Here is a 288,358-nt window from a genome sequence, read left to right as displayed (position 1 = left end):
CATCATGCTTACCGCACAAATGCGAATTAGGGTAAACTACTGCAAAACCGTGCGTGAACGCTCTCCACTTGTTTCAAAACGGGGCTGTCCTGGCCTACGGAAGAGTTTAAAAGGATGGTGCGATTTAATCAATAACGTTCAAGTCACTAATCGAGCCAACACCTATTGATGTCAAGGAAAGCATAACAAGTCGATCATTATCCCTACATTTGTTTGCTAATTCATGTGCAAAAATTAATCGCGGCGAGGTACGCAGAACATTCAAATATTTGTTTCTTTAATTTTAGCCTGCCCTGACCGGGGCAGCCAGCGGAAGTTCGAACCGAGGCAGAAGCAGTAGCAGAACCGACAAAAGGGTGAGCTGGCCAAATCTGACCTCCCAACAGGTGAGTGCTCGGGTGAAGGAACTCGCAGAACAATTCCAAAAGCAAATAACAGCGCGTGACGAGGAAAACGCAAGACTAAAGAAAGAGATGGCGGAGCTCCGTCAACCTGCAATGGCCTCGAGAGAGAGCAAAGACCACAGCCACAGCACACACCTGTGTAAACCCCTCTGAGAACACCCCCGCCCGCGTGCGAGGCTATGCAAACAGACAAGCGCACCTCAGCTAAAAGGGCAATTTGGGCATTCTCCCCCAGCGGAGAATGCCCAAAACAAACGCGCTGACGAAGTCTCTAAAGGCGATGTACCGCGGCCAGCTAAAGCCACACCATTAAGGGCTGACTTCAATGCACTCACTAAAAGAGTGGATTACATAGACCTCAAGGTAGACGACCTAGTAGTTAGAGTAGGAAACTGAGAGGCAACAGTAGATGCCTTAGTAGTGGAATTCAGAGCGTTCTAAACTCATGTAATGGCTATGTTCATACAAGTGATGGAGAAGCTGACTGCATTTAAGAACAGCATAACATCATAACAGCAAAGAGTACATCAACAATACTGCCCCCTCGCAACAAATAGAGGCATGGCAGTGGACATTCAGAGGCTTCCGGCGCAAACCGCGGAATCTGCAATTTTACATTCAAGCACAACAACGTCCACCGGATATTATTGCAATGCAGGAAGCTTGTGGCGCGGTCAAATTACCGGCTATAAGGCATATCTACCGCCAGGATACGATGCTGGTAATGTAACGGGCATGTCCACCGCCGTATTATTGCAAAGAAATATTACACCATTACAACACAACATAGAAAATTCAAAGGAAGACTGTGTTCTGATTGTACCTAAGAAGCGAAGAAATACAAATTTGTTTCTGCTTAATGTATACAGCCCACCCAATGATAAAGGCACCGGTATAGCGAAGTTACTTATCAAGACTTGGAAACTAGCGACTAAAGCCCAGCGAATAATAATGGGGGACATTAATGTACCACACAAGTTATGGGGATATACTAGAACTAGCCGCAAAGGTAACAGGGTGTGGCAGAAGGTATAAAATCTTGGCCTAACTGTCCTGAACAACCCCCAATATAGCACGAGATTAGGTAACAGCATATGTACAGACACCTCACAAGGCCTAACCCTGGCTATATGAAATGAAAAGTGTGCTAACACAGGACACACGCTAGTCAGCGATCAATACAATGTATCTATACCACCTTTGAGACAACAAAGCGTAATTCAGTGTTTAACAAAGCAAAAATTACGAACTGGGACAAGTTCAGAGAATTAAGAGAACAAAGACAAAGAAGAGAAGAAAATACAAAACCAGTAATTGAAAATCCTGCGGACTGCCTGGAATCACTAAAAATGGATATTAAGACTACCACAGCCAAATTGGCCATGAAACAAAAGGGTCAAGTCACTGATGTTCGAAAAGACTTATCAGTGATGATGATGTATTATAAACATTATTTTAATTTTGCAAATAAACGTTGTTTTGCTGAAATTTTACATGATTTCAAGCTTATTATGAAAGCAATAAAAACTGGTTTGATATTCATGACACCACTTGTGCTCGAAGTGGTAAAAAAGGCCAATAAATGATGAAGCTGAAGCTCGATGCAATGACTTACAAATGAGTTCACCTGCTATATCGAAAGTATGCAAGAAACTTTAAAGCGTTAAAGAAGGACACTCTCACTGAAGACACATTTCAAGCCCTATATAGCGACCCATTGAGGCTCTCTTCGGGAAAGTAAGGTTAATGTGCGGAAGGGAACGACATATGCTAGATGCGAGGGCCGTAATTTAGTGGCACATGACTACATTGTCAAGACAGACGTTTCATCTCAGAGCAAAATCAAGGCACCTTGCGTCGATGCCAAAAAAAAAAAAAATCATTTCTGCTGTGCCGCAATCAGTAACGGAGGAACTGAAGGAAGTGATGGCATTTCCTGCCATCCCATTTCCCACTGTCACATATTCCGGTTTAGCTTACGTCGGTGGATATATTGTTAAGTTAATCAACTTCGGGTAGGACGCTTGCGCTGTTCTTCTTGAAACTAGCGAAAGAAGCAGCCCCATGTAAGTACACTCTTCAACGAGGGCAATATTGCAGTGGACTGCATTATTTGAAACCAGAGCTTGTTGCCCTATTGGCCTCGAGATCGAGCAGAGCCGCCACCTTGCGGCTCAGCGGCGAAACCTACTCAGTGTGGGTGCGTTTTCGCGTCGCGTGCCAGCCCGCAGTGATTTACGCGCGCGCATGCGGCGTGTTTTTGTTTGTTTCGCAGTTCCTGTGAGCTTTTGCTTACCTATATGCCTCTTGCAAAATAAATATGAACAGTCTATAACCCCACGCTTCATTAAAATAAAATATACTTGTCCGTATCGAGCGTGTCATGCTTGGATAAGGACATCATCCATAGCGGTCTTCGGCGCTTGAGATCCTTTGACATGCAATGTCTCAAACGAAGTGGTACTGTCGTTACCGCCGTGTCAAAGCAAAACAGGTCGTTGCCGTCAATAAAACTTAATGCAAAAGCTCAGAAATCGCATATTCCCGTTTCTGTTTGAAATACCGCAGCTACTAAAACATATGCCCCCGCAGGCTGCTTCATATAACAGAATGCAGTTTGAACAGACCACTCTATGCCTACTATGCCGTCTGTATGCACGATAGAATTGTGTGAGTACTGTTTTGTTTTTGTTTTTTTCTTGATTTTAAACCTCTGTCGCGGTGTCTCAACGGGGGATTCAATCACAACCGTTACGAAAGGCGCTCCCCTGCTGTGGGATTCGACTGCACAATAAACAATCCCACGTGGTAAATGTGGTGTTAATAATGAAAACAAAAAAAAAACACCAAAACCAGCCTCTGCAATCATCCGTCATAGCCGATGCCGCTTTCATGCGTTAAACCCGGGCCAATATGCATTTCTTTTCTTCCTTTTCTTTTCGTTGTTGATGGCTTCTGTGGATCCGTAAAAGTTTTAGTGAGCACAGTTTGCTTTATTGAAATGCTCGAACGTTTGGGAAACATATTCCCTGCACCTAATTGTTACCCTAAATATTACATAATACACCTAGATCAAAGTACTTTACTGGTAGCCTATTATAATCATTATAATCCCTTTTCGTCCAAGTGCTGTCTTCCGGCAAAACTCGTCATTTCTGACAAGGGGAGTAAAACAGGTTCATGCGGGCTTAAATATCAGTGTTTAGTTCGGGAATGAATACCTTTTTAAAGTCGCATGATAAGATGACCTCCATTTCTTTCGGAATAGTTTTATATCCGGCATCTGTTTTGGAAGCAACCCTAACATTTTACTTCGCATAAGATTTAGTCACAGCTAAATAATTAGTGATAAAGAAATTTTCAGCCTGTAAAATTGCTCCCCAGAACATGACAGTGCCCATGCGCAGTTTATAACGATGCGTTCGCAGCGAGTAATTCGTAGCTTGCACTTTAACGTTACTGAAAATTAATCGCTGATCATTGTAAATTCTGTCAAGTGTGTAACAGTTCTCTCACAGGGTGAAATTTATACGCATTGCAAAACAAAATAATTACAGTATTAATTTACTGTTATATATTAACATATCACACACATCAGAAATTCCTTTTACTTTCCTCGGTTTCAGGAAATCATTTACAGTTAGTGGCGCATGCAGTAATGCGCTATTACATTCTATGACAGTGGCCGCAAAAGCATCTCGGCAAATTCAATCCACTCAGCGCTGTACACGTGAAATATCAGCTTTCCTGTGCGGCGAGGTTTCCTGCATACTGTCGGCGTGATCTCAATTTTGGGGAATACTTGTGCGTGGTTGTCTGGGGGAGGGGGGGGGGGGGGGGGGCAGAGTTGATGTGCACTCAGCCTAAAGCAACTCGTCATGCAGTGCGCTGCCAATGCTACATTTAACCTGCTTAATCCTCGAGTCGAAGTACGATATAATGAACCAGGCTTTCTCGATTCAATCTAAATTTCTGCAGGTCAGAGCACGAACACTGTATCTGCGTGGGCTTGACACTAAACTCGCCGGTATCACTCGCATGACACACGCGCAAACTGTTTAAAAGTCGATAAGAAAAACAAAGCTGTCATTAGACAGGCTTAAGTATTAGGCGCGTGAGCGCGGTACAGCGCAGGAAACGTGCAAAGCAAATTAGAAGACTGGTGGCTGCGTGCTTTGTTTTTATAAAATCCGCTCTTTTTCTGCTGCAGCGGCGAAATCCTTGGATCTTTTTCTGCAGTATTGTAGAAATACTGCAGAAGACACGTTTTCATCGCCAACAAACCCGCCGTAAACTCGGAAGCAGACCTACGCAGCGTGCGTTTCTGCGAGCGCCGCTGGCTGCCGACCCACACTACCGGAGCCACGGTGGCGCCACCTCTAGGTCGAACTCGCGGCGAATTGGACAAGCTTTTTTTTTTTTTTTTTTAAAAAGGTGCCGTACACCTAATACACACAAATGTTCTCGAATCTGTTTAACTGTTTATGCCCATTTCCTTGATTAAAAGTAGTCGCGAGACGACATATACATCTTCTGTCTTTCAACATTTGTTTTGAACGAAGCTAGAATAGCCCACTCCACTAGACAAGTGAAATTTTAACTATATGAGTAAATTTTTGCTCTTATCTCTGAATCTCAGACGCGGCATGAATTTTCGCCTGTGCCTCTTTTGATCTAAACGAAAACGGCAGCGGTTGACAGAATCTCCACCCAACAGTTCACCATGCACTACCGTCAAGTCGCGCTACACCTGCTTACTACATTCACAGGCACATTGCATAGCCTGGTAAATTTGTACAAAACCTAGAAAAAAAATGTTGAAGTGTACCCGAAGCTTCATTCCACCGTGCACGGCCGCACTGACGAAGACGCGCTCATGAGTTAGCGGATTGTTGACTGTATATTATTCCTCGTAAGCGATAAATGTTCGATGCTGATTATGGCCTTTGCATAAACCATAAGGGGCGAAATGCCATGGCCTACCAGTTGCAACTGACGCGGACGGAACTAAGAGCGAGCGCGCATTTCCCTTGCTCGTGAACGGCTGCAGCTGAGGAGCAGCAGTGGGGCGGTGGCGACCCCATCGAGGCTCGGCGGATGGTGGAAACAGACCTCATTGGAGAGGCCGTGGGAGAAGAGCAACGCGCTCTCCCTCGAGACCGGCCGTGCCTTGGTAAACCAGGCGAAGGATATGTTGAGTGCTTAATTTGTGCTCCTAAATAAAGTGTTTTTCTCTCTCTCTCTATCTCTCTCAGCAGCGCACGCTTCAGCGCTTCAGCCGAGGTGTGCAAGCAGGCTCCGCTCGCGCCCTCCGCGGCGCCGGCATTGGAAGCTGCCGCGGCCGACGCCGCGGCCGACGCCGCACAGGCTGAAAAGGAGCCTGACGATGCAACCTTGCAGAGTGCCGCTGTGGCGGTCCCGGCTGCCGAGCCGCCACAAAGCGCTGCTACCGACGCGGTATTAGTGGTGACAAGGACGAAGCGGCGCAGTAAGCGCACGCAAAATCACAACGGAACGAAGGTTGACACCGACTCCAAGGGTGCCTCCTCCCAGGAAAGGACCGGGTGGCCTGCTGCCAAGCGGGTGGTCGTGGCGGTGGCACGGAACCCCTCCGACGGGGACGAGGAACCTGGTGCGGCATCTGCGTTTTGATGGAGGCGAAACCAATAAGCGTCCGTGTGCTATGCGATGTCAGTGTACGTTAAAGATCGCAAGGTGGTCGAAATTACTCCGCAGCCCTTCATTACCCAGTTCCTCTTTCTCTCTTTCCACTTTCAGTTCCACTTTTCTCCTTTCCGGTTCAGATGTCTCCAGGAAAAAAATATTAGAGGATCCCTTAGATGTATCTTAAGAGGAGAATGGTGAAAGCCTGCCTTACTTATCCTATAGTTGTCCTCCCATCGTTAGCCTCTTGCCGGCATTCGTTGCAGTGCTACATATAATAATAATTATTTACAGGAAAGGAAAGGCATTGTATCTATCACACATTCTCCGGCAAGCGCGTCTGGACATATTCTATGGTGAGCAGAAAAAAGTAAAGACAAATAAAGTTCTTCTGCCCCTAGCTTCCACTTAGTATAAAGGGCTTAACGTGTTTAGACAGTACACCATCGCTCCTGTCGCGTGGCGTTCCTTGGCGCGCGTTCAAGTGTGGCATTGCAGATGGCAGGGACGCATCCCGCCTCGGCTAATCAAAACGCCGCAAAAGCGGGACACACTTTGTCCTCGACAGCATGAGCAATTAAAGGCTTTCGCCTTAAAAGTGTGAGAAATGGGGAGCCTTTCTTTTCCGGAAAAGGAAGGTAATTATTTTTTAAGGCAAGAACCTTTATTGCCTCATACTTTGGTTACCAAATGTGTCCGCATTTCGGATGCATGCCTTATATGGGCATATGCTAACCACCATTGAATCGATACTTAATAGCAAGCGGATGATATCAGCATGATTTAAGGCATTGTCATGATAATTTCATTATAAATTCCTTCTAATAATAAAATATTTAGGCAGATGCCCATAGGAATCCATTCATTTGGAAGTCATCGTAACTATCACTAACTATCACTCACTCGTTAAGGGGTGTTTACTTACACTAACCAGACATGAACTAGTACTCAGAAAGAGAAAATCTAGGTTAACCATCTCTAACCACTAGTAATGGTTGGACGCTGACATCCATAGCCATCACATGGTGACGACATCGGCCGTGACAGCATGCCTGGATATGACGTCGTCATGGCGTCACATTTGGCCCTGTCTAATAACAGGCAGTGATAATGACATCACATCTGGCCATGAAGTCATGACTGGTGATGACGTCACCAGGAGATTCATGCATATACGAAGCTGACCCCGCCAGGCATTCCCTCCCAGCGTCCGTGGAGCACTTTTCATTTGGCACTTCCTCGAACGCCGCGCCGCAGAACATATATAAAAATAGAACCAGTACAGCGGGCATCAGCGGCGTTTAAAATTGGTTGGCAGCAAAAGAAAGGCGCAGTATCTGCCGCAATTTTGCGCGAGCACCTTAACCGAGCTGTAAGGAAAGGAGAAAGGTAGAAGTGAAAAAAGAGAGAAAGAGGTGCCGGTACTGGAAGGCTTCGGACGACCACAAAGGTTCCTTCAGGGGGGCCAGACTGCTACCCCATTTTTATCTGTTGTATACCATCATTGAACCCTCCTGTTGCAACGTGCGTCATTCTCTCCCTCTTTTATTTCTTTCTTCTCTATTTTCTCTTTCTGTCCGCACGAGACAGTGGAGGTGGCTCAACATCAGAGCCAGTAGCAGGCCTGTGCATTTTCTTTTCCTGCTTCCTATACTCGCAATAACAACAAGATTGGTTTGTTTGGTTTGTGGGCTTTAACGTCCCAAAGCGACTCAGGCTATGAGAGACGCCGTAGTTGAGGACTCCGGAAATTTCGACCACCTGAGGTTTTTTACGTGCACTGACATCGCACAGCACACGGACGCCACTGCGCTTCGCCGCAATAGAAACGCAGCCGCCGAGGCCGGAATTCGATCCCGCTTCCTTGGGCACTGTAGTCGAGCGCCGTAACCACTGCGCCACCCCGGTGGCCAACAACAACAAGCTTCCTTTATATGGTTTTGGTTCCAAACTGCTCCGCATCATGCCAGTTCAGCTAAAAGGTAGCCACTACTGCCACCAGCGAAACCTGATAGACAATAAATAGTCTCCATACCAGCGACGGATGCAGGGAGCAGTCGCGTGTATGTGCGTATTCAGGCTAGCTTTTGTCAAACTAGGTCGAATTAACGCTCTATGGGTGCTACTGGTTTCAGCAATTCTTTTCCACCGACTTCCATGAGAATGACTAGTACGATAATTTGTTGCCTGTTGCGAACGTTTGCACCTGACTGACAGCATCTTGCCGGCTCAGCAGAGCATTAGTACGTGCTTGTTTTTTGCGGTTGGTTACTGGCGGCTTGGATGCTCCGAGATCTTTTAGGGCGAAAACATTTCTAGGCTCATGGTACGAATCCCCTGCGTGAGAGTTGCGCACGAGATTTGCGCGTCAGATCTGTGTCAGAGATCTGTCATATTCCGCAAGATTCCGCGAAATGCGTTCTTGTCTAGCATTGCTGTTTTCTGCAATTCCCCACTTGAACGCACGCCAAAGAAAACCCCCCAACAGAAGCGATAGTGTACTCTCCAAAATCACAAATGCAGGAAAAAGTATGACAGATAGTGCGCCTTTCCTTTCCTGGAAACCAATCATAATTACATGTAGCAGTGCAACCAACGCGGATAAGAGCCAAACAATGAGAGGCAATTGGTAGAAGCCGAAGGGTAAAGGCTTTCGTAATTATCCTCTTATGAGACACATAATAGAGCATCTAATTTTCCTGAAGAATTTGGCTGTCCTGCTCTGCGTTCATGCTGGTTAGCTACAAGTGTTGAAGGCGTGTGTGCAGTAGTCATGCTCGTGTAGCAGACGGAGCGTGCCTACTGGTGTGTGCTCCGCTGTTGTGGCTACTACATGCTCTGACCAAAAGTCAATGCATTTAAACTTCATCAAGATCAGCTGAGAAACGCATCGCCATGCGCCGTATATTGTGAGGTTTTTTCTCTCCATAGCATTGCTGCGTGAGATAGTTCTTTTGTATATTTTTTGCTTGATGAAGACAGAAAAACAACGCGATGGTTACCTGCTGGTGGTATTCTATCGGCTGCTTGTAGCATCTTGGAGAAACCGTTTCTTGAACATATTAGCATTATGGTAAAGCCAATGACCTATTTCACGAGGTCTGAGCGGGCCTTAAAGATGTGCCCCACTACGCCTTTCCTTTCCTGCAAACCAAGAACTATAATGGAAGCATTAGTTCCGCATGTAAAAATGATAGATAATGATGATGGCAATTCATAACAAAATACTTATGAAATAATAAACTTTTATTTTTTTGATAATAATGGAATAAAAATGAAATAAAAAATAAATGTTGTAACTGAAGTAAAACACTTGGGGGGGGGGGGGGGGGTTAGGAATGGCTTCAATCTATTGATAGAGCGAAAGCTGTGAATCTTGATGCGACAACCTTTTAACATCCGCTTTTAAATCCGTGGTTTCTTCATAATTATTATTTAAGTTAAGTTCCGCGGAAAGGAAACAGCCTTACACTTTTGAGTGGATGTCACAGAATTGTGGACACCTACACCTAACAAGGTCAAGGTCATGTTATGATAATTTTTTTTTAATTTTGTACATTTGTTTATATAAAAGTAAAAGCACATAATGTTCCAGACATGAGAGAAGCAAGATAGGCTTGGAAGCGTAGGATAAGAGGTACCACAGTGGAAGGCTACGGAGCAATTCGGCCAACTCTGGGCCTTTAACGTGAGTGGACATCGTACAACCTAGTGCTACCTGTCCGTTTAAGTGAGGTTTTGGAGCAGTTAAGGTCAAGTATACATTTGGGTGACACCATGAAATGCATATTGTGAAGTGCTCTCGGTCTTATTTCTGTTACTTCACGAAGAAGTTATATATTAGAGGCTACGTGCAAATGTCTGCTTGTGGGTGAACTATTAATTGGACGGAATATTGTAAGGAAAAGCTACACTGCGGCAGGTTTTCAAGTAGTCGGCGTGGCACCATGGCAACATGGAAGAGGGTGAACAAGTAGCAGAAGAAGAAGAGGAGGAAAAAGAAGAAAAAAGTAAAAGAAGAAGAAAAAGAAGAAAGAGTTGAATAAGAAGAAAAAGAAGAAAACGTGAAATAAGAATAATAGAACAAAAAGAAGAAGAAAACAGATAGCTCTGTAGCTGGTAGAGGAGAACGACAAAAGCGAGTTGCTATAGGACACAAGGTTCGTTCGAACGTTGTGACAGGGGTGTGCCTCGGAATTCGACATAGAAGCGAAGTGATACCACAAGAAGTCTTCTACACCAGAATGGTCAACGACGAGAGGCAAGAGATGCTCATACGTGAAGTGATTTCCTATGGCATAAATAAAGCTGAAACCTTAGAGTAAACTACTATGTGCAAAGGCCATGTTTTTACTTTCTAGCTGAACCTAAGCGTAGCCACGTAGCTTGCTTTAGCGTAACTCCAGGTTTAACCGCAAGCTAATCCACCGCTAATTTATTTCCGTTATTGGCAGACATGGCAAGATGCGCGATAAGAATCATGGGCCGGTGTGATACTTGGTGAGGGGCAGTCACATTTTGTGGGAACACAGAATGGCATTACAGAGGTGTCTCCTGCTGCTCATTATCATCATCTCGCTTTTCATGAAGAATTCCTGGCTTCAAATCAGCTCGAAGGCAGATTGACTTTTTTTTTTCTGAATGTAACTTTGGAGTTGAGGGAAGCCACAAGATCCTCGGTTTGGTTTCCCTGTGCTGAGTAGCTCTTTTGAACACTAGTGCACGCCGCGTTTCCCCTCCTCCTTCCAAGTTTAGCTTTTCCTGTCTGCACCCATTGTGCTTGGGCTATACGCAGCCTGCACAATGTCTCTCTTGGGATCTATGCAATGTTGGGTTGCTCGAATGCCACACGTGGTAAAGAGCACTTGCGGACTGTCATGCGAAGTGATGAAGCGAGACGGCATAGATTATAATATATATGCTAAACAATTTCACCACCTCTATTTTGCCGACAGTTATTATGTTTAGTTAGTGTTTGTTTCTATGAAGACTGATGAGCGCAAACACTAGACGAACCACGGATTATGGAAAGGACAGCGCTACTCTAACAACGGCTGTAGTCCTCTTGGTGACAACACACACACACACACACACACACACACACACACACACACACACACACACACACACACACACACACACACACACACACACACACACACACACACACACACACACACACACACACACACACACACACACACACACACACACACACACACACACACACACACACACACACACACACACACACACACACACACACACACACACACACACACACACACACACACACACACACACACACACACACACACACACACACACACACACACACACACACACACACACACACACACACACACACACACACACACACACACACACACACACACACACACACACACACACACACACACACACACACACACACACACACACACACACACACACACACACACACACACACACACACGCACGCACGCACGCACGCACGCACACGCACGCACACGCACGCACACGCACACGCACGCGCACGCGCACGCGCACGCGCACGCGCACACACACACACACACACACACACACACACACACACACACACACACACACACACACACACACACACACACACACACACACACACACACACACACACACACACATATATATATATAGAGCGATGTGTTCTCTTCATTTAAAGAAACATTTATTGGACTGGACGTTTCGACTAGAAGCTGGCCTTCATCAGGAGCGCGAATGCAAGCGATGCGGTTCTATAGGCGAAGAGTGGAAAAAGAAACAGGTGGCGCAGAGGTGTACAATGGCATTGTAGTGGTGGGTGGGGTAAAAAGCATGTGCAGGCGGGGAGTGAAAAAAAGTGCAGGTCGGGAGTGCGAGAAAAAAAGAAAGTGCAGGTGGGGAGGGCGAGAAAAAAAATGAGGGCACATGGAAGGAAGCACAGTAATAGGTTTGACCAGACTACAGGTGAGGAAAGCAGGAATTGTGTGACCTTCATTGTGCGTATGGTGTGGGAGGCTGACATTCCTTTGGTGTACTTGCAGTAAGCTTGACTTGGCAGTTTTTGTGAGTTTGTGGCAAGAAGTTAGGTGGTAACTGAACTTTGAAGTGGAGAAAGAATGCCAGGGCTCTCATTTATACCGGCCTGCAGGGCATTAAATTTAAATATAAAGTACGATTCTCGTTGTTCCCGTTCGCGGTTGCTATGGAAGCCGCTCTGGAGCAGGAAAACTTTAATTTTGTCGAATTTGTGACTTTTCTGTTGCAGGTGTTTGGACAGGGGAAGGTGGGGGAGAGATTTGATGTGCGCGCGATGGTTGTTGAATCGAATTCGGAAGGGGTTCTCGGTCTGCCCTATGCATTTCATTTGACACTCGCCACACTCGAGCATATATACCACGTTCCTGGAGTCACAATTCAAATTTCCGCGGATGGAGTGTTTTAAATCAGAGTGTGTGCTCTTTGCCGTGGTCGTTTGCACGTGTTTGCAAACTTGGCATCTATTCTTTCCGCACGGCATACAACCCACAAGATCTGCTTAATCGACAGTAGAGTGTATTACATGATTTTGTAACTTTTTTCGTCGTCTGTATGTAACTCGCGGAACCACAGAAAACATTTTGGAGAGGCGATCACTTTGTTCGATGATGTTAAAGTGTTTTTTTAGTATTTTGATGATGTTCAGAAGCTTGTTTGCGAAAGTTAAGATCAGATTTGAGTGGTGTTCATTTTGTGCTGCCGGCCGGCCGGCCTTCCCAAATGTTTCATTGCGATCAATTCATCCCGCTTTTCGGATGGCATCATCAATAATCGTTGGCGGATAGTGCTGGTGTTTCAGAATCTCCCGCATATGGTTGGAATTTTCCTCAAAATCTTCTGAGGGTTAGCAGATTCGTTTGAATCTTATTGCCTGAGAGTATGGAATTGATGTTTTGCAGTGGCGCGGGTGGCAGCTTTTAAAATGAAGGTATTGTTGTCTGTCCGTGGGTTTTCTGTAAACATGGGTGATTAGTGCCTCATCTTAAAATTGAATTAATACGTCCAGGAAGTTAATTTAAGTGGAGGAATAGGTAGGTGTGAATGAGATGTTGGGATGTATGTTGTTAAATGAGGTAACGAATTGGATGAGTTCATGCTGTTTTCTGCCCATATGATAAATATATCGTCTAGGAAGCGTTTATAAAAAGCTTGATTTTTTGGGTACGAGCGTAGGAAGTCAGATTCAATGTGATCCATGAATATGTTGGCATAGTTTGGCGCCATTTTTGTTCCCTTTGCTGTACCACTGGTTTGTAGATAATACGAGTTGTTGAATTCGAAGGAATATAGTTTTAGAACCAGATTAGCGAGTGGCGCGATGGCGGTTGGACTACGGGAGTTTGGGGCTTTGTGTTTTTCATATTGCTGCGTGCCTCTCTAAAAAGAGGACAAGGAGGACGAAACTGAGTGTAGCGCGTGGAACTGTTCCAATCAGTGATCGCTGCCTTGTACTCGTTACATTTTCTGGTGGATCAGCCGGGTACGATTTTCCTTTTTGCTGAGTTCCCCCCCTCAAGGGCAACCGAGAGCCACTACGGATTTGACACCGGTTCATCGCAGTTGCAGCCGCCGCCTTCGAGGTCAGTCGCCAGATTTCGGGCCTCTTTCTGCACGCCTGTCGCCAGCATGCATAGATCTAACACGAATATTGCGGCTAACGGAGAGTCTTCACCCCAGTTCGTTGTCCTTCAATCTCGAACGCCACCGTCCTTCCATGGCGAGTTTTATGAGGACGCTGAAGACTGGCTGGACCAATTCGAACGGGTCGCCAATTACAACGGCTGGGATGAGCAAAGGAAGCTTTATAATGTGTACTTTGTTCTCGAAGATTCAGCGCGGACGTGGTTCGTGAACCACGAAACGACACTGTCATCATCTCTTTCGTCGCCAGCTGTTGGCTACCTACACCGCCAACGACCGAAGAGAGCGTGCGGATTCGGCGCTGCGATCTCACGTCCAAGCCCCTAACGAAAGTATTGGAATGTACTACGAAAACATGATCCGCCTTTTTAGGCGTGCTGATCCAAATATGTCTGAGAAGAAAGTGCGCAATCTAATGAGCGGGGTGAAACAAGAACTATTTGCTGGGCTTGTGCGCAATCCACCTGGCACAGCATCAGATTTTCTAACGGAGGCCACCATGATAGAACAAACACTTCGACACAGGGCTCAGCACTATAACCGTAACGTGTCCGCCATGTCACCGGTCATCTACGGTTCCGGCTTCAACGGTTCTGGTGATGCTTTAAGGGAGCTTATTCGATCTGTGGTCAGAGAAGAGCTGAGACACATTCAGCTACAGGGTCTAACGTCGTCATCGAGGCTTTCATCACTCGCAGAGGTCGTTCGCGAAGAAGTTAGGCAAGCCGTCCAGGAACCGTCTGTGCCTGGTGCGCACCCACCGCCACCGAGTGTCCCAACGTACGCGTCCGTGCTTCAGCATAACCTCTGTGATCCTCCAAGAGTGAACCCCACTGTGCCTCATCCCAACCAGCATCATAGTGGGTACGATTCTCCCAGAGCCAGAGTGGACACCCCTACTTATGATCCAAGCCCGCGCCGTTCTCCTCTTCTAGCTGAGGCACGGTTTCGGAGGACTGACGCCTGGCGTGCCCCTGACAATCGGCCCCTTTGTTACCACTGTGGTGAGGCCGGTCACATGTTGAGGTTCTGTCCGTACCGCCGCGTCGGACTTTGTGGCTTCCATCCGCGTGCTCGATGTCCTCGGAGTGGTGAACGACCACCCGAAATCGAGGAGTACCTGGCGACACATGCGAATCCTCCAGACGTCCCATAATACGGGTCCCGCGTCGTTACCTCTTCCCGGTATCGTTCTCCAAGTCCACGTCCATCTATATACCGCACTGGCCGCTCGCCGAGCCCCCGCTCCCTGAGCAGTCGGGAAAACTAGGAACAGCGACCTGCGGAGGTGAGGCCGCTGACGAGCGAAGTGTCGAACATCCTCCATCAAATTTAGTACAAGATAACGGCTATCAGATGACGTCATGTAAAGATGAACCTGAGTGCGCAGCTTCGGACATACCGGTTTCTATCGACGATTTTCTCATTACCGCGTTGGTTGATACGTGGGCGGACTGTTCAGTTATGAGCAGTGGGTTAGCCAGGAAATTGAAGAAAGTTTTAACCGAGTGGACTGGGCCTCAGATCCGCACTGCAGGGGGACACCTTATTACCCCGGCTGGAAGATGCGTTGCGAGAGTTGCAGTTGACGGATTTGTTTATGTTGCGACTTTGTTGTACTTACCCCCATTTCGCGAAACGTCATACTCGGCTTGGACTTCTTAGAGGCTAACGGTGCGATAATTAATTTACGAGAATCACGTGTGACGTTTTCGCCGAGCCAAGCCATTGCGAGATCTAGCGTCGACGGTTCATCAACGCCCGCCTTACGTATTACAGCTGCTGACGTTACGGCCCGCCAAGGAGCAGCATTATGGTCTTGGTAGAAAGTGAATCACCATGCGACCGCGACGTACAGGCAGAGAGGAACGTGGGCCTGCTTCTTGAGAAAGGGATCTGCGCTGCAAGAGGGCCGGTTCGCTTGCGGGAGGGTTGTGCGAAGCTCTGGATTACAAATTTCGGGACAGAGTTTCAGCATATTGCGAAAGGGACGGCCATCGCATATGTTGCCGACTTTATTGAGCCAGCGAACATCTGTACTCTGGCGCCGCCGTCGCCAGCCGGATGCGATGTACTCGGCATTTTATAAACTGTGGACATTAATCCCAATCTGTCGGTGGTTGAGCGGCGGCGACTCTTAGATCTCCTTCAGGATTTTGCTGGATGCTTAGCAACGTCTTCGAAAGTTGGGCGCACCCCAGTAGCCAAACACCGCATTATGGTTGACGCGGAGACCAACCCGATTTCACAACACTCATACCGCGTATCGCCAACGGAACGAAAGGCTATTCGGAACCAGGTGCAAGAAATGCTTACCGACGACGTGGTACAGCCGTCTACCAGCCCTTGGGCTTCGCCTGTAGTGTTGGTGAAGAAAAAAGACAACACCTTGCGTTTTTGCATCGATTATCGTAAGTTAAATCAAGTAACGAAACGGGACGTATACCCGCTCCCACGTATCGACGACGCATTGGACCGGTTACGCAATGCCAAATGGTTCTCGTCGCTTGACCTCAAGAATAGCTGCTGGCAGATAGAAGTGGATGAAAGGGACAGAGAGAAAACAGCGGTCGTCACCCCTGACGGCCTTTATAATTTAAAGTGCTTCCTTTCGGTCTCTGTTCTGCGCCAGCAACTTTCCAACGAATGATGGACACCGTTCTCTCTGGACTGAAGTGGCAAGCGTGCCTAGTGTATCTTGACGATGTCATTTTCGCGGTTAGTTTTGAGGAGCACCTCGACCGGCTGCGAATGGTGCTAAAAGCGCTGCGTTCAGCCCAACTGACGATAAAACCACAGAAATGCCATTTCGGATTCCAGGAGCTCCGCTTTCTTGGCCATGTTATTAGTGCTGAGGCCGTGAAACCGGATCCCGACAAGACTGCTGCTGTGGAAAACTTCCCGCGCCCAACCGACAAAAAGTCCGTTAGAAGGTTTTTGGCGCTTTTTCAGGCGTTTCGTCGAGAATTTGTCAGCGATTGCCGAGCCCCTTACGCTTCTTAGCCGAGACAATGTTCCTTTTGCGTCGCAAGATGATCAAGAGGATGCCTTCAACGAGTTGCGCCGACGACTGCGGACCGCCCCGATACTTGCCCAATTTGATGAAAAAGCTGCTACGGATATTCATACCGATGCCCGTAATTTTGGACTTAGTGCCGTTCTGACTCAGTGGCAAAATGGCACTGAGAAAGTCATCGCTTACGCGAGTCGCTCTCTTTCAAAAGCAGAGGCATACTATTCAACCACGGAAAAGGAATGTCTCGCGGTAGTTTGGGCGATAACTAAGTTCCGACCTTATCTTTACGGCCGCCCTTTTAGGGCTGTGAGCGACCACCATTCGTTATGCTGGCTAGCCAACCCCAAAGACCCCTTTGGACGGCTTGCAAGGTGGAGCCTCCGTCTCCAAGAATACGACATTACGGTTGTATACAAGAGCGGCCGTAAGCACAGCGACGCCGATGGCTTGTCTCGTGCACCAGTTGATGCTGCCCCTACCGACCGAGAAGACGATGACTTTCCGTTTCTTGCTGTCGTCACGACCACCGACATGGCCCAGCGTCAACGGGCTGACCCCGGTTTACGCCCGCTTATTGAGCATCTCGAAGGCCTTGATGTAGCTGTCCCACGTGCTTTCGCACGGGGTTTATCCTCCTACAGCATTCGCAATCGCGTCCTATATAAGAGAAACTTTCAGCACAAGGAAACCGTTCTTCTCGTTGTGCCATCCGATCTCCGGCCAGAAATCTTGCACGCATGCCACGATGAGCCTTCGGCTGGTCATTTAGGAGTCACGCGAACATTACCACGCATTCGGCAAAAGTACTATTGGCCCAAGTTGCTGCCTTCAGTCCAGCACTACGTGAGAACATGCCGAGATTGCCAGCGGCGAAAGACACCTCCGCTGAAGCCTGCAGGGCTTCTTCAGCCGATCCTCCACCAACAGCGCCTTTCCAGCAAGTGGACATGAATCTTCTGGGCCCTTTTCCAACGTCTGCATCAGGGAACAGATGGATAGTAGTGGCGACGGACTACTTAACGCGATATGCCGAGACACAGCAACTTTCCCGTGTAACTGCTGCTGACCTAGCCCAGCTTTTCTCAAGGCCATCGCACTGCGCCATGGTGCCACATCGGTTATTATTACTGATCGCGGTACAGCCTTTACGGCCGAACTAATGCAGGCTCACCCGCACAACTCATCGTAGGACTACTGCTTATCATCCGCAAACAAACGGACTGACTGAACGCCTCAATACAACGCTTGCAGACATGATTTCCATGTACGTCGACTTTGAGCATCGCACGTGGGATGAAGTCCTTCCGTATGCAACGTTTGCATAGAATACGGCTGAACAGGAGACGACGCGTCTTGCGCCATTCCAGCTAGTCTACGGTCGTCCCGTCACCACAATGTTGGATGCTATGCTACCCATAGGTCATGGCGACGATGTCACCAACGCCTATGCAGACGTCGACGTATTTCTTCTGTGGGCCGAAGAAGCGCGCCAGCTCGCACGATGCCGTATTCAACATCATCAACATCGCGATGCCAATCGGTACAACCTCCGACCCCGAGATGTTCACTACCAACCTGGCGATCTTGTATGGGTGTGGACACCAGTGCGCCGTCGAGGACTCTCCGAGAAACTACTTCGCCGTTACTTTGGGCCATACGAGGTCATTCGGTGTCTTAGTAACGTGACTTACGAAGTTATTGCTCGGGGCCAACGACCTTCAACACTGCGGCACTCAAGTGCTGAAACTGTTCATGTAGTGCGGATGATACCGTATTATAAGAGGCAGTGATCTTTTGCGCGTGTGCAGCTTTGTGTTCCCTGCTTCTCCAGTGTGCATAACTTGAGGACACTCCCAGCGTCGAGTCGCCGCTTTCGAAGAGGGAGGGTAATGCCGCGCGCCTCTCTGAAAAGAGGACAAAGAGGAACAGAGGACAAAGAGGACGAAACTAAGTGTAGTGCGTGCAACTGTTCCGATCAGTGATCGCTGCCTTGCACTCGTTACAATATGATGTGATCAGAGCATATGGATCCCGTCCAAGTGCGGAATGTTCGTGTAAAGGGACATCACGTCAAGGGTCACTAAAAGGGCACCTATGGGGACAGTAAATTTTGATAACTCTTTCAGATGTATGTAAGATGTATGTTTGGGAGGGATATGTTTGATGAGGGAATCGATGTAGTTAGATATTGGTTCTGTGAGCGTGCCAATGCCGGATACAATTGGTCGACCGGGATGATTTTCTTCGTGCACTTTCGGTAGCATGTAGTAACGCCCTGGGGACGGATCTATTGCCTCTAGTGCCTTACTTACTCGCGGTAGTATTTCCCCTTTCTCGGTAAGTTGCTTTAGAGGTCGTATTATAATTTTCTGGTTTTCGGCAGTGGGATCTGATGGAGGTAATTTATAGAAATTTGAGTTGTTGAGTTGGCGATATCCCTCGTTAATGTAATCGTCTTTGTTTAAAATTACTATACCACCTCCTTTATCGGCAGGTTTGATGACGATTTCCTTTCGCTGGCTTCCGTTCGCCTACTGCTCTCTCCTCAGATGATGCCAAGCACTCCAAGCATTCACACACTTCAACTCAAGCACACACTTCAACTCATTCTTATCGAACCTCTTAACGAGGTCCTCGCACAAGTGCACATTCAAAATATCTTTCGGCACATGCGAGAAAAGCACAGTTGTCGCTGCTGTCCCTTATTGATCTCCCCTGAGCAACAATGTCTGGACGTGGTGTGCAGGGCTAGCTCCAGTGCGCCGGTTCTCGGATCGCTTTTTGCGGTAGATATTTCCCATGCTCAGCTCGGATTAACATCGCTCGTGCTGTCTAGATTATAGCCGTGGAGCTGGGGACGAACTCCCGGCTTCGGTGAGTCATTGTGTTTTTCTCCCGGCTTCGGTGAGTCATTGTGTTTTTAGGATTTTAGAGGTAGGCGGATAGCACTGCCTTCTCCTGCGCGGCGTGCACGCACGTGCGCGTGGTGACTGGTGGCGCTGCAGCTATGGCATCGCCTTCATATGTAAAGCAAAACTCCGCCCCATTCGCGGAGCCCATCAAAAGACCCAGATAACGCCAAAGAGGAAATGTTGTCCCCTAGGAGGGGAAGTAGGATTAGACGTCTGCTGGCAGCTATAATAACAAAACAAGACGACGTAGATTGGGGACGAACTCCCGGCTTCGGTGAGTCATTGTGTTTTTAGGATTTTAGAGGTAGGCGGATAGCACTGCCTTCTCCTGCGCGGCGTGCACGCACGTGCGCGTGGTGACTGGTGGCGCTGCAGCTATGGCATCGCCTTCATATGTAAAGCAAAACTCCGCCCCATTCGCGGAGCCCATCAAAAGACCCAGATAACGCCAAAGAGGAAATGTTGTCCCCTAGGAGGGGAAGTAGGATTAGACGTCTGCTGGCAGCTATAATAACAAAACAAGACGACGTAGATTGTAAGAACGATTCGGAACCGAAGTGGTTTTTTCTCTCGCGTTTGAGATAGGCAAAACTTTTTGTAAAATTTTCACCCCGCTCCTTGGCTTGCATGCGGGTGTTAATGTAACTTCCTTTTTTCGCGATAACATGGCCTGGACTGCTAAGTCCGCTACGTAGAGGTTGCTGCCCCCCCTCACAAGTTACTTGGAATAATAACGATTTGGCTAACAAGAACGGAAAGGCGCAGTATCTGCCGCACTTTTTTCTATGGACACCTGACGCGCCCTAACCGCTCCACATAGCCAAGAAAGGCTGCTTTGCTACGACAGTTTCACGTCACGATAATAGGCATCCTATGCGACAATCGGCGCAATTGCTGCCGAACGTATGCTGCGTTCGCAATGTGTCTGGCTACACAACGCGTACCATAGAGCTTGTTCACATAACCTTATTGCAGCTCTAGTGGCAACTATGGCACTCATGACGGAACACCACAGAGATAAAAGGAAAAAGAGAAGGAGCGAAAGTGTCTACAGCGTTTGCTGACATGGTGTAGGTGACATCCGAGCTCTGGTCGACCGGCTGCTGCCCCGCCGTCCTGGCGCAGTGGTTAAGCCGCCCAGCTACTCCCGGGTTCGAACGCGACCTCCAGAGGCTGCGTTTTGACGGAGGCGAAACCAATAAGCGTCCGTGTGCTATGCGATATCAGTGCACATTAAAGATCCCAAGGTGGTCGAAATTACTCCGCAGTCCTTCATTACCCAGTTCCTCTTTCTCTTTTTCCACTTTCAGTTCCACTTTCCTCCTTTCCGGTTCAGGTGTCCCCAGGAAAAAAAATATTAGAGGATCCCTTAGATGTATCTTAAGAGGAGAATGGTGAAAGCCTAACCTTCCGTTCCTATCATTTGCCTCCCATCGTTAGCCTCTTGCCGGCATTCGTTGCAGTGCTACATATTGCCGCGAAACCTACAAAACAGTATTTGTTGTTTTTTAACAGCCGCCGGCATACAGGCTTATCACTCTGATTCTGGACCGCGTATCAGTTCCGTAATCTCTGTTTGTTACTGCTCGATGTCGCGAGTCACACCTTTATCAGTTTTGTTGTAGCGCAAGACGCACCGAGATCTGTCTCGAAGGTTCCGGCCACTCGGGTGTCTTTCCACAATGTTCCAGCCCGTGCTGGTAGCTGTTTGCGACGTTATCTAGATTGTTCTGTGCAGCCTTTAAATTGAGCGTCGCCGAGTGTGACGGGCATTCTTTGTTCGACGATCGACGAGCACGTTTGTTTTCTATCGCCGCCGCCGAGTTGCCTAGTTCTTTTGCGGGCGTAAGACGAAGATCCTCCGCCGCCGACGACCACTAACGACGACGCAACCGTTTCATCGCCGCTCCACACGACGACGTCGAAGACAACACGACCAGAGTGCAAGCAGACACCGCCGCCCAGTGAAGTAACAACGGTATGCCCCGGCCATGACCTGAAGGAACGACGGAGCCGAGATCGGACACTAAGACCCACGTGCAATGCGAGGACGCGAATAAGTGACCTTGAAGTTGATATCGATGGTCGCAGAGTCACTGCCCTTGTAGACACCGGAGCTGACTATTCAGTCATCAGTGGACCGTTAGCCTCCCATCTCAGAAAAGTTACCACCGCTTGGGATGGCCCGCTGATTCGCACCGCAGGTGGCAACCTGATTACTCCATCGGGACGATGCACTGCAAGAATAACCGTAAATGGGCGTACTTACCCCACCAGCTTTGTGGTCTTGCAGCAGTGCTCCCGCGACGTGATTTTAGGCATGGACTTCCTAAATGAAAATAGGGCTATCATCGACCTCCGATCCAAGCTCATCAAGCTCTCTGCAGACAAAGCCATACCTGCTACGACGACTTCGACGCAACACGTCGCTCTAAACGTCCTCGACGGAGAATTGACCGTGCCGCCCCGATCAAGCGTCGCCGTCAGCGTAGGTAGCACAGACATTGAAACCGCTGAAGGCATCGTCGAAGGAAATATCCAATTGCTCTTGCAACGAGGTATCGGCATCGCAAGAGGCATCGCGAAATTCCGGAGAGGACAAGCTCAGGTGCTGGTAACAAACTTCACTGAAGAATACCGGCATCTAAACAAGGGCACGACCATCGCTTTTCTCGACGAATTAGCGGACCTCAAAGACGTATTCGCCCTCCACGACCAACCACTGGAAGACGCACCGGACCAATTCCGTCAGCCCACATTTGACATCAACCCAGTATTGACCCACAGCAGGAAAAACCAGATTCGCAGTCTTCTTCGAAACTACAGGGAGTGCTTCTCGTCATCATCGAAGGTACGACAAACACCACTGGCCAAGCACCGCATTATAACGGACGAACACGACCGAGCTCTGCGCCAAAGCCCTTATCGTGTATCGCCGCGAGAACGGCAGGCCATTCGCGATCAAGTTGAGGAAATGCTGCGTGATGACGTAATCCAGCCATCGAACAGCCCCTGGGCGGCACCAGTCGTTTTGGTCAAGAAGAAAGACAGCACACTTCGCTTCTGCGTTGATTACCGCCGCTTGAATAGCATAACGAAGAAGGATGTCTACCCGCTTCCCCGCATCGACGACACTCTCGACCGACTCTGCAATGCAAGGTACTTCTCATCGATGGACCTGAAGAGCGGATATTGGCAAATTGAGGTCGACGAAAGAGATCGCGAGAAGACCGCATTCATCACACCGGACGGCCTTTATGAGTTCAAGGTGATGCCATTTGGCCTCTGCTCCGCACCAGCCACGTTTCAACGAGTAATGGACACAGTCCTGGCAGGGTTGAAGTGGCAAATTTGTTTGGTATATTTGGACGACGTTGTTGTCTTCTCGTCAAACTTTGAAGACCACCTAAAACGACTACAGACAGTGTTGGAAGCCATCAAGTCATCGGGACTAACGCTAAAAGCAGAGAAGTGTCACTTCGCCTACGAAGAACTCCGGTTCCTAGGTCACATCGTTAGCAAGGACGGTATTCGCCCAGACCCGGAGAAAACAGCTGCAATCGCACAATTCCCACCGCCTGCCGACAAGAAAGCTGTGCGCCGATTCCTTGGGCTGTGCGCTTATTATCGACGATTTGTCAGAAACTTTTCGCGGATCGCCGAACCGTTGACGCAGCTTACAAAGGCTGACGTACCTTTTAAATGGGAAGCGCCGCAAGGAGAAGCCTTCGACGAACTCAAGCGCCGCCTGCAATGCCCTCCCGTACTTGGCCACTTTGATGAAAACGCCGAGACCGAAATTCACACCGACGCGAGCAGTGTGGGCCTAGGAGCCGTTCTCGTCCAGAAGAGTGCCGGACAGGAGAAAGTAATCGCCTACGCGAGCAGGTCACTCACAAAAGCCGAAGTCAATTACTCGACGACCGAGAAGGAGTGCCTTGCAATCATCTGGGCCACTTCTAAGTTTCGTCCATACCTATACGGCCGACCATTCAAGGTGGTAAGCGACCATCACGCGCTCTTCTGGCTGGCTAATTTGAAAGATCCTTCCGGCCGCCTTGCCAGATGGAGCCTACGACTTCAAGAATTTGACATGACTGTAGTCTATAAGTCGGGCCGAAAGCATTCCGACGCAGACTGCTTATCCCGCGCTCCCGTCGATGCTCCCCCGAAGGACGATGACGACGACGCCTTTTTGGGACCGGTAAGCGCCAGCAGTTTCGCAGAACAACAGCGATCAGACCCTGAGCTGAAAGCGCTAGCCGATTACTTGGAAGGAAAGGCCGCTTCCCCACCTGGTGTGTTCAGGCGACATTTATCATCCTTCACGTTAAGCAATGGCCTCCTCGTGAAGAAGAACTTCGCACCTAACAAGACCGCGCAGCTTCTCGTAGTGCCTAAAACCCTTCGGCAAGAAATTCTGCAGGCGTTGCACGATGAACCCACAGCAGGCCACCTCGGATTTGCGCGCACGTTGCGTCGAATCCAGGAGAAGTATTACTGGCCGCGACTGCCTGCCGAAGTTGCCCACTACGTGAAGACGTGTCGTGAGTGCCAACGACTCAAGACGCCGCCGAACAGACCAGCAGGACTACTAAACCCGATTCCGCCCCCAATCCTACCCTTTCAACAAATTGGGATGAATCTCCTCGGCCCCTTTCCATCTTCGACTATGGGTAACAAGTGGATCATCGTGGCCACTACCTTACCCGTTACGCCGAAGCAAGAGCACTACCAAATGGTACCGCGGCAGAAGTCGCCAAATTTTTTGTCGAACAAATTCTCTTGCGACACGGCGCCCCAGAAGTGCTCATCACGGACAGGGGAACGGCGTTTACGGCAGAGTTGACGCAAGCCATCCTGGAATACAGTCACACAAGCCATCGACGAACAACTGCGTACCATCCCCAGACCAATGGCCTTACGGAGCGCCTGAACAAAACGATCGCGGACATGATCGCTATGTACGTCGACGCTGAACACAAGACCTGGGACGCCATCTTGCCGTACGTGATCTTCGCGTATAACACGGCAGTCCAGGAGACGACCAGAGCGACCCCGTTTAAGCTTGTGTACGGCAGGGAGCCCACGACGACGCTCGACGCAATGCTGCCGCACGTAACCAGCGAAGACAACCTTGACGTCGCCGCCTACCTGCAGCGTGCAGAGGAAGCCCGACGACTCGCACGTATTAAAGACCAACAGCGCACCGACAGCCGACGATACAATTTACGACGACGCCACGCAGAGTACAATCCAGGAGACCAAGTGTGGGTTTGGACACCAATTCGCCGTCGCGGATTAAGTGAAAAGTTGTTGCGTCGATACTTTGGGCCATACAAAATCCTTCGCCGCGTCGGACCCCTGGACTATGAAGTCATTCCTGACGGAACATCGGCATCACTGCGGCGACGCGCACGCCCAGAAATTGTACATGTTGTACGACTGAAGCCATATTACGCGCGTTAAAGAATCTGTGGTGTTTAAACTTTGCAGTGTTTATGTTTAAGTTTCTTTGTTTTGGAACATCGAGGCGATGTTTTTTTTTAAGGGGGGAGCAATGCCGCGAAACCTACAAAACAGTATTTGTTGTTTTTTAACAGCCGCCGGCTTACAGGCTTATCACTCTGATTCTGGACCGCGTATCAGTTCCGTAATCTCTGTTTGTTACTGCTCGATGTCGCGAGTCACACCTTTATCAGTTTTGTTGTAGCGCAAGACGCACCGAGATCTGTCTCGAAGGTTCCGGCCACTCGGGTGTCTTTCCACAATGTTCCAGCCAGTGCTGGTAGCTGTTTGCGACGTTATCTAGATTGTTCTGTGCAGCCTTTAAATTGAGCGTCGCCGAGTGTGACGGGCATTCTTTGTTCGACGAGCACGTTTGTTTTCTATCGCCGCCGCCGAGTTGCCTAGTTCTTTTGCGGGCGCAAGTCAGCCCAAATAAAGAGTTTCTTTAGTGCAATCATCGACCTTTCATTTGTGTCGTCGACCTCGTCACCACTGCGGGACAATATAATAATTATTTACAGAAAAGGAAAGGCATAGTATCTATCACACATTCTCCGGCAAGCGTGTCTGGACATATTCTATGGTGAGGCAGACAAAAGTAAAAAGAAATAAAGTGCCTCTGCCCCTAGCTGCCCTTAGTATAAAGGGCTTAGCGTGTTTGAACAGTACACCATCGAGCCTGTCGCGTGGTGTTCCGTGGCGCGCATTCAAGTGTGGCATTGCAGATGGCAGGGACGCATCCCGCCTCGGCCAATCAAAACGCCGCAAAAGCGGGACACACTTTGTCCACGACAGCATGAGCAATTAAAGGCTTTCGCCTTAAACGTGTGACAAATAGGGTGCCTTTGGTTTCAGGTAAAGCACGGTAATTATTTTTTAAGGCGAGAACCATTATTGCCTCATACTTTCGTTATCAAATGTGTCCGCATTTCGGGCGAATGCCTTATATGGGCATATGCTAACCACCATTGAATCGATACTTAATAGAAACCGGATGTATCGCAACATGATTTAGGGTATTGTCATTATAATTTCCTTCTAATAATGAAATATTTAAGCACATGCCCATATGAATCCATGCATTCTGAAGTCATCGTAACTATCACTAACTATCACGTACTAGTTAAGGGGTGTTTACTAACACTAACCAGTCATGAACTAGTACTCAGAAAGAGCAAATCATGGTTAACTATCTTTATCCACTAGTAATGGTTAGACACTGAGGTCCATAGCCATTACATGGTGACGTCATCGGCCGTGACTGCATGCCCTTATGTGACGTCGTCATGGCGTCACATTTGGTCACGTCTAATAACCGGCACTGATAATGACATCACATCCGGTCATGAAGTCATGACTGGTGATGACGTCACCAGGAGATTCTTGCATATACGACGCTGACCCCGCCAGGCATTCCATCGCGGCGTCCGTGCGACGCTTTTCATTTGGCGCTTGCTCGAACGCCGCACCGCAGAGCATATATATAAATAGAAACAGTACAGCAGGCATCAGCGGCATTCAAAATTGGTTGACAACAAAGAAAAGGCGCAGTGTCTATCACAATTCCAGTCAATCACAAACGGCCTCGCATTCAATACCTAAGCAGCGGAGTGAGGACGGCCTCCGCCTTGAAGCACTTTAGTGAGCCAAAGTACCCCTGAATTTTATTGCGCAGCTGGCCGGCGTTGCAAAGCATCTCAGGTGTGGGATGCGCCGAGGCGTCGGAAACATTTCTGGTGTGCTTTTAGTTCCCAACTGCACAGAATCATGGCAGCTCCGCAACACAGGTTTGCCACAACCGCCAACAGGTAAACCTGCAACGCAATAGGGTCTATATCAGCGACAAACGGAGTGAGCAGGTTGGCGCTCGCGAATACTTAGTCTAGCTTTTTTTAAACTAGGTAAAACGGATGCGTTTTGTGCGCAACCGCTTTCAACGCTTCTTTTCCACTGACTTCATAAAAATAACGCGTCCGACCATTTTTTGCCTGTTGGAAACTTTCTACCTGACTGACAGCATGTTGCCGGCACAGCTGAACAGTGTATGATGTGTTTGTTTTTTATGGTTGGTTGCGGGCGGCTTCGATGCTCTGAGAGTTTTTCCTCGAGAATTCGGCTCTGAAGCTTTGACGTTCATGCTGGTTGGCTGCAAGTGCCGAAGATGTGTGTGCAGTAGATATACCCGTGTAGTAGACGGAAGACGAGCTCTGTGCTCGGCTGTTGTGGCGAGAAGCGTGAACGTTTGGGAAAGGTGGTCAGACAAACTTGACATGAAAGGCACGGAAGGAAGAGGCGGGGACAGAGAGCACACAAAAGCGAGCGCTAACTTTAAACTCTATTAAGAGGCTGTCGAAACACCAAATTTATGCAAAGCAACACGCTCCTTAAACACGAACACAATTCGCGGCAACGCGTGGAGAGTTATTGAGATAAGAAACATCTCGCTTTTGGGTTTATTCGACACGTTGTTGAACGGGGGTTTTTAAATTCATTGTTGACTTTTGAAAGCTCCATTGGGCGCGATGCAGTGATTTCGCCGTGGCACCAAATTCCACCGTGGTTGCACCAACCTTTCCAATTTCACTCACACCTTCCTCCCTTCAATTGCGGCACAGGAGCTGACAGTTATGAAACTGAGTTGTGGGACCAATTTTTCCCCTCCTTTAGTCTTATCGTAAGGAACAGTCAACTGTTAGCTCTTGCAGCGCACACTATATAATTAGACTCATAGTTTTCCAGTGTAAAAGAAATGACGTAAGTGTGAATAATGCTCGGACCACTGAGCCAACGCATGAGGGGAATATTGGTGATGCTCCACAACTTTGCAGATAAAGTTTTCCCACGGTTCACTAAAATTTATCTCACTAATGATTGTTGGAGTCTGTCGAACATAAGTGTACAAAAAGCACTCCCCCCTCCCCCCCATCCCCCGATCCACTTCCTGTATTCCTATGCATATGAGAGTTTTTTTTTTTTTGTTTTTTAATACCACTTCGCCCTTTCCATGGAGGTTATAAACAATTACCTCATTGGCTCCTTCAAAGGCATACTCACAGCCGTAGCAGTGCGTTGTTGCACCCCATCCGGTCTTCGTGCCCTTCGAATGGAACCAGCGGTGCTCAGCGAGCGCTGAGTGAGAGGCTGTACAGGCCTATGCACCTACATGTAGTTATGATGACCAGGCAGTTGAAAGCTTCTACGAAGATGTAGAATCGGCAATGCGAAAAGTAAAGACGCAGTATACTGTACTAATGGGCGACTTCAATGCCAAGGTAGGAAAAAAGCAGGCAGGAGACCAGGCAGTTGGTGACTATGGCTTTGGTTCGAGGAATAGCAGAGGGGAGTTACTAGTTTGCAGAGCGCAATAACTTAAGATTCATAAATACCTTCTTCAGCAAACGGAAGAACCGGAAATTGACATGGAACAGTCCCAATGGGGAGACTAAAAATGAAATTGACGTCATAATGTGTTCAACACCCGCCATTATGCAAGATGTAGAGGTAATCGGGAAAGTGCGATGCAGTGACCACAAGATGGTGAGGTCCCAAATTAGCATAAATATGAAGAAAGAACGCAACAGATTAGTAAGAAAGAAACCCATCAATGAATTAGCGGTGAGGGAGAGGGCAGAAGAGTTCAGGATCTCGCTACAGAATAGATCTTCAGCTCTAAATGAGGATGGCGACATTACCCTGGAAGCAATGAACAATAATTTCAGAGATATCATTACTGAGTGCGCGGTAGAAGTAGGCGGTAGGATAGGTAGAGAGAATGCTGGTAAGCTGTCTAAGGAGACGAAAGATTTAATTAAGAAAAGCCAGGGTATGAAAGCTTCCAATCCAACAGACCAGATTGAATTGGCCGAGATATCAAAGCTAATCAATAAGCGCATGGTGACCGATATAAGGAAGTATAACATGGAGAAAATAAAAACTGTCACTGAAAGTTGGCATCTTTCGAAGTACGGGAAACTCAGAGTAAAATGTTATATGAGGAGCGCCTGAGGAAATTGGACAGTAACAGATGGGCAGCTAAAGTATTTAAATTCACATACCTAAAAAGCGTTGACTCAAAATGTAGGAAAAAACAAGGAAACTAACCAGTAAGTATAGTGGTCACAAGGACGAAGAAATAAAGAGCATCAAGCAACAAGTGAAAAAAAAACTGAATTTAAAAATTGGATAAATTCGATGGAAAAGAAACAGAGTGTGGAATTATGCCGAAAGTGGAAAAGGCAGATCAGGAAGGAAGCTTTCTTTGATAACTTAAGAGGCAGTACCCTACGCTTTGAAGCTAGTTCAGGGTGGCTTAGAACACAACGCTACAAAACTAAATTTAATAATGAAGATGACGCATGCGCTGTATGTGGTACCTCCAGTGAAACAATTGACCACATTATACTCGAATGTAATGGTATCCATCCAGAAGTCGATGCAGGCGCAGTCACTCTTCCTGAAGCTCTGGGGTTTAGAGATACCGGTGGTCGGGTGAATAAACCGGCGGTGGAAACTAGCAAAAAACGACTTGAAGTTTAGTGGCTTAAAAGCAGAAAAGTGACATAGTAATATTAATGTAGAAACAAAAATTCAATAAATAGAATGAAGGTATAGTTAACCAATCTAAAACAATAATTAAGATATCGGGAGAAAAATGAGCATGATAGCAACTGCTACCATCCCGTTTCAAAGGGGACGCTCCTATATTCCTTCATTCATCCATCATACCGTTGCGAGAGCGGAATCACGCCCAGCTGCGGCAGGGAGATTATTTGAGCTTGGTTGAGAACACGTTCAAAAAAGGTCAGACGTGAAAAGAAGAATGTATTGACGTTTCGGCCGCGGAACCAGTCTTCGTCGGAAGAAACTAGGACTCAGGTAGTGTCCTATATTTATACGCTAGGTCTCTCAGTATCAGTACTGATGACGGTGACCATCTAACAATAAACCAAACGAATATAGGTAACACTTACGCAGTCGTACATGCGTCATGATCCAGATTGCAACTGGTTTAAAATAACAAGGAAATGATAACACGTGGTGGCACATTATCGAGAATGCCACGCAGCCCACGCGAGCACGGAAGTGCAGCACCATTCATCGAATTGGTAATCATACGAAGACACGTAGCTAAACAGCAGACAAAGAGGTTGTCGCAATACGTACACTTTAAAAAAATAGCGACAGAGAGAGATTGTTCTATATAACAATTGCATACATAGATAAAGATTTGTACCTAAAGCCGCCTTATCATCGCTCTAAAAAACTTAACCATGACATGTGTATAAGACCGTTTTCTGCTAAATGTGACTTGTTCAAATTCTAATTTTTTCCCCGTTCCATAGAAACATGGAACAACCTGCCCCACCAGTTTATGAATAATGTGTCGCTTGATTCCTTATCTGCCGGCGTGGAATCTTTTTTTAAAGAAATTTTATTGTCGTAGTGTTGTGTTTCACTGCCCTCTTTGTTGTTAACGAGTCTTAACGTAGCTTGTCAATATCCTCAACATTGATGTGCTATTCACGGTGTACTCTGTATGCTTTCCCTGCTGCCTTGGAACACTAGGCCTGCTGTTTATACTTTTTTTTCCACTCCTGTCAGAGCCTGAGAAAAGCTCACAGTATTGTAAAATAAATAAATAAATAAAAAAGAATGGAGGAGTAAAATACCAGTCATTTCGCGGTTGATCTTTCAAAGTGGCAGAATTTAGATATTGTGTTACTTAGATAGTCAACATAGCTTTCCTACGCTTTGGTTTATATGACGACATAGCCTTAAACTTGTGAATTAAAAATGATTCTCTGACGTCGCGGTCGTAGTGTGATCGAAACCTAGATTCCAATATAGTGACTTTTATATGATAAAATGAATGAGCCTGAATGCTTACACGCTTGGACAGTGGTAGGTTGGCTAGGATTGTGCTGTCTGCTTTGCGATTGATAAACGCTATCTAAAGATCGTCGCAGTGTGCCCTAAATAAAGGAGCTGGTAGGCGAAACATTGAAGCAGGTAAATTACATTGGCAGTGTCACAGGTGAAGATGCTTTTAATTTTGATACGGTAGTTGAAAGCCGTGCTAACAACTATTGACTGTTGTCATTTGGGAACATATTTAACAGCGAGATTTATTGCATAGTGTACAGCCACTAAAATCGGGACGGGTGGTTTTCGAAGAAGTCAAAATATCAAGCAGATTTTTAGCATGTCTGAATACCGCTCGGAACGGTTCTCGGAAGGTGCCTTTTAGGCGGTCACTTTGAATCAGGATGTTGTGATATCTCGTTAGAACAACTGTTACATTAGGGAAAGAGGCTGAATAGGTTAAAACCAAGTTAGTTTACTGTTTCGAGACAGAATTGTTTGTTCAATAAAGTCCTATATTTATACGCTAGGTGTCTCAACATCAGCACTGATGACGGTGACCATTGAATAATAAACCAAACTAATATAGGTAACACTCATGCAATCACACATGGGCAATGATGCATATTACAATTCGTTTAAAATAACAAGAAAATAATAGCTCTTGGTGGCACGACATTACCGAGCATCCTACGGAGCCCACGCGTCCGCAGAAGTGCATCACCATTCATCGAATTAGTAATCATACCAAGGCACGTGGCTAAACAGCAGACAGTGAAGTAGTCACAATTCGTGCACATAAAAAAAAAATGAAGCAAACAAAAAGAGAGAAAAACGATTATCTGACATCACGGTCGCAGTGCGGTCGAAAAGCAGATTCCAAGATAGTGATTTTTAATTGATTTAATGATCATTATTACTCAGTTGTCCCACTGTGTGCGTTTCTTTCTTTTTTTTTAATGCGTAGGTATTGTGACCCCCTCATTGTCGCAGTTTAGCCACGTGCCTTGGTATGCTAATTCGACGGATGGTGATGCACTTTTGCGCACGCGTGGGCGCTGTAGGATTCTCGATAATGTAGGGCCACCACGTGTTATCATTTCCTTGCTATTTTCAACCAGTTGTAATCTGCATCAGGACGCATGTGTGCCTGCATGAGTATTACCTACATTAGTTCGGTTTATTATTAGATAGTGAGCGTTATCAGGGAAGATACTGAGAGACCTCGCGTATAAATATAGGACACTGCCAGTAGCCTAGTTTCTTCCGACGAAGACCGGTCCCTTCAGTCAACGAGGCGTCCACGCTACCGACTGCTACATCTATCGACACCACGGAGCGACGGTACCCTCTGCGCAGCAAGGCCAAAGGATAATCTGGATCAACGCAGCTGGAAGACTGACAACCAGGTGATTCGAACTCGACATTATTGAGACACCTCTTTAAATTTAGGAAAATAGTTGAAAAACGCATTCGTTCGGAGCTGCATGCCACCTCTCTAAAAGCGTGCGCAGATGCTTACCCTGTGCCAAGAGGCCTTAAAATTGTTATGCAGCCAGCACACTCTGAAATGTCAGTCCGTAACAAATACAGATGGCAAACGGTTCTAAATAACACAGCACTTGACCTAACGGGTATTGTCACTGACCATTAAAGGTCAACAGGAAAGTATTCGCGAAATTAAGAAAAGCAACTTGTTTCGTCTTGTATATTTCAAAGATGTGAGTTAGTCCTACTGGACGAATACGAAAAGAAAGACTGCAGAGATCACAAAGGCAAAACTAAAAAAAATTGAACGCGATAATGTATTTCCACCCATAGGCATGTTGCTTTACTGTTCCGCTGCCACATCTAAAACTGATTCCATAAATGAAGCGCCACCGCCGCCCTCAGCCAGTTTTGTCTTTCTATCCAGTGCTAGCTTCTCCAGGGCTGAATGAAATCTCCAGTCGCGTGGGCTGAACTTTAGCCTCGCATCCGGTAGATATAAGGAGTTTACTCTTGCAAAAACCTGCGAAGCTTCTCACGTAGACTGAGACTTCGAGAGCATTTTCATGACCATCCCGTTGCGATTGACTGGGAAAATGCATTGACCTCGTCTGAACACTGCACTCCTGCAGTACAACGTAAAAAATATCTAGACATGTATATAAAAGCTTTGCAGCAGGACATATTAGGAGCATATAAAGATAAAGTGCTTTCAGGCACAATTTATGGTCTCATGAATACGGCAGCAATAAAAAAAAAATTATAGGGCATTGCAGAGTCTGCATTGGAGTCATGCGAAAGCACGGATACTGTTGTTGGTTGCTTCTGGTTTCTACTAGTTACTAAATTGACTTTTTGGTTACACATTTTTGTCTTTGGTACTTTCAAATTGCACGCCAATGCCTTCCTATGCCCTTTTTCGGTTCAACGTCTGGTTGCGTGACGTCACATCTTCTGCTTTATATTAATTCACTTCTTGTGTATTCATTTTGGTCTTTGGCGGTTTCAAATCTCGCGCAAATCCTTTCCCATGCTCTTTTGTCGCCTTTACTTCCGGTTGGCGTGCCGTCTCATCCTAGAAGTAATCTCTACTGACTGCTTTAATTAACTATTTCAGTATTTCATACATTAAAATGTGGCGTCAAGCCATTGGCAAATGAGATCATTTCTGCATTTACTTTTGCGTTTGTTGCCTGTAATTAATTACCTAATAACTTATTGACCTAATTATTTTTTCGGACAGAACACTACGTCCCTCTATCGATTACCCTCTACCGATTGACACCACTCATTACTCTTATAACTTCTCAATTACGCACAACTACTGCGGACACGATTTTGCTGACGCTGCCTGCGGACAGAAATCTGAACATAGCGAAGTAATGATTTCGATTTAAAACTAGTGACATCCACGGAAATTGTGTAAAGCCGGCAGACAAGGTGGGTGCCATTGTTATTATGAATACGTCAGATTACTTTAGTTAAGGTCTGGGACAGCAAGATGACGACACATTTTATAACCGCCTAGATGCTGATCCAACATCGCAATACACATCTGAGGTCATTGACACACTAGATGGACTGTTGAAGGCTGGCAAAATTACATAATGAATAGTGAACTCCCTGATTCATCTCAATCCAATTGCCGGCAGATTTTACGTATTCCCAAACGTTCAGAAGAACAATCGAGAGGGACCTATACATTCTGGTGTTGGAACGATCACCGAAAACCTCTCGCGCTATGTCAACTCCCTCATTAACGAAATTCTTCCCAAGTTCCCTTCACAGGATATCATTCATTTTCTAGCTGATATCAGTGGCTGTAATATCCCACCTGGCTCGCTTCTTGTTACCTTGGATGTCAATTCGCAGAATACAAAATACCGCATTGCGATGGTACTCGGTCCGTAAATGCCGCTTATGATGAATACTGCCCTCATAGACCTGTTGATATTTCGATATTGGGGGCTCTGTGGAGGCTCATACTTAAGCTTAAAAATTTCGTATTTAATGATTTCCACTACGTTCAGGTTAGACTTCATTGGGTACCACAATAGGTAATAATAATGCCAATTTCTTCTTGGGGTGCCTTGAAACAGAGTTCCTTGGTATTCGTCCGTTAAAACAGTTATTTTCAGGCGGTTTGTTGATGATATTTTTATAATCTGGCAGCGTGACCAGCAACAACTCCTTGCATTAATTGCAGATTTCAATCATTTTCATCCATCAATCTCTTTGACACACTCGTACTCTGCTTCAACTATTAGTTTTCTTGGTGTAACAGTGTCGTTTTACGCTGAAACACAAACTACTTGACTTTATAGGAAACCTACTGACTGTCAACAGCATGCATCTTCCCGTTACCAGTAGCCATGTAAAACATCGCAATACTAGTATTTCATACAGTAAGGCCGTTCATTTTAAAAGGATATGTTACAAACCATCAGGCTTCTACACGAATTGCCAAGACCTTCGACATCTCCTAATTAAACAAAAATATCCCGCAAAGTTAATTGACGGTGCCGTTAAACGCACAGAAGCATTTGACCGCGAGTCATTTCTTTATTCAACAAACGATCTTGTATCTAAACAGTAAGCTAACTTGATTTTTAACCTACTCAGCCTCTCTCTTTAACGTAACAGGTGTTCTATGGAGACAGCACGACATCCTGATGCAAAGTTACCGCCTAAAAGCATCTTTAGGGAACCGCCCAGAGTTGTATTCAGACGTGCTTAAAATTTGGGTGATATTTTGACTTCTTCGAGAAGCACCCTTAGTGGTTCGAGAACATCTCAGTTTATAGCACGACTTCCAACTACCAAATTAAAGGCAAAATCACCTGTGACACTGCCAATGTAATTTACTTGCTTGAATGGTCCACCTGCCAACTCCACTATATAGGACAGACTGCGACATTTTGTTTGCGTTTTAACAATCACAAGGCGCACAGTACAAACCTACCTAACCTACCATTGTCCAAGCATGTAAGTATTCAGGGTCATCATTCAATCAATTAAAGGTCACTATATTGGAATCTGGGTTTAGATCACATTGCGGCCTTGAAGTAAGAAAATATTTATTCAGAAAGTTGAGGCTGTGTCGTCAGGCATTAACGAAAGCGTAGGAAAGCTATTTCTGATTACTGCAACTTAAGATCAGCCGCGAAATGGCTGGTATATTATTACTCAGTTCTCTCTCTGTCTCTTTCTTTTTTTTTTTTTTTTTTTTTTGTAATGCGCACGTATTGTGACCAGCTCATTGTCCGCAGTTTAGCCACGTGCCTTGGTATGATTACTAATTCGGTGAATGGTGATGCACTTCTGCGGACACGTGGGCTCCGTAGAATTGTCGATAATGTCGTGCCACCACGTGTTTGATTTTCTTGTTTTTTAAACCAGTCACAATCAACAATCATGACGCATGTATGACTACACGAGTGTTACCAATATGTATATATGGGTAATATATATATATTTGTATATATGTATGTATCTGTGCATAACCATGGGCAAGTAGTAATCGTTAGAGGCTGGGTTAGATATACGGTGAAGACTTTAAGTGATTTTAAAAAGTGGTAGACTCAAAACAGAAACAATATTTGCTGGAACACACTTTGTGTTCTAGCAGACAGAACTTGTGCCAAACGCCTCTAATTACAAGTGTGAGTAACAAAAGTTCACTAATTAACTTTTTAATTATCATAGTTTGGCGGTTAGTTCCAATAGGTAGTTTTAAGACGTGAACGAGACTATGCCAAATCAGTTATTCAAACGAAGAAAAACTCGTTTATCTAGAGCCGTGCAGCTGGATGAAATCCGAAACGTTTTTCCGCACGCAGCCTAAACTGAGCGCGCAAGGAGCGCTTTAAGAATGGCGGAAGCGCAACGTCAGCTGGTGACGCCATGTAAGGATTGCAGCGCGAAATTTGAAACGTATGTGCTAATCTTCCTAGCTACGCAGCCTCGGCGCTTTGCTTTGGCCACGGCCGGCGATATCGTCTGCTTCGTCGTGTGATGTAAGGAAAATGATAGTCGTCAGCTATAACAACGTCGCTGTGGAAACACTGATAAGCTCTGTCCTGGAACTCTGCCTGTCGGGTTACCTTTGGAAAGAACGTTTAAATTTTTTTTAATTGATAGCTAGCATTGTGAATGAAATAACGCCACACTTGTATGGCAGCGTTTAGATAGCTGTTAAACGCTAAATTTAGCCGGCATATTGACATGCATTGCATTATTTTGTCGAGCGTCAATTTCTTTTATGCAATATTTATTGGCTTGTCAGATGAAAAAAAAAAAAAGGAAAAAAATATTCGTAAGTTGAAAAGATTGCTGAAAACATTGGCATTTCACCCGGACTGCTTCGCACAAGTGCGCTGGACACGGTTTCTGAGTGCTGGATCACACACGTCTCCTGTTTTACGGACTGGTGGTCCTCGACGGCCGATGTTAATCCTGCACTTTCTAGTTGCCTGCATAAAAACGAGGAATAAACCGAACTGGTTAACTTTAATGACTCAGTTCGTTGCAGCTCCACTTGCATGCCCGACGAATACAATAATCCTTGGGATGGCAAGAAATGGGTTGCACATGATGTGTTTGAACTTATTGCCGTCCATTATGATACACAGAAGAACGCAGTCTCTAAAGAAATTCAATGCAGAAATGAGCATCTCTCAGGGAATCTCCTCAGCTAATGTATTGACGTGCGACATCAGGTCTTCGAGGTTGGTTTACCGATATCTTGAAAACTTCGTACTTAGCATATCCCCAGACGGTAACTAGCAATGAAAAATCGGCCTACCTTGGAGAACACAAACCTCTCTCTCACCCTCTCCCCCATCAACTGGCAGGGAAATGTGCTTGCAAGTAATGGCGAAAGTCTCTACGGGGCTTCGTCATGCTCAATTCATTATTTGTTTTCTTTTTCCAACTACCACTGGTAACTCAGAGTGAAATTTAGAGACACGCCTTTTAGACCGCAGTCTGCGTGTGTTCTTTTTACAACTAAGGCTTCCTTCAATGAAGTAGGGACTGACAATACGCCGGTTACTGATACCACACCAAGCATTTGCCGTCCACCTTACATGCTTCTTGGGTTGACGTAGCCAATGGGGGTTATTGTCGCACCAATAATGGCCATTGTGCGAAATGACATTCATGTCCCTGCAATAATGGACCTCGTCTGTCTGAAGAATTATACTCAGAAATTCCGGATATTTATCACATTTATTTAGGCAAAACATTAAAAACCGAGCACTTTCTTAGTCATTTAATGACAGTTCTTGGTTAAGCCGCACATTATACGGTGACAGCTGTGTCTTTAAAGTGGCCCCGAAACTTAAGCCGCGCTGTATCCCCACCCATTGGAAATTTAACGTAAGCTAGAACACCGATGCCAAAATGATCGGTTCCACTACATGACGAATTCCTTTTTGTAAGCATGTACTGATCCAGTATATTCTTAAATCAATTAAATAATATGAACTTGGTACGATTCAGCACACAGCGAGCACGATGCTGGGCAGCATAAAGTCAAGTCGGTTCCGCGTTCTTTTCCGACCTAAAATAGGGGCTTACAATATCTACCTTCTAGGCATTGAAGTTTCAGAGTGGTGCTGGCGTGGCCATTCCCACAATTTACACGGTGCGACGTGACGCTTCAATCTCCGGCGGCACTTCCACACATTGAATATGATTCGAAACACTGGCACTACAATGGGCTTGTCACATGCGCACCTAAAACAAGGACACCTCAAATCAAAAGTCAGCATTTTTAGAAAGAGGCTAACACATGGCTACAACAACCGCAAGAACAGCCGCATAGCATGCAGCCACTGCCGCGCAAGCTCCCCTTGCCACGCGGACAAACCTTTGTTTTCCGAAAACCATTAACCACATACGTAGGGATTATAGGAGACTGGAAGCTCAACCAAATTGAGTAAATGAATGCATGATGAAGGCTGGAATCGAGTTCGCCGGGAAGCCATACCAGAAGACGAGAATACGAAATAAAACTGCGGCTCAGCCTATCTGGGCTCTAAGAACCGATGTTGTCGTGGCATTATTGTTTGCTTCTTCGGGCTGAGAAGCAAACACTAATGCTGGATGCGGTCTGAGCTCAAGCGCCCAGGCTCCCTAGCCAGGGAAATCGGCACAGGCGTTTCGAATTGCGTTCTGCATTCATTAGAACACGTCAACAGCGAACGTTGCGCTTGCGCCATACTTTTGGCGCTCCTGGTGCGTTCATTTTTGGTTGCGTGCGAAGCAAAAAACACAAAAAGCGTCGGATTTCATCATGCTGCGGAGCCCTAGAAAATGTTTTTTTTTTTCGTCTCAAAAACGGACGTGACATTGTCTGGACCATGGCATCAAACTGCCCATTGGAACTAACAGCCCAATTAAGATAATCAAAAATGTTTATTCCTGAAAGTGTTAATTGCACTCATAAATAATATATCTGCGTATCATCATCATCATAAGCCTGACTATACCCACTGCAGGGCGAAGGCCTCTCCCATATTTCTCCACTTAGCCCGGTTCTGTGCTAGCTGCATCCAGTTAACCCCTGCGAACTTCTTAACCTCATCTACCCACCTAACTTTCTGCCGCCCCCTGCTATGCTTTCCTTCCCTTGGAATCCAGTTTGTTGCCCTAAGCAGCCATCGGTTATCTTCTCCGCACTACATGTCCTGCCCATGCCCATTTCTTGTTAATTTCCACTAGAGTGTCGGTAATTTGAGTTATTTCTTTGACCAACTCTGCACGCTTCCTATCTCTTTATGTTATCCCTACCATTTTTCGTTCCATAGCCCTTATGGTTGTCCTCAACTTAAGTCGAACTCTCTTGGTTAGCCGCCACGTTTCAGCCCCATAGGTGATTACAGGTAAGATGCAACTGCTATATACTTTCCTCTTTAGCGATACCGGTAAGCTGCTAGTCATAATCTGTGAGTGCTTGCCAAATGCGCTCCATCCCAATCTTATTCTTCTTGTTATTTCCTTTTCGTGGTCCGGATATGCGGTTACTACCTGCCCTAAGTAGACATATTCGCCTACTACTTCCAGTACTTCGCTACCTAATGTAAACTGCTGTTCCTTCCCGAGGCTGTTGAACATTACCTTAGTCTTCTGCATATTGATTTTCAAGCCTACCTTTCTACTTTTCGTCTCTAGGTAATCAATCATTATTTGCAGTTCATACCCCGAGTTGCTTAGCAAGGCAATGTCAGCAGCAAATCTCAGATTAGTGAGGTATTCTCCATCTACACTTATCGCTAACTGCTCCCATTCCAAGTCTCTGAATACCTCCTCTAAGCAAGCTGTGAATAGTACTGGGGAGGTATTGTCTCCTTGCCTAACACCTTTCATTATGGGAATTTTGTTATTTTCTTTATGCAGAACTATGGTTGCTGTGCAGCCACTATATATATATCTTCGAGCACTTTCACGTACGGCTCATTTATCCCTTGATTTCACAATGCCTGCATCACCGCCGAGGTTTCAACTGAGTCAAATTCATTTTCGTAATTAATGAATGCTATGTATAAGGGCTGGAAGTTCCGAGCATTTTTCTATCACCTGATTGATGGTATGGATATGATCGATAGTAGAGTACAGTTTCCGAAAACCTGCTTGATCCTTTGCTTGATAGCAGTCTATGGTTGTCCTGATTTTATTAGCGGTTACCTTAGTAAATACCTTATACGTAACAGACAGTAAGCTGATTGGTCTGTAAGTTTTAATGTCCTTAGAGTCCCTTTTCTTATGAATGAGGATAATGTTTGCATTCTTACATGGTTCCGGTACTGTCGATGACACCAGGCACTGCGTATACAGGGTGGCCAGTTTTTTTAACACAATATGCCCTCCTTCCTTCAGCAAATCGGTAGCTATCTGATCCTCTCCAGCTGATTTCCCCCTTTTCATAGCTTCTAATGCTTTCTTGACCTCGTCCTTCGTCACTGGTGGAACGTCTGATTGTTTTTGCCTGCCGCCAATCTCAATACGGTCCTGAATACTTTGGCTACTGTAGAGATCTGTATAGAACTCCTCGGCTACTTTGACTATCTTGTCCATATTCCTGATGACGTTGCCCGCCTTGTCCCTTATCGCATACATCTGGTTTTTGCCTATGCCCAAAATCTTCTTTACCGCTTTAAGGCTTCCCCCGTTCTTTACGGCATGCTCAATTTTCTCCATGTTATACTTGCTTATATCGGCAACCTTGCGCTTATTGATTAGCTTTGATGTCTCGGCCAATTCAATCTGGTCTGTTGGATTGGAAGCTTTCATACTCTGGCTTTTTTAATCAAATCTTTCGTCTCCTTAGACAGCTTACCAGTATCCTCTCTACCTATCCTACCGCCTACTTCTACCGCATTTGTAATATCTCTGAAATTATTCTTCATTGCTTCTAGGGAAATGTCGCCGTCCTCATTTAGAGCTGAAGATCTACTCTGTAGCGTGATCCTGAACTGTTCCGTTCTTCCCCTCACCGCTAATAATTGATGGGTTTCTTTGTTACTAATCTATTGCGTTCCTTCTTCATTTTTAGGCTAATTCGGGACCTCACCATCTTCTGGTCATTGCATCGCACTTTCCCGATTACCTCTACATCTTGCATAATGGCGGGCAGAGGTGGGCATCCTCATGAGGTTTCTACTTCATGAGGTCAACCTCAACCTCAAAATGACCTTAACCTCACGCAGTGAGGTGATGTTGAGGTGCGGTCGGCCACATCTAAATATTTTTGAGTGAGGTCAGCAAATGAGACCTCAACCTCATGCGTGAGTTTGAGGTTGAGTGAGGTCGTAAGTTAGTGAGGTCGGCTTGTGAGGTCGAAAATATTGTTTCCCACACAGATAAAATAGCCGGAAAAACACCTTTCATAACACCTGTCGTGTACACTGCTTCGGCTATACCAACGCGCACTTAACGAACGGTTTGCGTCTGTGCGTTTGTGTTCGACACGAAAAAAAAAAGGGGGGGGGGGGCGTAAAGTGCAGCGCGGCAAACAAGTGGGGTCGGACGACGGCTGCAAACTCGAAAGAAAGTGAAACAAGATCCCGCCACCATTCCGAGCGAGTTTGAGAAGTAAAGAAAGTCTGCGCAAACTCGAAGGGTTTCCACACCTATGTGGCCAGAGAGAGGAGGTTTCACAGAGGCATGTGGAAATAACAAGGATGCAGAAGAAACGTGAGATGAATGGCTTGACGAAAAGTCACCCACGAATTCGTAAATAAAATCTGGTTTTGCTATTGTATATTGTACGACTTAACGCGAAGGACAGCAATACGACTGGTTGTATGTGTGCAATCCACTCTTTCATTATTATTATTATTATTGTTATTATTATTATTTCATTATTATTTTATTATTTCTGTCACTAGACATTAAACTAACTCACATAAAAAGAATGTTTTGTGCCCTTCTTGAAAAATCATTGAAGAACCGTTATAGTTCACAATTGAATCTGCTATTTTGTCTGTTCTATGCACTGAAGTTGATGATCTGTATAAACTTCTTTATTTTCATTGGTGTATATTCTAAACGTTGTTTTGTAGGTTGTACTTTTATACTTATTACTTGTTACACTGCTTCCCATTTTTGCTTTACATTTCTACCTCACTTGCTTTGTTCTGGGAGATCCCACTGACAGTCTTGCACTACGGGGCCTCCTTCTGTACAACTCTTACTGTATTATTTTTTTGTATGTATGTATGATATAAACTTGAAGCTCGAAACAGGTGACTGACGACTGCCTGCAGCCATTCCTTTCTCATACCCTATATGAGCTAGCACCTTTTTCATTTACATGTTTGTTTATCGAGGGCCTCCCCTCCGTTTTACAGCTTGCAGCCAAAGTGGCGGGCGCGCCTTCTGTTCGTAAGCTGGCTTGTGCTCCTTCGGCTCCGCAGCCGGTGTCCGATCTCAACTAGCGGACGAAGCGCGGACCCGGGAACCCCTCGGCATTTCTTGGAATGTAAGCCACAGCACATACGTGCGCCTCAGTCTCTGTTTTGGGGTTCCTTCTGTGAGTTTGGGAGCTTTAGGTATTTTTAAGTGCGTTTCTGTCAACGGGGTTGAGAGTTACAAGGACAGTGGCATTGTGGGCGAGAGAGCGAGATGCGTGCGCGGTGCTCGAGCGTGTGAATGCGCGAGTAAAGATCTTAGTCTTCTCTTCTCTTTAGTTTTCCAGTACACTTGTGCACACCCCTATTTTTCCTCCTTTCCTATTTTCGTTTTGTGTGGTCACTTACCAGTGCCTCCTCTCGCATTTGTGCACCCGTTTACTCATAACCAGCCGCTTTTCTGCGGTACGGCCGATTGTCACCCCCTTCCCCCTCCCCTTAAGAAAAAAAAACAGGAAAAAAAACACGATTCTTTCTCTCGCGACATCCCTTTTTTTTTTACTTATTTGGCTTTTTGTTGTGCGCTACCTCCGACGGGCGTATTCCTGTTGGTCTAAAGGAATTTAAAGACAGGCCCTTCTCGCTTCTCGGAACGCCGCGGCGGCTGCGCGGACTTCTGTCTCTTGTCGACCATGCAGCCATGTCATCGTTTCGCGGGAGGGAAACGCTAGTCAGTGTTCAAACTCTGCTCTTCCTCGTAGACTCGTCGCCACCCAGCTCACCACCCGCTGGCTTTCCTCTCTTCAGTGATGTTATGCAGTCGAGGAAAAACGAAACAACTCCCGTAACATGGGTTAAATGTTCGCGCTTCATCCTTCCAGTGGGCGTGCTTCTCTCGCCGCGACTAGAAGCTGGTGTGTCAGCCCATAGCAAAGGAGGCTACCCCACGTTCTCATCGACACCGATCGTTCCTAGAACGTCTGCTTGGAAGTCACCCCCAAACGGCGTCGGTTAGCCGCCCGAAATTGGCAAAAAAAAGGAAGCATCTAAACATCCTATGTTCTTCGCCATTTACCGTGGCCGTCTTTTTCAAGCGAAGAGACGCAGCCATGGCCGTGGACGGCGACTTGCTGTAATTTATGACGGAAGTTTCCGCCCTTTCCAGCTGAGGTTTGCCCTTCTTCTTCGAGGTCTGTCGCAATGTTGCATTCAGCATCGAGGGTGCATGACATGGTTGCGTTTATGGCAGATATAACGAAAAAATCTAAATATGCCGATAATGATGTGCACGCGCGCAGTTGTCGAATTGACAAAGACATCGAAAGCCATTTCCATTACAATAGCCACGCAAAAGAAACTAAAAGCACTGTAAACTTGGAATGCATTCACTGCGACATGAAGCTGTGTGGACAAGGAAACCAGCAGTTGAGCTTCTCTCAGCATCTCAACGTAATGTGCGAATTATCCCTCTTTAATTTGCATCAATGAAAAAAGGACTGTTTTGGGGCTGCATATTTACCGTTAGTATATGTAGAAGAGGGGGTAATCTTTCCAATAATTTGTCACGGCGTTTGTTCCATGCAGCACAACCCACTCGTCAGAATTATCGAATGTAGCGCAGTCAAAACTCAAGCACGCTTTACCTTTTCCTAAAAGCCGCGTTCAGATTGCATGCGCAACGTCTCTGCATATGGCAACATTTTGCGCCGTCCGCGTCCTGTGATCAGTCCAACGTGAGAAATCAATTTGATTAAAGAATGCTATGGTACTACATCTTCCATATACACGTAAGAGGTCGATCTATTTTTATTTTTTCTAACAGAGACGTAACACTGAAGAAACATTAGATTGCTTGTGATTTTGTCATCCGATTCGATTTCAAATCGCAGAAAAATGTCTTCACTAAGAAATTATTACTTGCTTGTCATAGAGGAAACACTGTTTGACGGTCACATATATGTGCGGCATTTCACTGTAGACCTTTCGGTGTTCGCATCCAGCAGCGCCAAGGACACAGAAGAATTACAGCGGGAATTAGGTCAAAAGTCACCATATCAAAACAAATTATACAAATAAAATTTAAAGAGTTGGAACTGACCAGTTATGCTGCCGTTATTAAGTCTGCCTGCTATAAATCAGTGGCCCAGCCGGCAAATGTTCATTTCAATTTTTTTTACTTTACGAGCAGCCCCATCATATTCAATGTTATTTAAAATTGCTGTCATCATTCTGGCGTGTCACTGCACAGAACATGCGCCCTGACGTTTTATAGTTAGTGTTCTCAAGTGAAAAATCTTTTCTATTTTTTTTTTTTTTGAGGTCGAGCAACCGACCTCAAACTCACATTTTGAGTTTGAGGTGAGGTTGAGTGGTGGCATCAGAAAAATTGAGGTTAGGTCACTTGGTCAAACCTCAACCTCAAAGCGTGAGGTTGAGGTTGAGTGAGGTCAGGAAATTTTATTGAGGTTGAGGTGAGGCTGCACTTTTTGACGTCAAATGCCGACCTCTGATGGCGGGTGTTGAACACATTATGAAGTCAATTTCATTTTTAGTCTCCCCGTTGGGACTTTTCCATGTCTATTTTCGGTTCTTCCGTTTGCTGAAGAAGGTATTCATGATTCTCAAGTTATTGCGCTCTGCAAACTTGTAACTCCCCCCTGCAATTCCTCGAAACAATGCCATAGTCACCTACTGCCTGGTCTCCTGCCTGCTTTTTCAATACCTTGGTATTGAAGTCGCCCTTAGTACGGTATACTGCGTCTTTACTTTTCACATTGCCGATTCTACATCTTCGTAGAAGCTTTCAACTGCCTGGTCATCATAACTACATGTAGGTGCATAGGCCTGTACAGCCTCTCACTCAGCGCTCGCTGAGCACCGCCGGTTCCATTCGAAGGGCACGAAGACCCGATGGGGTGCAACAACGCACTGCTACGGCTGTGAGTATGCCTTTGAAGGAGCCAATGAGGTAATTGTTTATATTCTCCATGGAAAGGGCGAAGTGGTATTAAAAAAAAAACAAAAAAAACTCTCATATGCATAGGAATACAGGAAGTGGATCGGGGGAGGGGAGGTGCTTCTTGCACACTTATGTTCGACAGACTCCAACAATCATTAGTGAGATAAATTTTCCTGAACCGTGGAAAACTTTATCTGAAAGTTGTGGAGCATCACCAAAATTCCACTCATGCGTTGGCTCAGTGTTCCGAGCATTATTCATACATTCGTCATTTGGTTTACGCTGGAAAACTGAGTCAAATTATATAGTGTGCGCTGCAAGAGCTAACAGTTGACTGTTCCTTACGATAAGACTAAACGAGAGGAAAAATTGGTCCCATTACTCAGTTTCATAACTGTCAGCTCCTGCCCTGCGCGCTGACTGTACATCTCCTAACGGAGGCCTCCCTAAGAGAGAACAAAGCACATGTAACGGCGAAGCCAAGGCATATATTTCTCTGCCTGCGATTGAGATTCGTGATGAAAGCGTTGCTCCAACGTACAAAGGTGCCGAAGGCCAAGAGGCTACAAGATTACCAAAAGAGATAAAATGGCTAACTACGCCATTTTATATCTTGCGAAATGCCGACTGGGCAATACGTCCCATATCGCTTCTATTTAAGCGGAGTGGCGAATGAGCGTCTGGTTAGCGTTTAAGGTCTCTACGGCATTATCGATTACGGGCAGAGCTCTATAGTTACTGCGCTGTTTCCACGCACCGTTACTTGCATTGCGCCAACTGAAAGGGCTGCTGGTGTACATTTCACACACCCCTCCAGAACCTACAGAAACTGGAAGCCTAGCAGCCCCAGTCGCCTGCCACGCACAAACGTACCAATCGTATGCTGCAGAAACCCACCCCATCAAAGAGGTTTTCTCTGCGCCCGCTCCCTCCCGCCGGAATTCTTTCCTTATTTTCTTTTCACTATATACGGGTGCGGGCCAGCGGCATGCTTTCTTCGTCTCCTTTCCCCCTCTCGCCTACGTTTTGCCCTTCTCTAAAGTCCCTTGGGGCTTTACTCTTCTCAACTTTTATTTTTCCGCTCTTCTTTCGTTCGAGTCATTACATTTTTCTCGAGATTGCATGTCTGCGCGCTCTCCCGCCCGCACCCGATGAAGTCATTCCAGCCTGGTTCTTGTCGCAAGCCAATACGCGTCCCTTCCCCCGTCGAAACCCCTGGGGCCATTCAGCGGGCCCGGGGCCAAGCCTGTCAGCACGAGCGGAGCCTTGCGGAGCGAACGGAGCAGGAATAAACGCGCCGCCATCGGCGCACCTACGCCCCATAGTGGAATCGAGCGCGTAAGATTGTGCGAGCACCTCCCGGCAGGGCTTCCTCCCTGCTGCTTCCACTCCCTCTTCCCCTTTCGTCCTCAGGAAGGAAACTTTCTGTTCCCGATCTACGGTTATCCCCAAAAAGGGCGGCATCTGTGTCCTCGCTATAACGCTATGCCTCTCCATCCTTCCTTCCCGGCATTTTCATTTTTTTTAAATTCTGGCCGTTCCAGGATTCCGCGCAACTCCACGTCCACGTACGGCAGGGAGCCCACGACGAGGCTCGACGCAAGGCAGCCGCACTTAACCAATGAAGGCAACTTTGACGTCGCCGCCTACCTGCAGCGGGCAGAGGAAGCCCGATGACTCGCATGGCTGCGTATTAAAGACCAGCAGCCCACCGACACCCGGTGATACAACTTATGACAACACGACGCTGAGTAGAATCCAGGAGACCATGTGTGGTTTTGGACTCCAATTCGCCTCCGTGGACTATGTGAAAATCTACTACGTCCATACTTTGTGCCGTACACAATCCTTCGCCGCGTCGGACAAATCGACTAATTTCCGACGGTACTACAGCATCACCAATGGCAACGCGCGCGCCCAGAAATCGTACATGTTGTTCGTCTGAAGTGTTATTACGCGCGTTAAAAAATCCGCGATGTTTAAACTTTGTAATGTTTATATAAAGGTTGCTGTGTTTATATTGAGTCATCGAGACGATGCCTTTCTTTAGAGGGGAGTAATGCTGCGAAATGTACCAAACTGTATTTGTTGTTTTTTTGCAGCCGCCAGCATGCGGCCATATAACTCTGTTTCTCGATCGCGTATTAGTTCTGTATTCTTTGTTAATGATCGATGTCGTGAGACGCACATTTATCAGTTTCGTTGTCGCGCAAGATGCGTCGAGATCTGTCTCGAAGATTGCGATTATTTGCATATGTTTCACAATGTTCCAGGTTGGGCTAATAGCAGTTTTCAACGTTATCTAGATTGTTCTGAGCAGCCTTTAAATTGAGTATTGACGAGTGTGACGGACATTCTTGGTTCGAAGATCGACGAGCAGATTGTTGCTATCGCCGCCACCGAGTTGCTTAGTTCTCATTCGGGCGCGTCAACCGAATAAAGAGTGTGTCAGTGTCTTCTTTTGATGTGCGCAGCCGTGGCACTACTACGTGACACTATTCTATTTTGTCTAATCCAATCCATTCTAGTCTATTCTGTTCATTCTGTCTATACCATTTTAATCTTTCTATTCCATTCTATGCTTTCTATTCTATTCTGTTTATGCTAATATATTGCATTCTATTCTGGCTATTCCATGCTACTTTATTCTTTGAGTTCTATTTCGCCTATTCTATTCTTTCTCTTCTACCATTCTATTCTTTTTATTCTAATCTACTGTTCTGTCCACTCTATTCCAGTCTACTGTTCCCTGTATTCTATTCTGTAATATCCATTCCATTCTAGTCCATTCTGTCTATTTTCTCCATTGTATTCTGTTTATTTTATTGTATTCTTTCTCTTCTATTTCGTTGTCTATTCTATTCAAATCTGTCAATTGCATTCCATCTAATTAATAATATCTCGTCTACTCTACTGTCTCAATTTTATCGTATTCATTCTATTCATTCTAATCTTTTCTATTCTGCCTATTCCATTTGTCTTTAGCACCTATTCTATTTCGTCTATACCTATATATTTTGTCTATTCTATTCTAATTCATTCTAATCTTCCTATTCCATTATAATCTAGTATACTCATTCTATTCTAGTGCATTCTGTCGTTCCCATTCTGTCTATTTTGACGAATGTATTTAATGATTTCTTTACTCTATTCTGTCAATTTTATCGTATTCTTTCTATTTAATTCTGTGCTTTCTATTCATTTCTGTTCTATTCTAATCAGTTTTATTTTATTCTGACAATTCCATTATACTTTATTCTTTCAATTGTATATTGTCCATTCAATTCTTTGTTCTATTCCATTGTAATCTTTTTTTTCTAGTATACTATTCTGTTTATTCATTTCCATCTATTGTAGTCTACTGTTGTGTTCATTCTATTCTACTCTTTAAATTCCATTCCGTCTATTCTTTTCTATTCTATTATACTCTGTCAATTCCTTTCTATCTATTCTGTTCTATCTATTCTAGTCAATTTTTTCTTTTCTGCATTTTTCATTCTATGTTTTCTATTCTATAAAAGTCTGTTTTTTAGACCATCATATCTTGTCTTTTTATTCTAATCCATTCTAATCTTTCTAATCCAGTCTATTCTTTCTATTCTTGTCCATTCTGTCTAATGTTGCTGTTGTATTCCAATTTTATTTTATTCTGTGTTTTCTATTCCTTTTATTTAATTTCTTCTAGTGCATTCTATTATATTCTACTCAGGAAATTCTACTGTTTATTCTATATATCTATTCCAATTTATTCTATTCTGCTTATTAAATTTCATTTCTATTCTATTCCAATCTGTCTATTCCACTCTACTATATTCTAGTTTGTCATGTCTATTCGACCAATTCTATTGTGGCTACTGCATTCCATTCGTCTATTCTGTCCATTCTATTCTATTATTTCTCTTTGGTGTATAGTATTCTATTTTGTCAATTTCAATATATTTTGTCCACTCTATTCTATTCCATTTCAAACAATTCTATAACTTGTATTGCATTCTATGCATTCTATTCTATTTTTTTGTCTATTCCAATCTATGGTATTCTATTCTGGCTATTGCGTTCCATTTTATTTTTTCAATTCTATTTTGTTCTATTCTATTTCATTTTAGTCTTTTTATTCTAGTCTTCTGTTCTATTCTAGTGTGCAGTTCTTTCTGTTCCGTTTTGCAATTCTGTTCTTGTCCGTTCTGTCTATTCTATTCTGTGTTTTTGTCTATTGTATTTTGTCTATCCTATTCTTTCTATTCCATTGTTTTGTTTATTACATTCTATTCTACACGGTCACTTTTATTCTGATCATTGTATTCTATGTATTCTAAGGTTTTCTGTTTTGACTATTCAATTCTGCCCATTCTTTCTATTCTGTTTTCAGTGTTCTATTTTGTCTGTACCGTTATATTTTATCTATTCTATTCTCATCCGTTCTATTCTTTTTATTCCATTTTATGCTTTCTATTCTATTCCATTCTTTTCTAATCTATTCTATCAATTTCATTCCGTCTATTTTATTCTACCTATTTTATACTACCCTGTCAATTCTATTCCAATAATTCCATTCGATCAATTCTAAAGAAGAGAGTGGATTAGAATAGAATAAAATATTCTAAAATAAAATAGAATATACAAAAAATATGGTATAGGCAAAATAGGACACTATACACAGAATAGAAATAGCGGACTAGAATGGAATCAATAGAATAGATGAACTGAATGGATTAGAATACACAGAACAGATGGAATGTAGTTGACAGAGTAGAATGGTATAAACAAATTAGAATGGTATAGAAAGAATACAATAAAATGGACAGAATACAATAGACAAAATAGAACGGAATGGAAATTTCAGACTAGAATAGGGGGAATGGAAGACTGGAATGGATAGAATAAACAGAACAGTAGACCACAATAATAATAGAATGAAATAGAATACAAAGAATAGAAGAGAATGAAATAGAATTGAAAGAATAAAATAGAATACAATAGATTGGAATAGACAGAATAGTATAAAATAGAAAGCTTAGAAAGGAAAAGAATTTATAGACTGGGTCAGAATGGAATGAACAAATTATAATGGTATTGACAAAATAGAGTACCTTAGACAGACGAGAAAGAATAGAGAAAAGACAGAATGAACTGAATAGAATAGATTTGAATTCATAGAATGGATTTGACGGAATAGAATAGAAGAAAATAGAATAGACAAAATGGAATAAAAAGAATAGAATCGATAGAAAAATAAACCATTAGACAGACTGCGCTAGGATATAAAGTATAGACTGGATTAGAATAAAAAAGGTAAAATATATTGGCATAGACAAAGTAGAATACTATAGACAAAATGGAAAGATCAGAATGGAATAGACAAAATTGACTAGAATAGAATAGATAGAAAAGAATGGACATAAAAGAATTGAAAGGGTAGAATAGAACATATAGAATAGAAAGATGGAATGGAATAGACCGAATAGTAAATAATGAAAAGAACAAGAATGGAATAAAAAGCAGAAATAAATATACAGAACAGTAGACTAACATGAAAAGAATAGAAGAGAAAGAATTATGTAGACAAATTATACAGAATACCATAGACAGAATAGAATAGATAGAATGGACTAGAATAGAAAGAAGAGACTGGATTGAATGGAATGAAAAGAATAACAATATATTAGAATAGAATAGACGAAACGTTATGGTATAGACGAAATAGAATACTGAAACAACAATGAATGGACTAGAATAGAATAGACAGATTAGATTAGAATGGATAGAATAAATAGAATAGAGTGTTTGGAATAGAATTGACAGGATAGTATAAAATAGGTAGAATAAAATACATGGAATGAAATTGATAGAATAGAATAGAAAGCATAAAATGGAATAGAAAGAATAGAATGGATTAGAATAGAATAGATAAAATATAACTAGAATAATAAAAAAATAGAAAGAATGGACAGAATGGAATAGACAAAACAGAAAAGCTCAGAATAGATAGAATACAATGATTAGAATAAAAGGGAGCTAGTAGAATAGAATGTAATAAACGAAACAATGGAATAGAAGGAATAAGATAGACCTGAATACAATAGACAAAAACACAGAATAGAATAGACAGAACTGCAGACTAGAATAAATAGAATAAACAGAAACAGAAGACTAGAATGAAAAGACTAAAATGAAATAGAAAAGAACTAAATATAATGTAATAAATAAAATAGAATGCAAGCCAGAATAGAATACCATAGATTGGAATAGACAAAAAAACAATAGAATAGAAAGCATAGAATGTAATAGAAGTTATAGAATTGTTTGAAATGTGTGGTTTCTACTTGAACAGAGGCCACCAACCACCGCTGGTTCGAGCGTCGCGCGAGCCGAAGCCCCCGATCAGCTGTCACCACGGGCACACTGAAACACCGCAGCGCGCACTCAACCTCCAGCGGGAGGAGAGCACTGCGCTGCAAGGACACAAGCCTCCAAGTTCACAAAGGAGACGTTTATTGAAACGCGATCCTCCAGCGGCGCGCGCCCGGAACTTTTCTCTCTCTCTCTCTCTCTCTCTCTCTCTCTCACACACACACACACACACACACACACACACACACACACACACACACACACACACACACACACACACACACACACACACACACACACACACACACACACACACACACACACACACACACACACACACACACACACACACACACACACACACACACACACACACACACACACACACACACACACACACACACACACACACACACACACACACACACACACACACACACACACACACACACACACACACACACACACACACACACACACACACACACACACACACACACACACACACACACACACACACACACACACACACACACACACACACACACACACACACACACACACACACACACACACACACACACACACACACACACACACACACACACACACACACACACACACACACACACACACACACACACACACACACACACACACACACACACACACACACACACACACACACACACACACACACACACACACACACACACACACACACACACACACACACACACACACACACACACACACACACACACACACACACACACACACACACACACACACACACACACACACACACACACACACACACACACACACACACACACACACACACACACACACACACACACACAGTCACCGTGTCAAGGGAGCGCGCGAGGAGCAAGGCTCCCCTGCGCGGCGAAGTGACACGGAGTGCGCGCCGCAAGCACGCAAGGGCGTGCTGTGATCTCTCTCTCGCCGTGACCAAAGGGTTCCTTTGAGAGAGAGAGTGGGCAACCACCGCAAGGTACGCCTGTCGCGGATCGTAGGATTACGATCGACAGGCTCGAGCTGCGCTCTCAGGTACGACCCGGAGCGGACGAACTCGTGTGCACACTGGTCTGCGCGGACAAAGGCCGGCAGACATGAACAGTAGCGTACGCACCTTACGATGTCTCGGAGGGGTCTCCCTCAGAGCTCCGCTCGGACGGCCGCGCAAGCGCGGCCGTCGAAGCGGTGCCGTGTTCCCGCCAAAAGGCGCCAATGAGAACAGCCACTGGGACGCCAGGGCGGAGCTGTGGCCCGAATGACAGTGACAAGTCGTCCGAGCCCCTCTCCGCCGCCTCAGGCGGGAGAAAGGGAACGAGGAGAACAACTGGGAAGCGGGCGGCGGCCGCGCAAAGGGCAGCCGCAGCAAGCCCGAATCCCACAAATGGAATAAAATAGAATGGACAAAATATATTGGAATTGACAAAATAGAATACTATAAACCAAAGAGAAATAATAGAATAGAATGGAGAGAATAGACTCGAATGGACTGCAGTAGCCACAATAGAATTGATGGAATAGACATGACAGACTAGAATATAATAGAATGGAATAGACAGGTTGGAATAGAATAGAAATGGAATTTAATAAGCAGAATAGAATAAATTGGAGTAGATATATGGAATAGACTGAATAGAATTTACTGAGTAGAAAATAACAGAATGAACTAGACGAAATGAAATAAAAAAAATATAAAAGACAGAATATAATAAAATTGGAATACAACAGAAACATTAGACAGAATGGACTAGAATAGAAAGAATAGGCTGGATTAGAAAGATTAGAATGGTTTAGAATAAAAAGACAAGATATGATGGTATAAAATGTGGAATTTTATAGAATAGAAAACAGAATGAAAAAGATATAAAGGACAAAATTGACTACAATTGATAGAACAGAATAGATAGAAAGGAATTGACAGAGTATAATAGAATAGAATAGAAAAGAATAAACGGAATGGAATTGAGAGAGTAGAATAGAATAGAGTGAACACGACAGTAGACTACAATAGATGAAAACAGAACAGTATACTAGAATAAAAAGATTACAATGGAATAAAACAGAAAGAATAGAATAGACAATATAGCATTGAAAGAATAAAGTATAATGGAATTGCCAGAATAAAATAAAATTGATTAGAATAGAAATGAATAGAAAGCATAGAAATAAATAGAAAGAATACGATAAAATTGACAGAATAAAGAAATGACAGCACACATTCGACAATATAGACAGAATAGACTGGAAGAGAATGAATATACTAGATTATAATGGAGTAGGAAGATTAGAATGAATTATAATAGAATAGACAAAATATATAGGTATAGACGAAATAGAATAGGTGCTAAAGACAAATAGAATTGACTAAAACGGAATAGACAGCATAGAAAAGGTTAGAATGGATAGAATAGAATGAATGCAATAAAATTGAGACAGTAGATTAGTATAGACTAGATATTATTGATTAAATAGAATGCAATTGACAGAGTTGAATAGAATAGACAAAACGAAATAGAAGAGAAAGAATATAATATAATAAACAGAATACAATGGAGAAAATAGACAGAATAAAATATACAGAACGGACTAGAATGGAATGGATATTACAAAATAGAATACAGGGAAGAGTAGACTGGAATAGAGTAGACAGAACAGTAGATTAGAATGAAAACAATAGAATGGTAGAAGAGAAAGAATAGAATAGGCGAAATAGAACTCAAAGAATAAAGTAGTATGGAATAGCCAGAATAGAATGCAATATATTAGAATAAACAGAATAGAATAGAAAGCATAGAATGGAATAGAAAGATTAGAATGGTGAAGACCGAATGAACAGAATAGACTACAATGGATTGGATTAGACAAAATAGAATAGTGTCACGTAGTAGTGCCAAGGCCGCGCACATCAAAAGAAGACACAGACACACTCTTTATTGGGTTGACTTGCGCCGAATGAGAACTAAGCAACTCGGTGGCGGCGATAGCAACAAACTGCTCGTCGATCTTCCAACCAAGAATGTCCGTCGCACTCGTCAATACTCAGTTTAAAGGCTGCTCAGAACAATCTAGATAACGTTGAAAACTGCTATTAGCACAACCTGGAACATTGTAGAAACATACGCAAATAATCGCAATCTTCGAGACAGATCTCGACGCATCTTGCGCGACAACGAAACTGATAAATGTGCGTCTCGCGACATCGATCATTAACAAAGAATACAGAACTGATACGCGATCGAGAAACAGAGTGACAAGGCCGCATGCTGGCGGCTGCAAAGAAAACAAATACAGTTTGGTAGATTTCGCGGCATTACTTTCCTCTAAAGAAGGAATCGTCTCGATGCTCCAAAATAAACAAAGCAACTTATATATAAACATTACAAAGTTTAAACATCGCGAATTCTTTAACGCGCGTAATAACACTTCAGACGAACATGTAGGATTTCTGGGCGCGCGCGTTGCCATAGGGAACCCAAGCTCAAGTTTCGCCGCATTCCTGGCGTGGTGGCGAAATGTGAAACGATGGGGCTTCGCCGGAGCAGACGCTCCGCTAGCTTCCTGTGCACGCGCGGCGATCGCGTTGCGCCTGGCGGTTATTTGGCGATCAAAAACGCTTCCGCTGATGCGAAACTGATGTACTAAGTAGCAGTGTGTTATGGGAAGCCACAATAGTAGGCGAAACACCAAAAGACGAGGCTCTCGTGTGAAACTTTGCAGATTCCTTTGGAAGCGTGTCCGCAAGACCTGTTTTCCAACCGCATGACAGCGTTCTGAGAAGTCTCGCGTTCTTTGTGGAAACGAAAAGAGCCAATTTCCCCTTTCTTCGTAAACTCAGAAATGTTGACAGTTGACAAAGACGGCTTGGGGAGGCATCAAAAAAGCACAGTGGTTTAACACCATGCATAAAAAGTGAAGAGGATGGAAGATTATCCTGCTCTTTGCTCCCCGCGTGTCTAGTTTCGCCGATTTTCTGTGCTCTCTCCCTTCTTCGTGAGGGCTCTGAAAGCAACCAAATCAACAGATGCGACGTCCGCGATCGAGACTGATATGTGAATGTCCCCTAAGTGTGCGCAGCTGCCTTTTCATTTTTAGAGTAACCGAGAAAATATCTAGGAACATTGCATGAACTCAAAGGTCTTATCATCACTCTCGAACTTTATTAGAACAGCTAACCTTTTTTCTTTCATTTAATACCACCTTTAAATTTTTTACATACTCCATTATACCCTGAGGCAAAAAACTACGTTTTTAAAAAAATGTCTCGGAACGAGCCTTTTTTTTTTTTTCGGGGATGGGGGTGGCGTTGGAAAACATGCCTTGCTGAGACGCTTTTACAGATTTTCGCAAATTGGCCAATAAGGGAACCAATTATTATGATTATTAATAATAACAAAGATATGCCGGAAGTGCAGTACAAAAGTGATCCTAGCTACGGCTCGACTGACACTACTCGCACGGAGCACTCCATTCGCATCACAGGGCTCGTGAGTGCAGACCAAATATGATCATAAATGAAGCACAACTATTTAATAAGAACCGAAATAAAACACTATGTAGTACAAGCTTTAATTTCACCTGCCTTCCGAGACTGCGAGTCGGTTACGTCGCGTGCAGCGCACGGAGCATGTATATGCTTATGAGATTGCTAGCGTTGTTGTCTTTGAAGAAACACCTCCTTCGGACTATATACTTATTCTTCTACTGCAAGATTTCCTTTGGTAACGTCTTAATAATAAAAAACAAATCCGTATATAGATTGCATGCTACAGACCAAAACGATGGTCAGCGAGCGGGCCACTTTATTTCACAGTACTGATGATACTTTAGCGGTTTTTAAACATATTATATACGACAATATAATTACATAGCGGACTTATCTCAAGATGCACTTCCTACGTTTTTGCTAAAGTGGGACGCATTCACAATCAATATGTACTCATCCCCATCTGTTGTCTCCTCTGCAGTGCAGACGTGAATAAAAAGTTTCCCGCCTCTAATTAAGTATCCTGCATGAAAATACGCGTCAGGTTGCCCAATCAAGATGGAATGCAGGTGGCATGTCGCGATGTGCGGCGCGTCAAGGCGCGTGCTCGTGCGAGAGAAAGCGCACGGCGCACGCCGTCAAGGCAGCGAGCTGAGCCGGTGGCGTCCAGTGTGTTCTTTTCTGTACGCGCGACAAAGCAGCGCGAGACGTCTGCACGCGCGCGGAAGCGAGCGAGCGAAAGGAGAAAACTTGCACGGGATGTCTAGGTGGTGCCGCCGCGTGTATCCCCAGTTTCTATTTTTCTGTCAGAGATGGCGCTCCCTGTCAGGAGCAGCAGGGGGGATAAGAGAGTGTTGGTTGGAGCCTTCCCAGGGAGAACAATGAGGGCTGTACTGAAAGAGAGTAAAAATAGGCTGTTGAAGGATTCCGCAGAGCGCAGTATGGTAATAGTAGCCGCGGGTCTAAACGATGTCCTAAATGGTGACGCTGCAGGAGTGGTGGAAAGTTTAGCTAAGGGAGTTGACGAGATCAGGGAGATAGCACAGCAGACGCAGATAGTTGTATGCACAACATCAGAGGTGCTAGGATTGAATGGAAAGATGGAAAAGGACGTGGTGACAGTTAATCAGGACATAAGAAAGTTAAGCCTGGAGAAGCGTTTCGAAGTGGTTGAGGTAAACAGGGAGGTACATAAAACAGGTTTTGGTAGGGCTTTTCAGCGAGACGGCATTCATTTTAACAGAAGGGTCGGAGCAGAGATCGGCTGGCGCTTGGCAGGCAGGGCTGTAGCTTTTTTAGGGGGTCCGCAAGGACTCCGTGCACAGAGGTAGTTAGAAGTGAAGCAGAAGAAAGTGTAATAATTGAGGCTGAGCCCCCCAAAATGGCAAAGAGTAGGTCGAGAAAGAAAAGTAGAAAAAAGAAATTTAACACTAGGATCAGCTACATAAACATGCAAGGAGGTAGAAAAAGAGCGAAATGGCTAGAGATAGAACAGCAGTTGAAGGATGACAAAATAGGTGTGTACGCTCTTTGCGAGACTCATCTCAGGGATCTAGAAGATCCGCCGTTTATAGAAGGCTACGTCTGGGAAGGGTGCAACAGAACGAGAACGGAAAGAAAGGGTGGAGGGGTAGGTATGTTGATATACCAGGGAACAAATTGGCAAAGAATTAAATCATCTTGTAAAGAACATATCTGGGTTTCAGGAACCATTGCCGGCATAAGGCCATGGCTAGGGGTAGTTTATTTAGGAACAGGACATCAATGCAGGCAAGAAAACAGGGATCTTGTTGAATGTCTCAGTGACGATATAAGCCAGTTTGGAAAAGGGGCCAATATTATTCTGCTGGGGGACATGAACGGCCACATCGACGATCTGGATGGATACACGGATTGTAACGGGAAGCTAATGCTAGATTTCTGCGAGCGACACGATCTAGTTATAGTAAATAGAGAAACAAAATGTGAAGGCCAAATCACGTGGGAATTCCGCAACAGGCAGACGACCATTGACTATTGTCTAATGTCGCAGGAAATTTATAGCAAGGTCACAAAAATGGAAATAGACGAAGAAGGGGAGTGTAGACTGGGAAGTGATCATAAACGTATTAGTCTGCAGATGGGGCCCTTGATGAAAAGAGAAATGGAACTTAGACAAAACGTAAACGCAAAACTAAACGACGATCAAATAGCGCAGATAGCAGCAGACATAGAGGAAGCAATAGAGAAAAGCCCCATGGAAGACTGGGGTTATGAACAGGTAGAACTACTCATAAGGAGTAAAATTCAGGAGGTTAAAGTAGCAAACCGCTGGAATGGAAAGAGGAAGCCACGGAGCTGGTGGAATAAGGAAATCAGGGAAGCTATTGAACAACGACGGGCTGCTTCAAGGGAACACCGAATGGCAAAGAAAGCACAGGCTTCTCAGGAGGAAATCGACCAAAAATTGGAATCATATCGACAAAAGAAACTTCAAGTGCAGGCCCTCGTCCAAAGTAAAATAAGACAGTCCACCGATCGCTGGATGGCTGATATACACGATGCCTCTAGAGGCGGAGCGAGAAAATTCTGGAACCATATAAGCTGGCTAGGGAAGAAGAATCAAAGAAAGCAAGATCGGATTCAAGATAACGAGGGAAATTGTTTAAAGGGAGACAACGCAGTGAACTACATTACATCAGTTATAGCCGAGTCATTTAAGAACGACGATAGGGTAATCTCCGCAAATCAGGAAGCAACACAAGGTAGCAGAATACAAAGCACCTTAGAACTGACCAATCTAAACTGGAAAAAGGCAGAAAAAAATATTCCTAAAAACACATCTACAGGAATAGATGGAATTCCGATCAAGCTGATTAATAAACTCTGTCCAAAAAGTAAGGAAACGCTGTTAAAAGCTTTGGAAACAGTCATAGCGAATAAGCAAATTCCGGACAGCTGGCGGCAGAGTAAAATGAATTTGATTTATAAAGGGAAAGGAGAAAGGATGCACATAAAATCGTATAGGCCGATTACCATAACATCTGTGATGTACAGGTTAGCCATGCAGGCGGTGAAATTAAAGGTGCAAGCATGGGTTGAAAGTAACAAGATACTCGGAGAACTTCAGAACGGCTTTAGAAATGGTAGGCGCTTAGATGATTGCCTGTTCGTGCTTACCCAATGCATCGAAATATCTAGAGTGGAAAATAAACCTTTATATTTGGCCTTCCTGGACATAAACGGGGCGTACGACAACGTAAGCAGGGAACTCCTGTTGAACATATTAAAAGAAGGTAGCGGTTATGAGATAATAGAGTTCCTACAGGAAATATACCGGGATAACAAAGTAGAAATTACGTGGGAAGGGATAAGAAGTACGGAGGATGTCAAAGTATGCAAAGGATTAAGACAAGGCTGTCCTCTGTCACCGGTGCTGTTCATGCTTTATATGATAAACCTGGAACGGAGGATACAAGACAGTAACCTAGGTTCTAACCTTTCATACAGATTAGGTGGAAAGGCGGTAGAGCAGCGCCTCCCTGGTTTGATGTATGCAGACGATATTGTGCTCCTAGCTGAGAGTCTGGAAGAATTGCAAACTCTAGTTAAGTATTGCGGAGACGAAGGGGATGCTCTAGGCTTCAGTTTCAGCTCAGTTAAGTCGGGTCTGATGATTTTCAACGGCTCAACTGATCAGGGTCTTAAAATTCAAGGCCTTGAAATACCTAGAGTAGCAGAATATAAATATTTGGGGGTATGGGTAAACGAAGGATTGGCATACATTGGAAAGCATGAGCAATCACTTAAGGCCAAAGGGCGAAGGAATGCCAGGATAATGAAGCATAAGGCATTGTGGGGATACAATAGGTATGAGGTATTGAGGGGTATTTGGAAAGGAATTATGGTGCCCGGACTTACTTTCGGAAATGCGGTTTTGTGCCTAAAATCAAAGGTACAGTCGACATTAGAAACAAATCAGAGATCCGTTGGACGATTAGCACTAGGTGCCCACGGCAAAACTACAATTAAGGCGGTACAGGGAGATATGGGCTGGGCATCTTTCGAAGTACGGGAAGCTCAGAGTAAAATATCATATGAGGAACGCCTGAGGAAATTGGACAGTAACAGATGGGCAGCTAAAGTATTTAAATACCTGTACCTAAAAAGCGCTGACTCACAATGGAGGAAAAGAACTAGGAAACTAACTAGTAAGTATGCTAGTAACAAGGACGGAGAAGTAAAGAGCATTAAGCAACAGGTGAAAAACACAGAAGGTAAAAATTGGATAAATTCGATGAAAAAAAAAAAAAACAGAGTGTGGAATTATACCGAAAGTGGAAAATGCAGATCAGGAAGGAAGATTTCTTTGATAACTCAAGCGGCAGTGCCCTACTTTTTGAAGCTAGGTCAGGGTGCCAAACAAATGACCATATTATACTCGAATGCAATGGTATCCATCCGGAAGTTGATGCAGGCGCAATCACTGTTCCTGAAGCTCTGGGGTTTAGAGATAACAGTGGCCGGGTGAATAAACCGGCGGTGGAAACTAGCAAAAAACGGCTGGAAGATTGGTGGCTTAAAAGCAGAGAAGTGACATAATGTTAGTAATGTAAGCGCAAAATTTAATAAATAGAATGATGGTTTAGTTAACCATTCTAAATCAATAATTAAGATATATGGAAAAAAATGAGCATGATAGCTACTGCTACCTACCCCTTTCAAAGGGGACGCTCCTATATTCCATCCATCCATATATCCAGCAGCGCCGCTCGACGGTGCTTTGGAAGCCTATTGAGATGCTGTCGTACCGTCGGGAATTACTTCATAGTCGATTTGTCCGACGCGGCGAAGGATTGTGTATGGCACAAAGTATGGACGCTGTAGATTTTCACTTAGTCCTCGGCGGCGAATTGGAGTCCAAACCCACACATGGTCTCCTGGATTCTACTCAGCGTGGCGTTGCCATAAGTTGTATCACCGGGTGTCGGTGGGCTGTTGGTCTTTAAAACGCAGCCATGCGAGTCATCGGGCTTCCTCTGCCCGCTGCAGGTAGGCGGCGACGTCAAAGTTGTCCTCGTTGGTTAAGTGCGGCAGCATTGCGTCGAACGTCGTCGTGGGCTCCCTGCTGTAAGTGGACGTGGACGTGGAGTTGCCTGGAATCCTGGAACGGCCAGAATTTAAAAAAAATGAAAATGCCGGAGGAAGGAAGGATGGAGAGGGATAGCGTTATAGCGAGGAGAGAGATGCCGCCTTTTTTGGGGATAACCGTAGAACAGGAACAGAAAGTTTCCTTCCTGAGGACGAAAGGGGAAGAGGGAGTGGAAGCAGCAGGGAAGAAGCCCTGCCGGCAGGTGCTCGGTCACTCTTACGCGCTCGATTCCACAATGGAGCGCAAGGTGCGCCGACGGCGGCGCGTTTCTTCCTGCTCCGTTCGTGCCGCAAGGCCCCGCTCGTGCTGACAGGCTCGGCCCTGGGCACGCTGAATGGCCCCAAGGGTTTAGATGGGGGAAGGGACGCGTATTTCCATGCGATAAGAACCAGGCTGGAATGATTTCATTGGGTGCGGGCGGGAGAGCGCGCAGACATGCACTCTCGAGAAAAATGTAATGACTCGAACGAAAGAAGAGCGGCAAAATAAAAGAGTTGCACACCTAGCAGCAGCTGCGAAGAGTAAAGCCCCGAGGTTCTTTAGAGAAGAGCAAAACGTAGGCGAGAGGGGGAAAGGAGACGAAGAAAGCATGCCGCAGGCCCGCACCCGTATATAGAGAAAAGAAAATATGGAAAGAATTCCGGCGGGAGGGAGCTGGCGCAGAGAAAACCTCTTTGATGGAGCATACGATTGGTACGTTTGTGCGTGGCAGGCGACTGGGGCTGTTAGGGTTCCAGTTTCTGTAGGTTCCGGAGGAGTGTGTGAAATGTACACCAGCAGCCCTTTCAGTTGGCGCAATGCATGTAACGGTGCGTGGAAACCGCGCAGTAACTATAGAGCTTAGCCCGTAATCGATAATGCAGTGGAGACCTTAAACGCTAACCAGACGCTCATTCGCCACTCCGCTTAAATAGAAGCTATATGGGACGTATTGCACAGTCAGCATTTCGCCCTCGGTACTGGCAAACGTTTCAGATATTAAAACTTTTAAGCGTCAGATATCAATGGGTTACATTTGGCGCTTTTCATGTACTGGCCCAGTAGACGACGAAAGTCAACAGTACAAAAAATTCCTTTATCTGAATAGTTTTCGCAGTGACGTAAACTTTTATTTGCCACTTAATTTTGCCGTGGCTTCGGCTGGTTGGCGAGATGTCTTGGGAATGTGTTTTGACGACACGCCTTTGTTTCGCACGGGCACACTTCTTGTTCCTCAATGTTATGTCTCGTCTGCAACAGGGCAAACATCCTCGCCGATGCTCGCCAAACACCACTTCTTCCTGCTCATTTAGGCCTTTTTCTCGGCGCCACTTATACATACTTCATTAAGGAAAAGGTAGTAAACTATTTTAATGAATATTTAACGGTAGAGAAACATTAAAAGAAGGGGCAGAGTTTTTACAATTCCAAGAAGCTCGCGTAAGAACAGGTCATACACTCTCACAGCTATTAGCATATTTTGCGCATGCTTTCACACAGCTATTTTTTAACTATTGTATTCGTTACTTTCTCACATTGTCGGTATGTGAGCGTGGTATTTGATATCGTACCAGTCTGCAGCTATCAGACGCAGAGATGCAGAATAATAGATCGAAAAAGAAAAACAAAATTGGCCGCTTTATCTTTTTTTTTTTGGTCATCCATTCACGGGCACAGCAAAGTATATCTGCGAAGAGTAGGGAAAAAACGCTTTTCAATATGCTCCTCATCTCGATTTTTTTATATAGCTTTTGCAAAAAAAAAAAACTGAATGGCGTGCATTTCAACGGCAAATGGTTTTGTTTTCCCTTTTCACGGGTCACCAATTACGTATACACATGCTGACATCACCTGCGTTCAATATGGTCGACGCCACTATGCATGCCTTCTTGCAGAAAAAGGAGAAGAAAAAGTCGCTCCAAGAGGCAGACGTCCTCAGAAATTCTTACTAAATCTGTTACAGTGGCGGCGCGGCGCCCTTTTCAGAGGAAACCATGCTTAAGCGGTGGCGAGGAAGCTTGGGAAAGAGTTTAGTCCGGGATACAACATCAATGGCACCACTGCAAGCACTAAGAATTTCAATGATATGCATCTGGCGTCGCGCAATCAGCGAGAGGCGAGCCAGAGATACCTCGAAGAGTTACCATGAGGCGTAATTAGCCATTTTATCTTTTTTGGTAATCTTGTAGCCTCTTGGCCTTCGGCGCCTTTGTACGTTGGGACGACGCTTTCATCACTAATCTCAATCGCAGGCAGAGAAATTTATGCCTTGGCTTCGCCGTTACATGTGCTTTGTTCTCTCTTAGGGAGACCTCCGTTAGGAGATGTACGGTCAGCGCACAGGAGCTGACAGCTATGAAACTGAGTAATGGGACCAATTTTTCCCCTCCTTTAGTCTTATCGTAAGGAACAGTCAACTGTTAGCTCTTGCAGCGCACGTTATATAATTAGACTCATAGTTTTCCAGCGTAAATCAAATGACGTAAGTGTGAATAATGCTCGGACCACTGAGCCAACGCATGAGTGGAATTTCGGTGATGCTCCACAACTTTGCAGATAAAGTTTTCCCACGGTTCAGTAAAATTTATCTCACTAATGATTGTTGGAGTCTGTCGAACATAAGTGTGCAAAATGCACCTCCCCCCCCCCCCCCCTTCCCCGATCCACTTCCTGTATTCCTATGCATATGAGAGTTTTTTTTTTTTTTTTTTTTAATACCACTTCGCCCTTTCTATGGAGGTTATAAACAATTACCTCATTGGCTCCTTCAAAGGCATACTCATAGCCGTAGCAGTGCGTTGTTGCACCCCATCGGGTCTTCGTGCCCTTCGAATGGAACCGGCGGTGCTCAGCGAGCGCTGAGCGAGAGGCTGTACAGGCCTATGCACCTACATGTAGTTATGATGACCAGGCAGTTGAAAGCTTCTACGAAGATGTAGAATCGGCAATGCGAAAAGTAAAGACGCAGTATACTGTACTAATGGACGATCTCAATGCCAAGGTAGGGAAAAAGCAGGCAGGAGACCAGGCAGTCGATGACTATGGCTTTGGTTCGAGGAATAGCAGGCGGGAGTTACTAGTTTGCAGAGCGCAATAACTTAAGAATCATAAACACCTTCTTCAGCAAACGGAAGAACTGGAAATAGACATGGAAAAGTCCCAATGGGGAGATTAAAAATGAAATTGACTTCATAATGTGTTCAACACCCGCCATTATGCAAGATGTAGAGGTAATCGGGAAAGTGCAATGCAGTGACCCCGAGATGGTGAGGTCCCCAATTAGCCTAAATATGAAGAAGGATTGCAACAGATTAGTAAGAAAGAAACCCATCAATGAATTAGCGGTGAGGGAGAGGGCAGAAGAGTTCAGGATCTCGCTACAGAATAGATCTTCAGCTCTAAATGAGGATGGCGACATTACCCTGGAAGCAATGAACAATAATTTCAGAGATATCATTACTGAATGTGCAGTAGAAGTAGGCGTTAGGATAGGTAGAGAGGATACTGGTAAGCTGTCTAAGGAGACGAAAGATTTGATTAAGAAAAGCCAGAGTATGAAAACTTCCTATCCAACAGACCAGATTAGATTGGCCGAGATATCAAAGCTAATCATTAAGCGCATGGTGACAGATATAAGGAAGTATAACATGGAGAAAATAAGAACTGTCACTGAAAGTTGGCATCTTTCGAAGTACGGGAAACTCAGAGTAAAATGTTATATGAGGAGCGCCTGAGGAAATTCGACAGTAACAGATGGGCAGCTAAAGTATTTAATAATACATATACCTAAAAAGCGTTGACTCACAGTGTAGGCAAAAAACAAGGAAACTAACCAGTAAGTATACTGGTCACAAGGACGAAGAAATGAAGAGCATCAAGCAACAAGTGAAAAACACAAAATTCAAAAATAGGATAAATTCGATGGAAAAGAAACAGAGTGTGGAATTATGCCGAAAGTGGAAAAGGCAGACAAGGATGGAAGCTTTCTTACATAACTCATGAGGCAGTGCCCTACTTTTTGAAGCTAGTTCATGGTGGCTTAGAACACGCAGCCACAAAACTAAATTTAACAATGAAGATGACGCATGCGCTGTATGTGGTAACTCCATTGAAACAATTGACCATATTATACTCGAATGTAATGGTATCCATCCAGAAGTCGATGCAGGCGCAGTCACGCTTCCTGAAGCTCTGGGGTTTAGAGATACGGGTGATCGGATGAATAAACCGGGGGTGGAAACTAGCAAAAAACGACTGGAAGATTACTGGCTTAAAAGCAGAAAGGTGACATAATAATATTAATGTAGAAACAAAAATTCAATAAATAGAATGATGGTATAGTTAACCAATCTAAAACAATAATTAAGATATCGGGAGAAAAATGAGCATGATAGCAACTGCTACCATCCCGTTTCAAAGGGGACGCTCCTATATTCCATCCATTCATCCATCATACCGTTGCGAGAGCGGAATCACGCGCAGCTGCGGCAGGGAGATTATTTGAGCTTGGTTGAGAACACGTTCAAAAAAGGTCAGACGTGAAAAGAAGAATGTATTGACGTTTCGGCCGCGGAACCGGTCTTCGTCGGAAGAAACTAGGACTCAGGTAGTGTCCTATATTTATACGCTATGTCTCTCAGTATCAGTACTGATGACGGTGACCATCTAACAATAAACCAAACGAATATAGGTAACACTTACGCAGTCATACATGCGTAATGATCCAGATTGCAACTGGTTTAAAATAACAAGAAAATGATAACACGTGGTGGCACATTATCGAGAATGCTACGCAGCCCACGCGAGCGCGAAAGTGCATCACCATTCATCGAATTTGTAATCATACGAAGACACGTAACTAAACAGCAGACAATGAGGTTGTCGCAATACGTACACTTTAGAAAAAAATACCGACAGACAGAGAATGGAGTAGTAAGATACCAGTCATTACGCGGCTGATCTTTCAAAGTGGCAGAATTTAGAAATAGTGTTACTTAGATAGTCAACATAGCTTTCCTATGCTTTCGTTTACATGACGACACAGCCTTAAACTTGTGAATTAAAAATGATTCTCTGACTTCGCGGTCGTAGTGTGATCGAAACCCATATTCCAATATATGATATATTAGATTTATATGATAAAATGAATGAGCCTGAATGCTTACACGCTTGGACAGTGGTAGGTTGGCTACGATTGTGCCGTGCGCTTTGCGATTGATAAACGTGATCTAAAGATCGTCGCAGTGTGCCCTAAATAAAGGAGCTGGTAGGCGAAACATTGAAGCAGGTAAATTACATTGGCAGTGTCACAGGTGAACATGCCTTTAATTTTGATACGGCAGTTGAAAGCCGTGCTAACAACTATTGACTGTTGTCATTTGGGAACATATTTTACAGCGAGATTTATTGCATGGTGTACACCCACTAAAATCGGGACGGGCTGTTTTCGAAGAAGTCAAAATATCACGCAGAGTTGTAGCATGTCTGAATACCGCTCGGAACGGTTCTCGGAAGGTGCCTTTTAGGCGGTCACTTTGAATCAGGATGTTGTGATATCTCCTTAGAACACCTGTTACATTATTGAAAGAGGCTGAATAGGTTAAAACCAAGCTAGCTTTCTGTTTCGAGACAGGATTGTTTGTTCAATAATGTAATGACTCGCGGTCAAGTGCCTCTTTGAGTTTAACGGCACCGTCAATTAACTTTGCGGAATATTTTTGTTTAGTTAGAACGTGTCGAAGTTCTTAACAATTCCCGCAGAAGCCAGATGGCTTGGAACATATCCTGTTAAAACAAGCGGCCTAACTGTATGGAATATATTATTGCAATGCTTAACATGGCTGCCGTTAAAGTTAAAATACTGTTGGCAGTCAGTAGGTTTCCTATAAGTAGAGTAGTTAGTGTTTCACCGTAAAACGACACTGTCACATAGAGAAAACTAATAGTTGAAGCCGAGTACGAGTGCGTGAAAGAGATTGATGGATGAAAATTATTGAAATCTGCATTAAATGCAAAGAGTTATTGCTCGCCGTGCTGCCAGATTATAAAATAATTGTTACGGGGCGGCAAGCCAATGAACAAAAGAGACAGAACATGACCGATGGCGATGGTAGATGACGTTTAATGAATGGTGGCGGGCCTAGCGCGAGCGCGCCTGGCCCCGCCATTGCCCGCTTCTTCTTTGCCCGTAACAATATTATCAATACAGCTCCTGCAAAGAACAATTTTAAAGGACAGATATCAAGGAACTCAGTTTCAAGGCACCCCATGAAGATATTGGCATAATTAGGACCTATTCTGGTACCCATTGAAGTACCACTAACCTGAACGTAGGGGGAGTCATAAAATCAGAAATTTTTAAGCTCGAGTATGAGCCTCCACAGAGTACCTGATGCCGAACTTTCAACACGTCTATGAGGGCAGTGTTTATCATAAGCGTTCATTATGGATTGAATACCATCGCTATGCGGTATATTTGTATACAGTGAAGTGACATCTAAGGTAAAGAGAAGCGAGCCAGGTGGGTTAATAAAGCCACTGATATCAGCTAGAAAATGAGTGGCATCCTATGAAGAGAACTTGGCAGGAATTTTGTTAATGAGGGAGTCGACATATCGCGAGAGGTTTTCGGTGATCGTTCCAACACCAGAATTTATAGGTGGCCCTGGGTTGTTCTTATGAATTTTTAGTAATAAGTAAAATCTGCCGGCAATTGAATTGAGAGGAATCTGAGTTCACTATTCAATATGTAATTTTTGCAGCCTTCAACAGTCCATCTAGTGTGTCAGTGACTTCTGATTTGTATTGCGTTGTTGGATCAGCACCTTTGCGTTTATAAAATGTGTCGACATCTAGTTGTCCCAGGCCTTAAGTAAAGTAGTCTGACGTATTGATAATAACAATGGCACCCCCCTTGTCTGTCGGCTTTATCACAATTTCCGTGGATGCCGCTGGTTTTAGTGCGAAATCATTAGATAGTTTTAGAATAGGGGGCCCCAAGCTTTGGGGCCCCCAAGGAGCTTGGGGCGTCGAAATGCGCATGCGCAGAACGTAAGGCGCGCTTGGGGTCTTGGGTTAACGCTTGGGGCGGCCCCTATTTTTCCAAAATATCGTTCGCCCAAAGCCGCCGTTGGGTCGCTTGGGTTACGGCAACATGGCGGCGCTCGGCCAAGCGGCGGCCGCTCGCCTCGGCACACGTTCGTCGTCACCGCTCCATGGTGTCACGCGTTCATGGAAAACGAAAGGCCAACGAAGCTTATGCTATGTCTCATGATGCCCGCACAACCAAATTTTAGCGATAAAACGCACTATATTTTCAGATTGCTTCCGGATTTACCGAGCCGTTAGGCTTAGCGAGTTCGCCTTCTTTGGTTGCCATGGGGATCAGACGGCGGAAAGCGCGGAAGGTTCAAATGAGGTTTCCCGGTCTCAGTCTGGATTGACAATTGGCCGATTTCGTCTTGTCTGACGAAAACGGTTTATATAACCGGTAGTCTTAAGATAGTTTTTGCACAATAATAGTACTTTTTGATGAATAATATAACGTTGTTTGCTTTTATATATTAAAATTCTTTTCCTTGGCTACCGTCGTGGCGCTGCAATCGACGAACGCAAGCCCGGCTCCGCTGCGTCGGGAAAACCCCTATTCTAAAACTCGCCGCTCGGCTAGCACGTTGCGCTGCCGCGCGCTATTTCCTTGGGGGCCCCAAGCCTTGGGTCCCCCTATTCTAAAACTCCCTATTACTTCGCTATATTCAGATTTCTGTCCGCATACCGCGTCAGCAAAATCGTGTCCACAGCAGTGGTGAATAATTGAGATGTGATAGAGGTTAATGAGTGGTGTCAATCGGTAGAGGGTGACGTAATGTTGTGTCCGAAAAAATAATTAGGCCAATAAGGTTATTAGGTAAATAACTGGAGGCAACAAATGTAAAATTAAGGGCTGAAAAGGTCTCATTAGCCAGTGGCTTGACGCCACAATTACTTGTATCAAATAATAAAATAGGTAATTAAATCAATCAATTAGGGTTACGTCTATAGGATGTGACGTCACGCAACCTGAAGTCGAGCCGAAAAACAGCACAGGAAGATATTGGCGTGCTATTTGAAAGTACCAAAGAATGAAATGGGTAGACAAGAAGTGAATTAAGCAACTACATGCAACCAGGAGCAACCAACAACAGCATCCGTCTTTTCGCATTACTCCAATGCTGATTCTGCAGAACTCACTTTTTTTTTTAATTGCTGCCGATTCATCAGGCAATAAATTGTGCCTGAAAGGCACTTTATTCTTATATGTACTCCAAATATGTCCCGCTGCACCGCTGTTATATACATTCCTCGGTATTTATTACGTATTACTGGAGGAGTCCAGTGTTTCGACGAAGGCAATAGCTCACGCAACAAGAGACTCCCTTCAGCGCTGGAGAGGCTAGCACTGGATAGAATGACAATACTCGCGGAGGGCGGCGGTCGTGGTTCATCTATGGTATCAGTTTTAGATGTGACCGCGGAACAGTCATGCAACATGCCTATGGGTGGAAATACATTACTACGGACCATTTTTTTCTAGCTTTGCCTTTGCGATCTATGCAGTCTTTTTCTTTTCGTATTGGTCCAATAGGGCTAACTCACTTGTTTGAAGTATACAAGAGGAAACGAGTTGCTTTTCTTGATTTCGCGAAGATTTTGCTGTTGACCTGTTAGGTCAGTGACAATAACCATAGGTCAAGCGCTGCCTTATTTAGAACCGTTTGCGATCTATCTTTGTTACAGGCTGACATTTGAGAGGTTGCTGGTTGCATAACAATTATAAGGCCTGTTGGCGCATGGAAGCATCTGCGCACGCTTTTAGAGAGGTGGCATGCAGCTCCGAATGGGTGCGTTTTTCAACTGATTTCCTAACTTTAAAGAGGTTTCTAGATAATGTCGAGTTCGCATCACCGGGCAATCAGCCTTTCTGCTACGTACCGACGCTCCGTGGAGTCGGTGGGTGCAGCAGTCGGTGGCATGGAGGCCTCGTAGATTAAAGGGACCAGTCTTCGTCGGAAGAAACTAGACTACAAGCAGTGGCCTATATTTATACTCTAGGTGTCTCAGTATCAGCACTGATGACGGTGACCATTGAATAATAAACCAATCTATTATAGGTAACACTCATGCAATAACACATGGGCAATGATGCATATTACAATTCGTTTAAAATAAGAAGAAAATAGCTAGTGGTGGCACGACATTACCGAGCATCCTACGGAGCCCACGTGTCCGCAGACGTGCATCGCCATTCATCGAATTAGTAATCATACCAAGGCACGTGGCTAAACAGCAGACAAAGAAGTAGTCACAATTCGTGCACATAAAAAAAAATGAAGCAGACCGAAAGAGAGAAAAACGATTATCTGACATCACGGTCGCAGTGCGGTCGAAAAGCAGATTCCAAGATAGTGATTTTTGATTGATTTAATGATCATTATTACTCCGTTGTCTCACTGTGTGTGTTTCTTTCTTTTTTTTAATGCGTAGGTATTGTGACCCCCTCATTGTCGCAGTTTAGCCACGTGCCTTGGTGTGCTTATTCGACGGATGGTGATGCACTTTTGCGCACGCGTGGGCGCCGTAGGATTCTCGATAATATAGGGCCACCACGTGTTATCATTTCCTTGCTATTTTCAACCAGTTGTAATCTGCATCAGGACGCATGCGTGCCTGCATGAGTATTACGTACATTAGTTCGGTTTATTATTAGATAGTCAGCGTTATCAGGGAAGATACTGAGAGACCTCGCGTATAAATATAGGACACTGCCTGTAGTCCAGTTTCTTCCGACGAAGACCGGTCCCTTCAGTCAACGAGGCGGCCACGCTACCGACAGCTACACCCACCGACACCACAGAGCGACGGTACCCTCTGCGCAGCAAGGCTAAAGGATAATCTGGATCAACGCAGCTGGAAGGCTGACTACCAGGTGATTCGAACTCGACATTATTGACACACCTCTTTAAATTTAGGAAAATAGTTGAAAAACGCATTCGTTCGGAGCTGCATGCATGCCACCTCTCTAAAAGCGTGCGCAGATGCTTCCCCATTGCCAAGAGGCCTTAAAATTGTTATGCAGCCAGCAAACTCTGAAATGTCAGTCCGTAACAAATACCGATGGCAAAAGGTTCTAAACAACACAGCACTTGACCTAACGGGTATTGTCACTGACCATTAAAGGTCAACAGGAAATGATTCGCGTAATTAAGAAAAGCAACTTGTTTCGTCTTGTATATTTCAAAGATGTGAGTTAGTCCTACTGGACGAATACGAAAAGAAAGACTGCAGAGATCACAAAGGCAAAACTAAAAAAAAATTGAACGCGATAATGCATTTCCACCCTTAGGCATGTTGCTTTACTGTTCCGCTGCCACATCTAAAACTGATACCACAAATGAAGCGCGACCGCCGCACTCCGCCAGTTTTGTCTTTCTATCCAGTGCTAGCTTCTCCAGGGCTGAATGAAATCTCCAGTCGCGTGGGCTGAACTTTTGCCTCGCATCCAGTAGATATAAGGAGTTTACTCTTGCAAAAACCTGCAAAGCCTCTCACGCAGCCTGTGACTTCGAGAGTATTTTCATGAGCGTCCCGTTGCGAATGACAGGGAAAATGCATTGACCTCGTCTGAACACTGCACTCCTGCAGTACAACGTAAAAAATATCTAGACAAGTATATAAAAGCGTTTCAGCAGGACACATTAGGAGCATATAAGAATAAAGTGCCTTTCAGGCACAATTTATGGTCTCATGATTACTGCAGCGATAAAAAAAAAATTTAAAGGGCGCTGCAGAGTCTGCATTGGAGTCATGCGAAAGCACGGATACTGTTGTTGGTTGCTTCTGGTTGCTTCTAGTTACTAAATTGACTTTTTGGTTACACATTTTTGTCTTTGGTACTTTCAAATTGCACGCCAATGCCTTCCTATGTCCTTTTTCGGTTCAACCTCCGGTTGCGTGTCGTCACATCTTCTACTTCATATTAATTCACTTCTTGTGTATTCATTTTGGTCTTTGGCGGTTTCAAATCTCGCGCAAATCGCTTCCTGTGCCTTTTTAGGCGCTAGATTCAGTTGCGTGACGTCACATCGTTGACGTCACATTGGTTCATTTCTTGTTCACCCATTTTAGTCATTGGTATTTTGAAGTTTCGCGCAAATCCTTTCCTATGCCCTTTTGTCGCCTTTACTTCCGGTTGGCGTGCCGTCACATCCTGGAAGTAACCTCTATTGACTGCTTTAATTAACTGTTTCAGTATTTCATACATTAAAATGTGGCGTCAAGCCATTGGCAATCGAGATCATTTTTCATTTACTTTTGCATTTGTTGCCTGTAATTAAGTACCTAATAACTTATTGACCTAATTATTTTTTCGGACAGAACATTATGTCCCTCTATCGATTACCCTCTACCGATTGACACCACTCATTATTCTCTACCGGTTCGGAAATACTCAAAAGTGCAGCGGAGAACTTTTACATTTTTTGACTGTAATTAATAACCTAATAAACTTATCGGCTTAACTATTTTTTGGACACAACATTATGACACGCTCTATCGATTGATACCACTCATTAACTTCTATCGCTTCTCAATTACGCACAACTACTGCGGACACTATTTTGCTGACGCTGCCTGCGGACAGAAATCTGGACATAGCGAAGTAATGATTTCGATTTAAATCTAGCGACTTCCACGGACATTGTGTAAAGCCGGCAGACAAGGTGGGTGCCATTGTTATTATGAATACGTATGATTACTTTAGTTAAGGTCTGGTACAACTAGATGACGACACATTTTAGAATCGCCTAGATGCTGATCCAACATCGCAATACACATCAGTGGTCATTGACACACTAGATGGACTGTTGAAGGCTGGCAAAATTACATATTGAATAGTGAACTCACTGATTCCTCTCAATCGAATTGCCAGCAGATTTTACGTATTCCCGAACGTTCAGAAGAACAATCGAGAGGGACCTATACATTCTGGTGTTGGAACGATCACCGAAAACCTCTCGCGCTATGTCAACTTCCTCATATAAGAACAAAATTCCTGGCAAGTTCTCTTCACAGGATATCATTCATTTTCTAGCTGATATCAGTGGCTGTAATATCCCACCTGGCTCGCTTCCTGTTACCTTGGATGTAAATTCGCAGAATACAAAATACCGCATAGCGATGGTATTCGGTACGTAAATGCCGCTTATGATGAATACTGCCCTCATAGACCTGTTGATACTTCGACATTAGGTGCTCTCTGGAGGCTCATACTTAAGCTTAAAAATTTCGTATTTAATGATTTCCACTACGTTCAGGTTAGACTTCATTGGGTACCACAATAGGTAATAATGCCAATTTCTTCTTGTGGTGCCTTGAAACAGAGCTCCTTGGTATTCGTCCGTTAAAACAGTTATTTTCAGGCGGTTTGTTGATATTTTTATAATCTAGCAGCGTGACGAGCAACAACTCGTTGCATTAATTGCAGATTTCAATCATTTTCATCCATCAATCTCTTTGACACACTCGTACTCTGCTTCAACTCTTAGTTTTCTTGGTGTAACAGTGTCGTTTTACGCTGAAACACAAACTACTTGACTTTATAGAAAACCTACTGACTGTGAACAGCATGCATCTTCATGTTAACAGCAGCCATGTGAAACATTCCAATACTAGTATTCCATACGGTAACGCCGTTCGTTTTAAAAGGATATGTTACAAACCATCAGGCTTCTACAGGCATTGCTAAGACCTTCGACATCTCCTAATTAAACAAAAATATCCCGCAAAGTTAATTGACGGTGCCGTTAAACGCACAGAAGCATTTGACCGCGAGTCATTACTTTATTCAACAAACGATCTTGTCTCGAAACAGTAAGCTAACTTGGTTTTTAACCTACTCAGCCTCTCTTTTACGTAACAGGTGTTCTGAGGAGACAGCACGACATCCTGATGCAAAGTTACCGCCTAAAAGCATCTTTAGGGAACCGCCCAGAGTTGTATTCAGAAGTGCTTAAAATTTAGGGGATATTTTGACTTCTTCGAGAACCACCCTGAGTAGTTCGAGAACATCTCAGTAGTTTATAGCACGGCTTCCAATTACCAAATTAATGGCAAAGTCACCTGTGACACTGCCAATGTAATTTACTTGCTTGAATGGTCTAAATGCCAACTCCACTATATAGGATAGACTGCGACATTTTGTTTGCGTTTTAACAATCACAAGGCGCACAGTACAAGCCTATCGAACCTACCATTGTCCAAGCATGTAAGCATTCACGGTCATCATTCAATCAATTAAAGGTCACTACATTGAAATCTGGGTTTAGATCACACTGCGGCCTTGAGGTAAAAAAATATTTAATTCAGAAAGTTAAGGCTGTGTCGTCAGGTATTAACGAAAGCGTAGGAAAGCTCTTGCTGATTACTGCAACTTAAGAAGATCAGCCGCGAAATGGCTGGTATCTTATTACACAGTTCTCTCTCTCTCTTTCTTTTTTCTTTTTTTTTTGTAATGCGCACATATTGTGACCACCTAATTGTCCGGAGTTTATCCACGTGCCTTGGTATGATTACTAATTCGATGAATGGTGATGCACTTTTGAGCACGCGTGGGCTCCGTAGGATTGTCGATAATGTCGTGCCACCACGTGTTTGATTTTCTTGTTGTTTAAACCAGTTGCAATATGCAATCATGACGCAATCATGACGCATGACGAGTGTTACCAATATGTATATATGTGTAATATGTATGTGTTTGTATATATGTGTGTATTTGTGCATACCATGGGTAAATAGTAATCGTTAGAGGCTGTGTTATAGATTCGGCGAAGACTTAAGTGATTTTAAAAAGTGGTAGTCTCAAAACAGAAACAATATTTGCTGGAGCACACTTTGTGTTCTAGCAGACAGAACTTGCGGCAAAACGCCTCTAATTACGAGTGTGAGTAACAAAAGTACACTAATTAACTTTTTATTTATCAGAGTTTGGCGGTTAGTTGCAATGGGTAGTTTTAAGACGTGAACGAGACGATGCCAATTCAGTTATTCAAACGAAGAAAAACTATTTTTTTCTAGAGCCATGCAGCTGGATGAAATCCGAAACGTTTATCCGCACGCAGCCTAAACTGAGCGCGCAAGGAGCGCTGTAAGAATGGCGGAAGCGCAACGTCAGCTGGTGACGCCAGGTAACGATTGCAGCGCGAAATTTGAAACGTATGTGCTCATCTTTCTAGCTACGGAGCCTAGGCGCTTTTTTTTTTTTTTTTTGGCCACGGCCGGCGATATCGTCTGCTTCGTCGTATGATGTAAGGAAAATGATATTCGTCAGCTATACCAACGTCGCTGTGGAAACACTGATAAGCTCTGTCCTGGAACTCTGTCTGTCGTGTTACCTTTGGAAAGAACTTTTAAAGTTTTTTTTAATTGATCGCTAGCATTGTCAATGAAATAACGCCACACTTGTATGGCAGCGTTTAGATGGCTGTTAAACGCTAAATTGTGCTGGTATATTGACATGCATTGCATTATTTTGTCGAGCGTCTATTTCTTTTACGCAATATTTATTGGCTTGTCAGATGAAAAAAAAAAGGAAAAAAATATTCGTAAGTGGATAAGATTGCTGAAAACATTGGCATTTCGCCCGGACTGCTTTGCACAAGTGCGCTGGACACGGTTTCTGTGTGCTGGATCACACACGTCTCCTGTTTCACGGACTGGTGGTCCTCGACGGCCGATGTTAAGCCTGCACTTTCTAGTTGCCTGCATAAAAACGAGGAATAAACCGAACTGGTTAGCTTTAATGACTCAGTTCGTTGCAGCTCCACTTGCATGCCCCAGGAAAGCAATAATCCTTGGGATGGCAGGAAATGAGTTGCACATGATGTGTTTGAACTTATTGCCGTCCATTATGATACACAGAAGAACGCTGTCTTTAAAGAACTTCAATGCAGAAATGGTTTGGTTTGGTTTGGTTTGGTTTGTGGGGTTTAACGTCCCAAAGCGACTCAGGCTATGAGAGACGCCGTAGTGGAGGACTCCGGAAATTTCGACCACCTGGGGTTCTTTAACGTGCACTGACATCGCACAGCACACGGGCGCCTTGCTTTTCGCCTCCATGGAAAAGCGGCCGCCGAGGCCGGGATTCGATCCCGCGCCCTTGGGAACAGTGGTCGAGCGCCCTAACCACAGCGCTACCCCGGCGGGGGATGCAGAAATGAGCATCTCTCCGGGAATCTCCTCAGCTATTGTATTGACGTGCGACATCAGGTCTTCGAGGTTGGTTTACCGATATCTTGAAAACTTCGTACTTAGCATTTCTCCAGACGGTAACTAGCAGTGAAAAAATTTGGAGGACGCTTAAGCTTCGCTTTCAAGAGTGGAACGCGATAGCGTTATTGTACCTCGTTCGCACCGCCCACTCATTCGCTGGGTATGCTCTTGAGTCACACAAAGACATAGTTTTCATACTCCACACTTCTAAGTGCACAGCCTCCCTGGCTCTCAGCGCGGCGTTTGAATGTCGTTGCTGCCTTTTGGCTGCGGCTTCCCTTGCCGTTCGGTATGCATCTTCGGCTCGTTTAAGACGCATTGCCTCGGCCTCCCTTGCCCTGAATTCCGGGCTCACGGTCCGCCGTTGCCGTTTCGCCTGAACCTCTCGTTCCCGCAGTTCCTAGAAACATGCGCAAATAATCGCAATCTTCGAGACAGATCTCGACGCATCTTGCGCGACAACGACACTGATAAATGTGCGTCTCACGACATCGATCATTAACAAAGAATACAGAACTGATACGCGATCGAGAAACAGTGATAAGGCCGCATGCTGGCGGCTGCAGAAAAACAAATACTGTTTGGTAGATTTCGCGGCATTACTCCCCTCTAAAAAAAGGCATCGTCTCGATGCCCCAAAATAAACAAAGCAACTTATATATAAATATTACAAAGTTTAAAAATCGCGGAATTTTTAACGCGCGTAATAACACTTCAGACGAACAACATGTACCATTTCTGGACGCGCGCGTTGCCATTGGTGATGCTGTAGTACCGTCGGGAATTACTTGTGTATGGCACAAAGTATGGACGCAGTAGATTTTCACTTAGTCCACGGCGGCGAATTGCAGTCCAAACCCACACATGGTCTCCTGGATTCTACTCAGCGTGGCGTTGCCATAAGTTGTATCACCGGGTGTCGGTGGGCTGTTGGTCTTTAATACGCAGTCATGCGAGTCATCGGGCTTCCTCTGCCCGCTGCAGATCAAAGTTGTTCTCGTTGGTTAAGTCAGGCAGCATTGCGTCGATCGTCGTCGTGGCTCCCTGCCGTACGTGGACGTGGAGTTGCGTGGAATCCTGCAACAGCCAGAATTTAAAAAAATGAAAATGCCGGGAAGCACGGATGGAGAGGCATAGCGTTATAGCGAGGACACAGATGCAGCCTTTTTTGGGAATAACCGTAGATCAGGAACAGAAAGTTTCCTTCCTGAGGACGAAAGGGGAAGAGGGAGTGGAAGCAGCAGGGAGGAAGCCCTGCCGGCAGGTGCTCGCACACTCTTACGCGCTCGATTCCACAATGGAGCGCAAGGTGCGCCGACGGCGGCGCGTTTCTTCCTGCTCCGTTCGTGCCGGAAGCCCCGCTCGTGCTGACAGGCTCGACCCTGGGCACGCTGAATGGCCCCACGGGTTTCGATGGGGGAAGGGACTCGTATTGCCATGCGACAAAACCAGGCTAGAATGACTTCATCGGGTGCGGGCGGGAGAGCGCGCAGACATGCACTCCCGAGAAAAATGTAATCACTCGAACGAAAGAAAAGCGGAAAAATAAAAGTTGCACAACGAGCAGCAGCTGAGAAGAGTAAAGCCCAAAGGGACTTTAGAGAAGAGCAAAGCGTAGGCGAGAGGGGGAAAGGAGACGAAGAAAGCATGCCGCAGGCCCGCACCCGTATATAGAGAAAAGATAATATGGAAAGAATTCCGGCGGGAGGGAGAGGGCGTAGAGACAAACTCTTCGATGGAATGGTTTTCTGCTGCATGCGACTCGTACGTTTGTGCGTGGCAGGCGACTGGGGCTGCTAGGCTTCCAGTTTCTGTAGGTTATCGAGGGGTGTGTGAAATCTACACCAGCAGCCGTTTCAGCTCAGCCCGTAATTGATAATGCAATAGAGACCATAAATGCTAACCAGAGGTTCACTCGCCACTCCGCTTAAATAGAAGCGATGTGGGACGTATTGAACAGTCGGCATTTCGCCCTCGGTACTGGCAAACGGTTCAGATATTAAACCTTTTAAGCGTCAGATATCAATGGGTTACATTTGGCGCTTTTCATGTACTGGCCCAGTATACGACGAAAGTCAAGAGTACAAAAAATTCCTTTATCTGACTAGTTTTCGCAGTGACGTAAACTTTTATTTGCCACTTATTTTTGCCGTGGCTTCGGCTGGTTGGCGAGATGTCTTGCGAATGCGGTTTGACGGCACGCCTTTGTTTCGCACGCGCAAACGTCTTGTTCCTCTATGTTATGTCTCGTCTGCAACAGAGCAAACATCCTCGCCGATGCTCGCCAAACACCACTTCTTCCTGCTCATTTAGGCCTTTTTCTCGGCGCCACTTATACATACTTCATTTAGGAAAAGGTAGTAAACTATTTTAATGAATATTTAACGGTAGAGAAACATTAAAAGAAGGGGCAGAGTTTTTACAATTCCAATAAGCTCGCGTTAGACCAGGTCATACATTCTCACCGCTATTGGCATATTTTGCGCATGCTTTCACACAGCTATTTTTTAACTATAGTATTCGTTACTTTCTCTTATTGTCGATATGTGAGCGTGGTATTTGATATCGTGCCAGTCTGCAGCTATCAGACGCAGAGATGCAGAATAATAGATAGAAAAAGAAAAAAAAGTCGGCCGCTTTATCTTTTTTTTTTTTTTTTCAGTCATCCATTCACGGGCACAGCAAAGTATATCTGCGAAGAGTAGGGAAAAACAGTTTTCAATATGCTCCTCGTCTCGATTTTTTTTGTAGCTTTTGCAAATAAAAACTAAATGGCGCGCATTTCAACGGCAAATGGTTTTGTTTTCCCTTTTCACGGGCCACCAGTTACGTATACACATGCTGACATCACCTGCGTTCAATATGGTTGACGCCACCAAGCATGCCTTCTTGTAGAAAAAGGAGAAGAAAAAGTCGCTCCAAGAGGCAGACGTCCTCAGAAATTCTAACTAAATCTGTCATAGTGGCGGCGCGGCGCCCTTTTTAGAGGAAACCATGTTTAAGCGGTGGCGAGGAAGCTTGGGAAAGAGTTTAGTCCAGGATACAACATCAAGGGCACCACTGCAAGCACTAAGAATTTCTATGATATGCATCTGGCGTCGCGCAATCAGCGAGAGGTGAGCCAGAGATACCTCGAAGAGTTACCATGAGGCGTAATTAGCCATTTTATCTTTTTTGGTAATCTTGTAGCCTCTTGGCCTTCGGCGCCTTTGTAGGTTAGGACGACGCTTTCATCTCTAATCTCAGTCGCAGGCAGAGAAATTTATGCCTTGGCTTCGCCGTTACATGTGCTTTGTTCTATCTTAGGGAGGCCTCCATTAGGAGATGTACGATCAGCGCGCAGGAGCTGACAGTTATGAAACTCAGTAATGGGACCAATTTTTCCCCTCCTTTAGTCTTATCGCAAGGAACAGTCAACTGTTAGCTTCTGCAGCGCATACTATATCATTAGACTCAGTTTTCCAGCGTAAACCAAATGACGAAAGTGTGAATAATGCTCGGACCACTGAGCCAAGGCGGGAGTGGAATTTTGGTGATGCTCCACAACTTTGCAGATAAAGTTTTCCCACGGTTCAGTAAAATTTATCCCATTAATGATTGTTGGAGTCTGTCGAATATAAGTGTACAAAAAGCACCCCCCCCCCCCCTCATCCGATCCACTTCCTGTATTCCTATGCATATGACAGTTTTTTTTTTTTTTAATACCACGTCGCCCTTTCCATTGAGGTTATAAACAATTACCTCATTGGCTCCTTCAAAGGTATACTCACAGCCGTAGCAGTGCGTTTTTTGACTCCGTCTGGTCTTCGTGCCCTTCGAATGGAACCGGCGGTGCTCAGCAAGCGCTCAGTGAGAGGCTGTACAGGCCTATGCACCTGCATGTAGTTATGATGACCAGGCAGTTGAAAGCTTCGACGAAGATGTAGAATCGGCGATGCGAAACGTAAAGACGCAGTATGCTGTACTAATGGGCGACTTCAATGCCAAGGTAGGGAAAAAGCAGGCAGGAGCCCAGGCAGTAGGTGACTATGGCTTTGGTTCTAGGAATAGCAGGGGAGAGTTACTAGTATGCAGAGCGCAATAACTTATGAATCATGAATACCTTCTTCAGCAAACGGAAGAACCGGAAATAGGCATGGAAAAGTCACAACGGGGAGATTAAAAATGAAGTTGACTTCATAATGTGTTCAATCCCCGCCGTTATGCAAGATGTAGAGGTAATCGGGAAAGTGCGATGCAGTGACCACAAGATGGTGAGGTCCCGAATTAGCCTAAATATGAAGAAGGAACGCAACAGATTAGTAAGAAAGAAACCCATGAATGAATTAGCAATGAGAGGGAGGACAGAAGAGTTCAGGATTTCGCTACAGAATATATATTCAGCTCTAAATGAGGACGGCGACATTACCCTAGAAGCAATGAACAATAATTTCAGAGATATCAATACTGAATGTGCGGTAGAAGTAGGCGGTAGGATAGGTAGAGGATACTTTTAAGCTGTCTAAGGAGACGAAAGATTTGATTAAGAAAAGCCAGAGTATGAAAGCTTCCAATCCAACAGACCAGATTGAATTGGCCGAGATATAAAAGCTAATCAATAAGCGCAAGGTGGCCGATATAAGGAAGTATAACATGGACAAAATTGAGCATGCCGTAAAGAACGGGGGAAGCCTTAAAGCGGTAAAGAAATTGGGCATAGGCAAAAACTAGATGTATGCGATAGGGGACAAGGCGGGTAACGTCATCTGGAATATGGACAATATAGTCAAAGCACCCGAGGAGTTCTATACAGATCTCTAAAGTAGCCAAAGTATTCAGGACCGCAATGAGATTGGTGGTAGGCAAAAACAGTCAGACGTTCCACCAGTGACGAAGGACGAGGTCAAGAAAGCATTAGAAGCTATGAAAAGGGGGAAATCAGCTGGAGAGCATCAGATAACCACCAATTTGCTGAAGGAAGGAGGGGATATCGTGTTAGAAAAACTGGCAACACTGTATACGCAGTGCCTGGTGTCATCGACAGTACCGGAACAATATGTAAGAATGCAAAAATTATCCTCATTCATAAAAAAGTGGACTCTAAGGACCTTAAAAATTACAGACCAATCAGCTTACTGTCTCTTACGTATAAGGTATTTACTAAGGTAATCGCTAATAGAATCAGGACAACCTTAGACTGCAATCGAGCAAAGTATCAAGCATGTTTTCGGAAACGGTACTCTACTATCGATCATATCCATACCATCAATCAGGTAATAGAAAAATGCTCGGAATATAACCAGCCCTTATACATAGCATTCATTGATTACGAAAAAGCATTTGACTCAGTTGAAACCTCGGCGGTGATGCAGGCATTGCGAAATCAGGGGGTAGACGAGCCGTACGTGAAAGTGCTGGAAGATATATATAGTGGCTGCACAGCAACCATAGTTCTGCATAAAGAAAGTAACAGAATTCCCATAAAGAAAGGTGTTTGGCAAGGAGGCAATACCTCCCCAGTACTATTCACAGCTTGCTTAGAGGAAGTATTCAGAGACTTGGAATGGGGGCAGTTAGGGATAAGTGTAGATGGAGAATACCTCGTTAATCTGAGTTTGCTGCTGACATTGCCTTGCTAAGCAACTCGGGGGAAGAACTGCAAATAATGATTGATTACCTAGAGACGAAAAGTAGAAAGGTAGGCTTGAAAATCAATATGCAGAAGACTAAGGTAATGTTCAACAGCTTCGGGAAGGAACAGCAGTTTACATTAGGTAGCAAAGTACAGAAAGTAGTAGGCGAATATGTCTACTTAGGGCAGGTAGTAAACGCAGATCCGGATCACGAAAAGGAAATAACAAGAAGAATAAGATTGGGATGGAGCGCATCTGGCAAGCACTCACAGATTATGTCTAGCAGCTTACCGGTATCGCTAAAGAGGAAAGTATATAGCAGTTGCATCTTACCTGTAAACACCTATGGGGCTGAAACGTGGAGGCTAACCAAGAGAGTTCAACTTAAGTTGAGGACAACGCTAAGGGCTATGGAACGAAAAATGGTAGTTATAACATTAGGAGATAGTAAGCGTGCAGAGCTGGTCAGAGAAATTACTCACGTTAGCGACATTCTAGTGGAAATTAAGAAGAAATGGGCATGGGCAGGACATGTAGTGCGAATAGAAGATAACCGATGGCTGCTTAGGGTAACAAACTGGATTTCAAGGAAAGGAAAGCGTAGCAGGGGGCGGCAGAAAGTTAGGTGGGTGGATGAGGTTAAGACGTTCGCAGGGGTTAACTGGATGTAGCTAGCACAGAACCGGGCTAATTGGAGAAATATGGGAGAGGCCTTCGCCCTGCAGTGGGTATAGTCAGGCTTATGATGATGATGATGTACGCAGATATATTATTTATGAGTGCAATTAACAAATTTCCAGGAATAAACGTTTTTGATTATCTTAATTAGGCGGTGAGTTCCAATGGCAGTTTGATGCCATAGTCCAGACAATGTCACATCCGTTGTTGAGACGAATAAAAAACACTTTCTAGGGCTCCGCATCATGATGAAATCCGACGCTTTTTTGTTTTTTGTTTCGCACGTATCCAAAAATGAACGCGCGAGGAGCGCCAAAAGTATGGCCCAAGCGCAACGTTCGCAGTTGACGTGTTCTAATGAATGCAGAACCCAATTCGAAACGCCTGTGCTGATTTCCCATCTAGGGAACCTGGGCGTTTGAGCTCAGACAGCATCCGGCATTAGTGTGTGCTTCTTCGCCCGAAGAAGCAAATAATAATGCCACGACGACATCGGTTCTTAGAGCCCAGATAGGCTGATCCGCTGTTTTATTTTGTATTCTCCTCTTCTGTTATGGCTTCCCGGCGAACTCGATTCCAGCCTTCATCATGCATTCATTCACTCAATTAGGTTGATCTGCTAGTCTCCTATAATCCCTGCGTATGTGGTTAATGGTGTTCGGAAAACAAAGGTTTGTCCGCGTGGCAAGGGGGGCTTGCGCGGCAGTGGTTGCATGCTATGAGGTTGTTGTTCTTGCGGTTATTGTAACCATGTGTTTGCCTCTTTTTCTAAAAAATGCTGACTTTTGGATTTGAGGTGCCCTTGTTTTAGGTTCGCGTGTGACAAGCCCATTGTAGTGCCAGTGTTTCGAATTATATTCAATGTGCGGAAGTGCCGCCGAAGATTAAACGGTCACGTCGTACCATGTAAATTGTGGGAATGGCCACGCCAGCACCACTCTGAAACTTCAACGCCTAGAAGGTAGATATTGTAAGCCCCTATTTCAGGGCGGAAAAGAACGCGGAACCGACTTTAAGACTATATGCTGCCCAGCATCGTGCCCGCTGTGTGCCGAATCGTATCAAGTTCATATCAATATTTATTTATTCAAGAATATACTGGATCAGTACATGCTTACAAAACGAAAATCGTCAACTAGTGGAACCGATCATTTTGGCATCGGTGTTCTAGCTTACGTTTTGTCACGCTGGAAGCTCAGTGTGAGGTAAATTTCCAATGGGTGGGGATACAGCGCGGCTTAAGTTTCGGGGCCACTTTAAAGACAAAGCTGTCACCGTATAATGTGCGGCTTTACCAAGAACTGTCATCAAATGACTAAGAAAGTGCTCGGTTTTTTAAAGTTTTGCTAAATAAATGTGATAAATAACCGGAGTTTCTGAGTATAATTCTTCGGACAGACGAGGTCCACCATTGCAAGGACATGAATCTCATTTCGCACAATGGCCATTATTGGTGCGACAGTAACCGCCATTGGCTACGTCAGCACAAGAAGCATGTTAGGTGGACGGCAAATGCTTGGTGTGGCATCAGTAACAGGCGTATTGTCAGTCCCTACTTCATTGAAGGAAGCCTTAGTTGCAAAAAGAACAAACGCAGACTGCGGTCTAAAAGGAGTATCAGTAAATTTCACTCTGAGTTACTAGTCTTAGTTGGACAAAGAAAGCATATAATGAATTGAGCATGACGAAGCCCCGTAGAGACTTTCGCCATTCCTGGCAAGCACATTTCCCTGCCAGTGGATGGGGGAGAGGGGGTGAGGGAGAGGTTACTGTCCTCCAAGGTAGCCCGATTTTTCACTGCTAGTTACCGTTTGGGGATATGCTAAGTACGAAGTTTTCAAGATATCGGTAAACCAACCTCGAAAACCTGATGTCGCACGTCAATGCATTAGCTGAGGAGATTCCCGGAGAGATGCTCATTTCTGCATTGAAGTTCTTTAGAGACTGCGTTCTTCTGTGTATCATAATGGACGGCAATAAGTTCAAACACATCATGTGCAACTCATTTCCTACCATCCCAAGGATTATTGCTTTCGTGGGCATGCAAGTGGAGCTGCAACGAGCTGAGTCATTAAAGTTAACCAGTTCGGTTTAATCCTCGTTTTTATGCAGGCAACTAGAAAGTGCAGGCTTAACATCGGCCGTCGAGGACCACCAATCCGTAAAACAGGAGACGTGTGTGATTCAGCACACAGAAACAGTGTCCAGCGCACTTGTGCAAAGCAGTCCGGGCGAAATGCCAATGTTTTCAGCAATCTTTTCAACTTACGAATATTTTTTTCCTTTTTTTTTTTCATCTGACAAGCCAATAAATATTGCGTAGAAGAAATAGACGCTCGACAAAATAATGCAATGTATGTCAATATACTGGCACAATTTAGCGATTAAGAGCCATCTAAACGCTACAAGTGTAGCGATACAAGTGTAGCGTTATTTCATTCACAATGCTAGCGATCAATTACAAAAATTTAAGCGTTCTTTCCAAAGGTAACCCGACAGGCAGAGTTCCAGGACAGAGCTTATCAGTGTTTCCACAGCGACGTTGGTATAGCTGACGAATATCATTTTCCTTACATCACACGACGAAGCAGACGATATCGCCGGCCGTGGCCAAAGCAAAGCGCCGAGGCTCCGTAGCTAGGAATATTAGCACATACGTTTCAGATTTCATCCAGCTGCATGGCTCAAGAAAAACGAGTTTTTCTTCGTTTGAAAAACTGAATTGGCATCGTCTCGTTCACGTCTTAAAGCTACCCACTGGAACTAACCGCCAAACTCTGATAATTAAAAAGTTAATTAGTGAACTTTTGTTACTCCCACCCGTAATTACAGGGGTTTTGCCGCAAGTTCTGTCTGGTAGAACACAAACTGTGTTCCAGCAAATATTGTTTCTGTTTTGAGTCTACCGCATTTTAAAATCACTTAAAGTCTTCGCCGTATATTTAACCCAGCCTCTAACGATTACTATTTACCCATGGTATGCAGAAATACATAAACATATACAAATATATACATATTACACATATTGTGAGCCTTCCACGGATCTTCTTTCATTTGTACATACCATGATCTTCTTCCTCTTGTACATACCATCATCATCGACCCGCAGCGCCGGCTCCGGCGCTCGCTTGGGTTTTGTCCATCGGAATAAACGCCGGACACGGCATCCGTTGCCTTGCCGTCTCGACCTTGCCGTCTCGACCTGGCCTTTTTCCACAAATGGTGGAGGTGAGACTTGATCCCCTTGCCGTTTTGTGCCCTGCCTCTCGCTGTAGCTACGTTCCGGTCGCTGTTTACCGCCTACCACCATCGTTATGTCTACGAAGAGTACCCACGAATCGGCAGGACCCTCTACCTCGGCTGCACCAGGCCCTCCGACTGTGCCCACACGACAACGCGGCCCGCCGCTGTTCGCTAGTCGTGGCGATGAAGACGTCGATAACTGGCTGGACACCTATGAACGCTACAGTAACTACAACCGGTGGGACGATGCTCTAAAATTTCTGAATGTTTCTTTCTACCTCATTGAGGTCGCCAGAACCTGGTTTATTAACCGCGAACCCCACACCACTAACTGGACCACATTCAAGCAGCAGTTTTGCCAATATTTCCGGACCGAGCAGTTCGGACTGAGGTCGCGAAGAACAAGCTCGCCTCGCCTCCAAGGTCCCGATGAGTCGTACGCGTCATACATAGAGGCCATACTTGCACTTTGCCGGCGTATTAGTCTCTCCATGCCGGAACCTGAACGCGTACACCACATCTTGAAAGGAAATAATTATGTGGCTTATAACAACCAGACTGCCCAGAATCCTTCTACTGTTGACGCCATTATTGCGACCTGCCAACGCATCGACCAGCTGCAGTCCTCCCGATTGCAGTCCGGCATTGCTACTGGCCCGACCTCTGCTGACCTGGATCTGCGGCCACTGATTCGAGCCATCATCCGGGAGGAGCTCCATGCCCTCAAGCCTGTCTGTCGACATGGGTGCGATCATTCTTCCGTACCTTCTAATGACGCCGGTCTCCGCAACATCATTAAAGATGAGCTGGCAACCATCACACGACCTATGGCGTCCGACCCTCCTGCACCCCGCCCAGCATCGACTTACGCGCACGTCACAGCATCACCCTCTCCTTTTGTTCCGCCGCCCCAACTGGCATCGCCCTACAACCACATGAACGCCGTGACGACGGCTCAGCCTACGCCACACCATTACGCACCTTGGCGCCCCTCTCGCCCAGTGTGCTACTACTGTGGAATACGAGGACATATACCCTGCTTCTGTCGTCGACGCATTCAGAACGAGCGGCGTGGTTACGACGTCTTCGAAACTGACGTACCCTCATATTATCAGCGACGACCTATTCCCAGGACACCTAGTCGATCCTCTCCACCGCCGGTATCCTCGTCTGAACCAAGTGGTGCCAATGCATCCCGACGCCGGTCCCTTTCCCCATACCGCCGCTCTGTTTCTCCACTTCGACCAGCAACAACTGTTCTTGTCCGTCATTGGGAAAACTAAGCGATGCAGTTTCCGGAGGTGAAACTGCACTATGCGAACTTACCAAAAGTCCTCCTCATCGCCCGTACAATATGATTTCCGTTTTAACTGAAGGATTACCGGTCGAAGCTTTGATTGACACAGGGGCTGCAATTTCTGTTATTCGTGCTGATTTGTGCCACCGTTTGCGGAAAGTAACGACACCATATGATGGACCTCAACTTCGTGGAGCAAATGACGTCCCTCTACATCCTTCAGCAAAGTGTACAGTTCGAATTCCTATAGACGGCGTCCGCCACCATGTGCAGTTTGCTGTGCTTTCACCGTGTGCACATCAGATGATTTTTGAATGGGATTTTTTGTCGACCACTTCAGCGTTAATTTCTTGTGGCGACCGTGTCATTCATATGACAGACAGTAATTTTTCATCTGACATTTCTGAAGGACGTCATTCCCTCATTGCCGCAGTTGATACTGCATTGCTCCACAGTGCGAAAAGCTTGTTACCGTTGTTTCGGAACACATCACTGACGGGGATGTACTCATCGAACCATCTCATCGTCATCTTGCACGTGGAATTGCCTTCCCATCAAGTCTTGTACAATTCCGCAGTGGCTAAGCGATAGTAGCTGCCACGAACACATCCCGTGAATCCCTCGTGCTGAATAAAGGAACTTCCCTACCATGCATAGTGGATGCTCATCCTATGTCCACGATGGTGATCACCGCCCCGCTACCTCAGCAACGTGATTCATCGCACGTCTCTCTTCTCATGCTGTCGAAGACAATCAATCCGGACCTCATGCCGCACCGACGCAAAAAATTGCTGGAATTGCTTCAAGCCCATTAAGCCATTTTTGATGCCACTTCCCCACCACTGGGACGGACTAGTGTTGCACACCACCGCATCATTACTGAAGGTAACTCGATCGTACGCCGACGACCTTATCGGGTTTCTCTCTCGGAACGAACAGTAATCGAAGAAAATGTGGATGACATGCTCTGTCGCGATATTATTCGTCCATCAACAAGCCCATGGTCCTCCCCAGTAGTATTAGTTAAAAAAAAGGACGGATCGGTACGATTTTGTGTTGAATATCGCGCACTTAACAAAATTACCCGTAAAGATGTCTATCCGATACCGCGAATAGATGACGCCCTTGACTCTCTCCAAGGCGCCGAATATTTCTCGACCTTGGACCTCCGCTCAGGTTATTGGCAAATACCTATGCATGAGGGCGACAAAAAGAAAAAACCGCTGTCGCAACTCCCGATGGACTTTACGAGTTTAATGTTATGGCCTTAGGCCTGTGTAACGCACCAGCGATATTTGAAAGAATGATTGACAGGGTACTTCGTGGCCTAAAATGGAGAGTAATATGCGTTGTGGGGCTAGTTGGTTCATACTCAGATAGGTTTTATGCGCACAAAAAGACGACACAAAAAGACAAGGGAGACAGGACGGAGCGCTCCGTCCTGTCTCCCTTGTCTTTTTGTGTCGTCTTTTTGTGCGCATAAAACCTATCTGAATAAAATGAAGAACATGTTTATGTTACTTGGACGACATTATTATATTTTCGGCAACTTTTAACGACCATCTCACGCGCCTGAATGAAGTCCTGACGTGTCTTTCTTCAGCGGGCCTTCAGCTCAACACCGAGAAGTGCCACTTTGCACAGAAGGAAAATAAAATATTGGGACATCTGGTTAGCCATGATGGCATTCGTCCAGACCCTGATAAAATCAGCGCGATCTTGAACTTTCCTCGCCCGCAACGGACTGCAGATTTGCGCAGTTTCCTCGGCCTGGCGTCATATTTCCGGCGTTTCATAAGGCATTTCGCAACTATTGCGGCGCCACTTCATGAACTACTTAAAGTGCGCAGCTCTTTCGTGTGGACTGAACAGTGCAACACTGCATTTACCGACCTAAAGCACGCCCTCATATCAGATCCGGTTCTTGGCCACTTCAGCGACAACGCTCCTACCATCCTGCACACTGATGCCAGTGGTGACGGTCTTGGCGCTGCCCTTCTGCAGCGCGATGCAACTTCGCGTGAGAAAGTCATTGCCTTCGCCAGTCGGACCTTGACTCCAGCTGAGAAAAACTACTCCACTACCGAGCAGGAATGTCTTGCCGTCGTTAGGGCTGTTCAAAAGCTTCGCCCCTACCTTTATGGTCGGCACTTCAAGGTTGTGACCGATCACCATGCTCTTTGCTGGTTGTCTTCACTGAAAAATTTGACAGGCCGACTCGGTGGCTGGATTCTACGCCTGCAAGAATACAATTTCGACGTCGTTTATAAATCGGGTCGCCAACACCAAGACGCCGACGCTCTTTCACGCTACCCACTTACGGAATCAGCCTGCCGTTTTTCTTCACAACGCATTTCTACCTTTGACCACAGCCGACCATCTCTTCCCCCGACGCATATCACAACAGTTTCTTTTGAGGATTCTGAACACAAACACGCACTCCGCTCGCAGCAATTAGCTGATGCCTACTGCCGGCCCATCATCAACCGCCTTATCGGCGCTTCGAAACCGCCCAATGCTAGGCTTCGCCGACAGCTTCGCAATTTCAAGCTCGAAGATGGCATACTACGCCGCTACGCCTGATGGAACTCGTTGGCTCCCAGTCGTGCCGCATGCGCTTCGCCCACGTATACTGGCGGCTTTCCACGATGACGCTACTGCCGGTCACCTTGGTTTTAACAAAACATATGACCGCGTGAAAAGACGATTCTTTTGGCCTGGCCTATCTTCTACCGCAGCTAAATACGTCACTTCCTGCCATCTGTGGCAACGTCGCAAGCGGCCGACTTCTTCGCCTGCTGGCCTCCTACAGCCTCTTCCATGTCCCGCCACGCCATTCGACATAGTCGGAATCAACTTATATGGTCCCCAACCTTTCTCCGATGGGGGTAACCATTGGATTATAACAGCTGTTGACCACCCTACACTTTATGCTGAGACGGCCCCTGTACCGACTGGTTCCGCCGAAGAAGTAGCTAATTTCTTTTTGCGGTCAATTGTATTGCGTCATGGCGCTCCTCGGATGCTTCTAAGTGACCGCGGGACGGCCTTTTTATCGACAGTCGTATCCGAAGTTCTTCGTGCGTCATCCGCCCTGCATAAGACAACCTCAAGCTACCATCCCCAGACTAACGGACTGACTGAGCGATTTCATCGCACCCTATCGGATATGCTATCCATGTACATCATACCGGATCATCGAAATTGGGATACTGTTCTACCATTCGTCACATTCGCCTATAATACTGGAGTACAGCGGACTACCGGTTACTCCCCATTTTTCCTCGTTTTCGGCCGTCCTCCCACTACAATCCTCGACACTTCCTTCTTCTCTACACCCGATTACTCCTCATCATTACCAGCCCAGTTCTTATCCCGTGTGGCCCGATCCCGTCATCTTGCCCGCCTCAACACAAAAGCGTGCCAGCAAGACCGCAAGAGTCGCTACGATTCGAAGCATCGCGTGGTCTCTTTTCGTCCTGGTGAGGAAGTACTGCTCTATACACCACTGCGCACCCCTGGCCTTAGTGATAAATTTCAGCGCCGCTATGTTGGTGCCTACAAGGCCACCACCCAAACGTTGCCAGTAAACTACCAAGTCACACCTGTTGATCCCCCAGCCGACCGACGCCACCGTTGAACTGAAATTGTTCATGTATCTCGCTTGAAGCCGTTTGTGCGCCGCGGTACATCGGTTGATTAGGAGCGGCCAGGCTGACCGCTTCCGACCCTCGGAGATTGTGTGAGCCCTCCACGGATCTTCTTTCATTTGTACACACCATGATCGTCTTCTTCCTCTTGTACATACCATCGTCATCGTCCCGCGGCGCCGGCTCCGGCGCGCGCTTGGGTTTTGTCCATCGGAATAAACGCCGGACACGGACGGCATCCCATGCCTTGCAGTCTCGACCTTGCCGTCTCGACCTGGCCTTCTTCCACAAAATATACATATTGATAATACTCGTGTAGTCATACATGCGTCATGATTGCAGATTGCAACTGGTTTAAAACAAGAAAATCAAACACGTGGTGGCACGACATTATCGACAATTCTACGAAGCCCACGCGTGCTCAAAAGTGCATCACCATTCATCGAATTAGTGATCATACCAAGGCACGTGGCTAAACTGCGGACAATGAGGTGGTCAAAATACGTGCGCATTACAAAATAAAAAAAAAGAAAGACAGAGAGAGAGAACGGAGTAATAAGATACCAGCCATTTCGCGGCTGATCTTCCTAAGTTGCAGTAATCAGAAACAGCTTTCCTACGCTTTCGTTAATACCTGACGACACAGCCTTAACTTTCTGAATTAAAAATTCTCTGACTTCAAGGTCGCAATGTGATCTAAACCCAGATTCCAATATAGTGATCTTTAATTGATTGAATGATTGACCCTGAATGCTTACATGCTTGGACAATGGTAGGTTGGGTAGGTTTGTACTGTGCGCCTTATGATTGTTAAAACGCAAACAAAATGTCGCAGTCTGTCCTATATAGTGGAGCTGGTAGGTGGACCATTCAAGCAAGTAAATTACATTGGCAGTGTCACAGGTGATTTTGCCTTTAATTTGGTAGTTGCAAGCCGTGCTATAAACTACTGAGATGTTCTAAAACTACTGAGGGTGGTTCTCGAAGAAGTCAAAATATCACCCAAATTTTAAGCACGTCTGAATACAACTCTGGGCGGTTCCCTAAAGATGCTTTTAGGCGGTAACTTTGCATCAGGATGTCGTGCTGTCTACATAGAACACCTGTTACGTTAAAGAGAGAGGCTGAGTAGGTTAAAAACCAAGTTAGCTTACTGTTTAGAGACACGATCGTTTGTTGAATAAAGTAATGACTCGCGGTCAAATGCTTCCGTGCGTTTAACGGCATCGTCAATTAACTTTGCGGGATATTTTTGTTTAATTAGGAGATGTCGGAGGTCTTCGCCTTTCCCGTAGAAGGGGGATGGTTTGTAACATATCATTTAAAACGAACGGCCTTACTGTATGGAATACTAGTATTCAATGTTTTACACGGCTGCTGTTAACGTGAAGATGCATGCTGTTGAAAGTAAGTAGCTTTTCTGTAAAGTCAAGTAGTTTGTGTTTCAGCGTAAAACGACACTGTTACACCAAGAAACCTATTAGTTGAAGCCGAGTAAGAGTCATCAACAAACCGCCTGAAAAGAACGGTTTTAACGGATGAATATCAATAAACTCTGTTTCAAGGCAGCCCAAGAAGAAATTGGCATTATTATTACCTATTGTGGTACCCAATGAAGTCTAACCTGAACGTAGTGGAAATCATTAAATACGAAATTTTTAAGCTTAAGTATGAGCCTCCACACAGCACCTAATGTCAAAGTATCAACAGGTCTATGAGGGCAGTATTCATCATAAGCGGCATTTACGGACCGAATACCATCGCTATGCGGTATTTTGTGTTCTGTGAATTGACATCCAAGGTAACATGAAGCGAGCCGGGTGGGATATTACAGCCACTGATATCAGCTAGAAAATGAGTGGTATCCTTTGAAGGGAACTAGGTAAGAATTGTGGGAATGAGGGAGTTGACATAGCGCGAGAGGTTTTCGGTGATCGTTCCAACAGCAGAATGTATAATAGGTCCCTCTGGGTTGTTCTTCTGAACGTTTGGGAATAAGTAAAATCTGCCGGCAATTGGATTGAGAGAAATCATTGAGTTCACTATTAAATATGTAATTTTGCCAGCCTTCAACAGTACATCTAGTGTGTCAATGACCTCTGATGTGTATTGCGACGTTGGATCAGCATCTAGGCGGTTATAAAATGTGTCGTCATCTAGTTGTCCCAGACCTTAACTAAAGTAATCTGACGTATTCATAACAATGGCACCCACCTTGTCTGCCGGCTTTACACAATTTCCGTGGATCGCGCTAGTTTTAAATCGAAATCATTACTTCGCTATGTTCAGATTTCTGTCCGCAGGCAGCGTCAGCAAAATCGTGTCCGCAGTAGTTGTGAGTAACTGAGAAGTGATAGAAATTAATGAGTGTTGTTTTGTTGTGTTGTGTTGGGTTTTTTGGCGCATAAGCAACTAAGGCTATCATGCGCCACGAGCAAGGTGAAAGTTTTACTTTGCAAGAAATGGGAAAATGAGTGTGGTAAAAACTAATTTGTTTAAAAAATCTCCTTTTAAAAACTTGGGTTGTTTTAGATCCAATGGCGCTTAAGCTGCCAACACCATGATGTGCCTAGCACAAGGTAGAGAAATTAATGAGTGGTGTCAATCGATAGAGTGTGCCATAATGTTGTGTCCAAAAATAGTGAATCCGAAAAGTTTATTAGGGTATTACTTACAGGCAAAAAAATGTAAAAGTTGTCCGCTGCAGTTTTGAGTATTTCAGAACAGGTAGAGAATAATGAGTGGTGTAAAATTGGTAGAGGGTAATCGATAGAGGGACGTAGTGTTCTGTCCGAAAAAAGAATTAGGTCAATAAGTTATTGGGTAATTACAGGCAACAAATGCAAAAGTAAATGCAGAAATGATCTCATTTGCGAATTGCTTGACGCCACATTTTAATGTATGAAATACTGAAATAGTTAATTAAAGCAGTCAGTTGAGGTTACTTCTAGGATGTGACTGCCCGCCAACCGGAAGTAATGCGACAAAAGGGCATAGGAAAGCATTTGCGCGAAGCTTGAAAGTACCGAAGACTGAAATGGGTGAACAAAAAATGAATTATTGTGACGTCAACGATGTGACGTCACGCAACCGAAAGTAGCGCCTAAAAAGGCACAGGAAGCGATTTGCGCGAGATTTGAAACCGCCAAAGACGAAAATGAATACACAAGAAGTGAATTAATAAGAAGTAGAAGATGTGACGTCACGCAATCGGAGGTTGAACCGAAAAAGGGCATAGGAAGGCATTGGCGTGTAATTTGAAAGTGCCAAAGACGAAAATGTGTAACCAAAAAGTCAATTTAGTAACTAGAAGCAACCAGAACCAACCACCAACAGTATCCGTGCTTTCGCATGACTTCAATGCAGACTCTGCAGTGCCCTTTATATTTTATTGCTGCCGTATTCATGAGACCATAAATCGTGCAGGAAAGGCACTTTATATTTATATGGTCCTAATATGACCTGCTGCACCGCGGTTATATACGTGTCTAAATATTTATTACGTTGTACTGCAGGAGTGCAGAGTTCAGGTGACGTCAATGAATTATCCTCGTCTTTCGCAAAGGGACAGTCAAGAAAATACTTTCGAAGTATTAGGCTGCGTGAGAAGCTTCGCAGGTTTTTGCAAGAGTAAACTCCTTATATCTACCGGATGCGGGGCGAAAGTTCAGCCCACGCGACTGGAGATTTCAATGAGCCCTGGAGAAGCTAGCACTGGATAGAAAGACAAAACTGGCTGAGGGCGGCGGTCGCGCTTCATTTATGGTATCAGTTTTAGATGTGGCAGCGGAACAGTAAAGCAACATGCCTATGGGTGGAAATACATTATCAGGTTCAATTTTTTTTAGTTTTGCCTTTGTGATCTCTGCAGTCCTTCTTTTCGTATTCGCACAGTAGGACTAACTCACATCTTTGAAATATACAAGACGAAACAAGTTGCTTTTCATAATTTCCCGAATACTTTCATGTTGACCTTTAATGGTCAGTGACAATACCCGTTAGCTCAAGTGCTGTCTTATTTAGAACCGTTTCCCATCTAAATTTTTTACGGACTGAAATTACACAGCTTGCTGGCTGCATAACAATTTTAAGGCCTCTTGGCACAGGGGAAGCATCTGCGGGCGCTTTTAGAGAGGTGGCATGCAGCTCCGAACGAATGCGTTTTTCAACTATTTTCCTAATTTTAAAGAGGTGTCTAAATAATGTCGAGTTCCAATCACCTGGTAGTCAGTCTTCCAGCTGCGTTGATCCAGATTATCCTTTAGCCTTGCTGCGCAGAGGGTACCGTCGCTCTGTGGTGTCGGTGGGTGTAGCAGTCGGTAGCGTGGACGCCTCGTTGACTGAAGGGACCGGTCTTCGTCGGAAGAAACTAGACTACAGGCAGTGGCCTATATTTATACGCGAGGTCTCTCAGTATCTTCACTGATAACGCTGACCGTCTAATAAAAACCGAACTAATGTAGGTAATACTCATGCAGGCACACATGCATCCTGATGCAGATTACAACTAGTTGAAAATAACAAGGAAATGATAACACGTGGTGGCCCCACATTATCGAGAATCCCACGGCGCCCACGCGTACGCAAAAGTGCATCACCATCCGTCGAATTAGTAAGCATACCAATGCACGTGGCTAAACTGCGACAATGAGGCGGTCACAATGCCTACGCATTAAAAAAAAATAGAAACACACACAGAGAGACAACGTAGTAATAATGATCATTAAATCAATTAAAAATCACTATCTTGGAATCTGCTTTTCGACCGCACTGCGACCGTGATGTCAGATAATCGTTTTTCTCTCTTTCTGTCTGCTTCATTTTTTTTTTATGTGCACTAATTGTGACTACTTCATTGTCTGCAGTTTAGCCACGTGCCTTTGTATGATTACTAATTCGATGAATGGTGATGCGCTTCTGCGGACGCGTGGGCTCCGTAGGATGCTCGGTAATGTCGTGCCACCACTAGCTATTATTTTCTTGTTATTTTAAACGAGTTGTGATATGCATCATTGCCCATGTGTGACTGCATGAGTGTTACCTATATTAGTATGGTTTATTATTCAATGGTCACCGTCATCAGTGCTGATACTGAGACACCTAGCGTGTAAATATAGGACACTGCTTGTAGTCTAGATTCTTCTGACGAAGACCGGTCCTTTCAGTCTACGAGGCGTCCATGCCACCGACTTCTGCACCCACCGACTCCACGGAGCGTCGGTACGTAGCAGAAATGCTGATTGCCCGGTATTGCGAACTCGACATTATCTAGAAACCTCCTTAAAGTTAGGAAATCAGTTGAAAAACACACCCATTCCGAGCTGCATGCCACCTCTCTAAAAGCGTGCGCAGATGCTTCCACTGCGCCAACAGGCCTTAGAATTGTTATGCAGCCAGCAACATCTGAAATGTCAGCCTGTAACAAAGATAGATGGCAAACGGTTCTAAATAAGGCAGCACTTGACCTATGGTTATTGCCACTGACCTAGCAGGTCAACAGCAATATCTTCGCGAAATCAAGAAAAGCAACTCGTTTCCTCTTGTATACTTCAAACAAGTGACTTATCCCTATTGGACCAATACGAAAAGAAAAATACTGCATAATCGCAAAGGCAAAACAAGAATAAAATGGTCCATAGTAATGTATTTCCACCCATAAGCATGTTGCATGAGTGTTCCGCGGTCATATCTAAAATTGACACCATAGATGAACCGCGACCGCCACCCTCCGCGAGTGTTGTCATTCTATTCAGTGCTACCCTCTCCAGCTCTGAAGGGCGTCTCCTGTCGCGTGAGCTATTGCCTGCGTCGAAACACTGGACTCCTCCAGTGCAACGTAATAAATATCTAGGCATGTATATAAAAGCGATGCAGCGGGACATATTTGGAGCACATAGAAGAATAAAGTGCCTTTCAGGCATAATTTATTGCATGATGAATCGGCAGCAATTAAAAAAAAAAAGAGTTCTGCAGAATCTGCATTGGAGTAATGCGAAAAGACGAATGCTGTTGTTGGTTGCTTCTGGTTACTTCTAGTTGCTTAATTCGCTTCTTGTTTACCCATTCCATTCTTTGCTACTTTCAAATAGCACGCCAATATCTTCCTGTGCTGTTTTTCGGCTCGACTTCAGGTTGCGTGGCGTCACATCCTATAGACGTAACCTTAACTGATTTAATTACCTATTTTATTATTTCATATTATCAAATGTGGCTTCAAGCCAGTGGCTAATTTTTACATTTGTTGCCTCCAGTGATTTACCTAATAACCTTATTGGCCTAATTATTGTTTCTTGCACAACATTACGTCACCCTCTATCGATTGACACCACTGATTAACCTCTATAATATCTCAGTTTCTCACCACTGCTGCAGACACGATTTTGCTGACGCAGTCTGCGGACAGAAATCTGAATATAGCGAAGTAATGATTTCGCTCTAAAACTCGCGACATCCACGGAAATTGTGATAAAGCCGGCAGGAAAAGGGGGGTGCCATTGTTATTATGAATACGTCAGATTACTTTAGTTAAGGCCTGGGAAAACTAGATGACGACACATTTTATAAACGCAAAAGTGCTGATCCAACAACGCAATACAAATCAGAAGTCACGGACACACCAGATGGACTGTTGAAGGCTGCAAAAATTACATATTGAATAATGAACTCAGATTCCATTCAATCCAATTGCCGGCAGATTTTACTTATTACTAAAAATTCATAAGAACAACCCAGGGCCACCTATACATTCTGGTGTTGGAACGATCACCGAAAACCTCTCGCGTTATGTCGACTCCCTCATTAACAAAATTCCTGCCAAGTTCTCTTCATAGGATACCACTCATTTTCTAGCTGATATCAGTGGCTTTATTAACCCACCTTGCTCGCTTCTTTTTACCTTAGATGTCCCTTCACTGTATACAAATATACCGCATAGCGATGGTATTCAATCGATAATGAACGCTTATGATAAACACTGCCCTCATAGACCTGTTGAAAGTCCGGCATCAGGTACTCTGTGGAGGCTCATAATCGAGCTTAAAAATTTCTAATTTAATGACTCTCCTTACGTTCAGGTTAGTGGTACTTCAATGGGTACCAGAATAGGTCCTAATTATGCCAATATGTTCATGGGGTGCCTTGAAACAGAGTTCCTTGATATTCGTCCGTTAAAACTGTTCTTTTCAGGCGCTGTTTTGATGATATTGTTACGGGCGAAGAAGAAGCGGGCAATGGCGTGGCCATGCGCGCTCGCGCTAGGCCCGCCATCATTCATTAAACGTCATCTACCATCGCCATCGGTCATGTTCTGTCTCTTTTCTTCATTGGCTTGCCGCCCCGTAACAATTATTTTATAATCTGCCAGCACGGCGAGCAATAACGCTTTGCATTTAATGCAGATTTTAATGATTTTCATCCATCAATCTCTTTCACGCACTCGTACTCGGCTTCAACTATTAGTTTTCTCTATGTGACAGTGTCGTTTTACGGAGAAACACTAACTACTTGACTTATAGGAAACCTACTGACTATCAAGAGTATTTTAACTTTAACGGCAGCCATGTAAAGCATTGCAATAATAGTATTCCATACAGTTAGGCCGTTCGTTTTAAAAGGATATGTTCCAAGCCATCTGGCTTCTGCGGGAATTGTGAAGAACTTCGACACGTTCTAACTAAACAAAAATATTCCGCAAAGTTAATTGACGGTGCCGTTAAACTCAAAGAGGCACTTGACTGCGAGTCATTACTTTATTCAACAGACAATCCTGTCTCGAAACAGTAAGCTAACTTGGTTTTAACCTATTCAGCCTCTTTCCCTAATGTGACAGGTGTTCTAAGGAGATATCACAACATCCTGAATCAAAGTGACCGCCTAAAAGGCACCTTCCGAGAACCGTTTCGAGTGGTATTCAGACATGCTAAAACTCTGCATGATATTTTGACTTCGAAAACAACCCGTCCCGATTTTAGTGGGTGTACACCATGCAATAAATCTCGCTGTAAAATATGTTCCCAAATGACAACAGTCAATAGTTGTTAGCACGGTTTAACTACCGTATCAAAATTAAAAGCATCTTCACCTGTGACACTGCCGATGTAATTTACCTGCTTCAATGTTTCGCCTACCAGCTCCTTTATTTAGGGCACACTGCGACGATCTTTAGATCGCGTTTATCAATCGCAAAGCAGACAGCACAATCCTATCCAACCTACCACTGTCCTAGCGTGTAAGCATTCAGGCTCATTCATTTTATCATATTAAAGTCACTATATTGGAATCTGGGTTTCGATCACACTACGACCGCGAAGTCAGAGAATCATTTTTAATTCACAAGTTTAAGGCTGTGTCGTCATATAAACGAAAGCTATCTAAGTAACACTATTTTTAAATTCTGCCACTTTGAAAGAACAGCCGCGAAATGACTGGTATCTTACTACTCCATTTTCTCTCTGTTCGTATTTTTTTTTTTTTAATGTGAACGTATTACGACAACTTCATTGTCTGCTGTTTAGCTACGTGACTTCGTATGATTACCAATTCGATGAATGGTGATGCACTTTCGCGCTCGCGTGGGCTGCGTAGGATTCTCGATAACGTGCCACTACGTGTTGTCATTTTCTTGTTATTTTAAACCAGTTGCAATCTGGATCATGACGCATGTATGTGTGTTAACTATATTAGTTTGGTTTATTGTTAGAGGGTCACCGTCATCAGTACTGATACTGAGAGACCTAGCGTATAAATATAGGACACAACCTGTATCCTAGTTTCTTCCGACGAAGACCGGTTCCGCGACCGAAACGTCAATACATTCTTCTTTTCACGTCTGACCTTTTTTGAACGTGTTCTCAACCAAGCTCAAATAATCTCCCTGCCGCAGTTGCGCGAGATTCCGCTCTCGCAGCGGTATGATGGATGAATGCATGGAATATATTAGTGTCCCCTTTGAAACGGGATGGTAGCAGTTGCTATCATGCTCATTTTTCTCCCTATATCTTAATTATTGTTTTAGATTGGTTAATTATACCATCATTCTATTTATTGATTTTTTTTTCTACATTAATAATGCTATGTCACTTTTCTGCTTTTAAGCCACTAATCTTCCAGTCGTTTTTTGCTTGTTTCCACCGCCGCTTTATTCACCCAACCACCGGTATCTCTAAACCCCAGAGCTTCAGTAAGAGTGACTGCGCCTGCATCGACTTCTGGATGGATACCATTACATTCGAGTATAATATGGTCAATTGTTTCAAATACAGCGCATGTGTCATCTTCATTGTTAAATTTAGTTTTGTAGCTGCTTGTTCTAAGCCACCCGGAACTAGCTTCAAAAAGTAGGGCACTGCCTCTTGAGTTATCAAAGAAAACTTCCATCCTGATCTGCCTTTTCCACTTTCGGCATAATTCCACACTCTGTATCTTTCCCATCGAATTTACCATCATTCTATTTATTGATTTTTTTTTCTACATTAATAATGCTATGTCACTTTTCTGCTTTTAAGCCACTAATCTTCCAGTCGTTTTTTGCTTGTTTCCACCGCCGCTTTATTCACCCAACCACCGGTATCTCTAAACCCCAGAGCTTCAGTAAGAGTGACTGCGCCTGCATCGACTTCTGGATGGATACCATTACATTCGAGTATAATATGGTCAATTGTTTCAAATACAGCGCATGTGTCATCTTCATTGTTAAATTTAGTTTTGTAGCTGCTTGTTCTAAGCCACCCGGAACTAGCTTCAAAAAGTAGGGCACTGCCTCTTGAGTTATCAAAGAAAACTTCCATCCTGATCTGCCTTTTCCACTTTCGGCATAATTCCACACTCTGTATCTTTCCCATCGAATTTATCCAATTTTTAAATTCTGTGTTTTTCACTTGTTGCTTGATGCTCTTTATTTCTTCGTCCTTGTGACCAGTATACTTACTGGTTAGTTTCCTAGTTTTTTTCCCACATTGTGAGTCAACGCGTTTTAGGTATATGTATTTAAATACTTTTGCTGCCCATCTGTTACTGTCCAATTTCCTCAGGCGCTCCTCGTAAAACATTTTACTCTGAGTTTCCCGTACTTCGAAAGATGCCAACTTAACTAGAGTTTGCAATTCATCCTGACCCTCAGCTAGCAGCATAATATCCTCTGCATATATCAAATCTGTGAGGCGCGGCACTACCGCATTTTCGTCAAATCTGTACAATAGGGTCAAACCGAGGTTACTTTCTTGTATCTTCCGTTCCAGGTTTATCATATAAAGCATGAACAGCAGCGGTGACAGAGGACAACCTTGTCTTAATTCTTTCATACCTTAACAGCTTCCGGACTTCTTATCCCTTCCCATGTATTTTCTGCTTTGTTATCCCGAATATTTCCTGTAGGAACTCTGTTATCTCATAACTGATACCTTCTTGTTTTATTATGTTCCACAGGAGTTCCCTGTTTACGTAGTCGTACGCCCCGTTTATGTCCAGGAAGGCCAAATACAAAAGGTCTATTTCACACTCTAGATATTTCGATGCATTGGTCAAGCACGAACAGGCTATCATAAGCGCCTGCCATTTCTGAAGCGGTTCTGAAGTTTTCTGGGTATCTTGTTACTATCTACCCATGCTTGCACCTTTAATTTCACCGCCTGCATGGCCAGCGTGCTTATGACAGATGTTATGGTAACCGGCCAGTAGGATTTTATGTGCATCCTTTCTTCTTTCCCTTTATAAATAATATTCATTTTACTCTGCCGCCATCTGTCCGAAATTTGCTTATTCGTTATAACTGTTTCCAAAGCTTTTAACAACGTTTCCTGTCTTCTTAGACCAAGTTAATTAATCAGCTTGATCGAAATTCCATCTATTCCTGTAGATGTGTTTTTAGGAATATTTTTTTCTGCCCTTTTCCAGTCTATAGATTGGTCAAATCTAAGCTGCTTTGTATTCTGCAGTATTGTGTTGCTTCCTGATTTGCAGAGATTACCCTATCGTCGCTCTTAAATAACTCGGCTATAACTGATGTAATGTAGTTCACTGCGTTGTCTCCCTTTAGGCAATTTTCCTCGTTATCTTGTATCCGGTCCAGCTTTCTTTGATTCTTTTTACCTAGCCAGCTTATGTGGTTCCGGAATTTTCTCGGTCTGCCACTGAAGGCAGCATATATGTCAGCCATTCAGCGATCGGTGGACTGCTTTATTTTACTTTGGAAGAGGGCCTGTAGATCAAGTTTCTTTTGTCGATATGATTCCCATTTTTGGAAGATTTTTGAGCTCTATAGTTACTGCGCTGTTTCCACGCACCGTTACTTGCATTGCGCCAACTGAAACGGCTGCTGGTGTACATTTCACACACCCCTCCAGAACCTACAGAAACTGGAAGCCTAGCAGCCCCAGTCGCCTGCCACGCACAAACGTACCAATCGTATGAAGCACAAACCCACTCCATCAAAGAGTTTTTCTCTGCGATCGCTCCCTCCCGCCGGAATTCTTTCCATATTTTCTTTTCTCTATATACGGGTGCGGGCCTGCGGCATGCTTTCTTCGTCTCCTTTCCCCCTCTCGCCTACGTTTTGCTCTTCTCAGCTGCTGCTCGGTGTGCAACTTTTATTTTTGAGGTCTTCTTTCGTTCGAGTCATTACATTTTTCTCGAGACTGCATGTCTGCGCGCTCTCCCGCCCGCACCCAATGAAGCCATTCCAGCCTGGTTCTTGTCGCATGGCAATACGCGTCCTTTCCCCCATCGAAACCCTTGGGGCCATTCAGCGGGCCAGGGGCCGAGCCTGTCAGCACGAGCGGGGCCTTGCGGCACGAACGGAGCAGGAAGAAACGCGCCGCCGTCGGCGCACTTGCGCCCCATTGTGGAATCGAGCGCGAAGCGAACACCTGCCGGCAGGGCTTCTTCCCTGCTGCTTCCACTCCCTTTTCCCCTTTCGTCCTCAGGAAGGAAACTTTCTGTTCCAGTTCTATGGTTAACCCCCAAAAAAAGGCGGCATCTCTCTCCTCGCTATAACGCTATCCCTCTCCATCCTTCCTCCGGCATTTTCATTTTTTTAAATTCTGGCCGTTCCAGGATTCCAGGCAACTCCACGTCCACGTCCAAGTACAGGAGGGAGCCCACGACGACGCTCGACGCAATGCTGCCGCACTTAACCAACGAGGACAACTTTGACGTCGCCGCCTACCTGCAGCGGGCAGAGGAAGCCCGATGACTCGCATGGCTGCGTATTAAAGACCAACAGCCCACCGACACCCGGTGATAAAACTTATGACAACGCCACGCTGAGTAGAGTGCAGGAGACCATGTGTGGTTTTCGACTCCAATTCGCCGCCGTGGACTAAGTGAAAATCTACTGCGTCCATACTTTGTGCCGTACACAATCCTTCGCCGCGTCGGACAAATCGACTAAGTAATTCCCGACGGTACGACAGCATCACCAATGGCAACGCGCACGCCCAGAAACCGTACATGTTGTTCGTCTGTAGTGTTATTACGCGCGTTAAAAAATCCGCTTTGTTTAAACTTTGTAATGTTTATATAAAGGTTGCTGTGTTTATATTGAGTCATCGAGACGATGCCTTTCTTTAGAGGGGAGTAAGGCTGCGAAATCTACCAAACTGTATTTGTTCTTTTTTTGCAGCCGCCAGCATGCGGCCTTATCACTCTGTTTCTCGATCGCGTATCAGTTCTGTATTCTTTGTTAATGATCGATGTCGCGAGACGCACATTTATCAGTTTCGTTGTCGCGCAAGATGCGTCGAGATCTGTCTCGAAGATTGCGATTATTTGCGTATGTTTCTTCAATATTCCAGGTTGGGCTAATAGCAGTTTTCAACGTTATCTAGATTGTTCTGAGCAGCCTTTAAAATGAGAACTGACGAGTGTGACGGACATTCTTGGTTCGAAGATCGACGAGCAGATTGTTGCTATCGCCGCTACCGAGTTGCTTAGTTCTCATTCGGGCGCAAGTCAACCGAATAAAGAGTGTGTCTTCTTTTGATGTGCGCGGCCATGGCACTACTACGTGACACTATTCTATTTTGTCTAATCCAATCCATTCTAGTCTATTCTGTTCATTCTGTCTATACCATTTTAATCTTTCTATTCCATTCTATGCTTTCTATTCTATTCTGTTTATGCTAATATATTGCATTCTATTCTGGCTATTCCATGCTACTTTATTCTTTGAGTTCTATTTCGCCTATTCTATTCTTTCTCTTCTACCATTCTATTCTTTTCAATTTAATCTACTGTTCTGTCCACTCTATTCCAGTCTACTGTTACCTGTTTTCTATTCTGTAATATCCATTCCATTCTAGTCCGTTCTGTCTATTCTATTCTGTCTATTTTCTCCATTGTATTCTGTTTATTCTATTGTATTCTTTCTCTTGTATTTCGTTTCGTCTATTCCATTCAACTCTGTCAATTGCATTCCATCTAATCAATAATATCTAGTCTATTCTACTGTCTCAATTTTACTTTATTCATTCTATTCTATCAATTCTAATCTTTTCTTTTCTGCCTATTCCATTTTAGTTAATTGTATTTGTCTTTAGCACCTATTCTATTTCACCTATACCTATATATTTTGTCTATTCTATTCTAATTCATTCTAATCTTCCTATTCCATTATAATCTAGTATACTCATTCTATTCTAGTCCATTTTGTCGTTCCCATTCTGTCTATTTTGTCGAATGTATTCACTTCTTTACTCTATTCTGTCAATTTTATCTTATTCTTTCTATTTAATTTTATGCTGTCTATTCATTTGTATTCTATTCTAATCAATTTTATTTTATTCTGACAATTCCATTATACTTTATTGTTTCAATTCTATACTGTCCATTCCATTCTTCCTGTTCTATTCCATTGTAATCTTTTTATTCTAGTATACTGTTTTGTTTATTCATTTCCATCTAATGTTGTCTACTGTTGTGTTCATTCTATTCTACTCTCTCAATTCCATTCAGTCTATTCTTTTCGATTCTATTATACTCTGTCAATTCCTTTCTATCTATTCTGTTCTATCTACTCTAGTCAACTTTGTCTTTTCTGTATTTTTCATTCTATGTTTTGTATTCTATAAAATTCCATTCCTTATACCATCATATCTTGTCTTTTTATTCTAAACCATTCTAATCCAGTCTATTTTTTCTATTCTAGTCCATTGTGTCTAATGTTTCTGTTGTATTCCAATTGTATTATATTCTGTCTTTTCTATTCTTTTCATTTCATTTCTTCTAGTTCATTCTACTATATTCTACTCAGGAAATTCTATTGAGTCTATTCTATATATCTATTCCAATTTATTCTATTCTGCTTATTAAATTCCAGTTCTGTCTATTCCACTCTACTATATTCTAGTCTTTCATGTCTATTCCACCAATTCTATTGTGGCTACTGCAGTCCATTATTTCTCTTTGGTGTATAGTATTCTATTTTGTCAATTTCAATATATTGTCAATTCTTTTCTATTCCATTTCAAACAATTCTATAACTTCTATTGCATTCTTTGCTTTCCATTCTATTCTTTTTTTGTCTATTCCAATCTATGGTATTCTATTCAGGCTATTGGATTCTATTTTATTTTTTCAATTATATTTTGTTCTATTCTATTTCATTTTAGTCTTTTTATTCTAGTCTTCTGTTCTATTTATTCTAGTCTGCTGTTCTGTCTATTCTATTCTCTTTTTTCAATTATGTTCTAGTCCGTTCTGTCTATTCTATTCTGTGTTCTTTGTCTGTTGTATTTTGTCTATCCTATTCTTTCTATTCCATTGTTTCGTTTATTACATTCTATTCTATTCTACTCGGTCACTCTTATCATTGTATTCTATCGCTTCTAAACTTTTCTGTTTTGTCTATTCCATTCTGTCCATTGTTTCTATTCTGTTTAATTCTATTTCATATAATTATGTTTCATCTACCGTTATATTCTATCTATTCTCATCCGTTCTATTCTTTCTAAGCCATTTTATGCTTTCTATTCTATTCTATCATTTTCATTCCGTATATTTTATTCTTCCTATCTTACACTACCCTGTAAATTCTATTCTATCCATTCTAATCTAATCTGTCTATTCTATTTTAGTCCATTATTTCTGTTTTAGCATTCTATTTTGTATATACCATGACGTTTTGTCTATTCTATTCTAATCTATTGTATTATTTTCATTCCATTCAATTCAGTCTCTTCTTTCTATTCTAGTCCATTCTATCTATGCTGTCTATTTTGTCTATGGTATTCTCTATATTTTGTCTACACAATTCTTTGTCATCTATTCGTTTCATTCTAGTCCACTGTTCTGTCCATTCTTTTCTGCTTTCAATTCCATTCTTGTTCTTTTCATTACGTAGTTTTCGTTCTATTCCATTCCATCTTTCTATTCTATATGTTCTATTCTAGCCTTTCAATTCTTCTGTCCATTCTTTTCTATCTATTCTATTCTAGTCCATTTTGTCTATTCCATTCTAATCTTTCCATTTTGACTATAGTATTCTTTGTCTATACCAATCAATTTTACCTTTTTTATTCCAATCCAGTCTATTCTTTATATCTTACCGCAGTCTGTCCAATGGTTTATTTTTCTATCGATCCTATTCATTTTATTCCATTTTTGTCTGTTCTATTTTCTTCTATTCTATTCCGTCAAATCCATTCTATAAATTCAAATCTATTCTATTCCGTTCATTGTGTCTTTTCTCTTCTATTCTTTCTCTTCTGTCTAAGGTACTCTATTTTGTCAATACCAGTATAATTTGTTCATTCTATTGTATTCTAAACCATTCTATAATTTCTTTTCGTTTCTATGCTTTCTATTTTATAACATTCTGTCATTCCAATTCCAATTTATTGTATTCTATTTTATTCTTTCAATTCTACTTCATTCTCTTCTATTCTTTCTATTTCGTTCTATAATTATTGTAGTCGACTGTTCTGTTTATTCTATCCATTCCAGTCTTCCATTCTGTCTATTGTATTTGTAATTTCCATTCCCTTCTAATTTCTCTATTGTATTGTGTCCATTCTATTGTATTCTTTCTATTCCATTCTATTTTGTTTATACCATTCCACTCTGTCAACTACATCCCGTCACTTCTGTGTATTCTATTCTATTCAGTTCATTCTTTCTATTGTATTCTATTCTGTCTACTTTGTCTATTCTATTCTGTCCATTCCATTGTATTCTTTCTGTTCCTTTCTATTTTATTCTACTCTGTCAACTCTTTTGCGATCATTCTATTTTTATTGTATTTTGCCCAATTTTTCTATTCGGGCTATTATATTCCATGCTATTTCATTCTATTCTAATCTACTCTGTAAATTCTATACCGACCTTTCAATTCTATCTATTCTAATCTGTTCTATCAACTCCATTCTAGTCCACCATTTCTATTCTTTTTATAGTGTTCTATGTTGTCTATACCATTATATTTTGTATATTCTATTCTATTTTATTCCATTTTATTCTATTCTAATCTAATCTCTTCTTTAGAATAGATAGAATGGAATGATTGGAATAGAATTGACAGGGTAGTATAAAATAGGTAGAATAAAATAGACAGAATAGAATAGAAAAGAATGGAATAGAATAGAAAGCATAAAATGGAATAGAAAGAATAGAACGGATGAGAACAGAATAGATAAAATATAACGGTACAGACAAAATAGAATACTGAAAACAATAGAAAGAATGGACAGAATGGAATAGACAAAACAGAAAATCTTAGAACAGACAGAATACAATGATCAGAACAAAAGTGACCGAGTAGAATAGAATGTAATAAACGAAACAATGGAATAGAAAGAATAGGATAGACAAAGTACAACAGACAAAAAACACAGAATAGAATAGACAGAACGGACTAGAACAGAATTGAAAAACAGAATAGAATAGACAGAACAGCAGACTAAAATAAATAGAATAGAACAGAACAGAAGACTAGAATAAATAGATTAGAATAAATAGAGCAGAAGACAAGAATAAAAAGACTAAAACGAAATAGAATAGAACTTGATATAATTGAAAAAATAAAATAAAATGCAATAGCCAGAATAGAATAGAAAGCATAGAATGTAATAGAAGTTATAGAATTGTTTGAAATGGAATAGAATAGAATGGACAAAATATTGTAATTGACGAAATAGAATACTATAGACGAAAGAGAAAAAATAGAATAGAATGGACTGCAGTAGCCACAATAGAATTGGCGGAATAGACGCGACAGACTAGAATTTAATAGCATGAACTAGACGAAATGAAATAAAAACTATAGAAAAGACAGAATATAATAAAATTGGAATACAACACAAACATTACACAGAATGGAGTAGAATAGAAAGAATAGACTGGATTAGAAAGATTAGAATGGTTTAGAATACAGACAAGATATGATGGTATAAAAAGTGGAATTTTATAGAATAGAAAACAATGAAAAAGACAGAAAAGACAAAATGGACTACAATAGATAGAACAGAATAGATAGAAAGGAATTGACAGAGTATAATAGAATTGAATAGAAAAGAATAGACGGAATGAAATTGAAAGAGTAGAATAGAATAGAATGAACACAACAGTAGACTACAATAGGTGGAACTGAATAAACAGAACAATATACTAGAACAAAAAGATTACAATGGAATAGAACAGAAAGAATAGAATAGACAATATAGCATTGAAAGAATAAAGTATAATGGAATTGCCAGAATAAAATAAAATTATTATAATAGAATTGAAAGCATAGAATTAAATAGAAAGAATACGATAAAATTGACAGAACAGAGTAAAGAAATAACAGAATACATTCGACAAAATATACAGAATGGGAACGATAGAATGGACTAGAATAGAATGAATATACTAGATTATAATGGAATAGGAAGATTAGAATGAATTCGAATAGAATGGACAAAATATATAGGTATAGTTGAAATAGAATAGGTATTAAAGACAAACAGAAAGAATTGACTAAAATGGAATAGACAGAACAGAAAAGATTAGACAAAACGAAATAGAAGAGATAGAATACAATAGAGAAAATAGACAGAAGGGACTAGAATGGAATGGATATTACAGAATAGATTACAGGGAACAGTACACTGGAATAGAGTAGACAGAACAATAGATTAGAATAAAAAGAATAGAATGGTAGAAGAGAAAGAATAGAATAGGCGAAATAGAACTCAAAGAATAAAGTGAATAGCCAGAAAAGAATGCAATATATTAGAATAAACAGAATAGAATAGAACGCATAGATTGGAATAGAAAGATTAGAATGGTATAGACAGAATGAAGAGAATAGACTAGAATTGATTGGATTTGACAAAATAGAATAGTGTCACGTAGTGGTGCCAAGGCCGGGCACATCAAAAGAAGACACAGACACACTTTATTGGGTTGACTTGCGCCCGAATGAGAACTAAGCAACTCGGTGGCGGCGATAGCAACAAACTGCTTGTCGATCTTCGAACCAAGAATGCCCGTCGCACTCGTCAATGCTCAATTTAAAGGCTGCTCAGAACAATCTAGATAACGTTGAAAACTGCAATTAGCCCAACCGGGTACATTGAAGAAACATACGCAAATAATCGCAATCTTCGAGACAGATCTCGACGGATCTTGTGCGACAACGAAACTGATAAATGTGCGTCTCACGACATCGATCATTAACAAAGAATACAGAACTGATACGCGAGCGAGAAACAGAGTGATAAGGCCGCATGCTGGCGGCTGCAAAAAACAACAAATACAGTTTGGTAGATTTCGCGGCATTACTCCCCTCTGAAGAAAGGTATCGTCTCGATGCCTCAAAATAAACAAAGCAACTTATATATAAACATTACAAATTTAAAAAATCGCCGATTTTTTAACGCGCGTAATAACACTTCAGACGAACAACATGTACGATTTCTGGGCGCGCGCGTTGCCATTGGTGATGCTGTCGTACCGTCGGGAATTACTTGTGTATGGCACAAAGTATGGACGCAGTAGATTTTCACTTAGTCCACGGCGGCGAATTGGAGTCCAAAACCACACATAGTCTCCTGGATTCTACTCAGCGTGGCGTTGTCATAAGTTGTATCACCGGGTGTCGGTGGGATGTTGGTCTTTAATACGCAGCCATGCGAGACATCGGGCTTCCTCTGCCCGCTGCAGGTCAAAGTTGTTCTCGTTGGTTAAGTCAGGCAGCATTGCGTCGATCGTCGTCGTGGCTCCCTGCCGTACGTGGACGTGGAGTTGCGTGGAATCCTGGAACGGCCAGAATTTAAAAAAATGAAAATGCCGGGAAGGACGGATGGAGAGGCATAGCGTTATAGTGAGAACAAAGATGCCGCCGTTTTTGGGAATAACCGTAGAACGGGAACAGAAAGTTTACTTCCTGAGGACGAAAGGGGAAGAGGGAGTGGAAGCAGCAGGGAAGAAGCCCTGCCAGCCGGTGCTTGCACAGTCTTACGCGCTCGATTCCACTATGGGGCGCAGGTGCGCCGACGGCGGCGCGTTTCTTCCTGCTCTGTTCGTGCCGCAAGGCCCCGCTCGTGCTGACAGGCTTTGGCCGCGGGCCCGCTTAATGGCCCCACGGGTTTCGATGTTTCGATGGGGGAAGGGACTCGTATTGTCATGAGACAAGAACCAGGCTAGAATGACTTCATCGGGTGCGGGCGGCAGAGAGCGCAGACATGCACTCTCGAGAAAAATGTAATCACTCGAACGAAAGAAAAGCGGAAAAATAAAAGAGTTGCACAACGAGCAGCAGCTGAGAAGAGTAAAGCCCAAAGGGACTTTAGAGAAGAGCAAAACGTAGGCGAGAGGGGGAAAGGAGACGAAGAAAGCATGCCGCAGGCCCGTACCCGTATATAGTGAAAAGTAAATAAGGAAAGGATTCCGGCGGGAGGGAGCGGGCGCAGAGAAAACCTCTTTGATGGAGTGGGTTTCTGCTGCATACGATTGGTACGTCTGTGCGTGGCAGGCGACTGGGGCTGCTAGGCTTCCAGTTTCTGTAGGTTCTGGAGGGGTGTGGGAAATGTAAACCAGCAGCCCTTTCAGTTCGCGCAATGCAAGTAACGGTGCGTGGAAACAGCGCAGTAACTATAGAGTTCAGCCCGTAATCGATAATGCAGTAGAAACCTTATACGCTAACCAGACGCTCATTCGCCACTCCGCTTAAATAGAAGCGATATGGGACGTATTGCACAGTCGGCATTTAACCCTCGCTACTCGCAAACGTTTCAGATATTAAACCTTTTAAGCGTCAGATATCAATGGGTTACATTTGGCGCTTTTCATGTACTGGCCCAGTAGACGACGAAAGTCAAGAGTACAAAAAATTCCTTTATCTGACTACTTTTTCGCAGTTACGTAAACTTTCATTTGCCACTTATTTTAGCCATGGCTTCGGCTGGTTGGTGAAATGTCTTGCGAATGCGGTTTGACGTCGTCACGCATTTGTTTCGCACGCGCAGAATTCTTGTTCCTCAATGTTATGTCTCGTCTGCAACAGGGCAAGCATCCTCGCCGATGCTCGCCAAACACCACTTCTTCCTGCTCATTTAGGCCTCTTTCTTGGCGCCACTTATACATACTTCATTAAGGAAAAGGTAGTAAACTATTTTAATAAATATTTAACGGTAGAGAAACATTAAAAGATGGGCCACAGTTTTTACAATTCCAATAAGCTCACGTTAGACCAGGTGATACATTCAAACAGCTATTACCATATTTTGCGCATGCTTTCACCGCTATTTTTTAACTATTGTATTCGTTAATTTCTCTCATTGTCGTTATGTGAGCGTAGTATTTGATATCGTACCAGTCTGCAGCTATCAGACGCAGAGATGCAGAATAATAGATGGAAAAAGAAAAAAAGTCGGCCGCTTGACCTTTTTTTTTTCCGGTCATCCATTCACGGGCACAGCAAAGTATATCTGCGAAGAGTAGGGAAAAAACGCTTTTCAATATGCTCCTCATCTCGATTTTTTTATATAGCTTTTGCAAATAAAAACGGAATGGCGCGCATTTGAACGGCGAATTGTTTTGTTTTCCCTTTTCACGGGCCACCAATTACGTATACACATGCTGACATCTCCTGCGTTCAATATGGTCGACGCCACCTAGCATGCATTCTTGTAGAAAAAGGAGAAGAAAAAGTCGCTCCAAGAGGCAGACGTTCTCAGAAATTCTAACTAAACCTGTTATAGTGGTCGCGCGGCGCCCTTTTCAGAGGAAACCATGTTTAAGCGGTGGCGAGGAAGCTTGGGAAAGAGTTTAGTCCGGGATACAACATCAATGGCACCACTGCAAGCACTACGAATTTCTATGATATGCATCTGGCGTCGCGCAATCAGCGAGAGGTGAGCCAGAGATACCTCGGAGAGTTACCATGAGGCGTAGTTAGCCATTTTATCTCTTTTGGTAATCTTGTAGCCTCTTGGCCTTCGGCGCCTTTGTACGTCGGGGTGACGCTTTCATCACGAATCTCAATCGCAGGCAGAGAAAGTTATGCTTTGGCTTCGCTGTTACATGAGCTTTGTTCTCTCTTAGAAAGACCTCCGTTAGGAGATGTACGGTCAGCGCACAGGAGCTGGCAGTTATGAAACTGAGTAATGGGACCAATTTTTCCCCTCCTTTAGTCTTATCGTAAGGAACAGTCAACTGTTAGCTCTTGCAGCGCACACTATATAATTAGACTCAGTTTTCCAGCGTAAACCAAATGACGAAAGTGTGAATAATGCTCGGACCACTAAGCCAACGCGTGAGTGCAATTTTTGTGATGCTCCACAACTTTGCAGATAATGTCTTCCCATGGTTTAGTAAAATTTATCTCACTAATGTTTGTTGTAGTCTGTCGAACATAAGTGTACAAAAAGCATCCCCCCCCTCACCCGATCCACTTCCTGTATTCCTATGCATATGACAGTTTTTTTTTTTTAATACCACGTCGCCCTTTCCATGGAGGTTATAAACAATTACCTCATTGGCTCCTTCAAAGGTATACTCACAGCCGTAGCAGTGCGTTTTTTGACCCCATCGGGTCTCAGTGCCCTTCGAATGGAACCGGCGGTGCTCAGCGAGCGCAGAGTGAGAGGCGTTACAGGCCTATGCACCTACATGTAGTTATGATGACCAGGCAGTTGAAAGCTTCTACGAAGATGTAGAATCGGCAATGCGAAACATAAAGGCGCAGTATACTGTACTAATGGGCGACTTCAATGCCAAAGAAGGGAAAAAGCAGGCCGGAGACCAGGCAGTAGGTGACTATGGCTTTGGTTCGAGGAATAGCAGGGGGGAGTTACTAGTTTGCAGAGCGCAATAACATAAGAATCATGAATACCTTCTTCAGCAAACGGAAGTACCGGAAATAGACATGGAAAAGTCCCAACGGGGAGACTAAAAATGAAATTGACTTCATAATGTGTTCAGCACCCGCCATTATGCAAGATGTAGAGGTAATCGGGAAAGTGCGATGCAGTGACCACAAGATGGTGAGTCCCGAATTAGCATAAATATGAAGAAGTAACGCAACCGATTAGTAAAAAGAAATCCATCAATGAATTAGCGGTGAGAGGGAGGGCAGAAGAGTTCAGGATTTCGCGACAGAATAGATCTTAAGCTCTAAATGAGGATGGCGACTTTACCCTAGAAGCAATGAACAATAATTTCAGAGATATTATTACTGAATGTGTGGTAGAAGTAGGCGGTAGGATAGGTGGAGAGGATACTGGTAAGCTGTCTAAGGAGACGAAAAATTTGATTTAGGAAAGCCAGAGTACGAAAGCTTCCAATCCAACAGACCAGATTGAATTGGCCGAGATATAAAAGCTAATCAATAAGCGCAAGGTGGCCGATATAAGGAAGTATAACATGGAGAAAATTGAGCATGCAGTAGAGAACGGGGGAAGCCTTAAAGCGGTAAAGAAGAAATTGGGCATAGGCAAGAACCAGATGTATGCGACAAGGGACAAGGCGGGCAACGTCATCAGGAATATGGACCAGATAGTCAAAGTAGCCGAGGAGTTCTATACAGATCTCTAAAGTAGCCAAAGTATTCAGGACCGTAATGAGATTGGCGGTAGGCAAAAACAGTCAGACGTTCCACCAGTGACGAAGCACGAGGTCAAGAGAGCATTAGAAGCTACGAAAAGGGGGAAATCAGCTGGAGAGGATCAGATAACTACCGATTTGCTGAAGGAAGGGGGGATATCGTGTTAGAAAATCTGGCCACCCTGTATACACAGTGCCTGGTGTCATCGACAGTACCGGAACCATGTAAGAATGCAAACATTATCCTCATTCATAAGAAATGGGACTAAGGACCTTAAAAATTGCAGACCAATCAGCTTACTGTCTGCTGCATATAAGGCATTTACTAAGGTAATCGCTAAAAGAACCAGGACAACCTTAGACTGCAATCAAGCAAAGTATCAAGCAGATTTTCGGAAACGGTACTCTACTATCGATCATATCCATATCATCAATCAGATGATAGAAAAATGCTCGGAATATAACCAGCCCTTATACATAGCATTCATTGATTACGAAAAAGCATTTGACTCAGTTGAAACCTCGGCGGTGATGCAGGCATTGCGAAATCAGGGGGTAGATGAGCCGTACGTGAAAGTGCTCGAATATATATATATATATAGTGGCTGCACAGCAACCATAGTTCTGCATAAAGAAAATAACAAAATTCCCATAATGAAAGGTGTTAGGCAAGGAGACAATACCTCCCCAGTACTATTCACAGCTTGCTTAGAGGAAGTATTCAGAGACTTGGAATGGGAGCAGTTAGGGATAAGTGTAGATGTAGAATACCTCAGTAATCTGAGTTTGCTGCTGACATTGCCTTGCTAAGCAACTTGGGGTATGAACTGCAAATAATGATTGATTACCTAGAGATGGAAAGTAGAAAGGTAGGTTTGAAAATCAATATGCAGAAGACTAAGGTAATGTTCAACAGCCTCGGGAAGGAACAGCAGTTTACATTAGGTAGCGAAGTACTGGAAGTAGTAGGCGAATATGTCTACTTAGGGCAGGTAGTAACCGCAGATCCGGACCACGAAAAGGAAATAACAAGAAGATTAAAATTGGGATGGAGCGCATTTGGCGAGCACTCACAGATTATGACTAGCAGCTTACCGGTATTACTAAAGAGGAAAGTATATAGCAGTTGCATCTTACCTGTACACATATGGGGCTGAAACGTGGAGGCTAACCAAGAGAGTTCGACTTAATTTGAGGACAACCCTAAGGGCTATGGAACGAAAAATGGTAGGGATAACATTAAGAGATAGGAAGCGTGCAGAGTTGGTCAGGGAAATAACTCAAATTACCGACATTCTAGTGAAAATTAAGAAGACATGGGCATGGGCAGGACATGTAGTGCGAAGAGAAGATAACCTATGGCTGCTTAGGGTAACAAACTGGATTCCAAGGGAAGGAAAGCGTAGCAGGGGGCGGCAGAAAGTTAGGTGGGTGGATGAGGTTAAGAAGTTCGCAGGGCTTAAGTGGATGCAGCTAGCCCAGAACCGGGCTAATTGGAGAAATATGGAAGAGGCCTTCGCCCTGCAGTGGGTATAGTCAGGCTTATGATGATGATGATGATACGCAGATATATTATTTATGAGTGCAATTAACAAACTTTCAGGAATACACGTTTTTGATTATCTTAATTAGGCGGTTAGTTCCAATGGGCAGTTTGATGCCATGATCCAGACAATGTCACATCCGTTTTTGAGACGAATAAAAACATTCTCTTGGGCTCCGCAGCATGATAAAATCCGACGCTTTTTTGTTTTTTGTTTCGCACGTATCCAAAAATGAACGCACGAGGAGCGCCAAAAGTATGGCGTAAGCGCAACGCTCGCTGTTTACGTGTTCTAATAAATGCAGAACCCAATTCGAAACGCCTGTGCTGATTTCCCTATCTAGGGAACCTGGGCGCTTGAGCTCAGACCGCATCCGGCATTACTGTTTGCTTCTTCGCCCGAAGAAGCAAACAATAATGCCACGACGACATCGGTTCTTAGAGCCCAGATAGGCTGATCCGCTGTTTTATTTTGTATTCTCTTCTGTTATGGCTTCCCGGCGAACTCGATTCCAGCCTTCATCATGCATTCATTCACTCAATTAGGTTGATCTGCTAGTCTCCTATAATCCCTGCGTATGTGGTTAATGGTGTTCGGAAAACAAAGGTTTGTCCGCGTGGCAAGGGGGGCTTGCGCGGCAGTGGCTGCATGCTATGAGCCTGTTCTTGCGGTTGTTGTAACTATGTGTTAGCCTTTTTTTCTAAAAACTGCTGACTTTTGATTTGAGGTGCCCTTGTTTTAGGTGCGCATGTGACAAGCCCATTGTAGTGCCAGTGTTTCGACTTATATTCAATGTGCGGAAGTGCCGCCGGAGATTGAAGCGTCACGTCGCACCGTGTAAATTGTGGGAATGGCCACGCCAGCACCACTCTGAAACTTCAATGCCTAGAAGGTAGATATTGTAAGCCCCTATTTTAGGTCGGAAAAGAACGCGGAACCGACTTTAAGACTATATGCTGCCCAGCATCGTGCTCGCTGTGTGCCGAATCGTATCAAGTTAATATCAATATTTAATTGGATCAAGAATATACTGGATCAGTACATGCTTACAAAAGGAAAATCGTCACCTAGTGGAACCGATCATTTTGGCATCGGTGTTCTAGCTTACGTTTTGTCACGCTGGAAGCTCAGTGTGAGGTAAATTTCCAATGGGTGGGGATACAGCGCGGCTTAAGTTTCGGGGCCACTTTAAAGACACAGCTGTCACCGTATGCCCCTTCATGGATCACTGCCTTGTCGTGGCGGAGGGGCTTGCGAAACTCGATGAAGTCGTGAGCTCTGCTGTGTAGGGCCACCCAAGATAGACAGGTCACGGCAGAGAGTTCTGACAAAATGTGATTCACTGAAGAAGGTAATGGCAACCCACTCCAGTATTTCCTGCCAAGAAAACTATGGCCAGTCACAATACCATTATCGATATGGCGCCGGAAGATGAGCCCCCCAGGTTGGAAGGCGTCCCACATGTTACTGGGGATGAACAAAGGGCAATTCCTGGTAGCTCCAGGACGAATGAAGCGGCTGGGCTAAAGCCAAAAGGACGCTCAGTTGTGGATGTGTCGGGAAGCGACCGGAAAGTCCGATGTTGCCAGGAGATATATCACATAGCAACATGGAATGTAAGATCTATGACGCAAGGTAAACTGGATATCGTCAAGCGAGAAATGGACAGATTGAACATTGATATCTTGGGTATCAGCGAGCTCAAGTGGACCGGAATGGGAGAATTTAACTCCGGTGACCATTATGTCTTTTATTGTGGGCACGAATCCAAGAGAAGAAATGGAGTCGCTCTCATAGTAAACAGAAGAATGGGCAAAGCAGTGCTAGGGTACAACCCCAAAAACGACCGAGTGATTTCACTTCGGATCCAAGGTCACCCTTTCAACATAACAGTTATCCAAGTCTATGCACCGACCACTGCTGCTGAAGAAGCTGACGTTGAGAGATTTTATGCGGACCTACAATGCCTTTTAGACCGCACCCCATCATCAGACGTCGTTTTTCTCATAGGAGACTGGAATGCTAATGTCGGGAGTGAAGAAATATCCGGAATTACAGGCAAGTTCGGTCTTGGTGAGCCAAATGAAGCTGGGCAGAGGCTAGTAGAGTTCTGTCAAGAAAACAACCTGACCATAGCGAATACTCATTTTCAACAGCACAAGAGGCGCCTGTACACATGGATTTCACCGGACGGTCTGTACAGGAATCAGATCGATTATATTATTTGCCGGCAGAGATGGAGAAGCGCTATACAAGCAGTAAAAACAAGGCCTGGGGCCGATTGTGGCACCGATCATCAGCTTCATGTTGCCAAAATTAAGCTTCGATTGAGGAAAACGCAGAAAACTAGAAGTCCTTTCAGGTATGATCTGGATCAAATTCCATTAGAATATGCTGTGGAAGTGAGGAATCGATTTCAAGGATTAGATCTAGAAGACAAAGAGCCCGAAGAGATGTGGACTAATGTTCGTGATATAATACAAGAAGTTGCTACTAAGGTAGTTCCAAAGCAAAAGAAATGAAAAAAAGCAAACTGGTTATCTGAAGAGGCTTTGCAAATAGCTGAGGAAAGGAGGATGGCAAAAGGTATGGGGGAAGGAGAAAGATACAAGGTTCTCAATGCGGATTTTCAGAAAATAGCAAGGAGAGATAAGAATGCCTTCCTGAACATACAGTGCCAAGCAGTTGAGGACAACAGCCAATTAAGGAACACAAGAGCTCTGTATAAAACAATCAAAGATATCAAAGGAAGCTTCTGTGCTAAGCTGGGCGTGATAAAGGACGAACGAGGCAAGGACCTCACTGAAGCCTCAGAGATAAAGAAGAGGTGGCAGGAATACACAGAAGAACTGTGCAAGAAGGACCCGGATGTGCAAACCCAACATAAGACGGTTGTGATTACTGATCTCGAGCCGGGCATCCTGAAGAGTGAAGTTGAATGGGCCTTAGCCAGCCTTGCTAAGAACAAAGCTAGCGGAATTGATGGTATTCCAGCTGAGTTGCTTCAAAACCTCAACCACGACGCTGTTAACACACTGCATACATTATGTCAGAAGATTTGGACAACCCTTAAGTGGCCACAGGATTGGAGGAGGTCAGTTTACATCCCCATTCCAAAGAAAGGCAGTGCCAAAGATTGTTCCAGCTACCGCACGATCGCGCTTATTTCGCATGCTAGCAAGGTGATGTTAAAAATCCTGCAAGGTAGGCTGCAGCAGTATGTGGATCGGGAGCTTCCGGACGTGCAAGCTGGGTTTCGCAAGGGCAGAGGAACTAGAGACCAAATTGCCAACCTTCGCTGGATCATGGAAAAAGCAAGAGAGTTCTAGAAACCCATTTACTTCTGCTTTATTGATTATGCGAAAGCGTTTGACTGCGTAGATCACAGCAGATTGTGGCAAGCTCTCCAAGAGATGGGAGTTCCAATTCACCTCATCTGTCTCCTTAAGAACCTGTATGAAGGGCAAGAGGCCACAGTCAGAACTGGGCATGGTCTTACTGATTGGTTTCCGATTGAGAAAGGGGTGAGGCAAGGCTGCATACTGTCGCCCTGCCTATTTAACCTATATGCAGAGTGCATCATGAGGAAGGCCGGTCTGGACGAGTCTTCAGCTGGAGTGAAGATTGCTGGAAAACGTATCAACAACCTTAGATATGCGGATGATACCACTTTAATGGCAGAAAGTGAAGTGGAACTCAAGAGACTTGTGATGCGCGTACAAGAAGAGAGTGAGAAGTTTGGGCTTAAACTGAACATTAAAAAGACGAAGATCATGGCGTCTTGCCCTATCAAGTCCTGGAGCATCAATGAACAAGTAGTGGAAGCTGTGACAGATTTTCTGTTCTTGGCCGCCAAGATTACCTCGGAAGGAGACTGCAGCCATGAAATTAGGAGACGCCTGCTTCTGGGAAAGAGAGCAATGGTTAGCCTTGACCGCCTAGTAAAGAGCAGAGACATTAGTCTGCCAACCAAGATCCGTATAACTCGTGCTATGGTCTTTCCAGTTGTGATGTATGGATGCGAGAGTTGGACTGTGAAAAAGGCTGACCGCCGAAGAATTGACGCGTTTGAATTGTGGTGCTGGCGAAGACTCTTGAGAGTTCCTTGGACTGCCAGAAGATGAAATCAGTCGATATTGTCGACCATAAACCCTGACTACTCATTGGAGGGTCAAATTCTAAAGTTAAAGCTCAGCTACTTTGGTCATCTGATGAGAAGAGAGGAGTCGCTGGAGAAAGATTTGATGTTGGGAAAGGTTGAGGGTCGCCGGAGAAGGGGTAGGCAGCGAACGCGATGGTTAGATGGCATCCTCGAGGCATTGCAGATGAAGCTATGTGATGTTAAGAAGATAGTGAGAGACCGGAAAGCGTGGCGTGACATGGTCCCTAGGGTCACGAAGAGTCGGACACGGCTGAACGCCTGAACTGAACTGAACTGTCACCGTATAATGTGCGGCTTTACCAAGAACTGTCATCAAATGGCTAAGAAAGTGCTCGGTTTTTTAAAGTTTTGCCTAAATAAATGTGATAAATAACCGGAATTTCTGAGTATAATTCTTCGGACAGACGAGGTCCACTATTGCAAGGACATGAATCTCATTTCGCACAATGGCCATTATTGGTGCACAATAACCACAATTGGCTACGTCAGCACAAAAAGCATGTTAGGTGGACGGCAAATGCTTGGTGTAGCATCAGTAACAGGCGTATTGTCAGTCCCTACTTCATTGAAGGAAGCCTTAGTTGCAAAAAGAACACACGCAGACTGCGGTCTAAAAGGCGTGTCTCTAAATTTCACTCTGAGTTACCAGTGGTAGTTGGAAAAAGAAAGCAAATAATGAATTGAGCATGACGAAGCCCCGTAGAGACTTTCGCCATTCCTGGCAAGCACATTTCCCTGCCAGTGCATGGGGGAAAGGGGGTGAGGGAGAGGTTACTGTTCTCCAAGGTAGCCCGATTTTTCACTGCTAGTTACCGTCTGGGGATATGCTAAGTACGAAGTTTTCATGATATCGGTAAACCAACCTCGAAGACCTGATGTCGCACGTCAATACATTAGCTGAGGAGATTCAAGGAGAGATGCTCCTTTCTGCATTGAAGTTCTTTAAAGACTGCGTTCCTCTGTGTATCACAATGGACGGCAATAAGTTCAAACACATCATGTGCAACTCATTTCCTGCCATCCCAAGGATTATTGCTTTGGTGGGCATGCAAGTGGAGCTGCAACGAACTGAGTCATTAAAGTTAACCAGTTCGGTTTACTCCTCGTTTTTATGCAGGCAACTAGAAAGTGCAGGCTTAACGTCGGCACCACCAGTCTGTAAAACAGGAGGTGTGTTATACAGGACACAGAAACAGTGTCCAGCGCACTTGTGCAAAGCAGTCCGTGCGAAATGCCAATGTTTTCAGCAATCATTTCAACTTACGAATATTTGTTTCCTTTTTTTTCATCTGACAAGCCAATAAATATTTCGTAAAAGAAATAGACGCTCGACAAAAAAATGCAATGCATGTCAATATACCGGCACAATTTAGCGTTTAACAGCCAACTAAACGCCGCCATACAAGTGTGGCGTTATTTCATTCACAATGCTAGCGATCAATTAAAAAAAAACTTTAAAAGTTCTTTCAAAAGGTAACCCGTCAGGCAGAGTTCCAGGACAGAGCTTATCAGTGTTTCCACAGCGACGTTGGTATAGCTGACGAATATCATTTTCCTTACATCGCACGACGAAGCAGACGATATCGCCGGCCGTGGCCAAAGCAAAGCGCCGAGGCTCCGTAGTTAGGAAGATTAGCACATACGTTTCAGATTTCATCCAGCTGCATGGCTCAAGAAAAACGAGCTTTTCTTCGTTTGAATAACTCAATTGGAATCGTCTCGTTCACGTCTTAAAGCTACCCACTGCAACTAACCGCCAAACTATGATAATTAAGAATTTAATTAGTGAACTTTTGTTACTCACACTCGTAATTACAGGGGTTTTGCCGCAAGTTCTGTCTGCTAGAACACAAAGTGTGTTCCAGCAAATATTGTTTCCGTTTTCAGTCTACCACTTTTTAAAATTACTTAAAGTCTTCGCCGTATATTTAGCCCAGCCTCTATCGATTACTATTTACCCATGGTATGCACAAATACACACATATATACAAATACATACATATTACACATATATACATATTGGTAACACTCGTGTAGTCATACATGCGTCATGATTGCAGATTGCAACTGGTTTAAAACAACATGAAAATCAAACACCTGGTGGCACGACATTATCGACAATCCTACGGAGCCCACGCGTGCTCAAAGGTGCATCCCCATTCATCGAATTAGTAATATCAACGCACGTGGCTAAACTGCGGACAATGAGGTGGTCACAATACGTGCGCATTACAAAAAAAAAAAAGAAAAAAAAAAGGCAGAGAGAGAGAACGGAGTAATAAGTTACCAGCCATTTCGCGGCTGATCTTAAGTTGCAGTAATCAGAAACAGCTTTCCTACGCTTTCGTTAATACCTGACGACACAGCCTTAACTTTCTGAATTAAAAATTCTCTGACTTCAAGGCCGCAATGTGATCGAAACCTAGATTCCAATATAGTGATCTTTAATTGATTGAATGATGACCCTGAATGCTTACATGCTTGGACAATGTTAGGTTGCGTAGGTTTGTACTGTGCGCCTTATGATTGTTAAAACGCAAACAAAATGTCGCAGTGTGTCCTATATAGTGGAGTTGGCAGCTGGACCATTCAAGCAAGTAAATTACATTGGCAGTGTCACAGGTGATTTTGCCTTTAATTTGGTAGTTGGAAGCCGTGCTATAAACTGCTGAGATGTTCTCGAACTACTGAGTGTGGTTCTCGAAGGAGTCAAAATATCACCTAAATTTTAAGCACCTCTGAATACAACTCTGCGCGGTTCCTTAAAGATGCTTTTAGGCGGTAACTTTGCATCAAGATGTCGTGCTGTCTCCTTAAACACCTGTTACGTAAAAGAGAGGCTGAGTAGGTTAAAAACCAAGTTAGCTTACTGTTTCGAGACAAGATCGTTTGTTGAATAAAGTAATGACTCGCGGTCAAATGCTTCTGTGCGTTTAACGGCATCGTCAATTAACTTTGCGGGATATTTTTGTTTAATTAGGAGATGTCGAAGGTCTTCGCAATTCCTGTAGAAGCCGGATGGTTTGTAACATATCCTTTTAAAACGAACGGCCTTAGTGTATGGAATACTAGTATTGCAATGTTTTACGTGGCTGCTGTTAATCTGAAGATGCATGCTGTTGAAAGTAAGTAGCTTTTCTGTAAAGTCAAGTAGTTTTTGTTTCAGCGTAAAACGACACTGTTACACCAAGAAAACGAATAGTTGAAGCAGAGTACGAGTGTGTCAAAGAGATTGATGGATGAAAATTATTGAAATCTGCATTAAATGCAAGAGTTGTTGCTCGCCACGCTGCCAGATTATAAAAATATCATCAACAAACAGCCTGAAAAGAACGGTTTTAACGGACGAATATCAACAAACTGTGGAATACTGCGCTACTTGATAGACAGAGACAAGTGGAAGACGACACACGAATGAAGCGCAAACTTACAACTATTTATTTTTATCGACAAAACACGTACATATATACATATAGCATTCTTGTCAAATCATAAACACATCATTCATGCGTGTGATCACGCACGTTATCACTTCGACCACAACTCCGCATCTGCATAGCTATCATATCTAGCTCCTCTTTTGTGAGAGCCACAGATGATGTACTAACGCACGTATCTTTTTCTGCTGACTCAATTAAGAAGGCTTCTACGACTTCTCTTTCAATCCTTTCCTTTTGTTTGCCTACAATTTCAGTGATGTGGAATAATGGTTTGCAGCCAGTTTCGTATCGCAAGCAATGTTGCGCAAGATTTCCAGGGTGGCTGATTTTCCCACAGTCATTATGATGTTCCAGGAGCCTCTTATTAACACATCTTCCCGTTTGTCCGATGTATTGTTTTCCGCACGAAATCGGGATCTTGTAAATGATTTCATCCTGACAAGGTATGAACCTTTTTTAATGTGCAATTTCACATTCCTTCCCCTTGCCACGCCTGTCATACTCATTTACTGCGTTGCAGAGGCTTATCAACTTTTTTGGCGCCCTAAATATCACCTTCACATTATGTTTGTTTGCTACCTTCTTTAATCCATGTGACACTTTGTGTATATACGGAATTACAACACATCGCTCTCTGTTGACCTCTTCTCTCTGCACCTACGTTTTCTTCGTTATGTTTTTCAGCAGCTTTTCTGCCACAGACGAAATGACACTATCTGGAAAACCACTGGCTTTCAGCCGGGTCATTTGCATGCCGATGCTTTCTGTCATTTTGTGATCGCAGGACTTCTTAATGCTCTGCAACATGCACGAGTGGGCAACGCTCCTTTTAACAAGCTTGGACTGGCTCGAATCGAATCTCATGAGGCTTTTTTCGTTTTTGGTATGATACCACCTGACTTTTAATTGATACCTGCTGACTCCTAATTGAGTCAGCAGAAAAAGATACGTGCGTTAGTACATCTTCTGTGGCTCTCACAAAAGAGGAGCTAGATATGATAGCTGTGCAGACGCGGAGTTGTGGTCGAAGTGATAACGTGCGTGATCACACGCATGAATGTTGTGTTTGTGATTTGACAAGAACGCTATATGTATATATGTACGTGTTTTGTCGATAAAAATAAATAGTTGTAAGTTTGCGCTTCATTCGTGTGTCGTCTTCCACTTGTCTCTGTCTATCAAGTAGCGCAGTATTCCACAGTATGATCAACCAACTGGCCACCGTGTTTGCATTGTTATCAAGAAACTCTGTTTCAAAGCACCCAAAGAAGAAATTGACATTATTATTACCTATTGTGGTACCCAATGAAGTCTAACCTGAACGTAGTGGAAATCATTAAATACGAATTTTTTAAGCTTAAGTATGAGCCTCCACAGAGCCCCCAATATCGAAATATCAACAGGTCTATGAGGGCAGTATTCATAACAAGCGGAATTTACGGATCGAATACCATCGCTATGCGGTATTTTGTATTCTGCGAATTGACATCCAAGGTAACAAGAAGCGAGCCAGGTGGGATATTACAGCCACTGATATCAGCTAGAAAATGAGTGGTATCCTTTGAAGGGAACTTGGCAAGAATTGTGTGAATGAGGGAGTTGACATAGCGCGACAGGTTTTCGGTGATCGTTCCAACACCAGAATGTATAGGTTCCTCTGGGTTGTCCTTATGAACGTTTGGGAATAAGTAAAATCTGCCGGCATTTGGATTGAGAGGAATCAGTGAGTTCACTATTCAATGTGTAATTCTGCCAGCCTTCAACAGTACATCTAATGTGTCAATGACCTCTGATGTGTAGTGCGATGTTGGATCAGCATCTAGGCGGTTATAAAATGTGTCGTCATCTAGTTGTCCCAGACCTTAACTAAAGTAATCTGACGTATTCATAATAACAATGGCACCCACCTTGTCTGCCGGCATTACACAATTTCCGTGGATGTCGCTAGTTTTAAATCGAAATCATTACTTCGCTATGTTCAGATTTCTGTTCGCAGGCAGCATCAGAAAAATCGTGTCCGCAGTAGTTGTGAGTAATTGAGAAGTGATAGAAGTAATGAGTGGTGTCAATCGATAGAGTGTGTCATAAATTTGTCCAATAAAAAAGTTACGCCGATAAGTTTATTAGGTTATTAATTACAGGCAAAAAATGTAAAAGTTGTCCGCGCAGGTTTGAGTATTTCAGAACGGGCAGAGAATAATGAGTGGTGTCAATCGGTAGAGGGTAATCGATAGAGGGACGTAGTGTTCTGTCCGAAAAAATAATTAGGTCAATAAGTTATTAGGTAATTAATTACAGGAAACAAATGCAGAAATGGTCTCATTTGCCAATGGTTTGACGCCTCATTTTAATGTATGAAATACTGATATAGTTAATTAAAGCAGTCAGTTGAGCTTACTTCTAGGATGCGATGGCACGCCAAGCGGAAGTAAAGGCGTCAAGAGGGCATAGGAAAGGATTTGCGCGAAACTTGAAAGTACCGGAGACTAAAATGGGTGAACAAAAAATGAATTAATGTAACGTCAACGATGTGACGTCACGCAACCGAAAGTCGCGCCTAAAACGGCATAGGAAGCGATTTGCGCGAGATTTGAAACCGCCAAAGACCAAAATGATTACACAAGAAGTTAATTATTATGAAGTAGAAAATGTGACGTCACGCAACCGGAGGTTGAACCTAGAAAGGGCATAGGAAGCATTGGTGTGAAATTTGAAAGTACCAAAGACAAAAATGTGTAACCAAAAAGTCAATTTAGTAACTAGAAGCAACCAGAAGCAACCAACAACAGAATCCGTGCTTTCGCATGACTCCAATGCAGACTCTGCAGCACCCTTTAAATTTTTTTTTTTATTGCTGCCGTATTCATGAGACCATAAATTGTGCCTGAAGGGCACTTTATGCTTATATGCTCCTAATGTGTCCTGCTGCAACGCTTTTATATACATGTCTAGATATTTTTTACCTTGTGCTGCAGTAGTGCAGTGTTCAGACGAGGTCAATGCATTTTCCCGGTCATTCGCAACGGGACGGTCATGAAAATACTCTCGAAGTTTCAGGCTGCGTGAGAAGCTTCGTAAGTTTTTGCAAGAGCAAACTTCTTATATCTACCGGATGCGAGGCAAATGTTCAGCCCACGCGACTGGAGATTTCATTCAGCCCTGGAGAAGCTAGCACTGGATAGAAAGACAAAACTGGCTGAGGGCGGCGGTCGCGCTTCATTTATGGAATCAGTTTTAGATGTGGCAGCGGAACAGTAAAGCAACATGTCTATGGGTGGAAATACATTATCAGGTTCAATTTTTTAAAATTTCCCTTTGTTATCTCTGCAGTCTTTCTTTTCATATTCGTCCAGTAGGACTAACTCACATCTTTGAAATATACAAGACGAAACAAGTTGCTTTTCCTAATTTCGCGAATACTTTCCTGTTGACCTTTAATGGTCAGTGACAATACCCGTTAGGTCAAGTGCTGTCTTATTTAGAACCGTTTGCCATCTGTATTTGTTACGGACTGACATTTCAGAGTGTGCTGGCTGCATAACAATTTTAAGGCCTCTTGGCACAGGGTAAGCATCTGCGCACGCTTTTAGAGAGGTGGCATGCAGCTCTGAACGAATGCGTTTTTCAACTATTTTCCTAATTTTTAAGAGGTGTCTCAAAATGTCAAGTTCGAATCACCCGGTAGTCAGCCTTCCAGCTGCGTTGATCCAGATTATCCTTTAGCCTTGCTGCGCAGAGGGTACCGTCGCTCTGTGGTGTCGGTGGGTGGAGCAGTCGGTAGCGGGGACGCCTCGTTGACTGAAGGGACCGGTCTTCGTCGGAAGGAACTAGACTACAGGCAGTGTCCTATATTTATACGCGAGGTCTCTCAGTATCTTCACTGATAACGCTGACCGTCTAATAAAAACCGAACTAATGTAGGTAATAATCATGCAGGCACACATGCATCCTGATGCAGATTACAACTAGTTAAAAATAACAAGGAAATGATAACACGTGGTGGCCCCACATTATCGAGAATCCTACGGCGCCCACGCGTGTGCAAAAGTGCATCACCATCCGTCGAATTAGTAAGCATACCAAGGCACGTGGCTAAACTGCGACAATGAGGGGGTCACAATGCCTATGCATTAAAAAAAAGAAAGAAACACACACAGAGAGACAGCGGAGTAATGATGATCATTAATTCAATTAAAGATCACTATCTTGGAATCGGGATTTCGACCGCACTGCAACCGTGATGTCAGATAATCGTTTTCTCTCTTTCTGTCTGCTTGATTTTTTTTATGTGCGCGAATTGTGACTACTTCATTGTCTGCTGTTTAGCCACGTGCCTTGGTATGATTACTAATTCGATGAATGGTGATGCACTTCTGCGGACGCGTGGGCTCCGTAGGATGCTCGGTAATGTCGTGCCACCACGAGCTATTATTTTCTTGTTATCTTAAACGAGTTGTAATATGCATCGTTGCCCATGTGTGACTGCATGAGTGTTACCTATATTAGTTTGGTTTATTATTCAATGGTCACCGTCATCAGTGCTGATACTGAGACACCTAGCGTATAAATATAGGACACTGCTTGTAGTCTAGTTTCTTCCGACGAAGACCGGTCCCTTCAGTCTACGAGGCGTCCATGCCACCGGCTGCTGCACCCACCGACACTACGGAACGGCGGTACGTAGCAGAAAGGCTGATTGCCCGGTGATGCGAACTCGACATTATCTAGAAACCTCCTTAAAGTTAGAAAATCAGTTGAAAAACGCACCCATTCGGAGCTGCATGGTACCTCTCTAAAAGCGTGCGCAGATGCTTCCACTGCGCCAACAGGCCTTAGAATTATTATGCAGCCAGCAACCTCTGAAATGTCAGCCTGTAACAAAGATAGATGGCAAACGGTTCTAAATAAGGCAGCACTTGACCTATGGTTATTGCCACTGACCTAGCAGGTCAACAGCAAAATCTTCGCGAAATCAAGAAAAGCAACTCGTTTCCTCTTGTATACTTCAAACAAGTGACTTAGCCCTATTGGACCAATACGAAAGGGAAAAGACTGCATAGATTGCAAAGGCAAAACTAGAAAGAAATGGTCTGTAGTAATGTATTTCCACCCATAGGCATGTTGAATGACTGTTCCGCGGTCACATCTAAAACTGATACCATAGATGAACCGCGACCGCCACCCTCCGCGAGTATTGTCATTCTACCCAGTGCTAGCCTCTCCAGCGCTGAAGGGAGTCTCTTGTTGCGTGAGCTATTGCCTTCGTCGAAACACTGGACTCCTCCAGTACAACGTAATAAATACCGAGGAATGTATATAAAAGCGGTGCAGCGGGACATATTTGGAGCGCATATAAGAATAAAGTGCCTTTCAGGCACAATTTATTTCCTGATGAATCGGCAGCAATTAAAAAAAAAAAGTGAGTTCTGCAGAATCAGCATTGGAGTAATGCGAAAAGATGGATGCTGTTGTTGGTTGTCTCTGGTTGCTTCTAGTTGCTTAATTCACTTCTTGTCTACCCATTTCATTCTTTGGTACTTTCAAATAGCACGCCAATGTCTTCCTGTGCTGTTTTTCGGCTCGACTTCAGGTTGCGTGGCGTCACATCCTATTGACTAACCTTAATTGACTGATTTAATTACCTATTTTATTATTTGATACTATCAAATGTGCTTCATTAACACTTTTTTTGGGGCGAGTTGGTACATGTTTGGAAAACTATCAAATGTTGCGCCAAGCCATTGGCTAATGAGACCATTTCAGCCCTTACTTTTACATTGGTTGCCTCCAGTTATTTACCTAATAACCTTATTGGCCTAATTAGTTTTTCGGACACAACATTACGTCACCCTCTATCGATTGACACCACTCATTAACCTCTGTCACATCTCAATTACTCACCACTGCTGCGGACACGATTTTGCCGACGCGGTCTGCGGACAAATCTGAATATACGAAGTAATGATTTCCCAATAAAACTTGCGACATCCACGGAAATTGTGATAAAGCCGGCAGACAAGGGGGGTGCCATTGTTATTATGAATACGTCAGATTACTTTAGTTAAGGCCTGGGACAACTAGATGACGACACATTTTATAAATGCAAAGGTGCTGATCCAACAACGCAATACAAATCAGAATTCACTGACACACTAGATGGACTGTTGAAGGCTGTAAATATTACATATTGAATAGAGAAGTCAGATTCCTCTCAATCCAATTGCCGGCATATTTTACTTATTACTAAAAATTCATAAGGACTACCCAGGGCAACCTATACATTCTGGTGTTGGAACAATCACCGAAAACCTTTTGCGTTATGTCGACTCCCTCATTAACAAAATTCCTTCAGAGTTCTCTTCATAGGATACCACTCATTTTCTAGCTGATATCAGTGGCTTTATTAACCCACCTTGCTCGCTTCTCTTTACCTTAGATGTCACTTCACTGTATACAAATATACCGCATAGCGATGGTATTCAATCCATAATGAACGCTTACGATAAACACCGCCCTCATAGAACGGTTGAAAGTTCGGCATCAGGCACTCTGTGGAGGCTCATACTCGAGCTTAAAAATTTCTAATTTTATGACTCTCCCTACGTTCAGGTAGTGGTACTTCAATGGGTACCAGAATAGGTCCTAATTATGCCAATATCTTCATGGGGTGCCTTGAAACAGAGTTCCTTGATATTCGTCCGTTAAAACTGTTTTTTTTTTCAGGCGCTGTTTGATGATATTGTTACGGGCGAAGAAGCGCGCAATGGCGTGGCCAGGCGCGCTCGCGCTAGGCCCGCCACCATTCATTAAACGTCATCTACCATCGCCATCGGTCATGTTCTCTCTCTTTCCCGTAACAATTATTTTATAATCTGGCAGCACGGCGAGCAATAACTCTTTGCATTTAATGCAGATTTTAATAATTTTCATCCATCAATCTCTTTCACGCACTCGTACTCGGCTTGAACTATTAGTTTTCTCTATGTGACAGTGTCGTTTTACGCTGAAACACTAACTACTTGACTTCTAGGAAACCTACTGACTGTCAACAGTATTTTAACTTTAACGGCAGCCATGTAAATCATTGCAATAATAGTATTTCATACAGTTAGGCCACTCGTTTTAAAAGGATATGTTCCAAGCCATCTGGCTTCTGCGGGAATTGTGAAGAATTTCGACACGTTCTAACTAAACAAAAATATTCCGCAAGGTAATTGACGGTGCCGTTAAACTCAAAGAGGCACTTGACCGAGAGTCATTACTTTATTCAACAAACAATTCTGTCTCGAAACAGTAAGTTAACTTGGTTTTAATCTATTCAGCCTCTTTCCCTAATGTAACAGGTGTTCTAAGGAGATTTCACAACATCCTGATTCAAAGTGACCGCCTAAAAGGCACCTTCCGAGAACCGTTCCGAGCGGCATTCAGACATGCTAAAACTCTGCATGATATTTTGACTTCTTCGAAAACAACCCGTCCCAATTTTAGTGGCTGTACACCATGCAATAAATCTCGCTGTAAAATATGTTCCCAAATTTCAACAGTCAATAGTTGTTAGCACGGCTTTCAACTTAAAGGCATCTTCAAGGCATCTTCAAAGGCAATATTAAAGGCATCTTCACCTGTGACACTGCCAATGTAATTTACCTGCTTCAATGTTTCGCCTACCAGCTCCTTGATTTAGCCCACACTGCGACGATCTTTAGATCGCGTTTATCAATCTCAAAGCGCACAGCACAATCCTAGCCAACCTAACACTGTCCAAGCGTGTAAGCATTCCGGTCCATTCATTTTATCATATAAAAGCCACTATATTGGAATTTGGGTTTCGATCACACTACGACCGCGATGTCAGAGAATCATTTTTATTCACAAGTTTAAGGCTGTGTCGTCATGTAAACGAAAGAGTAGGAAAGCTATGTTGACTATCTAAAAAACACTATTTCTAAATTCTGCCACTTTGAAAGATCAGCCGCGAAATGACTGGTATCTTACTACTCCATTCTCTTTCTCTCGCTATTTTTTTCTAAAGTGTACGTATTGCGACAACCTCATTGTCTGCTGTTTAACTACGTGTCTTCGTATGATTACCAGTTCGATGAATGGTGATCCACTTTCCCGCTCGCGTGGGCTGCGTAGGATACTCGATAATGTGCCACCACGTGTTATCACTTTCTTGTTATTTTAAACCAGTTGCAATCTGGACCATGACGCATGTATGACTGCGTGAGTGTTACCTATATTAGTTTGGTTTATTGTTAGATGGTCACCGTCATCAGTACTGATACTGAGAGACCTAGCGTATAAATATAGGACACTACCTGTATCCTAGTTTCTTCCGACGAATACTGGTTCCGCGACCGAAACATCAATACATTCTTCTTTTCACGTCTGACCTTTTTGAACATGTTCTCAACCAAGCTGAAATAATCTCCCTGCCGCCGCTGCGCGTGATTCCGCTCTCGCAACGGTATGATGGATGAATGGATGGAATATAGGAGCGTCCCCTTTGAAACGGGATGGTAGCAGTTGTTATCATGCTCATTTTTCTCCCGATATCTTAATTATTGTTTTAGATTGGTTAACTATACCATCATTCTATTTATTGAATTTTTGTTTCTACATTAATATTATTATGTCACTTTTCTGCGTTTAAGCCAGTAATCTTCCAGTCGTTTTTTGCTAGTTTCCAACGCCGGTTTATTCACCCGACCACCGGTATCTCTAAACCCCAGAGCTTCAGGAAGAGTGACTGCGCCTGCATCGACTTCTGCATGGATACCATTACATTCGAGTATAATATGGTCAATTGTTTCAATGGAGTTACCACATACAGAGCATGCGTCATCTTCATTGTTAAATTTTGTTTTTAGCTGCGTGATCTATGCCACTCTGAACTAGCTTCAAAAAGTAGGGCACTGCGTCTTGAGTTATCAAAGAAAGCTTCCATCCTGATCTGCCTTTTCCACTTTGAGCATAATTCCACACTCTGTTCCTTTTCCATCGAATTTATCCAATTTTTAAATTCTGTGTTTTCAACTTGTTGCTTGATGCTCTTTATTTGTTCGTCCTTGTGACCAGTATACTTACTGGTTAGTTTCATAGTTTTTTCCTACATTGTGAGTCAACGCTTTTTAGGTATATGAATTTAAATACTTTAGCTGCCCATCTGTTACTGTCCAATTTCCTCAGGCGCTCCTCATATAAAATTTTACTCTCTGAGTTTCTCATACTTCGAAAGATGCCAACTTTCAGTGACAGTTCTTATTTTCTCCATGTTATACTTCCTTATATCGGTCACCTTGCGCTTATTGATTAGCTTTGATATCTCGGCCAATTCAATCTGGTCTGTTGGATTGGAAGCTTTCATACTCTGGCTTTTCTTAATCAAATCTTTCGCCTTCTTAGACAGCTTACCAGCATCCTCTCAACCTATCCTACCGGCTACTTCTACTGCGCATTCAGTAATGATATCTATGAAATTATTGTTCATTGCTTCCCGGGTAATGTCGCCATCCTCATTTAGAGCTGAAGATATATTCTGTGGCGAGATCCTGAACTCTTCTGCCCTCTCCCTCACCGCTAATTCATTGATGGGTTTCTTTTTTAGTAATCTGTTGCGTTTCTTCTTAAAATTAGGCTAATTCGGGACCTCACCATCTTGTGGTCACTGCATCGCACTTTCCCGATTACCTCTACATCTTGCATAATGGCGAGTGTTGAACACATGAAGTTAAATTCATTTTTAGTCTCCCCGTTGGGGCTTTTCCATGTCTTATTCCGGGTCTTCCGTTTGCTGAAGAAGGTATTCATGATTCTTAAGTTATTGCGCTCTGCAAACTAGTTACTCCCCGCTGCAATTCCTCGAACCAAAGCCTTAGTCACCAACTGCCTGGTCTCCTGCCTGCTTTTTACCTACCTTGGCATTGAAGTCGCCCATTAGTACAGTATACTGAGTCTTTACTTTTCGAATTTCCGATTCTACATCTTCGTAGAAGCTTTCAACTGCCTGGTCATCATAACTACATGTAGGTGCATAGGCCTGTACAGCCTCTGACTTAGCGCTTGCTGAGCACCGCCAGTTACATTCGAAGGGCACGAAGACCCGATGGGGTGCAACAACGCACTGTGTCACAAACCCCCGCCTTTACGGTCACAAGAGGTGCGGGATCCTCTTTACGATTACTCGTCGTTCCTCTATGAGGGTTGTGAACACATTTAAAAGTTAGGCCGGTCAACCCGTGAAGCACGTGTGTCGGTGTGTGATTGAGGAATAAGTACAAATAGGTCACTTTCTTTTACAAACAATTGAAGGTTTATAAATAGCAGACCAAAATTACACTGATAATAATAGAGTACAATGAAAGAGAATACAACGCCACGACAAGATATTGATAAAGACGAAGAAATAAATGATAAGAGAAAAAAAAAATAACCCGACAATGAACAAAACACTGTGATAAAAATATGAAGACTATAAAGATAATAAAGCAGGTATTTCAGATTTTATAAGTATGAGCAAAAGTTACATAAGAACACAGCGTAAAATACTACTAAGTCAGGTCAAAAGTTAACAAAGCGAAAATAATGTTCGATTGAACAACAGTCCGAAGTTCTCACGTCTTTCTTGTTTGCTGAGGCGTCGAAGGCTGTGTTGCTCGGTAGCGGCGGCCGTACAGGTGCAGAGGACGATGCGTCGATCGCGGGCCCGAAGAACACAATACGCTTTCGGAGCACCGCGGAGTGGCCGGAAGTTTGAATCTTCCCAAACGCACTGGTGAGGGCGTTCTGCTGTCGGTTATTTTATACCCTCGGCCGACTACGCAGCAGCCGCGTCAAGGACAGGCGGTCACTGCCCCATCGGCTTGTCGAATCTTGTCCAGAGGAGCGACGGAGTCCCGTGAATTTCGCTCTATATTCCAGCCATAAGCTCCCGCATCTTCCGCTGTATAATAGGTGAGGCAGCTTGTGACACTGCCCCCCACTGAAGAATATTGCCTCGGAATATTCTAGAACTCCACAAGCGCCGAGAACGATGTTACTACGCCCCTATAGAGGGGTGCAGTAGATTGGGTCCGTTCAGTGCACTGAAGATCGTTCGTCACTCACTACCGTTCATGACGCGCACCATATACGCACTGATCTGAACCCGCACACACCACAACACTGTAGTTCTTCAGTCATGTCTTGCGCACATGTCACAAGTCACGGATCACTGATAACAATCAAGTGCACATATATACAGGCACATCGTGTACGATTTTCATTACACAATCAACACAATGCAGCTATGCAGTAGTGCAAGCTTAACAACTATTCCAGCCGGCTCATGTAATCTGCTCCCACGTTCTCGCTGCCTTTAATATACTCGACACGGAAGTTGTATTCCTGAAGCTTAATACTCCAGCGAAGAACGCGGCTGTTTGCAGATTTTGTTTCTTTTATGAACTTCAAAGGCTGGTGATCCGTCTGGACGAGAAACCTTCTCCCGTAGAGGCAGACTTGAAATTTCTCGATTCCCCAAACGAGCGCTAAAGCCTCTTTCTCAGTGGTTGAATAGGCTACCTCTTTCCTTTCTTCGCTTGCGGCGGGCCTACGCGATCGAAACACGAGCGTAGGGTCGCGTCATTCTCTTGCTCTTGAACCAACTCTTCGCGGCATACACTAGGGAGGCCTTGCAGGACTTTAAGCTTTTTCAGCGTTTTATCCCTGCACGCCTGCGCTCTAGTCACTACCGGACAAGCTTCAACGGCATCCGAAATGGGTGCGGGGCTCTCGGTGTCAGGCGCTAGCTCTTCAACTTTTACTGCAGTGGACTTCGTAGTCTCGCTTTCTGTTGTCTTGTGCCAGTTCGGATCGGGGTCGTCTGCTGGCCTAGCACCTTCCACATTTCCCAGCACCAAATCGTACAAGGGATTCTCCATACACTTAGCGAGAAGTCGTCCCTGAACGTACGGGGTGTCGACATCGACCCAAGCTTCTGGGAGCATTAGGACTGAGCGGTCAAGTAGGTAAACTGGAGACTTCGTATCGGTGATATCTTCTTTCCGTACTAAGTCCTTTCTTACCACCACCGTGTTGCAGCCTGTGTCTCTCAGGACTCGGACTGTCTGGCCTCCGATCATGCCGGCTACGACAGGTAAGCATTCCCTGACGGCGCATTCTTTACTGGTGAACCCAGCGTTGATGACGGGGATCTTCCCTCCATCCTTAAGTTCGAGGTATCCGTTCTCAACACATACTGCAGCGGACTCCCGATTTTCTTCTCTCTGTTTCGGGGCCCCATTTGCCCAGCATCTCCAGCTTGGATGACCTGGTTTTCCGCATTTGTGGCATTTCTTGGGCGGTCCCGATCCGTCGGATGGGGCGGCCCGGCAATTTTCGGGGCGGTGTCCCGTGCGTGAACAAATAAAACATTTCTTTTCATCACTGCTCTTCGCATCCGATGATTGAAGCAAAGTTTCCCTTCTCTCGGTCGTCTTGGAGACGGCGTTTTCTGCCTTATTCTTCGGGGTGCTTCGCTTTCCGAAGTTTGACCAGCCATGGGCCTCCATATACTTTTCTGCCCTTGCTACTGTTTCAGAGAAGGATGTGTCCTTCTTTTCTTTCAAAAACATTTGTAGCGGAGTGGCGCAGTTAGAAAGGAACTGTTCCTTTAGAATCAGGTCAAAGAGATCTGCGTACTCTTTCTTTGTGTCCGACAGCTCTATCCATCTGTCTAGGAAGTTCTGAAGACGCGTCACGAACTGTGAACACGTTTCCTCGTTCCGGGGACTAGCAGACCTGAATTTTTCTCTGAACCCTTCCTCTGTCATACGGAAGCGAATCATGAGTGCCTGCCGGAGCTTGTTGTAGTCCAAGCACTCGGACGCAGACATGCGACTAAAAACGCTGAGCGCTTCGCCGCTTAAACATAGACTAAGGGCTGTAGCCCACTGGTCGCGAGGCCAATTCTGACTCTCAGCGACGCGCTCGAAACGCATGAGGTAAGCGTCAAGGTCGTCCCTGCCCTCATTAAAAACCGGCATCAGCTTGTGCGGGCTTATGCGTTCGGGCCGAGCAGCTTGACTCTCCCCCGTTTCTGACCTTGACTCTCCGGTGCTGTTAGCGTCAGTTGCCGGATTATTAGGTAGGTCTCGTCGGAGCATCAGTAACTCCTTTTCTTTCTCCATCTCCGCCATCCGGAGTTTAGATTCTAGTTCTGCCTCCTCTTTCCGCCGCTTACGTTCCTCATTGCGTTCTTCTCTGCGACGAGCTCGCTCCTGATCTACCCATTTGAGCAGCTCTTGACCCTCAAAGCCAAAAGTTCGGCCATACTCAACAAGCCGTTCTAACTCTGCATCAGCCATGTTAGGTGGAAAGCGTTATGCAGTGCTAGGATACAACACTAAAAAAATTGCACCTACTCCTCTCTCCCTCACCGACACTTGGTTGACCAGTCCTGTTCGCGGACGCCAATTATGTCACAAACCCCCGCCTTTACGGTCACAAGAGGTGCGGGATCCTCTTTACGATTACTCGTCGTTCCTCTATGAGGGTTGTGAACACATTTAAAAGTTAGGCCGGTCAACCCGTGAAGCACGTGTGTCGGTGTGTGATTGAGGAATAAGTACAAATAGGTCACTTTCTTTTACAAACAATTGAAGGTTTATAAATAGCAGACCAAAATTACACTGATAATAATAGAGTACAATGAAAGAGAATACAACGCCACGACAAGATATTGATAAAGACGAAGAAATAAATGATAAGAGAAAAAAAAAATAACCCGACAATGAACAAAACACTGTGATAAAAATATGAAGACTATAAAGATAATAAAGCAGGTATTTCAGATATTATAAGTATGAGCAAAAGTTACATAAGAACACAGCGTAAAATACTACTAAGTCAGGTCAAAAGTTAACAAAGCGAAAATAATGTTCGATTGAACAACAGTCCGAAGTTCTCACGTCTTTCTTGTTTGCTGAGGCGTCGAAGGCTGTGTTGCTCGGTTGCGGCGGCCGTACAGGTGCAGAGGACGATGCGTCGATCGCGGGCCCGAAGAACACAATACGCTTTCGGAGCACCGCGGAGTGGCCGGAAGTTTGAATCTTCCCAAACGCACTGGTGAGGGCGTTCTGCTGTCGGTTATTTTATACCCTCGGCCGACTACGCAGCAGCCGCGTCAAGGACAGGCGGTCACTGCCCCATCGGCTTGTCGAATCTTGTCCAGAGGAGCGACGGAGTCCCGTGAATTTCGCTCTATATTCCAGCCATAAGCTCCCGCATCTTCCGCTGTATAATAGGTGAGGCAGCTTGTGACACACTGCAACGGCTGTGAGTATGCCTTTGAAGGAGCCAGTGAGGTAATTGTTTATAACCTCCATGTAAAGGGCGAAGTGGTATTAAAAAACAAAAAAAAAAGAAAAACTCTCATATGCATAGGAATACAGGAAGTGGATCGGGGGAGGGGGGGGGTGCTTTTTGTACACTTATGTTCGACAGACTCCAACAATCATTAGTGAGATAAATTTTACTCAACCGTGGGAAACCTTTATCTGCAAAGTTGTGGAGCATCACCAAAATTCCACTCATGCGTTGGCTCAGTGTTTGGAGCAATTTTCATACTTTCGTCATTTGATTTACGCTGGAAAACTATGAGTCTAATTATATATAACGTGCGCTGCAAGAGCTAACAGTTGACTGTTCCTTACGATAAGACTAAAGGAGTGGTAAAATTGGTCCCATTACTCAGTTTCATAACTGTCAGCTCCTGCGCGCTGACCGTACATCTCCTAACGGAGGTCTCCCTAAGAGAGAACAAAGCACATGTAACGGCGAAGCCAAGGCATAAATTTCTCTGCCTGCGATTGAAATTCGTGATAAAAGCGTCGCCCCGACGTACAAAGGCGCCGAAGGCCAAGAGGCTACAAGATTACCAAAAGATATAAAATGGCTAACTACGCCTCATGGTAACTCTTCGAGGTGTCTCTGGCTCACCTCTCGCTGATTGCGCGACGCCAGATGCATATCATAGAAATTCTTAGTGCTTGCAGTGGTGCCCTTGATGTTGTATCCTGGACTAAACTCTTTCCCAAGCTTCCTCGCCACCGCTTAAGCATGGTTTCCTCTAAAAAGGGCGCCGCGCCGCCGCTATGAAAGATTTAGTTAGATTTTCTGAGGACGTCTGCCTCTTGGAGCGACTTTTTCTTCTCCTTTTTCTGCAAGAAGGCATGCATGGTGGCGTCGACCATATTGAACGCAGGTGATGTCAGCATGTGTATACGTTTGGTGGCCCGTGAAAAGGGAAAACAAAACCATTTGCCGCTGAAATGCGCGCGATTCAGCTTTCATTTGCAAAAGCTATAAAAAAATCGAGATGAGGAGCATATTGAAAAGCGTTTTTCCCTACTGTTCGCGAATATACTTTGCTGTGCCCGTAAATGGATGACCGAAAAAAAAAATAAAGCGGCAGATTTTGTTTTTCTTTTTCGATCTATTATTCTGCATCTCTGCGTCTGATAGCTGCAGACTGGTACGATATCAAATACCACGCTCACATGCCGACAATGAGAGAAAGTAACGAATACAAAGTTAAAAAATAGCTGTGTGAAAGCATGCGCAAAATATGCTAATAGCTGTGAGAATGTATGGCGTGCTCTAACGCGAGCTTATTGGAATTGTAAAAACTGTGCCCCTTCTTTTAATGTTTCTCTACCGTTAAATATTCATTAAAATAGTTTACTTCCTTTTCGTTAATGAAGTATGTATAAGTGGCGCCGAGAAAGAGGCCTAAATGAGCAGCAAGAAGTGGTGTTTGGCGAGCATCGGCGAGGATGTTTGCCCTGTTGCAGACGAGACATAACATTGAGGAGCAAGAAGTGTGCCCGTGCGAAACAAAGGCGTGTCGTCAAAACGCATTCGCAAGACATCTCGCCAACCAGCCGAAGCCACGGCAAAATTAAGTGGCAAATAAAAGTTTACGTCACTGCGAAAACTATTCAGATAAAGGAATTTTTTGTACTCTTGACTTTCGTCGTCTACTGGGCCAGTACATGAAAAGCGCCAAATGTAACCCATTTATATCTGGCGCTTAAAAGGTTTACTATCTGAAACATTTGCCAGTACCGAGGGCGAAATGCCGACTGGCTTCTATTTAAGCCTAGTGGCGAATGAGCGTCTGGTTAGCGTTTAAGGTCTCTACTGCAGTATCGATTACGGGCTGAGCTCTGTAGTTACTGCGCTGTTTCCACGCAGCGTTACATGCATTGCACCAACTGAAAGGGCTGCTGGTGTACATTTCACACACCCCTACAGAAACTGGAAGCCTAGCAGCCCCAGTCGCCTGCCACGCACAAACGTACCAATTGTATGCAGCAGAAACCCACTCCATCAAAGAGTTTTTCTCTGCGCCCGCTCCCTTCCGCCGGAATTCTTTCCTTATTTTCTTTTCACTATATACGGTGCGGGCCTGCGGCATGCTTTCTTCGTCTCCTTTCCCCCTCTCGCCTACGTTTTGCTCTTCTCTAAAGTCCCTTGGGGCTTTACTCTTCTCAGTTGCTGCTCGGTGTGCAACTCGTTTATTTTTCCGCTTTTCTTTCGTTCGAGTCATTACATTTTTCTCGAGATTGCATGTCTGCGTGCTCTCCCGCCCACACCCGAAGCCTGGTTCTTGTCGAATGGCAATGCGCGTCCCTTCCCCCATCGAAACCCTTGGGGCCATTCAGCGGGACCGGGACCGAGCCTGTCAGCACGAGCGGGGCCTTGCGGAGCGAACGGAGCAGGAATAAACGCGCCGCCATCGGCGCACCTGCGCCCCATTGTGGAATCGAGCGCGTAAGAGTGTACGAGCACCTGCCGGCAGGGCTTCCTCCCTGCTGCTTCCACTCCCTCTTCCCCTTTCGTCCTCAGGAAGGAAACTTTCTGTTCCTGTTCTACGGTTATCCCCAAAAAGGGCGGCATCTGTGTCCTCGCTATAACGCTATGCCTCTCCATCCTTCCTTCCCGGAATTTTCATTTTTTTAAATTCTGGCCGTTCCAGGATTCCACGCATCTCCACATTCACGTCCACGTACGGCAGGGAGCCCACGACGAGGCTCGACGCAAGGCAGCCGCACTTAACCAACGAGGACAACTTTGACGTCGCCGCCTACCTGCAGCGGGCAGAGGAAGCCCGATGACTGGCATGGCTGCTTATTAAAGACCAACAGCCCACCGACACCCGGTGATGTAATTAATGACAACGCCACGCTGAGTAGAATCCAGGAGACCATGTGTGGTTTTGGACTCCAATTCGCCGCCGTGGACTGAAAATCAACTGCGTCCATACTTTGTGCCATACACAAGTAATTCTCGACGGTACGACAGCATCACCAATGGCAACGCACGCGCCCAGAAATCGTACATGTTGTTCGTCTGAAGTGTTATTACGCGCGTTAAAAAATCCGCAATGTTTAAACTTTGTAATGTTTATATATAAGTTGTCTTGCTTATTTTGGGGCATCGAGACGATGCCTTTTCTTAGAGGGGAGTAATGCCGCGAAATGTACCAAACTGTATTTGTTCTTTTTTTGCAGCCGCCAGCACGCGGCCTTATCACTCTGTTTCTGGATCGCGTATCAGTTCTGTATTCTTTGTTAATGATCGATGCCGCGAGACGCACATTTATCTGTTTCGTTGTCGCGCAAGATGCGTCGAGATCTGTCTCGAAGATTGCGATTATTTGCGTATGTTTCTTCAATATTCCAGGTTGGGCTAATTGCAGTTTTCAACGTTATCTAGATTATTCTGAGCAGCCTTTAAGTTGAGTATTGACGAGTGCGACGGACATTCTTGGTTGGAAGATCGACGAGCAGTTTTTTGCTATCGCCGCCACCGAGTTGCTTAGTTCTCATTCGGGCGCAAGTCAACCCAATAAAGAGTGTGTCTGTCTCTTCTTTTGATGTGCCCGCCCTGGGCACAACTACGTGACACTATTCTATTTAGTCTATTCCAATCCATTCTAGTCTATTCTGTTCATTCTGTCTTTACCATTCTAATCTTTCTATTCCATTCTCTGCTTTCTATTCTATTCTGTTTATTCTGATATATTGCATTCTATTCTTTCTATTCTAGTCCATTCTGTCCAATGTTTCTGTCGCACTCCAATTTTATTATATTCTGTCTTTTCTATTCTTTTTATTTCATTTCGTGTAGTTCAATCTATTATATTCTACTCAGTAAATTCTATTCAGTCTATTGTATATATCTATTCGAATTTATTCTATTCTGCTCAATAAATTCCATTTCTAATCTATTCCAATCTGTCTATTCCGTTCTATTATATTCTGGTCTGTCATGTCCATTCCACCAATTCTATTGTGGCTACTGCAGTCTATTCTTGTCTATTCTGTCCATTCTATTCTATTATTTCTCTTTGGTCTATAGTATTCTATTTTGTCAATTCCAATATATTTTGTCCATTCTATTCTATTCCATTTCAAACGATTCTATAACTTCTATTACATTCTATGCTTTCTATTCTTTTTTGTCTATTCCAATCTATTTTATTCTATTCTGGTTATTGCATTCTATTTTATTTTTTCAATTATATTTAGTTCTATTCTCTTTCATTTTAGTCTTTTTATTCTAGTCTTCTGTTCTATTTATTCTAGTCTTCTGTTCTGTTTATTCTATTCATTCTAGTCTGCTGTTCTGTCTATTCTATTCTGTTTTTCAATTCTGTTCTTGTCCGTTCTGTCTATTCTATTCTGTGTTTTTTTGTCTATTGTATTTTGTCTATCCTATTATTTCCATTCCATTGTTTCGTTTATTACATTCTATTCTACTCGGTCACTTTTATTCTGATCATTGTATTCTATCTATTCTAAGCTTTTCTGCTTTGTCTATTCCATTCTGTCCATTCTTTCTATTGTTTTCAGTATTCTATTTTGTCTGTACCGTTATATTTTATCTATTCTGTTCTCATCCGTTCTATTCTTTCTATTCCATTTTATGCTTTCTATTCTATTCCATTCTTTTCTATTCTATTCTGTCTATTTTATTCTACCTATTTTATACTACCCTGTCAATTCTATTCCAATCATTCCATTCTATCTATTCTAAAGAAGAGATTAGATTAGAATAGAATAAAATGGAATTAAATAGAATAGAATATACAAAATATAATGGTATAGACAACATAGAACACTATAAAAAGAATAGAAATGGTGGACTAGAATGGAGTTGATAGAACAGATTAGAATAGATAGAATTGAAAGATCGGTATAGAATTTACAGAGTAGATTAGAATAGAATGAAATAGCATGGAATATAATAGCCCGAATAGAAAAATTGGGCAAAATACAATAAAAATAGAATGACCGCAATAGAGTTGACAGAGTAGAATAAGATAGAATGGAAGGGGAAGAATACAATGGAATGGACAGAATAAAATTGACAGCGTAGACAGAATAGAATACAATAAAAAGAATGAACTGAATAGATTAGAATACACAGAACAGATGGAATGTAGTTGACAGAGTAGAATGGTATAAACAAAATAGAATGGAATAGAAAGAATACAATAGAATAGACAGAATACAATAAGCAAAATGGAACAGAATGGAAAAAACAGCACAGAATAGAGGGAATGGAAGACTGGAATGGATAGAATAAACAGAACAGTAGATTACAATATTAATAGAATGAAATAGAGTAGAAGAGAATGAAATAGAATGAAAGAATAATATAGAATACAATAGATAGAATACAATGGGTAATATAGAATAGATTGGAATAGACAGAATAGTATAAAATAGAAAGCATCGAAAGGAAAAATTATGGATTGGGTCAGAATAGAATAGAATGAACAAATTATAACGGTATTGACAAAATAGAGTACCTTAGACAGAAGAGAAAGAATAGAAGAGAAAATACAGAATGAACAGAATAGAATAGATTTGAATACATAGAATGGATTTGACGGAATAGAATAGAATAGAAGAATTTGACGGAATAGATTAGGACAAATTGGAATAAAAAGAATAGAATCGATAGAAAAATGAAAAATTAGACAGACTGCGCCAGGATATCAAGAATAGACTGGATTAGAATAAAAAAGGTAAAATATATTGGTATAGACAAAATAGAGTACTATAGACAAAATGGAAAGATTAGAATGGAATAGACAAAATGGACGAGAATAGATAGAAAGGAATGGACAGAAAAGAATTGAAAGGGTAGAATAGAACATATAGAATAGAAAGATGGAATGGAATAGAACGAATAGTAAATAATGAAAGGAACAAGAATGGAATAGAAAGCAGAAATAAATAGACAGAACAGTAGACTAACATGAAAAGAATAGAAGAGAAAGAATTGTGTAGACAAATTGTACAGAATACCATAGACAGAATAGAATAGATAGAATGGACTAGAATAGAAAGAAGAGACTGGATTGAATGGAATGACAAGAATACAATATATTAGAATAGAATAGACAAAACGGTATGGTATAGACAAAATGGAATACTAAAACAACAGAAAGAATGGACTAGAATAGAATAGACAGATTAGCTTGGATAGAATAAATAGAATAGAGTGATTGGAATAGAATTGACAGGGTAGTACAAAATAGGTAGAATAAAATACACGGAATGAAATTGATAGAATAGAAAAGAATAGAAAGCATAAAATGGAATAGAAAGAATAGAACGGATTAGAATAGATAAAATTTACCTGCACAGACAAAATAGAATAATAAAAAAAGAATGGAAAGAATGGACAGAATGGAATAGACAAAACAGAAAAGCTTAGAATAGATAGAATACAACGATCAGAATAAAAGTGACCGAGTAGAATAGAATAGAATGTAATAAACGAAACAATGGAATAAAAAGAATAGGATAGACAAAATAGAATAGACAAAAAACACAGAATAGAATAGACAACGGACTACAACAGAATTGAAAAACAGAATAGAGTAGACACAACTGCAGACTAGAATAAACAGAATAAACAGAACTGAATACTAGAATGAAAAGACTAAAATGAAATAGAATAGAACTAAACACAATTGAAAAAATAAAGTAGAATGCACTTGGAATTGACAAAATAGAGTACAATAGACCAAAGAGAAATAATAGAATAGAATGGACAGAATAGACTAGAATGGACTGCAGTAGTCACAATAGAATTGGTGGAATAGACATGACAGACTGGAATATAATACAATGGAATAGACAGATTGGAATAGAATAGAAATGGAATTTAATAAGCAGAATAGAATAAATTAGAGTACATATATAGAATAGACAGAATAGAATTTACTGAGTAGAAAATATTAGAATGAACTAGACGAAATGGAATAAAAAGAATAGAAAAGACAGAATAAAATAAAATTGTAATACAACAGAAACATTAGACAGAATAGAAAGAATAGACTGGATTAGAAAGATTAGAATGGTTTAGAATAAAGACAAGATATGAGGGTATAAAAAGTGGAATTTTATAGAATAGAAAACAGAATGAAAAAGACAGAAAAGACAAAATGGACTACAATAGATAGAACAGAATAGATAGAAAGGAATTGACATAGTATAAATGAATAGAATGTAAAAGAATAGACGGAATGGAATTGAAAGAGTAGAATAGAATAGAATGAACACAACAGTAGACTACCATAGATGGAAATGAATAAACAGAACAGTATACAAGAATAAAAAGGTTACAGTAGAATAGAACAGAAAGAATAGAGTAGACAATATAGCATTGAAAGAATAAGGTATAATGGAATTGCCAGAATAAAATAAAATTGATTAGAATAGAATAGAAATGAATAGAAAGCATAGAATTAAATAGAAAGAATACGATAAAATTGACAGAATAGAGTAAAGAAATTACAGAACACATTCGACAAAATAGACAGAATGGACTAGAATAGAATGAATATACTAGATTATAATGGAATAGGAAGATTAGACTGAATTAGAATAGAATAGACAAAATATATAGGTATAGACGAAATAGAATAGGTGCTAAATACAAATAGAATTGACTAAAATGAAATAGACAGATTAGAAAAGATTAGAATGGATAGAATAGAATGAATGCAATAAAATTGAGACAGTAGAATAGTATAGACTAGATATTGATTAGATGGAATGCAATTGACAGAGTTGAATGGAATAGACGAAACGAAATACAAGAGAAAGAATACAATAGAATAAACAGAATACAATGGAGAAAATAGACAGAATAGAATAGACAGAACGGACTAGAATGGAATGGATATTACAGAATAGAAAACAGGTAACAGTAGACTGGAATAGAGTAGACAGAACCGTAGATTAAATTGAAAAGAATAGAATGGTAGAAGAGAAAGAATAGAATAGGCGAAATAGAGCTAAAAGAATAAAGTAGTATGGAATAGCCTGAATAGAATGCAATATATTAGAATAAACAGAATAGAATAGAAACCATAGAATGCAATAGAGAGATTAGAATGGAATAGAAAGACTAGAATGGTATAGACAAAATGAACAGAATAGACTAGAATGGATTGGATTAGACAAAATAGAACAGTGTCATGTAGTAGTGCCAAGGCCACGCACATCAAAAGAAGACACAGACACAAACTTTATTGGGTTGACTTGCGCCCGAATAAGAACTAAGCAACTCGGTGGCGGCGATAGCAACAAACTGCTTGTCGATCTTCGAACCAAGAATGTCCGTCGCACTCGTCAATGCTCAATTTCAAGGCTGCTCAGAACAATCTAGATAACGTTGAAAACTGCTATTAGCCCAACCTCGAACATACGCAAATAATCGCAATCTTCTAGACAGATGTCGATGCATCTTGTGCGACAACGAAATTGATAAATGTGCGTCTCGCGACATCGATCATTAACAAAGAATACAGAACTGATACGCGAGCGAGAAACAGAGTGATAAGGCCGCATGCTGGCGGTTGCAAAAAAACAACAAATACAGTTTGGTAGATTTCGCGGCATTACTCCCCTCTAAAAAAAAGGTATCGTCTCGATGCCCCAAAATAAACAAAGCAACTAATATATAAACATTACAAAGTTTAAACATCGCGGATTTTTTAACGCGCGTAATAACACTTCAGACGAACAACATATACGATTTCTGGGCGCGCGCGTTGCCATTGAGATGCTGTCGTACCGTCGGGAATTACTTCATAGTCGATTTGTCCGACGCAGCGGAGGTTTGAGTATGGCACAAAGTATGGACGCAGTAGATTTTCACTTAGTCCACGGCGGCGAATTGGAGTCCAAACCCACTCATGGTCTCCTGGATTCTACTCAGCGTGGCGTTGTCATAAGTTGTATCACCGGGTGTCGGTGGGCTGTTGGTCTTTAATACGCAGCCGTACGAGTCATCGGGCTTCCTCTGCCCGCTGCAGGTAGGCGGCGACGTCAAAGTTGTCCACGTTGGTTAAGTGCGGCAACATTGCTTCGAGCGTCGTCGTGGGCTCCCTGCCGTACGTGGACGTGGAGAGTCCTGGAATCCTGAAACGGCCAGAATTAAAAAAAAAAAAAATGAAAATGCCGGAGGAAGGAAGGATGGAAAGGGATAGAGTTATAGCGTGGAGACAGATGCCGCCTTTTTTGGGGATAACCGTAGAACGGGAACAGAAAGTTTCCTTCCTGAGGACGAAAGGGGAAGAGGGAGTGGAAGCAGCAGGGAGGAAGCCCTGCCGGCAGGTGCTCGCTCACTCTTACGCGCTCGATTCCACAATGGAGCGCAAGGTGCGCCGAGGGCGGCGCGTTTCTTCCTGCTCCGTTCGTGCCGGAAGGCCCCGCTCGTGCTGACAGGCTCGGAACTGGGCACGCTGAATGGCCCCAAGGGTTTCGATGGGGGAAGGGACGCGTATTGCCATGCGACAAGAACCAGACTGGAATGATTTAATTGGGTGCGGGCGGGAGAGCGCGAAGACATGCACTCTAGACAAAAATGTAATGACTCGAATGAAAGATGAGCGGAAAAATAAAAGAGTTGCACACCGAGCAGCAGCTGCGAAGAGTAAAGCCCCGAGGTTCTTTAGAGAAGAGGAAAAGGTAGGCGAGAGGGGGAAAGGAGACAAAGAAAGCATGCCGCAGGCCCGCACCCGTATATAGAGAAAAGAAAATATGGAAAGAATTCCGGCGGGAGGGAGCTGGCGCAGAGAAAACCTCTTTGATGGAGCATACGATTGGTACGTTTGTGCGTGGCAGGCGACTGGGGCTGTTAGGGTTCCAGTTTCTGTAGGTTCCGGAGGAGTGTGTGAAATGTACACCTGCAGCCCTTTCAGTTGGCGCAATGCATGTAACGGTGCGTGGAAACCGCGCAATAACTATAGAGCTCAGCCCGTAATCGATAATGCAGTAGAGACCTTAAACGCTAACGAGACGATCATTCGCCACTCCGCTTAAATAGAAGCAATATGGGACGTATTGCACAGTCGGCATTTCGCCCTCGGTACTCGCAAACGTTTCAGATATTTAACATTTAAGCGTCAGATAGCAATGGGTTACATTTGGCGCTTTTCATATACTGGCCCAGTAGACGACGAAAGTCAAGAGTACAAAAAATTCCTTTATCTGACTAGTTTTCGCAGTGACGTAAACTTTTATTTGCCACTTATTTTTGCCGTGGCTTCGGCTGGTCGGCGAAATGTCTTGCGAATGCGGTTTGACGTCACGCCTTTGTTTCGCACGCGCACACTTCTTGTTCCGCAGTGTTATGTCTCGTGTGCAACAGGGCAAACATCCTCGCCGATGCTCGCCGAACACCACTTCTTCCTGCTCATTTAGGCCTCTTTCTCGGCGCCACTTATACATACTTCATTAAGGAAAATGTAGTAAACTATTTTAATGAATATTTAATGGTAGAGAAACATTAAAAGAAGGGGCAGAGTTTTTACAATTCCAATAAGCTCGCGTTAAACCAGGTCATACACTCTCACAGCTATTAGCATATTTTGCGCATGCTTTCACACAGCTATTTTTTAACTATTGTATTCGTTACTTTCGCTCATTGTCGGTATGTCGGTTACTTTTTCTCCTTGTGGTATTTGATATCGTACCAGTCTGCAGCTATCAGACGCAGAGATGCAGAATAATAGATCGAAAAAGAAAAAGAAAATCGGCCGCTGTATCTTTTTTTTTTTTTTGGTCATCCATTCACGGGCACAGCAAAGTATATCTGCCAAGAGTAGGGAAAAAACTCTTTTCATTTTGCTCCTCATCTCGATTTTTATATAGCTTTTGCAAATAAAAACTGAATAGCGCGCATTTCAACGGCAAATGGTTTTGTTTTCCCTTTTCACGGGACACCAATTACGTAAACACATGCTGACATCACCTGCGTTCAATATGGTCGACTCCACCATGCATGTCTTCGTGCAGAAAAAGGAGAAGAAAAAGTCGCTCCAAGAGGCAGACGTCCTCAGAAATTCTAACTAAATCTTTCATAGTGGCGGCGCGGCGCCCTTTTCAGAGGAAACCATGCTTAAGCGGTGGCGAGGAAGCTTGGGAAAGAGTTTAGTCCAGGACACAACATCAAGGGCACCACTGCAAGCACTAAGAATTTCAATGATATGCATCTGGCGTCGCGCAATCAGCGAGAGGCGACCCAGAGATACCTCGAAGAGTTACCATGAGGCATAGTTAGCCATTTTATCTCTTTTGTAAATCTTGTAGCCTCTTGGCCTTCGGCGCCTTTGTACGTCGGGGCGACGCTTTCATCACGAATCTCAATCGCAGGCAGAGAAAGTTATGCCTTGGCTTCGCTGTTACATGAGCTTTGTTCTCTCTTAGAAAGACCTCCGTTAGGAGATGTACGGTCAGCGCACAGGAGCTGACAGTTATGAAACTTAGTAATGGGACCAATTTTTCCCCTCTTTTAGTCTTATCGTAAGGAACAGTCAACTGTTAGCTCTTGCAGCACACACTATATAATTAGACTCATAGTTTTCCAGCGTATACCAAATGACGAATGTATGAATAATGCTCGGAACACTGAGCCAACGCATGAGTGGAAATTTGGTGATGCTCCACAAATTTGCAGATAAATTTTTCCCACGGTTCAGTAAAATTTATCTCACTAATGATTGTTGGAGTCTGTCGAACATAAGTGTACAAAAAGCACCCCCCCCCCCCTCCCCCGATCCACTTCCTCTATTCCTATGCATAAGAGAGAGGCTGTACAGGCCAATGCACCTACATGTAGTTATGATGACCAGGCAGTTGAAAGCTTCTACAATGATGTAGAATCGGCAATGCGAAAAGTAAAGACGCAGTATACTGTACTAATGGGCGACCTCAATGCCAAGGTAGGGAAAAAGCAGGCAGGAGACCAGGCAGTAAGTGACTATGGCTTTGGTTCGAGTAATAGCAGGCGGGAGTTTCTAGTTTGCAGAGCGCAATAACTTAAGAATCATGAATACCTTCTTCAGCAAACAGAAGAACCGGAAATAGACATGGAAAAGTCCCAAAGGGGAGATTAAAAATGAAATTGACTTCATAATGTGTTCAACACCCGCCATTATGCAAGATGTAGAGGTAATCAGGAAGTGCGATGCAGTGACCACGAGATGGTGAGGTCCCGAATCAGCCTAAATATGAAGAATTAACGCAACAGATTACTAAAAAAGAAACCCATCAATGAATTAGCGGTGAGGGAGAGGGCAGAAGAATTCAGGATCTCGCCACAGAATATATCTTCAGCTCTAAATGAGGATGGCGACATTACCCGGGAAGCAATGAACAATAATTTCATAGATATCATTACTGAATGTGCAGTAGAAGTAGCCGGTAGGATAGGTTGAGAGGATGCTGGTAAGCTGTCTAAGAAGACGAAAGATTTGATTAAGAAAAGCCAGAGTATGAAAGCTTCCAATCCAACAGACCAGATTGAATTGGCCGAGATATCAAAGCTAATCAATAAGCGCAAAGTGGCCGATATAAAGAAGTATCACATGGAGAAAATAAGAACTGTCACTGAAAGTTGGCATCTTTCGAAGTATGGGAAACTCAGAGTAAAATGTTATATGAGGAGCGCCGGAGGAAATTGGACAGTAACAGATGGGCAGCTAAAGTATTTAAATTCATATACCTAAAAAGCGTTGACTCACAATGTAGGAAAAAAACTATGATACTAACCAGTAAGTATACTGGTCACAAGGACGAAGAAATAAAGAGCATCAAGCAACAAGTGAAAAACACAGAATTTAAATATTGGATAAATTCGATGGAAAAGGAACAGAGTGTGGAATTATGCTCAAAGTGGAAAAGGCAGATCAGGATGGAAGCTTTCTTTGATAACTCAAGACGCAGTGCCCTACTTTTTGAAGCTAGTTCAGGGTGGCATAGATCACGCAGCTAAAAACAAAATTTAACAATGAAGATGACGCATGCTCTGTATGTGGTAACTCCATTGAAACAATTGACCATATTATACTCGAATGTAATGGTATCCATCCAGAAGTCGATGCAGGCGCAGTCACTCTTCCTGAAGCTCTGGGGTTTAGAGATACCGGTAATCTGGTGAATAAACCGGCGGTGGAAACTAGCAAAAAACGACTGGAAGATTAGTGGCTTAAGAGCAGAAAAGTGACATAATAATATTAATGTAGAAACAAAAATTCAATAAATAGAATGAAGGTATAGTTAACCAATCTAAAACAATAATTAAGATAGCGGGATAAAAATGAGCATGGTAGCAACAGCTGCCATCCCGTTTCAAAGGGGACACCTATATTCCATCCATTAATCCATCATACCGTTTCGAGAGCGGAATCACGCGAAGCTGCGGCAGGGAGATTATTTGATCTTGGTTGAGAACATGTTCAAAAAAGGTCAGGCGGGAAAAGAAGAATGTATTGAAGATCGGCCGCGGAACCGGTCTTCGTCGGAAGAAACTAGGATACCGGTAGTGTCCTATATTTATACGCTAGGTCTCTCAGTATCAGTACTGATGACGGTGACCATCTAACAATAAACGAAACTAATATAGGTAACACTCACGCAGTCATACATGCGTCATGATCCAGATTGCAACTGGTTTAAAATAACAAGAAAATGATAACACGTGGTGGCACATTATCGAGAATCCTACGCAGCCCACGCGAGCGCAAAAGTTCATCACCATTCATCGAATTTGTAATCATACGAAGACACGTAGCTAAACAGCAGACAATGAGGTTGTCGCAATACGTACACTTTATAAAAAAATAGCGAGAGAGAGAGAATGGAGTAGTAAGATACCAGTCATTTCGCGGCTGATCTTTAAAAGTGGCAGAATTTAGAAATAGTGTTACATAGATAGTCAACATAGCTTTCCTACGCTTTCGTTTATATGACGACACAGCCTTAAACTTGTGAATTAAAAATGATTCTCTGACTTCGCGGTCGTAGTGTGATCGAAACCCAGATTCCAATATAGTGACTTTAATATGATAAATTGAATGAGCCTGAATGCTTACACGCTTGGACAGTGGTAGGAGGGCTAGGATTGTGCTGTCTGCTTTGCGATTGATAAACGCGATCTAAAGATCGTCGCAGTGTGCCCTAAATAAAGGAGCTGGTAGGCGAAACATTGAAGCAGGTAAATTACATTGGCAGTGTCAGAGGTGAAGATGCTTTTAATTTAATACGGTAGTTGAAAGCCGTGCTAACAACTATTGACTGTTGTCATTTGGGAACATATTTTACAGCGAGATTTATTGCATGGTGTACACCCACTAAAATCGGGACGGGTTGTTTTCGAAGAAGTCAAAATATCATGCAGAGTTTTAGCATGTCTGAATACCGCTCGGAACGGTTCTCGGAAGGTGCCTTTTAGGCGGTAACATTGAATCAGGATCTTGTGAAATCTCCTTAGAACACCTGTTACATTAGGGAAAGAGGCTGAATAGGTTAAAACCAAGTTAGCTTTCTGTTCCGAGACAGGATTGTCTGTTGAATAAAGTAATGACTCGCAGTCAAGTGCCTCTTTGAGTTTAACGGCGCCGTCCATTAACTTTGCGGAATATTTTTGTTTAGTTAGAACGTGTCGAAGTTCTTCACAATTCCCGCAGAAGCCAGATGGCTTGGAACATATCCTTTTAAAACGAGCGACCTAACTGTATGGAATACTATTATTGCAATGATTTACATGGCTGCCGTTAAAGTTAAAATACTGTTGACAGACAGTACGTTTCCTATAAGTCAAGTAGTTAGTGTTTCACATTAAAACGACACTGTCACATAGAGAAAACTAATAGTTGAAGCCGAGTACGAGTACGTGAAAGAGATTGATGGATGAAAATTATTAAAATCTGCATTAAATGCAAAGAGTTATTGCTCGCCGTGCTGCCAGATAATAAAATAATTGTTACGGGAAAGCGACAGAACATGACCGATGGCGATGGTAGATGACGTTTAATGAATGGTGGCGGGCCTAGCGCGAGCGCGCCTGGCCATGCCATTGCGCGCTTCTTCTTCGCCCGTAACAATATCATCGATGCAGCGCCTGAAAAAAAACAGTTTTAACGGACGAATATCAAGGAACTCTGTTTCAAGGCACCCCATGAAGATATTGGCATAATTAGGACCTATTCTGGTGCCCATTGAAGCACCACCAACCTGAACGTAGGGAGAGTCATAAAATTAGAAATTTTTTAATGTTGAGTATGAGCCTCCACAGAGTATCTGATGCCGAACTTTCAACAGGTCTATGAGGGCAGTGTTTATCATAAGAGTTCATTATGGATTGAATACCATCGCTATGCGGTATATTTGTATACAGTGAAGTGGCATCTAAGGTAAAAAGAAGCGAGCAAGGTGGGTTATTAAAGCCACTGATATCAGCTAGAAAATGAGTGGTATCCTATGAAGAGAACTTGGCAGGAATTTTGTTAATGAGGGAGTCGACATAACGCGAGAGGTTTTCGGTGATCGTTCCAACACCAGAATGTATAGGTTGCCCTGGGTTGATCTTATGAATTTTTAGTAATAAGTAAAACCTGCCGGCAATTGGATTGAAAGGAATCTGAGTTCACTATTCAATATGTAATTTTTGCAGCCTTCAACAGTCCATCTGGTGCGTCCGTGACTTCTGATTTGTATTGCGTTGTTGGATCAGCACCTTTGCGTTTATAAAATGTGTCGTCATCTAGTTGTCCCAGGCCTTAACTAAAGTAATCTGACGTATTCATAATAACAATGGCACGTACCCCCCTTGTCTGCCGGCTTTATCAAAATTTCCGTGGATGTCGCTGGTTTTAGTGCGAAATCATTACTTCGCTATATTCAGAATTCTGTCCGCATACCGCGTCAGGAAAATCGTGTCCGCAGCAGTGGTGAGTAATTGAGATTTGATAGAGGTTAATGAGTGGTGTCAATCGATAGAGGGTGACGTAATGATGTGTCCGAAAAAATAATTAGGCCTAAAAGGTTATTAGGTAAATAACTGGAGGCAACCAATGTAAAAGTAAGGGCTGAAATGGTCTATAGCCAATGGCTTGACGCCACATTTGATAGTATCAAATAATAAAATAGTTAAATTAATCAATCAATTAAGGGTACGTCTATAGGATCTGACGCCACGCAACCTGAAGTCGAGCCGAAAAACAGCACAGGAAGATATTGGCGTGCTATTTGAAAGTACCAAAGAATGAAATGGGTAAACAAGAAGTGAATTAAGCAACAAGAAGCAACCAGGAGCAACCAACAACAGCATCCGTCTTTTCGCATTACTCCAATGCTGATTCTGCAGAACTCACTTTTTTTTTAATTGCTGCCGATTCATCAGGCAATAAATTGTGCCTGAAAGGCACTTTATTCTTATGTGCGCTCCAAATATGTCCCGCTGCACCGCTTTTATATACATTCCTCGGTATTTATTACGTTGTACTGGAGGAGTCCAGTGTTTCGACGAAGGCAATCGCTCACGCAACAAGAGACTCCCTTCAGCGCTGGAGAGGCTAGCACTGGATAGAATGACAATACTCGCGGAGGGTGGCGGTCGCGGTTCGTCTATGGTATCAGTTTTAGATGTGACCGCGGAATAGTCATGCAACATGCCTATGGGTGAAATACATTACTACGGACCATTTTTTTCTAGTTTTGCCTTTGCGATCTATGCAATCTTTTTTCTTTCGTATTGGTCCAATAGGGCTAATTCACTTGTTTGAAGTATACAAGAGGAAAGGAGTTGCTTTTCTTTACTTCGCGAAGATTTTGCTGTTGACCTCCTAGGTCAATGGCAATAACCATAGGTCAAGTGCTGCCTTATTTAGAACCGTTTGCCATCTATCTTTATTACAGGCTGACATTTCAGAGGTTGCTGGCTGCATAACAATTCTAAGGCCTGTTGGCGCAGTGGAAGCATCTGCGCACGCTTTTAGAGAGGTGGCATGCAGCTTCGAATGGGTGCGTTTTTTCAACTGATTTCCTAACTTTAAGGAGGTTTCTAGATAATGTCGAGTTCACATCACCGGGAAATCAGCCTATCTGCTACTTACCGACGCTCCGTAGTGTCGGTGGGTGCAGCAGTCGGTGGCATGGACGCCTCGTAGACTGAAGGGACCGGCCTTCGTCAGAAGAAACTAGACTACAAGCAGTGTCCTATATTTAACGCTAGGTGTCTCAGTATCAGCACTGATGACGGTGACCATTGAATAATAAACCAAACTAACATAGGTAACACTAATGCAATCAAACATGGGCAATGATGCATATTACAATTCGTTTAAAATAACAAGAAAATAATAGCTCTTGGTGGCACGACATTACCGAGCATCCTACGGAGCCCACGCGTCCGCAGAAGTGCATCACCATTCATCGAATTAGTAATCATACCAAGGCACGTGGCTAAACAGCAGACAATGAAGTATTCACAATTCTTGCACATAAAAAAAAATGAAGCAGATAGAAAGAGAGAAAAACGATTATCTGACATCACGGTCGCAGTGCGATCGAAATCCAGATTCCAAGATGGTGATTTTTAATTGATTTAATGATCATTATTACTTCGTTGTCTCACTGTGTGTGTTTCTTTCTTTTTTTTTTTAATGCGTAGGTATTGTGACCCGCTCATTGTCGCAGTTTAGCCACGTGCATTGGTATGCTTACTAATTCGACGGATGGTGGTGCACTTTTGCGCACGCGTGGGCGCCGTAGGATTCTCGATAATGTGGGGCCACCACGTGTTATCATTTCCTTGTTATTTTCAACTAGTTGTAATCTGCATCAGGACGCATGTGTGCCTGCATGAGTATTACCTACATTAGTTCGGTTTATTATTAGATGGTCAGCGTTATCAGTGAAGATACTGAGAGACCTCGCGTATAAATATAGGACACTGCCTGTACTCTAGTTTCTACCGACGAACACCGGTCCCTTCAGTCAACGAGGCGTCCACGCTACCGACTGCTACACACACCGACACCACAGAGCGACGGTACCCTCTGCGCAGCAAGGTTAAAGGATAACCTGGATCAACGCAGCTGGAAGACTGACTACCAGGTGATTAGAACTCGACATTATTGATACACATCTTTAAAGTTAGGAAAATAGGTGAAAAACACATTCGTTCGGAGCTGCATGCCACCTCTCTAAAAGCGTGCGCAGATGCTTCCCCTGTGCCAAGAGGACTTAAAATTATTATGCAGCCAGAAAACTCTGAAATGTCAGTCCGTAACAAATACAGATGGCAAACGGTTTTAAATAACACAGCACTTGACCTAACGGGTATTGTCACTGACCATTAAAGGTCAACAGGAAAGTATTCGGGAAATTAAGAAAAGCAACTTGTTTCGTCTTGTATATTTCAAAGATGTGAGTTAGTCCTACTGGACGAGTATGAAATAAAAACTGCGGAGATCACAAAGGCAAAACAAAACAAAATTGAACGCGATAATGTATTTCCACCCATAGGCATGTTGCTTTACTGTTCCGCTGTCACTTCTAAAACTGATACCATAAATGAAGCGCGACCGCCGCCCTCAGCCAGTTTTGTCTTTCTATCCAGTGCTAGCTTCTCCAGGGCTGAATGAAATCTCCAGTCGCGTGGGCTGAACTTTTGCCTCGCATCCGGTAGATATAAGGAGTTTACTCTTGCAAAAACCTGCGAAGCTTCTCACGCAGACTGAGACTTCGAGAGTATTTTCATGACCATCCCGTTGCGAATGACTGGGAAAATGCATTGACCTTGTCTGAACACTGCACTCCTGCAGTACAACGTAAAAAATATCTAGACATGTATATAAAAGCGTTGCAGCAGGATATATTAGGAACATATAAGGATAAAGTGCCTTTCAGGCACAATTTATGGTCTCATGAATACGGCAGCAATAAAAAAAAAAGTTAAAGGGCGCTGCAGATTCTGCATTGGAGTCATGCGAAAGCACGGATACTGTTGTTGGTTGCTTCTGGTTGCTTCTAGTTACTAAATTGACTTTTTGGTTACACATTTTTGTCTTTGGTACTTTCAAATTGCACGCCAATGCCTTCCTATGCCCTTTTTCGGTTGAACCTCCGGTTGCGTGACGACACATCTTCTACGTAATAATAATTCACTTCTTGTGTATTCATTTTGGTCTTTGCGGTTTCAAACCTCGCGCAAATCGCTTCCTGTGCCTTTTTAGGCGCTAGATTCAGTTGCGTGACGTCACATCGTTGACGTCACATTAATTCATTTTTTGTTCACCCATTTTAGTCTTCCGTACTTTCAAGTTTCACGCAAATCCTTTCTTAAGCCCTTTTGTCGCCTTCACTTCCGGTTGGCGTGCCGTCACATCCTACAAGTAATCTCTACTGACTACTTTAATTAACTGTTTCAGTATTTCATACATTTAAATGGGGCGTCAATCCATTGGCAAATGAGATAATTTCTGCATTTACTTTTGCATTTGTTGCCTGTAATTAATTACCTAATAACTTATTGACCTAATTATTTTTTCGGACAGAACACTATGTCCCTCTATCGATTACCCTCTACCGATTGACACCACTCATTATTCTCTACCGGTTCTGAAATACTCAAAACTTCAGCGGACAACTTTTACATTTTTTTGCCTGTAATTAATAACAATAAACTTCTCGGTTTAACTATTTTTTGGACACAACATTATGACACCCTCTATCAATTGACACCACTGATTACTTCTATCACTTCTCAATTACGCACAACTACTGCGGACACGATTTTGCTGACGCTGCCTGCGGACAGAAATCTGAACATAGCGAAGTAATGATTTCGATTTAAAACTAGCGACATCCGCGGACATTGTGTAAAGCCGGCAGACAAGGTGGGTGCCATTGCTATTATGAATACGTCAGATTACTTTAGTTAAGGTCTGGGGCAACTAGATGACGACACATTTTATAACCGCCTAGATGCTGATTCAACATCGCAATTCACATCAGTGGTCATTGACACACTAGATGGACTGTTGAAGGCTGGCAAAATTACATATTGTATAGTGAACTCACTGATTCCTCTCAATCCAATTGCCGGCAGATTTTACGTATTCCCAAACGTTCAGAAGAACAATCGAGAGGGACCTATACATTCTGGTGTTGGAACGATCACCGAAAACCTCTCGCGCTATGTCAACTCCCTCATTCACACAATTCTTGCCAAGTTCCCTTCAAAGGATACCACTCATTTTCTAGCTGATATCAGTGGCTGTAATATCCCACCTGGCTCGCTTCTTGTTACCTTGGATATAAATTCGCAGAATACAAAATACCGCATAGCGATGGTATTCGGTCCGTAAATGCCGCCTATGATGAATACTGCCCTCATAGACCTGTTGATATTTCGATATTGGGGGCTCTGTGGAGGCTCATACTTAAGCCTAAAAATTTCGTATTTAATGATTTCAACTACGTTCAGGTTTGACTTCAGTGGGTACCACAAAAGGTAATAATAATTCAAATTTCTTCTTGGGGTGCCTTGAAACAGAGTTCCTTGATATTCGTCCTTTAAAACCGTTCTTTTCTGGCGGTTTGTTGATGATATTTTTATTAACTGGCAGCGTGGCGAGCAACAACTCTTTGTATTTAATGCAGATTCATCCATCAATCTCTTTGACACACTCGTAGTCTGCTTCAACTATTAGTTTTCTTGGTGTAACAGTGTCGTTTTACGCTGAAACACAAACTACTTGACTTTATAGAAAAGCTACTGACTGTCAACAGCATGCATCTTCCCGTTAACAGCAGCCATGTAAAACATGGCAATACTAGTATATCATACAGTAAGGCCGTTCGTTTTAAAAGGATATGTTACAAACCATCAGGCTTCTACACGAATTGCGAAGACCTTCGACATCTCCTAATTAAACAAAAATATCCCGCAAAGTTAATTGACGGTGCCTTTAAACGCGCAGAAGCATTTGACCGCGAGTCATTACTTTATTCAACAAGCGATCTTGTCTCGAAACAGTAAGCTAACTTGGTTGTTAAACTACTCAGCCTCTCTTTTACGTTACAGGTGTTCTGAGGTACAGAAGGAGACAGCACGATATCCTGATGCAAAGTTACCGCCTAAAAGCATCTTTAGGGAACCGCCCAGAGTTGTATTCAGAAGTGCTTAAAATTTAGGTGATATTTTGACTTCTTCGAGAACCACCCTCAGTAGTTCGAGAACATCTCAGTAGTTTATAGCACGGCTTCCAACTACCAAATTAAAGGCAAAATAACCTGTGGCACTGCCAATGTAATTTACTTGCTTGAATGGTCCACCTGCCAACTCTACTATATAGGACAGACTGCGACATTTTGTTTGCGTTTTAACAATCACAAGGCGCACAGTACAAACCTACTTAACCTACTATTGTACAAGCATGTAAGCATTCAGGGTCATCATTCAATCAATTAAAGGTCACTATATTGGAATCTGGGTTTAGATCACATTGCGGCCTTGAAGTAAGAAAATATTTAATTCAGAAAGTTAAGGCTTTGTAGTCAGGTATTAACGAAAGGTTAGGAAAGCTATTTCTGATTACTGCAACTTAAGAAGATAAGCCGCGAGATGGCTGGTATCTTTTTACTAAGTTCTCTCTCTCTGTCTCTTTCTTTTTTTGTAATGCGCACGTATTGTGACCACCTAATTGTCCGCAGGTTAGCCACGTGCCTTGGTATGATTACTAATTCGATGAATGGTGATGCACTTTTGAGCACGCGTGGGCTCCGTAGGATTGTCGATAATGTCGTGCCACCACGTGTTTGATTTTCTTGTTGTTTAAACCAGTTGCAATCTGCAATCATGACGCATGTATGACTATACGAGTGTTACCAATATGTATATATGTGTAATATGTATGTATTTGTATATATGTGTGCATTTGTGCATGCCATGGGTAAATAGTAATCCTTAGAGGCTGTGTTATATATTCGGCGAAGACTTAAGTGATTTTGAAAAGTGGTAGTCTCAAAACAGAAACAATATTTGCTGGAACACACTTTGTGTTCTAGCAGACAGAACTTGCGGCAAAACGCCTCTAATTACGAGTGTAACAAAAGTTCACTAATTAACTTTTTAATTATCATAGTTTGGCGGTTAGTTGCAGTGGGTAGTTTTAAGACGTGAACGAGACGATGCCAAATCAGTTATTGAAACGAAGAAAAACTCGTTTTTCTAGAGCCATGCAGCTGGATGAAATCCGAAACGTTTTTCCGCACGCAGCCTAAACTGAGCACGCAAGGAGCGCTGTAAGAATGGCTGAAGCGCAACGTCAGCTGGTGACGCCAGGTAACGATTGCAGCGCGAAATTTGAAACGTATGTGCTAATCTTTCTAGCTACGGAGCCTAGGCGCTTTGCTTTGGCCACGGCCGGCGATATCGTCTGCTTCGTCGTGCGATGTAAGGAAAATGATATTCGTCAGCTATACCAACGTCGCTGTGGAAATACTGATAAGCTCTGTCCTGGAACTCTGTCTGTCGGGTTACCTTTGGAAAGAACTTTTAAAGTTTTTTTTAATTGATCGCTAGCATTGGCAATGAAATAACGCCACACTTGTATGGCAGCGTTTAGATGGCTGTTAAACGCTAAATTGTGCCGGTATATTGACATGCATTGCATTTTTTTTGTCGAGCGTCTATTTCTTTTACGCAATATTTATTGGCTTGTCAGATGAAAAAAAAAAAAGGAAAAAAAATATTCGTAAGTTGAAAAGATTGCTGAAAACATTGGCATTTCGGCCGGACTGCTTTGCACAAGTGCGCTGGACACGGTTTCTGTGTGCTGGATCACACACGTCTCCTGTTTTACGGACTGGTGGTCCTCGACGGCCGATGCTAAGCCTGCACTTTCTAGTTGCCTGCATAAAAACGAGGAATAAACCGAACTGGTTAGCTTTAATGACTCAGTTTGTTGCAGCTCCACTTGCATGCCCCAGGAAAGCAATAATCCTTGGGATGGCAGGAAATGAGTTGCACATGATGTGTTCGAACTTATTGCCGTCCATTATGATACACAGAAGAACGCTGCCTTTAAAAAACTTCAATGCAGAAATGAGCATCTCTCCTTGAATCTCCTCAGCTAATGTACTGACGTGCGACATCAGGTCTTCGAGGTTGGTTTACCGATATCTTGAAAACTTCGTACTTAGCATTTCTCCAGACGGTAACTAGCAGTGAAAAAATTTGGAGGACGCTTAAGCTTCGCCTTCAAGAGTGGAACGCGATAGCGTTATTTCACCTCGTTCGCACCGCCCACTCATTCGCTGGGTATGCTCTTGAGTCACACAAAGACATAGTTTTCATACTCCACACTTCTAAGTGCACAGCCTCCCTGGCTCTCAGCGCGGCGTTTGAATGTCGTTGCTGCCTTTTGGCTGCGGCTTCCCTTGCCGTTCGGTATGCATCTTCGGCACGTTTAAGATGCATTGCCTCGGCGTCCCTTGCCCTGAATTCCGGGCTCACGGTCCGCCGTTGCCGTTTCGCCTGAACCTCTCGTTCCCGCAGCTCGGCGTTCCCACGCCGCTTTCGTCGCATGGCCTCAGCATGGCGAGCTTTGGTCTCCGCCTTCTGTGCCTCCGTCTTGTGCAGCCTTCCTCGTGGTCGAACACCAGTTGACGGAGATGGTCCATCAGTGCTCGCCGGCGAGGAAGACGCTGATGAGCAAGACACTGTAGCGCGACCGGCACTGGTAGACGGCGCCGCTTCCATCACACGCGTCTCAAGAGCGCGCGCGCAAGGCCCTGCAATACAACACCCGTCGACCTGCCAAGGAGTGTAAGACAATGCGCTACGGCGCAGCAATCACTGATGAGGCGCCCCGCGTCGGACTTTGCGGCTTTGGGAGAAAGCCGGGCAGCGACGCGCCATGAAGGCGGACGCGATCATGGGGCTGACGCCTTGATGGGATCGTCCTCTATCTCGCTTGGGAGCACCACGCAGAAGCATGATTCCTCGGAAGCAGCTCGGCACACATCGCAGGGGACGCTTTCCCAGCAGAATCGCTGCGGCGCAGCGATCATGTCAGAGGCGTCCGGCATCAGACGCTGCACCTAGCAATCGCGCTGTGAGCGGAAAGACCAGCCGCGTCGCCTAAACACCACTGTTCGAGTGGCGCACGCTGGATGTTGGAAGGGGAGAGAGCGAGAAAACTTATTAAACGCGAGAGTATTGGGGCATCTTCGCACCGGTACCCGCGCGGCCCGAAGGGGAGAAGCGGGTGAGCGAAGATAGTGATCTAAAGAAAGGAAAGACGCTTGATTCTACAACCCGTGAGGGTGCACGGCGAAACGTCAGGGGCGAGTGGCGCGCCACGTGTCGGGGCAGCGCCGCACATTGCGAGGAGGGGTTCTTCTGTGTTTGCCGCAAGATGGCTCTGCATGTGCGCAGAGCGCAGAAGGAATGTAGCGGAAACGTACTTTGCTACTCGTGTAACTGCGACTTCTGTAACATGCTCATAATTACCGATATACACCGTAGTATAACGTTCTACGGCACGTTTCTAAGGCAACGCCGCATTCACTGGAAGCGCTTTTGTACCGCTTTCAAGCATCAGCAGATAAACTGATAACCGGTGAGGCCCCAACTAAAAGGACCCTGGCAATGGAACGCAAATGGGCCAGCAAGAACATGATTTCTGAAATTGAACAGGACGGAGTTATCGTAAAAGGAAAACACGACATCGAGCATGCTTTCACACTTTTCTATACAGTCTTATTCATGCGTAGAGGGGTCGACTCAAACAGCTTCAAGGCAGGATTCCTGAATTTGATTCCCAGAATTGATGACAACTCAAAAGAGAGGTTAGAGCGCCCGATTACAGCCGATGAAATAGAGTTGGCAATTGATGACTTAACACGAGGGAAATCCCCGGGGCCAGATGGATTAAGCGCTGATTTTTACAAAGCTTTTAAGCAGGAACTAGCGCCTATATTGGTTCGAGTTTTAGATGATGCTTACGAACGAAAGCGTCTACCGCCTTCATACCTGTCCACTCATACAGTTCTGATCCCCAAAACAGATGATCGAGCCGCATTAAGGCAAGTAACTGCCTATCGTCCTATTAGCTTAACCAATGTTGATTATAAGATATACATGAAAGTACTCGCTAAAAGACTTCAAACGGTTATGAAGGATATAGTTGGACCACATCAGACGTGCGGTGTCAGAGACCGATCAATATTCACAAACATCCACACGGCGAGATGCGTGCTGGATTACTGCGATGCTCTACACATGCGCGTCGCAATGCTCCAGCTCGATTTGGAGAAAGAGTTCGACCGAGTGCCACATGAAATTCTGTTTACCATTTTACAACATGTAAACGTCGGAACAGTCTTCACAGAGGGTGTCAAAATGGCGTACAGTGGTTGCATGACGCGGCTAATAATTAACAAGTCGGTGGGATTGCGCATCGAGGTGCAACAATCTGTGCGCCAGGGTTGCCCCCTCTCGCGTCTACTCTTTGATATGTACATAGAACCCCTTTGCGTCAGTATCATCGGGACTTGCTATATCAAAGGCTTCAAACTACAGCAAGCCGAGGTCAAACTCCTTGCATATGCCGATGACGTTGCGGTTTTCTGCGTTGACTATGAGAGCATTTTGAAAACTGTGGATATTGTGAAGCGTTTCTGTGCTGCCAGCGGAAGTGCTGTCAATTGGGCTAAGTGCCTTGGATTTTGGCATGGTACTTGGCCAGAGACTCCTGGTGCTTTCGCCAGTATGCAATGGCTTAGTACACCCGCGAAGTACCTAGGCGCTCCGTTAGTTTTACCGCGACATTGAGCCCTACTGGCGGAATCAAGTTGGGGAAATGCGTGATAGGACGGAGAGGGTGAAAGGTTGGGACTTGTCCATGTTCGCACGCAGCACTGTGTGCAATGTGTTTTTTGTTAGTAAATTGTGGTATGTGCTAAGTGTTCTGCACTGCTGGCGCGCTAATGTGCAAAAGTTTCACCGCATATTTGCTGTCTTTGTGTGGGGGTCGGTATGGGAGAGGACAAGCCGTACAAACCTCTTCCGTAGTGTTTGTAATGGAGGCCTTGGCTTGTCGCATTTATACCTGCGGCAGGTAGTTAATCGTTTCTGCTTCCTTCGAGACGTGAAGGACCCTTTTTTACGCACTGTGTTACAGACCAGATTAAGCAAACTCCTACCCGATTTTGTTGTTTCAACCGAATACGTAACCGCACGTGTTGTTGGTTTTCTCAAGGAGGTCGTAGCGGCCTGTAATTTCTTAAGTGCGCGATTCTCACGCGATTATTTAGCTGTAGTAAAGCGCAAAAAGTTGTACAAGGACCTTGCAGACGTAGTTTTTCCTGTACCACTGTATCGCACCATGTACAGTGCCAATCCCGGTAGCGACGTTTTAAAGCGCGTAAAGAGAATGCATGTGGCTCCAGGCGCAAAGTCCTTTTTCTTTAGACTTCACACCGGAACCTTAGAGGTAAAAACCTGGATTGAGGAAAAGGGACTGTAGGTTCCCTGGAGAGTGCATTGCTTTTTATGCAGAAAGCCCGAAACCGTCGAGCACTTCTTGCAGTGTTTGGGTGGCGTGTTCTCACTGAAAAAAGAACACTGAAAGAACACTAAAAAAGACCTGCCACTAGACCCCCGAAGAATTCGTTTCCTAGCTGTGGAAAATGATGAAGGCGTCCCTTTCGACGCAGTAATGCTGATGGGATTGCACTGTATATGGAAAGCCTGCATGGCAGCGCGACACGCCGACATTGATGCAAGGCCAGTACTTCTGCGAATCCGTTGCGGCGTTCGTGGCAACCCACAAGAATGTGTACCCGGTGCCCGAATGGGTATCGAGAATTGAGCCCCTTATGCACATGAAGAGTTTTTAGCATCTTTACATCAGTCAAGGTTTGGCTGGAAGTTTTAGCCCATACCGACGCCATGTACATTCTACTCAAGTGTTCTTTCACTTTTGTTGTGTACCGATGTATGTCTAAGCAGGAAATAAAAAAAAAAAAAACCTCATGGCTGAGTGGTAGCGTCTCCGTCTCACACTCCGTCTCACACTCCCACCCAGCCCATCTTGGAAGTTTCTTTTTATTTGTGAAGTGCATGCCGGGATTTATCGCTCACGGCGAACGCCGCCGCCGACGCCGACAACACCAGCTTTTCTGCGACACGAGCTCCTTACGCTATCGCGTTAAAATCTGGCTACCTTGGAGGACACGAACCTCTCCCTCACCCCCTCTCCCCCGTGCACTGGCAGGGAAATGTGCTTGCCAGGAATGGCGAAAGTCTCTACCGGGCTTCGTCATGCTCAATTCATCATTTGCTTTCTTTTTCCAACTACCACTGGTAACTCAGAGTGAAATTTAGAGACACGCCTTTTAGACCGCAGTCTGCATGTGTTCTTTTTACAACTAAGGCTTCCTTCAATGAAGTAGGGACTGACAATACGCCTTTTACTGATGCCACACCAAGCATTTGCGTCCACCTTACATGCTTCTTGTGTTGACGTAGCCAATGGGGGTTATTGTCGCACCAATAATGGCCATTGTGCGAAATGACATTCATGTCCCTGCAATAGTGGACCTCGTCTGTCCGAAGAATTATACTCAGAAATTCCGGTTATTTATCACATTTATTTAGGCAAAACTTTAAAAAACCGAGCACTTTCTTAGTCATTTCATGACAGTTCTTGGTTAAGCCGCACATTATACGGTGACAGCTGTGTCTTTAAAGTGGCCTCGAAGCCGTGCTGTATCCCCACTCATTGGAAATTTACCTCAGACTGAGCTTCCAGCGCGACAAAACGTAAGCTAGAACACCGATGCCAAAATGATCGGTTCCACTACGTGACGAATTTCCTTTTGTAAGCACATGTACTGATCCAGTATATTCTTAAATCAATTAAATAATATGAACTTGATACGATACTGCACACAGCGAGCACGATGCTGGGCAGCATAAAGTCTTAAAGTCGGTTCCGCGTTCATTTCCGCCCTGAAACACCGGCTTACAATATCTAATTCATAGCCAGTGAAGCTTCGGAGTGGTGCTGGCGTGGCCATTCCCACAATTTATACGGTGTGACGTGACGCTTTAAACTCCGGCGGCACTTCCACACATTGAATATGATTCGAAACACTGGCACTACAATGGGCTTGTCACACGCGCACCTAAAACAAGGGCACCTGAAATCCAAACGTCTGAATTTTTTAGAAAATGAGGCTAACACATGGTTACAACAACCGCAAGAACAACAGCCTCATAGCATGCAGCCACTGCCGCGCAAGCCCCCCTTGCCACGCGGACAAACCTTTGTTTTCCGAACACCATTAACCACATTCGCAGGGATTATAGGAGACTGGAAGCTCAACCTAATTGAGTAAATGAATGCATGATGAAGGCTGGAATCGAGTTCGCCGGGAAGCCATAACAGAAAGGAGAATACAAAATAAAACTGCGGCTCAGCCTATCTCGGCTCTAAGAACCGATGTCGTCGTGGCATTATTGTTTGCTTCTTCGCGCGAAAAAGCACACTAATGCCGGATGCGGTCTGAGCTCAAGCGCCCAGGCTCTCTAGCCAGGGAGATCAGCACAGGCGTTTAGAATTGGGTTCTGCATTCATTAGAACACGTCAACTGTGAACGTTGGGCTTGCGCCATACTTTTGGCGCTCCTCGCGAGTTCATTTTTTGGTTACGTGTGAAACAAAAAACACAAAGTGTCAGATTTCATCATACTGCGGAGCCCTTGAAAATGTTTTTTTTTTGTCTCAAAAACGGATGTGACATTGTCTGGACCATGGCATCAAACTGCCCATTGGAACTAACCGCCTAATTAAGATAATCAAAAATGTTTATTCCTGAAAGTTTGTTAATTGCACTCATAAATAATATATCTGCGTATCATCATCATCATAAGCCTGACTATACCCACTGCAGGGCGAAGGCCTCTCCCATATATCTCCGCTTAGCCCGGTTCTGTGCTAGCTGCATCCACTTCACCCCTGCGAACTTCTTAACCTCATTCACCCACCTAACTTTCTGCCGTCCCCTGCTACGCTTTCCTTCCCTTGGAATCCAGTTTGTTACCCTAAGCAGCCATCGGTTATCTTCTCTTCGCACTACATGTCCTGCATATGCCCATGTGTTCTTAATTTCCACTAGAATGTCGGTAATTTGAGTTATTTCTCTGTCCGAATCTGCAAGCTTCCTATCTCTTACTGCTATCCCTACCATTTTTCCTTCCATAGCCCTTAGGGTTGTCCTCAAGTTAAGTCGAGCTCTCTTGGTTAGCCTCCACGTTTCAGCCCTATAGGTGATTACACGCAAGATGAAACTGCTATATACTTTCCTCTTTAGCGAAACCGGTAAGCTGCTAGTCATAATCTGTGCGTGATTGCCAAATGCGCTCCATCCCAATCTTATTCTTCTTGTTATTTCCTTTTCGTGGTCCGGATCTGCGGTTACTACCTCCCTAAGCAGACATATTCGCCTACTACTTCCAGTACTTCGCTACCTAATGTAAACTGCTGTTCCTTCACGAGGCTGTTGAACATTACCTTAGTCTTCTGCATATTGATTTTCAAGCCTACCTTTCTACTTTCCGTCTCTAGGTAATCAATCATTATTTGCAGTTCATACCCTGAGTTGCTTAGCAAGACAATGTCAGCAGCAAACTGAGATTACTGAGGTATTCTCCATCTACACTTATCCCTAACTGCTCCCATTCCAAGTCTCTGAATACTTCCTCTAAGCAAGCTGTGAATAGTATTGGGGAGGTATTGTCTCCTTGCCTAACACCTTTCTTTATGGGAATTTTGTTATTTTCTTTGTGCAGAACTACGGTTGCTGTGCAGCCACTATATATATCTTCGAGCACTTTCACGTACGGCTCATCTACCCCTTGATTTCGCAATGCCTGCATCACCGCCGAGGTTTCAACTGAGTCAAATGCTTTTTCGTAATCAATGAATGCTATGTATAAGGGCTGGTTATATTCCGAGCATTTTTCTATCACCTGATTGATGGTATATGATTGATAGTAGAGTACCGTTTCCGAAAACCTGCTTGATCCTTTGCTTGATTGCAGTCTAAGGTTGTCCTGATTCTATTAGCGATTACCTTAGTAAATACCTTACACGTAACAGACAGTAAGCTGATTGGTCTGTAATTTTTAAGGCCCTTAGAGTCCCCTTTCTTATGAATGAGGATAATGTTTGCATTCTTACATGGTTCCGGTACTGTCGATGACACCAGGCACTGCGTATATAGGGTGGCCAGTTTTTCTAACACGATATCCCCCCTTCCTTCAGCAAATCGGTAGTTATCTGATCCTCTCCAGCTGATTTCCCCCTTTTCATAGCGTGTAATGCATTCTTGACCTGGTCCTTCGCCACTGGTGGAACGTCTTACTGTTTTTGCCTACCGCCAATCTCATTACGGTCCTGAATACTTTGGCTACTGTAGAGATCTGTATAGAACTCCTCGGCTACTTTGACTATCTTGTCCATATTCCTGATGACGTTGCCCGCCTTGTCCCTTATCGCATACATCTGGTTTTTGCCTATGCCCAATTTCTTCTTTACCGCTTTAAGGCTCCCCCGTTCTTTACGGCCTGCTCAATTTTCTCCATGTTATACTTCCTTATATCGGCAACCTTGCGCTTATTGATTAGCTTTGATATCTCGGCCAATTCAATCTGGTCTGTTGGATTGGAAGCCTTCATACTATGGCATACCACGCTCACATACCGACAGATAAGATAACTTATCATGACCTCAAACCACACATAAAAAACATGATTCGACAACAATGGCAAGAGGAATGGGACGCAGCATCAGAAAATAAACTACACACAATAAAGCCAAGGATAGGCAGATACACCACAGAAAAACAAGACAGATTTAAAGAAGTAGCCCTGTGCAGGCTGAGAATTGGTCACACATACATAACCCATACATATCTTTTAACCAACTCTCCTGCACCGCACTGCTCGAGATGTGGTCATCGGCTCACTGTTAGTCATGTTTTAATCATATGTGTACAACTGGAACAAGAAAGAAGACGTCATTTTCCCTCCTTGTTCACTCATCAAATACCTGCACACCCATCCATTTTTATTGGCGACAACCCAATGTTTCCTTTAAAACAGGTGCTTAAATTTTTATCACAAGTAGGCTTTTTACATGAAATTTCTTATCGACGTGGGTCTCAGCCCGCTCCTCCTTAAGAGGACGGATGAGATCCTTTAAAACATCTACCTATACATTGCACATCCATTATATATCGCAAATGAATTTTAGGCCCTATACAACATTGTTTTTAGCAATTTTACAGAGCGAATACATTTTTAGGCCCTATACACCACTGTTTTTTATTCTTTCATGAAAAATCACAACTATTCCATTATATAAACTTGAGTACACCGTTAACCTTGAGTCTGGCGCTCTTTGGCCTGAGTCGCCCTTGCGCCATTAAAAACCACCATCATCATCATCAGAGAAAGTAACGAATACGATAGTTAAAAATAGCTGTGTGAAAGCATGCGCAAAATATGCTAATAGCTGTGAGAATGTATGTCCTAACGCGAGCTTATTGGAATTGCAAAAGCTCTCCCCCTTCTTTTAATGTTTCTCTCCCGTTAAATATTCATTAAATGGTTTACTACCTTTTCCTTAATGAAGTATGTATAAGTGGCGGCGAGAAATAGGCCTAAATGAGCGGGAAGAAGTGGTGTTTGGCGAGCATCGGCGAGGATGTTTGCCCTGTTGCAGACGAGACATAACATTGAGGAACAAGAAGTGTGCGCGTGCGAAACAAAGGCGTGACGTAAAACCGCCTTCGCGAGACATTTCGCCAACCAGCCGAAGCCACGGCAAAAATAAGTGGCAAATAAAAGTTTACGTCACTGCGGAAACTAGTCAGATAAAAGAATTTTTTGTACTCTTGACTTTCGTCGTCTACTGGGCAAGTACATGAAAAGCGTCAAATGTAACCCATTGATATCTGACGCTTAAAAGGTTTAATATCTGAAACGTTTGCGAGTACCGAGGGTGAAATGCCGACTGTGCAATACGTCCCACATCGCTTCTGTATAAGCGGAGTGGCGAATCAGCGTCTGGTTAGCGTATAAGGTTTCTACTGCATTATCGATTACGGGCTGAGCTCTGTAGTTACTGCGCTGTTTCCACACACCGTTCCTTGCATTGCGCCAACTGAAAGGGCTGCTGGTGTACATTTCACACACCCCTACAGAAACTGGAAGCCTAGCAGCCCCAGTCGCCTGCCACGCACAAACGTACCAATTGTATGCAGCAGAAACCCACTCCATCAAAGAGTTTTTCTCTGCGCCCGCTGCCTTCCGCCGGAATTCTTTCCATATTTTCTTTTCTCTATATACGGGTGCGGGCCTGCGGCATGCTTTCTTCGTCTCCTTTCCCCCTCTCGCCTACGTTTTGCTCTTCTCTAAAGTCCCTTGGGGCTTTACTCTTCTCAGCTGCTGCTCGGTGTGCAACTCTTATTTTTCCGCTCTTCTTTTGTTCCAGTCATTACATTTTTTCGAGAGTGCATGTCTGCGCGCTCTCCCGCCCGCACCCAATGAAATCATTCCAGCCTGGTTCTTATCGCATGGAAATACGCGTCCCTTCCCCCATCGAAATCCTTGGGGCCATTCAGCGGGACCAGGGCCGAGCCTGTCAGCACGAGCGGGGCCTTGCGGCACGAACGGAGCAGGAAGAAACGCGCCGCCGTCGGCGCACCTGCGCCCCATAGTGGAATCGAGCGCCTAAGAGTGTGCGAGCACCTGCCGGCAGGGCTTCCTCCCTGCTGCTTCCACTCCCTCTTCCCCTTTCGTCCTGAGGAAGGAAATTTTCTGTTCCCGTTCTACGGTTATCCCCAAAAAAGGCTGTACCTGTCTCCTCGCTATAACGCTATCCCTCTCCATCCTTGCATCCCGGCATTTTCATTTTTTTTAAATTCTGGCCGTTCCAGGATTCCACGCAACTCCACGTCCACGTACGGCAGGGACCCCACGACGACGCTCGACGCAATGCTGCCGCACTTAATCAACCAGGATAACTTTGACGTCGCCGCCTACCTGCAGCGGGTCAGTGGAAGCCCGATGACTCGCATGGCTGCGTTTTAAAGACCAACAGCCCACCGACACCCGGTGATACAACTTATGACAACGCCACGCAGAGTAGAATCCAAGAGACCATGAGTGGGTTTGGACTCCAATTCGCCGCCGTGGACTAAGTGAAAATATACTGCGTCCGTACTTTGTGCCTTACACAATCCTTTGGCGCCTCGGACAAATCGACTATGAAGTAATTCCCGACGGTACAACAGCATCCCAATGGCAACGCGCGTGCCCAGAAATCGTACATGTTGTTCGTCTGAAGTGTTATTACGCGCGTTAAGAAATCCGCGATATTTAAACTTTGTAATGTTTATATATAAGTTGCTTGGTTTATTTTGGGGCATCGAGACGATGCCTTTTTTTAGAGGGGAGTAATGCCGCGAAATCTACCAAACTGTATTTTTTTTTTTTTTTTGCAGCCGCCAGCATGCGGCCTTGCCACTCTGTTTCTCGATCGCGTATCAGTTCTGTATTCGTTGTTAATGATCGATGTCGCTAGACGCACATTTATCTGTTTCGTTGTCGCGCAAGATGCGTCGAGATCTGTCTCGAAGATTGCGATTATTTGCATATGTTTCACAATGTTCCAGGTTGGGCTAATAGCAGTTTTCAACGTTATCTAGATTCTTCTGAGCAGCCTTTAAATCGAGCATTGACGAGTGCGACTGACATTCTTGGTTCGAAGATCGACGAGCAGTTTTTTGCTGTCGCCGCCACCGAGTTGCTTAGTTCTCATACGGGCGCAAGTCAACCCAATAAAGAGTGTGTCTATCTCTTCTTTTGATGCGCCCGCCCTTGGCACCACTACGTGACACTATTCTATTTAGTCTAATCCAATCCATTCTAGTCTATTCTGTTCATTCTGGCTATACCATTCTAATCTTTCTATTCCATTCTAATCTTTCTATTCCATTCTATGCTTTCTATTCTATTTTGTTCATTCTAATATATTGCATTCTATTCTGGCTATTCTATACTACTTTATTCTTCTGAGTTCAATTTCGCCTACTCTATTCTTTCTCTTCTACCATTCATTCTTTTTTTATATTCTACTGTTCTGTCTACTCTATTCCAGTGTACTGTTCCCTGTATTCTATTATGTAATATCCATTCCATTCTAGTCCGTTCTGTCTATTCTATTGTCTATTTTCTTTATTGTATTCTGTTTATTCTATTGTATTCTTTCTCTTCTATTTCGTTTTGTCTATTCTATTCTACTGTCTCAATTTTATTGTATTCATTTTAATCTTCCTATTCCATTATAATGTAGTATATTCATTCTATTCTAGTCCACTCTGTCTTTCCCATTCTGTCTATATTGTCTAATGTATTCTGTTATTTCTTTACTCTATTCTGTCAATTTTATCGTATTCTTTCTATTTAATTCTATGCTTTCTATTGATTTCTATTCTACTATAATCAATTTTATTTTATTCTGACAATTCCATTATACTTTGTTCTTTCAATGCTATATTGTCTATTCTATTCTTTCTGATCTATTCCATTGTAATCTTTTTATTCTAGTATACTGTTCTGTTTATTCATTTCCACCTATCGTAGTCTACTCTTGTGTTCATTCTATTCTATTCTACTCTCAATTCCATTCCATCTATTCTTTTCTATTCTATTATATTATGCTCTGTCAATTCCTTTCTATCTATTCTGTTCTATCAATTGTAGTCCATTTTGTCTTTTCTGTCTTTTTCATTCTATGTTTTCTATTCTATAATATTCTATTTTTTATATCATTATATCTTGTCTTTTTACTCTAAACCATTCTAATCTATCTAATCCAGTCTATTCTAGTCCATTCTGTCTAATGTTTCTGTTGTATTCCAATTTTATTATATCCTGTCTTTTCTATTTTTTATTTCATCTTGTCTAGTTTATTCTATTATATTCTACTGAGTAAATTCTATTCACTCTATTCTATATATCTATCTTAATTTATTCTATTCTGCTTATTAAATTCCATTTCTATTCTATTCCAATCTGTCTACTCCATTCTATTATATTCTAGTCTGTCATGTCTATTACACCAATTCTATTGTGGCTACTGCAGTCCATTCTAGTCTATTCTGCCCATTTTATTCTATTATTTCTCTCTGGTCTATAGTATTCTATTTTGTCAATTCCAATATATTTTCTCCATTCTATTCTATTCCATTCCATTTCAAACAATTCTATAACTTCTATTACATTTTATGCTTTCTATTCTATTCTTTTTTGTCTATTCCAATCTATTGCATTCTATTTTATTGTTTCAATTATATTTAGTTCTATTCTATTTCATTTTAGTCTTTTTAATTTAGTCTTCTGTTCTATTCATTCTATTTATTCTAGTCTGCTGTTTTGTCTATTCAATTCTGTTTTTCAATTCTGTTCTAGTCCGTTCTGTCTATTCTATTCTGTGTTTTTGTCTATTGTATTTTGTCTATCCTATTCTTTCAATTCCATTGTTTCGTTTATTACATTCTATTCTACTCGGTCACTTTTATTCTGATCATTGTATTCTGTCTATTCTAAGCTTTTCTGCTTTGTCTATTCCATTCTGTCTATTCCATTCTGTCTATTCCATTCTGTCCATTCCTTCTACTGTTAGTATTCTATTTTGTCTCTACCGTTATATTTTATCTATTCTATTCTCATCCGTTCTATTCTTTCTATTCCATTTTATACTTTCTATTCTATTCCATTCTTTTCTATTCTATTCTATCAATTTCATTCAGTCTATTTTATTCTACCTATTTTATACTACCCTGTCAATTCTATTCCAATAATTCCATTCTATCTATTCTAAAGAAGAGATTGGATAAGAATAGAATAAAATGGAATAAAATAGAATAGAATACACAAAATATAATGGTAGAGACAAAATAGAACACTATAGAGAATAGAAATAGTAGACTAGAAAGGAATCGATAGATTAGAATAGCTAGAATTGAAAGATCGGTATAGAATTGACAGAGTAGATTAGATTAGAATGAAATAGCATAGAATGGAATAGACCGAAGAGAATAGACAAATTGGACAAAATACAATAAAAAAAAGAAAGAATAGAATGACCGCAATAGAGTTGACAGTGTAGAATAAAATAGAATGGAAGGGGAAGAATACAATGGAATGGACAGAATAGAATTGACAGAGTAGACAGAATAGAATACAATAGAAAGAATAAACTGAATAGATTAGAATACACAGAACAGATGGAATGTAGTTGACAGAGTAGAATGGTATAAACAAAATAGAATGGAATAGAAAGAATACAATAGAATAGACAGAATACAATAAACAAAATAGAACGGAATGAAAATTACAGAAAAGAATAGACAGAATTGAAGACTGGAATGGATAGAATAAACAGAACACAAGACTACAATAATATAATTAAATAGAATAGAAAGAATAGAAGAGAATGAAATAGAATTGAAAAAATAAAATAGAATACAATAGATTGGAATAGACAGAATAGTATAAAATAGAAAGGAAAAGAAATTATAGAATGGGTTAGAATAGAATAGAATGAAGAAATTATACAGGTATCGACAAAATAGAGTACCTTAGACGGAAGAGACAGAATAGAAGAGAAAAGACAGAATGAACGGAATAGATTTGAATACATAGAATGGATTCGACGGAATAGAATAGAAGAAAATAGAATAGACAAAATTGAATAAAAAGAATAGAATCGATAGAAAAATAAAACATTACACAGACTGCGCTAAGATATAAAGAATAGACTGGATTAGAATAAAAAAGGTAAAATATATTGGTATAGACAAAGTAGAATACTATAGTCAAAATGGAAAGATTAGAATGGAATAGACAAAATGGACTAGAATAGATAGAAAAGAATGGACAGAAAAAAATTTCATAGAATGGGTTAGAATAGAATAGAATGAACAAATTATACTGGTATTGACAAAATAGAGTACCTTAGACAGAAGAGAAAGAATAGAAGAGAAAAGACACAATGAACGGAATAGAATAGATTTGAATTTATAGAATGGATTTGACGGAATAGAATAGAAGAAAATAGAATAGACAAAATGGAATAAAAAGAATAGAATCGATAGACAAATAAAACATTAGACAGACTGCGCTAAGATATAAAGAATAGACTGGATTGCAATAAAAAAGGTAAAATTGATTGGTATAGACAAAGTAGAATACTATAGTCAAAATGGAAAGATTAGAATGGAATAGACAAAATAGACTAGAATAGATAGAAAAGAATGGGCAGAAAAGAATTGAAAGGGTAGAATAGAACATATAAAATAGAAAGATGGACTGGAATAGAATGAATAGTACATAATGAAAAGAACAAGAATGGAATAGAAAGCAGAAAAGAATAGACAGAACCGTAGACTAGAATGAAAAGAATAGAAGAGAAAGAATTGTGTAGACAAAATATAGAGAATACCATAGACAAAATAGACAGAATAGAATAGATAGAATGGATTAGAATAGAAAGGAGAGACTGGATTGAATGGAATGAAAAGAATACAATATATTAGAATAGACAAAACGTTATGGTATATACAAAATAGGATACCAAAACAAAAGAAAGACTGAACTAGAATAGAATAGACAGATTAGATTAGAATGGATAGAATGGATAGTATAGAATGATTGGAATAGAACTGACAGGGTAGTATAAAATAGGTAGAATAAAATATGCGGAATGAAAACGATAGAATAGAAAAGAATGGAATAGAATAGAATAGAATAGAATAGAATAGAAAGCATAAAATGGAATAGAAAGAATAAAATAGATAAAATATAAAGGTACAGAAAAAATAGAATAATAAAACAGAATAGAAAGAATGGACAGAATGGAATAGACAAAACAGAAAAGCTTAGAATAGATAGAATTCATTGATCAGAATAAAAGTAACCGCGTAGAATAGAATAGAAAGCAATAATAGAAACACTGGAATAGAAAGAATAGGATAGACAAAAATACAATACACAAAAAACACAGAATAGAATAGACAGAACAGACTAGAACAGAATTGCAAAACGGAACAGACAGAACAGCAGACTAGAATAAATAGAATAGAATAAGCAGAACAGAGGACTAGAATAAATAGAACAGAAGTCTAGAATAAAAAGACTAAATGAAATAGAATATAACTAAATATAATTGAAAAAATAAACTAGAATGCAATAGCCAGAATAGAATTCAATAGATTGGAATAGACAAAATAAAATAGAACAGAAAGCATAGAATGTAATAGAAGTTATAGAATTGTTTGAAATGAAGTAGAATAGTATGGACAAAATATATTGGAATTGACAAAATAGAATACTATACACCAAAGAAATAATAGAATAGAATGGACAGAATAGACTAGAATGGCCTGCAGTAGCCACAATAGAATTGGTGGAATAGACATTACAGACAAGAATATAATAGAATGGAATAGACAGACTGGAATAGAATAGAAATGGAATTTAATAAGCAGAATAGAATAAATTAGTATAGATATATAGAATACACTGAATAGAATTTACTGAGTAGAATATAATACAATGAACTTGACGAAATGAAATAAAAAGAACAGAAACGACAGAATGTAATAAAATTGTAATACAACAGAAACATTAGATAGAATGGATTAGAATAGGAAGAATAGAATGGTTTAGAATAAAAAGACGAGATATAATGGCATAAAAAATAAAATTTTATAGAGTAGAAAACATTGGATGAAAAATACAAACGACAAAATGGACTAGAGTAGATAGAACAGAATAGATAGAAAGGAATTGACAGAGTATAATAGAACTGAATAGAATGAACACAACAGTAGACTACAATAGATGGAAATGAATAAACAGAACAGTATAATAGAATAAAAAGATTACAATGGAACAGAACAGAAAGAATAGGATAGACAAAACAGCATTGAAAGAATAAAATATAATGGAATTGCCACAATAAAATAAAACTGATAAGAATAGAATGGAAATGAATTGAAAGCATTGAAATAAATAGAAAGAATAGGATAAAATTGACAAAATAGAGTAAAGAAATAACGGACCGAATACATTAGACAGACTAGACAGAATGAGACAGACAGAATGGACTAGAATACAATGAATATACTCGATTATATAGGAATAGGAAGATTAGAATGAATTAGAATAGAATGGACGAAATATATAGGTATAGTTGAAATAGAATAGGTGCTAAAGACAAATAGAAAGAATTGACTAAAATGGAATAGACAGAATAGAAAAGATTAGAATGGATAGAATAGAATGAATGCAATAAAATAAGACAGTAGAAAAGACGAAACGAAGTCGAAGAGAAAGAATACAATACATTAAACAGAATACAATAGAGAAAATAGACAGAATAGAAGAGACAGAACGGACTAGAATGGAATGGATATTGCAGAATAGAATACTGGGAACAGTAGACTGGAATAGAGTAGACAGAAGAGTAGATTAGAATAAAAAGAATACAATGGTAGAAGAGAAAGAATAGAACAGGCGAAATAGAACTCAAAGAAAAAAGTAGTATGGAATAGCCTGAATAGAATGCAATATATTAGAATAAACGGAATAGAATAGGAAGCATAGAATGGAATAGAAAGATTAGAATGGTATAACAGAATGAACAGAATAGACTAGAATTCATTGGATTAGACAAAACTGAATAGTGCCACGTAGTGGTGCCAAGGCCGTGCACATCAAAACAAGACAGACACACACTTTATTGGGTTGACTTGAGCCCGAATGAGAACTAAGCAACTCGGTGGCGGCGATAGCAACAAACTGCTTGTCGATCTTCGAACCAAGAATGTCCCTCGCACTCATCAATGCTCAATTTAAAGGCTGCCCAGAACAATCTAGATAACGTTGAAAACTGCTATTAGCACAACCTGGAACATTCTAGAAACATACGCAAATAATCGCAATCTTCGAGACAGATCTCGACGCATCTTGCGCGACAACGAAACTGATAAATGTGCGTCTCGCGACATCGATCATTAACAAAGAATACAGAACTGATACAGAACTGAAAGATACAGAACTGAAACAGAGTGATAAGGCCGCATGCTGGCGGTTGCAAAAAAACAACAAATACAGTTTGGTAGATTTCGCTGCATTACTCCCCTCTAAAAAAAGGCATCGTCTCGATGCCCCAAAATAAACAAAGCAACTTATATATAAATATTACAATGTTTAAAAATCGCGGAATTTTTAACGCGCGTAATAACACTTCAGACGAACAACATGTACGATTTCTGGGCGCGCGCGTTGCCATTGGTGATGCTGTCGTACCGTCGGGAATTACATCATAGTCGATTTGTCCGTCGCGGCGAAGGATTGTGTATGGCACAAAGTATGGACGCAGTAGATTTTCACTTAGTCCACTGCGGCGAATTGGAGTACAAACCCACACATGGTCTCTTTGATTCTACTCTGCGTGGCGTTGTCATAAGTTGTATCACCGCGTGTCGGTGGGCTGTTGGTCTTTAAAACGCAGCCATGCGAGTCATCGGGCTTCCTCTGCCCGCTGCCCGCTGCAGGTAAAAGTTGTTCTCGTTGGTTAAGTCAGGCAGCATTGCGTCGATCGTCGTCGTGGCTCCCTGCCGTACGTGGACGCGGAGTTGCGTGGAATCCTGCAACAGCCAGAATTTAAAAAAATGAAAATGCCGGGAAGGACGGATGGAGAGGCATAGCGTTATAGTGAGAACAAAGATGCCGCCGTTTTTGGGAATAACCGTAGAACGGGAACAGAAAGTTTCCTTCCTGAGGACGAAAGGGGAAGAGGGAGTGGATGCAGCAGGGAGGAAGCCCTGCCGGCAGGTGCTCGCTCACTCTTACGCGCTCGATTCCACTATGGGGCGCAGGTGCGCCGACGGCGGCGCGTTTCTTCCTGCTCCGTTCGTGCCGCAAGGCCCCGCTCGTGCTGACAGGCTCAGAACTGGGCACGCTGAATGGCCCCAAGGGTTTCGATGGGGGAAGTGACGCGTATTGCCATGCGACAAGAACCAAGCTGGAATGACTTCTTTGGGTGCGGGCGGGAGAGCGCGCAGACATGCACTCTCGAGAAAAATGTAATGAATCGAACGAAAGAAGACCGGAAAAATAAGAGTTGCACACCGAGTAGCAGCTGAGAAGAGTAAAGCCCCAAGGGACTTTAGAGACGAGCAAAACGTAGGCGAGAGGGGGAAAGGAGACGAAGAAAGCATGCCGCAGGCCCGCACCCGTATATAGAGAAAAGAAAATATAGAAAGAATTCCGGCGGGAGGGAGCGGGCGTAGAGACAAACTGTTCGATGGAATGGGTTTCTGCTGCATACGACTCGTACGTTTGTGCGTGGCAGGCGACTGGGGCTGCTAGGCTTCCAGTTTCTGTAGGTTATGGAGGGGTGTGTGAAATGTACACCAGCAGCCGTTTCAGCTCAGCCCGTAATTGATAATGCAGTAGAGACCATAAATGCTAACCAGAGGCTCATTCGCCACTCCGCTTAAATAGAAGCGATATGGGACGTATTGCACAGTCGGCATTTCACCCTCGCTACTCGCAAACGTTTCAGATATTAAACCTTTTAAGCGTCAGATATCAATGGGTTACATTTGGCGCTTTTCATGTACTGGCCCAGTAGACGACGAAAGTCAAGAGTACAAAAAATTCTTTTATCTGACTAGTTTTCGCAGTGACGTAAACTTTTATTTGCCACTTATTTTTGCCGTGGCTGCGTGTGGTTAGCGAAATGTCATGGGAAGGCAGTTTGACGTCACGCCTTTGTTTCGCACGCGCTCACTTCTTGTGCCTCAATGTTATGTCTCGTCTGCAACAGAGCAAACACCCTCGCCGATGCTCGCCAAACACCACTGGTTCCTGTTCAATTAGGGCTCTTTCTCGGCGCCACTTATACATACCTCATTAAGGAAAAGGTAGTAAACTATTTTAATGAATATTTAACGGTAGAGAAACATTAAAACAAGGGGCAGAGTTTTTACAATTCCAATAAGCTTGCGTTAGACCAGGTAATACATTCTCACCGCCATTGGCATATTTTGCGCATGCTTTCACACAGCTATTTTTTAACTATTGTATTCGTTACTTTCTCTTATTGTCGATATGTGGGCGTGGTATTTGATATCGTACCAGTCTGCAGCTATCAGACGCAGAGATGCAGAATAATAGATAGAAAAAGAAAAAAAAGTCAGCCGCTTTATCTTTTTTTTTTTTTTCGGTAATCCATTCACGGGTACAGCAAAGTATATCGGCGAAGAGTAGGGAAAAACACTTTTCAATATGCTCCTCGTCTCAATTTTTTTATAGCTTTTGCAAATAAAAACTAAATGGCGCGCATTTCAGCGGCAAATGGTTTTGTTTTCCCTTTTCACGGGCCACCAATTACGTATACACATGCTAACATCACCTGAGTTCAATATGGTCGACGCCACCAAGCATGCATTCTTGTAGAAAAAGGAGAAGAAAAAGTCGCTCCAAGAGGCAGACGTCCTCAGAAAATCTAACTAATTCTGTCATAGTGGCGGCGCGGCGCCCATTTTAGAGGAAATCATGTTTAAGCGGTGGCGAGGAAGCTTGGGAAAGAGTTTAGTCCAGGATACAACATCAAGGGCACCACTGCAAGCACTAAGAATTTCTATGATATGCATCTGGCGTCGCGCAATCAGCGAGAGGTGAGCCAGAGATACCTCGAAGAGTTACCATGAGGCGTAGTTAGCCATTTTATCTCTTTTGGTAATCTTGTAGCCTCTTGGCCTTCGGCGCCTTTGTACGTCGGGGCGACGCTTTCATCACGAATCTCAATCGCAGGCAGAGAAAGTTATGCTTTGGCTTCGCCGTTACATGAGCTTTGTTCTCTCTTAGAAAGACCTCCGTTAGGAGATGTACGGTCAGCGCACAGGAGCTGACAGTTATGAAACTGAGTAATGGGTCCAATTTTTCCCCTCCTTTAGTCTTATCGCAAGGAACAGTCAACTGTTAGCTCTTGCAGCGCATACTATATCATTAGACTCATAGTTTTCCAGCGTAAACCAAATGACGAAAGTATGAATAATGCTCGGACCACTGAGCCAACGCATGATTGGAATTTTGGTGATGCTCCACAACTTTGCAGATAATGTCTTCCCATGGTTTAGTAAAATTTATCTCACTAATGATTGTTGGAGTCTGTCGTACATAACTGTACAAAGAGCACCCCCGCCCCCTCACCCGATCCACTTCCTGTATTCCTATGCATATGAGAGTTTTTTTTTTTTTAATACCACGTCGCCCTTTCCATGGAGGTTATAAACAATTACCTCATTGGCTCCTTCAAAGGCATACTCACAGCCGTAGCAGTGCGTTTTTGGACTCCATCGATTATTCGTGCAGTGCCTGGTGTCATCGACGGTACCGGAAGCATGGAAGAATGCAAACATTATCCTCATTCACAAGAAAGGGGACTCTAAGGACCTTAAAAATTACAGACCAATCAGCTTACTGTCTGTTACGTATAAGGTATTTACTAAGGTAATCGCTAATAGAATCAGGACAACCTTAGACTGCAATCAAGCAAAGGATCAAGCAGGGTTTCGGAAACGGTACTCTACTATCGATCATATCCATACCATCAATCAGGTGATAGAAAAATGCTCGGAATATAACCAGCCCTTATACATAGCATTCATTGATTACGAAAAAGCATTTGACTCAGTTGAAACCTCGGCGGTGATGCAGGCATTGCGAAATCAGGGGGTAGACGAGCCGTACGTGAAAGTGCTGGAAGATATATATAGTGGCTGCACAGCAACCATAGTTCTACATAAAGAAAGCAACAAAATTCCCATAAAGAAAGGTGTTAGGCAAGGAGACACAATCTCCCCAGTACTATTCACAGCATGTTTAGAGGAAGTATTCAGAGACTTGGAATGGGAGCAGTTAGGGATAAGGGTAGATGGAGAATACCTCAGTAATCTGCGATTTGCTGATGACATTGCCTTGCTAAGCAACTCGGGAGATGAACTGCAAATAATGATTGATGGCCTAGACAGGAAAAGTAGAAAAGTAGGCTTGAAAATCAATATGCAGAAGACTAAGGTAATGTTCAACAGCTTCGGGAAGGAACAGGAGTTTACATTAGGTAGCGAAATACTGGAAGTAGTAGGCGAATATATCTACTTAGGACAGGTAGTAACCGCAGATCCGGACCATGAAAAGGAAATAACAAGAAGAATAAGATTGGGATGGAGCGCATTTGGCAAGCACTCGCAGATTATGACTAGCAGCTTACCGGTATCGCTTGCCTGTACTCACCTATGGGGCTGAAACGTGGAGGCTAACCAAGAGAGTTCTACTTAAGTTGAGGACAACCCAGAGGGCTATGGAACGAAAAATGGTAGGGGTAACATTAAGAGATAGAAAGCGTGCAGAGTGGGTCAGAGAAATAACTCAAGTTAACGACATTCTAGTGGAAATTAAGAAGAAGAAATGGACATGGGCAGGACATGTAGTGCGAAGAGAGGATAACCGATGGTCGCTGAGGGTAACAAACTGGATTCCAAGGGAAGGAAAGCGTAGCAGGGGGCGGCAGAAAGTTAGGTGGGTGGATGAGATTAAGAACTTCGCAGGGGTCAAGTGGATGCAGCTAGCACAGAACCGGGTTAAGTGGCGAGATATGGGAGAGGCCTTCGCCCTGCAGTGGGTATAATCAGGCTGATGATGATGATGATGATGATTATTCGTGCCCTTCGAATGGAACCGGCGGTGCTCAGCAAGCGCTCAGTGAGAGGCTTAACAGGCCTATGCACCTACATGTAGTTATGATGACCAGGCAGTTGAAAGCTTCTACGAAGATGTAGAATCGGCAATGCGAAACGTAAAGACGCAGTATACTGTACTAATGGGCGACTTCAATGCCAAGGTAGGGAAAAAGCAGGCAGGAGCCCAGGCAGTAGGTGACTATGGCTTTGGTTCGGGGAATAGCAGGGTGGAGTTACTAGTATGCAGAGCGCAATAACTTTAGAATCATGAATACCTTCTTCATCAAACGGAAGAACCGGAAATAGGCATTGAAAAGTCACAACGGGGAGACTAAAAATGAAGTTGACTTCATAATGTGTTCAACCCCCGTCACTATGCAAGATGTATGGGTAATCGGGAAAGTGCGATGCAGTGACCACAAGATGGTTAGGTCCCGAATTAGCCTAAATATTAAGAAGGAACGCACCAGATTAGTAAGAAAGAAACCCATGAATGAATTAGCGGTGAGGGGGAGGGCAGAAGAGTTCAGGATTTCGCTACAGAATAGATCTTCAGCTCTAAATGAGGAGGGCGACATTACCCTAGAAGCAATGAACAATAATTTCAGAGCTATCCTTATTGAATGTGCGGTAGAAGTAGGCGGTAGGATAGGTAGAGAGGATACTGGTAAGCTGTCTAAGGAGACGAAAGATTTGATTTAGAAAAGCCAGAGTACGAAAGCTTCCAATCCAACAGACCAGATTGAATTGGCCGAGATATCAAAGCTAATCAATAAGTGCAAGGTGGACGATATAAGGAAGTATAACATGGAGAAAATTGAGCATGCCGTGAAGAACGGGGGAAACCTTAAAGCGGTAAAGAAGAAATTGGGCATAGGCATAAACTAGATGTATGCGATAAGGGACAAGGCGGGTAACGTCATCAGGAATATGGACAATATAATCAAAGTAACCGAGGAGTTCTACACAGATCTCTAAAGTAGCCATAGTATTCAGGACCGCAATGAGATTGGTGGTAGGCGAAAACAGTGAGACGTTGGTATAGTCAGGCTTATGATGATGATGATGTACGCAGATATATTATTTATGAGTGCAATTAACAAACTTTCAGGAATAAACGTTTTTGATTATCTTAATTAGGCGGTTAGTTCCAATGGGCAGTTTGATGCCATGGTGCAGACAATGTCACATCCGTTTTTGAGACGAATAAAAACATTTTCTAGGGCTCCGCAGCATGATAAAATCCGACACTTTTTTTGTTTTTTGTTTCGCACGTAACCAAAAATGAACGCACGAGGAGCGCCAAAAGTATGGCGCAAGCGCAACGTTCGCAGTTGACTTGTTCTAATGAATGCAGAACCCAATTCGAAACGCCTGTGCTGATTTCCCATCTAGGGAACCTGGGCGTTTGAGCTCAGACCGCATGCGGCTTTACTGTTTAATTCTTCGCCCGAAGAAGCAAACAATAATGCCACGACGACATCGGTTCTTTGAGCCCAGATAGGCTGAGCCGCAGTTTTATTTTGTATTCTCCTGCTCTGTTATGGACTCCCGGTGAACTCGATACCAGCCTTCATCATGCATTCATTCACTCAATTAGGTTGAGCTGCCAGTCTCCTATAATCCCTGCGAATGTGGTTAATGGTGCTCGGAAAACAAAGGTTTGTCCGCGTGGCAAGGGGGGCTTGCGCGGCAGTGGCTGCATGCTATGAGGCTGTTGTTCTTGCGGTTGTTGTAACCATGTGTTAGCCTCTTTTTCTAAAAAATGCTGACTTTTGGATTTGAGGTGCCCTTGTTTTAGGTGCGCGTGTGACAAGCCCATTGTAGTGCCAGTGTTTCGAATTATATTCAATGTGCGGAAGTGCCGCCGAAGATTAAACGGTCACGTCGCACCGTGTAAATTGTGGGAATGGCCACGCCAGCACCACTCTGAAACTTCAATGCCTAGAAGGTAGATATTGTAAGCCCCTATTTCAGGGCGGAAAAGAACGCGGAACCGACTTTAAGACTACATGCTGCCCAGCATCGTGCTCGCTGTGTGCCGAATCGTACAAAGTTCATATCATTATTTAATTGATTTAAGAATATACTGGATCAGTACATGCTTACAAAAAGAAATTCGTCACGTAGTGGAACCGACCATTTTCGTATCGGTGTTCTAGCTTACGTTTTGTCACGCTGGAAGCTCAGTGTGGGGCAAATTTCCAATGGTTGGGGATACAGCGCGGCTTAAGTTTCGGGGCCACTTTAAAGACACAGCTGTCACCGTATAATGTGCGGCTTAACCAAGAACTGTCATCAAATGACTAAGAAAGTGCTCGGTTTTTTAAAGTTTTGCCTAAATAAATGTGACTAATAACCGGAATTTCTGAGTATAATTCTACGGACAGACGAGGTCCACTATTGCAAGGACATGAATCTCATTTCGCACAATGGCCATTTTTTGATGCGACAGTAACCGCCATTGGCTACGTCAGCACAAGAAGCATATTAGGTGGACGGCAAATGCTTGGTGTGGCATCAGTAACAGGCGTATTGTCAGTCCCTACTTCATTGAAGGAAGCCTTAGTTGCAAAAAGAACATACGCAGACTGCGGTCTAAAAGGCGTGTCTCTAAATTTCACTCTGAGTTACCAGTGGTAGTTGGAAAAAGATAGCAAATAATGAATTGAGCATGACGAAGCCCCGTAGAGACTTTCGCCATTCCTGGCAAGCACATTTCCCTGCCAGTGGATGGGGGAGAGGGTGTGAGGGAGAGGTTACTGTCCTCCAAGGTAGCCCGATTTTTCACTGCTAGTTACCGTTTGGGGATATGCTAAGTACGAAGTTTTCAAGATATCGGTAAACCAACCTCGAAGACCTGATGTCGCACGTCAATACATTAACTGAGGAGATTCCCGGAGAGATGCTCATTTCTGCATTGAAGTTCTTTAGAGACGGCGTTCTTCTGTGTATCATAATGGACGGCAATAAGTTCAAGCACATTATGTGCAACTCATTTCCTGCCATCCCAAGGATTATTGCTTTCCTGGGGCATACAAGTGGAGCTGCAACGAACTGAGTCAATAAAGTTAACCAGTTCGGTTTATTCCTCGTTTTTATGCAGGCAACTAGAAAGTGCAGGCTCAACATCGGCCGTCGAGGACCACCAATCCGTAAAACAGGAGACGTGTGTGATCCAGCACACAGAAACCGTGTCCAGCGCACTTGTGAAAAGCAGTCCGGGCGAAATGCCAATGTTTCCAGCAATCTTTTCAACTTACGAATATTTTTTTCCTTTTTTTTTTATCTGACAAGCCAATAAATATTGCGTAAAAGAAATAGACGCTCGACAAAATAATGCAATGCATGTCAATATACTGGCACAATTTAGCGATTACCAGCCATCTAAACGCTGCCATACAAGTGTAGCGTTATTTCATTCCCAATGCTAGCGATCAATTAAAAAATTTAAGCGTTCTTTCCAAAGGTAACCCCACAGGCAGAGTTCCAGGACAGAGCTTATCAGTGTTTCCACAGCGACGTTGGTATAGCTGACGAATATCATTTTCCTTACATCACACGACGAAGCAGACGATATCGCCGGCCGTGGCCAAAGCAAAGCGCCGAGGCTCCGTAGCTAGGAAGATTAGCACATACGTTTCAGATTTCATCCAGCTGCATGGCTCAAGAAAAACGAGTTTTTCTTCGTTTGAATAACTGAATTGGGATCGTCTCGTTCACGTCTTAAAGCTACCCACTGGCACTAACCGCCAAACTCTGATAATTAAAAAGTTAGTGAACTTTTGTTCCTCCCACTCGTAATTAGAGGGGTTTTGCCGCAAGTTGTGTCTGGTAGAACACAAACTGTGTTCCAGCAAATATTGTTTCTGTTTTCAGTCTACCGCATTTTAAAATCACTTAAAGTCTTCGCCGTATATTTAGCCCAGCCTCTAACGATTACTATTTGCCCATGGTATGCAGAAATACATAAATATATACAAATATATACATATTACACATATTGTGAGCCTTCCACGGATCTTTCTTTTGTACATACCATGATCTTCTTCCTCTTGTACATACCATCATCATCGTCCCGCAGCGCCGGCTCCGGCGCTCGCTTTGGTTTTGTCAATCGGAATAAACGCCAGACACCGCATCCGTTGGCTTGCCGTCTCGACCTTGCCGTCTCGACCTGGCCTTTTTCCACAAATGGTGGAGGTGAGACTTGATCCCCTTGCCGTTTTGTGCCCTGCCTCTCGCTGGAGCTACGTTCCAGTCGCTGTTTACCGCCTACCACCATCGTTATGTCTACGGAGAGTACCCACGAATCGCCAGGACCCTCTACCTCGGCTGCACCACCCCCTCCGACTGCGCCCACACGACAACGCGACCTGCCGCTGTTCGCTGGTCGTCGCCATTAAGACGTCGATGACTGGCTCGACAGCTATGAACGCTGCAGTAACTACAACCGGTGGGACGACGCATTAAAATTTCTGAATGTTTCTTTCTACCTCATTGAGGTCGCCAGAACCTGGTTTATTATCCGCGAACCCCACACCACTAACTGGACCACATTCAAGCAGCAGTTTCGCCAATATTTGCGGACCCAGCAGTTCGGACTGAGGTCGCGAAGAACAAGCTCGCCTCTCGCCTCCAAGGTCCCGATGAGTCGTACGCGTCTTCCATAGAGGCCATACTTGCACTTTGCCGGCGTATTAGTCTCTCCATGCCGGAACCTGAACGCGTACACCACATCTTGAAAGGAATTAATTCTGTGGCTTATAACGCCCAGATTGCCCAGAATCCTTCTACTGTTGACGCCATTATTGCGACCTGCCAACGCATCGACCAGCTGCAGTCCTGCCGATTGCAGTCCGGCATTGCTACTGGCCCGACCTCTGCTGACCTGGATCTGCGGGCACTGATTCGAGCCATCATCCGGGAGGAGCTCCATGCCCTCAAGCCTGTCTGTCGACATGGGTGCGATCATTCTTCCGTACCTTCTAATGACTCCGGTCTCCGCAACATCATTAAAGTTCAGCTGGCAACCATCACACAACCTATGGCGTCCGACCCTCCTGCAACCCGCCCAGCATCGACTTACGCGCACGTCACAGCATCACCCTCTCCTTTTGTTCCGCCGCCCCAACTGGCATCGCCCTACAACCACATCAACGCCGTGACGACGGCTCAGCCTACGCCACACTATTACGCACCTTGGCGCCCCTCTCGCCCAGTGTGCTACTACTGTGGAATACGAGGACATATACCCTGCTTCTGTCGTCGACGCATTCAGAACGAGCGGCGTGGTTACGACGCCTTCGAAAGTTACGTACCCTCATATAATCAGCGACGATCTATTCCCAGGACACCTAGTCGATCCTCTCCACCGCCGGTATCCTCGTCTGAACCAAGTGGTGCCAATGTATCCCGACGCCGGTCCCTTTCCCCATACCGCCGCTCTGTTTCTCCACTTCGACCAGCAACAACTGTTCCTGTCCGTCATTCGGAAAACTAAGCGATGCAGTTTCCGGAGGTGAAACTGCACTATGCGAACTTACCAAAAGTCCTCCTCATCGCCCGTACAATATGATTTCCGTTTTAACTGAAGGATTACCGGTCGAAGCTTTGATTGACACAGGGGCTGCAATTTCTGTTATTCGCGCTGATTTGTGCCACCGTTTGCGGAAAGTAACGACACCATATGATGGACCTCAACTTCGTGGAGCAAATGACGTCCCTCTACATCCTTCAGCAAAGTGTACAGTTCGAATTCCTATAGATGGCGTCCGCCACCATGTGCAGTTTGCTGTGCTTTCACCGTGTGCACATCAGATGATTTTTGAATGGGACTTTTTGTCGACCGCTTCAGCGTTAATTTCTTGTGGCGACCGTGTCATTCATATGACAGACAGTAATTTTTCATCTGACATGTCTGAAGGACGTCATTCCCTCATTGCCGCAGTTGATACTGCATTGCCTCCACAGTGCGAAAAGCTTGTTACCGTTGTTTCGGAACACATCACTGACGGGGATGTACTCATCGAACCATCTCATCGTCATCTTGCACGTGGAATTGCCTTCCCATCAAGTCTTGTACGATTCCGCAGTGGCTCAGCGATAGTAGCTGCCACGAACACATCCCGTGAATCCCTCGTGCTAAATAAAGGAACTTCCCTGCCATGCATAGTGGATGCTCATCCTATGTCCATGATGGTGCTCACCGCCCCGCTACCTCAGCAACGTGATTCATCGCACGTCTCTCTTCTCATGCTGTCGAAGATAATCAATCCGGACCTCATGCCGCACCGACGCAAAAAATTGCTGGAATTGCTTCAAGCCCATTAAGCCATTTTTGATGCCACTTCCCCGCCACTGGGACGGACTAGTGTTGCAAACCACCGCATCATTACTGAAGGTAACTCGATCGTACGCCGACGACCTTATCAGGTTTCTCTCTCGGAACGAAAAGTAATCGAAGAAAATGTGGATGACATGCTCCGTCGCGATATTATTCGTCCATCAACAAGCCCATGGTCCTCCCCAGTAGTATTAGTTAAAAAAAAGGACGGATCGGTACGATTTTGTGTTGATTATCGCGCACTTAACAAAATTACCCGTAACGATGTCTATGCGATGCCGCGAATAGATGACGCCCTTGACTCTCTCCAAGGCGCCGAATATTTCTCGACCTTGGACCTCCGCTCAGGTTATTGGCAAATACCTATGCATGAGGGTGACAAAGAGAAAAAAACCGCTTTCGCAACTCCCGATGGACTTTACGAGTTTAATGTTATGGCCTTAGGCCTGTGTAACGCACCAGCGATATTTGAAAGAATGATTGATAGGGTACTTCGTGGCCTAAAATGGAGAACATGTTTATGTTACTTGGACGACATTATTATCTTTTCGGCAACTTTTAAAGACCATCTCACGCGCCTGAATGAAGTCCTGACGTGTCTTTCTTCAGCGGGCCTTCAGCTCAACACCGAGAAGTGCCACTTTGCACAGAAGGAAAATAAAATATTGGGACATCTGGTTAGCCATGATGGCATTCGTCCAGACCCTGATAAAATCAGCGCGATCTTGAACTTTCCTCGCCCGCAACGGACTGCAGATTTGCGCAGTTTCCTCGGCCTGGCGTCATATTTCCGGCGTTTCATAAGGCGTTTCGCAACTATTGCGGCGCCACTTCATGAACTACTTAAAGCGCGCAGCTCTTTCGTGTGGACTGAACAGTGCAACACTGCTTTTACCGACCTAAAGCACGCCCTCACATCAGATCCCGTTCTTGGCCACTTCAGCGACAGCGCTCCTACCATCCTGCACACTGATGCCAGTGGTGACGGTCTTGGCGCTGCCCTTCTGTAGCGCGATGCAACTTCGCGTGAGAAAGTCACTGCCTTCGCCAGTCGGACCTTGACTCCAGTTGAGAAAAACTACTCCACTACCGAGCAGGAATGTCTTGCCGTCGTCAGGGCTGTTCAAAATCTTCGCCCCTACCTCTATGGTCGGCACTTCAAGGTTGTGACCGATCACCATGCTCTTTGCTGGTTGTCTTCACTGAAAAATTTGACAGGCCGAATTGGCCGCTGGATTCTACGCCTGCAAGAATACAATTTCGACGTCGTTTATAAATCGGGTCGCCAACACCAAGACGCCGACGCTCTTTCACGCTACCCACTTACGGAATCAGCCTGCCGTTTTTCTTCACAACGCATTTCTACCTCTGACCACAGCTACCATCTCTTCCCCCGACGCATATCACAACAGTTTCTTTTGACGATTCTGAGCACAAACACGCACTCCGCTCGCAGCAATTAGCTGATGCCTACTGCCGGCCCATCATCGACCGCCTTATCGGCGCTTCGAACCCGCCCAATGCTAGGCTTCGCCGACAGCTTCGCAATTTCAAGCTCGAAGATGGCATACTACGCCGCTACGCCTGATAGAACTCGTTGGCTCCCAGTCGTGCCGCGTGCGCTTCGCCCACGTATACTGGCGGCTTTCCACGATGACGCTACTGCCGGTCACCTTGGTTTTAACAAAACATATGACCACGTGAAAAGACGATTCTTTTGGCCTGGCCTATCTTCTACCGCAGCTAAATACGTCACTTCCTGCCATCTGTGGCAACGTCGCAAGCGGCCGACTTCTTCGCCCGCTGGCCTCCTACAGCCTCTTCCATGTCCCGCCACGCCATTCGACATAGTCGGCATCAACTTATATGGTCCCCAACATTTCTCCGATGGGGGTAACCATTGGATTATAACAGCTGTTGACCACCCTACACTCTATGCTGAGACGGCCCCTGTACCGACTGGTTCCGCCGAAGAAGTAGCTAATTTCTTTTTGCGGTCAATTGTATTGCATCATGGCGCTCCTCGGATGCTTCTAAAGGCGCGGTTATACTCCGACGTTTTCGGCGCGCAGGCGCGCGCCGGCTGAAGTCGGATACGTCAAGTCGGCGACGCCGCGCCAAGCGGAAAACCGGTCCCCTAGAGTGCAACAGACTCCGACGCGACAGAGCGTCGGCAGCTGTGGCTGCGCATGCGCAAAAAGCTCAAAGCGTCCAGCCTGCCGCCTGTCGGGAAACTTGCGAAGCAACTTCCTTGTGTCGTAGACACAGGGGTGCTGTTGTACGGCGTCAAAGAACCTCTCGATTACGGACCCGGTGAGGTCCACCATTGACATGGATACGGAGGCTAGAATGCCACGTAACATGGAGTCGTTGGAGGCGGCCATCTTGTGCTGGTAGGGAGCGACGGCGACAGAGGGCGCGCAGTGCGGACGACCTCTGACCTCGGCGCTGCTCGGCGCGGCCCGCGCGAAATGCAGACGATTGCATTCGGCGCCGGGCGCCGTCGGGCCGCGTCGGAGGCCGCTGAACACGTCGGCGCCGAGCGCCGCTGGAGTGTAGAGGGTCGCGTTTTGGCCGACGTGACGTCGCCGTGCCGCGCGCGCACGCGCGCGCGCGCTACGTCGGAGTATAACCGCGCCTTAAGTGACCGCGGGACGGCCTTTTTATCGACAGTCGTATCCGAAGTTCTTCGTGCGTCATCCGCCCTGCATAAGACAACCTCAAGCTACCATCCCCAGACTAACGGACTGACTGAGCGATTTCATCGCACCCTATCGGATATGCTATCCATGTACATCACACCGGATCATCGAAATTGGGATACTGTTCTACCATTCGTCACATTCGCCTATAATACTGGAGTACAGCAGACTACCGGTAACTCCCCATTTTTCCTCGTTTTCGGCCGTCCTCCCACTACAATCCTCGACACTTCCTTCTTCTCTACACCCGATTACTCCTGATCATTACCAGCCCAGTTCTTACGTGTGACCCGATCCCGTTATCTTGCCCGCCTCAACACAAAAGCGTGCCAGCAATACCGCAAGAGTCGCTACGATTCGAAGCATCGCGTGGTCTCTTTTCGTCCTGGTGAGGAAGTACTGCTCTATACACCACTGCGCATCCCTGGCCTTAGTGATAAATTTCAGCGCCGCTATGTTGGTCCCTACAAGGTTACCACCCAAACGTCGCCAGTAAACTACCAAGTCACACCTGTTGATCCCCCAGCCAACCGACGTCACCGTTGAACTGAAATTGTTCATGTATCTCGCTTGAAGCCGTTTGTGCGCCGCGGTGCATCGGTTGATTAGGAGCGGCCAGGCTGACCGCTTCCGACCCCCGGAGATTGTGTGAGCCCTCCACGGATCTTCTTTCATTTGTACACACCATGATCGTCTTCTTCCTCTTGTACATACCATCATCATCGTCCCGCGGCGCCAGTTCCAGGCGCGCGCTTGGGTTTTTTCCATCGGAATAAACGCCAGACACGGACGGCATCCCATGCCTTGCAGTCTCGACCTTGCCGTCTCGACCTGGCCTTCTTCCACAATATATACATATTGGTAACACTCGTGTAGTCATACATGCGTCATGATTGCAGATTGCAACTGGTTTAAAACAACAAGAAAATCAAACACGTGGTGGCACGACATTATCGACAATTCTACGAAGCCCACGCGTGCTCAAAAGTGCATCACCATTCATCGAATTAGTAATCATACCAAGGCACGTGGATAAACTGCGGACAATGAGGTGGTCAAAATACGCGCGCATCACAAAAAAAAAAAAAAAAAAAGAGACAGAGAGAGAGAACGGAGTAATAAGATACCAGCCATTTCGCGGCTGATCTTCTTAAGTTGCAGTAATCAGAAATAGCTTTCCTACGCTTTCGTTAATACCTGACGACACAGCCTTAACTTTCTGAATAAATATTTTCTTACTTCAAGGCCGCAATGTGATCTAAACCCAGATTCCAATATAGTGATCTTTAATTGATTGAATGATGACCCTGAATGCTTACATGCTTGGACAATGGTAGGTTAGGTAGGTTTGTACTGTGCGCCTTGTGATTCTTAGAACGCAAACAAAATGTCGCAGTCTGTCCTATATAGTAGAGTTGGCAGGTGAACCATTCAAGCAAGTAAATTACATTGGCAGTGTCACAGGTGATTTTGCCTTTAATTTGGTAGTTGCAAGCCGTGCTATAAACTACTGAGATGTTCTAAAACTACTGAGGGTGGTTCTCGAAGAAGTCAAAATATCACCCAAATTTTAAGCACGTCTGAATACAACTCTGGGCGGTTCCCTAAAGATGCTTTTAGGCGGTAACTTTGCATCAGGATGTCGTGCTGTCTACATAGAACACCTGTTACGTTAAAGAGAGAGGCTGAGTAGGTTAAAAACCAAGTTAGCTTACTGTTTAGAGACACGATCGTTTGTTGAATAAAGTAATGACTCGCGGTCAAATGCTTCCGTGCGTTTAACGGCATCGTCAATTAACTTTGCGGGATATTTTTGTTTAATTAGGAGATGTCGAAGGTCTTAGCAATGCCTGTAGAAGCCTGATGGTTTGTAACATATCCTTTTAAAACGAACGGCCTTAGTGTATGGAATACTAGTATTGCAATGTTTTACACGGCTGCTGTTAACGTGAAGATGCATGCTGTTGAAAGTAAGTAGCTTTTCTGTAAAGTCAAGTAGTTTGTGTTTCAGCGTAAAACGACACTGTTACACCAAGAAACCTATTAGTTGAAGCCGAGTAAGAGTGTGTCAAAAAGATTGATGGATGAAAATTATTGAAATCTGCATTAAATGCAAATAGTTGTTGCTCGCCACGCTGGCAGTTAATAAAAATATCATCAACAAACCGCCTGAAAAGAACGGTTTTAACGGACGAATATCAAGAAACTATGTTTCAAGGCACCCCAAGAAGAAATTGACATTATTATTACCTACTGTGGTACCCAATGAAGTCTAACCTGAACGTAGTGGAAATCATTAAATACGAAATTTTTAAGCTTAAGTATGAGCCTCCACAGAGCCCCCAATATCGAAATATCAACAGGTCTATGAGGGCAGTATTCATCATAGGCGGCATTTACGGACCGAATACCATCGCTATGCGGTATTATGTATTCTGTGAATTGACATCCAAGGTAAAAGCGAGCCAGGTGGGATATTACAGCCACTGATATCAGCTAGAAAATGAGTGGTATCCTGTGAAGGGAACTTGGCAAGAAGTTTGTTAATTCGGGAGTTGACGTAGCGCGAGAGGGTTTTGGTGATTGTTCCAACAGCAGAATGTATAATAGGTCCCTCTGGGTTGTTCTTCTGAACTTTTGGGAATAAGTAAAATCTGCCGGCAATTGGATTGAGAGAAATCAGTAAGTTCACTATTAAGTATGTAATTTTGCCAGCCTTCAACAGTACAAGTAGTGTGTCAATGACCTCTGATGTGTATTGCGATGTTGGATCAGTATCTAGGCGGTTATAAAATGTGTCGTCATCTAGTTGTCCCAGACCTTAACTAAAGTAATCTGACGTATTCATAATAACAATAGCACCCACCTTGTCTGCCGGCTTTACACAATTTCCGTGGATGTCGCTAGTTTTAAATCGAAATCATTACTTCGCTATGTTCAGATTTCTGTCCGCAGGCAGCGTCAGCAAAATCGTGTCCGCAGTAGTTGTGAGTAATTGAGAAGTGATAGGAAAATATGAGTGGTGTCAATCGATAGACTGTGCCATAATGTTGTGTCCAAAAATAGAGAATCCGAAAAGTTTATTAGAGTATTAATTACAGGCAAAAAATGTAAAAGTTGTCCGCTGCAGTTTTGAGTATTTCAGAACCGGTAGAGAATAATGAGTGGTGTCAGTTGGTAGAGGGTAATCGATCGAAAAAAGAATTGGGTCAATAAGTTATTAGGTAATTAATTACAAGCAACAAATGCAAAAGCAAATGCAGAAATGATCTCATTTGCCAATTGCTTGACGCCACATTTTAATGTATGAAATACTGAAATAGTTAATTAAAGCAGTCCGTTGAGGTTACTTTTAGGATGAGACGGCACGCCAAACGGAAGTAATGGCGACAAAAGGGCATAGGAAAGCATTTGCGCGAAACTTGAAAGTACCGAAGACTAAAATGGGTGAACAAAAAATGAATTATTGTGACGTCAACGATGTGACGTCACGCAACCGAAAGTAGCGCCTAAAAAGGCACAGGAAGCGATTTGCGCGAGATTTGAAACCGCCAAAGACCAAAATGAATACACAAGAAGTGAATTAATATGAAGTAGAAGATGTGACGTCACGCAATCGGAGGTTGAAGCGAAAAAGGGCATAGGAAGGCATTGGCGTGTAATTTGAAAGTGCCAAAGACGGAAATGTGTAACTAAAAAGTCAATTTAGTAACTAGAAGCAACCAGAAGCAACCAACAACAGTATCCGTGCTTTCGCATGACTCCAATGCAGACTCTGCAGCGCCTTTATATTTTTTTGCTGCCGTATTCATGAGACCATAAATTGTGCAGGAAAGGCACTTTATCTTTATATGGTCCTAATATGACCTGCTGCACCGCTTTTATATACATGTCTAGATATTTTTTACGTTGTACTGCAGGAGTGCAGTGTTCAGACGAGGTCAATGCATTTTCCCCGTCATTCGCAACGGGACGGTCATGAAAATACTCTCGAAGTCTCAGGCTGCGTGAGAAGCTTCGCAGGTTTTTGCAAGAGTAAACTCCTTATATCTACCGGATGCGAGGCAAAAGTTCAGCCCACGCGACTGGAGATTTCATTCAGCCCTGGAGAAGCTAGCACTGGATAGAAAGACAAAACTGGCTGAGGGCGGCGGTCGCGCTTCATTTATGGTATCAGTTTTAGATGTGGCAGCGGAACAGTAAAGCAACATGCCTATGGGTGGAAATACATTATCTCGTTCAATTTTTTTTGTTTTGCCTTTGTGATCTCTGCAGTCTTTCTTTTCGTATTCGTCCAGTAGGACTAACTCACATCTTTGAAATATACAGGACGAAACAAGTTGCTTTTCATAATTTCGCGAATAATTTCCTGTTGACATTTAATGGTCAGTGACAATACCCGTTAGGTCAAGTGCTGTTTTATTTAGAACCGTTTGCCATCTAAATTTTTTACGGACTGAAATTGCAGAGCTTGCTGGCTGCATAACAATTTTAAGGCCTCTTGGCACAGGGGAAGCATATGCGGGCGCTTTTAGAGAGGTGGCATGCAGCTCCGAACGAATGCGTTTTTCAACTATTTTCCTAATTTTAAAGAGGTGTCTAAATAATGTCGAGTTCCAATCATTTGGTAGTCAGTCTTCCAGCTGCGTTGATCCAGATTATCCTTTAGCCTTGCTGCGCAGAGGGTACCGTCGCTCCGTGGTGTCGGTGGGTGTAACAGTCGGTAGCGTGGACGCCTCGTTGACTGAAGGGACCGGTCTTCGTCGGAAGAAACTAGAGTACAGGCAGTGTCCTATATTTATACGCGAGGTCTCTCAGTATCTTCACTGATAACGCTGACCATCTAATAATAAACCGAACTAATGTAGGTAATACTCATGCAGGCACACATGCGTCCTGATGCAGATTACAACTAGTTGAAAATAACAAGGAAATGAAAAAACGTGGTGGTCCCACATTATCGAGAATCCCACGGCGCCCACGCGTACGCAAAAGTGCATCACCATCCGTCGAATTAGTAAGCATACCAATGCACGTGGCTAAACTGCGACAATGAGGGGGTCACAATGGCTATACATTAAAAAAAAAGAAAGAAACACACACAGAGAGACAACGGAGTAATAATGATCATTAAATCAATTAAAAATCACTATCTTGGAATCTGGATTTCGATCGCACTGCGACCGTGATGTCAGATAATCGTCTTTCTCTCTTTGTGTCTGCTTCATTTTTTTTATGTGCACAAATTGTGACTACTTCATTGTCTGCAGTTCAGCCACGTGCCTTGGTATGATTACTAATTCGATGAATGGTGATGCACTTCTGCGGACGCGTGGGCTCCGTAGGATGCTCGGTAATGTCGTGCCACCCCGAGCTATTATTTTCTTGTTATTTTAAACGAGTTGTAATATGCATCATTGCCCATGTCTGACTGCATGAGTGTTACCTATATTAGTTTGGTTTATTATTCAATGGTCACCGTCATCAGTGCTGATACTGAGACACCTAGCTATAAATATAGGACACTGCTTGTCGTCTAGTTTCTTCCGACGAAGACCGGTCCCCTCATCTACGAGGCGTCCATGCCACCGACTGCTGCACCCACCGACTCCACGGAGCGTCGGTACGTAGCAGAAATGCAGATTGCCCGGTGATGCGAACTCGACATTATCTAGAAACCTCATTAAAGTTAGGATATCAGCTGAAAAACGCACCCATTCGGAGCTGCATGCCACCTCTCTAAAAGCGTGCGTAGATGCTTCCACTGCGCCAACAGGGCTTAGAATTGTTATGCAGCCAGCAACCTCTGAAATGTCAGCCTGTAACAAAGATAGATGGCAAACGGTTCTAAATAAGGCAGCACTTGACCTATGGTTCTTGCCACTGACCTAGCAGGTCAACAGCAAAATCTTCGCGAAATCAAGAAAAGCAACTCGTTTCCTCTTGTATACTTCAAACAAGTGACTTAGCCCTATTGGACCAATACGAAAAGAAAAAGATTGCATAGATCGCAAAGGCAAAACTAGAAAAAAAATGGTCCGTAGTAATGTATTTCCACCAATAGGCATGTTGCATGACTGTTCCGCGGTCACATCTAAAACTGATACCATAGATGAACCGCGACCGCAACCCTCCGCGAGTATTGTCATTCTATCCAGTGCTAGCCTCTCCAGCGCTGAAGGGAGTCTCCTGTCGCGTGGGCTATTGCCTTCGTCGAAACCCTGGACTCCTCTAGTACAACGTAATAAATATCTAGGCATGTATATAAAGGCGGTGCAGCGGGACATATTTGGAGCACATAGAAGAATAAAGTGCGTTTCAGGCACAATTTATTTCTTGATGAATCGGCAGCAATTAAAAAAAAAAGTGAGTTCTGCAGAATCAGCATTGGAGTAATGCGAAAAGACGGATGCTGTTGTTGGTTGCTTCTGGTTGCTTCTAGTTGCTTAATTCACTTCTTGTCTACCCATTTCATTCTTTGGTACTTTCAAATAGCACGCCAATAACTTCCTGTGCTGTTTTTCGGCTCGACTTCAGGTTGCGTGGCGTCACATATTATAGATGTACCGTTAATTGATTGATTAATTTACCTATTTTATTATTTGATACTATCAAATGTACTTCATTAACACTTCTTTTTGGGCGAGTTGGTACATTTTTGGAAAACTTTGAATGAGCGCAAACACACACGCTTGTGTCTCATCTCTTGTCCTTCGTGGTCGTGTGTGTTTGCTCTTTCAAAGTTTTCCAAAAACTATCAAATGTGGCGTCAAGCCATTGGCTAATGAGACGATTTCAGCCTTTACTTTTACATTTGTTGCCTCCAGTTATTTACCTAATAACCTTATTGGCCTAGTTATTTTTTCGGACACAACATTACGTCACACTCTGTCGATTGACACCACTCATTAACCTCTATCACATCTCAATTACTCACCACTGCTGTGGACACTATTTTGCTGACGCGGTCTGCGGACAGAAATCTCAATAGAGCGAAGTAATAATTTCGCACTAAAACAAGCGACATCCACAGAAATTGTGATAAAGCCGGCAGACAAGGGGGGTACCATTGTTATTATGAATATGTCAGATTACTTTAATTAAGGCCTGGGACAACTAGATGACGACAAATTTATAAACGCAAAGGTGCTGATCCAACAACGCAATACAAATCAGAAGTCACGGACACACTAGATGGACTGTTGAAGGCTGCAAAAATTAGATATTGAATAGTGAACTCAGATTCCTCTCAATCCAATTGCCGGCAGATTTTACTTATTACTAAAAATTCATAAGAACAACCCAGGGCCACCTATACATTCTGGTGTTGGAACGATCACCGAAAACCTTTCGCGTTATGTCGACTCCCTCATTAACAAAATTCCTGCCAAGTTCTCTTCATAGGATACCACTCATCTCCTAGCTGATATCAGTGGCTTTAATAACCCACCTTGCTCGCTTCTCTTTACCTTAGATGTCACTTCACTGTATACAAATATACCGCATAGCGATGGTATTCAATCCATAATAAACGCTTATGATAAACACTGCCCTCATAGACGTGTTGAAAGTTCGGCATCAGGCACTGTGTGGAGGCTCATACTCGAGCTTAAAAATTTCTAATTTATTGACTCTCCTTACGTTCAGGTTAGTGGTAATTCAATGGGGTACCAGAATATGTCCTAATTATGCCAATATCTTCATGGGGTGCCTTGAAACAGAGTTCCTTGATATTCGTCCGTTAAAACAGTTCTTTTCAGGCGCTGTATCGATGATATTGTTACGGGCGAAGAAGAAGCGGGCAATGGCGTGGCCAGGCGCGCTCGCGCTAGGCCCGCCATCATTCATTAAACGTCATCTACCATCGCCATCGGTCATGTTCTGTCCTTTTTCTTCAGTGGCTTGCCGCCCCGTAACAATTATTTTATAATCTGGCAGCACGGCGAGCAATAACTATTTGCATTTAATGCAGATTTTAATAATTTTCATCAGTCAATCTCTTTCATGCACTCGTACTCGGCTTCAACTATTAGATTTGTTTATGTCACAGTGTCGTTTTACGGTGAAACACTAACTACTTGACTTATAGGAAACCTACTGACTGTCAACAGTATTTTAACTTTAACGGCAGCCATGTAAATCATTGCAATAATAGTATTTCATACAGTTAGGCCGCTCGTTTTAAAAGGATATGTTCCAAGCCATCTGGCTTCTGCGGGAATTGTGAAGAATTTCGACACGTTCTAACTAAACAAAAATATTCCGCAAAGTTTATTGACGGTGCTGCTAAACTCAAAGAGGCACTTGACCGCGAGTCATTTCTTTATTCAACAAACTATTCTGTCTCGAAACATTAAACTAACTTGGTTTTAACCTATTCAGCCTCTTTCCCTAATGTAACAGGTGTTCTAAGGAGATATCACGACATCCTGATTCAAAGTAACCGCCTAAAAGGCACCTTCCGAGAACCGTTCCGAGCAGTATTCACACATGCTAAAAATCTGCGTGATATTTTGACTTCTTCGAAAACAACCCGTCCCAATTTTAGTGGCTGTACACCATGCAATAAATCTCGCTGTAAAATATGTTCCCAAATTTCAACAGTCAATAGTTGTCAGCACGGCTTTCAACTTAAAGGCATCTTCAAGGCATCTTCAAGGCATCTTCAAAGGCAATATTAAAGGCATCTTCACCTGTGACACTGCCAATGTAATTTACCTGCTTCAATGTTTCGCCTACCAGCTCCTTTATTTAGGGCCACTGCGACGATCTTTAGATCGCGTTTATCAATCTCAAAGCGCCCAGCACAATCCTAGCCAACCTAACACTGTCCAAGCGTGTAAGCATTCCGGCCCATTCATTTTATCATATAAAAGCCACTATATTGGAATCTGGGTTTCGATCACACTACGACCGCGAAGTCAGAGAATTATTTTTATTCACAAGTTTAAGGCTGTGTCGTCATGTAAAGGAAAGCGTAGGAAAGCTATGTTGACTATCTAAGTAACACTATTTCTAAATTCTGCCACATTGAAAGATCTGCCGCGAATTGACTGGTATCTTACTACTCCATTCTCTCTCTGTCGCTATCTTTTTTTATAGTGTACGTATTGCGACAACCTCATTGTCTGCTGTTTAGCTACGTGTCTTCGTATGATTATCAATTCGATTATTGGTGATGCACTTTCCCGCTCGCGTGGGCTGCGTATTATACTCGATAATGTGCCACCACGTGTTATCACTTTCTTGTTATTTTAAACCAGTTGCAATGTGAATCATGACGCATGTATGACTGCGTGAGTGTTACCTATATTAGTTTGGTTTATTGTTAGATGGTCACCGTCATCAGTACTGATACTGAGAGCCCTAGCGTATAAATATAGGACACTACCGGTATCCTAGTTTCTTCCGACGAAGACCGGTTCCGCGGCCAGAACGTCAATACATTATTCTTTTCACGTCTGACCTTTTTTGAACGTGTTCTCAACCAAGCTCAAATAATCTCCCTGCCGCAGCTGCGCGTGATTCCGCTCTCGCAACGGTATAATGGATGAATGGATGGAATATAGGAGCGTCCCCTTTGAAATGGGATTGTAGCAGTTGTTATCATGCTCATTTTTCTCCCGATATCTTAATTATTGTTTTAGATTGGTTAACTATACCATCATTCTATTTTTTGAATTTTTGTTTCTACATTAAAATTATTATGTAACTTTTCTGCTTTTAAGCCAGTAATCTTCCAGTCGTTTTTTGCTAGTTTCCACCGCCGGTTTATTCACCCTACCACCGGTATCTCTAAACCCCAGAGCTTCAGGAAGAGTGACTGCACCTGCATCGACTTCTGGATGGATACCATTACATTCGAGTATAATATGGTCAATTGTTTCAATGGAGTTACCACACACAGCGCATGCGTCACCTTCATTGTTAAATTTTGTTTTTAGCTGCGTGTTCTATGCCACCCTGAACTAGCTTCAAAAAGTAGGGCACTGCCTCTTGAGTTATCAAAGAAAGCTTCCATCCTGATCTGCCTTTTCCACTTTGAGCATAATTCCACACTGTTTCTTTTCCATCGAATTTATCCAATTTTTAAATTCTGTGTTTTCAACTTGTTGCTTGATGCTCTTTATTTCTTCGTCCTTGTGACTAGTATACTTACTGGTTTTTTCCCTACATTGTGAGTCAACGCTTTTTAGGTATATGAATTTAAATACTTTAGCTGCCCATCTGTTACTGTCCAATTTCCTCAGGCGCTCCTCATATAACATTTTACTCTCTGAGTATCCCATACTTCGAAAGATGCCAACTTTCAGTGACAGTTCTTATTTTCTCCATGTTATACTTCCTTATATCGGCCACCTTGCGCTTATTGATTAGCTTTGATATCTAGGTCAATTCGATCTGGTCTGTTGGTTTGGAAGCTTTCATACTCTGGCTTTTCTTAATCAAATCTTTCGTCTCCTTAGACAGCTTGCTGGTATCCTCTCTAACTATCCTACCGCCTACTTCTACCGCGCACTCAGTAATGATATCTCTGAAATTATTGTTCATTGCTTCTAGAGTAATGTCGCCATCCTCATTTAGAGCTGAAGATCTATTCTGTAGCGAGATCCTGAACTCTTCTGCCCTCCCCCTCACCGCTAATTCATTGATGGGTTTCTTTCTTACTAATCTGTTGCGTTTCTTCTTAAAATTCGGCTAATTCGGGACCTCACCATCTTGTGGTCACTGCATCGCACTTTCCCGATTACCTCTAAATCTTGCATAATGGCGGGTTTTGAACACATTATGAAGTTAATTTCATTTTTAGTCTCCCCGTTGGGACTTTTCCATGTCTATTTCCGGTTCTTCCGTTTGCTGAAGAAGGTATTCATGATTCTTAAGTTATTGCGCTCTGCAAACTAGTAACTCCCCCTGCAATTCCTCGAACCAAAGCCATAGTCACCTACTGCCTGGTCTCCTGCCTGCTTTTTACCTACCTTGGCATTGAAGTCGCCCATTAGTACAGTATACTGCGTCTTTACTTTTCGCATTGCCGATTCTACATCTTCGTAGAAGTTTTCAACTGCCTGGTCATCATAACTACATGTAGGTGCATAGGCCTGTACAGCTTCTCACTCAGCGCTCGCTGAGCACCGCCGGTTACATTCGAAGGGCACGAAGACCCGATGGGGTGCCACAACGCACTGTAACGGCTGTGAGTATGCCTTTGAAGGAGCCAATCAGGTGATTGTTTATAACCTCCATGGAAAGGGCGAAGTGGTATTAAAAAACAAAACAAAACAAAAAACTCCCATATGCATAGGAATACAGGAAGTGGATCGGGGGAGGGGGGGAGGTGTTTTTGCACACTTATGTTCGACAGACTCCAACAATCATTAGTGAGATAAATTTTACTGAACCGTGGGAAACCTTTATCTGCAATGTTGTGGAGCATCACCAAAATTCCACTCATGCGTTGGCTCAGTGTTCCGAGCATTATTCATACTTTCTTCAATTGGTTTACGCTGGAAAACTATGAGTCTAATTATATAGTGTGCGCTGCAAGAGCTAACAGTTGACGGTTCCTTAAGGTAAGACTAAAGGAGGGGAAAAATTGGTCCCATTACTCAGTTTCATAACTGTCAGCTCGTGTGCGCTGACCGTACATCTCCTAACGGAGGTCTCCCTAAGAGAGAACAAAGCACATGTAACGGCGAAGCCAAGGCATAAATTTCTCTGCCTGCGATTGAGATTCGTGATGTAGGCATCGCCCTAACGTACCAAGGCACCGAAGGCCAAGAGGCTACAAGATTACCAAAAGAGATAAAATGGCTAACTACGCCTCATGGTAACTCTTCGAGGTATCTCTGGCTCACCTCTCGCTGATTGCGCGACGCGAGAGGCATATCCTAGAAATTCTTAGTGCTTGCAGTGGTGCCCTTGATGTTGTATCCTGGACTAAACTCTTTCCCAAGCTTCCTCGCCACCGTTTAAACATGGTTTCCTCTAAAAAGGGCGCCGCGCCGCCACTATGAAAGATTTATTTAGAATTTCTGAGGACGTCTGCCTCTTGGAGCGACTTTTTCTTCTCCTTTTTCTGGAAGAAGGCATGCATGGTGGCGTCGACCATATTGAACTCAGGTGATGTCAGCATATTTATACGTAATTGGTGGCCCGTGAAAAGGGAAAACAAATCCATTTGCTGTTGAAATACGCGCCATTCAGTTTTTATATGCAAAAGCTATAAAAAAATCGAGATGAGGAGCATATTGAAAAGCGTTTTTTCCCTACTCTTCGCAGATATACTTTGCTGTGCCCGTGAATGGATGACCAAAAAAAAAAAAAAAAGATAAAGCGGCCGATTTTTTGTTCTTTTTCGATCTATTATTCTGCATCTCTGCGTCTGATAGCTGCAGACTGGTACGATATCAAATATAAACGCTCACATACCGACAATGAGAGAAAGTAACGAATACAACAGTTAAAAAATAGCTGTGTGAAAGCATGTGCAAAATATGCTAAAATCGGTGAGAATGTATGACCTGGTCTAACGCGAGCTTATTGGAATTGTAAAAACTCTGCCCCTTCTTTTAATGTTTCTCTACCGTTAAATATTCATTAAAATAGTTTACTACCTTTTCCTTAATGAAGTATGTATAAGTGGCGCCGAGAAAGAGGCCCAAATGAGCAGGAAGAAGTGGTGTTTGGCGAGCATCGGCGAGGATGTTTGCCTTGTTGCAGACGAGACATAACATTACGGAAGAAGAAGTGTGCGCGTGCGAAACAAAGGCGTGACGTCAAACCGCATTCGCAAGACATTTCGCCGAGCAGCCGAAGCCATGGCAAAAATAAGTGGCAAATAAAAGTTTACGTGACTGCGAAAACTAGTCAGATAAAGGAATTTTTTGTACTCTTGACTTTCGTCGTCTACTGGGCCAGTACACGAAAAGCGCCAAATGTTACCCATTGATATCTGACGTTTAAAAGGTTTAATATCTGAAACGTTTGCCAGTACCGAGGGAGAAATGCCGACTGTGCAATACGTCCCATATTGCTTCTATTTAAGCGGAGTGGTGAATGAGCATCTGGTTAGCGTTTAAGGTCTCTACTGCATTATCAATTACGGGCTGACCTCTATAGTTACTGCGCTGTTTCCGCGCACCATTACGTGCATTGCGCCAACCTAAAGGGCTGCTGGTGTACATTTCACACACTCCTCCAGAACCTACAGAAACTGGAAGCCTAACAGCCCCAGTCGCCTGCCTCGCACAAACGTACCAATCGTATGCAGCAGAAACCCACTCCATCAAAGAGTTTTTCTCTGCGCCCGCTCCCTCCCGCCGGAATTCTTTCCTTATTTTCTTTTCACTATATACGGGTGCGGGCCTGCGGCATGCTTTCTTCGTCTCCTTTCCCCCTCTCGCCTACGTTTTGCTCTTCTCTAAAGTCCCTTGAAGCTTTACTCTTCTCAGATGCTGCTCGGTGTGCAACTCTTTTATTTTTACGCTCTTCTTTCGTTCGAGTCATTACATTTTTCTCGAGATTGCATGTCTGCGCGCTCTCCCGCCCACACCCGAAGCCTGGTTCTTGTCGCATGGCAATGCGCGTCCCTTCCCCCATCGAAACCTCTGGGGCCATTCAGCGGGCCCGGGACCGAGCCTGTCAGCACGAGCGGGGCCTTGCGGCACGAACAGAGCAGGAAGAAACGCGCCGCCGTCGGCGCACCTGCGCCCCATAGTGGAATCGAGCGCGTAAGAGTGTGCGAGCACCTGCCGGCAGGGCTTCCTCCCTGCTGCTTCCACTCCCTCTTCCCCTTTCGTCCTCAGGAAGGAAACTTTCTGTTCCCGTTCTACGGTTATCCCCAAAAACGGCGGCATCTGTGTCCTCGCTATAACGCTATGCCTCTCCATCCTTCCTTCCCGGCATTTTCATTTTTTTAAATTCTGGCCGTTTCAGGATTCCACGTATCTCCGCGTCCACGTACGGCAGGGAGCCCACGACGAGGCTCGACGCAATACAGCGGCACTTAACCAACGAGGAAAAACTTTGACGTCGCCGCCTACCTGCAGCGGGCAGAGGAAGCCCGATGACTCGCATGGCTGCGTATTAAAGACCAACAGCCCACCAACACCCGGTGATATAGCTTATGACAACGCGACGCTGAGTAGAATCCAGGAGACCATGTGTGGTTTTGGACTCCAATTCGCCGCCGTGGACTAAGTGAAAATCTACTACGTCTATACTTTGTGCCGTACACAATCCTTCGCCTCTTCGGACAAATCGACTATGAAGTAATTCCCGACGGTACGACAGCATCACAATGCCAACGCGCGCGCCCAGAAATCGTACATGTTTTTCGTCTGAAGTGTTATTACGCGCGTTAAAAAATCCGCGATGTTTAAACTTTGTAATGTTTATATAAAGGTTGGTGTGTTTATTTTGGGGCATCGAGACGATGACTTTCTTTAGAGGGGAGTAATGACGCGAAATCTGCCAAACTGTATTTGTTGTTTTTTTTTGCAGCCGCCAGCATGCGGCCTTATCACTCTGTTTCTCGATCGCGTATCAGTTCTGTATTCTTTGTTAATGATCGATGTCGCGAGACGCACATTTATCTGTTTCGTTGTCGCACAAGATGCGTCGAGATCTGTCTCGAAGATTGCGATTATTTGCGTATGTTTCACAATGTTCCAGGTTGGGCTAATAGCAGTTTTCAACGTTATCTAGATTGTTCTGAGCAGCCTTTAAATTGAGTATTGAAGAGTGCGACGGACATTCTTGGTTGGAAGATCGACAAGCAGTTTGTTGCTATCGCCGCCACCGAGCTGCTTAGTTTTCATTCAGGCGCAAGTCAACCCAATAAAGAGTGTGTCTGTGTCTTCTTTTGATGAGCGCGGCTATGGCACTATTACGTTACAATATTCTATTTTGTCTAATCCAATCCATTCTAGTCTTTTCTGTTCATTCTGTCTTTACCATTCTAATCTTTCTATTCCATTCTATGCTTTCTATTCTATTCTGTTTATTCTAATATATTGTATTCTATTCTGGCTATTCCATACTACTTTATTCTTTGAGTTCTATTTCGCCTATTCTATTCTTTGTCTTCTACCATTCTATTCTTTTTATTCTAATCTACTATTCTGTGTAATCTATTTCAGCCTACTGTTCCCTGTATTCTATTCTGTAATATACATTCCATTCTAGTCCGTTCTGTATATTCTATTCTATTTTCTCTATTGTATTCTGTTTATTCTATTGTATTCTTTCTCTTCTATTTCGTTTTGTCTATTTTAATCTACTGTCTCAATTTTAATGCATTCATTCTATTCTATCCTTTCTAATCTTTTCTATTCTATCTATTCCATTTTAGTCAATTCTTTCTATTTGTGTTTAGCACCTATTCTTTTTCAACTATAACGATATATTTGTCTGTTCTATTCTAATTCATTCTAATCTTCCTATTCCATTATAATCTTGTATATTCATCCTATTCTAGTCCGTTCTGTCTATCCCATTCTGTCTATTTTGCGAATGTATTCTCTTATTTCTTTACTCTATTCTGTCAATTTTATCGCAATCTTTCATTTAATTCTATGCTTTCTATTCATTTCTATTCTATTCTAATTAATTTTATTTTATTCTGGCAATTCCATTATACATTATTCTTTCAATGCTATATTGTCTATTCTATTCTTTCTGGTCTATTCCATTGTAATCTTTTTATTCTAGTATACTGTTCTGTTTATTCATTTCCACCTATTGTAGTCTACTCTTGTGTTCATTCTATTCTATTCTACTGTCAATTCCATTCAGTCTATTCTTTTCTATTCTATTCTAATATACTCTCTCAATTCTAATCCATTTTGTCTTTTCTGTCTTTTTAATTCTATGTTTTCTATTCTATAAGATTCTATTTTTTATGCCATCATATCTTGTCTTTTTATTCTAAACCATTCTAATCTTTATAATCCAGTCTATTCTTTCTATTCTAGTCCATTCTTTCTGATTTTTCTTTTGCACTCCAATTTTATTATATTCTGTTTTTTTTTATTCTTTTTATTTCATTTCGTCTCGTTCATTCTATCATTTTCTACTCAGTAAATTCTATTCAGTCTATTCTATATATGTACTCTAATTTATTCTATTCTGCTTATTAAATTCCATTTCTATTCTATTCCAATCCGTCTATTTCATTCTATTATATTCTAGTCTGTCAAGTCTATTCCACCAATTCTATTGCGGCTACTGCAGTCCATTCTAGTCTATTCTGTCCATTCTATTCTATTATTTCTCTTTGGTCTGTAGTATTCTATTTTGTCAGTTCCAATATATTTTGTCCATTGTATTCTGTTCCATTTCAAACAATTCTATAACTTCTATTACATTCTATGCTTTCTATTCTTTTTGTCTATTTCATTATATTGTATTCTATTCTGGCTATTGCATTCTATTGTATTTTTCAATTATATTTAGTTCTATTCTCTTTCATTTTAGTCATTTTATTCTAGTCTACTGTTCTATTTATTCTAATCTATTTATTCTAGTCTTCTGTTCTGTTTAGTCTATTCTATTTATTCTAGTCTGCTGTTCTGTCTATTCTATTCTGTTTTTCAATTCTGTTTTTCAATTCTGTTCTAGTCCGTTCTGTCTATTCTATTCTGTGTTTTTTGTCTGTTGTATATTGTCTATCCTATTCTTTCTATTCCATTGTTTCGTTTATTACATTCTATTCTACTCGGTCACTTTTATTCTGATCATTGTATTCTGTCTGTTCTAAGATTTTCTGTTTGTCTATTCCATTCTGTCCATTCTTTCTATCGTTTTCAGTATTCTATTTTGTCTGTACCGTTATATTTTATCTATTCTATTCTCATCCGTTCTATTCTTTCTATTCCATTTTATGCTTTCTATTCTATTCAATTCTATTCTATCAATTTCATTCCGTCTATTTTATTCTACCTATTTTATACTACCCTGTCAATTATATTCCAATAATTCCATTCGATCTATTCTAAAGAAGAGATTGGATTAGAATAGAATAAAATGGAATAAAATAGAATAGAATACACAAAATATAATGGTAGTGACAAAATAGAACACTATAAACAGAATAGAAACAGTGGACTAGAATGGAATCGATAGAATAGATTAGAATCGATAGAATTGAAAGATCGGTATAGAGTTGACAGAGTAGATTAGAATAGAATGAAGTAGCATAGAATGGAATAGAATAGAATAGAATAGACAGATTGGACAAAATACAATACAAATAGAAAGAATAGAATAATCGCAATAGAGTTGACAAAGTAGAATAAAATAGAATGGAAGGGAAAGAATTGAATGGAATGGACAGAATAGAATAGACAAAGTAGACAGAATAGAATACAATAGAAAGAATGATCTGAATGGATTAGAATACACAGAACAGATGGAATGTCGTTGACAGAGTAGAATGGAATAAACAAAATAGAATGGAATAGAAAGAATACAATAGAATAGACAGAATACAATAGGCAAAATAGAACGGAACGGAAATTACAGCATAGAATAGAGGGAATGGAAGACTGGAATGGATAGAATAAACAGAACAGCAGACTACAATATTATTAGAATGAAATAGAATAGAAGAGAATGAAATAGAATTGAAAAAATAAAATAGAATACAATAGATTGGAATAGACAGAATAGTATAAAATAGAAAGCAATGAACGGAAAAGAAATTATAGAATGGGTCAGAATAGAATGAACAAATTATAATGGTATTGACAAAATAGAGTACCTTAGACAGAAGAGAAAGAATAGAAGAGAAAATACAGAATGAACAGAATAGAATAAATTTGAATACATAGAATGGATTTGACGGAATAGAAGAATATAGAATAAAATGGAATAAAAAGAATAGAATCGATAGAAAAATAAAAAATTAGATTGACTGCGCTAGGATATAAAGAATAGACTGGATTAAAATAAAAAAGGTAAAATATATTTGTATAGACAAAATAGAATACTATAGACAAAAAAGAATACTATAGACAAAGTGGAAAGATTAGAATGGAATAGACAAAATGGACTAGAATAGAATAGATGGAAAAGAATGGACAGAAAAGAATTGAAAGGGTAGAATAGAACATATAGAATAGAAAGATGGAATTGAATAGAACGAATAGTAAATAATGAAAAGAACAAGAATGGAATAGATAGCAGAAATAAATAGACAGAACAGTAGACTAACATGAAAAGAATAGAAGGGAAGGAATTGTGTAGACAAATTATACAGAATACCATAGACAGAATAGAAAAGATAGAATGGACTAGAATAGAAAGAAGAGACTGGATTGGATGGAATGAAAAGAATACAATATATTAGAATAGACAAAACGTTATGGTATAGACAAAAGAGAATACTAAAACAACAGAAAGAGTGGACTAGAATAGAATCGACAGATTAGATTGGATAGAATAAATAGAATAGAGTGATTGGAATAGAATTGACAGGGTGGTATAAAATAGGTAGAATAAAATACACAGAATGAAATTGATAGAATAAAATAGAATAGAAAGCATAAAATGGAATGGAAAGAATAGAGCGAATTAGAATAGATAAAATATAACTGTACAGACAAAATAGAATAATAAAAAAAGAATAGAAAGAATGAACAGAATGGAATAGACAAAACAGAAAAGCTCAGAATAGATAGAATACAATGATTAGAATAAAAGTGACCGAGTTGAATAGAATGTAATAAACGAAACAATGGAATAGAAAGAATAGGATAGACCTAAATACAATAGACAAAAAACACAGAATAGAATAGACAGAACGGACTAGAACAGAGTTGAAAAACAGAATAGAATAGACACAACTGCAGACTAGAATAAACAGAATAAACAGAACTGAATACTAGAATGAAAAGACTAAAATGAAATAGAATAGAACTAAACACAATTGAAAAAATAAAGTAGAATGCAATAGCCAGAATAGAATACCATAGATTGGAATAGACAAAAAAGAATAGAATAGAAAGCATGGAATGTAATAGAAGTTATAGACTTGTTTGAAAGGGAATAGAATAGAATTGACAAAATATATTGAAATTGACAAAATAGAATGCTATACACCAAAGAGAAATAACAGAATAGAATGGACAGAATAGACTAGAATAGACTGCAGTAGCCACAATAGAATTGGTGGAATAGACATGACAGACCAGAATATAATAGAACGGAATAGACAGATTGGAATAGACTAGAAATGATATTTAATAAGCAGAATAGAATAAATTAGAGTACATATATAGAATAGACTGAATAGAATTTACTGAGTAGAAAATAATAGAATGAACTAGAAGAAATTAAATGAAAAGAATAGAAAAGACAGAATATAATGAAATTGGAATACAACAGAAATTTTAGGCACAATGGACTAGAATAGACTGGATTAGAAAGATTAGAATGGTTTAGAATAAAGATAAGATGTGATGGTATAAAGTGGAATTTTATAGAATAGAAAACAGAATGAAAAAGACAGGAAAGACAAAAAAGATAGAAAAGAATTGTCAGAGTATAATAGAATTGAATAGAAAAGAATAGACGGAATGGAATTGAAAGAGTAGAATACTAGAATAGAATGAACACAACAGTAGACTACAATAGATGGAAATGAATAAACAGAACAGTATACTAGAATAAAAAGATTACAATGGAATAGAACAGAAAGAATAGAATGGTCAGTATAGCATGGAAAGAATAAAGTATAATGGAATTGCCAGAATAAAATAAAATTGATTAGAATAGAATAGAAATGAATAGAAAGCATAGAAATAAACAGAAAGAATACGATAAAATTGACAGAATAGAGTAAAGAAATGACAAAACACATTGGACAAAATAGACAGAATGGGACAGACAGAATGGACTAGAATAGAATGAATGCATAAAACTGAGACAGTAGAATAGTATAGACAAAACGAAATAGAAGAGAAAGAATATAAGAGAATAAACAGAATATAATGGAGAAAATAGACAGAATAGAATAGACAGAACGGACTAGTATGGAATGGATATTACAGAATAGAATACAGGGAACAGTAGACTGGAATAGAGCAGACAGAACAGTAGATTAGAATGAAAAGTATAGAATGGTAGAAGAGAAAGAATAGAATAGACGAAATAGAACTCAAAGAATAAAGTAGTATGGAATAGCCTGAATAGAATGCAATATATTGGAATAAACAGAATAGAATAGAAACCATAGTATGCAATAGAGAGATTAGAATGGAATAGGAAGATTAGAATGGTATAGACAGAATGAACAGAATAGACTTGAATGGATTGGATTGGACAAAATAGAATAGTGTCATGTAGTAGTGCCAAGGCCGCGCACATCAAAAAAAGACACAGACGCACACTTTATTGCGTTGACTTGCGCCTGAATGAAAACTAAGCAGCTCGGTGGCGGCGATAGCAACAAACTGCTTGTCGATCTTCGAACCAAGAATGTCCGTCGCACTCGTCAATGCTCAATTTAAAGGCTGCTCAGAACAATCTAGATAACGTTGAAAACTGCTATTAGCCCAACCTGGAACATTGAAGAAACATACGCAAATAATCGCAATCTTCGAGACAGATCCCGACGCATCGTGTGCGACAACGAAACTGATAAATGTGCGTCTCGCGACATCGATCATTAACAAAGAATACAGAACTGATACGCGATCAAGAAACAGAGTGATAAGGCCGCATGCTGGAGGCTGCAAAAAAAATCAACAAATACAGTTTGGTACATTTCGCGGCATTACTCCCCTCTAAGAAAAGGCATCGTCTCGATGCCCCAAAATAAACAAGGCAACTTATATATAAACATTACAAAGTTTAAACATCGCGGATTTTTTAACGCGCGTAATAACACTTCAGACGAACAACATGTACGATTTCTGGGGGCGCGCTCGTTGCCATTGAGATGCTGACGTACCGTCGGGAATTACTTCATAGTCGATTTGTCCGACGCGGTGAAGGATTGTGTATGACACAAAGTATGGACGCAGTAGATTTTCACTTAGTCCACGGCGGCGAATTGGGGTCCAAACCCACTCATGGTCTCCTGGATTCTACTCAGCGTGGCGTTGTCATAAGTTGTATCACCGGGTGTCGGTGGGCTGTTGGTCTTTAATACGCAGCCATGCGAGTCATCGGGCTTCCTCTGTCCGCTGCAGGTTGGTGGCGACGTCAAAGATGTTCTCGTTGGTTAAGTGCGGCAGCATGGCGTCGAGCATCGTCGTGGGCTCCCTGCCGTACGTGGACGTGGAGTTGCCTGGAATCCTGGAACGGCCAGAATTTAAAAAAATGAAAATGCCGGAGGAAGGAAGGATGGAGAGGGATAGCGTTATAGCGTGGAGACAGATGCCGCCTTTTTTGGGGATAACCGTAGAACGGGAACAGAAAGCTTCCTTCCTAAGGACGAAAGGGGAAGAGGGAGTGGAAGCAGCAGGGAAGCAACCCTGGCGGCAGGTGCTCGCTCACTCTTACGCGCTCGATTCCACAATAGAGCGCAAGGTGCGCCGACGGCGGCGCGTTTCTTCCTGCTCCGTTCGTGCCGCAAGGCCCCGCTCGTGCTGACAGGCTCGACCCTGGGCACGCTGAATGGCCCCAAGGGTTTCGATGGGGTAAGGGACGCGTATTGCCATGCGACAAGAACCAGGCTGGAATGACTTCATTGCGTCATTGCAGAGAAAACCTTTTTGATGGAGTGGGTTTCTGCTGCATACGATTGGTACGTTTGTGCGTGGCAGGCGACTGGGGCTGTTAGGCTTCCAGTTTCTGTAGGTTCTGGAGGAGTGTGTGATATGTACACCAGCAGCCCTTTCAGTTGGCGCAATGCATGTAACGGTGAGTGGAAACCGCACAGTAACTATAGAGCTCAGCCCGTAATCGATAATGCAGTAGAGACCTTAAACGCTAACGAGACGCTCATTCGCCACTCCGCCTAAATAGAAGCAATATGGGACGTATTGCAAAGTCGGCATTCCTCCCCCGGTACTGGCAAACGTTTCAGATATTAAACCTTTTAAGCGTCAGATATCAATGGGTAACATTTGGCGCTTTTCGTGTACTGGCCCAGTAGACGACGAAAGTCAAGAGTACAAAAAATTCCTTTATCTGACTAGTTTTCGCAGTGACGTAAACTTTTATTTGCCACTTATTTTTGCCGTGGCTTCGGCTGGTCGGCGAAATGTCTTCCGAATGCGGTTTGACGTCACGCCTTTGTTTCGCACGCGCACACTTCTTGTTTCGCAATGTTATGTCTCGTCTGCAACAGGGCTAATATCCTCGCCGATGCTCGCCAAACACCACACCTTCCTGCTCATTTAGGCCTCTTTCTCGGCGCCACTTATACATACTTCATTAAGGAAAAGGTAGTAAACTATTTTAATGAATACTTAACGGTAGAGAAACATTAAAAGAAGGGGCAGAGTTTTTACAATTCCAATAAGCTCGCGTTAGACCAGGTCATACATTCTCACCGATTTTAGCATATTTTGCGCATGCTTTCACACAGCTATTTTTTAACTATTTTATTCGTTACTTTCTCTTATTGTCGGTATGTGAGCGTAGTATTTGATATCGCACCAGTCTGCAGCTATCAGACGCAGAGATGCAGAATAATAGATCGAAAAAGAACAAAAAATCGGCCGCTTATCTTTTTTTTTTTTTGGTCATCCATTCACGGGCACAGCAAAGTATATCTGCGAAGAGTAGGGAAAAAACGCTTTTCAATATGCTCCTCATCTCGATTTTTTTATAGCTTTTGCAAATAAAAACTGAATGGTGCGCATTTCAACGGCAAATGGTTTTGTTTTCCCTTTTCACGGGCCACCAATTACGTATACATATGCTGAAATCACCTGAGTTCAATATGGTCGACGCCACCAAGCATGCCTTCTTGTAGAAAAAGGAGAAGAAATAGTCGCTCCAAGAGGCAGACGTCCTCAGAAATTTTAAATAAATCTTTCATAGTGGCGGCGCGGCGCCCTTTTTAGAGGAAACCATGTTTAAGCGGTGGCGAGGAAGCTTGGGAATGAGTTTAGTCCGGGATACAACATCAAGGGCACCACTGCAACCACGAGGCATTTCTATGATATGCCTCTCGCGTCGCGCAATCAGCGAGAGGCGAGCCAGAGACACCTCGAAGAGTTACCATGAGGCGTAGTTAGCCATTTTATCTTTTTTGGTAATCTTGTCGCCTCTTGGCCTTCGGCGCCTTTGTACGTTGGGACGACGCTTTCATCACTAATCTCAATCGCAGGCAGAGAAATTTATGCCTTGGCTTCGCCGTTACATGTGCTTTGTTCTCTCTTAGGGAGACCTCCGTTAGGAGATGTACGGTCAGCGCACAGGAGCTGACAGTTATGAAACTGAGTAATGGGACCAATTTTTCCCCTCCTTTAGTCTTATTGTAAGGAACCGTCAACTGTTAGCTCTTGCAGCACACACTATATAATTAGACTCATAGTTTTCCAGCGTAAACCAAATGACGAAAGTATGAATAATGCTCGGAACACTGAGCCAACGCATGAGTGGAATTTTGGTGATGCTCCACAACTTTGCAGATAAAGGTTTCCCACGGTTCAGTAAAATTTATCTCACTAATGATTGTTGGAGTCTGTCGAACATAAGTGTGCAAAAAGCACCTCCCCCCCCTCCCCCGATCCACTTCCTGTATTCCTATGCATATGAGAGTTTTTCTGTTTGTTTTTTTTAATACCACTTCGCCCTTTCCATGGAGGGTATAAACAATTACCTCAATGGCTCCTTCAAAGGTATACTCACAGCCGTAGCAGTGCGTTGTTGCACCCAATCGGGTCTTCGTGCCCTTCGAATGGAACCGGCGGTGCTCAGCGAGCGCTGAGTGAGAGGCTGTACAGGCCAATGCACCTACATGTAGTTATGATGACCAGGCAGTTGAAAGCTTTTACGAAGATGTAGAATCGGCAATGCGAAAAGAAAAGACGCAGTATACTGTACTAATGGGCGACTTCAATGTCAAGGTAGGGAAAAAGCAGGCAGGAGACCAGGCAGTAGGTGACTATGCCTTTAGTTCGAGTAATAGCAGGCGGGAGTTACTAGTTTGCAGAGCGCAATAACTTAAGAATCATGAATACCTTCTTCAGCAAACGGAAGAACCGGAAATAGACATGGAAAAGTCCCAACGGGGAGATTAAAAATGAAATTCACTTCATAATGTGTTCAAAACCCGCCATTATGCAAGATGTAGAGGTAATCCGGTTAGTGCGATGCAGTGACCACGAGATGGTGAGGTCCCTAATTAGCCTAAATACGAAGAAGGAACGCAACAGATTAGTAAGAAAGAAACCCATCAATGAATTAGCGGTGAGGGAGAGGGCAGAAGAGTTCAGGATCTCGCTACAGAATAGATCTTCAGCTCTAAATGAGGATGCGACATTACCCTGCAAGCAATGAAAAATAATTTCAGAGATATCATTACTGAATGTGCAGTAGAAGTAGACGGTAGGATAGGTAGAGAGGATACTGGTAAGCTGTCTAAGGAGACGAAAGATTCGATTAAGAAAAGCCAGAGTCTGAAAGCTTCCAATCCAAAAGACCAGATTGAATTGGCCGAAATATCAAAGCTAATCAGTAAGCGCATGGTGACCGATATAAGGAAGTATAACATGGAGAAAATAAGAACTGCCACTGAAAGTTGGCATCTTTCGAAGTACGGGAAACTCAGAGTAAAATGTTATATGAGGAGCGCCTGAGCAAATTCGACAGTAACAGATGGGCAGCTAAAGTATTTAATAATACATATACCTAAAAAGCGTTGACTCGCAGTGTAGGAAAAAAAACAAGGAAACTAACCAGTAAGTATATTGGTCACAAGGACGAAGAAATAAAGAGCATCAAGCAACAAGTGAAAAACACAGAATTTAAAAATTGGAAAAATTCGATGGAAAAGGAACAGAGTGTGAAATTATGCCGAAAGTGGAAAAGGCAGATCAGGATGGAAGCTTTCTTTCATAACTCAAGAGGCAGTGCCCTATGTGTTGAAGCTATTTCAGGGTGGCTTAGAACACGCAGCCACAAAACTAAATTTAACAATGAAGATGACGCATGCGCTGTATGTGGTAACTCCATTGAAACAATTGACCATATTATAGTCGAATGTAATGGTATCCATCCAGAAGTCGATGCAGGCGCAGTCACTCTTCCTGAAGCTCTGGGGTTTAGAGATACCGGTGATCGGGTGAATAAACCGGCAGTGGAAACTAGCAAAAAACGACTGGAAGATTAGTGGCTTAAAAGCAGAAAAGTGACATAATAATATTAATGTAGAAACAAAAATTCATTAAATAGAATGAAGGTATAGTTAACCAATCTAAACGATAGTTAAGACATCAGGAGAAAAATGAGCATGACAGCAACTGCTACCATCCCGTTTCAAAGGGGACGCTCCTATATTCCATCCATTCATCCATCATACCGTTGCGAGAGCGGAATCACGCGCAGCTGCGGCAGGGAGATTATTTGAGCTTGGTTGAGAACACGTTCAAAAAAGGTCAGACGTGAAAAGAAGAATGTATTGGCGTTTCGGCCGCGGAACCGGTCTTCGTCGGAAGAAACTAGGACTCAGGTAGTGTCCTATATTTATACGCTATGTCTCTCAGTATCAGTGCTGATGACGGTGACCATCTAACAATAAACCAAACGAATATAGGTAACACTTACGCAGTCATACATGCGTAATGATCCAGATTGCAACTGGTTTAAAATAACAAGAAAATGATAACACGTGGTGGCACATTATCGAGAATGCTACGCAGCCCACGCGAGCGCGAAAGTGCATCACCATTCATCGAATTTGTAATCATACGAAGACACGTAGCTAAACAGCAGACAATGAGATTGTCGCAATACGTACACTTTAGAAAAAAATACCGACAGACAGAGAATGGAGTAGTAAGATACCAGTCATTTCGCGGCTGATCTTTAAAAGTGGCAGAATTTAGAAATAGTGTTACTTAGATTGTCAACATAGCTTTCCTACGCTTTCGTTTACATGACGCCCCAGCCTTAAACTTGTGAATTAAAAAGGATTCTCCGACTTCGCGGTCGTAGTGTGATCGATACCCAGATTCCAATATAGTGACTTAAATATGATAAAATGAATGAGCCTGAATGCTTACACGCTTGGACAGTGGTTGGAGGGCTAGGATTGTGCTGTCCGCTTTGCGATTGATAAACGCGATCTAAAGAGCGCCGCAGTGTGCCCTAAATAAAGGAGCTGGTAGGCGAAACATTGAAGCAGGTAAATTACATTGGCAGTGTCACAGGTGAAGATGCTTTTAATTTTGATACGGTAGTTGAAAGCCGTGCTAACAACTATTGACTGTTGTCATTTGGGAACATATTTTACAGCGAGATTTATTGCATGGTGTACACCCACTAAAATTGGGACGGGTTGTTTTCGAAGAAGTCAAAATATCATGCAGAGTTTTAGCATGTCTGAATACCGCTCGGAACGGTTCTCGGAAGGTGCCTTTTAGGCGGTCACTTTGAATCAGGATGCTGTGATATCTCCTTAGAACACCTGTTTCATTACGGAAAGAGGCTGAATAGGTTAAAACCAAGTTAGCTTTCTCTTTCGAGACAGGATTGTTTGTTGAATAAAGTAATTACTCGCGGTCAAGTGCCTCTTTGAGTTTAACGGCACCGTCAATTAACTTTGCGGAATATTTTTGTTTAGTTAGAACGTGTCGAAGTTCTTCACAACTCCCACAGAAGCAAGATGGCTTGGAACAAATCCTTTTAAAACGAACGGCCTAACTGTATGGAATACTATTATTGCAATGCTTTACATGGCTGCCGTTAAAGTTAAAATACTGTTGACAGTCAGTAGGTTTCCTATAAGTCAAGTAGTTAGTGTTTCACCGTAAGACGACACTGTCACATAGAGAAAACTAATAGTTGAAGCCGAGTACGAGTGCGTGAAATAGAATAATGGATGAAAATTATTAAAATCTGCATTAAATGCAAAGAGTTATTGCTCGCCGTGCTGCCAGATTATAAAATAATTGTTACGGGGCGGCAAGCCAATGAAGAAAAGAGACAGAACATGACCGATGGCGATGGTAGATGACGTTTAATGAATGGTGGCGGGCCTAGCGCGAGCGCGCTTGGCCACGCCATTGCCCGCTTCTTCTTCGCCCGTAACAATATCATCAATACAGCGCCTGAAATGAACAGTTTTAACGGACGAATATCAAGGAACTCTGTTTCAAGGCACCCCATGAAGATAATGGCATAATTAGAACCTATTCTGGTACCCATTAAAGTACCACTAACCTGAACGTAGGGAGAGTCATTAAATTAGAAATTTTTAAGCTCGAGTATGAGCCTCCACACAGTGCCTGATGCCGAACTTTCAACAGGTCTATGAGGGCAGTGTTTATCATAAGCGTTCATTATGGATTGAATACCATCGCTATGCGGTATATTTGTATACAGTGAAGGGACATCTAAGGTAAAAAGAAGCGAGCAAGGTGGGTTAATAAAGCCACTGATATCAGCTAGAAAATGAGTGGTATCCTATGAAGAGAACTTGGCAGGTATTTTGTTAATGAGGGAGTCGACCTAACGCGAGAGGTTTTCGGTGATCGTTCCAACACCAGAATGTATAGGTTGCCCTGGGTTGATCTTATGAATTTTAATAATAAGTAAAACCTGCCGGCAATTGGGTTGAGAGGAATCTGATTTCACTATTCAATATGTAATTTTTCCAGCCTTCAACAGTCCTTCTAGTGTGTCAGTGACTTCTGATTTGTATTGCGTTGTTGGATCAGCACCTTTGCGTTTATAAAATGTGTCGTCATCTAGTTGTCCCTGGCCTTAAATAAAGTAATCTGACGTATTCATAATAACAATGGCACCCCCCTTGTCTGCCGGCTTTATCACAATTTCCGTGGATGTCGCTTGTTTTAGTGCGAAATCGTTACTTCGCTGTATTCAGATTTCTGTCCGCAGACCCCGTCAGGAAAATCGTGTCCGCAGCAGTGGTGAGTAATTGAGATGTGATTGAGGTTAATGAGTGGTGTCAATCGGTAGAGGGGGACGTAATGTTGTGTCCGAAAAAATAATTAGGCCAGTAAGGTAATTAGGTAAATAAGTGGAGGCAACAAATGTAAAATAAAGGGCTGAAATGGTCTCATTAGCCAATGGCTTGACGCCACATTTGATAGTATCAAATAATAAAATAGGTAAATTAATCAATCATTTAACGGTACGTCTATAGGATGTGACGCCACGCAACCTGAAGTCGAGCCGAAAAACAGCACAGGAAGATTTTGGCGTGCTATTTGAAAGTAGCAAAGAATGAAATGGGTAAACAAGAAGTGAATTAAGCAACTAGAAGAAACCAGGAGCAACCAACAACAGCATCCGTCTTTTCGCATTACTCCAATGCTGATTCTGCAGAACTCACTTTTTTTTTAATTGCTGCCGATTCATCAGGCATTAAATTGTGCCTGAAAGGCACTTTATTCTTATATGTGCTCCAAATATGTCCCGCTGCACAGCTTTTATATACATTCCTCGGTATTTATTACGTTGTACTGGAGGAGACCAGTGTTTCGACGAAGGCAATAGCTCACGCAACGAGAGACTCCCTTCAGCGCTGGAGAGGCTAGCACTGGATAGAATGACAATACTCGCGGAGGGTGGCGGTCGCGGTTCGTCTATGGTATCAGTTTTAGATGTGACCGCGGAAAAGTCATGCAACATGCCTATGGGTGGAAAAAGATTACTACGGACCATTTTTTTCTAGTTTTGCCTTTGCGATTTATGAAATCTTTTTCTTTTCGTATTGGTCCAATAGGGCTAACTCACTTGTTTGAAGTATACCATGAGTTCTTTTTCTTGATTTCGCGAAGATTTTGCTGTTGACCTGCTAGGTCAGTGGCAATAACCAGAGGTAAAGTGCTGCCTTATTTAGAACCGTTTGCCATCTATCGTTGTTACAGGCTGACGTTTCAGAGGTTGCTGGCTGCATAACAATTCTAAGGCCTGTTGGCGCAGTGGAAGCATCAGCGCACGCTTTTAGAGAGGTGGCATGCAGCTCCGAATATGTGCGTTTTTTAACTGATTTCCTAACTTTAAGGAGGTTTCTAGATAATGTCGAGTTCGCATCACGGGGCAATCAGCATTTCTGCTACGTACCAACGCTCCGAGGAGTCTGTGGGTGCCGCAGTCGGTGGCATGGACGCCTTGTAGACTGAAGGGACCGGTCTTCGCCGGAAGAAACTAGACTACAAGCAGTGTCCTATATTTATACGCTAGGTGTCTCAGTATCAGCACAGATGACGGTGACCATTGAATAATAAACCAAACTAATATAGGTAACACTCATGCAATCACACATGGGCAATGATGCATAATACAATTCGTTTAAAATAACAAGAAAATAATATCTCTTGGTGGCACGACATTACCGAGCATCCTACAGAGCCCACGCGTCCGCAGAAGTGCATCACCATTCATCGAATGAGTAATCATACCAAGGCACGTGGCAAAACTGCAGACAATGAAGTAGTCACAATTCGCGCACATAAAAAAAATGAAGCAGAGAGAAAGAGAGAAAAACGATTATCTGACATCACGGTCGCAGTGCGATCTAAATTCAGATTCCAAAATAGTGATTTTTAATTGATTTAATGATCATTATTACTCCGTTGTCTCTGTGTGTGTGTTTCTTTCTTTTTTTTAATGCGTAGGCATTGTGACCCCCTAATTGTCGCAGTTTAACCACGTGCCTTGGTATTCTTACTAATTCGACGGATGGTGATGCAATTTTGCGCACGCGTGGGCGCCGTAGGATTCTCGATAATGTTGGGCCACCACGTGTTATCATTTCCTTGCTATTTTCAACCAGTTGTAATCTGCATCAGGACGCATGTGTGCCTGCATGAGTATTACCTACATTAGTTCGGTTTATTATTAGATAGCGTTATCAGGGAGGATACTGAGAGACCTCGCGTATAAATATAGGACACTGCCTGTACTCTAGTTTCTACCGACGAGAACCGGTCCCTTCAGTCAACGAGGCGTCCACGCTACCGACTGCTACACCCACCGACACCACAGAGCGACGGTACCCTCTGCGCAGCAAGGTTAAAGGATAACCTGGATCAACGCAGCTGGAAGACGGACTACCAGGTGATTCGAACTCGACATTATTGATACACATCTTTAAAGTTAGGAAAATAGGTGAAAAACGCATTCGTTCGGAGCTGCATGCCACCTCTCTAAAAGCGTGCGCAGATGCTTCCCCTGTGCCAAGAGGACTTAAAATTATTATGCAGCCAGAAAACTCTGAAATGTCAGTCCGTAACAAATACAGATGGCAAACGGTTCTAAATAAGACAGCACTTGACCTAACGGGTATTGTCACTGACCATTAAAGGTCAACAGGAAAGTATTCGCGAAATTAAGAAAAGCAACTTGTTTCGTCGTGTATATTTCAAAGATGTGAGTTAGTCCTACTGGACGAGTATGAAATAAAAACTGCGGAGATCACAAAGGCAAAACAAAACAAAATTGAACGCGATAATGTATTTCCACCCATAGGCATGTTGCTTTACTGTTCCGCTGCCACATCTAAAACTGATTCCATAAATGAAGCGCGACCGCCGCCCTCAGCCAGTTTTGTCTTTCTATCCAGTGCTAGCTTCTCCAGGGCTGAATGAAATCTCCAGTCGCGTGGGCTCAACTTTTGCCTCGCATCCGGTAGATATAAGGAGTTTACTCTTGCAAAAACCTGCGAAGCTTCTCACGCAGCCTGAGACTTCGAGAGTATTTTCATGACCGTCCCGTTGCGAATGACGGGGAAAATGCATTGACCTCGTCTGAACACTGCACTCCTGCAGTACAACGTAAAAAATATCTAGACATATATATAAAAGCGGTGCAGCAGGTCATATTAGGACCATATAAAGATAAAGTGCCTTTCCTGCACAATTTATGGTCTCATGAATACGGCAGCAAAAAAATATAAAGGGCGCTGCAGAGTCACCATTGGAGTCATGCGAAAGCACGGATACTGTTGTTGGTTGCTTCTGGTTTCTTCGAGTTACTAAATTGACTTTTTGGTTACACATTTTTGTCTTTAGTACTTTCAAATTTCACGCCAATGCCTTCCTATGCCCTTTTTCGGTTCAACCTCCGGTTGCGTGACGTCACATCTTCTACTTCATATTAATTCACTTCTTGTGTATTGATTTTGGTCTTTGGCGGTTTCAAATCTCGCGCAAATCTCTTCCTGTGCCTTTTTAGGCGCTAGATTCAGTTGCGTGACATCACATCATTGACGTCACATTAATTCATTTTTTGTTCACCCATTTTAGTCTTCGGTACTTTCAAGTTTCGCGCAAATCCTTTCTTATGGATTTTGTCGCCTTTACTTCCAGTTGGCGTGCCGTCACGTCCTAGAAGCAACCTCTACTGACTGCTTTAATTAACTATTTCAGTATTTCATACATTAAAATGTGGCGTCAAGCTATTGGCAAATGAGATCATTTCTGCATTTACTTTTGTGTTTGTTGCCTGTAATTAATTACCTAATAACTTATTGACCTAATTATTTTTTCGGACAGAACACTTTGTCCCTCTATCGATTACCCTCTACCGATTAACACCACTAATTATTCTCTACCGGTTCTGAAATACTCAAAACTGCAGCGGACAACTTTTACATTTTTTGCCTGTAATTGATAACCTAATAAACTTATCGGCTTGACTATATTTTGGACAGAACATTATGACACACTCTATCAATTGACACCACTCACTAACTTCTTCCGCTTCTCAATTACGCACAACTACTGCGCACACGATTTTGCTGACGCTGCCTGCGGACAGAAATCTGAACATAGCGAAGTAATGATTTCGATTTAAAGCTAGCGACATCCACGCACATTGTGTAAAGCCGGCAGACAAGGTGGGTGCCATTGTTATTATCAATACGTCAGATTACTTTAGTTAAGGTCTGGGACAACTAGATTACGACACATTTTATAACCGCCTAGATGCTGATCCAACATCGCAGTACACATCAGTGGTCATTGACCCACTAGATGGACTGTTGAAGGCTGGCAAAATTACATATTGAACAGTGAACTCACTGATTCCTCTCAATCCAATATCCGGCAGTTTTTACGTATTCCCAAACGTTCAGAAGAACAACCCAGAGGGACCTATACATTCTGGTGTTGGAACGATCACCGAAAACCTCTCGCGCTATGTCAAATTCCTCATTAACACTAATTCTTGCCAAGTTCCCTTCACAGGATACCACTCATTTTCTAGCTGATATCAGTGGCTGTAATATCCCACCTGGCTCGCTTCTTGTTACCTTGGATGTAAATTCGCAGAATACAAAATACCGCATTGCGATGGTATTCGGTCCGTAAATGCCGCTTATGATGAATACTGCCCTCCTAGACCTGTTGATACTTCGACATTAGGTGCTCTCTGGAGGCTCATACTTAAGCTTAAAAATTTCGTATTTAATGATTTCCACTACGTTCAGGTTAGACTTCATTGGGTACCACAATAGGTAATAATAATGCCAATTTCTTCTTGTGGTGCCTTGAAACAGAGTTCCTTGATATTCGTCCGTTAAAACTGTTCTTTTCAGGCGGTTTGTTGATGATATTTTTATAATCTGGCAGCGTGGCCAGCAACAATTCCTTGCATTAATGGCAGATTTCAAAAATTTTCATCCTTCAATCTCTTTGACACACTCGTAGTCTGCTTCAACTATTAGTTTTCTTGGTGTAACAGTGTCGTTTTACGCTGAAACACAAACTACTTGACTTTATAGAAAAGCTACTGACTGTCAACAGCATGCATCTTCCCGTTAACAGCAGCCATGTAAAACATGGCAATACTAGTATATCATACAGTAAGGCCGTTCGTTTTAAAAGGATATGTTACAAACCATCAGGCTTCTACACGAATTGCGAAGACCTTCGACATCTCCTAATTAAACAAAAATATCCCGCAAAGTTAATTGACGGTGCCTTTAAACGCGCAGAAGCATTTGACCGCGAGTCATTACTTTATTCAACAAGCGATCTTGTCTCGAAAGAGTAAGCTAACTTGGTTTTTAAACTACTCAGCCTCTCTTTTACGTTACAGGTGTTCTGAGGTACAGAAGGAGACAGCACGACATCCTGATGCAAAGTTACCGCCTAAAAGCATCTTTAGGGAACCGCCCAGAGTTGTATTCAGAAGTGCTTAAAATTTAGGTGATATTTTGACTTCTTGAGAACCACCCTCAGTAGTTCGAGAACATCTCAGTAGTTTATAGCACGGCTTCCAACTACCAAATTAAAGGCAAAATCACCTGTGACACTGCCAATGTAATTTACTTGCTTGAATGGTTCACCTGCCAACTCTACTATATAGGACAGACTGCGGCATTTTGTTTGCGTTCTAAGAATCACAAGGCGCACAGTACAAACCTACCTAACCTACCATTGTCCAAGCATGTAAGCATTCAGGGTCATCATTCAATCAATTAAAGATCACTATATTGGAATCTAAGTTTAGATCACATTGCGGCCTTGAAGTAAGAAGATATTTAATTCAGAAATTTAAGGTTGTGTAGTCAGGTATTAACGAAAGCGTAGGAAAGCTATTTCTGATTACTGCAACTTAAGATCAGCCGCGAAATGGCTGGTATCTTATTACTCAGTTCTCTCTCTGTCTCTTTCTTTTTGTAATGCGCACGTATTGTGACCACCTCATTGTCCGCAGTTTAGCCACGTGCCTTGGTATGATTACTAATTCGATGAATGGTGATGCACTTTTGAGCACGCGTGGGCTCCGTAGAATTGTCGATAATATCGTGAAACCACGTGTTTGATTTTCTTGCTGTTTTAAACCAGTTGCAATCTGCAATCATGGCGCATGTATGACTGCACGAGTGTTACCAATATGTATATATGTGTAATAATATTTGTATATATGTATGTATTTGTGCATACCATGGGTAAATAGTAATCGTTAGAGGCTGTGTTATATATACGGCGAAGACTTTAAGTGATTTTAAAAAGTGGTAGTCTCAAAACAGAAACAATATTTGCTGGAAGACACTTTGTGTTCTAGCAGACAGAACTTGCGGCAAAACGCCTCTAATTACGAGTGTGAGTAACAAAAGTTCACTAATTACCTTTTTATTTATCATAGTTTGGCGGTTAGTTGCAATGGGTAGTTTTAAGACGTGAACGAGACCATGCCAAATGAGTTATTCTAACGAAGAAAAACTCGTTTTTCTAGAGCCATCCAGCTGGATGAAATCCGAAACGTTTTTCCGCACGCAGCCTAAACTGAGCACGCAAGGAGCGCTGTAAGAATGGCGGAAGCGCAACGTCAGCTGGTGACGCCAGGTAAGGATTGCAGCGCGAAATTTGAAACGTACGTGCTAATCTTTCTAGCTACGGAGCCTCGGCGCTTTGCTTTGGCCACGGCCGGCGATATCGTCTGCTTCGTCGTGTGATGTAAGGAAAATGATATTCGTCAGCTATACCAACGTCGCTGTGGAAACACTGATAAGCTCTGTCCTGGAACTCTGTCTGTCGGGTTACCTTTGGAAAGAACTTTTAAAGTTTTTTTTAATTGATCGCTAGCATTGTCAATGAAATAACGCCACACTTGTATGGCAGCGTTTAGATGGCTGTTAAACGCTAAATTGTGCCGGTATATTGACATGCATTGCATTATTTTGTCGAGCGTCTATTTCTTTTACGCAATAATTATTGGCTTGTCAGATGAAAAAAAGAGGAAAAAAAATATTCGTAAGTTGAAAAGATTGCTGAAAACATAGGCATTTCGCCCGGACTGCTTTGCACAAGTGCGCTGGACACGGTTTCTGTGTGCTGGATCACACACGTCTCCTGTTTTACGCACTGGTGGTCCTCGACGGCCGATGTTAGGCCTGTACTTTCTAGTTGCCTGCATAAAAACGAGGAATAAACCGAACTGGTTAGCTTTAATGACTCAGTTTGTTGCAACTCCACTTGCATGCCCCAGGAAAGCAATAATCCTTGGGATGGCAGGAAATGAGTTGCACATGATGTGTTCGAACTTATTGCCGTCCATTATGATACACAGAAGAACGCTGTCTTTAAAAAACTTCAATGCAGAAATGAGCATCTCTCCTTGAATCTCCTCAGCTAATGTACTGACGTGCGACATCAGGTCTTCGAGGTTGGTTTACCGATATCTTGAAAACTTCGTACTTAGCATTTCTCCAGACGGTAACTAGCAGTGAAAAAATTTGGAGGACGCTTAAGCTTCGCCTTCAAGAGTGGAACGCGATAGCGTTATTTCACCTCGTTCGCACCGCCCACTCATTCGCTGGGTATGCTCTTGAGTCACACAAAGACATAGTTTTCATACTCCACACTTCTAAGTGCACAGCCTCCCTGGCTCTCAGCGCGGCGTTTGAATGTCGTTGCTGCCTTTTGGCTGCGGCTTCCCTTGCCGTTCGGTATGCATCTTCGGCACGTTTAAGATGCATTGCCTCGGCGTCCCTTGCCCTGAATTCCGGGCTCACGGTCCGCCGTTGCCGTTTCGCCTGAACCTCTCGTTCCCGCAGCTCGGCGTTCCCACGCCGCTTTCGTCGCATGGCCTCAGCATGGCGAGCTTTGGTCTCCGCCTTCTGTGCCTCCGTCTTGTGCAGCCTTCCTCGTGGTCGAACACCAGTTGACGGAGATGGTCCATCAGTGCTCGCCGGCGAGGAAGACGCTGATGAGCAAGACACTGTAGCGCGACCGGCACTGGTAGACGGCGCCGCTTCCATCACACGCGTCTCAAGAGCGCGCGCGCAAGGCCCTGCAATACAACACCCGTCGACCTGCCAAGGAGTGTAAGACAATGCGCTACGGCGCAGCAATCACTGATGAGGCGCCCCGCGTCGGACTTTGCACTCAAGAATCACGCGGTGAGCGCCGAGCAACGCAGCGTTCGGCGCGGCAACGAAACGTGCGCCTGAGCAAGCGGAACGAACAAAACTCTGTCTGGGAGGGAGAAAGCCGGCTAGCGACGCGCCATGAAGGCGGACGCGATCATGGGGCTGACGCCTTGATGGGATCGTCCTCTATCCCGCTTGGGAGCACCACGCAGCAGCATGATTCCTCGGAAGCAGCTCGGCACACATCGCAGGGGACGCTTTCCCAGCAGAAACGCTACGGCGCAGCGATCACGTCAGAGGCGTCCGGCATCAGACGCTGCACCTAGCAATCGCGCTGTGAGCGGAAAGACGAGCCGCGTCGCCTAAACACCACTGTTCCAGTGGCGCACGCTGGATGTTGGAAGGGGAGAGAGCGAGAAAACTTGTTAAACGCAAGAGTATTGGGGCATCTTCGCACCGGTACCCGCGCGGCCCGAAGGGGAGAAGCGGGTGAGCGAAGATAGTGATCTAAAGAAAGGAAAGACGCTTGATTCTACAACCCGTGAGGGTGCACGGCGAAACGTCAGGGGCGAGTGGCGCGCCACGTGTCGGGGCAGCGCCGCACATTGCGAGGAGGGGTTCTTCTGTGTTTGCCGCAAGATGGCTCTGCATGTGCCCAGAGCGCAGAAGAAATGTAGCGGAAACGTACTTCGCTACTCGTGTAACTGCGACTTCTGTAACATGCTCATAATTACCGATATACACCGCAGTATATCGCTCTACGGCACGTTTCTAAGGCAACGCCGCATTCACTGGAAGCGCTTTTGTACCGCTTTCAAGCATCGAACTCGTGGCTGAGTGTTTTGAGTTCACATCAATAAAGAAAAAAAATAATAAAAAAAAAACTCGTGGCTGAGTGGTAGCGTCTCCGTCTCACATTCAGGAGACCCTGGTTCGATTCCCACCCAGCCCATCTTGGAAGTTGCTTTTTATTTATGAAGTGCATGCCGGGATTTATCGCTCACGGCCAACGCCGCCGACGCCGACGACACCGGCTTTTCTGCGACACGAGCTCCTTAACGCTGTCGCGTTAAAATCGGGCTACCTTGGACGACACGAACCTCTCCCTCACCCCCTTTCCCCCATCCACTGACAGGGAAACGTGCTTGCCAGGAATGGCGAAAGTCTCTACGGGGCTTCGTCATGCTCAATTCATTATTTGCTCTCTTTTTCCAACTACCACTGGTAACTCAGAGTGAAATTTAGGGACACGCCTTTTAGACCGCAGTCTGCGTGTGTTCTTTTTACAACTAAGGCTTCCTTCAATGAAGTAGGGACTGACAATACGCCTGTTACTGATGCCACACCAAGCATTTGCCGTCCACCTTATATGCTTCTTGTGTTGACGTAGCCAATGGGGGTTATTGTCGCACCATTAATGGCCATTGTGCGAAATGACATTCATGTACCTGCAATAGCGGATCTCGTCTGTCCGAAGAATTATACTCAGAAATTCCGGATATTTATCACATTTATTTAGGCAAAACTTTAAAAAACCGAGCACTTTCTTAGTCATTTGATGACAGTTGTTGGTTAAGCCGCACATTATACGGTGACAGCTGTGTCTTTAAAGTGACCCCGAAACTTGAGCCGCGCTGTATCCCCACCCATTGGAAATTTACCTCAGACTGAGCTTCCAGCGTGACAAAACGTAAGCTAGAACACCGATGCCAAAATGATCGGTTCCACTACGTGACGAATTTCCTTTTGTAAGCATGTACTGATCCAGTATATTCTTAAATCAATTAAATAATATGAACTTGGTACGATACGGCACACAGCGAGCACGATGCTTGGCAGCATATAGTCTTAAAGTCGGTTCCGCGTTCATTTCCGCCCTGAAATAGGGGCTTACAATATCTACCTTCTAGCCAGTGAAGCTTCGGAGTGGTGCTGGCGTGGCCATTCCCACAATTTATACGGTGCGACGTGACGCTTTAAACTCAGGCGGCACTGCCACACAATGAATATGATTCGAAACACTGGCACTACAATGGGCTTGTCACACGCGCACCTAAAACAAGGGCACCTCAAATCCAAACGTCTTAATTTTTTTAGAAAATGAGGCTAACACATGGTTACAACAACCGCAAGAACAACAGCCTCATAGCATGCAGCCACTGCCGCGCAAGCCCCCCTTGCCACGCGGACAAATCTTTGTTTTCCGAACACCATTAACCACATTCGCAGGGATTATAGGAGACTGGAAGCTCAACCTAATTGAGTAAATGAATGCATGATGAAGGCTGGAATCGAGTTCGCCGGGAAGCCATAACAGAAGAGGAGAATACAAAATAAAACTGCGGCTCAGCCTATCTGGGCTCTAAGAACCGATGTCGTCGTGGTATTATTGTTTGCTTCTTCGGGCGAAGAAGCAAACAGTAATGCCGGATGCGGTCTGAGCTCAAACGCCCAGGTTCCCTAGATGGGAAATCAGCACAGGCGTTTCGAATTGGGTTCTGCATTCATTAGAACAAGTCAACTGCGAACGTTGCGCTTGCGCCATACTTTTGGCGCTCCTCGCGCGTTCATTTTTGGTTACGTGCGAAAGAAAAAACACAAAAAGCGTCGGATTTCATCATGCTGCGGAGCCCTAGAAAATGTTTTTTTTTTCGTCTCAAAAACGGATGTGACATTGTCTGGACCATGGCAACAAACTGCCCATTGGAACTAACCACCTAATTAAGATAATCAAAAATGTTTATTCCTGAAAGTTTGTTAATTGCACTCATAAATAATATATCTGCGTATCATCATCATAAGCCTGACTATACCCACTGCAGGGCGAAGGCCTCTACCATATTTCTCCACTTAGCCCGGTTCTGCGCTAGCTGCATCCACTTGACCCCTGGGAACTTCTTAACCTCATCCACCCACCTAACTTTCTGCCGCCCCCTGCTACGCTTTCCTTCCCTTGGAATCCAGTTTGTTGCACTAAGCAGCCATCGGTTATCTTCTATCGCACTACAGGTCCTGCCCATGCCCATTTCTTCTTACTTTCCACTAGAATGTCGGTAACGTGAGTTATTTCTCTGACCAGCTCTGCACGCTATCTCTTAATGTCATCCCTGCCATTTTTCGTTCCATAGCCCTTAGGGTTGTCCTCAACTTAGGTCGAACTCTCTTGGTTAGTCTCCACGTTTCAGCCCCATAGGTGATTACAGATAAGATGCAACTGCTATATACTTTCCTCTTTAGCGATACCGGTAAGCTGCTAGTCATAATCTGAGTGCTTGCCAAATGCGCTCCATCCTAATCTTATTCTTCTTGTTATTTCCTTTTCGTGGTCCGGATCTGCGGTTACTACCTGCCCTAAGTAGACATATTCGCCTACTACTTCCAGTACTTCGCTACCTAATGTAAGCTGCTGTTCCTTCCCGAGGCTGTTGAACATTACCTTAGTCTTCTGCATATTGATTTTCTAGCCTACCTTTCTACTTTTCGTCTCTAGGTAATCAATCATTATTTGCAGTTCATACACCGAGTTGCTTAGCAAGGCAATGTCAGCAGCAAATCTCAGATTACTGAGGTATTCTCCATCTACCCTTATCGCTTACTGCTCCCATTCCAAGTCTCTGAATACTTCCTCTAAACAATCTATGAATAGTACTGGGGAGGTATTGTCTCCTTGCCTAACACCTTTCTTTATGGGAATTTTGTATTTTCTTTATGCAGAACTATGGTTGCTGTGCAGCCACTATATATATACACGGCCGCTCGATGGAAGCGCACTAGGTGCGGCCTGCTACGTCGCCCGAAACCGGCGGAAGGCGCCTACTTCAAGTCGCCACCGCCGCGGCGCCACCGTTCGGGGCAGCCGCGCGCGGAGAGCTGCGCCTGGCTGCGCTTTGAGGGAGGCGTCGGCGTGAAAGAAGCCTTTTATTTTAAGGATATAAGAGCTCCGCTTCACACAATTTGGCCACAAGAATTAGTATATACTGTCATGTCCAGTGTGACCATGTCAGCACTTAGCGCTTGCTCGGCAATGGTGTACACTGGAGTGTACCCCGAAAAACCTATAGGGACGGTGTTTCAAGGCCACTCGATTGGAGAGCTCGCATTACCGTGATGTTGCATTCGGATCCAGTTTGTCACATGAAAATGTGACCCGGCTGTGAACAATTCGAAGCTGTTCAGCTGCCATGGTAGCCTAATGCATAACCAACTATGTCGCGAATTCCGTGTCATTTTCATGCCATTTACACATTCCTGCATATAACTTTTATACACAAATTATACCTGTTCTAAGCTGCCAGCGCTATCCAATAAAAAATATGTCCTATTATGAGCAACCTCTGCGAAAATGCGACATGCAACCAACCTTTCTATCTCATTGTGACAAATTTACGGTGGAAATATGAAGACATTTATTAGGTTAAATCTAGGTGATAACCTGGGATCTTCGACTCAGTTGGAGACCTTAAACTTTGTACGCCAGAATGCTATCCGTCATGGCTTCCCGCATTTTCAATGACCGGACAAAGTAAGCGCGCTTGATAGAGCCGGTCTGCCTCAAGGGGCCACGTATATGCGCCGAAAGATTTTATTACTATTTTTATTGGCTGCTCGCAAACTCATACAATTTTGCTGGTTCGTAATTTTCAATGGAAGAACGCGCATCGAGTGTTGCTGTTGTGAAACTCTTAGCTTTGATCACAAGAAAGTTCACGCGTCAGAGTGCAACTGCAGCCGAGATTCAGCGAGCAGCCAAGTACGCTTATTTAATGGCCACACAAAAAAAGGAAGTACCAATTGCATACGGAAAACCTTTCTTGAGAGAAGTTTATCCCATAGCCATAAACATCGCTCCACTGTTGACATTTCCAGCCCAGCTCGCTATCAGTGGGGGCAGCAACTTAACGATATCTTGCATAGGGCTTCAGCATGGGCCCAATAATTGTTTTTATAGATTAGCTGCAGGTACTGTGCACAGTGAGAAAACAATGATGAAACCAAAAGTTTACACAGCTTGCTACTTCGCCGGACCTCTCCAGACTTCACCATCCTGTTAACGAAGGTGCTCGTAAGCTAACAAAGCTTGATTACTTCCTTTGCGGGGTACATCAAGCCTCCATTGTCCTTGATTTTCATTAACCTGTAACTGGTCCAGTTGACTCATATTTCCTGCAAAAGGCTTTTGCTCGACTGACATGTCGCCTCAAAACCATTACTAAATATCGCATAAATTAAGCAACAGCCTGGTAGTGATAAACAAAACTTGGGGTTCTTAAGTCGCCTTAAGCAGCATCGTTAGAGTTCCCGCACTTTGCTACCTGCTTATTCACCGTATCCCGTAATTACTGCCTCTGTCGCATATCATTAAAATGCAGCCTTAAGCCACCGCATTATATGAAATAGCACCCTACACATAGCTATATAAAACCCCTGTTTACCGAAGCCGTACGAACGTGCCCTATAGGAGTATAGTGTGCCTGACTTGGGATCTAAGGGTCCTGCTTTCAATAATTCCCATTTCACCCTTACCTCTTATTGACTCTGTCTGGTTTGGCAGCTCCTGTCACATTGAACATGTCGTGTTCTCATTGCGCCAAAGGTTTCTGGCTATATCACCAACTAAAGTTCCTGTTACCAGAGAGGTTTTTTTCCAACTTTCCGCCGACAGAGCGGGCGCCGGATTTTCTGTGGAACATGGCTTTTCATTTTATCGCATCGGCTCAAATAGTCTCAACAGTATAAACAAATGTTGTATGCACAGGCTCCTTTACTTGCAAGGCCACGCACACTAGCGCGGCAAAATTTAGAACAAATTGCATGTTTATATAAAAAAAACCCTTCGTAGCTTTTTCTTATATGTTCTCACAACATAACCTGCGAGAAAAGCTTCTGGTGCTACCTCATCATGTTCATCTGCTTCAAAACACATCGTTAAAAATCCTAGTTCACTGACCAGCTCCCTGATAACTAAATAGGTTAAACAACGTGACGGGAACACAGGAAAAGAGGACGACACAACTAGCGCGGTTCTGAAGTCTTCTTCTCCTGTGTTCCCGTCACGTTGTTTGCACGGTCAACCTACAATTAATCCCCAACAAGTCCAATGTGCTGTCCCTTGTAGCAACCCGCGATACATTAGTGATGCGGGAGAGATCCCACTTAGGATCTCAATCTACTCTGTCCCTTGTAGCAAATTAAATGGCAGCTGATAGGGCATTATGCTTCAGCATCTGGACTTTTTAACCTCAGCGCAGCTTTCATTTCAGAGGAAGCGAGTGCATTCCCACTCCTCGCTGCTGTGTTTGCCTGAAGCGAGCTCAGCAGATAAAATTAGAGGGTCTCTTAGATGTCTGTTAAGCGGAGGACGGCGAAAGCCTACTCTGCTCCTATCATTTGCCTCTCATCGTTTGCCACAGTTCGTCATTTCAAGTCGTCGTTTGATATATTGGTCGTTTCTAAGTCATCATGAGTCTGCCTGCGTAGTCATTGTAGTCCTTGTTACATATAACTAAGCAGGTTACTCATTTAGAAACAGCTGTGGTCATTACATGTCGTCGTTTCATATACTGGTCATTTCGTAGTCATTAACAGTAATAATGAGTCATGCCTAGCTATTAGTCATTACCACACATCGCTAAGCACTTTCTCATTTCTAATCAAGTACGGTCATTTCATGTCGTAGTTTGGTATACTGGTCATTACAAATCATTTTAGTCATTATTAACCATTATTAGTCATTAGCATTATTCAATACTTCTATCAATGTCGATTTATAACTTTTATTGATTACCTATCACTATCAATCATTTTCATTCTTAATCTCCCTCCTTGCACGTCCGCTTTTGCGGCTGGCACACCAGTGCACAAATGCGACGCACAGATAACAAGCACAGCTTCTGCGCATAGATTTTCGCTCCAAGAGCCTAGAACGGCTTTCGCCTTAAAAAACAAGCGCATCCAGACACAACATTAACGTGCTTGCACACGCACACACAAAAACGTTTGCGTTTATCACGCAGACGCGAAGCGAACGCGCCCAGAAAGGAAGCAAACCGCGCGCTCAGAGCCGGCGACCCCGGCGGCGACGTGTCCCCGAACAGTGGCGCCCTCAGCAGAAATAGCGGGCGCAACTGTAAACTCTCCAAGGACGCGCTTGCCCATTGACGGCGGCGCGACGCAGCAGGCCGCACCCAGTGCGCTTCCATCGAGCGGCCGTGATATATATATCTTCGAGCACTTTCACGTACGGCTCATCTACCCCCTGATTTCGCAATGCCTGCATCACCGCCGAGGTTTCAACTGAGTCAAATGCTTTTTCGTAATCAATGAATGCTATGTATAAGGGCTGGTTATATTCCAAGAATTTTTCTATAACCTGAATGATGGTATGGATATGATCGATAGTAGAGTACCGTTTCCGAAAACCTGCTTGATCCTTTGCTTGATTGCAGTCTAAGGCTGGCCTGATTCTATTAGCGATTACCTTAGTAAATACCTTATACGTAACAGACAGTAAGCTGATTGGTCTGTAATTTGTAAGGTCCTTAGAGTCCCATTTCTTATGAATGAGGATAATGTTTGCATTCTTGCATGGTTCCGGTCCTGTCGATGACACCAGGCACTGCGTAAATAGGGTGGCCAGTTTTTTTAACACGATATCCCCTCCTTCCTTCAAGAAACCGGTAGTTATCTCTCCAGCTGAGTTCCCACTTTTCATAGCTTCTAATGAATTCTTGACCTCGTCCTTCGTCACTGGTGGAACGTCTGACTGTTTTTGCCTACCGCCAATCTCATTACGGTCCTGAATACTTTGGCTACTGTAGAGATCTGTACAGAACTCCTCGGCTACTTTGACTATCTTGTCCATATTCCTGATGACGTTGCCCGCTTTGTCCCTTATCGCATACATCTGGTTTTTGCCTATGCCCAATTTTTTCTTTACCGCTTTAAGGCTTCCCCCGTTCTTTACGGCCTGCTCAAGTTTCTCCATGTTATACTTCCTTATATCTGCCACCTTGAGCTTATTGATTAGCTTTGATATCTCGGCCAATTCAATCTGGTCTGTTGGATTGGAAGCTTTCATACTCTGGCTTTTCTAAATCAAACCTTTCGTCTCCTTAGACAGCTTACCAGCATCCTCACTACCTATCCTACCGCCTACTTCTACCGCACATTCAGTAATGATATCTCTGAAATTATTGTTCATTGCTTCTAGGGTAATGTCGCCATCCTCATTTAGAGCTCAAGATCTATTCTGTAGCGAGATCCTGAACTCTTCTGCCCTCCCATTCACCGCTAATTCATTGATGGGTTTCTTTCTTACTAATCTGTTGCGTTACTTCTTCATATTTAGGCTAATTCGGGACCTCACCATCTTGTGGTCACTGCATCGCACTTTCCCGATTACCTCTACATCTTGCATAATGGCGGGGGTTGAACACATTATGAAGTCAATTTCATTTTTAATCTCCCCATTGGGACTTTTCCATGTCTATTTCCAGTTCCTCCGTTTGCTGAAGGTGTTTATGATTCTTAAGTTATTGCGCTCTGCAAAGTAGTAACTCCCGCCTGCTATTCCTCGAACCAAAGCCATAGTCACCTACTGCCTGGTCTCCTGCCTGCTTTTTCCCTACCTTGGCATTGAAGTCGCCCATTAGTACAGTATACTGCGTCTTTACTTTTCGCATTGCCGATTCTACATCTTCGTAGAAGCTTTCAACTGACTGGTCATCATAACTACATGTAGGTGCATAGGTCTGTACAGCGCTTTCACTCAGCGCTCGTTGAGCACCGCCGGTTCCATTCGAATGGCACGAAGACCCGATGGAATGCAAACACGCACTGCTACGGCTGTGAGTATGCCTTTGAAGGAGCCAATGAGGTAATTGTTTATAACCTCCATGGAAAGGGCGAAGTGGTATTAAAAAACAAAAAAACTCTCATATGCATAGGAATACAGGAAGTGGATCGGGGGAGGGGGGGGGGGGGGTGCTTTTTGTACACTTATGTTCTACAGACTCCAACAATTATTAGTGACATAAATTTACTGAACCATGGGAAAACTTTATCTGCAATGTTGTGGAGCATCACCAAAATTCCACTCACTCGTTGGCTCAGTGGTCAGAGCATTATTCATACTTTCGTCATTTGGTTTACGCTGGAAAACAATGAGTCTAAATATATAGTGTGCTCTGCAAGAGCTAACAGTTGACTGTTCCTTACCATAAGACTAAAGGAGGGGAAAAATTGGTCCCATTACTCAGTTTCATAACTGTCAGCTCCTGCGTGCTGACCGTACATCTCCTAACGGAGGTCTCCCTTAGAGAGAACAAAGCACATGTAACGGCGAAGCCAAGGCATTAATTTCTCTGCCTGCGATTGAAATTCGTGATGAAAGCGCCGCCCCAACGTACAAAGGCGCCGAAGGCCAAGAGGCTACAAGATTACCAAAAGAGATAAAATGGCTAAATACGCCTCATGGTAACTCTTCGAGGTGTCTCTGGCTCACCTCTCACTGATTGCGCGACGCCAGATGCATATCATAGAAATTCTTAGTGCTTGCAGTGGTGCCCTTGATGTTGTATCCTGGACTAAACTGTTTCCCAAGCTTCCTCGCCACCGCTTAAACATGGTTTCCTCTAAAAAGGGCGCCGCGCCGCCACTATGACAGATTTAGTTAGAATTTCTGAGGACGTCTGCCTCTTGGAGCGACTTTTTCTTCTCCTTTTTCTGCAAGAAGGTATGCATGGCGGCGTCGACCATATTGAACGCAGGTGATGTCAGCATGGGTATATGTAATTGGTGGCCCCTGAAAAGGGAAAACAAAACAATTTGCCGTTGAAATGCGCGCCATTCAGTTTTTATTTGCAAAAGCTATAAAAACATCGAGATGAGGAGCATATTGATAAGCGTTTTTTCCCTACTCTTCGCAAATATACTTTGCTGTGCCCATAAATGGATGACCGAAAAAAAAAAAGATAAAGCGGCCGATTTTTCTTTCTTTTTCGATCTATTATTCTGCATCTCTGCGTCTGATAGCTGCAGACTGGTACGATATCAAATACCCCGCTCACATACCGACAGTGAGAAAAAGTAACGAATACAATAGTTAAAAAATAGCTGTGTGAAAGCATGCGCAAAATATGCCAATAGCGGTGAGAATGTATTACCTGCTCTAACGCGAGCTTATTGGAATTGTAAAAACTCTGCCCCTTCTTTTAATGTTTCTCTACCGTTAAATATTCATTAAAATAGTTTACTACCTTTTCCTTAATGAAGTATGTATAAGTGGCGACGAGAAAGAGCCCTAATTGAACAGGAACCAGTGGCGTTTGGCGAGCATCGGCGAGGATGTTTGCTCTGTTGCAGACGAGACATAACATTGAGGAACAAGAAGTGTGCGCGTGCGAAACAAAGGCGTGACGTCAAACTGCATTCCCATGACGTTTCGCTAACCAGCCGCAGCCACGGCAAAAATAAGTGGCAAATAAAAGTTTACGTCACTGCGAAAACTAGTCAGATAAAGGAATTTTTTGTACTCTTGACTTTCGTCGTCTACTGGGCCAGTACATGAAAAGCGCCAAATGTAACCCATATATATCTGACACTTAAAAGGTTACTTGCATTGCGCCAACTGAAAGGGCTGCTGGTGTACATTTCACACACCCCTCCAGATCCTAGCAGCCTAGCAGCCCCAGTCGCCTGCCACGCACAAACGTACCAATCGTATGCAGCAGAAACCCACTCCATCAAAGAGTTTTTCTCTGCGCCTGCTCCCTCCCGCCGGAATTCTTTCATTATTTTCTTTTCACTATATACGGGTGCGGGCCTGCGGCATGCTTTCTTCGTCTCCTTTCCCCCTCTCGCCTACGTTTTGCTCTTCTCTAAAGTCCCTTGAGGCTTTACTCTTCTCAGCTGCTGCTCGGTGTGCAACTTTTATTTTTCCGCTCATCTTTAGTTCGAGTCATTACATTTTTCTCGAGATTGCATGTCTGCGCGCTCTCCCGCCCACACCCGAAGCCTGGTTCTTGTCGCATGGCAATGCGCGTCCCTTCCCCCATCGAAACCTCTGGGGCCATTCAGCGGGCCCGGGACCGAGCCTGTCAGCACGAGCGGGGCCTTGCGGAGCGAACGGAGCAGGTATAAACGCGTCGCCGTCGGCGCACCTGCGCCCCATAGTGGAATCGAGCGCGTAAGAGTGTGCGAGCACCTGCCGGCAGGGCTTCCTCTCTGCTGCTTCCACTCCCTCTTCCCCTTTCGTCCTCAGGAAGGAAACTTTCTGTTCCCGTTCTATGGTTATCCCCAAAAAAGGCGGCATGTGTATCCTCGCTGTAACGCTATGCCTCTCCATCCTTCCTTCGCGGCATTTTCATTTTTTTAAATCCTGGCCGTTCCAGGATTCCACGCATCTCCACGTCCGCGTACGACAGGGAGCCCACGACGAGGCTCGACGCAATGCAGCCGCACTTCACCAACGAGGACAACTTTGACGTCGCCGCCTACCTGCAGCGGGCAGAGGAAGCCCGATGACTCGCATGGCTGCGTATTAAAGACCAACAACCCACCAACCCACCGACACCCGGTGATATAACTTATGACAACGTCACGTTGAGTAGAATCCAGGAGACCATGTGTGGTTTTGGACTCCAATTCGCCGCCGTGGACTAAGTGAAAATCTACTACGTCCATACTTTGTGCCGTACACAATCCTTCGCCGCGTCGGACAAATCGACCAAGTAATTCCCGACGGTACGACAGCATCACCAATGGCAACTTGCGCGCCCATAAATCGTACATGTTGTTCGTCTGAAGCGTTATTACGCGCGTTTAAAAATCCGCGATGTTTAAACTTTGTAATGTTTATATAAAGGTTGGTGTGTTTATTTTGGGGCATCGAGACGATGCCTTTCTTTAGAGGGGAGTGATGACGCGAAATCTGCCAAACTGTATTTGTTGTTTTTTTTTGCAGCCGCGAGCATGCGGCCTTATCACTGTTTCTCGATCGCGTATCAGTTCTGTATTCTTTGTTAATGATCGATGTCGCGAGACGCACATTTATCGGTTTCGTTGTCGCGCAAGATGCGTCGAGATCTGTCTCGAAGATTGCGATTATTTGCGTATGTTTCTTCAATATTCCAGGTTGGGCTAATAGCAGTTTTGAACGTTATCTAGATTGTTCTGAGCAGCCTATAAAATGAGTATTGACGAGTGTGACGGACATTCTTGGTTCGAAGATCGACGAGCAGTTTGTTGCAACTGCCGCCACCGATTTGCTTAGTTGTCATACGGGCGAAAGTCAACCCAATAAAGAGTGTGTCTGTCTCTTCTTTTGATGTGCCCGCCCTTGGCACAACTACGTGACACTATTTTATTTAGTCTAATCCAATCCATTCTAGTCTATTCTGTTCATTCTGTCTATACCATTCTAATCTTTCTATACCATTCTAATCTTTCTTTTCCATTCTATGCTTTATATTCTATTGTGTTTATTATAATGTATTGCATTCTATTCTGGCTATTCTATACTACCTTATTCTTCCGAGTTCCATTTCGCCTTTTCTATTCTCTCTTCTACCATTCTATTCTTTTGCTTTACAATCTAATGTTCTGTCTACTCTATTCCAGTGTACTGTTCCCTGTATTCTATTCTGTAATATCCATTCCATTCTAGTCCGTTCTGTCTATTCTATTCTGTCTATTTTCTCTACTGTATTCTGTTTATTCTATTGTATTCTTTCTCTTCTATTTCGTTTTGTGTATTCTATTCTACTGTCTCATTTTTATTGCATTCATTCTATTATATCCATTCTTTTCTATTCTGTCTATTCCATTTTAGTCAATTCTTTCTATTTGTCTTTAGCACCTATTCTATTTCAAGTATACCGATATATTTTCTGTTCTCTTCTAATTCATTGTAATCTTCCTATTCCATTATAATCTAGTATATTCATTCTATTCTAGTCCGCTTTGTCTGTCCCATTCTGTCTATTTTGTCGAATGTATTCTGTTATTTCTTTACTCTATTCTGTCAATATTATCGTATTCTTTCTGTTTAATTCTATGCTTTCTATTGATTTCTATTCTATTATAATCAATTTTATTTTATTCTGGCAATTCCATTATACTTTATTCTTTCAATGCTATATTGTCTATTCTATTATTTCTGTTTTATTCCATTGTAATCTTTTTATTCTAGTATACTGTTCTGTTTATTCATTTCCATCTATTGTAGTCTACTGTTGTGCTCATTCTATTCTATTCTACTCTTTCAATTCCATTCCGTCTATTCTTTTCTATTCAATTCTATTATACTCTGTCAATTCCTTTCTATCTATTCTGTTCTATCTATTGTAGCCCATTTTGTCCTTTCTGTCTTCTTCATTCTGTTTTCTATTCTATAAAATTCCACTTTTTATACCATCATATCTTGTCTTTTTATTCTAAACCATTATAATCTTTCTAATCCAGTCTATTCTAGTCCATTCTGTCTAATGTTACTGTATATTCTGTCTTTTCTATTTTTTATTTCATTTCGTCTAGTTCATTGTATTATATTCTACTCAGTAAATTCTATGCTGTGTATTCTATATATGTATTATAATTTATTCTATTCTGCTTATTAGATTCCATTTCTATTCTATTCCAATCTGTCTACTCCATTCAATTATATTCTAGTCTGTCCGCCAATTCTATTGTGGCTACTGCAGTCCATTCTAGTTTATTCTGTCCATTTTTTCAATTATTTCTCTCTGGTCTATAGTATTCTATTTTGTCAATTCCAATATATTTTGTCCATTCTATTCTATTCCATTTCAAACAATTCTATAACTTCTATTACATTCTATGCTTTCTGTTCTATTCTTTTTCGTCTATTCCAATCTATTGTATTCTATTCTGGCTATTGCATTCTATTTTATTGTTTCAATTACATTTAGTTCGGTTCTATTTCATTTGTCTTTTTATTCTAGTCTGCTGTTTTGTCTATTCAATTCTGTTTTTCAACTCTGTTCTAGTCCGTTCTGTCTATTCTATTCTGTGTTTTTTATCTATTGTATTTTGTCTATCCTATTCTTTCTATTCCATTGTTTCGTTTATTACATTCTATTCTACTCGGTCACTTTTATTCTGATCATTGTATTCTTTTTATTCTAAGCTTTTCTGTTTTGTCTATTTAATTCTGTCCATTCTTTCTATTGTTTTCAGTATTCTATTTTGCCTGTACCGTTATATTTTATATATTCTATTCTCATCCGTTCTATTCTTTCTATTCCATTTTATGCTTTCTATTCTATTCAATTCTATTCTATCAGTTTCATTCTGTCTGTTTTATTCTACCTATTTTATACTACGCTGTCAATTCTATTCCAATCATTCCATTCTATCTATTCTAAAGAAGAGATTGCATTAGAATAGAATAAAATGGAATAAAATAGAATAGAATACACAAAATATAATGGTAGAGACAAAATAGAACACTATAAACAGAATAGAAATAGTGGACTAGAATGGAATCGATAGAATAGATAGAATTGAAAGATCGGTATAGAATTGACAGAGTAGATTAGCATAGAATGAAATAGCATAGAATGGAATAGACCGAATAGAATAGACAAATTGGACAAAATAGAATAAATATTGAATATTGAAATATTGAAATATATAGAGAAAGTAGACAGAATGGAATACAATAGAAAGAATGAACTGAACAGATTAGAATACACAGAAGAGATGGAATGTAGTTGACAGAGCAGAATGGTATAAACAAAATAGAATGGAATAGAAAAAATACAATAGAATAGACAGTATACAATAGACAAAATAGAACGGAATGGAAATTACAGAATAGAATAGACAGAATTGAAGACTGGAATGGATAGAATAAACAACAGAAGACTACAATAATAATAGAATGAAATAGAATAGAAAGAATAGAAGAGAATGAAATAGAATTGAAAGAATAAAATAGAATGCAATAGATTGGAATGACAGAATGTTATAAAATAGAAAGCATAGAAACGAAATGAAATTATAGAATGGGTTAGAATAGAATGAACAAATTATACTGGTATTGAAAAATAGAGTACCTTAGACAGAAGAGAAAGAATAGAAGAGAAAAGACACAATGAACGGAATAGAATAGATTTGAATTTATAGAATGGATTTGGCGGAATAGAATAGAAGAAAATAGAATAGACAAAATGAAATAAAAAGAATAGAATCGATACAAAAATAAAACATTAGACAGAATGCGCTAGGATATAAAGAATAGACTGCATTAGAATAAAAAAGGTAAAAAATACTGGTATAGACAAAATAGAATACTATAGACAAAATGGAAAGATTAGAATGGAATACAATAGAAAGAAAAGAATGGACAGAAAAGAATTGAAAGGGTAGAATAGAACATATAGAATGGAATAGAACGAATAGTGCATAATGAAAAGAACAAGAATGGAATAGAAAGCAGAAAAGAATACACAGAACAGTAGACTAAAATGAAAATAATAGAAGAGAAACAATTGTGTAGACAAATTATACAGAATACCACAGACAGAATACAATGGATAGAATGGAATGAAAAGAATACAATTGATTAGATTAGCATAGTGAAAACGTTATGGTATATACAAAAAAGGATACTAAAACAACAGAAAGAATGAATTAGAATAGAATAGACAGATTAGATTAGAATGGATGGAATGGATAGAATAGAATGATTGGAATAAAATTGACACGTTAGCATAAAATAGGTAGAATAAAATATACGGAATGAAAACGATAGAATAGAATAGAAAAGAAGGGAATAGAATAGAATAGAATAGAAAGCATAAAAAGGAATAGAAAGAATAGAATAGATAAAATATAACGGTACAGAAAAAATAGAATAATAAAACAGAATAGAAAGAATGGACAGAATGGAATAGACAAAACAGAAAAGCTTAGAATAGATAGAATACAATGATCAGAATAAAAGTGACCGAGTAGAATAGAATGTAATAAACGAAACAGTGGAATAGAAAGAATAGGATAGACAAAATACAATAGACAAAAAACACTGAATGGAATAGACAGAACGGACTAGAACAGAATTGCAAAACGGAACAGAAAGAACAGCAGACTAGAATAGAACAGAAGACTAGAATAAAAAGACTAAACTCAAATAGAACTAAATAGAAATGTTTGAAATGAAATAGAATGGAGAAAATATATTGGAATTGACAAAATAGAATACTATATACCAAAGAGAAATAATAGAATAGAATGGACAGAATAGACTAGAATGGACTGCAGTAGCCACAATAAAATTGGTGGAATAGACATGACAGACGAGAATATAATAGAATGGAATAGACAGATTGGAATAGAATAGAAATGGAATTTAATAAGCAGAGTAGTATAAATTAGAATAGATATATAGAATAGACTGAATAGAATTTACCGAGTAGAAAATGGTCGAATGAACTAGACGAAATGAAATAAAAGAATAGAAAAGACTGAATATAATAAAATTGGAATACAACAGAAACATACACAGAATGGACTAGAATAGAAAGAATAGACTGCATTAGAATGGTTTAGAAAAAAAAGACAAGATATGATGGTATAAAAAATAGAATTTTATAGAATAGAAAACATAGAATGAAAAAGACAGAAACGACAAAATGGACTAGAATAGATAGAACAGAATAGATAGAAAGGAATTGACAGAGTATAATAGAATTGAATAGAAAAGAATAGGCGGAATGGAATTGAAAGAGTAGAATAGAATAGAGTGAACACAACAGTAGACTACAATAGATGGAAATGAATAAACAGAACAGTATACTAGAATAAAAAGATTACAATGAAATAGAACAGAAAAAATAGAATAGACAATACAGCATTGAAAGAATGGAGTTGCCAGAATAAAATAAAACTGATTAGAATATAATAGAAATGAATACAAAGTATAGAAATAAATAGAAAGAATAGGATAAAATTGACAAAATAGAGTAAAGAAATAACAGAACACATTGGACAAAATAGACAGAATGGACTAGAATAGAATGAATATACTAGATTATAATGGAATAGGAAGATTAGAATGAATTAAAATAGAATGGACTAAATATATAGGTATAGTTGAAATAGAATAGGTGCTAAAGACAAAGAATTGACTGAAATGGAATAGACAGAATAGAAAAGATTAGAATGGATAGAATAGAATGAATGCAATAAAATTGAGACAATAGAATAGAATAGACAAAACGAAAGAGAAGAGAAAGAATACAATAGAATAAACAAATACAATAGAGAAAATAGACAGAATAGAAAAGACAGAACGGACTACAATGGAATGGATATTACAGAATAGAATAGAGTGAACAGTAGACTGGAATAGAGTAGACAGAACAGTAGATTGGAATAAAGAAATACAATGGTAGAAGAGAAAGAATAGAATAGGCGAAATAGAACTCAAAGAATAAAGTAGTATGGAACAGCCTGAATAGAATGTAATATTGTGAAAGAAGGCTAGGTTGAGACGGCAAGGTCGTGACGGCAAGGCCAGCGATGCCTTACCTAGCGTTTTAATCCGGTGACAAAACCCAGGCGCGTGCTGGAGCCGGCGCCGCGGGAAGATGATGATGGTATGTACAAATGAAAGAGGAAGATCATGGCATGTACAAATTAAAGAACAGCCACGGAAGACTCACACAATCTGCCCGGGGGGTCGGAAGCGGCCAGCCTGGCCGCTCCTACCTAACCGATGCATCGCGGCGCACAAACGGTTTCAGGCGAGACACATGAACAATTTCAGTTCCACGGTGGCGTCGATCAGCTGGGGGATCTACAGGCGTCACTTTGTAGTTCACTGGAGAAGTTTGGCTTATGACCTCATAGGGACCTACGTAGCGGTGGTGGAATTTGTCACTAAGGCCAGGGCTGCGCAATGGTGTGTAAAGCAGTACTTCGTCACCAGGACGAAAAGAGACCACTCGATGTGTAGAATCATGGCGAGTTTTGCGGACTTCCTGGCACGCTGCCGTGTTGAGGCGGGCAAGATGACGGCATCTGGCCACACGGGATAAGAACTGGGTAGGTACTGATGAGGAGTAGTCGGGCGTAGAGAAGAAGGAAGCGTCGAGAATTGTAGTGGGAGGAAGGCCGTAAACAAGGAAAAATGGAGAGTAACCGGTAGTTCGCTGTACTGCTGTATTATAGGCGAATGTGTCGAATGGTAGAATAGTGTCCAAATTTCGATCATCTGGTGTGATGTACAACCTCGTCCACTTCTAGCTAGAACACGGTCACTGCTTTCAAGGTGTCATTGCATCCGACCCGGCCACGCAGTAATCTAAAGTGGCTGGCCATGTGAAGCAGCACATCCGTGTCTCGGTGTGCCTGCATCGCTTTGCATCGATATCTGCCTGCGTCAGATACAATGTTGCTTTAAAAGCAGTGACCGTGTTCTAGCTAGAAGTGGACGACCCTGTACATTGATATCATGTCCGACAAGGTGCGATGAAATCGCTCAGTTAGACCGTTAGTCTGGGGATGGTAGCTTGAGGTTGCCTTATGAAGGGTGGATGAGGCGTGAACAACTTCGGCAACGACTTTCGATAAGAAGGCTGTACCGCGGTCACTTAGGAGCACCCGAGGAGCGCCATGGCGCAATACAATTGATCGCAAAAAGAAATTTGCTACTTCTTCAGCGGAACCAGTCGGTACAGGTGCTGTCTCAGCTTAGCGTGTGAGGTGGTCGACAGCTGTTATAATCCAATGGTTGCCCCCATAGGAGAGAGGTAGGGGACCATATAAGTCGATGCCGACTACGTCGAATGGCGTGGTGGGACAAGGAAGAGGTTGTAGGAGGCCAGCGGGCGAAGAAGTCAGCCGTTTGCGACGTTGGCACAGAGGGCAGGATGCGACGTATTTGGCAACGGTGGAAGATAAGCCAGGCCAAAAGAATAGTTTTCTCACGCGGTCGTAGATTTTGTCAAAACCAAGGTGACCTGCAGTAGCGTCATCGTGGAGAGCCGCCAGTATACGTGGGCGAAGCACACGTATACGAAGCACACGCGACTGGGATCCAGCGAGTTCCATCAGGGCAATACACGTAGCGGAGTAAGATGCCATCTTCGAGCTTGAAATTGCGAAGCTGTCGGCGAAGCCTAGCATTGGGAGGGTCCGAAGCGCCGATAAGGCGGTCGATGATAGGACGGCAGTAGGCATCGGCTAATTGCTGTGAGCGGAGAGCGTGCTTGTTCTCAGAGTCGTCAAAACAAACGGTTGTGATATAAGTCTGGCAAAGAGATGGTCGGCTCTGGTCAGAGGGGGAAATGAATTGGGAAGAAAAGCAGCAAGTGGAGCGTAGAATCCAGCGGCCAAGTCGGCCTGTCAAATTTTTGAGTGAAGACAACCAGCAAAGAGCACGGTGGTCGGTCACAACTGTGAAGTGCCGACCGTATAGGTAAGGGCGAAATTTTTGGACAGCCCAGACGACAGCAAGACACTCCTGCTCGGTAATGGTGTAGTTTTTCTCAGCTGGAGTGAGAGTCCGACTGGCAAAGGCAATCACTTTCTCACGCGATGTTGCATCACGCTGCAGAAGTACAGCGCCAAGACCGTGACCACTGGCATCGGTGTGCAGGATAGTTGGAGCGCTGTCACTGAAGTGGCCAAGAACAGGATCTGATGTGAGGGCGTGCTTGAGGTCATTAAAAGCAGTTTCGCACTGCTCAGTCCACACGAAAGGGCTGCGTGCTTTTAGTAGCTCATGAAGTGGTGCAGCAATAGTTGCAAAATGCCTTATAAAACGCCGGAAATAGGACGCGAGGCCGATTAGACTGCGCAAATCTGTAGTCCGTTGTGGACGAGCAAAGTTCAAGACCGCGATTATTTTTTCAGGATCTGGGCGAATGCCGTCATGGCTGGCCAGGTGTCCCAATATTCTAATTTCCTTCTGTGCAAAGTGGCACTTCTTGGTGTTGAGCTGAAGGCCTGCCGAAGCGAGACAGGTGAGCTTCATTCAGGCGCTTGAGATGGTCATTAAAGGTTGCCGAAAAGATAACAATGTCGTCCAAGTAACACAAACAGGTTCTCCATTTTAGGCCACGAAGTACAGTGTCGATCATTCTTTCAAATGTCGCTGGTGCGTTACAAAGTCCGAAAGCCATAACATTAAATTCGTAAAGGCCATCGGGAGTTGCGAAAGCGTTTTTTTTCGTTATCGTCCTCGTGCATAGGTATTTGCCAATAACCTGAGCGGAGGTCCAAAGTCGAGAAATATTCGGCGCCTTGGAGAGAGTCAAGGGCGTCATCTATTCTTGGCATTGGGTATACATCTTTGCGGGTAATTTTGTTGAGTGCGCGGTGATCAACACAAAAGCGTACCGAGTCGTCCTTTTTTCTAACTAACACTACTGAGGAGGACCATGGGCTTGTCGAGGGACGAATAATATTGCGATGGAGCATGTCATTTACATTTTCTTCAATTACTTTTCGTTCAGAGAGGGAAACCCGATAAGGCCGTCGGCGAACGATAGAGTTACCTTCAGTAATGATGCGATGGTGCGCAACAGTAGTCCGTCCCAGTGGTGGGGAAGTGGCATCGAAAATGGCTTGGTGGTGTCGGAGCAATGTCAGCAGTTCTTGGCGTTGGTTCGGCGTGAGGGTAGTATTAATAGTCTTTGTGAGAACAGAAAGAGAGACGTCTGACGAAACACGTTGCTGAGGTGGAGGGGCGGTGAGCACCATCAGGGAAAAAGGTTGAACATCCACCATACAATTCAGAGAAGTTCCTTTTGGGAGCACGAGGGATTAACGTGAAGTGTTAGTGGCCACTACTGTCCCTGAGCCGTTGTGGAACCGGACAAGACTTGACGGGAAGGTGATGCCGCGTGGAAGATGACCATATGATGGTGCAATGAGTACGTCCCCGTCAGTGATGTGGTCAGAAACAACAGTAAGCAGTTTTTCGCACTGAGGAGGCAAAACAGCATCAGCGGCGGCAACGAGGGGATGATGTCGTTCAGAAAAGTCAGATGAAAAATCGCTGTCTGTCATATGAATAACACGGTCACCACAAGAAATTAACGCTGAAGCGGTCGACAAAAAATCCCATCCGAAAATCATGAGATGCGCACAAGGTGAGAGCACAGCAAACTGCACATGATGGCGGATGCCGTCGATAACTCGTACGGTGCATTTCGCTGAAGGGCGCAAAGGGACGTCATTGGCTCCACGGAGTTCAGGCCCATCATATGGGGTTGTCACATTTCGCAAACGGTAGCACAAATCAGCGTGAATGACAGAAATTGCAGCCTCTGTATCAATCAAAGCTTCAACTGGTAAACCTTCAGCGATAACAGCAATCACGTTATACGGGCGATCAGGAGGACTTTTAGTAAGTTCGAAGAGTGCAGTTTGACCTCCGGAAACTGCAACACTTAGTTTTCCGGATGGCGGATAGGGAGAACGGTTGCGGGGCGGAGAGGGAAAACTGAGCGGCGGTATGGGGATGTGGACCGGCGTCGGGATACATGGTTCCCACGAGGCTCAGAGGAAGATACTGGAGGTGGGGAGGATCGTCGAGGTGGGCTTGGAATAGACCGGCGTTGATAATATGAGTTTGAAGGCATGTCGCATTCGAAGGTGTCGTAACCACGGCGCTCGTTCTGGAGGCGGCGACGACAGAAGCGGGATATATGTCCTCTAATACCACAGTAATAGCAGACTGGTCGGGGGGGACGCCAAGGTTCGTAATTGGGTTGTGTAGGTTGAGCCATCGCCATTGCATTGACGTGATTGTATGTTGGTGCTGGTTGGGGCGGGGGAAATAAAGAAGGGGGGGATGCAGCGACGTGCGCGTAGGACGGCGCTGGGCGGATTGCAGAAGGTTCGGATGTCATAGGGCGGCTGATGGTAGCTAACTCTTCTTTAATCATGTTACGGAGAACGGCGTCATTAGGAGGTGCGGAAGAATGATCGCAGCCATGTCGACAGAAAGGATTGAGGGCTTGAAGCTCCTCGCGGATGATTGCTCGAATCATTGCCCGCAGATCAAGGTCAGCAGAGGTCGGACCAGTTGCGAAGCCGGGCTGTAATCGAGAGGACTGCAGCTGGTCGAGGCGTTGACAGGTCGCAATAATTGAATCAACACTTGAAGGATTCTGGGCAACTAAGGTGTGATATGCCATAGCATTGATCCCTTTTAAGACGTGGTGCACACGTTCAGGTTCCGTCATGGTGGGACTAATGCGCCGACAAAGTGCAAGAACAGCCTCTATGTAAGACGCATATGATTCATCGGGACCTTGAAGGCGGGAAGCGAGCTTGTTTCTCGCGATCTCAGTCCGAACTGCCGGGTCGGCGAAGTATTGGCGGAATTGCTGTTTGAAAGTGGTCCAGTTAGTAGTGTGGGGTTCGCGATTAATGAACCAGTTTCTAGCGACCTCAATTAGATAGAACGAAACGTTGAGGAATTTTAAACCATCGTCCCACCGGTTATAGGCACTGCAGCGTTCATATGTGTCAAGCCAGTCATCCACGTCTTCGTCACGACGACCAGCGAACAGCGGTGGGTCGCGTTGACGTGTGGGCAGAGTCGGAGGCATCGGTGCAGCTGAGGTAGAGGGTCCGGCCGGGTAAGGATTGCTCTAGGTGGACACGATTATGGTGGTAGTTGCCAAACGGCGACCGGAACGTAGCTCCAGCGAGAGGCAGCAAGGGGATCGAATTCGACCTCCACCACTTGTGAAAGAAGGCTAGGTTGAGACGGCAAGGTCGTGACGGCAAGGCCAGCGATGCCTTACCTAGCGTTTTAATCCGGTGACAAAACCCAGGCGCGTGCCAGAGCCGGCGCCGCGGGACGATGATGATGGTATGTACAAATGAAAGAGGAAGATCATGGCATGTACAAATTAAAGAACATCCACGGAAGGCTCACAATATATTAGAATAAACAGAATAGAATAGAACGCATAGATTGGAATAGAAAGATTAGAATGGTATAGACAGAATGAACAGAATAGACTAGAATTGATTGGATTAGACAAAATAGAATAGTGTCTCGTAGTGGTGCCAAGGCAGTGCACATCAAAAGAAGACACAGACACACACTTTATTGGGTTGACTTGCGTCCGAATGAGAGCTAAGCAACTCGGTGGCGGCGATAGCAACAAACTGCTCGTCGATCTTCGAACCAAGAATGTCCCTAGCACTTATCAATGCTCAATTTAAAGGCTGCTCAGAACAATCTAGATAACGTTGAAAACTGCTATTAGCACAACCTGGAACATTGTAGAAACATACGCAAATAATCGCAATCTTCAAGACAGATCTCGACCAATCTAGCGCGACAAAGAAAATGATAAATGTGCGTCTCGTGACATCGATCATTAACAAAGAATACAGAACTGATACTCTATCGAGAAACAGTAATAAGGCCGCATGCTGACGGCTGCAAAAAAGCAACAAATACAGTTTGGTAGATTTCGCGGCATTACTCCCCTCTAAAAAAAGGCATCGTCTCGATGCCCCAAAATAAACACTGCAACCTTTATACAAACATTACAAAGTTTAAACATCGCGGATTTTTAAACGCGCGTAATAACACTTCAGACGAACAACATGTACGATTTCTGGGCGCGCGCGTTGCCATTGTGGGGCTGTCGTACCGTCGGGAATTACTTCATAGTCGATTTGTCCGACGCGGCGAAGTGTTGTGTATGGCACAAAGTATGGACACAGTAGGTTTTCACTTAGTCCACGGCGGCGAATTGGAGTCAAAACCCACACATGGTCTCTTTGATTCTACTCTGCGTGGCGTTGTCATAAGTTGTATCACCGGGTGTCGGTGGGCTGTTGGTCTTTAAAACGCAGCCATGCGAGTCATCGGGCTTCCTCTGCCCGCTGCAGGTAGGCGGCGACGTCAAAGTTATCCTGGTTGATTAAGTGCGGCAGCATTGCGTCGAGCATCGTCGTGGGGTCCCTGCCGTACGTGGAAGTGGAGTTGTGTGGAATCCTAACGGCCAGAATGTTAGAAAATGAAAATGCCGGGAAGGAAGGATGGAGAGGCATAGCGTTAGAGCGAGGACACAGATGCCGCCATTTTTGGGGATAACCGTAGAACGGGAACAGAAAGTTTCCTTCCTGAAGACGAAAGGGGAAGAGGGAGTGAAAGCAGCAGGGAGGAAGCCCTGCCGGCAGGTGCTCGCACAATCTTACGCGCTCTATTCCACTATGGGGCGCAGGTGCGCCGACGGCGGCGCGTTTCTTCCTGCTCCGTTCGTGCCGCAAGGCCCCGTTCGTGCTGACAGGCTCGGAACTGGGCACGCTGAATGGCCCCAAATGTTTCGATGGGGGAAGGGACGCGTATTGCCATGCGACAAGAACCAGGCTGGAATGGCTTTATCGGGTGCGGGCGGGAGAGCGCGCAGACATGCACACACGAGAAAAATGTAATGACTCGAACGAAAGAAGAGCTGAAAAATAAAAGAGTTGCACACCGAGCAGCAGCTGCGAAGAGTAAAGCCCCAAGGGACTTTAGAGAAGAGCAAAACGTAGGCGAGAGGGGGAAAGGAGACGAAGAAAGCATGCCGCAGGCCCGCACCCGTATATAAAGAAAAGAAAACATGGAAAGGATTCCGGCGGGAGGGAGCGTTTGATGGAGTGGGTTTCTGCTGCATACGACTGGTACGTTTGTGCGTGGCAGGCGACTGGGGCTGCTAGGCTTCCAGTTTCTGTAGGTTCTGGAGGGGTGTGTGAAATGTACACCAGCAGCCCTTTAGGTTGGCGCAATGCAAGGTATGGTGCGCGGAAACAGCGCAGTAACTATAGAGCTCAGCCCGTAATTGATAATGCACTAGAGACCTTAAAGGCTAACCCGACACTCATTCGCCACTCAGCCTAAATAGAAGCGATATGGGACGTATTGCACAGTCGGCATTTCGCCTTCGGTACTGGCAAATGGTTCAGATATTAAACCTTTTAAGCGTCAGGTATCAATGGGAAAGAGAAAGATACAAGGTTCTCAATGCGGATTTTCAGAAAATAGCAAGGAGAGATAAGAATGCCTTCCTGAACATACAGTGTCAAGCAGTTGAGGACAACAGCCAATTAAGGAACACAAGAGCTTTGTATAAGACAATCAAAGATATCAAAGGAAGCTTCTGTGCTAAGCTGGGCGTGATTAAGGACAAACGAGGCCTGGACCTCACTGAAGCCTCAGAGATAAAGAAGAGGTGGCAGGAATACACAGAAGAACTGTACAAGAAGGACCCGGATGTGCAAACCCAACATAGGACGGTTGTGATTGCTGATCTCGAGCCGGGCATCCTGAAGAGTGAAGTTGAATGGGCCTTAGCCAGCCTTGCTAAGAACAAAGCTAGCGGAATTGATGGTATTCCAGCTGAGTTGCTTCAAAACCTCAACCACGACACTGTTAACACACTGCATACATTATGTCAAAAGATTTGGACAACCCTGCAGTGGCCACAGGATTGGAGGAGGTCAGTTTACATCCCCATTCCAAAGAAAGGCAGTGCCAAAGATTGTTCCAACTACCGCACGATCGCGCTTATTTCGCATGCTAGCAAGGTGATGTTAAAAATCCTGCAAGGTAGGCTGCAGCAGTATGTGGATCGCGAGCTTCCGGACGTGCAAGCTGGGTTTCGCAAGGGCAGAGGAACTAGAGACCAAATTGCCAACATTCGCTGGATCATGGAAAAAGCAAGAGAGTTCCAGAAACCCATTTACTTCTACTTTACTGATTATGCGAAAGCGTTTGACTGCGTAGATCACAGCAGATTGTGGCAAGCTCTCCAAGAGATGGGAGTTCCAATTCACCTCATCTGTCTCCTCAGGAACCTTTATGAAGGGCAAGAGGCCACAGTCAGAACTGGGCATGGTCTTACTGATTGGTTTCCGATTGAGAAAGGGGTGAGGCAAGGCTGCATACTGTCGCCTTGCCTATTTAACCTATATGCAGAGTGCATCATGAGGAAGGCCGGACTGGACGAGTCTTCAGCTGGAGTGAAGATTGCTGGAAAACGTATCAACAACCTTAGATATGCGGATGATACCACTTTAATGGCAGAAAGTGAAGTGGAGCTCAAGAGACTTCTGATGCGCGTACAAGAAGAGAGTGAGAAGTTTGGGCTTAAACTGAACATTAAAAAGACGAAGATCATGGCGTCTTGCCCTATCAAGTCCTGGAGCATCAATGGACAAGAAGTGGAAGCTGTGACAGATTTTCTGTTCTTGGGCGCCAAGATTACCTCGGAAGGAGACTGCAGCCATGAAATTAGGAGACGCCTGCTTCTGGGAAAGAGAGCAATGGTTAGCCTTGACCGCCTAGTAAAGAGCAGAGACATTAGTCTGCCAACCAAGATCCGTATAACCCGTGCTATGGTCTTTCCAGTTGTGATGTATGGATGCGAGAGTTGGACTGTGAAAAAGGCTGACCGCCGAAGAATTGACGCGTTTGAATTGTGGTGCTAGCGAAGACTCTTAAGAGTTCCTTGGACTTCCAGAAGATCAAATCAGTCGATATTGTCAATCATAAACCCTGACTGCTCATTGGAGAGTCAAATTCTAAAGTTAAGGCTCAACTACTTTGGTCATCTGATGAGAAGAGAGGAGTCGCTGGAGAAAGATTTGATGTTGGGAAAGGTTGAGGGTCGCCGGAGAAGGGGTAGGCAGCGAACGCGATGGTTAGATGGCATTCTCGAGGCATTGCAGATGAAGCTATGTGATGTTAAGAAGATAGTGAGAGACCGGAAAGCGTGGCGTGACATGGTCCATAGGGTCACGAAGAGTCGGACACGACTGAACGCCTGAACTGAACTGATCAATGGGTTACATTTGGCGCTTTTCATGTACCGGCCCCGTAGACGACGAAAGTCAAGAGTACAAAAAATTCATTTATCTGACTAGTTTTCGCAGTGACGTAAACTTTTATTTGCCACTTATTTTTGCCGTGGCTTCGGCTGGTTGGCGAAATGTCTTGCGAATTCGGTTTGACGTCACGCCTTTGTTTCGCAAGCGCACACTTCTTGTCCCTCAATGTTATGTCTCGTCTTCAACAGAGCAAACATCCTCGCCGATGCTCGGACAACACCACTTCTTCCTGCTCAATTAGGGCTCTTTCTCGGCGCCACTTATACATACTTCATTAAGGAAAAGGTAGTAAACTATTTTAATGGATATTTAACCGCAGAGAAACATTAAAAGAAGGGGCACCACTTCGCCCTTTCCACGGAGGTTATAAACAAAAACCTCATTGGCTCCTTCAAAGGCATACTCACAGCCGTAGCAGTGCGTTGTTGCACCCCATTGGGTCTTTGTGCCCTTCGAATGGAACCGGCGGTGCTCAGCAAGCGCGCAGTGAGAGGCTTTACAGGCCTATGCGCTACATGCAGTTATGATGACCAGGCAGTTGAAAGCTTCTACGAAGATGTAGAATCAGCAATGCGAAACGTAAAGACGCAGTATACTGTACTAATGGGCGACTTCAATGCTAAGGTAGGGAAAAAGCGGGCAGGAGACCAGGCGGTAGGTGACTATGGCTTTGGTTCAAGGAATAGCAGGGGGGAGTTACTAATATGCAAAGCGCAATAACTTAAGAATCATGAATACCTTCTTCAGAAAACGGAAGAACCGGAAATAGACATGGAAAAGTCACAACGGGGCGACTAAAAATAAAGTTGACTTCATAATGTGTTCAACCCCCGCCATTATGCAAGATGTAGAGGTAATTGGGAAAGGCCGATGCAGTGACCACAAGGTGGTGAGGTCCCGAATTACCCTAAATATGAAGAAGGAACGCTACAGATTAGTAAGAAAGAAACCCATGAATGAATTAGCGGTGAGGGAGAAGGCAGAAGAGTTCAGGATTTCGCTACAGAATATATCTTCAGCTCTAAATGAGGACGGCGACATTACCCTAGAAGCAATGAACAATAATTTCAGAGATATCAATACTGAATGTGCGGTAGAAGTAGGCGGTAGGATAGGTAGACATGATACTGGTAAGCTGTCTAAGGAGACGAAAGATTCGATAAAAAAAAAGCCAGAGTATGAAAGCTTACAATCCAACACACCAGATTGAATTGGGCGAGATATCCAAGCTAATCAATAAGCTCAAGGTGGCCGATATAAGGAAGTATAACATGCAGAAAATTGAGCATGCCGTAAAGAACGGGGGAAGCCTTAAAGCGGTAAAGAAACTGGCATAGGCAAAAACAAGATGTATGCGATAAGGGACAAGGCGGCAACGCCATCAGGAATATGGACAAGATAGTCAAAGTAGCCGAGGAGTTCTGTACAGATCTCTACAGTAGCCAAAGTATTCAGGACCGTAATGAGATTGGCGGTAGTCAAAAACAGTCAGACGTTCCACCAGTGGCGAAGGACGCGGTCAAGAAAGCATTAGTACCGCAGTTAATTAGAAAGCAGTAGTCGACAGTACCGGAACCATGCAAGAATGCAAACATTATCCTCATTCATAAGAAAGGGGACTCTAAGGACCTTAAAAATTACAGACCAATCAGCTTACTGTCTGTTACTTATAAGGTATTTACTAAGGTAATCGCTAATAGAATCAGGACAGCCTTAGACTGCAATCAAGCGAAGGATCAAGCAGGTTGTCGGAAACGGTACTCTACTATCGATCATATCCATACCGTCAATCAGATAATAGAAAAATGCTTGGAATATAACCAGTCCTTATACATAGCATCATTGATTACGAAAAAGCATTTGACTCAATTGAAACCTCGGCGGTGTAGCAGGCATTGCGATATCAGGGGGTAGACGAGCCGTACGTGAAAGTGCTCGAAGATAGATAGATATATATATATATATATATAGTGTGGCTGCACACCAACCATAGTTCTGCAAAAAGAAAATAACAAAACTCCCATAAAGAAAGGTGTTAGGCAAGGAGACACGATCTCCCCAGTACTATTCACAGCTTTCTTAGAGGAAGTATTCAGAGACTTGGAATGGGAGCAGTTAGGAATAAGTGTAGATGGAGAATACCTCAGTAATCCGAGATTTGCTGAAGACATTGCCTTGCTAAGCAACTCGGGGGAAGAACTGCAAATAATGATTGATTACCTAGAGACGAAAAGTAGAAAGCTAGGCTTGAAAATCAATATGCAGAAGACTAAGGTAATGTTCAACAGCCTCGGGAAGGAACAGCAGTTTACATTATGTAGCGAAGTACTGGAAGTGGTAGGCGAATATGTCTACTTAGGGCAGGTAGTAACGGCAGATCCGGACCACGAAAAGGAAATAACAAGAAGAATAAGATTGGGATGGAGCGCATTTGGCAAGCACTCACAGATTATGACTAGCAGCTTACTGGTATCGCTAGAAAGGAAAGTATATAGCAGTTGCATCTTACCTGTAATCACCTATGGGGCTGAAACGTGGAGGCTAACCAAGAGAGTTCGACATAAGTTGAGGACAACCCTAAGGGCTATGGAACGAAAAATGGTAGGGATAACATTAAGAGATAGGAAGCGTGCAGAGCTGGTCAGAGAAATAACTCAAGTTACCGACATTATAGTGGAAATTAAGAAGAAATGGACATGGGCAGGACATCTAGTGCGAATAGAAGATAACCGATGGCTGCTTAGGGAACAAACTGGATTCCAAGGGAAGGAAAGCGTAGCAGGGGGCGGCAGAAAGTTAGGTGGGTGGATGAGGTTAAGAATTTCGCAGGGGTTAACTGGATGCAGCTAGCACAGAACCGGGCTAAGTGGAGAAATATGAGAGAGGCCTTCGCCCTGCAGTGGGTATAGTCAGGCTTATGATGATGATGTACGCAGATATATGATTTATTAGTGCAAATATAAAAACTTTCAGGAATAAACGTTTTTGATTATCTTAATTAGGCGGTGAGTTCCAATGGGCAGTTTGATGCCATGGTCCAGACAATGTCACATCCGTTTTTGAGACGAATAAAAACATTTTCTACGGCTCCGCAGCGTGATAAAATCCGACGCTTTTTTTTGTTTTTTTGTTTCTCACGTAACCAAAAATGACCGCACGAGGAGCGCCAAACGTATCGTGCAAGCGCAACGTTCGCTGTTGACGTGTTCTAATGAGTGCAGAACCCAATTCGAAACGCCTGTGCTGATCTCCCATGTAGGGAACCTGGGCGTTTGAGCTCAGACCGCATCCGGCATTACTGTTTGCTTCTTCGCCCGAAGAAGCAAACAATAATGCCACGACGACATCGGTTCTTAGAGCCCAGATAGGCTGATCCGCTGTTTTATTTTGTATTCTCCTCTTCTGTTATGGCTTCCCGGCGAACTCGATTCCAGCCTTCATCATGCATTCATTTACTCAATTAGGTTGAGCTTCCAGTCTCCTATAATCCCTGCGTATGTGGTTAATGGTGTTCGGAATACAAACGTTTGTCCGCGTGGCAAGGGGGGCTTGCGCGGCAGTGGCTGCATGCTATGAGGCTGTTGTTCTTGCGGTTGTTGTAACCATGTGTTTGCCTCTTTTTCTAAATAAAGCAGACGCTTGGATTTGAGATGCCCTTGTTTTATTTGCGCGTGTGACAAGCCCATTGTAGTGCCAGTGTTTCGAATTATATTCAATGGGCGGAAGTGCCGCCGGAGATTAAACCGTCACGTCGCACCATGTAAATTGTGGGAATGGCCACGCCAGCACCACTCCGAAGCTTCACTGGCTAGAAGGTAGATATTGTAAGCCCCATTTCAGGGCGGAAAAGAACGCGGAACCGACTTTAAGACTATATGCTGCCCCGCATCGTGCTCGCTGTGTGCCGAATCGTACCAAGTTAATATCAATATTTAATTGATTCAAGAATATACTGGATCAGTACATGCTTACAAAACGAAATTCGTCACGTAGTGGAACCGATCATTTTGGCATCGGTGTTCTAGCTTACGTTTTGTCACGCTGGAAGCTCAGTGTGAGGTAAATTTCCAATGGGTGGGGATACAGCGCGGCTTAAGTTTCGGGGCCACTTTAAAGACAAAGCTGTCACCGTATAATGTGCGGCTTAACCAAGAACTGTCATCAAATTACTAAGAAAGTGCTCCGTTTTTAAAGTTTTGCCTAAATAAATGTGACTAATAACCGGAATAACTGCAATTAATCATTCTATTCTATCCATTCTAATCTAATCTGTCTATTCTAGTCCAATATTTCTGTTTTAGTATTCAATTTTGTATATACCATAACGTTTTGTCTATTCTATTCTAATCTATTGTATTCTTTTCATTCCATTCAATCTTCTTTGTATTCTAGTCCAATCTATCTATGCTGTCTATTTTGTCTATTGTATTCTGTATAATTTGTCTACACAACTCTTTCTCATCTATTCTTTTCATTCTAGTCTACTCTTCTGTCTATTGTTTCTCCTTTCTATTCAATTCTTGTTCTTTTCATTACGTACTATTCGTTCTATTCCATTCCATCTTTCTTTTCTATATGTTCTATTCTACCCTTTCAATTCTTCTGTCCATTCTTTTCTATCTATTCTATTCTAGTCCATTTTGTCTATTCCATTCTGATCTTTCCATTTTGTCTATAGTATTCTATTTTGTCTATACCAATATATTTTACCTGTTTTATTCTAATCCAGTATATTCTTTATATCCTAGCGCAGTCTGTCTAATGGTTTATTTTTCTATCGATCCTATTCTTTTTATTACATTTTGTCTGTTCTATTTTCTTCTATTCTATTCTGTCAAATCCATTCTATAAATTCAAATCTATTCTATTCCGTTCATTGTGTCTTTTCTCTTCTATTCTTTCTCTTCTGTCTAAGGTACTCTATTTTGTGAATACCAGTATAATTTGTTCATTCTATTGTATTCTAACGCATTCTATAATTTCTTTTCGTTTCTATGCTTTCTATTTTATAATATTCTGTCTATTCCAATCTATTGTACTCTATTAATATTGTAATCTATTTCATTCCATAATATTTGTAGTCGACTGTTCTGTTTATTCTATCCATTCCAGTCTTCCATTCTGTCTATTGTATTCTGTAATTTCCATTCCCTTCTATTTTGTCTATTGTATTGTGACCATTCTATTGTATTCTTTCTATTCCATTTTATTTTGTTTATACCATTCCACTTTGTCAACTACATCCCATCACTTCTGTGTATTAAATTCAGTTCATTCTTTCTATTGTATTCTATCCTGTCTACTTTGTCTATTCTATTCTGTCCATTCCATTGTATTCTTTGTTCCTTTCTATTTTATTCTACTCTGTCAACCCTTTTGCGATCATTCTATTTTTATTGTATTTTGCCCAATTTTTCTATTCTATTCGGTCGATATTATAATGCATGCTATTTCATTCTATTCTAATCTACTCTGTCAATTCTATACCGATCTTTCAATTCTATCTATTCTAACCTTCTATCGACTCCATTCTAGTCCACCATTTCTATTCTTTTTATAGTGTTCTATGTTGTCTATACCATTATATTTTGTATATTCTATTCTATCTTGTTCCATTTTATTCTATTCTAATCCAATCTCTTCTTTAGAATAGATAGAATGGAATGATTGGAATAGAATTGACAGGGTAGTATAAAATAGGTAGAATAAAATAGACAGAATGAAATTGACAGAATAGAATTGAATAGAATAGAAAGCATAAAATGGATTGGAAAGAATAGAACGGATGAGAATAGAATAGATAAAATATAACGGTACAGACAAAATAGAATACTGAAAGCAATAGAAAGAATGGACAGAATGGAATAGACAAAACAGAAAATCTTAGAACAGACAGAATACAATGATCAGAATAAAAGTGACCGAGTAGAATAGAATGTAATAAACGAAACACTGGAATATAAAGAATAGGATAGACAAAATACAACAGACAAAAAACACAGAATAGAATAGACAGAACGGACTAGAACAGAATTGAAAAATAGAATAGAATAGACAGAACAGCAGACTAGAATAAATAGAATAGAATAGAATAAATAGAGCTGAAGACTAGAATAAAAAGACTAAAACTAAATAGAATAGAACTTAATATAATTGAAAAAATAAAGTAGAATGCAATAGCCGGAATAGAATACAATAATTGGAAAAGACAAAAAAGAATAGAATAGAAAGCATAGAATGTAATAGAAGTTATAGGATTGTTTGAAATGGAATAGAATAGAATGGACAAAATACTGTAATTGACAAAATAGAATACTATAGACCAAAGAGAAATAATGGAATAGAATGGACTGCAGTAGCCACAATAGAATTGGCGGAATAGACACGACAGACTAGAATTTAATAGAATGAACTAGACAGAATTAAATAAAATTGGAATACAACACAAAAATTGCACAGAATGGACTAGAATAGAAAGAATAGACTGGATTAGAAAGATGAGAATGGTTTAGAATACAGACAAGATATGATGGTATAATAAGTGGAATTTTATAGAATAGAAAACAGAATGAAAAAGACAGAAAAGACAAAATGGACTACAATAGATAGAACAGAATAGATAGAAAGGAATTGACAGAGTGTAATAGAATTGTATAGAAAATAATAGACGGAATGGAATTGAAAGAGTAGAATAGAATAGAATGAACACAACAGTAGACTACAATAGGTGGAACTGAAGAAACAGAACAGTATACTAGAACAAAAAGATTACAATGGAATAGAACAGAAAGAATAGAATAGAAAATATAGCATTGAAAGAATAAAGTATAATGGAATTGCCAGAATAAAATAAAATTATTATAATAGAATAGAAAGCATATTATTAAATAGAAAGAATACGATAAAATTGACAGAATAGAGTGAAGAAATAACAGATTACATTCGAAAAAATAGACAGAATGGGAACGCTAGAATGAACTAGAATAGAATGAATATACTAGATTATAATGGAACAGGAAGATTAGAATGAATTAGAATAGACAAAATATATAGGTATAGTTGAAAAAGAATAGGTATTAAAGACAAACAAAGAAGTGACTAAAATGGACTAGACAGAATAGAAAAGATTAGACAAAACTAAATAGAGGAGAAAGAATACAATAGAGAAAATAGACAGAACGGACTAGAATGGAATGGATATTACAGAATAGAATACAGAGAACAGTAGACTGGAATAGAGCAGACAGAACAGTAGATTAGAATAAAAAGAATAGAATGGTAGAAGAAAAAGAATAGAATAGGCGAAAAAGAACTCAAAGAATAAAGTTGTATGGAATAGCCAGAATAGAATGCAATATATTAGAATAAACAGAATAGAATAGAACGCATAGATTGGAATAGAAAGATTAGAATGGTATAGACAGAATGAACAGAATAGACTAGAATGGATTGGATTTGACAAAATAGAATAGTGTCACGTAGTGGTGCCAAGGCCGGGCACATCAAAAGAAGACAGACACACTTTATTGGGTTGACTTGCGCCCGAATGAGAACTAAGCAACTCGGTGGCGGCGATAGCAACAAACTGCTTGTCGATCTTCGAACCAAGAATGCCCGTCGCACTCGTCAATGCTCAATTTAAAGGCTGCTCAGAACAATCTAGATAACGTTGAAAACTGCAATTAGCCCAACCGGGAACATTGAAGAAACATACGCAAATAATCGCAATCTTCGAGACAGATCTCGACGCATCTTGTGCGACAACGAAACTGATAAATGTGCGTCTCACGACATCGATCATTAACAAAGAATACAGAACTGATACGCGAGCGAGAAACAGAGTGATAAGGCCGCATGCTGGCGGCTGCAAAAAAAGAACAAATACAGTTTGGTACATTTCGCGGCATTACTCCCCTCTAAAAAAAGGCATCGTCTCGATGCCCCAAAATAAACAAGGCAACTTATATATGAACATTACAAAGTTTAAACATCGCGGATTTTTTAACGCGCGTAGCAACACTTCAGACGAACAACATGTACGATTTCTGGGCGCGTGCGTTGCCATTGGTGATGCTGTCGTACCGTCGAGAATTACTTGTGTATGGCACAAAGTATGGACGCAGTTGATTTTCAGTCCACGGCGGCGAATTGGAGTCCAAAACCACACATATTCTCCTGGATTCTACTCAGCGTGGCGTTGTCATAAGTTGTATCACCGGGTGTCGGTGGGATGTTGGTCTTTAATACGCAGCCATGCGAGTCATCGGGCTTCCTCTGCTCGCTGCAGGTAGGCGGCGACGTCAAGTTATCCTGGTTGATTAAGTGCCGCTGTATTGCGTCGATCGTCGTCGTGGGCTCCCTGCCGTACGTGGACGTGGAGTTGCGTGGAATCCTGGAACGGCCAGAATTTTAAAAAATGAAAATTCCGGGAAGGACGGATGGAGAGGCATAGCACTATAGTGAGGACACAGATGCCGCCTTTTTTGGGGATAACCGTAGAACGGGAACAGAAAGTTTCCTTCCTGAGGACGAAAGGGGAAGAGGGAGTGGAAGCAGCAGGGAGGAAGCGCTGCCGGCAGGTGCTCGCACACTCACGTTCTCGATTCCACTGTGGGGCCCAGGCCCGCCGAAGGCGGCGCGTTTCTTCCTGCTCCGTTCGTGCCGCAAGGCCCTGCTCGTGCTGACAGGCTTTGGCCGCGGGCACGCTCAATGGCCCCACGGGTTTCGATGGGGGAAGGGACTCGTATTGCCATGCGACAAGAACCAGGCTAGAATGACTTCATCGGGTGCGGGCGGGAGAGCGCGCAGACATGCACTCTCGAGAAAAATGTAATCACTCGTACGAAAGCAAAGCGGAATAATAAAAGAGTTGCACAACGAGCAGCAGCTGAGAAGAGTAAAGCCCAAAGGGACTTTAGAGAAGAGCAAAACGTAGGCGAGAGGGGGAAAGGAGACGAAGAAAGCATGCCGCAGGCCCGCACCCGTATATAGAGAAGAAAATAAGGAAAGAATTCCGGCGGGAGGGAGCGGGCGCAGAGAAAAACTCTTTGATGGAGTGGGTTTCTGCTGCATACGATTGGTACGTTTGTGCGTGGCAGGCGACTGGGGCTGCTAGGCTTCCAGTTTCTGTAGGTTATGGAGGGGTGTGTGAAATGTACACCAGCAGCCGTTTCAGCTCAGCCCGTAATTGATAATGCAATAGAGACCATAAATGCTAACCAGAGGCTCATTCACCACTCCGCTTAAATAGAAGCGATATGGGACGTATTGCACAGTCGGCATTTCACCCTCGCTACACGCAAACGTTTCAGATATTAAACCTTTTAAGCGTCAGATATCAATGCGTTACATTTGGCGCTTTTCATGTATGGCCCAGTAGACGACGAAAGTCAAGAGTATAAAAAATTCCTTTATCTGACTAGTTGTTCGCAGTTACGTAAACTTTTATTTGCCACATATTTTTGCCATGGCTTCGGCTGGTTGGTGAAATGTCTTGCGAATGCGGTTTGACGTCACGCGCTTGTTTCGCACGCGCAGAATTCTTGTTCCTCAATGTTATGTCTCGTCTGCAACAGGGCAAGCATCCTCGCCGATGCTCGCCAAACACCACTTCTTCCTGCTCATTTTGACCTCTTTCTTGGCGCCACTTATACATACTTCATTAAGGAAAAGGTTGTAAACTATTTTAATGAATATTTAACGGTAGAGAAACATTAAAAGAAGGATCAGAGTTTTTACAATTCCAGTAAGCTCGCGTTAGACCAGGTGATACATTCTCACAGCTATTACCATATTTAGCGCATGCTTTCACAGCTATTTTTTAACTATTGTATTCGTTACTTTCTCTCATTGTCGGTATTTGAGCGTAGTATTTGATATCGTACCAGTCTGCAGCTATCAGACGCAGAGATGCAGAATAATAGATCGAAAAAGAAAAAAAAAGTCGGCCGCTTTACCTTTTTTTCTCCGGTCATCCATTCACAGGCACAGTAAAGTATATCTGCGAATAGTAGGGAAAAAACGCTTTTCAATGTGCTCCACATCTCGATTTTTTTATAGGTTTTGCAAATAAAAACGGAATGGCGCGCATTTAAACGGCAAATTGTTTTGTTTTCCCTTTTCACGGGCCACCAATTACGTATACACATGCTGACATCTCCTGCGTTCAATATGGTCGACGCCACCATGCATGCCTTGCAGAAAAAGGAGAAGAAAAAGTCGCTCCAAGAGGCAGACGTCCTCAGAAATTCTAACTAAACCTGTTATAGTGGCGGCGCGGCGCCCTTTTTAGAGAAAACCATGCTTAAGCGGTGGCGAGGAAGCTTGAGAGAGAGTTTAGTCCGGGATACAACATCAAGGGCACCACTGCAAGCACTAAGAATTTCTATGATATGCATCTGGCGTCGCGCAATCAGCGAGAGGTGTGCCAGAGATACCTCGAATAGTTAGCATGAGGCGTAGTTAGCCATTTTATCTCTTTTGGTAATCTTGTAGCCCCTTGGCCTTCGGCGCCTTTGTACGTTGGGGCGACGCTTTCATAACGAATCTCAATCGCTGGCAGAGATTATGCCTTGGCTTCGCCGTTACATGTGCTTTGTTCTCTCTTAGGGAGACCTCCGTTAGGAGATGTACGGTCAGCGCACAGGAGCTGACAATTATGCAACTGAGTAATCGGACCACTTTTTCCCCTCCTTTAGTCTTATCGTAAGGAAAAGTCAACTGTTAGCTCTTGCAGCACACACTATATAATTAGACTCAGTTTTCCAGCGTAAACCAAATGACGAAAGTGTGAATAATGCTCGGACCACTGAGCCAACGAGTGAGTGGAATTTTTGTGATGCTCCACAACTTTGCAGATAATGTATTCCCATGGTTTAGTAAAATGTATCTCACTAATGATTGTTGGAGTCTGTCGAACATAATTGTACAAAAAGCATCCCCCCTCCCCCCTCACCCGATCCACTTCCTGTATTCCTATGCATATGAGAGCTTTTTTTTTTTAATACCACGTCGCCCTTTCCATGGAGGTTATAAACAATTACCTCATTTGCTCCTTCAAAGGCATACTCACAGCCGTAGCAGTGCGTTTTTGGACCCCATCGGGTCTTCGTGCCCTTAGAATGGAACCGGCGGTGCTCAGCGAGCGCTCAGTGAGAGGCTTTACAGGCCTATGCATCTACATGCAGTTATGATGACCAGGCAGTTGAAAGCTTCTACGAAGATGTAGAATCGGCAATGCGAAACGTGAAGACGCAGTATACCGTACTAATGGGCGACTTCAATGACAAAGTAGGGAGAAAGCAGGCAGGAGACCAGGCAGTAGGTGACTATGGCTTTGGTTCGAGGAATAGCAGGGGGGAGTTACTAGTTTGCAGAGCGCAATAACATAAGAATCATGAATACCTTCTTCAGCAAATGGAAGAACCGGAAATAGACATGGAAAAGTATCAACGGGGAGACTAAAAATGAAATTGACTTCATAATGTGTTCAGCACCCGCCATTATGCAAGATGTAGAGGTAATCGGGAAAGTGCGATGCAGTGACCACAAGATGAAGAGTCTCGAATTAGCCTAAATATGAAGAAGTAACGCAACAGATTAGTAAAAATAAACCAATCAATAAATTAGCGGTGAGAGGGAGGGCAGAAGAGTTCAGGATTTCGCTACAGAATAGATCTTCAGCTCTAAATGAGGATGGCGACATTACCCAACAAGAAATGAACAATAATTTCAGAGATATCATTACTGAATCTGCGGTAGAAATAGGCGGTAGGATAGGTAGAGAGGATACTGGTAAGCTGTCTAAGGAGACGAAAAATTTGATTTAGAAAAGCCAGAGTACGAAAGCTTCCAATCCAACAGACCAGACTGAATTGGCGGCGAGATATAAAAGCTAGTCAATAAGCGTAAGGTGGCCGATATAAGGAAGTATAAGATGGAGAAAATTGAGCATGCCGTATAGAACGGGGGAAGCCTTAAAGCGGTAAAGAAGAAATTGGGCATGGGCAAAAACCAGATGTATGCGATAAGGGACAAGGCGGGCAACGTCATCAGGAATATGGACCAGATAGTCAAAGCAGCCGATGAGTTCTATACAGATCTCTAAAGTAGCCAAAGTATTCAGGACCGTAATGATATTGGCGGTAGGCAAAAACTGTCAGACGTTCCACCAGTGACGAAGGACGAGGTCAAGAAAGCATTAGAAGCTATCAAAAAGGGGGAAATCAGCTGGAGAGGATCAGATAACTACCGATTTGCTGAAGGAAGGGGGGATATTGTGTTAGAAAAACTGGCCACCCTGTATACACAGTGCCTGGTGTCATCGACAGTACCGGAACCATGTAAGAATGCAAACATACTCATTCATAAGAAAGGGGACTCTAAGGACCTTAAAAATTGCAGACCAATCAGCTTACTGTCTGTTACGTATAAGGTATTTACTAATGTAATCGCTAAAAGAATCAGGACAACCTTAGACTGTAATCAAGCAAAGGATCAAGCAGGTTTTCGGAAACGGTACTCTACTATCGATCGTATCCATACCATCAATCAGATGATAGAAAAATGCTCGGAATATAGCCTGCCCTATACATAGCATTCATTGATTAAGAAAAAGCATTTCACTCAGTTTAAACCTCGGCGGCGATGCAGGCATTGCGAAATCAGGGGGTAGACGAGCCGTACGTGAAAGTGCTGCAAGATATATATAGTGGCTGCACAGCAACCATAGTTCTGCATAAAGAAAATAACCAAATTCAAATAAAGAAAGGTGTTAGGCAAGGAGCCAATACCTCCCCAGTACTATTCACAGCTTGCTTAGGGGAAGTATTCAGAGACTTGGAATGGGAGCAGTTAGGGATAAGTTTAGATGGAGAATACCTCAGTAATCTGAGATTTGCTGATGACATTGCCTTGCTAAGCAAGTCGGGGGAAGAACTGCAAATAATGATTGATTACCTAGAGACGAAAAGTAGAAAGGTATTCTTGAAAATCAATATGCAGAAAACTAAGGTAATGTTCAACAGCCTCGGGAAGAACAGCAGTTTACATTAGGTAGCGAAGTACTGGAAGTAGTAGGCGAATATGTCTACTTAGGGCAGGTAGTAACCGCATATCCGGACCACGCAAAGGAAATAACAAGAAGAATAAAATTGGGATGGAGCGCATTTGGCAAGCACTCAGATTATGACTAGCAGCTTACCGGTATCGCTAAAGAGGAAAGTATATAGCAGTTGCATCTTACCTGTAATCACCTAAGGGGCTGAAACGTGGAGACTAACCAAGAGAGTTCGACCTAAGTTGAGGACAACCCTAAGGGCTATGGAACGAAAAATGGCAGGGATGACATTAAGAGATAGTGTGCAGAGCTGGTCAGAGAAATAACTCACGTTACCGACATTCTAGTGGAAAGTAAGACGAAATGGGCATGGGCAGGACCTGTAGTGCGATAGAAGATAACCGATGGCTGCTTAGTGCAACAAACTGGATTCCAAGGGAAGGAAAGCGTAGCAGGGGGCGGCAGAAAGTTAGGTGGGTGGATGAGGTTAAGAAGTTCGCAGGGCTTAAGTGGATGCAACTAGCACAGAACCGGGCTAATTGGAGAAATATGGAAGAGGCCTTCGCCCTGCAGTGGGTATAGTCAAGCTTATGATGATGATGATACGAAGATATATTATTTATGAGTGCAATTAACAAACTTTCAGGAATAAACGATTTTAATTATCTTAATTAGGCGATTAGTTCCAATGGGCAGTTTGATGCCATTATCCAGACAATGTCACATAAGTTTTTGAGACGAAAAAAAAAAAAAACATTTTGTAGGGCTCCGCAGCATGATGAAATCCGACGCTTTTTGTGTTTTTTCTTTCGCACGTAACCAAAAATGAACGCGCGAGGAGCGCCAAAAGTATGGCGCAAGCGCAACGTTCGCAGTTGACTTGTTCTAATGAATGCAGAACCCAATTCGAAACGCCTGTGCTGATTTCCCATCTAGGGAACCTGGGCGTTTGAGCTCAGACCGCATCCGGCATTACTGTTTGCTTCTTCGCCCGAAGAAGCAAACAATAATGCCACGACGACATCGGTTCTTAGAGCCCAGATAGGCTGAGCCGCAGTTTTGTTTTGTATTCTCCTCTTCTGTATGGCTTCCCGGCGAACTCGATTCCAGCCTTCATCATGCATTCATTTACTCAATTAGGTTGAGCTTCCAGTCTCCTATAATCCCTGCGAATGTGGTTAATGGTGTTCGGAAAACAAAGATTTGTCCGCGTGGCAAGGGGGGCTTGCGCGGCAGTGGCTGCATGCTATGAGGCTGTTGTTCTTGCGGTTGTTGTAACCATGTGTTAGCCTCTTTCTCTAAAAAATTCAGACGTTTGGATTTGAGGTGCCCTTGTTTTAGGTGCGCGTGTGACAAGCCCATTGTAGTGCCAGTGTCTCGAATTATATTCAATGGGCGGAAGTGCCGCCGGAGATTAAACCGTCACGTCGTACCATGTAAATTGTGGGAATGGCCACGCCAGCACCACTCCGAAGCTTCACTGGCTAGAAGGTAGATATTGTAAGCCCCTATTTCAGGGCGGAAATGAACGCGGAACCGACTTTAAGACTATATGCTGCCCAGCATCGTGCTCGCTGTGTGCCGAATCGTACAAAGTTCATATTATTTAATTGATTTAAGAATATACTGGATCAGTACATGCTTACAAAAAGAAATTCGTCACGTAGTGGAACCGACCATTTTGGCATCGGTGTTCTAGCTTACGTTTTGTCACGCTGGAAGCTCAGTGTGAGGTAAATTTCCAATGGGTGGGGATACAGCGCGGCTTAAGTTTCGGGGCCACATTAAAGACAGCTGTCACCGTATAATGTGCGGCTTAACCAATATTTGTCATCAAATGACTAAGAAAGTGCTCGGTTTTTTAAAGTTTTGCCTGAATAAATGTGATAAATATCCGGAATTTCTGAGTATAACTCTTCGGACAGACGAGGTCCGCTATTGCAGGTACATGAATGTCATTTCGCACAATGGCCATTAATGGTGCGACAATAACCCCCATTGGCTACGTCAACACAAGAAGCATATAAGGTGGACGGCAAATGCTTGGTGTGGCATCAGTAACAGGCGTATTGTCAGTCCCTACTTCATTGAAGGAAGCCTTAGTTGTAAAAAGAACACACGTAGACTGCGGTCTAAAAGGCGTGTCCCTAAATTTCACTCTGAGTTACCAGTGGTAGTTGGAAAAAGAGAGCAAATAATGAATTGAGCATGACGAAGCCCCGTAGAGACTTTCGCCATTCCTGGCAAGCACATTTCCCTGTCAGTGGATGGGGGAGAGGGGGTGAGGGAGAGGTTCGTGTCGTCCAAGGTAGCCCGATTTTAACGCGATAGCGTTAAGGAGCTCGTGTCGCAGAAAAGCCAGTGTCGTCGGCGTCGGCGGCGTTGGCCGTGAGCGATAAATCCCGGCATGCACTTCATAAATAAAAAGCAACTTCCAAGATGGGCTGGGTCTCCTGAATGCGAGACGGAGACGCTACCACTCAGCCACGAGTTTTTTTTTATTATTTTTTTTTCTTTATTGATGTGAACTCAAAACACTCAGCCACGAGTTCGATGCTTGAAAGCGGTACAAAAGCGCTACCAGTGAATGCGGTGTTGCCTTAGAAACGTGCCGTAGAGCGATATACTGCGGTGTATATCGGTAATTATGAGCATGTTACAGAAGTCGCAGTTACACGAGTAGCGAAGTACGTTTCCGCTACATTCCTTCTGCGCTCTGCGCACATGCAGAGCCATCTTGCGCCAAACACTGAAGAACCCCTCCTCGCAATGTGCGGCGCTGCCCCGACACGTGGCGCGCCACTCGCCCCTGACGTTTCGCCGTGAACCCTCACGGGTTGTAGAATCAAGCGTCTTTCCTTTCTTTAGATCACTATCTTCGCTCACCCGCTTCTCCCCTTCGGGCCGCGCGGGTACCGGTGCGAAGATGCCCCAATACTCTTGCGTTTAACAAGTTTTCTCGCTCTCTCCCCTTCCAACATCCAGCGTGCGCCACTCGAACAGTGGTGTTTAGGCGACGCGGCTCGTCTTTCCTCTCACAGCGCGATTGCTAGGTGCAGCGTCTGATGCCGGACGCCTCTGACGTGATCGCTGCGCCGTAGCGCTTCTGCTGGGAAAGCGTCCCCTGCGATGTGTGCCGAGCTGCTTCCGAGGAATCATGCTTCTGCGTGGTGCTCCCAAGCGGGATAGAGGACGATCCCATCAAGGCGTCAGCCCCATGATCGAGTCCGCCTTCATGGCGCGTCGCTGCCCGGCTTTCTCCCAAAGCCGCAAAGTCCGACGTGGGGCGCCTCATCAGTGATTGCTGCGCCGTAGCGCATTGTCTTACACTCCTTGGCAGGTCGACGGGTGTTGTATTGCAGGGCCTTGCGCGCGCGCTCTTGAGACGCGTGTGATGGAAGCGGCGCCGTCTACCAGTGCCGGTCGCGCTACAGTGTCTTGCTCATCAGCGTCTTCCTCGCCGGCGAGCACTGATGGACAATCTCCGTCAACTGGTGTTCGACCACGAGGAAGGCTGCACAAGACGGAGGCACAGAAGGCGGAGACCAAAGCTCGCCATGCTGAGGCCATGCGACGAAAGCGGCGTGGGAACGCCGAGCTGCGGGAACGAGAGGTTCAGGCGAAACGGCAACGGCGGACCGTGAGCCCGGAATTCAGGGCAAGGGACGCCGAGGCAATGCGTCTTAAACGTGCCGAAGATGCATACCGAACGGCAAGGGAAGCCGCCGCCAAACGGCAGCAACGACATTCAAACGCCGCGCTGAGAGCCAGGGAGGCTGTGCACTTAGAAGTGTGGAGTATGAAAACTATGTGTGACTCAAGAGCATACCGAGCGAATGAGTGGGCGGTGCGAACGAGGTGCAATATCGCTATCGCGTTCCACTCTTGAAGGCGAAGCTTAAGCGTCCTCCAAATTTTTTCACTGCTAGTTACCGTCTGGGGATATGCTAAGTACGAAGTTTTCACAATATCGGTAAACCAACCTCGAAGACCTGATGTCGCACGTCAATACATTAGCTGAGGAGATTCCCGGAGAGATGCTCATTTCTGCATTGAAGTTCTTTAAGGACAGCGTTCTTCTGTGTATCCTAGTGGACGGCAATAAGTTCAAACACATCATGTGCAACTCATTTCCCGCCATCCCAAGGATTATTGCATTCGTGGGGCATGCAAGTGGAGCTGCAACGAACTGAGTCATTAAAGCTAGCCAGTTCGGTTTATTCCTCGTTTTTATGCAGGCAACTAGAAAGTACAGGCCTAACATCGGCCGTCGAGGACCACCAGTGCGTAAAACAGGAGGCGTGTGTGATCCAGCACACAGAAACCGTGTCCAGCGCACTTGTGCAAAGCAGTCCGGGCGAAATGCCTATGTTTTCAGCAATCTTTTCAACTTACGAATATTTTTTTTTCCTTTTTTTTTTTCATCTCACAAGCCAATAATTATTGCGTAAAAGAAATAGACGCTCGACAAAATAATGCAATCCATGTCAATATACCGGCACAATTTAGCGTTTAACAGCCATCTAAACGCTGCCATACAAGTGTGGCGTTATTTCATTGACAATGCTAGCGATCAATTAAAAAAAACTTTAAAAGTTCTTTCCAAAGGTAACCCGACAGACAGAGTTCCAGGACAGAGCTTATCAGTGTTTCCACAGCGACGTTGGTATAGCTGACGGATATCATTTTCCTTACATCACACGACGAAGCAGACGATATCGCCGGCCGTGGCCAAAGCAAAGCGCCGAGGCTCCGTAGCTAGAAAGATTAGCACGTACGTTTCAAATTTCGCGCTGCAATCCTTACCTGGCGTCACCAGCTGACGTTGCGCTTCCGCCATTCTTACAGCGCTCCTTGCGTGCTCAGTTTAGGCTGCGTGCGGAAAAACGTTTCGGATTTCATCCAGCTGGATGGCTCTAGAAAACCGAGTTTTTCTTCGTTAGAATAACTCATTTGGCATGGTCTCGTTCACGTCTTAAAACTACCCATTGCACCTAACCGCCAAACTATGATAAATAAAGAGGTAATTAGTGAACTTTTGTTACTCACACTCGTAATTAGAGGCGTTTTGCCGCAAGTTCTGTCTGCTAGAACACAAGGTGTCTTCCAGCAAATATTGTTTCTGTTTTGAGACTACCACTTTTTAAAATCACTTAAGTCTTCGCCGAATATATAACACAGCCTCTAAGGATTACTATTTACCCATGGCATGCACAAATCCACACATATATACAAATACATACATATTACACATATATACATATTGGTAACACTCGTGCAGTCATACATGCGTCATGATTGCAGATTGCAACTGGTTTAAAACAGCAAGAAAATCAAACACGTGGTTTCACGACATTATCGACAATTCTACGGAGCCCACGCGTGCTCAAAAGTGCATCACCCTTCATCGAATTAGTAATCATACCAAGGCACGTGGCTAAACTGCGGACAATGAGGTGGTCACAATACGTGCGCGTTACAAAAAGAAAGAGACAGAGAGAGAGAACTGAGTAATAAGATACCAGCCATTTCGCGGCTTATCTTCTTAAGTTGCAGTAATCAGAAATAGCTTTCCTACGCTTTCGTTAATACCTGACGACACAGCCTTAACTTTCTGAATAAATATTTTCTTACTTCAAGGCCGCAATGTGATCTAAACCCAGATTCCAATATAGTGACCTTTAATTGATTGAATGATGACCCTGAATACTTACATGCTTGGACAATGGTAGGTTAGGTAGGTTTGTACTGTGCGCCTTGTGATTCTTAGAACGCAAACAAAATGTCGCAGTCTGTCCTATATAGTAGAGTTGGCAGGTGAACCATTCAAGCAAGTAAATTACATTGGCAGTGTCACAGGTGATTTTGCCTTTAATTTGGTAGTTGGAAGCCGTGCTATAAACTACTGAGATGTTCTCGAACTACTGAGGGTGGTTCTCAAGAAGTCAAAATATCACCTAAATTTTAAGCACTTCTGAATGCAACTCTGGGCGGTTCCCTAAAGATGCTTTTAGGCGGTAACTTTGCATCAGGATGTCGTGCTGTCTCCTCAGAACACCTGTTACGTAAAAGAGAGGCTGAGTAGGTGAATGACTCGCGGTCAAATGCTTCTGTGCGTTTCAAGGCACCGTCAATTAACTATGCGGGATATTTTTGTTTAATTAGGAGATGTCGAAGGTCTTTGCAATTCGTGTAGAGGCCTGATGGTTTGTAACATATCCTTTTAAAACGAATGGCCTTACTGTAAGAAATACTAGTATTGCAATGTTTTACATGGCTGCTGTTAACGTGAAGATGCATGCTGTTGACAGTCAGTAGGTTTCCTATAAAGTCAAGTAGTTTGTGTTCCAGCGTAAAACGACACTGTTACACCAAGAAAACTAATAGTTGAAGCAGAGTACGAGTGTGTCAAAGAGATTGATGGATGAAAATTATTGAAATCTGCAATTACTGCAAGGAGTTGTTGCTGGCCACGCTGCCAGATTATAAAAATATCATCAACAAACCGCCTGAAAATAACTGTTTTAACGGACGAATACCAAGGAACTCTGTTTCAAGGCACCACAAGAACAAATTGGCATTATTATTACCTATTGTGGTACCCAATGAAGTCTAACCTGAACGTAGTGGAAATCATTAAATACGAAATTTTTAAGCTTAAGTATGAGCCTCCAGAGAGCACCTAATCTCGAAGTATCAACAGGTCTAGGAGGGCAGTATTCATCATAAGCGGCATTTATGGACCGAATACCATCGCAATGCGGCATTTTGTATTCTGCGAATTTACATCCAAGGTAACAAGAAGCGAGCCAGGTGGGATATTACAGCCTCTGATATCAGCTAGAAAATGAGTGGTATCTTGTGAAGGGAACTTTGCAAGAATTAGTGTTAATGAGGAATTTGACATAGCGCGAGAGGTTTTCGGTGATCGTTCCAACACCAGAATGTATAGGTCCCTCTGGGTTGTTCTTCTGAACGTTTGGGAATACGTAAAAACTGCCGGATATTGGATTGAGAGGAATCAGTGAGTTCACTGTTCAATATGTAATTTTGCCAGCCTTCAACAGTCCATCTAGTGTGTCAATGACCTCTGATGTGTACTGCGATGTTGGATCAGCATCTAGGCGGTTATAAAATGTGTCGTAATCTAGTTGTCCCAGACCTTAACTAAAGTAATCTGACGTATTGATAATAACAATGGCACCCACCTTGTCTGCCGGCTTTACACAATGTGCGTGGATGTCGCTAGCTTTAAATCGAAATCATTACTTCGCTATGTTCAGATTTCTGTCCGCAGGCAGCGTCAGCAAAATCGTGTGCGCAGTAGTTGTGCGTAATTGAGAAGCGGAAGAAGTTATATGAGTGGTGTCAATTGATAGAGTGTGTCATAATGTTGTGTCCAAAATATAGTTAAGCCGATAAGTTTATTAGGTTATTAATTACAGGCAAAAAATGTAAAAGTTGCCCGCTGCAGTTTTGAGTATTTCAGAACCGGTAGAGAATAATTAGTGGTGTTAATCGGTAGAGGGTAATCGATAGAGGGACATAGTGTTCTGTCCGAAAAAATAATTAGGTCAATAAGTTATTAGGTAATTAATTACAGGCAACAAACGCAAAAGTAAATGCAGAAATGATCTCATTTGCCAATAGCTTGACGCCACATTTTAATGTATGAAATACTGAAATAGTTAATTAAAGCAGTCAGTTGAGGTTACTTCTAGGATGTGACGGCACGCCAACTGGAAGTAAAGGCGACAAAATGCATAAGAAAGGATTTGCGCGAAACTTGAAAGTACCGAAGACTAAAATGGGTGAACAAAAAATGAATTAATGTGACGTCAATGATGTGATGTCACGCAACTGAATCTAGCGCCTAAAAAGGCACAGGAAGAGATTTGCGCGAGATTTGAAACCGCCAAAGACCAAAATCAATACACAAGAAGTGAATTAATATGAAGTAGAAGATGTGACGTCACGCAACCGGATGTTGAACCGAAAAAGGGCATAGGAAGGCATTGGCGTGAAATTTGAAAGTACTAAAGACAAAAATGTGTAACCAAAAAGTCAATTTAGTAACTCGAAGAAACCAGAAGCAACCAACAACAGTATCCGTGCTTTCGCATGACTCCAATGGCGACTCTGCAGCGCCCTTTATATTTTTTTGCTGCCGTATTCATGAGACCATAAATTGTGCAGGAAAGGCACTTTATCTTTATATGGTCCTAATATGACCTGCTGCACCGCTTTTATATACATGTCTAGATATTTTTTACGTTGTACTGCAGGAGTGCAGTGTTCAGACGAGGTCAATGCATTTTCCCCGTCATTCGCAACGGGACGGTCATGAAAATACTCTCGAAGTCTCAGGCTGCGTGAGAAGCTTCGCAGGTTTTTGCAAGAGTAAACTCCTTATATCTACCGGATGCGAGGCAAAAGTTCAGCCCACGCGACTGGAGATTTCATTCAGCCCTGGAGAAGCTAGCACTGGATAGAAGGACAAAACTGGCTGAGGGCGGCGGTCGCTCTTCATTTATGGTATCAGTTTTAGATGTGGCAGCGGAACAGTAAAGCAACAAGCCTATGGGTGGAAATACATTATCGCGTTCAATTTTTTTTGTCTTGCCTTTGTGATCTCTGCAGTCTTTCTTTTCGTATTCGTGCAGTAGGACTAACTCACATCTTTGAAATATACAAGACGAAACAAGTTGCTTTTCTTAATTTCGTGAATACTTTCCTGTTGACATTTAATGGAAAGTGACAATACCCGTTAGGTCAAGTGCTGTGTTATTTAGAACCGTTTGCCATCTGTATTTGTTACGGACTGACATTTCAGAGTTTGCTGGCTGCATAACAATTTTAAGGCCTCTTGGCACAGGGGAAGCATCTGCGCACGCTTTTAGAGAGGTGGCATGCAATTCCGAAGGAATGCGTTTTTCAACTATTTTCCTAATTTTAAAGAGATGTCTCAATAATGTCGATTTCGAATCACCTGGTAGTCAGTCTTCCAGCTGTGTTGATCCAGATTATCCTTTAGCCTTGCTGCGCAGAGGGTACCGTCGCTCTGAGGTGTCGGTGGGTGTAGCAGTCGGTAGCGTGGACGCCTCGTTGACTGAAGGGACCGGTCTTCGTCGCAAGAAACTAGACTACAGGCAGTGTCCTATATTTATACGCGAGGTCTCTCAGTATCTTCCCTGATAGCGCTATCTAATAATAAACCGAACTAATGTAGGTAATACTCATGCAGGCACACATGCGTCCTGATGCAGATTACAACTGGTTGAATATAGCAAGGAAATGATAACACGTGGTGGCCCAACATTATCGAGAATCCTACGGCGCCCACGCGTGCGCAAAATTGCATCACCATCCGTCGAATTAGTAAGAATACCAAGGCACGTGGCTAAACTGCGACAATTAGGGGGTCACAATGCCTACGCATTAAAAAAAAGAAAGAAACACACACAGAGAGACAACGGAGTAATAATGATCATTAAATCAATTAAAAATCACTATTTTGGAATTTGGATTTCGATCGCACTGCGACCGTGATGTCAGATAATCGTTTTTCTCTCTTTCTCTCTGCTTCATTTTTTTTATGTGCGCGAATTGTGACTACTTCATTGTCTGCAGTTTTGCCACGTGCCTTGGTATGATTACTAATTCGATGAATGGTGATGCACTTCTGCGGACGCGTGGGCTCTGTAGGATGCTCGGTAATGTCGTGCCACCAAGAGATATTATTTTCTTGTTATTTTAAACGAATTGTATTATGCATCATTGCCCATGTGTGATTGCATGAGTGTTACCTATATTAGTTTGGTTTATTATTCAATGGTCACCGTCATCAGTGCTGATACTGAGACACCTAGCGTATAAATATAGGACACTGCTTGTAGTCTAGTTTCTTCCGGCGAAGACCGGTCCCTTCAGTCTACAAGGCGTCCATGCCACCGACTGCGGCACCCACAGACTCCTCGAAGCGTTGGTACGTAGCAGAAATGCTGATTGCCCCGTGATGCGAACTCGACATTATCTAGAAACCTCCTTAAAGTTAGGAAATCAGTTGAAAAACGCACATATTCGGAGCTGCATGCCACCTCTCTAAAAGCGTGCGCAGATGCTTCCACTGCGCCAACAGGCCTTAGAATTGTTATGCAGCCAGCATCCTCTGAAACGTCAGCCTGTAACAAAGATAGATGGCAAACGGTTCTAAATAAGGCAGCACTTTACCTCTGGTTATTGCCACTGACCTAGCAGGTCAACAGCAAAATCTTCGCGAAATCAAGAAAAAGAACTCATGGTATACTTCAAACAAGTGAGTTAGCCCTATTGGACCAATACGAAAAGAAAAAGATTTCATAAATCGCAAAGGCAAAACTAGAAAAAAATGGTCCGTAGTAATCTTTTTCCACCCATAGGCATGTTGCATGACTTTTCCGCGGTCACATCTAAAACTGATACCATAGATGAACCGCGACCCCCACCCTCCGCGAGTATTGTCATTCTATCCAGTGCTAGCCTCTCCAGCGCTGAAGGGAGTCTCTCGTTGCGTGAGCTATTGCCTTCGTCGAAACACTGGTCTCCTCCAACAACGTAATAAATACCGAGGAATGTATATAAAAGCTGTGCAGCGGGACATATTTGGAGCACATATAAGAATAAAGTGCCTTTCAGGCACAATTTAATGCCTGATGAATCGGCAGCAATTAAAAAAAAAGTGAGTTCTGCAGAATCAGCATTGGAGTAATGCGAAAAGACGGATGCTGTTGTTGGTTGCTCCTGGTTGCTTCTAGTTGCTTAATTCACTTCTTGTTTACCCATTTCATTCTTTGCTACTTTCAAATAGCACGCCAAAATCTTCCTGTGCTGTTTTTCGGCTCGACTTCAGGTTGCGTGGCGTCACATCCTATAGACGTACCGTTAAATGATTGATTAATTTACCTATTTTATTATTTGATACTATCAAATGTGGCGTCAAGCCATTGGCTAATGAGACCATTTCAGCCCTTTATTTTACATTTGTTGCCTCCACTTATTTACCTAATAACCTTACTGGCCTAATTATTTTTTCGGACACAACATTACGTCCCCCTCTACCGATTGACACCACTCATTAACCTCAATCACATCTCAATTACTCACCACTGCTGCGGACACGATTTTCCTGACGGGGTCTGCGGACCGAAATCTCAATATAGCGAAATTTCGCAGTAAAACCAGCGACATCGACGCAAATTGTGATAAAGCCGGCAGACAAGGGGGGTACGTGCCATTGTCATTATGAATACGTCAGATTACTTTAGTTAAGGCCTGGGACAACTAGATGACGACACATTTTATAAACGCAAAGGTGCTGATCCAACAACGCAATACAAATCAGAAGTCACGGACGCACCAGATGGACTGTTGAAGGCTGGAAAAATTACATATTGAATAGTGAAATCAGATTCCTCTCAACCCAATTGCCGGCAGGTTTTACTTATTATTAAAATTCATAAGATCAATCCAGGGCAACCTATACATTCTGGTGTTGGAACGATCACCGAAAACCTCTCGCGTTATGTCGACTCCCTCATTAACAAAATACCTGCAAAGTTCTCTTCATAGGATACCACTCATTTTCTAGCTGATATCAGTGGCTTTATTAACCCACCTTGCTCGCTTCTTTTTACCTTAGATGTCACTTCACTGTATACAAATATACCGCATAGCGATGGTATTCAATCCATAATGAACGCTTATGATAAACACTGCCCTCATATACCTGTTGAAAGTTCGGCATCAGGCACTGTGTGGAGGCTCATACTCGAGCTTAAAAATTTCTAATTTAATGACTCTCCCTACGTTCAGGTTAGTGGTACTTTAACGGGTACCAGAATAGGTTCTAATTATGCCATTATCTTCATGGGGTGCCTTGAAACAGAGTTCCTTGATATTCGTCCGTTAAAACTGTTCTTTTCAGGCGCTGTATTGATGATATTGTTACGGGCGAAGAAGAAGCGGGCAATGGCGTGGCCAAGCGCGCTCGCGCTAGGCCCGCCACCATTCATTAAACGTCATCTACCATCGCCATCGGTCATGTTCTGTCTCTTTTCTTCATTGGCTTGCCGCCCCGTAACAATTATTTTATAATCTCGCAGCACGGCGAGCAATAACTTTTTGCATTTAATGCAGATTTTAATAATTTTCATCCATTATTCTATTTCACGCACTCGTACTCGGCTTCAACTATTAGTTTTCTCTATGTGACAGTGTCGTCTTACGGTGAAACACTAACTACTTGACTTATAGGAAACCTACTGACTCTCAACAGTATTTTAACTTTAACGGCAGCCATGTAAAGCATTGCAATAATAGTATTCCATACAGTTAGGCCGCTCGTTTTAAAAGGATATGTTCCAAGCCATCTGGCTTCTGCGGGAATTGTGAAGAACTTCGACACGTTCTAACTAAACAAAAATATTCCGCAAAGTTAATTGACGGTGCCGTTAAACTCAAAGAGGCACTTGACCGCGAGTAATTACTTTATTCAACAAACAATCCTGTCTCGAAAGAGAAAGCTAACTTGGTTTTAACCTATTCAGCCTCTTTCCGTAATGTAACATGTGTTCTAAGGAGATATCACAGCATCCTGATTCAAAGTGACCGCCTGAAAGGCACCTTCCGAGAACCGTTCCGAGCGGTATTCAGACATGCTAAAACTCTGCATGATATTTTGACTTCTTCGAAAACAACCCGTCCCAATTTTAGTGGGTGTACACCATGCAATAAATCTCGCTGTAAAATATGTTCCCAAATGACAACAGTCAATAGTTGTTAGCACGGCTTTCAACTACCGTATCAAAATTAAAAGCATCTTCACCTGTGACACTGCCAATGTAATTTACCTGCTTCAATGTTTCGCCTACCAGCTCCTTTATTTAGGGCCCACTGCGGCGCTCTTTAGATCACGTTTATCAATCGCAAAGCGGACACCACAATCCTAGCAAACCTACCCCTGTCCAAGCGTGTAAGCATTCAGGCTCATTCATTTTATCATATTTAAGTCACTATATTGGAATCTGGGTATCGGTCACACTACGACCGCGAAGTCGGAGAATCCTTTTTAATTCACAAGTTTAAGGCTGGGGCGTCATGTAAACGAAAGCGTAGGAAAGCTATGTTGACAATCTAAGTAACACTATTTCTAAATTCTGCCACTTTTAAAGATCAGCCGCGAAATGACTGGTATCTTACTACTCCATTCTCTCTGTGTCACTATTTTTTTTTTAAAGTGTACGTATTGCGACAACCTCATTGTCTGCTGTTTAGCTACGTGTCTTCGTATGATTACAAATTCGATGAATGGTGATGAACTTTCGCGCTCGCGTGGGCTGCGTAGGATTCTCGATAATGTGCCACCACGTGTTATCATTTTCTTGTTATTTTAAACCAGTTGCAATCTGGATCATTACGCATGTATGTCTGCGTAAGTGTTACCTATATTCGTTTGGTTTATTGTTAGATGGTCACCGTCATCAGTACTGATAATGAGAGACCTAGCGTATAAATATAGGACAATGCCTGAGTCCTAGTTTCTTCCGACGAAGACCGGTTCCGCGGCCGAAACGTCAATACATTCTTCTTTTCACGTCTGACCTTTTTTGAACGTGTTCTCAACCAAGCTCAAATAATCTCCCTGCCGCAGCTCCGCGTGATTCCGCTCTCGCAACGGTATGATGGATGAATGGATGGAATATAGGAGCGTCCCCTTTGAAACGGGATGGTAGCAGTTGCTGTCATGCTCATTTTTCTCCCGATGTCTTAATTATTGTTTTAGATTGATTAACTATACCTTCATTCTATTTAATGAATTTTTGTTTCTACATTAATATTATTATGTCACTTTTCTGCTTTTAAGCCACTAATCTTGCAGTCGTTTTTTGCTAGATTCCACTGCCGGTTTATTCACCTGATCACCGGTATCTCTAAACCCCAGAGCTTCAGGAAGAGTGACTGCGCCTGCATCGACTTCTGGATGGATACCATTACATTCGAGTATAATATGGTCAATTGTTTCAATGGAGTTACCACATACAGCGCATGCGTCATCTTCATTGTTAAATTTTGTTTTTAGCTGCGTGATCTATGCCACCCTGAACTAGCTTCAAAAAGTAGGGCACTGCGTCTTGAGTTATCAAAGAAAGCTTCCATCCTGATCTGCCTTTTCCACTTTCGGCATAATTCCACACTCTGTTTCTTTTCCATCGAATTTTTCCAATTTTTAAATTCTGTGTTTTTCACTTGTTGCTTGATGCTCTTTATTTCTTCGTCCTTGTGACCAATATACTTACTGGTTAGTTTCCTTGTTTTTTTTCCTACACTGCGAGTCAACGCTTTTTAGGTATATGTATTATTAAATACTTTAGCTGCCCATCTGTTACTGTCGAATTTGCTCAGGCGCTCCTCATATAACATTTTACTCTGAGTTTCCCGTACTTCGAAAGATGCCAACTTTCAGTGGCAGTTCTTATTTTCTCCATGTTATACTTCCTTATATCGGTCACCATGCGCTTACTGATTAGCTTTGATATTTCGGCCAATTCAATCTGGTCTTTTGGATTGGAAGCTTTCAGACTCTGGCTTTTCTTAATCGAATCTTTCGTCTCCTTAGACAGCTTACCAGTATCCTCTCTACCTATCCTACCGTCTACTTCTACTGCACATTCAGTAATGATATCTCTGAAATTATTTTTCATTGCTTGCAGGGTAATGTCGCATCCTCATTTAGAGCTGAAGATCTATTCTGTAGCGAGATCCTGAACTCTTCTGCCCTCTCCCTCACCGCTAATTCATTGATGGGTTTCTTTCTTACTAATCTGTTGCGTTCCTTCTTCATATTTAGGCTAATTAGGGACCTCACCATCTCGTGGTCACTGCATCGCACTAACCGGATTACCTCTACATCTTGCATAATGGCGGGTTTTGAACACATTATGAAGTGAATTTCATTTTTAATCTCCCCGTTGAGACTTTTCCATGTCTATTTCCGGTTCTTCCGTTTGCTGAAGAAGGTATTCATGATTCTTAAGTTATTGCGCTCTGCAAACTAGTAACTCCCGCCTGCTATTACTCGAACTAAAGGCATAGTCACCTACTGCCTGGTCTCCTGCCTGCTTTTTCCCTACCTTGACATTGAAGTCGCCCATTAGTACAGTATACTGCGTCTTTTCTTTTCGCATTGCCGATTCTACATCTTCGTAAAAGCTTTCAACTGCCTGGTCATCATAACTACATGTAGGTGCATTGGCCTGTACAGCCTCTCACTCAGCGCTCGCTGAGCACCGCCGGTTCCATTCGAAGGGCACGAAGACCCGATGGGGTGCAACAACGCACTGCTACGGCTGTGAGTATACCTTTGAAGGAGCCATTGAGGTAATTGTTTATACCCTCCATGGAAAGGGCGAAGTGGTATTAAAAAAAACAAACAGAAAAACTCTCATATGCATAGGAATACAGGAAGTGGATCGGGGGAGGGGGGGGAGGTGCTTTTTGCACACTTATGTTCGACAGACTCCAACAATCATTAGTGAGATAAATTTTACTGAACCGTGGGAAACCTTTATCTGCAAAGTTGTGGAGCATCACCAAAATTCCACTCATGCGTTGGCTCAGTGTTCCGAGCATTATTCATACTTTCGTCATTTGGTTTACGCTGGAAAACTATGAGTCTAATTATATAGTGTGTGCTGCAAGAGCTAACAGTTGACGGTTCCTTACAATAAGACTAAAGGAGGGGAAAAATTGGTCCCATTACTCAGTTTCATAACTGTCAGCTCCTGTGCGCTGACCGTACATCTCCTAACGGAGGTCTCCCTAAGAGAGAACAAAGCACATGTAACGGCGAAGCCAAGGCATAAATTTCTCTGCCTGCGATTGAGATTAGTGATGAAAGCGTCGTCCCAACGTACAAAGGCGCCGAAGGCCAAGAGGCGACAAGATTACCAAAAAAGATAAAATGGCTAACTACGCCTCATGGTAACTCTTCGAGGTGTCTCTGGCTCGCCTCTCGCTGATTGCGCGACGCGAGAGGCATATCATAGAAATGCCTCGTGGTTGCAGTGGTGCCCTTGATGTTGTATCCCGGACTAAACTCATTCCCAAGCTTCCTCGCCACCGCTTAAACATGGTTTCCTCTAAAAAGGGCGCCGTGCCGCCACTATGAAAGATTTATTTAAAATTTCTGAGGACGTCTGCCTCTTGGAGCGACTTTTTCTTCTCCTTTTTCTACAAGAAGGCATGCTTGGTGGCGTCGACCATATTGAACTCAGGTGATTTCAGCATGTGTATACGTAATTGGTGGCCCGTGAAAAGGGAAAACAAAACCATTTGCCGTTGAAATGCGCTCCATTCAGTTTTTATTTGCAAAAGCTATAAAAAAATCGAGATGAGGAGCATATTGAAAAGCGTTTTTTCCCTACTCTTCGCAGATATACTTTGCTGTGCCCGTGAATGGATGACCAAAAAAAAAAAAAAAAAAGATAAAGCGGCCGATTTTTTGTTCTTTTTCGATCTATTATTCTGCATCTCTGCGTCTGATAGCTGCAGACTGGTGCGATATCAAATACTACGCTCACATACCGACAATGAGAGAAAGTAACGAATACAATAGTTAAAAAATAGCTGTGTGAAAGCATGCGCAAAATATGCTAAAATCGGTGAGAATGTATGACCTTGTCTAACGCGGGCTTATTGCAATTGTAAAAACTCTGCCCCTTCTTTTAATGTTTCTCTACCGTTAAGTATTCATTAAACTAGTTTACTACCTTTTCCTTAATGAAGTATGTATAAGTGGCGCCGAGAAAGAGGCCTAAATGAGCAGGAAGAAGTGGTGTTTGGCGAGCATCGGCGAGGATATTTGCCCTGTTGCAGACGAGACATAACATTGCGAAACAAGAAGTGTGCGCGTGCGAAACAAAGGCGTGACGTCAAACCGCATTCGCAAGACATTTCGCCGACCAGCCGAAGCCACGGCAAAAATAAGTGGCAAATAAAAGTTTACGTCACTGCGAAAACTAGTCAGATAAAGGAATTTTTTGTACTCTTGACTTTCGTCGTCTACTGGGTCAGTACACGAAAAGCGCCAAATGTTACCCATTGATATCTGACGCTTAAAAGGTTTAATATCTGAAACGTTTGCCAGTACCGGGGGAGGAATGCCGACTTTGCAATACGTCCCATATTGCTTCTATTTAAGCGGAGTGGCGAATGAGCGTCTCGTTAGCGTCTCTACTGCATTATCGATTACGGGCTGAGCTCTATAGTTACTGTGCGGTTTCCACTCACCGTTACATGCATTGCGCCAACTGAAAGGGCTGCTGGTGTACATATCACACACTCCTCCAGAACCTACAGAAACTGGAAGCCTAACAGCCCCAGTCGCCTGCCGCGCACAAACGCACCAATCGTATGCAGCAGAAACCCACTCCATCAAAGAGGTTTTCTCTGCGCCAGCTTCCTCCCGCCGGAATTCTTTCCATATTTACTTTTCACTATATACGGGTACGGGCCTGCGGCATGCTTTCTTCGTCTCCTTTCCCCCTCTCGCCTACGTTTTGCTCTTCTCTAAAGTCCCTTTGGGCTTTACTCTTCTCAGCTGCTGCTCGTTGTGCAACTCTTATTTTTCCGCTCTTCTTTCGTTCGAGTCATTACATTTTTCTCGAGAGTGCATGTCTGCGCGCTTCCCGCCCGCACCCAATGAAGTCATTCCAGCCTGGTTCTTGTCGCATGGCAATACGCGTCCCTTACCCCATCGAAACCCTTGGGGCCATTCAGCGTGCCCAGGGTCGAGCCTGTCAGCAAGAGCGGGGCCTTGCGGCACGAACGGAGCAGGAAGAAACGCGCCGCCGTCGGCGCACCTTGCGCTCTATTGTGGAATCGAGCGCGTAAGAGTGAGCCAGCACCTGCCGCCAGGGTTGCTTCCCTGCTGCTTCCACTCCCTCTTCCCCTTTCGTCCTTAGGAAGGAAGCTTTCTGTTCCCGTTCTACGGTTTTCCCAAAAAAGGCGGCATCTGTCTCCACGCTATAACGCTATCCCTCTCCATCCTTCCTTCCTCCGGCATTTTCATTTTTTTTAAATTCTGGCCGTTCCAGGATTCCAGGCAACTCCACGTCCACGTACTGCAGGGAGCCCACGACGATGCTCGACGCAATGCTGCCGCACTTAACCAACGAGAACATCTTTGACGTCGCCACCAACCTGCAGCGGACAGAGGAAGCCCGATGACTCGCATGGCTGCGTATTAAAGACCAACAGCCCACCGACACCCGGTGATACAACTTATGACAACGCCACGCTGAGTAGAATCCAGGAGACCATGAGTGGGTTTGGACTCCAATTCGCCGCCGTGGACTAAGTGAAAATCTACTGCGTCCATACTTTGTGCCATACACAATCCTTCGCCGCGTCGGACAAATCGACTATGAAGTAATTCCCGACGGTACGTCAGCATCTCAATGGCAACGAGCGCGCCCCCAGAAATCGTACATGTTGTTCGTCTGAAGTGTTATTACGCGCGTTAAAAAATCCGCGATGTTTAAACTTTGTAATGTTTATATATAAGTTGCCTTGTTTATTATGGGGCATCGAGACGATGCCTTTTTTTAGAGGGGAGTAATGCCGCGAAATGTACCAAACTGTATTTGTTGCTTTTTTTGCAGCCTCCAGCATGCGGCCTTATCACTCTGTTTCTTGATCGCGTATCAGTTCTGTATTCTTTGTTAATGATCGATGTCGCGAGACGCACATTTATCAGTTTCGTTGTCGCACACGATGTGTCGGGATCTGTCTCGAAGATTGCGATTATTTGCGTATGTTTCTTCAATGTTCCAGGTTGGGCTAATAGCAGTTTTCAACGTTATCTAGATTGTTCTGAGCAGCCTTTAAATTGAGCATTGACGAGTGCGACGGACATTCTTGGTTCGAAGATCGACAAGCAGTTTGTTGCTATCGCCGCCACCGAGCTGCTTAGTTTTCATTCAGGCGCAAGTCAACGCAATAAAGTGTGCGTCTGTGTCTTTTTTTGATGTGCGCGGCCTTGGCACTACTACATGACACTATTCTATTTTGTCCAATCCAATCCATTCTAGTCTATTCTGTTCATTCTGTCTATACCATTCCAATCTTCCTTTTCCATTCTAATCTCTCTATTGCATACTATGGTTTCTATTCTATTCTGTTTATTCTAATATATTGCATTCTATTCAGGCTATTCCATACTACTTTATTCTTTGAGTTCTATTTCGTCTATTCTATTCTTTCTCTTCTACCATTCTATACTTTTCATTCTAATCTACTGTTCTGTCTGCTCTATTCCAGTCTACTGTTCCCTGTATTCTATTCTGTAATATCCATTCCATTCTAGTCCGTTCTGTCTATTCTATTCTGTCTATTTTCTCCATTATATTCTGTTTATTCTCTTATATTCTTTCTCTTCTATTTCGTTTTGTCTATACTATTCTACTGTCTCAGTTTTATGCATTCATTCTATTCTAGTCCATTCTGTCTGTCCCATTCTGTCTATTTTGTCCAATGTGTTTTGTCATTTCTTTACTCTATTCTGTCAATTTTATCGTATTCTTTCTGTTTAATTCTATGCTTTCTATTCATTTCTATTCTATTCTAATCAATTTTATTTTATTCTGGCAATTCCATTATACTTTATTCTTTCCATGCTATATTGACCATTCTATTCTTTCTGTTCTATTCCATTGTAATCTTTTTATTCTAGTATACTGTTCTGTTTATTCATTTCCATCTATTGTAGTCTACTGTTGTGTTCATTCTATTCTATTCTACTCTTTCAATTCCATTCCGTCTATTCTTTTCTATTCAATTCTATTATACTCTGACAATTCCTTTCTATCTTTTTTGTCTTTCCTGTCTTTTTCATTCTGTTTTCTATTCTATAAAATTCCACTTTGTACCATCACATCTTATCTTTATTCTAAACCATTCTAATCTTTCTAATCCAGTCTATTCTAGTCCATTCTGCCTAAAATTTCTGTTGTATTCCAATTTCATTATATTCTGTCTTTTCTATTCTTTTCATTTAATTTCTTCTAGTTCATTCTATTATTTTCTACTCAGTAAATTCTATTCAGTCTATTCTATATATGTACTCTAATTTATTCTATTCTGCTTATTAAATTTCATTTCTAGTCTATTCCAATCTGTCTATTCCATTCTATTATTTTCCAGTCTGTCATGTCTATTCCACCAATTCTATTGTCGCTACTGCAGACCATTCTAGTCTATTCTGTCCATTCTATTCTGTTATTTCTCTTTGGTGTATAGTATTCTATTTTGTCAATTTCAATATATTTTGTCCATTCTATTCTATTCCATTTCAAACAAGTCTATAACTTCTATTACATTCCATGCTTTCTATTCTATTCTTTTTTGTCTATTCCAATCTATGGTATTCTATTCTGGCTATTGCATTCTATTTTATTTTTTCAATTATATTTAGTTCTATTCTATTTCATTTTAGTCTTTTCATTCTAGTATTCTGTTCTGTTTATTCTATTTATTCTAGTCTGCAGTTGTGTCTATTCTATTCTGTTTTTCAACTCTGTTCTAGTCCGTTCTGTCTATTCTATTCTGTGTTTTTTGTCTATTGTATTTAGGTCTATCCTCTTCCTTCTATTCCATTGTTTCGTTTATTACATTCTATTCAACTCGGTCACTTTTATTCTAATCATTGTATTCTATCTATTCTGAGCTTTTCTGTTTTGTCTATTCCATTCTGTTCATTCTTTCTATTCTTTTTTTATTATTCTATTTTGTCTGTACAGTTATATTTTATCTATTCTAAT

The 288,358-nt window shown here is 43.2% G+C and overlaps 1 protein-coding gene across 1 annotated transcript; it reads right to left on the bottom strand.

The window, feature by feature from the left end:
* Window positions 1-262,465: 262,465 nt before the first annotated feature.
* On the bottom strand, window positions 262,466-263,199 carry LOC146203951 (uncharacterized). The gene is made up of 2 exons (XM_084586002.1): window positions 263,042-263,199; window positions 262,466-262,838 (listed from the first exon to the last, which is right to left on the bottom strand). The coding sequence occupies exons 1-2, from the start codon at window positions 263,197-263,199 to the stop codon at window positions 262,577-262,579; spliced, it is 420 nt and encodes a 139-aa protein (XP_084442128.1). The 3' UTR covers window positions 262,466-262,576.
* Between the last annotated feature and the right edge of the window lie 25,159 nt (window positions 263,200-288,358).

Source organism: Amblyomma maculatum, chromosome 1, assembly GCF_055883805.1.
Source record: "Amblyomma maculatum isolate TAMU_Amacu chromosome 1, ASM5588380v1, whole genome shotgun sequence".
NCBI classification, from domain to species: Eukaryota; Metazoa; Arthropoda; class Arachnida; order Ixodida; family Ixodidae; genus Amblyomma; species Amblyomma maculatum.
Note: the sequence above shows the minus strand (reverse complement) of the source record. Positions and strands in the feature narration are given on the sequence as shown.

Excerpts from the sequence above, each read along its gene's own strand:
- LOC146203951 (XM_084586002.1), bottom strand. The coding sequence starts at position 263,199 with ATGGCAATACGAGTCCCTTCCCCCATCGAAACCCGTGGGGCCATTGAG. Across the intron at positions 262,839-263,041 it reads CCCACAGTGGAATCGAGAAC|GATTCCACGCAACTCCACGT; the intron begins GTGAGTGTGCGA and ends TGGCCGTTCCAG.